This window comes from Chiloscyllium plagiosum, unplaced genomic scaffold (genome assembly GCF_037043375.1).
Source record: "Chiloscyllium plagiosum isolate Xiang-an unplaced genomic scaffold, Cpla_swu_hap1 HiC_scaffold_36, whole genome shotgun sequence".
Classification (NCBI taxonomy): Eukaryota; Metazoa; Chordata; class Chondrichthyes; order Orectolobiformes; family Hemiscylliidae; genus Chiloscyllium; species Chiloscyllium plagiosum.
In genome coordinates, this window is record NW_028270174.1 from 37,301,427 (window position 1) to 37,589,784 (window position 288,358).

The 288,358-nt window shown below is 40.8% G+C and overlaps 1 protein-coding gene and 1 long non-coding RNA gene across 3 annotated transcripts; one reads left to right on the top strand and one right to left on the bottom strand.

Annotated features, from left to right (window-relative positions):
* Positions 1-1,625: 1,625 nt before the first annotated feature.
* On the bottom strand, positions 1,626-151,306 carry LOC148139927 (uncharacterized). Its single transcript, XR_015753238.1, has 5 exons — positions 151,187-151,306; positions 139,880-140,021; positions 23,790-23,841; positions 2,902-3,021; positions 1,626-1,746 (listed from the first exon to the last, which is right to left on the bottom strand). It is a non-coding gene; the product is annotated as an uncharacterized LOC148139927 (long non-coding RNA).
* Positions 151,307-153,524: 2,218 nt separating this feature from the next.
* On the top strand, positions 153,525-241,787 carry ankrd50 (ankyrin repeat domain 50). 2 transcript variants are annotated; one of them, XM_043674086.2, is made up of 5 exons: positions 153,525-153,645; positions 155,520-156,695; positions 210,963-211,192; positions 232,142-235,710; positions 239,756-241,787. In XM_043674086.2, exons 2-4 carry the CDS (start codon positions 156,235-156,237, stop codon positions 235,705-235,707), a joined length of 4,257 nt encoding a protein of 1,418 aa, XP_043530021.1. In that variant the 5' UTR covers positions 153,525-153,645; positions 155,520-156,234; the 3' UTR covers positions 235,708-235,710; positions 239,756-241,787. The 2 variants fall into 2 exon arrangements, with proteins under 2 accessions (XP_043530021.1, XP_043530020.1); XM_043674085.2 differs by lacking the exon at positions 153,525-153,645 and adding an exon at positions 154,803-155,016.
* The last annotated feature ends 46,571 nt before the right edge of the window (positions 241,788-288,358 follow it).

The following is a 288,358-nucleotide window of genomic DNA, read 5'->3' on the forward strand; positions in this document are numbered from 1 at the left end:
TCATAAGGCTGCGAAAAGATGTGCGGAGGTTTGCAGCAGGTCTTTTATCTGGCCTCTCTGAAAGTCATCACCATTTATGATGCCTATTTTTGCAGCAGAATCCCAAAATATGCAGGATCATTTGACATTACTGACTGCAAAAGAACAATTTAGACCTTCCCACATGCACAATGCCTGTAGTTGATACATGATGCAAACTTCTCAGATAGTAACAATCATAACTTGCAACTCTAAACATATTTTAAGAAATAATTTAACGTAAATGTTTTATCAGGGCTTTAGTAACTTTGTTACTGACGTTATGGCAGATAATCAGAAGAACACCTGCAAGCTTATCTCGTCTGACTCGGATTACATTTCGACACAACTTCTATAAGTGAAGCAGGATTTTGGCCCCTTATGAGTAGCAACAGCATAAAAGTTGAAATTTTCTTCACTATTTGGAAAATTCTTTTTTTATCCTGCAATGGTTCATTCTGGTCACCCTGTTATAGGAGGATATTATTAAGCTGGAGAGGGTTCAGAAGAGATTTATCAGAATGTTGTCAGGAATGGAGGGTTTGAGTTACAAGGAGAGGCTGGATAGGCTGAGACTTTCTTCATTGGGGTGTAGGAGGTTGATGGGTGACCTTATAGAGGTTTATAAAATCCTGAGCGATATAGGTCAGGTGAATAGCAGGTGTTTTTTTTCCCTAGGATGGGGGCTTTCAAGACTAGGGGCCATATCTTTTAAGGTGAGAGGGGAAAGATTTTTAAAAAGACACGCAGGGCATTTTGTATTCACACAGAAAGTAGTTTGTGTGTGGAATGAACTTCCAGAGGAAGTGGTGGATGCAGGTTTGGAGGAATATTGGTCAAGCGCAGGCAGGTGGGACTAGTTTAGTTTGGGATTATGGTCGGCATGGACTGGTTGGATTGAAGAGTCTGTTTCCACACTGTATGACTCGATAACTCATCTGGACAAGTTGCAGTAATTCCAACGCAAGGGGAAAACAACATTTTTACTGGCAAGGAGGAGAATTGGCTAGTGGACTCTGATTAATTGATACATTGCCATAGAGAATTAATTGATAATTGCACAGCTTTGTTTAAGTTTTAAACCAGGCAGGTTGATTCTTATTAAGTCCTTGCCCTGAGAAATGAACTAGTGACTGGCCGTCACCAACACTATTGAGTTGAAATAGGCACAGTGTGTTAACATGTTGTCTGCAAAGAACATGGCCTTTTTTTTAAACAATATTGAAGTTCTGAACTACTAAGTAAATCTTTGCTAAAGTGGTGCCACTGCCTATATGCTTTAGCATTCATAAATTTAACAATTAACCATCTTTTGTTCCATTGGAATAATATTTAAATATAAATCTTTTTGTATATCTTTCTTCTGTTATTCTTTCTGAAGTATCCTTTGTTTTTCAGACCTTCAGCATGAACAAAAACACACATCCATACACACTAAAGCATAAAATAAATGGTTCCAAGTTTGATTTTGAGTCTACTGCTAGTCAATTTTAATTACGTAACAAACGATGATAGTAGACATTGTCACAGGATCCTAGGCTTAGGTGAAACAAAGTGAACTAGAGTTCTCATTCATAGTCAGCAATTACCCTGGTGCATATGAACAAGTGAATATTAGCTAAGAACAGGACATTCATTATCTATTGGTGGAAGAGACTGCTGAAACTCTTAAAGTGATCATGCATGAAGAATAGTCACCAATGGGAGGTTCTGGAGGATGAACACTGCCTGTAGAAAGAAGAGAATTAAAAATGCTTATTTTATGTTTCTATACAGCAGTTTAATGAAGGTGCCATTGCAGTTAAGTAAATGGTTACTCAGGAAAAGTTAGACTGTTAAATGTCTGGTCTAACTCCGGAGTAACTATTTGACTGACTCCTTAACTTACTTCATATCCAACATATTCCCAGCTCTGATTGCACCTTCTTCAGATCCCTTACACCCCTCAACCAATGACCTGACAAAGCCCTCTGCTCTCAGGGCCTGATATCGCACCTAAACACATAAATAGAAAGTGAACCATGCCACTAGTGCTTCACCCGGAGGCTCATTGCTGATGTTACCTAGTATGGTGATGAAACATCTGAAAACGAACCTTCCAGCTCAGCAAGCAAACCTACATCCATCCAAAGATGTACAGGTTAGGTGAATTGACCATGCTAAATTGCCCATTGTGTTTAGGGATGTGTAGGTTAGGTGCATTAGTCAGGGGTAAATGTAGAATAATAGGGTAGGGGAATGGGTGGGTTACTCTTCGAAGAGTTGGTGTGGACTTGTTGGGCTGAAGGGCCTGTTTCCACATGGTAGGGGATTCTATGATTCTAATATTCCTTGCCACCCTGACCTAAGCAGTCAATCATTTACCTGGCCCCTTCCCAACTTGCATCCTACTTATTTGGAATTCACTCATCTGCATCCTTCCCCTACCCATCTAGAACCCTACTTAACTGTTACAGTACATCTTACCCACCTGGATCCCTAGCATTCTGCTCTCCTGGCAATCTAATCTAATCTTTCACTGGAGCTGTCAATGTGGCTGTCAGCGATGCTGGATGTTTATTTCCAAAATAGGGGAAATAGTCTAACCCAACTATCCTACACTACAAAGAACCTCTCAAATTTAAAGTACAGTCTGCATTTCTGAAGGAGGCCTGATTGGAATTGCCTTTCAGAAATATGAAGCTCTTTCTAAACTTAAAAAAATGAGGAGCTGAGTGGTAATCTCCGAGTGATTGCTAATCCTTAGACAATCCAATGCATTACCCCTGAAGAGCCCAACCATCAATGAATTTACCTAATTATGATCTCAGAAGTGATGTTTTTCACAAATTCATTCTCTACCCATTGTAGAACCCATTCTGTGCAGAGCCCATACAGACTTACCTTTTTGGGATCTGTCTGATTCCGCTATGGAATCACACAAGGTCTCTATACGTACCATCCAGCTGGCTAAAGAAACATCTTCTCAGCATTTACCCTGTTAATTTTCCCAGTCGACGACAGCTGAAAATAGTGGAAAAGAAATTGTGTAAAATATGTTGTTGTGTTCACTAACTTCTGAGGCCCCTTTGTTCTTTGTCAACTTGCACCGCCTTTTCAAAAAAAATCCCTGTATACTCACTTCTGGTGTGGCTGTTCTAAAGCTTATAACTTTTCAACTTTCTTTCCTTATCTATGGCCTATGGTATCCAGTCTATGACAGATTACTTAAATCCTAGGGCTTCTAGTTGATTGGTGATTATTTAAAAACTAGCTTTCATTTCTGCATAACCAGGCAACAATACCCACTGGATGGTGTGGTTACTGTCACTATTAACAAACTGGTGTCGTCTCTGTCCAGCAGTCACTTCTGTCCATATAATCACAGCTTCTTAAGCTACACTTGTGAGCTCGCTTTCTTCTGATCTTTCTGGATAAATTGTCACTATACAAAAGAGCTATCTATTCTCTCACCATCATAATTTTGCAAATAACTATCAATGAGCTAGTACTTAAGATTATTTGTTCAGCACACACTCCCATGCCTATTTAAGAAGGTGCATTCCTGCCACTCATTGTGGATTATTGTTTCGTTACTTGGTGCAGCTGCCACAGCTTTTGTACCCTTATCCTACACATCATGCTCATATGACTATGAACTATTCCAGGTGTCTTTGTGTGTACCCCCATTCAGCAATGCTCCACAGCTAGACTTTGATCCTCTATCCCACAGGGGGGTGGAGAGCAAAGTCTAATACAATGGTGTTCATGATAAAAAGTCACTGAACCAAAATAACATTTTTTCAGCCGTCTTGTCATTTCAGATCTGACTTTATAGCTAGTGTGGCTGTGGGTCGGCATTCAGCGAACAACAGAAAAATAAAATCAGATTTTCATGGGCAGAGTCTTGCATGCACTTTCAATACATTCAAAGGCAACATCTATTTTTCATCCCTCCATCCCACATAATAAATTATAGGTCATTGGAGGATATGCTCAATCAAGGAAGGAAAAAAAAATCAAATCACAATGCTTCACGATTCTTATAAGACCATAAGAAATATGAACAGGAGCAAAGCATTTGGCTCATTCAGCTTGCTCTAACATTCAATATGATCATGACTGATCTGACACTCCTCACAGCCACTTTCTTGCCCTTTCCCCATAACCCTAGATTCTTGATCAGAAGGAAATCGGGGTGTACCTTAAATATAGATGAGGACTCTGCCCCCACAGCTCCCTGTGGCAAGGAGTTCCAAAGACTCATATCATCTGAGAGAAGAAATACCTCCTCAACTCAATCTTAAATTGGCACTCTCTAATTATGAGACTATGCCCTCTGGTTCTAATCTCTCCCTTGAAGGGAAACATCTTTTCATTTACCCTGTTAAGCTCCTTAAGTTTCTTCTTTGTTTCAATGATGTGATCATTTGGGACTGTTCAAATGCAATATTAGCAAAAGACTGGGAGCAGACCATCCAACTATTTGAGGAATTATTCGAAGTTTGGGGAATGACTTTCATAGCAAGCTAAATTGTTATGAACAGAGCATAATGTAATGAGTAATGATCAAGTGTGAATCTTTCAATTAGAATGATTAAGGAACTTCAGATAGTTATCATGGTCCATGTCAGAAACAATGATTTACAAGGAAGAGGGAGGTTGTTCTGTTGATGACAGAACAATAGCTAAGAGCTAAATCAAAAGTAAGGGTAAATCTTATGTTCGTTTGGTTAAGTCCAAGTTGAGTTGAGATTTTTGTAGAGATTTCTACTGAGGGTTTTCTCTCTATATGTTACTAAGCTCTGTTTATTAACTGTTACCGTGCTCCAATGTCATCCATCATGTCTGATTATGGACCCATCTTACACTGCATCATTCCCAGAACACTTAGTAGATAGCCCTGAAAGGCTAGTGTCCCTTGCACCAGTCACATCCTCAAAAGGTCACTGTACACCCCGATGAGCAGTGGCATTCTGAAGCTGCCTTGCTTAGTCAAAGGCAGATTGTGAACATGTTGAAGAGGAGGAAAATTGCACTGTGATTCTCTGACAGGGACCTGGAGGCCCTGGTCAAGAGATTGGTACCGTGTAAGGCTGTACATTTCCCAGTGAAGGACACATACTGCCATATCTTAGCAGCTTTGTCTAAGGTCACCACCCTGGTCAGTACCATATTAATGGTCTGGAGGAATGGCCAGTAGTGCCACAAGGACATCAATGTCTTTTTCTGCTGCAAGGTAAATGCCACACTGTCCTCTCTCCTCCTTACGCTCACTCTATCTTTGCCATCACACCCAACTCGATGCTCTGCCACACTGGTTTTTGTCAGCAACACCTTCCTTCACTCGCTCTCACTCCTACAAACCTCCTATAATACTACTTCTATAAGGCTTCTGCACTACTTCCTCATTACCAAGTTAAAAATCACACAACACCACCTTATAATCCAACAGGTTAATTTGGAAACATTGGTGTTTTTTTTTGCGCTGCTCCTTCTTTGGAGTAGGACCATGAGACACAGAATTTAGAGCAAAAGATAAAATATTTTTACTTGCATGACACTGCAATCCTTTACTCTAAATTCTGTATCTAATGGAACTATTCCACACCCACCTGATGAAGGAGCAGCGCTCCAAAAGCTAGTGCTTCCAAATAAACCTGTTGGACAATAACCTGGCGTTGTGTGATTTTTAACTTTGCCCACCCCAATCCAACACCAGCACTTCCACATCCTCATTACCACACCACCTCGCCACACTGTCCCCACCTGCATCAGCACAAACAGCCATACCACCCACTTTAATCTCACTCAATCTTTCACTTGCTCTTGTTCCAGGAGAAGGCAACCCAAGAAAAGGACAGAGTGCTAGCATGTTTTGAGGGATGCCAGACATTAGGGTCCTCACCCCATATGAAGAAAGAATCCTGGCCTTTGCAGGAGAAGACTGGGACTGCCCCTGCAGCAGTACTGACACAGCCATGCCCTGTCAAATGAGTAAGAAAGAGTGGGGACTATCAGAGAGAAGGAGTACAGATTTTATACTCTGAAGATGTAGAAGTCAGTATTGAGTCCCAGAGGCAGAAAAGTGTGAAGAATGAAAGCTGAGGTGTTTTTTTCCCTCCAGCTTGCACAGAGCTGGCTTGGAACACTGCAGCAGTCAAGGATGGAAATGATAATGTGGGAGCATATTTGTTTTCTGAAATGGTGAGCAAAAATGGTCAATAAACAACCTTGTTCTGTCCTTGACTTCCTATAGTGTTCCACTAAAGTAGTAATAAGTAACCCCTGACATCCCCCACTCTCCCCAGTCCGTGTCTCGTTTGTGTCTTATCGATTTTGCTCTCAGACCCATACTTTCCTTTTTCACAGCTATAATTTCCATCCATTTTACTGATCAATTTCTCATTTACCATTATTATCACTGCCTTTGTCTTTTCTCTGGGCACCCTCACGATTTGTATCACTTGTTTTACATCCCCTCTGTTTACATCATGTTCCAGTTCCTGTCAGTTCCAAAGAAGAGTCATACTAGATTTGAAATGTGAACTGTGTTACTCTCTCCACAGATGCTGTCAGACTTGCTGCGTTAAATCAGAACTTTGTTTTTATTTCAGGCATATGGGATGCAATGGTTTTCATTCCCAGAAGCTGCAGCAGTCCAGCAAATCACACGACCATCTGGCTAACTCAATGGACAGGTTGGTAGCTGCCAATCAATCCTTGGAAGGTGAAGCTGTGGAGATATAACTTGCATCTGGTAAGAAGACCATCAGGATGTTTGAGCTGTCCAGGCACAAGTGCCCCAAGGGTTGCCTGAACAAACCTCACAGGCAAGCAGATTTCGCTGCCAAACTCCATTCCAGTTGTAAGCATGCAATAGGTGCTGAGCAAGTGACCATTAGGAATGCTAGTGAGCAGCCTGGCTCATTCTGTGAGCTGAGTGCCTGTCTATGTGTGCAAACTGTCCCTGATTCAGCCTTTCAATGTTAGTTAGTGGCACTCACTATAGTGCAAGCCTGTGCTTCTCGAGCACGGTGCCAGTGTATTAGAGAGGTGCTCTGATTGTTGTGAGAGGTTGACAAATGCCAATGTCCTTGGGTGAGGGATGCATGCAGCTGGTGCCTATGGTTAGTGCCCTAAGTTGCACTTTGATTGTCGGCAATATGACAGTCATTAAGAACAAGCGGTGAACTAAATCTGTCTAAATCTAAAGTGCTAAATCTGTACTTATGGTTTCCATAACAAATTTTACCAGCGTCTATTTACTTGGTGAGTTTGATGAGATAGAAAACTGAATATTAATGTGGCAAGTTGGGTCATCAACAAGGTGTTTCACAAGCAACAATCTCCCTTAATTGATAACTCACCCCTATTGAGTAAGGAGCTCATCACACTCTTTACGGAGAGCATAAAAGATGGAGCAAAATACTCCTGATTTTGAGACAAACCTCATCCAATTCTGCCACAAATCTCACTAGAATCCACACTGCTCAGGCCCCTATAGGATTCCTTCTAAGGCTGTTAAATTTGGTCCAATTACTCTCCAAGCAATGGACTAGCTGACATAGGGATAAATATCGCAAGAATGTGAATATACATAGTGCCTTTAACATAGTAAGATGTGCCAAGGAGCTTCACAACATCATCATCAAAAAGCTTGATAGCAAACCACCAGATATTATGAGAGGTGACCAGAAGCTTGGTCAATTGGTTACATGTACGGCAACATGAAGAGGTTGAGAGGGGGAAATTCAGAATTAACAGTTCAAGCAGTTGAAAACAAGACCTTCAATGATGGGGAAATTAGCACTGGTGCTGTGCAAGAAGGTTAAAAGATGAAAAAAGTCGAAGAGTTTAGAGTCTTGTGGGGAGAGGGGTGGTAGAGAATGACAAATGTTTCAGACTGAGATGAACAAGATCAAAGAGATTTAAATGAAAGTTTGATATTTTGAAATTTGAGGCATTACTGGACCTGGAGCCAATAGAGGCCAGCGAGCAGAAGGTGATGTGTGAATGGGACCTGGTGCAAGTTAGGATACAGGCAGCTTGGCTAGGATACAACTAGAAAACATTGGAACAGGCTGGGAAAGTAAATGTCTGGGTTGGCAAGGAGTGTTCCAATTCATAGGACATTCACACAAACACTGGAATAAGAAATAGCTGGAACAGGTTACTTTTAAACCAGCTGAGGCCAAAGTATAAGCAGAAAGCTGTATGCTAGAAAACTATTTAAGCCATTAAAGGGGGAAAGGGTTCAGGTACAAATCATATCAGACATAACGGTAACCTAGAAATAAGGAAAAAAGACAAATGGAAAAATAGTTAGAATTTTAAGCTAAGGGGTTAGAAGAGTTTAGAAAAAGGAATAATAAAATACCAAATAAAAATAAAGCTAGCGCAATAAAAAATAAGATCATATTAAAATGACAGTATAACAATGCACAGTGTTTATCCATTTACATGTGAAAGAAACAAATCTTAATAGCAAGACACTACTTGGGTAAATGATCAAGGTAAGGTGGCGAAGAGAAATTCTGGAAATGAATATGTGCAATATGAGAAATTAAGCAAGAAATCGACAGGCACAATTTCAGTTTAAAGCATGGGATCTGATTGCATTGCAGAGACACACAGCATGAGCTAAAGGAGCTAAATAAATTGATGGCAATAAATAGGCTGAAGTATTAATGGTAAATTTCGCAAGAAATATTCAAAACTTATTTTGGCCATAAAAATACACTGCATCCCCACAAAGGCAAATGTTTTTCTTGTATGTTTAAACAGCCATAATATGGTATCAACATAAGAATAAACCTGCACACAAATTGTGAAAAATAAAATCCAATGGGATAGCTTCAAAGAGGAGCATCTTAAAAATAAAGATGTAAAAAATGGTAACATGAAATATAGTAGTAAATTACTTTTATAAATCTATTAAGAATGAAAGCAGAAATGAATTAAATACTGATAGTATAAAAGAAACTTAAACAAGATTCATGGAAGAAACGTATTGGATTTAAAAATGCAAGAGGAAGATAATTTGTGGGAAGGAGCTGCTTTTACTCTCCAGTTAAAAAGCATCTGAAGCCTAAAGAAAGCCAAATTATTTCCTTACATCTGTTGCTGTAATTAAGTCAGAGACCTTTATAAGTATGAACTTATAACAGCCTCCTTGTCCTTCAGTTAACAAGGGAAGGTACCTGAAGAAGAAAGATCAAGAAACAGCATTCTGATCAGCAAAAGGATCACCTCATCAAAACACTGCAGACAGAAGTCACTGAACTGCCTTCCTAGTCAATGTGAGAAAGTGTAAGGTCATCCACTTTGGATCCAAGACAAATTGGGGGATAACTTTTTAACTGGGGTGGGGAAGGAGAAAGGCTATTTTGTTGTCCACCTAGACAAATCATAACGTGCATGTACAAAACGTTGTACAAAAGTCTAATATATGTTGGCCTTTATCTCAAGGGAACTAGAATACAAAGGGCAGGATGTTATACTTAAATTAACAGAGCCCTGGAATAACCTGGGGAATGATATATTGGTTTGGTGAAAGGTTAACTCGGAGAAAGTGAGGACTGCAGATGCTGGAGACCAGAGTTGAAAAGTGTGGTGATGGAAAAGCGCAGCAGGTCAGTCAGCATCCGAGGAGCAGGAAAATCGACGTTTTGGGCATAAGCCCTTCTTCAGGAATGAGGCTGGTGTGCCTGAGATAAAAGGTGGGGTGGGGGGGGGGGGGGGGGGGAGGGGTGTGGGGAAGGGAAGTGGCACTGCGAATACGATAGGTGGAAGGAGGTGAGGATGAGGGTGATAGGCCGGAGAGGGGGTGGGGGCAGAGAGGTCGGGAAGAAGATTGCGGGTCAAGAGGGCGGTTGGGACTGAGATAAGGTGGGGGGAGGAGAAATGAGGAAGCTGGAGAAATCTACATTCATCCCGTGTGGTTGGAGGGTTCCTATGCGGAAGATGAGGCGCTCTTCCTCTAGGCGTCGTGTGGCCAGAGTCTAGCGATGGAGGAGGCCAAGGACTTGCATGTCCTTGGCGGAGTGGGAGGGGGAGTTAAAGTGTTCAGCAGGAACATTTCTGGGACACCCGCACCAACCAACCCAACCGCCCCGAGGCTGAACACTTTAACTCCCCGTCACACTCCGCCAAGGACATGAAGGTCCTTGGCCTTCTCCATCACCAGACCCTGGCAACATGACACCTGGAGGAAAAGTGCCTCATCTTCTGCCTAGGAATCCCCCAACCACACGGGATGAATGTAGATTTCTCCAGCTTCCTCATTTCCCCTCCCCCCACCTTATCTCAGTCCCAACCCCGGATTCAGCACCGCCCTCTTGACCTGCAATCTTCTTCTTGATTTCTCCGCCCCCACACCCACCCCCTCTCCGGCCTATCACCCTCACCTCCTTCCACCTATTGTATTCGCAGCGCCCGCCCCCCCCCCCCCCCGCCCCTTTTATCTCAGCCCGCTTGGCACACCAGCCTCATTCCTGAAGAAGGGCTTATGCCCAAAACGTCGATTTTCCTGCTTCTCAGATGCTGGCTGACCTGCTGCGCTTTTCCAGCACCACACTGGTGAAAGGTTAGACAGTGATTTTACTAGAATATTACTGAAGCTAAAAGCATTAAATTTGAAAACAGGTTGCAGAAATTTGGCCTGCACTCGCATGAATTTAGAGGGTTGAGATGTAATCCCATCAAGGTGTCAAAAATAACAAAAAGATTTGTGAGGCCAGGTACAGATAAATTATTTTCTCTGGTGGAGAAACTCATAAGTAGGAGACACAACCTTAAAATTTGATCCAAGCCATTCAGAAATGCAATCATACAAAATATTGTGGAAATCTGGAACATTGTACCTAAAAAGCAGTAGCCGTTGAGTCACTGTCAAATTTCAAGACTCAGATTGACAGATGTTTATTAGGTAAATAGATCTAGTGCAATCTCTTCTGAGATCCAAACTGAGATTAAGCACAGGTCTCTTACCAAGTCTCTACATGTTACTTCCTGCCAACTTGAAAATGTTCATTTTATTCCACCTCTTCATTTTCTGTTCATCAATCAATCCTCAATCTGTCATCATATATTAGCTCTATATCCATGAATCCTAATTTTGTATATTACCCTCTTGTGTGGTTCCTTATCAAATGCTCTTTGAAAATCTAAATACACTACATGTGCTGGTTCCTTTTAGCAATCTTAGCAATCACATCCTCACAAAACTTTGCGAGATTTGTTGAATATCATGTCTCATCCATAAATCCACATTGGCTTTGTTTCATCATATTGGTAAACACAAAGGAATAATCTTCTCAGAGGCTAATTTTGACTTAGTCAATTTATTTCTCATTAGAATTAGAATCCCTACAGTGTGGAAATAGACCTTTCATCCCAACAAGTCAACACTGACCCTCCAACGAGTAACCCACTCGGACCCATTCCCTTACATTTACCCCTGACTAATAACGTGTACACTATAGGCAATTTAGCATGGCCAATTCACCTGACCTGCACATCTTTGGGAGAAAACCCGAGCACCCGGAGGAAACCCACACAGACACTGGGAGAATGTGCAAACTCCACACATACAGTTGCCCAAGGCTGGAATTGAACCTGGGTCCCTGGCGCTGTGAAGCAGCAGTGCTAACTACTGAGCCACCGTGCCAAATGTCACGTAGTGCAGATAATACCATTTTATTTTTCCAAGTATACTAGTCTACCAATGGTTGGTCCTTATTTTCTTGAATTTCCTATGAATAATATCATGTACAGCAATAAACAAAATGTTAAAAAATAATATTTAAATCTGTGTAAATACTTTAGATACTTGAAAAATAAAGATCAAATTGTAGCAAATCAAAATCTTTCACTGTAGCTTCAAAGAAGCATTGTTAATTAGCAACCAGTGAGGCCACAATGTTTATCATGAGAAATGGAACAATGGTATACAAGCAGAAGCTAATGAATGAAAACAAGGGTCTATGCTGCTTCATGTCATAAAACATCTCATGTTATGTTCCATTATTTAAACTGTTGAAATGTTAGGACTCTGAGCTATTTCAAATTTACACCATTGCTATATGTCAACTCTGTTTTCTTTTACCATTGCTGTCTTATCACATTAATGACAAATTAAACTGGGTTGTATTAACTTCTTTTTGGCAAGGATTTATGTTGGATGGAATCGTGTCAGGCTCTGAGTGACATGGACTCTGGTAAGATGTGCGGCAGAATCAGATGAGGTGCTTAGTGAGGCTATCTTGATGTTGAGATCATCTCATTGTATATTGTATGCTTTTCTCAAGCAGTGTGGCAAAATTCTCATTAGACAGGAGTGAGTTCCCAATTGATGCTCATTATTGCTTGTTAAATGCCTTGTTAAAAGCCCAGCTCACCATTTTACCAAACACGCCATGCAAACTAACCATGCAGGAAATATTGACTTTTTGGTTCTTTAGTCGCTGGGTAGGCCAGCATGTATTGCCCATCTGTAATTACACAGAGGGTAGGTATGAGTCAACCACATTGCTGTGTATCTGAAGACATATATAGGCCAGACCAGGTAAGGATGGCAGTTTCCTTTCCGAAAGGATATTAATGAACCAGATAGGTTTTTAAGTTTCATTCCTGATGAAGAGCTAATGCTCAAAACATTGATTCTCCTGCTCCTTGGATGCTGCCTGACCAGCTGTGCTTTTCTAGCACCACACTCTTTGCTCTGATCTCCAGCATTTGCAGTGCTCACTTTCTTCCAGGTTTTTAGGACAATCAGTAATGGTTTCATGGTTATCATTAGACTCTTAATTCAAAATTTTTATTAAACTCGAATTCCACCATATGTCATGGCGGAATTTCAATCTAGATTTCCTAAACATATTTGGGTCCCAAGATTAACAATTTAATGATAATACCATCTTCTCCATGGAATCCATGGGGGATTTCTCAGTAAGCTCAACTTACTGCTTTCTCCAAATGACATCCATATTGGACATTGGGTAAACTCCATTTGCACTTGCCACAATCATGCACATCATAGACACTGGCATCCAATATTAGCCAGCCTTCATTAACCTTCATTGCACATGACTGATCCACTTTTGGGACACTTCTGCATTTCAAATCTGAATTTCAGGGCATAACACAACCATCATTGTAACACAAGAACACTGTACACTGATGGACACTCACCTCGCTCAGACTGGACCAGACTGAATCTGAGCTCTTTGCTTGGTGTTATAGTGATCACTCGCTCTGAGCCTGTCTGAATGTTTCACAGCATCCCTGCCTTGAACTGCCATTTTGTACATTGACCTCTTGGGCAATGATACCAGGCTCACATTACTACTGTCTTGCTGTGCCATTTAGCACAGACACAAAGCCAGGAGGTTTGCCATAGTTGTTAGCAGACCTCAATCCAGTCAAAGGGGTAGCCTTTGCTCAGGGTATCCTGGCACTATAAATTATGGGCAATCTCCGATATCAGTCCAGGTCCTGCTCAGGGCAGTCAGAGGCAGGGTCCTCTGCTCACAAGGATTATGGAGCCAAATGACAGCCAGCATGCCTGCCATCTTGACTTTTTTCCATCCTGAGTGGGCTGCTTTGCTCCTGGAATGAGACAAATGTAGGAATTACAGGAGATGACAGTGACTGGCTTAGCTACTACTTTAGGTGCAGGAGGTTTCTCAAATGCATGAGTAGGACATGCAGAAGCATGTAAGGTTAGTGGTGTTGTAGTCTGAATGGGTGACGAGGAGAGGGGAATATTTTGCATGCATTAGTGAAAGTGGTAGAGCATGAGCCTTGGTGACAGGTGGCTGCAGTAGCAACGATAAAGTGAATGTATGGTATTGGAGAGAGGGTGATGCCACTTATGCAAGCAGGAGAGAGATATTAATCTTCTGTCTACAATGCCAGGCATTCCTATAGAAAGCTGAGACTGTTTTAATTTGTGTGGCAACCTCAGACCAGACTGGTATGGTCTGTTGTTGTGGCCTCTACGGCTGGTCCATCTATGTTTCACCCCATTTAGTGGAAACTCCAAGAACATGCCCACAAAGCATGACACCAATTTCCCCCTGTCTACTATATCTGGGGCAAATGTCAGGACAGTTGTTTGTTTGAGTGTCTTTTTAAAAATGGCAGTGGTGCCAGGGCTGCCAATCAATTCTGGAATCTCTGAATAGTGAGTTGCCCTAGGAACAGTATATGGCAAATGTGATGAAAATCAGACATGATACTCTCCTTCAGGGCTGAAAATCACCTAATATGGCAAATTTAATAAGTTGCAGTGAGAGAACTTACCTGGCCTCAAGGGAAAAATCAACATGTTTTGCACTTAGCCAAAAAGCCACAAGTTTCAGACGTTGTCAATTTGTGAATGGGGGAGGGTAATACATATATTAAAAATGGAATATAGACGCTTGCTTCAAAGTAATAACTACTTTTGTTTATTTCATTGTAACAGTCCTTTGATCAGTAATTTGCCTCAGTGAGACCATTGGAATCACTGCATTATTAGAAATATCTTGCGAGGAAAATCTTTGTTATTACATGAAAAGCTTTATGGATATAAAGATATTGAGATGCTTGCTCACTTTTGTTTCATAAGAAACAACTATATTTCAAAGTCACTGAAAAAAAGATTGCAAAGTGTGATAGCCATAACATGCATGCACATAAAAAGCTCATCAAAAGATACCGAGTAAAAGATTAAGAATCTCAAATTCTGATTTTGGAATCAGAAACAGTTAAGTACTGTTTTGTTTTAACTTAATTCTCTGCATATGTAGTTTTCTTACCAGACAATTTACAGTGTGACCTGATGTATGGAAGGAAATTTTAACCCTCAACTGGAGGAAACCAGATGCTATTGGGAATAGCAATGGACATAACCACTGACGTCCTGCTCAAATCTGACCAACTCTTTCCCAGCTCTAACATCCCTAACCTTCAAACGTATTCAAGTAAAAGGACAGAATAATTTGTACAAAAGCAGATTATCTTTTCTCATGAAAGAATTAGCATTAGTCCTAAATTGAGAAGGATTCATGTTAGGAAACTGAACACATGTGTACTTATATCAGGCCTTCAAAAGAACCAAGTAAACAGTTTTTGGAAATTGGAAATGCCTGTTTGCTGAAGATGTGTTTCATGTGTTCTGATTAAAGGAAAGAAAAGAGTTAAAGAGGAGTTCATTCCTTCTCCCATTCACAGTAAATGGTCACACACATTCAGTTATTTGGTGCAATATAACATCAGTGAGCCCAATAAAATTTATTTTGGGAATGATAGTGAAAGGAGGTTTCAGGACTATGGATATTTACTTTCCTGGCTGATAGTCTTGGAGGATTTTGCACATAATGCTGAGGCAAGTCACACTAACACTGTCCTTGTGGCAGTTACTAAGAAGGTCAGCTCTCAGCAGAATTAATTTTCCCTGTGGCTTTGGAGAAGGATTGGTCAAAACTGACCCCATGCTTGTTGACTTCCCATGCTCTAATGCATTGCAGTATGTTTCAAGGGAGGTTGCCTGCATGGGCCAGAAATAGGGCAAACACTGTCAAGTGGCTAGATTCTGCAGAAAGGGTCCCTATTTGTTGCCGTGCTGGGGTGAGCTCTCTCAGAACTGAGTCAATTGATGCCCACCATGTCTACTACTTCCCTTTTTACCTCAGACATTTTGGTTGGGAATGCCTCACATTATTGTAGTGGGGGCATACAGATCTGTGAGGGTTCATCTTTTGGGATTGGAGTGGACCTTTTGCTCCCTCATTGTGCTGCATGTGATCATTGATTGTTACAACAAAGAAGGATACCCTTCAGCCTGTTGAGTCTGCAATGGCTCCACAATTAACATTCTGACTTAGTGCCATTCTTCTGCCTTTTGCCCATATCCTTTCACGTTGGATGATCATTTGAATGGAATCAATGTCTTAAGTGCCTCATTTGATTCTGTCTCCACTATACTTCCAGCCAGTGCATTCCAGACCCAAATCACACGCTATGAGAAAATATTTTTTCTCAAATCATATTTGCTACATTTGTAAATCATTTTAAATCTGTGCCCTCCCATTCTCAATCATTTTATAAGCAGGAACAATTTCTTCCTATCTATTCTATACAGACCTCTCAAAACTTTGGAAACTTCTATCAGATCTCATCTCAGCCTTCTTCTTTCCATGGAAAACTTTAATCTATCTTCATAATTGAAGTTTCTCATCCCTGGAACCATACTTATGAACTTATACTCTTATGAACTCTCTCCAATGGATTCATATGCTTCCTATAGTGTGGCACTCAGAACTGTACACAATACTCTAATTGAGGTCTGAAAAGTGCCTTATATAAGTTTAGTGTGACCTTCTTGCTCTTGTATTCTCTGCCCTTATTAACAAAGCTGAGAATACTGTATTGTGTATTCTCTCTTTACCTATCCTGCTACCTGGAGTGATTTATGCATATATATATACTCAGGTCTTTCTGTTCCTGCACTCCCTTAAGTATTGTACCCACTATTTTGTATTACCCATTTTGGTTCATTCAATCAATATGTATCACCTTACACTTCTATGCGTTGAACTTTGTCTGCCATCTATCTATCGACTCCATCAGCTTGTCTATGTTCTTTATAAGTTCTTACGTTATCCTATTCACAGTTTACAATGCTTTCAAATTTTGTATCATCTTCAAACTTTGACATTATCCCCTACACACCAAGATCTAAAACATTTATATATTTCAGGAAAAGCAAAGTCGAAATACCAACTCCGAGAAATTCCATCACAAATCCTCCTTTAGCAAAAACATTACCATTGGCTATTTGTTTCCTACTACTCAGTTAATTTTATATCTGTGTTGCTACTGTTTTTTCTTTTATTCAATACATCTGTTGTGTGACAAATGTTGAAAACCTTTTGAAAGTCCATTCTTGTGGCAGTATTATCCTCATCGACCCCGACCGTTGTCTTTTCAAAAACCATGAGGAGGTTAACCAAGCATGAATTCCCCTTTTGACATCTATGCTGGCTCTTGATAAACAATCCTCTTTTTCTCATGTGACTGCTGATTCTATCCCAAATAATTGCTTCTGGAAACTTCCCCATGTTCCTGTATTGTTTGTACAGCTCTCCCATCTTATTGTCCTACTGAAAGCGTTGCTCTAGAGATGAGCTGAAGGCTGTCCTTGGGCCTCTACTGTTTGTAATTTTTATTAATGACTTGGATGAGAGGATTGAAGGATGGGTCAGCAAGTTTGCAGACGATACAAAGGTTGGAGGTGTTGTTGACAGTGTAGAGGGCTGTTGTAGGCTGCAGCGGGACATTGACAGGACGCAGAGATGGGCTGAGAAGTGGCAGATGGAGTTCAACCTGGATAAATGCAAGGTGATGCATTTTGGAAGGTCGAATTTGAAAGCTGAGTACAGGATTAAGGATAGGATTCTTGGCAGTGTGGAGGAACAGAGGGATCTTGGTGTGCAGGTACATAGATCCCCTTTGTGGGCGGCACGGTGGCACAGTGGTTAGCACTGCTGCCTCACAGCGCCTGAGACCCGGGTTCAATTCCCGCCTCAGGCGACTGACTGTGTGGAGTTTGCACGTTCTCCCCGTGTCTGCGTGGGTTTCCTCCGGGTGCTCCGGTTTCCTCCCACAGTCCAAAAGATGTGCAGGGTCAGGTGAATTGGCCATGCTAAATTGCCCGTAGTGTTAGGTAAGGGGTAAATGTAGGGGTATGGGTGGGGTTCGCTTCGGCGGGTCGGTGTGGACTTGTTGGGCCGAAGGGCCTGTTTCTACACTGTAATGCAATCTAATCTAGATCCCTTAAAATGGCCACCCAAGTGGACAGGGTTGTTAAGAAAGCATATGGTGTTTTGGCTTTCATTAACAGGGGATTGAGTTTAAGAGTCGTGAGATCTTGTTGCAGCTCTATAAAACTTTGGTTAGACCGCACTTGGAATACTGTGTCCAGTTCTGGTTGCCCTATTATAGGAAAGATGTGGATGCTTTGGAGAGGGTTCAGAGGAGGTTTAGATTAGATTACAGTGTGGAAACAGGCCCTTCGGCCCAACAAGTCCACACCGACCCGCCGAAGCGAAACCCACCCATACCCCTACATTTACCTCTTACCTAACACTACGGGCAATTTAGTATGGCCAATGCACCTAACCTGCACATCTTTGGACTGTGGGAGGAAACCGGAGCACCCGGAGGAAACCCACGCAGACACGGGGAGAACGTGCAAACTCCACACAGTCAGTCGCCTGAGTCGGGAATTGAACCCGGGTCTCTGGCGCTGCGAGGCAGCAGTGCTAACCACTGTGCCACCGTGCCGCCCACCAACTCCACACAGTCAGTTTACCAGGATGCTGCCTGGACTGGAGGGCTTATCTTATGAAGAGAGGTTGACAGAGCTCGGACTTTTTTCATTGGAGAAAAGGAGGAGGAGAGGGGACCTAATTGAGGTATACAAGATAATGAGAGGGATAGATAGAGTCGATAGCCAGAGACTATTTCCCAGGGCAGAAATGGCTAACACGAGGGGTCATAGTTTTAAGCTGGTTGGAGGAAAGTATAGAGGGGATGTCAGAGGCGGGTTCTTTACACAGCGAGCTGCGAGAGCATGGAATGCATTGCCAGCAGCAGTTGTGGAAGCAAGGTCATTGGGGACATTTAAGAGACTGCTGGACATGCATATGGTCACAGAAATTTGAGGGTGCATACATGAGGATTAAATGTCGGCACAACATCGTGGGCTGAAGGGTCTGTTGTGTACTGTACTGTTCTATGTTCTAATGACAGTGTCTCCTCTAGCTGTGAAGATTTTCCCCTCCTCTAAGAGCATTCTCAGGTTGGGGAATGGCTCATGTAATTTATCATAGATATGCCATATTTCATGAAGCGAACCAGCAGTCAAAAGCGATTAGGTTTTGTCTTTCGAAATCTAGATGGCTCTACATGGGTTTACTCTGAATGCTCCTGAATTGTTGGTGATATGTCACGCAAATCAATTCAAATGCACTAAGTTTAGAAGTTTTTCGCCTGCTCATAATCAACGGACATTTTGGAGATTGATCTCTTGAGCCTTTCTTGTTGAGAGTCCACATTTCTGTGGTGAATAGCTATCTTGAAACCTTATTCAAAGTAGTGGTGAAGCAATCCACACCCCCCTTCTAATTTCGGACAGAGTCTATCTGTGTAAGGTCTTCAAAGCTTAATTCTGGAGAAGGAAGATTTGGACTGTTACTGAGTGGAGACAAGATTCCTGAGCAGCTTTTCATCCAATTTCTTTGAGTTTGTAACTCCATTTCCAGTTTCTGGAAGTGGAAATCTCTTTTCTTCTTTTCCTTTCTCTTTGTTCTCCCTTTTCCTTCCTTCTCACTTCTCTCTGCCTAAACGTGAGCTGTGTTTTAAGCTTTTCCACCTTTAACAAGGTGATAGGATATTGGTCAGTATCTGATAGTGGTCCCTCAATTTGTGATTGTGGACTGACACCTAAGTGCTCAGCCAGGACTTCTTTCCATATCACCTTGTTGGCAGATTCACTTGAAATTCCATATTCCTCAGGGTCACTAACATTTCAACCGGTCAACTAACCCATTCTATTTGTTCCAATGTTAGACTAAGAATCTTCTGTTGCAACTGATTATTTCATTTTACAAATCATTTCTGGGATCCAATTTTACCCTTTTGACTTTCAATTGCTTTATTTCAGCTTGTTTCTTATATTTGGACTTCTGTCAAATTTCATGCAGTTTCGTCAAATTTTTGGCTTGTTTTATTGGATCCAACCTGAATGTGAAACCTTAATTTTTGTTTCAGACAAATGGCGAGTTTTGAAACAAATCTGTTACCTCATACTCACCAGCTATCCACAAGCAAATTGTAATTTAATTTCTCTCCTTTTAAAAAGTGAGGTTGAAATTTACTCTGTCTACCACTCCGCTGCTTGTGGATTCTAACTATTTAATGACCACAATCACACCACTGCAGTTAAACCCAGAAGTAGGGTCTACTTCATACATTCTTTGAAGTAGGCGGGGGCAATACATTCCAACAAGGCATACTCGTAAACATAGAAGAGGAGAAATCAAATTGAAAAGGACAAGGAAGTCAATCAATTAGCAACAACCTGAGAACATAAGGTGTCGAAGTGGGCTCTAAAGCCTGCTCTGCCATTTCATATGATTATGGACGATCTTACCTTTTCCATAACTCTATTTTCCTGCCCATCACCTTTAACCCATTACTAATTACAAATCTTGCTAATTACTCCGTAAATTTATTCAGTGTCCCAACATCCATCGCACCTTGGGGTAGTGAATTCCACAGCTGAAAATGTGTTGCTGGAAAAGCGCAGCAGGTCAGGCAGCATCCAAGGAACAGGAGAATCGACGTTTCGGGCATAAGTCCTTCTTCAGGCTTATGCCCGAAACATCGATTATCCTGTTCCTTGGATGCTGCCTGACCTGCTGGCTTTTCCAGCAACACATTTTCAGTTCTGATCTCCAGCATCTGCAGTCCTCACTTTCTCCCGTAGTGAATTCCACAGGTTCATGACCATTTGAGAGAGGAAATTCCTCTTCATCTCTGGTTTATATATGCGCCACCCCTTGGCATAAAACTATGACCCCTCATTCTAGATTTAAATAGAAAGAAACCAAGGGATACCTGTTTACCAATGTCTATCCTTTTACGGTTGAGTCCAAAGCTGGAGTTAGCAGTCTGGAAGTCCTCTGTGGGGATCAATGAGTGGCTATGCAGCTGTTCTGCGATTGTAGACTATTCCTCCTTTTTAAAAATTCTCAAAGATATGTTGAGGAATATTGATGAAATGTAACTTCTGCTTCACTGTTACGATGAAAAAAAGATTTACTTGCAGAGCACACCGTGGGCGGCACGGTGGCACAGTGGTTAGCACTGCTGCCTCACAGCGCCTGTAGACCCGGGTTCAATTCCCGACTCAGGCGACTGACTGTGTGGAGTTTGCACATTCTCCCCGTGTCTGCGTGGGTTTCCTCCGGGTGCTCCGGTTTCCTCCCACAGTCCAAAGATGTGCGGGTCAGGTGAATTGGCCATGCTAAATTGCCCGTAGTGTTAGGTTAAAGGGGTAAAGGTAGGGGTATGGGTGGGTTGCGCTTCGGCGGGTCGGTGTGGACTTGTTGGGCCGAAGGGCCTGTTTCCACACTGTAAGTAATCTAATCTAATCACTGCTGCCTCACAGCGCCTGAGACCCGGGTTCAATTCCTGCCTCAGGCGACTGACTGTGTGGAGTTTGCACGTTCTCCCCGTGTCTGCGTGGGTTTCCTCCGGGTGCTCCGGTTTCCTCCCACAGTCCAAAAGATGTGCAGGGTCAGGTGAATTGGCCATGCTAAATTGCCCGTAGTGTTAGGTAAGGGGTAAATGTAGGGGTATGGGTGGGTTTCGCTTCGGCGGGTCGGTGTGGACTTGTTGGGCCGAAGGGCCTGTTTCCACACTGTAATGTAATCTAATCTAATCACACCAATGCAATTTTTTGACTATTGTACAAGCCAGAGGATTTCCTTTTGTATCCTGGAGTTAGCAGTGTCGATATCATCAGGAGAGGTTGATGCAACAGCATTGCTCCCCTAACTCTCGTCAAAATTGTATGGTTAGATGGTAGTTGGATTCAGTACTGTGGGAGTAATGTGACCAAGTCTCTCTTGAGAGGTGGGTGTGCAAGGATCAACAGTTGTCATGGAGGCAAAGGCTAGTCAAGTGTCTATGTATATCAGAGATTAAGTGGAAAGTGATTGGCACACTTTTTATGGGATTGATGTAACTTGCAATTCTATTATGTAGAGCATTTCTCTTCCTTGGAGACTTCTGTGTATCTGGGGCAGTGTATAAGAAAATAGTTAGCATTCAGTTCCATCAGAAGGTACAGGAAATGTTGGTTGGCAGTTTTTGACTTCTGAGAAGCTTCTGGAAGGTTACTGCATGTGATTATAGCAATCCTTTTTGTTAGGCTGATTAATGTGTTTTTTAAACCATGACTAAGATACTAGTTATTTTTAATCCATTTGTGATGTTGGTGAATTGATTGCAAGATGCGTTCAGCAGAAGCTGGAAGATAAATGTGATGTAATGCAGGATAGATGTGGCACAGAAAGATTCAAGAGTTTGAACTATGAGCACTGGACTAATTCAGTAATTTATTACACCTACATTTGTATTATTATTTAACAACTAATAGTAGGACAGGCTCAAAACAGATTCCATGGCAGGGTAAACACCAGGGGTAACAAGTGCTGAGCCACACACTTCAGTTATGGAAAGAGGGAAATAACTTTGAAAGAAGCAAAGAGATGGTTGTATTTTCAAGTTTGTGGGTGCAGGCTTTAGATCTCTTGCTGCAGCAAGGGAAGGTGCCAGGTGTGGAGGGTGGGTTGGTGGGGGTACGTGGACCTAACAAGGGAGTTGTGGAAGGAATGGTCTCCTCGGAATGCAGATAGGGGTGGGGAGGGAAAGAAATCCTTGGTGGTGAGGTCTGACTGTTGGTGGCGGAATGGCAGAGAATAATGAGTTGTATCTGGAGATTAGGGTGTGGACCAGGGGAGGGTCTATCCTTGTTGTGGTTGGAGGGGTGGGGCTCGATGGCGGAGGTGTGCGGGAAGTGTAGGAGATGCGCAGGAGGGCATTGTTGATCATATAGGAAGAGAAATTTGGGTCTCCAGGCCTCGAGATAGGAACAGTATTAGTGCATCACAAGAGACATCTTCACTCTTCATGGTCACATTTATTGCCCAGTTAGAATAATCATCATCAAGTAACCCTGATTTCATAGTGGCAGATCTTCTAATTGAACCACGTTGGTACTGTTTCAGGAACAGAAAGTTTTAGCTCCAGTGATGAATAATGACCATATCATGTTTTATAGCACTAGGTGACCTGAATACTCCAACACATAACATTCTAACAGCTGATGTGCTGTCATTAACAACACAGCATAGTGAGAGACACAAGGAATCTGATAAGCAAATGACAGTTGTCTGGTTTTCTCAGCACTAAATCATGTTTTCTGCTGACTTTGAGAATGAAAAGCAGACTGTCTTGCACTACCCGATGTACCTGACTCGCTATGAGGTGCTCAGTGTGAGTGCATGATTCTAAGCAGGGAGAAATCTGGAATTCTTATACAAAAAAATTAGCCAGCATTGTGAAAGAGAGAACTTGTTGATCATCTTCAAATGCCACAAATTTCAACAGTGCTTTTCACAAAAAAAAACCCAGGGTCAAGGTGACATACCAGAGCTGGAGGCCTGAGCATCTTAGACTTGAATTACATACAATTTACCGTTGTCACAGGTCTTGGAAAATGCAACTTAAAAGTCATACAGTTATGCTTGGAAATAACATTAGGACGAGCTTTCTGAAGTGCCCAGCTTCTCTATTTAATAATATAGAAAGCAAGATGGACCAGGTCCAAAGGGACACCATGTATAAAGCTCTGGATTGGAGGCCCGGTGGGTTGGGGGGGGGGTTGTGTGGGGGGAACGGGGGATGGGAGGAGGGGATGTGGTTGGTGCATTGTGGATTGTGAGGTGTGGAGAAGGATGCAGCCCCATCCTGATGTCCATTTTTTTGTAAAGCTGCATCAACGTGCACATGCACCCTTGGTACGCAAACACCAAGTCTCATCACATATTGAGGTTTTACCTATCCCCAGTGTTATGAAGGATAGGTCTGGCCTTCACACTGCTATATGCTCTGAATAGTTGGACTGTTCCGTATCACCTGTCCCTTATGGAAACATTTGTAAAGAAAAGCACCTTTCACCACAAGTCCATCAGGAAGTGGTCAGCATGGAGCATTCTTGGAATCCTGCAGGAAAAAAAAGAGAGTTGATCCTATTGGATGGTTCCCTGAGCAGAACGTCAAAGTTATTTGGCAAAGTTATTATCATCAGAACTTTGCAACAAGTACCAAGACATCACTTGGCTGGTGTGAGATGGACACTACCTGTGAGATCTTTCATGTACAACCGGACTCTCTCCACCACCTCATGCTGCACTCAAAGCAGCTGCGTGGAAAGAGATGGAGTTCAGACTGTCACACACCTCCTTCTGGAATGTGTCTTTGCAAAGAAGTTTGAGAGAGGGATGGATTAGGTTTTGTTGCAGTTCGTCCTGAGCAGCTCTGTAACGTAGGATTCTATGTTCTATGGGATGTCCACTGGGATGCACACTGAGATAAACAGTGACTGTGCGTAGAGGACCATCAACTCAGTAAAGATGCTCTTTGGTCTGCTTGGAACTTGTTGGTCTTCCAGAGCAAAGCGTTGACCCCGACTGGCACGTTCCAAAGTCAAAGTGTGATGGGGAAACACTATTTAAAGTACAATGGGGGTCCATTCAGTTATCAGACCCTCTGTTTGTCTCAAATGAATGCAAATAGTTTTGTATAATTGTTTGGGTTTTTTGTAATAGTGAGAAATGCCAAATTTCAATTTTTGCTTATTACTCATGTGCAAAAACTGTTCTGCAATATTTTTAGAATTAAAAATCTAGCGAACAACCAAATTTTCATGATTTGTGTTTTTGGGTGTCATACTGTACACATTTGGAGCAAAACATTGGTTTACTGCCAACACTATGATCTTCACTTTTAAAATTTCAAGTAAAATGTCAATCATTTTAGTGTTGGACAGACTCCTGTTTCACTGGAAATAGGGTGCAATTTGCATTCTACTTTCAACTGCATTCATTTGATCCTTAGAATTACATCAAAATAGCACCAGTTTCCAGGTGTTGAATAGAGTTTTTAGCTGTTTACTGCTTGAAAATATGGATTCTATTTTGTCAATGTATTCCTCTCCCCATGTTCTAACTTCATCTTTTTATACTGTTCTCCAGGTTTTCACTCCCTGCACTGAATTATTTTACACTCAGCTTCAAGTATTCAACCAGCTCCAGGTTCTCTCTCTCTGCACTAGGTTGTCTCTCTCCTTTTGTGAGAGACTCTTTCTCTCTGATGATTTCCTTTCTCTGCCCACTATGCTTTCTCTCTTCCAGACATTTTCTTTTCACCAGTGTTCTGTTTTTCTGTTCTTGGTTCACTCGATAACCATATTCCAGGCTCTCCTTCTCCCTGCGGCAAATTTGCATCTTTCCTCTGCTCCACACTCCACAGCCTTTTTCTATTTTACGTTCTGTGTTTGTCCCTATTTCTCCTCCATAGCACCAAAGATATTTCAGAGGGAAAAAGGGAAAGTCCACCAAGAGAAATATTGTGAATAAAACATGACCAATTAAAATCAGTGGAGGCACCAACACATTAATAAAATTCTTTTTATTTATATCCCAGCTGGATGTTATCTGGCACTGGATTTATTGGATGACTGTTATTAATCTAGTAAGTAGTTCTCCAATCGTTCAGAATCTGACTGTGAAATTCTGGCTTTATGGATTTCTGATTCTGAAGATGAACGTCCAAAGTGTTGGTGATTATGCTTTGGGAGCTTGTTTAGTGGGAATTTTTGCTGTCCATGTGTCACTAGAAGTGGTCATGTGTTTTACAGAGTTACCTCACTGCCTAGAATTAGATTTTTGTAATTCATCATTAATAACTCAGTGTACACATCAATTCATGAATGTCCAACATTCCCTGCAGAAACCAGATCCAGTGGCTACACTATCAGAAAATAGATGGTTACGAGCCATGATGTTCGTATACTAAACCCACTATTTTCAGTAGGCATTGCTGTCAGATTTAACACTACAATGACATTTCTGCTTTGAAAAATCATGTGAGGAGCCACACTTCTTTGAAAAGTAAATATATAAGTTGAGGTTACAGTGATGAATTTGGTTTAATTCACTAGCGTGATTTCTTACTGTAGAGTAACACTTGTATAACAAAAACTTCTGCTCTATGTGAATGATAGTATAGTCAAAGGAGCAATTAGACATATTGCTGGTTTGGGTTGGGAAGGAGAAACTGCAGGAGCTCATTGCAAACCACAAGTTGCAAGTCATAATTTCTATTGAAGTGAAAAGCAATTAGGCGGTTTTTCATGATCTCAGCCTGAATGAGAAAATGAGCAAACGACAGGACAGAAAAATAATCCAGAGTAGAAAGAAATTAAATTTATAAAATACATTTCACATTAGGATGCCCAAATTGTTTCACACCCGTTGAATCCTGCCTGCCAAAACCTTCTGGTCAATCAGAGGCCGAAAACTCTTCATTGATCAGCATCACCATGGAGAGATGGGAGCTAATCGACCTACGGCCCATGATCACAAAGGTACCCAACAGTAGGTGAGAGTTGGCAGAAGAGGGTTAAGGGTCCCAGTGGTGGAGTTTAGCATCACATGCAGAGCGATAGCTCCTGACGTTATGCTGAAGAGTGGACGATTGTGCCAGAAAACCTGTTACAGGCCATGGCGGAAGTGATGGCAACTGCGATGCCACTGCCATACTTCAAACAGAAAATCCTGGCCTACTGAAGGATGTCATTCCATTGATGTACTCAAAGTCTCAGACAAAAAAGCTGACCAAGCAGAGGATTTAATGCAGAAGCACGTGAAATCAGAGACAGATAACTTCCATATGGACATGGTCTATCAGTGAGGTATTCTCCTGCGATTGTTTAAAATCAGCAATTTAGTGCTTCATTTGTTAAAGTAACATTGATTTGGCCACAATACCAGGAAGGATGCCCATTCAAATGGCAGCAAACAAATCATTTAAGCATACATTGTGAAGGAGGCTTATAATTGGGTTTACAAGGGCAATGAAATTAACACCAGCAGCTCTGTACAGAATCTTGGACTGCTTCAATGGTGCAGGGGAACTGACCATATGGTGGCAATTCAAACTGGACTGAACTGCTTAAGGATTTTAAAAATCACTTTGAATGAAATTCCTATGTCTGACTAAAATGATCATATATACCACGATACACATTTTCAGGTTTATTCATCTTATTGCACTATTGTAATCAAGTTTATATTTGTGTTTTCTAGGAATCTTTCCAACGAGTGTAGGTTTCAAACTGGGTTGAAGTCAAGAAATTAAAGCAATTTGTAAGGACATGAATTAGGTAAAACCATTCTCATGAAAGTTCACAACGGAATCCTGAAAGTTAACCATTTCTGCTTTTTCTTTCAGTTTATCATACGAACATAGGAAATAGGAGCAGGAGTATGCCATTTGGTCCCTCAAGCCTTCTCCAGCGTTATATAGGATCATAACTCATCATATCTCAGAGCCCAGGCCTCAACTCCTCCTTTATGCCAGCTCATCTTAGCCTCAACTCTGCAGTACTTCAAACATCTAAATTATGGATAGGGTAAATAGGCAAAGTCTTTTCTTTGGGGTCGGGGAGTCCAGAACTAGAGGGCATACGTTTCGGGTGAGAGGGGAAAGATATAAAAGAGACCTCAGGGGCAACGTTTTCAGCTGCCAGAGGAAGTGGTGGAGGCTGGTACAATTGCAGCATTTAAGAGGCTTTTGGATGGATATATGAATAGGAAGGGTTTTGAGGGATATGGGGCAGGTGCTGGCAGGTGGGACTAGATTGGGTTGGGATATCTGGTCGGCATGGACAGGTTGGACCGAAGGGTCTGTTTCCGTGCTGTACATCTCTATGACTCTATCTAGCCCCCACAACTCTCTGGGTAGCAAATTTCTTACATTCACTACCCTCTAGGGGAAGAAATTCCTTCATACAGGCCCTTCGGCCCAACAAGTCCACACCGACCCGCCGAAGCGAAACCCACCCATACCCCTACATTTACCCCTTACCTAACACTATGGGCAATTTAGTATGGCCAATTCACCTGACCTGCACATCTTTGGACTGTGGGAGGAAACCGGAGCACCCAGAGGAAACCCACGCAGACACGGGGAGAACATGCAAACTCCACACAGTCAGTCGCCTGAGGAGGGAATTGAACCCGGGTCTCTGGCACTGTAAGGCAGCAGTGCTAACCACTGGGCCACCGTGCCGCCCACAAATGAGTATTCCCTTATTCTATAACTATGCTGAGATTTGAGATTCCACCACAAGTGGAAACTTCTCAACATCTACCCTGTTAAGACCCCTCAGAATATTGTCTGTTTCAATATAATCACCCCTCATTTGTTTAGACTCTAATGAAAAAACATCTGACCTGTTTAGCCATTCTTGATGATTCAATCAAGTGATTTTGTTTTAAACTGTCTCCAATGCCAGCACACTTTTTTTCATACTACTGGGGTGGAATCAGTAGACAGTACTCTATGTCAAGCCTCACCAATACTGTATGGTGACCTTTTAGAGGTTTATAATATCATGAGGGGCATGGATACAGTAATAGACAAGGTTTTTTCTCTGGGGTGGGGAGAGTCCAAAACTACAGGGCATAGGTTTAAGATGAGGGGGGGAAAGATTTAAAAGAGATCGGAGGGGTAGATTTTTTCACATAGAGAGTTATGCACGTATGGAATGAGCTGCCAGAGGAAGTGGTGGAGGCTGGTACAATTGCAACATTTAAAAGGCATCTGAATGGGTATATGAATAGGAAGGGTTTAGAGGGATATAGGCCAAATGCTGGCAAATGGGACTAATTTATTTAAGATAACTGGTCGGCATGGCCAAGTTGGACTGAAGGGTTTGTTTCTATGCTGTTCCTTTTTATCTCCTGTCACCACAGTCCTTCTCACACAGGTCAGTTCTTCTCATTATAAGTTGCTATGCCCACTTTCTCTCATGCTATTTCAGAAGGCATAAATGGTGTGTTATAATTCCAGCTGTGCAGAATCTCCCAGCTTTATTCTGTGCACTTATTTTAAGAAATACCATGGGTTATGTAATCATATATAATCACAACAAGGTTAATTTTAACTGTTCTCACCATAGAATAACCAATAGCAACAGGTTAAAACCGTATTTTACATCCTGACGTCCTGCCATAGCCCATTCCTGAACACTGGGCTCGATTACAAACCTATGATAGTTGAGCAATTATCTCTTGGCAATTAACTATTGACCCTAAGTATTTCCTTTTTAACAGCTGCAATGACTTAGCCTTTGCCCGACCCAATATTTATATGGCTTTTAATTCTGAGAGTTTTCACAGCCGAAAAACATCAGAATGGAATTTGTGCCTGACCATCAAACTCACTGAAGACAATTTAAAATTATGAGGAGGAGCTAATGATCATGCACAGGGCTGTGTAAGGTACACTGGAAGGATGCACTTTCTGCATTTTGCTGGCTTTGTTGTCCCACGATGCCTGCTTGCAGTATCAAGAAGTAGATTGAGTGGACATTTCCAAGGACATAGGCATAGAAATTAGATGAGAAAGTGAGGACTGAAAATGCTGGAGATCAGAGTCGAAAAGTGTGGTGCTGGAAAAGCACAGCAGGTCAGGCATCCAAGGAGCAGGAGAATTGACATTTCGGGCATAAGCCCTTCATAGAAATTATAGGCAAGTTAAGGCACAAGGGAGCTTGACAAATTTGTATGGAATTTATTTTAATTCAAGGAGCTTTAGTAGATGACTTGAGAGCACAAATTAAAACATAGGTCCTTTCAGCCTACTCCACTAGTTATTATGATCACTGCTGATCAATAGCCAGTTCCTGCTTTTCCCTCATATCCTTTGATCACTTTAGCCCAAAGTGCAATATCCACTCTGGCCTCGACTATTTTCCATGGTCACAAATTCCACATGCTTACCACTCTCTGGGTGAAGAAATTTCTCCTCATCTCAGTCCTAAGTGGTTTACCATGTATTCTTAGACTATGGCCCTGGTTCTGGACTCCCCCATTATCAAGAATGTCTTTCCTACAGCTAACCTGTGTAATTCTATTAGAATTTTAGACTACAATGAGACTCCCCCCTCTCATTTTTCTGAACTTCAGTGAACATAATCCTAGCCAATTCAACCTCCTTATATGTTGGTCCCAACATTCTAGGAATCAACTTGATGAACCATTACTGTATTTCTTCGATAGCAAGAATATCCTTCCTCAGATAAGGAGACCAAAACTTCATACAATATTCTATACATGGTCTCACTTAGACCTTGGCTGAAAGTGTGTTGCTGGAAAAGCGCAGCAGGTCAGGCAGCATCCAAGGAGCAGGAGAATCGACGTTTCGGGCATGAGCCCTTCTTCAGGAATGAGGAAAGTGTGCCCAGCAGGCTCAGATAAAAGATAGGGAGGAGGGACTTGGGGGAGGGGCATTGAAAATGCGATAGGTGGAAGGAGGTTAAGGGGAGGGTGATAAGGTGAGGGTGATAGGCCGGAGTGGGGATGGGCACGGAGAGGTCAGGAAGAAGATTGCAGGTTAGGAAGGTGGTGCTGAGTTCGAGGGTTGGGACTGAGACAAGGTGGGAGGAGGGAAAATGAGGAAACTGGAGAAATCTGAGTTCATCCCTTGTGGTTGGAGGGTTCCTAGGCGGAAGATGAGGCGCTCTTCCTCCAGCCGTCGTGTTGTTATGGTCTGGCGATGGAGGAGTCCAAGGACCTGCATGTCCTTGATGGAGTGGGAGGGGGAGTTGAAGTGTTGAGCCACGGGATGGTTGGGTTGGTTGGTGTGGGTGTCCCAGAGGTGTTCTCTGAAACGTTCTACAAGTAGGCGGCCTGTCTCCCCAATATAGAGGAGGCCACATCGGGTGCAGCAGATGCAGTAAATGATGTGTGTGGAGGTGCAGATGAATTTGTGGCGGATATGGAAGGATCCCTTGGGGCCTTGGAGGGAAGTAAGGGGGGAGGTGTGGTCGCAAGTTTTGCATTTCTTGCGGTTGCAGGGTAAGTCAGCAAGAATTGTCTGCTTCTGTAGTCAAATCCACTTACTTTGAAGGGCAGCACGTCATTTACTGTCCTATTTTGACACCATCATCTTGATAACCTTGTTATAATATCTCTACATTAATTAGTTTGTACAGTTTTAGATTAATTGTTACTTTGGTTAGACCCTCAGCATGCGACTCTTATACCTGGCATGTTATTCTAGTTATTTGGCTTGTCTCCGGCATCACCTTACTTTTAATTTTTTGTAATTATTTTTCTACCTCAATTGATCAGATCGTAGGTCATCCCTTCACTTATTATTCAGCTGTTGACACTTTACTCACACCGTCTGACACTCTTGATCAACTTCAGAAACCTAATACTTGGCCTGTCAACTCTCCACTCATACCATTTGTATAAACTTTTGATCTCTCTGAATATAAAGTCTGTGCTTGAGAGCTCTCTTTACTTCACCCGATGAAGGAGCAACAATTCAAATTCAAACAAATCTTTTGGACTGGAACCTGGTGTCATGTGACTTTTGACCTCATCCTTTTAATAGTGCCATTGGAGCTGAACACAAGTTCAAAAAGAGATGGTAAGCTCAAAACGTGAGTTCCAAAGTCACATGTTAGATGTCAAATCAGCATTTGGTATTGATTGATGTCACTGTCTGCTTTGCATATCCCTGGTGCTAATGCTACCAACTTCACAACATGGCAATCATTACATTCAGGCTGAAGTAGAGAGAAATGGGTCTAAGGCAATTTCTTAAAATTTAAATAAGAACAACTTTTAATTTTAAATAATGGCAAGGCAGAGCTGGCTGAATGAATCGACAAATTAAAGGGTCAGTCAATAGAGATGCAGTGGCAGGAATTTAAGGGGATATCTGAGAAAAAAAATAGAATAGATACAATGTGAATAATGTATGGATTGGTCCTTGAGAAAATCATACTGGAGAATTAATAATGGAAAAGAAAGAATTGTTAGGTAACTTACAGCCTTCGCTATGGGGGATACAAGTATCATGCCAGCAGCAGAGAAAAATCAGGAAATGAAAGATAGGAAGGAACTCTGGAAAATAAATCACTGGAGAAGTGGTACTCAGTAAATTGTTATAGCTATGGGCTGACAAATGTTTGGGTCCTGATGGATTTCATCCTCGGGTCTTAATATAAGGGGCTTGCGTGAGTTTTGCGAAATTACAGCCAGTGCAGTAAATATCTCGCAAGCCACTTACACCCTTCCAGTGTACCTTACACTGCCAAAGCCACTGACATTCCTCTCCCCAGGCACCTGTCCAATACCCCACTATTCCTGATATGTTCATATGGATTCATGTCCTCAGTTGCCTCAATTCTCCAAATGCCATCTAAAATATATTGACTCAAACAGATCCTCTCTGATCTGATCTGCTTTTTCCATTCTATGTTTCAGACAGTGGGGACATCAAAATGGGATTTAAATGGAGATAATCCATAAACAAAGCCGAGGCAATTCCCAAACATGCCGTCACCAAAATCAGAAATAATACATTAGGAGAAAGGACTTCTAAATTTTAGGGATTTTCTCCAATTTTGCTATAATAGAGAGATCTTGTATTATTTCACCCATCATCCTTCTTTTAGGAAAGACAGTGCCTGCCAAAGCTTTCTTGCTGTGCATGCTCACATATTTCTTTCACCACTCTTGTAAATCCTTAAAAGTGAGTTTCCTGATCTCATGCCAAACATAATGATATCTATAGAAGTTGACTGATCTTCTGCTGCAATTTTGGAATAAACACAGAAGAAATACACAAATACCTGAATATTCAAAAACCCCAAAGAGTTCACTGCCATATCAGCAACAACCAAATCGTTCAAAACAGGCGAGAAGAACAAACAGAAAATAAAATCTGGGAATGCTAAAATTTTGCATTGAGTAGGCCCATCAGATTCAGTTGAGCTCTAACTTCACTGGTCAGCAATTGGCTTGCTGTTTAAGAATGCCTGAATTGTGTCGAGGCTTTGGTTGTTTGAAATGATTTAAGTTTATGGTTGATGTGCATAATTGAGTTAACACAAACTTACAATACAATTAGATGAGCTCTTGTATTGTAGTTGTGCCCTTATCTTCTGACCAAGTCTAGGTTCAAGCACCACCTGTTCCAGAGATGTGATATATTAGTGAATTCAAATAATGATCAGTACAGTGATGTGCCTATGTCAAACAATTAGTTTGAACTGTTACTCTCATTCCAAGCCAAAGAACATTCATCACTTCCCTATCATATACTTCAGTTTACTCAGCAAATGTTTAATTTTTTGAGTTATCACTGAACTGGAAATGACATGATTGAGGTCATGACAATTGTTTGTATTATTAATGTTAATAAATAAATGCGATATTGAGAGATCTGAAAGCCGTCCTTGAAATTGATGAAGCCCACAAAACCTGCGTCTTTACTTTTGCTTCAATGAATATACTACAAAACAGCAACCTTGAAAATGCATTTAGGAATCCTGTACGCAAATATTTAAGGTCTTCTTGCTTCTCAAGAGCAGCACCATTGAACAATCTTTAAAATCTGTATTTAACATTTTTTTCCATAGTAAATAAATGTACAAATAGATCTTCAATTCAATTGGTCATGGATAGTTTGTGTTTCTCTATTAAGCCGAGCTGTCCTTATAAGGGTAGTACTTCTCTTTTCTCTGTTAGAATCCAACAATTGCAACTATAAATTCCTGATGACAATTGTAGGTCAGTAAATTGCTCATAAATTTCAAGCTCTGGGTCAGAGAAAACAAAAGTGTGAAATCTCTGGCATTTTTTCTTTCTTTTTCAAGATTTACAGATGTAAAACAAAGTATGACATCTGGAGTGTGACAAAGGCATGCAAGATGAAAGACATTTTATGGCCCTGAAAATTCACAACTAATATAGGGCCAGGAGAGGATTTTCTAATTAGGTCACATGGCTGGAGCCTCATACCATTTCAAAGCATAACTCAGGTGCCTGCCAGTAGGTGGGGGCCAAAACATGGCATTGGACACCATTCACGTTGTATGTCAGTTAGTACCAACCCTCAGACACATGCCTGTGTTGCTCCATTCAACTCTTGAACATTTTAAAAATCTAAATGGCTTAATTTGCAAACCAAACCTAAACCCCCTCCGTGGAATTCATAAATGCTCGCTGGCAGGCAATGCATCTGATTTCATAGGGCATGCCAACACACTGGCTGATTCTTAGAAGATGGACAAAGGAAATTCAAGTCTTTGAATCTCCACCCATAGCTACATACCTTCTGATGCTGATAACTTTGTCTGAAACTGAAGGAAGCTGCTCCTATACACCAACACAGAAATGAGCAACATCCTAGCATATCAAGTTACAGCTCCATTTTTGAACCTTGCACTGCTTTCCTGTCAAGTTATCTGAGCATGCTTTGGAAAGGCCAATGTTTTCAGCCCTATGTATGCACTAACATGACTACAGTACTACACATGATAAGAAATGCTCTAAAAAGAGGAGCACATTATGTCATATTGTGCAGAATATATTATTTGCTTTTGCTTTGCCTCATCACTTTGCGATTTCTTCTGCTTGGCAATGGTGGCTTAAAATGGTCAGTAATATACAAATGTTATGATCTATCACACGTCTGTGATCTTTCCAATCAGAGTGTATAGAATGAATCAATATGTGCAAAGTAGAATATGAACAGATTGTTCAAATATTTTGCTCTCAAATCCTCAGGGACCTGGGTTCAATTCTCGCCTTGGGCGATTATCTGTGTGGATTTGCACATTCTCCCGTATCTGTGTGGGTTTCCTCCGGGTGCTCCTGTTCCCCCCTCACAGTTCAAAGATGAGCAGGTTAGGTGAATTGGCTGTGCTAAATTGCCCATAGTGTTCAAAGGTATGTAGGTTACATACATTAGTCAGGGGTAAACGTACGGAATGGGGAATGGGCTGGGTGGGTTACGCTTTGGAGGGTTGGTTTGGACTTGTTGGGCTGAAGGGCCTTTTTCCACACTGCAGGGATTCTTTGATTCTATGAATCTAACTCTCAGACTGCCCTTTATTACCCTGTTGAATTGTTCTGTGCTACCATTTGATTATAGTTGTTTTTATTTGTAGGATGTGGGTGTTACTGGTTGGGCCAGCACTTATTGCCATCCCTAGTTGCCCGGTGGGCAGTTAAGAGTCAATCACAGTGCTGTGGGACTGGAGTCATATGTTAGCTAGATTACAAAAGGAAGGCAGTTTCCTTCCCTAAAGGACATTCCTGAACCAGGTGGGTTTCATTGTCATTGTTGATGATCACTTAGTAATGAGTATGTATGACCACGTAGGAAATTCTATTTCACTGGTCATGGAACCTCTGGTCCTTGTGTGGCTGATCAGCCCCAGCCTCGAGCCATATCTCTGACAACACGTTTGGTAGGTATTTCCAGAAGGTGGAATTGGTCCTTCAAGGTCTGCTTGTTCAGCAACCTTCCTCAGGATCTTACCATTAAGTGTATAAGTCCTTCCCTGATTTTCCTTTCCAAAATGCAGCACCTCATAGTTATCAATCGTGAATTTATGAAATAATAAGGTATATTAAATACGTTAACATCAAATACATTAAATTCCATGCCATAATGTGGAAGTGCCCATTGATTCACAATGCCATATCCAAACTGAGTAAAAAAAGTACAGTGTTCCTTCAAAAGGAATCATTTTCAAAGATAAATAGATTGCAGAAAAAGAGGATGTAATTGGTTTAACACATGGACAAGTCTCTTCATGAAACTGAAGTGCAACATATATGTATCATCACAAATGGGAGAAAGTGAGGACTGCAGATACTGGAAATCTGAGTCAAGAGTGTGGCGCTGGAAAAGCACAGCAGGTCAGGCAATATCCAAGGAGCAGGAGAATCGACTTTTCAGGCATCAGCCCTTCTGCCTGAAACGTCGATTCTCCTGCTACTCGGATGCTGCCTGCCCTGATATCATCACAAATGGTAAAACACGAGGGTATATTAAGGAATGGTTCATTGGAAGTGGAGTCGCAGGTAGGTAGGATAGTGAAGAAGATGTTTTTCCATGCTATATAACTCTATGTCTCTGCTTCTGGAACAATTCAGCAACACATTTTTCTTTACTCCAAAGTGGTTTTCAAGAGCACTTGCCACCAGATCAAAAGTAGATGTGCCATTTGTGAGCTTCTCCAATTCCTTCCAGGGAGAGGCAATGTGGTTTTGACAAGGAGAAAACATGTTTAAGTAACTTATTGGAGAAGTTACTTGTGCTGTGGACAAAGTAGGTGCATTGTGCTTGGGTTTCCAGAAAACATTCTGAAATAAGGTGCTCTATCAACAAGGTTATTACAGAAAATAAAAACTAATTGTGTTGGGGTACATATTGGCATGGATAGTAGATTGGCTTGCTCACAGGAAGTAGAGATTGGGTATAAATAAATCTTTTTCAGGCTAGTCAGATGTCAGGAGGGGTCAATGCTGGGGCCTTAACTCTTTAAAATTACTCTAAATGTCTTGGATGGAGGAACCCAAGGGATGGGAGCTCAATTTGTTGATGACACAAAGATAGGTAAAAAGCGAGTTTGGAGATGATGTCATGAGCCTAAAAAGGGATCTAGGTAAGCTAAGTGAGTGGGCAACGATCGGGTTGTTAAAGTATAATGTGGGCAAGTGTGAAATTGTGCATTAGTAGAAAAGCTGAAAAAGAAGAATATTATCTAAATAGTGAGAAGTTGCTGAGTTAGGAGATGCAGAGAGATCTGGGTGTCCTAGTGCATGATCTGGATGTCCTGTATGCATGTACAGCAAGTAATCAGGAAAGCTAATAGAATGTTATGCTTTATTGCTGGGATTTAAATGTGTTGGGAGGCTATACTCAAGGCTATACCTTGAGTACTGTATACAGTACTTGTTACCATACAGTTGGAAGCAGTTCAGAAAAGCTTAATTAGACTAATACCTGAAATAAGTGGATTGCATTATGGGGAAAGGCTAGACAGACTAGGCCTGTGTTCTCTGAAGTTTTGAAGAGTCAGAGGTGACTCAATTGAAACATAAGATTCTGAAAGGACTTGACCAAATGGATGTGGAAATGATGCTTCCTCTTGTGGGCGAATCTAGAACTAGGGGTCATAGTTTAAAAATAAGGGGCGACTCATTTAAGATAGACAGGTGGAATAAAATTTTCTTTGAAGGTTGAGAGTCTCTGGAATTCCCTTTCTCAAAAGACAATGGATGCAGAATCTTTAAATATTTTTAAGGCAGAGATGGATAGTTCTTTATTGCTAAGGAGAGTAAAGATTATTGGCTGTATGCAGTAATGTAGAATTGAGGTTAAAACCAGATCAGCCACGATCTTTTTGAATGGCAGAGCGGGCCCAAGTCTCATGTGGGACATACTAAATGGCTTAGCATCCAAATTACCCTGAGGCAGAGAGTTCCAATGATTTAGCACCTTTGACTGAAGAAAATTCTCCTCATCTCAGCCCCAAATAGTCCACTACTTATTTTGACACCCTGCACCCTAGTTTTGCACCCTCACCCCACCCATGCAAAATGTCCAGCCTTTATTCTGTCAAGCCTTCTAATAATTTTGTATATTTTAAAGGGCTCATCTCTCATTCTTTTAAACTCTAGAAGTATAGGTCCTGACCACACAATCTCTGTCCAGAGGACAATCTCACCATTCCAAGGATCAGAATCAAGTAGTTATATCCATGGGGGATTGCCAATGTTAATTGTGCAGCAGCTTGATGAGACAGCATTGTAAGTAATAATTTAGCTGTAATTATAAAGGTACAAATGGAACCACGTGAAAGCAGTTACATTCAACTAAACATCAGTGGAGAAGCATAGGAAGGGATGGAGATTGACAACCATGCAAAAGATTTCACATTGTTTGAGAAAGACACAAAAATAGGCATGTATAATATCAAGTGTGATGTATACAAATGTGGATTCGACAATTATTTCTTGACATTGATCATCACAAGTCAAATTAAAAAACTGCTTCAAAAGGTTAAAAATAATTTTATAATGATTTTGAGCCCCGAGTTAATTTGAAGTTAGACTCATTTCGCTAAAGTGGACTTGGATTTAAAAGAGTTGGAGAAAGGTTGATTTAACTGCTTCCTCCTCAATAATGGGAATGGGATGTTAGGATCTTTAAAACAGAATATTATTATGTATTATCCTTCTTCCACTGATCACCATTGTAGTGGGGTACTGGAACCAGATGAGAATCTCATAAATTATGGAAATTAAGGTCCTTTACTTTAGCTGAACAGGTTCAGTAGTGTTGGCAATAGATTACTGGATTAATAATCCAGAAACATCAGTTCATATGAAACCTTAGTAATCTGTGAATTTGCATCCTCTTTTTAAAGCAATATTAATTTGAAATAAAAGTTCAATAAAAGTAGCTATGAAACTCCTAACTAGAGCAGGACGTATACACTTAATGCCCTGCTGTGCAAAGAGACCTTGGAGTACAGGTTTATACTTCCTTGAAAATAGAATTTCAGGTAGATAGGGTAGTGAAGGAGGAGTTTGGTATGCTTATCTTTATTGGTCAGAGCATTGAGTATATGAGTTGAGGTCATGTTGCAGATGTACAGGACATTGATTAGATTACTATTGGAATATTGCATGCAAATCTGGTCTTCCTGCTATTGGAAGGATGTTATGAAATTTGAAAGGGTTCCGAAAAGATTTACAAGGATATTGCTGGGGTTGGAGTGTTTGAGGTATAGGGAAAGGCTGAATAATCTGGGGCAATTTTCCCTGGAGCAGCGGAATCTGAGAGGTGACTTGTAGAGGTTTATAAAATCATGAGGGACATGGATAAGGTAAATAGACAAGGTCTTTCCCCTGAGGTGGGGGAGGTCAGAACTAGAAGGCAGAGTATATAGTGAGAGGGAAAGATTTAAAAGGGACCTAAGGAGTAACTTTTTCACGCAGATGATGGTGAGAGTATGGAATGAGCTGCCAGAGAAAGTGGTGGAGGCTGGTATAATTACAACATTTAAAATGAATCAGGAAAGGTATCTGAATAGGAAGAGTTTAAAGAGATAAGAGCCAAGTGCTAGCAAATGGGACTAGATTAATTTAAGATATCTGGTTGGCATGGACAAGTTGGACTGAGGGGTCTGTTTTTGTGCTGTACATATCCATAACTATGATTCTAGTTCACTCTTTAGGGAAAGAGATTTGTCATCCTTATCCAGAGAATATATGAGATTATGGGTTAATTGGCCGAACAGCTGGTTTGCGTCACAGAATGGCACCAACGGCATCGGTTTAATTCCTGCACCAGCTGAGTTATCATGGAAGACTCTCCTTCTCAACCTCTCCCCTTGCCTGCGGTATAGTGACCTTCATGTTAAACCACCATTAGTTGCTTCTCTCTAATGAGAGATCTGCTCTATAGTCTGCTAAGACTATAGTAACTTTACCTTTCATATATTGTTCCAGTCCACCACAATGTGGTTGACTCTTAACCATCCTCTGAATGGTCTCCACAAGATTTCATGTCTTATTCTGCAATCTTTGAATGTTCAAAGACAGACAAAAAGATAATTCAAACTTGAACTGGTTAATTCTCTAAAGATGTCCTATTTTCATGCCAAATATGAGGGCTCTAGAATTCCTCTTCAGCAAATATTTCATCAAAATTGATTCCTTATGTGAAGTGCAACACTATCTTTCCATTTAATTTCTATATTTACCAGGAAAGGTGTCTCATTCTTATTACCAAAGAATGCTGTGCAATTTATGTCAATTCCATGTCTCGAAATGGTTTATCACTCACATGATTCCCATTATCACTTACGTAAGGGAAATTTTAAAAATCAAAAATAATTTGAAATGAGCAACCTCAGATGGGCTACTGAATCTCCAAGGAACTCAGTAATAGACAAGAAAAAATCCTTCATTGCTTTAAAATCACTTAGAAATACCTATGGGTATTGATGGTTTTCAAGGAACTATTTTTTCAAAGTCATGGGACCACCTCTTTGGACAAATACCAACCTAAATGCCTTTAAAAGTAAAGGATATGAACGGCTGAAAAAATATCATTTTCACATATGGAAGAGGTGGAATAAGTAACTGCAAAAGATATGTGTGCCTTTTTTCTTAATTAGGCCTCATTCCCATATTCCCAAGCAGTACAAATCTTCAGAATAGTAATCTAATATACCAATGAAATATGTACCATGGTTTAAAAATGCAATGATAAACAGGACCAGATTTTTCATTGAATTCAATCCCTATGTAGTGGTGAATTAGGCCTTTGGAGACCAACTGCAAAAGTCATTTTTATTGGGCTCTGCTGAATTTGAAGGTAATTAATTGAAATAAATTCCGGGAGTACAAGCAACATTAATGATATAGAAACTACAGTGAATCTACGAGCAAACCTGTTTAAAAATAAGTGAGTGACTGATCTTCCTTTTCAGTTATTGATGTAAAACAATAAATATTGAAAATGTAACATGAAGTTTGTTTTCTTTCTGTCATTCAACTTATCTATCAGACTTTTCCTGATTTCAGGCAGCATCCATCAACTTGTGCATACATGCACAGAAAGGAAAGTACAATGGCAATTATGTTTTGTCTCTTATCTGCAAAACCTAAATTATTTGATTCTGTTCTCTATTCTGAAACATCTATAGCTGCAAATGTGCCAATCATGATCTTGTGATGTAATTAAGCTTTTGGTATGTGTGCAGGAAACAACCTGCCAAATCTAATTCATGACTGATTTCAGATATGAGACTGAAGATATTCCATCATAAGATATTGTTTCAGTTTTCAAAAGCAGTACAGCATCACATCAGAACTTACAACATGTTTTCAAAGAATAAATGAAGAGGCATATTAGACTTGAAACATTAACTTTGCCTGAATCTAACCCTTTTTTGGCTAAGTCTGAGTTGCGTTGAGTTTTTTTGGAGACATTTTTGATGTCAAGCTTAACGAGGTCTCCTGCTTTATCTAACCAAATTGCTTACCTTGCCCCTAGGCCGACTCTCACATCTGATATCTGCCCTTTCTTACCATGCACCATTCTCTGAACAGCTCACCACTCAATGGAGATTTCAGAATTCACGAGCATCTCTTGCACCTATGCTATCTATAGAAGCCTATCATGCACCCAGACAGTCATTGTCAGTCTGTCACTGCCCTATGTAGTTCAAGGTGTTTGTTCTGGACAAGACAGACAGGAGAAAAACTGTGCACATTTTGAGGACAGAGTCCTGGAGGTCATGCTGGATGGAGTATTGCACATGCAGGCCTTCCTCTTCCCCCAGGGCCATAAGACTGAAGTTGCCACCTGGTTTAAACCAGTCTTAGCTGTCTGGCAGAATGCCCAGCAGTGTAGGAAGACAGTCAATGTTTTTCTCCACTGCACTGGCGTAGGTGCCACCATCTTCTCTCTGATACCTAATGCTCACTTTATCTCGGCTACTGTATCCATCTCCCACCAAGGTTCATGCTCTCCAAATCTGACTATTGCCTGGAACATCTTCTGTACTTGCCTCACCTGACCCCAAACCCCATGCTACCCCATTCTGCATTCACCTGTACTGTCTACTCACCTGTCTGGGATACCTCCCTGCATAATTCAACAGTAATAGTTGTGCTACTCAATTTCAACTTCCGTAATACATGCCAGTCTCATTCCATTTGAGAAGTAAACCACAATAGGGCAGAAAGACAGAAAGGCATTTGTGTGCTGGCCATAATTTGGTTTGTTATTCTTTATGGGAAGAGGACCCTGACACTAACTGTCCTGAGCAGAATCTGAAATAGTATCGGGGCATTGAATTGGCAAAAGTACTGTCCCAGTATGTTCACCTTTAGGGTGAAACGTAGAAGTAGTAAGCCCAGAGAACCCTGGATATCTAGGACTAGATAAGAAGGATAAGGGATGCTTTTAACAGGTACAAAGGGAGCCATTATGGAGTATAGAAAGTGCAGGGAGTAGGTGGAAGGATGGGTAATTAGGAGAGTAGAGAGGGGGCATGGAAAATCCCTGGTAGTTAAGATTACAGAGAATCCAATGATATTCCGTGTTGGAGCAGAAGAGGATAATCAGGGAATGAGTACAGCCTATCAGGGACAAAGAGGGCCATCTGTGCTTGGAGCCAGAGGACATTAGTAGCGTGTAAAATGAGAACTTCAAATCTGCCTTACTTTTTGGATGCGGCGGCTGTAGGCATAGAAATGGGGAAGAGGGACTGTGAGATTCTTGAGCAGTTTGACATAGGGAATGTGGAGATGTTGGAGGTTTTGCAGGCTTATAAGTGCAAACCCCAGATTCAAATGAGTTGTATGCCAGGCTGCTGTGAGATGATGGAGGAAATTACGGAGGCTTAGATCCAATTTTTTAATTCCTTTTTGGTCACAGGAGTGCTGCCAGAGAACTGGAGACAGTTAATATGGTTGTCTTTTCAAGAAAGGTTGGAGAGCTAAACAAGGAATTACCGAATAGGGAGTCTTGCATCAATGGTAGGGAAACTAATGAAAAAAAATTCTGAAGATAAGTAATCTCCATTTAGAGAGGGAAGATTTGATCAGAGATAGTCAGAATGGCTTTGACAGAGGGAAGTCATGCCTAACAAACTTGATGGAATTTTTCAAGGAGATGACCAGGTGTGTTAATGAGGATAGTACAGTTGATGTAGTTAATATAAATTTCAGCAAAGATTTGATAAGGCCCCTCACTTGAGACTGATACAGAAGATAAAAGCATATGAGATCCAGGGTAACTTGACAAGATGGATCCAAATCGATTTAGTGGTAGGAGATGGAGTTGGTGTTAGAAGGCAGTTTGTGATTGGAGGCCTACATCCAGTGGTATACTACAGGAATCAGTGCTCAGACTCTTATTGTTCATAATGTGTATGAATTATATAGATGAGAATGTAGGGGGATGATAAGCAAGTTTTCAAATGACACAAATATTGGCTAGGTGGTTGACAGTGAGGAAAAAGGTCTTGGGTGACAGGGGAACATACAGTTTTGCCAGATGGTAGATCAGTGGCAGATGGAATTTAACCCTGATATGTGTGAGGTGATGCACTTTGGAAGTAGTAACAAGAGAGTACTTAGTGAGTAATAGGACATGAGGAAGCTCAGAGAAACAGAGGGACCTTGGATCTTGCTTGTCCACAGATCCCTGAAGGCAGGTTAACAGTATACTTAGGAAGGCATACAGGACACACCTTTCAGTTATGGGAGGTTATGTTGAAGCTGCACAGGACTTTCGTTAGGCCACATTATATTTAAGGCATGATTGCCTTGGAGTGGGTGCAGAGGAGATTCACCAGGATGTTGCTTGGGATGGAACAGTTTAGCTATGAAGAGCAGCTGGATAAGCTCAGTTTTTGTTTGTTTAGAGCAGCGAAAGGTGAGTGGAGACCTGATTGAAGTGCATAAGATTGAGGGGCATGGACAGAGTTGATACAAATCAGCTGTTCCCCTTAGTTACAGGATCAATAACAAAGGGGTATAATATTAAACTGAAAGGCAGGAGCCAGAGGGGCTTAAAGAAGATGTTTTCCATGCAGAAGGTGGTCATGGTCTAGAATGTGCTGCCTAGGAAGCCCATTGAGATGGGTAATCTCACAACCTTTATAAGGTATTTTAATGGCCACTTGAAATGTCATAACATGCAAATCGATAGGCCAATTGCTTAAAAGTGGGACTAGTATAGATTTATAGCAGCTTTTTTTTGAGAGTGCAGACTGAATGGGTTGAAGAGCCTATTCTGTATTGCATAATTCTAGAGTTGTCAAAGAAAACTTTACTTCCATAACACCATGTTAATTCTGCCTTATCAGTGATTTTGTATGTTCTGTCATATATTCCACATTATGGGTTTTTAGCAATTTTTTGAGCATGTCAAGCTAAATTGCCTTTAGTTCCATTTTCTCTCTTCCTCCTTTCTTTGTGTGATTACATTTGCAATTTTCCAGTTTACAGGAATAATTCTAGAATCTAGGGAAATGTGAAAGATCAAAACCAATCTATCACTATCTCTGCTGCTACCTTTTTTTGAAAGCCTTAGGTTGTAGGTTTTCTTTCATACACCCAATCAACACCCATCATTGTTTTCAAGATGTCTACCAGGTCACCCATTAGCCTTCTATTTTCACAAGAACAGAATTCTAGCCTGTGTGTTCTTTCTTGATTCTTATAATCTCTCAATCTGGTGATCCTTGCACATCTGTTTTTGCACCTTCCCTGCTGTCTCCAAATCCATTTTATAATATTCATTTAAAATTCACAAATAGTTATACTATTTGATTCATTTTAAAAGCATGATCCTCTATTGCATACTAATGTCTATTTTGAAACAATTATATCAATTATTGCTCTTAAACCAATAAGCTCATTTTGTACTTTAAGATTTCATGAAACAATCCAAGATAAATATTTGCTTATCATGAATATTAATTTTAAAAGTTGTCAATCCCCCATTTTATGTTTGCAAAGACTTCTTTCCCATTGACATAACTTGAGGAAAATGTAATGCCTCATATTTCTATAAATTATTGACCCTTGTTTTAAATACTTGGTTGACTAAGTTACTAAGATGTTAATAAGATTGGGGGGTTACAGGCACGATTTACTTTGTGGGACTATGATGTTTTGGTAATAACAGAGCTGGCTGAATGTTAAACATTCTTGGTTATAAGATATCCAAAAAAATATAGGAAAGGCAAGGAACAAGGAGGAGTGTTGTTTTTGTTTAGAGAGAGCATTGCTGTACTGGAGAAAGGGGGTGTTTCAAAGGGTTCAAGAACAGAAATAACTTTGTGAGAGCTAGGAATAAAAAGGTTGCAGTTACATTATGTGGGATAATATATAGACCACCCACTAGAAAGATGAGGAAGAACAAATATGCAAGGAAATCACAAAGAGGTGTAACTATCCGAGAGTAATTATGACTCACTGGGTAGTGCACTGGAAATCAAGCATCACCATTCTTGGATTCATCACAAATGGTAAAGATTTTAAAATAAATAACAAAATTCCATAATTTACTTGATTTTCAGTCCCAGCTTGAAAAACAGCATGAACCACATTTCTGTACTTAACAAGAATTACTATGTCAAGTAATTAGAATCTAGCTATAGATAAGCAGTGATAAACTGTTGACATATAACACTACAAATTAAAACTCTAGCCCCATTATACAATCCCTCCTACACAGACAGATTCAGACATAGACAGGGTAAAAACAACTGGCAGAGAGAAACCTGGGAAAGCAGTTCAGTAGTCTTTGCTCAAGATTTGTTGTGCTGAAAATGTGTTGCTGGAAAAGCGCAGCAGGTCAGGCAGCATCCAGGGAACAGGAGAATCGACGTTTCGGGCATAAGCCCTTCTTCAGGAATGAGGAAAGTTTGTCCAGCAGGCTAAGATAAAAGGTAGGGAGGAGGGACTTGGGGGAGGGGCGTACACGCTTGCAGTCAAGGTTTGTTGAATTGGTTCAGAATATGGCTGAGCAGAAACATTCTGATCAGCAATTCTTTTCAGAATGCTTCTACTGGTTGCGAGAGGCATAGGGTGGCTGGTTTACTTCTATAAAACATCTCTTTGTCGTCAATTAAAACATCATAACTCACAGCAACTGCTGAGGGAAAGATAAATTGATTTTCCTCAGGTTTAAAGTGGGTTTTTTATTTGCAAAGAACGGAGAGACAGTTCTTGAGCGGATCACTTCTCTCTTGTTTCCAGCCCAAGCTATTCAATTATCTGAGGTCAGTGGTCATTGGCAGGCCAAAGGGCTTTGTCATCCATAAATGGTCACTAGTCGAACGAACGTCGACAACCAAAGCTCTGTCTGTGCTACTTTAGTCTAATCGGCAAGCACTACTGAAACCCACAGCTGTACAGTGTTAAATATCAAATTATTTTCTTTCATACCATGCAGTGATGCTTGTTCTTCAAAATAGGTGTTTCTCATTTCAAGTTTAAAAAGCACAAAAGGAAAAACACACAGTCTTTATATTATAATGATGGACTTCAATTATCTTTATAGAGACTGGGAAATCAGCAATGTAAGGAGTAGCGAGGGGTAGGTGTACCTAGATTATGTTCAGGAGAATTAGAGTCGCCACTCGATTTAGTTCTTGGGAATATTTAGCAGATACTGACCATTGTATCATAAGGTGTAGGATGATATTGGAAAATAGCATTGGTCAATCCAGGCTAAGAGTTATTAGCTGACAGGCAGCTATCTTCAATGGGACAAAACATGGTGCTAGGCCAGATAGACTGAGAACAAAAGTAGCATGACAAACTATAACTGAAGAGTGGACTACCATCAAAGAGGAAGTGGTTTTGCCACAGTCAGGGTATATTCTCTCAAAAAGGAAAGATAGGACAAATAAATCCAAAGCTCCCTGGATGACAAAGGAGATAGGGAGAAATGTTTTGAAGATACAAGAGAGAGTTCATGTGGACAAGGATGTTGACATAGTGTACAGTACATGGTTTCCGAAAGTCTTTTGACACAGTGCTATACAACTGACTTATGAGGAAGGTGATAGGTCATGGAATAAAAGGGACAAAGCAACATGAATACAAAATTTGCTGAAAAATAGGATATGGTGTTAGTGGGCATTTTTGTAACTGGAGAAGGTTTTTAGTTCACCAGAGATTGGTATTGGTCACTTGCATTTATAAATAATCTAGATCATTGGATGCAGGGTAAAATTCTAAATTTGGGGATGACAAAAGATTTTGGAGAATTCTACTGTGAAGAAGATAGTATAAAACTTCTAAACAACATTGGCATGTTGCTGGGGTGGACACATAAGCAATAAATGATATTAAATGCGGAGAAGATTATATTTGGCGTAAAAGAACATAGAGTCATGGAGATGTACAGCATGGAAACAGACCCTTCAGTCCAACCCGTCCATGCCAACCAGATATCCCAACCCAATCTAGTCCCACCTGCCAGCATCCGGCCCATATTCCTCTAAACCCTTCCTATTCATATGCCTTTTAAACGTTGCAATTGTACCAGCCTCCACCACTTCCTCTGGCAGCTCATTCCGTACACGTATTACCCTAAAGTTGCCCCTTAGGTCCCTTTTATATCTTTCCCATCTCACCCAAAACCTATGCCCTCTAGTTCTGGACTCCCCACCCCAGGGAAAAGATGTTGTCTATTTATCCTATCCATGCTCCTCATGATTTTGTAAACCTCTATAAAGGTCACCCTTCAGGCTCTGACGCTCCAAGGAAAAAAGCCCCAGCCTGTTCAACCTCTCCCTGTGTAGCTCAAATCCTCCAAACCTGGCAACATCCTTGTAAATCTTTTCTGAACCCTTTCATGTTTCACAACATCTTTCAGATAGGAAGGAGACCAGAATTGCACGCAATATTCCAACAGTGGTCTAACCAATGTCCTGTACAGCCACAACATGATCTCCCAATTCCTGTACTCAATACTCTGACCAATAAAAGAAAGCATACCAAATACCTTCTTCACTATCCTATCTACCTGCGACTCCATTTTCAAGGAGCTATGAACCTGCATTGCAAGGTCTCTTTGTTCAACAACACTCCCTAGGGTCTTACCATTAAGTGTATAAGTCCTGCTAAGATTTGCTTTCCAAAATGCAGCACCTCGCATTTATCTAAATTAAATTCCATCTGCCACTCCTCAGCCCATTGGCCTATTTGGTCAAGATCCTGTTATAATCTGAGGTAACCCTCTTCGCTGTCCACTACACCTCCAATTTGGTGTCATCTGCAAACTTACTAACTGTACCTCTTATGCTCGCATTCAAATCATTTATGTAAATGACAAGAAGTAAAGGACTCAGCACCGATCCTTGTGGCACTCCACTAGTCACAGGCCTCCAGTCTGAAAAAAAGTAAAAGGGCAATTGTTCTGAAGAAGAGTGATACTGCACATTAACTTTTCCTTCTCCACAGACGCTGCCAGTTCTGCAGAGTTTCTACAGTCTTTTCCGTGTTTGTATAAGATAAATAGTGCTATTCTAAAGGGTGTGTAGGGGCAGAGACCTGTGTGTACGTATACATAGGTTTGTAAAGGTAACAAAACAAGTGGAGAGCGTGGTTAATAAAACAAACAGTACTCTAGGTTTTATTAATATAAATTACAAGGGCAGGGAGTTTATGCTGAATCTATACAGGACACTGGTTGAACCTCAGCTGGAGTACTAGGTACAGTATTAAAAGCCACACTTAAGGAAGAATGTGAATGTATTGGAGAGAGTGCAGAAGAAGTTTACTGGAATGGTTCCAGGGATAGAAAATTCAATTATAGATTGGAGAAGTTAGGATGTTTTCTTGCAGAGGCAAAAACTGAGAGGAGAGTTGAAGAAATTTTCAAAATCATGAAGGTCTGAACAGAGTAGATAGGGAGAAATTGTTCGCATTCATAATTTATTTAGCAAAAGCAGCAAAAGTAAAGGGTTAATTCATGAGCATAAGCATTGGAAATAGTTGGACCGAAGTTTACTGAATCTGACAAAACTCAGAGAGGTAAAACAGCAAAGAACTCCTACTTAGTTAGAACATATAGTAGTTTATAATTCTTTATTTAGGAGTTATATAGTCATACAGCACAGAAATAGACCCTTTGGTCTAACCAGTCCATGCTGACCATGTTCCCAAATTAAACTAGTCGCACTTGGCTATGCTTGGCTCATATCCCTCTAAACCTTTCCTATTCATGTAGCTATCCAAATACCTTTTAATTGCTGTAACTGTACCTGCATCTACCACTTCCTTTGGCAGTTCATTCTACATACGATTCATACAGTGTGTGAAAAAGTTGCCCCTCAAGTCCCTTTTAATTCTCCCTTCTCACTTAAAAATATGTCCCTTAGTTTTAAATTCCCCTACCCTAGGGAAAAGATCTTTGCTATTCACCTTACTGATACCCCCCATTATTTTATAAACCTCTAGAAGGTAACCCCTCAACCTCCTACACCTCAGTGAAAACATCACAGCCTATACAGTCTCTCCTTATAACTCAAGCCCTCCAGTCCCAGCAACATCCTGATCAATCTTTCTTGAACCCCCTCTAATTTAATAATATTCTTCCTATAACAGTGTGACCAGAACTGCACACAGTACACCAGAAGAGGTCTCACCAAAGTCCTGTACAACCTCAACATGACATCCTAACTTCGATACTCAATGGTCTGAGCAATAAAGACAAACGTGCTAAATTTCTTCTTGACCACCCTGTCCACCTATGATGCACCTTGCAAGCAACTACGTATCTGAACACCTGGATCTATTTCGTCCTACCATTAACTGTATAAGTCGTGCCCTCATTCTCTCTTAACAAAATATTATACCTTGCATTTATCCAAATTAAAATCAATCTGCCACTCCTTAGCCCATTGGCTCAATTTATCAAGATTCCTTTGTAATCTTAGTAATCTTCTTACTGTCAAAAATGTCACCAATTATTAATGATTTCCAATTACACTGAAAACAGTCTACCTGGTAATTAAGCTTCCTGTTATCACCACATTTTGTATGCTACAAGCTTCACTGATCTCCATATTTAGACATTCCCTCACTACATCACAATTACTTGAATGTCTGTTGGTAAGTCACACCAGAGTTTTGCATTCATTATTGTTCGTTAACTATATCCATATTTTTCTCACCTACCAGTGCCCTTGTTGAAATTAATCTCTACTACCACTGTAAGTTTAACTTATTGATATCACCATCCCCCACCTTACCGCATTTCTACAAGCTTTCTTATGACCCACACAACTTGGAGAAATTAGTTGCTAATTAGATGCTGGTCTCTGACACACAGTTGCATCACTTCAAGACAAATCTGTTCTTTCAACTAATTGCTTTTGTATTCAAGTCCTCTCGAAATAAATGCCAACATTGCATTTGCCTCCCTGACTATTGACCCAACCTGCAAGTTTACCTTGAGAGAATCCTGGACTAGAATTCCCAAGTCTCTTTGCACTTCAGACTTCTGAATTTTCTGTCTATTTAGAAAATCGTCCATGCTTCTATTTGTCTTCCAAAGTGGATGACCTCACATTTTTCCACGTTGTACTCCATCTTCCACTTCTCTGACCAATCTCCTAACCTGTCCAAATCCTCCTGCAGCCTCCCTACCTCCTCGGTACTACCTGTCCCTCTACCTATCTTTGTATGTCTGCAAACCTAGCCAGAATGCCCTCAGTTCCTTCATCTCAATCGTTAATGTATAAAGTGAAAAGTTGTGGTCCGAACACGGACCCTTGTGGAAAACCACTTGTCATCATCTGCAATCCTAAGAAAGATGCTTTTATCCCCACTCTCTGCTTTCTGTCAGACAGCCAATTTTATATCCATGCTGGCAACTTGCTACTAACACTGTGGGCCCTTATCTTACTCAGCAGCTTCCTGTACGACCCCTTGTCAAAGGCCTTTTTGAAGTCCAGGTGGATAACATCCATTGGCTCTCCTTGGTCTAATCTGCTCGTTACTTCCTCAAAGAATTTTAGCAGATTTGTCGGGCATGATCTCCCCTTGATGAAACTATGCTGACTTTGCCCTATATTTCCATATACTTGTAGGTATTCAGAAATCTCATCCTTCACAATGGACTCCAAAATCATACCCACTACTGAGATCAGGCTAATCGTCTTTTGCCTTATTCCCATTTTAAACGGAGGTGTCACGTTAGCGATTTTCCAGTCCACTGGGACCCTCCCTGACCCTAGTGATTCCTGAAAGATCACCACTAACACCTCCACTCTCTCTTCAGCTACAGTAGTCCCCCTGTACCAGTGGGGGGGATACATTCCAAAATGCAGAGGCCCCAAACTGTGGATAGTAGCCAACCCATTCATTTAAATGGGAAATTTACCTCCTCGGAAGTCCCCGGTCCCTGGTTCTGGATTGTTCCATGTAATATGTTCAGGCTGCGGATAACTGAAATCGTGAAAACTGACTCCGCAGATACGGCAGTTGCCCAGTATATCCTTTAAAATGCTGGGGTGTAGTCCATCAGGTTCAGGTGATTGATCCATCTTCAGGCCATTCAGTTTTTCTAACACCTTCTCCTTGGCGATGACCCCTGACTCTCTTGAATTTTTGGAATATTACTCATGTCTTCTACCATGAACACTGATGCGAAGTAATTATTCATTTCTGCACTTTTATCCAGTGTAATTTTCCAGCGTTCCAATGTCCACTTTTGCCTCTTTTGCCCTTTATGTATCTAAAGAAACTCTTAGTCTTTCTTTACATTACTGGCTAGCTTACCCTCATATTTCATCTTCTCCCACCTTATTTCTTTTTTTGTTGCCCTCTGTTGGTCTTTGTAAGCTTCCCAAACCTCTGATTTTCCACTGCCATATTATATGCTTTCTCTTTTGCTTTTATGCTATCCCCGATTTCCCGCATTGGCCCCAGTTGTGCCTGCCCCTTTGTAGGAAGCCATGGGTACCCTCATGGGCCCCAGCTGTGCCTGCCTCTTTGTAGGAAGCCATGTTTACCTGCATGAGCCCCAGCTGTGCCTGCCTCTTTGTAGGAAGCCATGGGTACCCTCATAGGCCCCAGCTGTGCCTGCCTCTTTGTAGGAAGCCATGGGGTATCCGCATTGGTCCCAGCTGTTTCTGTCTTTGTAGGTAGCCATGGCTACCTGCATTGGCCCCAGATCTGCCTGCCCCTTTGTAGGAAGCCATGGGTACCTGCAGGAGCCCCAGCTGTGCCTGCCCATTTGTAGGAAGCCACAGCTACCCGCATTGGCCCCAGATGTGCCTGCCTCTTTGTAGGAAGCCATGGGTACCTGCGTGAGCCCCAGCTGTGCCAGCCTCTTTGTAGGAAGCCATGGGTACCCTCATGGGCCCCAGCTCTGCCTGCCTCTTTGTAGGAAGCCATTGGTACCTGCATGGGCCCCAGCTCTGCCTGCCTCTTTGTAGGAAGCCATGGGTACCTGCATGGGCCGCAGCTATGCCTGCCTCTTTGTAGGAAGCCATGGGTACCCTCATTGGCCCCAGCTGTGCCTGCCTCATTGTAGGAAGCCATGGGTATGCTCATGGGCCCCAGCTGTGCTTGCCCCTTTGTAGGAAGCCATGGATACCTGCATGGGCCCCAGCTGTGCCTGCCCCTTTGTAGGAAGCCATGGGTACCCTCATGGGCCCCAACTGTGCCTGCCTCTTTGTACGAAGCCATGGATACCTCAATGGGCCCCAGCTGTGCCTGCCTCTTTGTAGGAAGCCATGGGTACCTGCATTGGCCCCAGCTGTGCCTGCCTCTTTGTAGGAAGCCATGGGTACCTGCATGGGCCCCAGCTGTGCCTGCCTCTTCGTAGGAAGCCATTGGTACCCTGATTGGCCCCAGCTGTGTCTGCCTCATTGTAGGAAGCCATGGGTACCCTCATGAGCCCCAGCTATGCCTGCCTCTTTGTAGGAAGCCATGGGTACCCGCATTGGCCCCAGCTGTGCCTGCCTCTTTGTAGGAAGCCAAGGGTACCTGCATGGGCCCCAGCTGTGCCTGCCTCTTTGTAGGAAGCCATGGGTACCTGCATGGGCCCCAGCTATGCCTGCCTCTTTGTAGGAAGCCATGGGTACCCTGATTGGCCCCAGCTGTGCCTGCCTCATTGTAGGAAGCCATGGGTACCCTCATGAGCCCCAGCTGTGCCTGCCTCTTTGTAGGAAGCCATGGGTACCTGCATGGGCCCCAGCTCTGCCTGCCCCTTTGTAGGAAGCCATGGGTATCTGCATGGGCCCCAGCTGTGCCTGCCTCTTTGTAGGAAGCTTGGGTACCTGCATGGGCCCCAGCTATGCCTGCCTCTTTGTAGGAAGCCATGGGTACCTGGATGGGCCCCAGCTGTGTCTGCCTCTTCGTAGGAAGCCATTGGTACCCTGATTGGCCCCAGCTGTGTCTGCCTCATTGTAGGAAGCCATGGGTACCCTCATGAGCCCCAGCTATGCCTGCCTCTTTGTAGGAAGCCATGGGTACCCGCATTGGCCCCAGCTGTGCCTGCCTCTTTGTAGGAAGCCAAGGGTACCTGCATGGGCCCCAGCTGTGCCTGCCTCTTTGTAGGAAGCCATGGGTACCTGCATGGGCCCCAGCTATGCCTGCCTCTTTGTAGGAAGCCATGGGTACCCTGATTGGCCCCAGCTGTGCCTGCCTCATTGTAGGAAGCCATGGGTACCCTCATGAGCCCCAGCTGTGCCTGCCTCTTTGTAGGAAGCCATGGGTACCTGCATGGGCCCCAGCTCTGCCTGCCCCTTTGTAGGAAGCCATGGGTATCTGCATGGGCCCCAGCTGTGCCTGCCTCTTTGTAGGAAGCTTGGGTACCTGCATGGGCCCCAGCTATGCCTGCCTCTTTGTAGGAAGCCATGGGTACCTGGATGGGCCCCAGCTATGCCTTCCTCTTTGTATGAAGCCATGGGTACCCTCATTGGCCTCAGCTGTGCCTGCCTCTTTGTAGGAAGCCATGGGTATGCTCATGGGCCCCAGCTGTGCCTGCCTCTTTGTAGGAAGCCATGGCTACCCGCATTGGCCCCAGCTGTGTCTGCCTCTTTGTAGGAAGCCATGGGTACCTGCATTGGCCCCAGCTGTGTCTGCCTCTTTGTAGGAAGCCATGGGTACCCTCATTGGCCTCAGCTGTGCCTGCCTCATTGTAGGAAGCCATGGGTATGCTCATGGGCCCCAGCTGTGCCTGCCCCTTTGTAGGAAGCCATGGATACCTGCATGGGCCCCAGCTGTGCCTGCCCCTTTGTAGGAAGCCATGGGTACCCTCATGGGCCCCAGCTGTGCCTGCCACTTTGTAGGAAGCCATGGGTACCCGCATTGGCCCCAGCTGTGTCTGCCTCTTTGTAGGAAGCCATGGGTACCCTCATTGGCCTCAGCTGTGCCTGCCTTATTGTAGGAAGCCATGGGTATGCTCATTGGCCCCAGCTGTGCCTGCCTCTTTGTAGGAAGATTGGGTACCTGCATGGGCCCCAGCTATGCCTGCCTCTTTGTAGGAAGCCATGGGTACCTGGATGGGCCCCAGCTGTGTCTGCCTCTTTGTAGGAAGCCATGGGTACCCTCATTGGCCTCAGCTGTGCCTGCCTTATTGTAGGAAGCCATGGGTATGCTCATTGGCCCCAGCTGTGCCTGCCTCTTTGTAGGAAGATTGGGTACCTGCATGGGCCCCAGCTATGCCTGCCTCTTTGTAGGAAGCCATGGGTACCTGCATGGGCCCCAGCTGTGCCTGCCTCATTGTAGGAAGCCATGGGTATGCTTATGGGCCCCAGCTGTGCCTGCCTCTTTGTAGGAAGCCATGGGTACCTGCATTGGCCCCAGCTGTGTCTGCCTCTTTGTAGGAAGCCATGGGTACCTGCATTGGCCCCAGCTGTGTCTGCCTCTTTGTATGAAGCCATGGGTACCCTCATTGGCCTCAGCTGTGCTTGCCTCATTGTAGGAAGCCATGGGTATGCTCATGGGCCCCAGCTGTGTCTGCCTCTTTGTAGGAAGCCATGGGTACCTGCATTGGCCCCAGCTGTGTCTGCCTCTTTGTAGGAAGCCATGGGTACATGCATGGGCTCCAGCTGTGCATGCCTCTTCTTAAGATACGTGGAACAGTCCCTTTTCCAGAGTTACAGTGCATCATCCCCTATCTTTTTCCTTGCAACATTGATGAATGTATTGGCGCCACCTCATGCTCATCAACGCCTTTCACCCTGACTTCAAGTTCAGACAGACCATCTCTGAAACATCTCTCTGCTTCCTGGACTTGTCCATCTTCATTTCCAGTGAGTGACTCAACACAGACATCTTTTTTAAACCTCTCAACTCCAACAGCTACCTTGGCTACACTTACTCCCATCCCACCTCCTATAAAAATGTAATCTTCTGGCTTTGCTCTATCTGCTCCAGGAGGAGCAATTCCACTCCAGGTCATCTCAGATGGCCTCCTATTTCAAGGACTACAATTTCCCCTCACACATGATTAACAGTGCCCTCCAGCATATCTCCTACACTTCCCGTACCTCTGCCCCTGCACGCCACCCCTCTAACTGCAACAAGGATAGAATCCGTCCCCACCGGTTCTCACCTTCCACCCCACAAATCACCAGATTAAGTGCATTATCCTTTACCATTTCTGCCACTTACAGTCAGACCTCACAAATCATCAGAGATAGATTTCCCTCCCCACTCCTATCTGCATTCCGCAGAGACTATTCCCTCCATGACTCCCTTGATAGGTCCACAGCTCCCACCACCCTCCACTCCCAACACCTTCCGTTGCACCCACACCTCCTCCCTCACCTCCGTCCAAGGCCCTAAAGAATCATTTCACATCCACCCTCCACACCTATTACGTCCATTGCTCTGGATGTGGTCTCCTTTGCATCAGGGAGACAGAATGCCAACCCGCGGAGTGGTTCAGGGAGCATCTCTGGGACACGTGCACCAAACAATCCCACTGCCTTCTGGCCAATCACTTCCACTCCCCCTCCCACTTCCCCAAGGACATACAAGTCCTGGGCCTCCTCCACTGCCAAATCAAGGCCTCCTGCCAACTGAGAGACACAGAATTTATAGCAAAAGTTTACAGTGTGATGTAACTGAAATTATATAATGAAAAAGACCTGGATTGTTTGTTAAGTCTCTCATCTTTTAGGATGAGCATGTTGGTTTCAGTTCTTCCATATGTAAATCGCAGAACTTTTTAAAAGTTTGTGAGAAGATTTGTAGCTCGGGTGCTTGTTGTTGTGGTTGTGTTCGTCAAGCTGGGAATTTGTGTTGCAGACGTTTCGTCCCCTGTCTAGGATACGGATCCATGAACACCAACTAGCCACGAAACGACACGACCAACTATCCTTAGTAGCCACACACGCAGATGACAAGCAACATGAGTTCGACTGGGACAACACTACTATTATAGGACAAGCCAAACAGAGAACAGCCATGGAATTCCTAGAGGCATGGCACTCATCCACAGATTCAATCAATAAGCACATCGACCTGGACCCAATATACCGGCCACTGCAACGGACAGCTGGAACTGACAACCGGAAGCGGCAGATTCAAACCACTACAAATGCCGGAGGAAAGATCATAGAAGTGCTTCACAGGAGGCTCCCAAGCACTGAGGATGTCACCTAGACAGGGACGAAACGTCTGCAACACAAATTCCCAGCTCAGCGAACAGAACAACAACAACTTTTTAAAAGTTACATTCTCAAGTGAACTTTAACAATTGGTGTCATGTTGGCCCAGATAATGCATTTAAGGTGTGAGGTGCCCCGTGTGTGACTGTCTGTGACACAATGTTCAGACTGATTCTAATCTAAAAAACGGATTTACAGAATCTTACATGGATTCATGCAGTTTTCGAGCAAAATAAAATGTAATTCGGCCACCCGAAGGTCCCGGACATTCGACCTCGGACCTTCGGGTCTCTGTCCTTCAAAGAGGAGTTCGGGACAGGCAACAATGCAAAGTGGCCGAGCAGAGGTTACTAGCCAAGTTTGGTACCGATGGGGACGGTTTCAATCAGGACCTTGGGTTCATGTCACACTACAGGTGACCCCACTGCACTACACAGACACACAGGCACTCCTGCAGACACACATACTCTTCTACAGACCCATACACTCACACAGACCCTCTCTCATACACAAGCTCTCTCTCATACACTCACACGTACATTCTCACACTGTCACGCACACACGCACCCTCTCACAGACTTATACCCCTTTACATTCACGCTCACACACATACACATACTCTCTCTCACAGACACTCATAAATCGCTCCGCCCCCCCCCCCACCGACACGCACACACACATATACATGCAAGTTAGTGGGGTGAATTTGTACTTGCAGAATTACATTTTATTTTGCTTGAAAACTGCATGAATCCATATAAGATTCTGTAAATCTGTTTTTTAGATTAGAATCAGTCTGAACATTGTGGCACAGTCTCATACAGCACACCTCACACTTTTAATCCATTATCTGAGCCAACCTGACACCAATTTTTAAAATTCACTTGAGAATGTAACTCTAAAAAAGTTCTGCGATTTACATATGAAAGAACTGAAACCAAAATGTTCATTCTTAAAGATGAGAGACTTAACAAACAATCCAGGTCTTTTTTAATATATAATTTCAGTTACATCACACTGTAAACTTTTGCTATAAATTCTATGTCTCACGATCTTATACTCTACAATCACCTGATGAAGGAGCAGCGCTCTGAAAGCTAGTGCTTCCAAATAAACCTGTTGCTCTATAACCTGGTGTTGTGTGATTTTTAACTTCAGTTAATCTGACACTATTAGATACCAGTTTGGATACTGGCACTTTACAGTGCATCTTTCTGTGGGCAAGTACAGATTTGAGATTAGTCCATACTGAATCATCCAGACATGAACCGCAACTAATCCAAGCATAAACAATTGTTAGTTTGTCAGGATTTCAGGGAGGAGGCCAAAGATGAGCTTCATACAGAAGGATCGCAGAGCATAGTTCAGCAGTGTACAAATAGCCATATTGACCGAGACTCTGGATGCTTTAGCTAGTCTACCAAACAGTCTTCTGACATGGTCAACAAGGATTGATGAGTTTGGAAGCAATTTTTTAGTGGGCAAAAAGCAAAGCTTGCCATCTCCACAGCTTTTGCTTCTTCTCCTGCATATCCTGAGACACTAACACTACTGTCTACCTATCTTTTGTAGCTTTTATGTGCACAGGTCATCCATTCCTCTGTTCTTCCTTGAATATTTTTGATGGCAAGCCTAGGAATTTGATACCAAAGATTTCCAGAAACACTCTGAAGATTTCCAAACACTAAAGTACAAAAAAATTCCCTTATCTCCAATTTGGATGCTTATACATTGCACAACACTGGCACTGGGTCCATCTTGCACCTTCATATTATATCTTTGAAAAGTCTTGAATTAAGACATATGTAGTACCGGCATTTTCACTTCTTTGCATCAAAGCTATGTATCTCTTGATAACATCAGGTGCTAAACTGTAAGACTGGACATATGTATAATCTTAATTTCTTAAAACATCTTTTAAAAGATTTTTCACAGCCAGAATTAATAAATGTTCAATTAAAGTACAAATGGACATATAATATAAAAAGCATAGTGACTTCTCAAATTCCACAAGTACCTTTAACTTTGTTTAATCTTAATATAATTTTTACAGTAGCAAGCATTACCAACAGTGACAACTGCTGTTGCTTATGCTGTTCTTCAAGGCCCCTATTAACAACAATATTGTTTGCAAAAATGTCTTAATAATTCATTCCTGCCTTTTGTTTTGTTTAATGTTATCTGTATCTAGTTTGGGATTGAGTGTACAAACTACTTTGCGGAGAATTGGCTGCTGCTAAGAAGACAATCACGAACATAATAGTAGGCGTCTTGTAGAATTTCACACAGTTAGTTAGAAGGCACATAGTATTCACAGTTTTACTTTGCTGCTAAAACCTAACATCAATAATTTCTCAGGTTCCAGAAATTCCTCACCTACAACATTGCTTTATCACACTCTCACCAACTCCTTCAACTCCAAAGAATGTTACTTCAACAGTGCCTCCCTTTGACAGTTTGTCTCCACCAACACAACAACAGGGCAAAATGAACAAGTACTTACCCCATGCAATTGTTCTCCAAATTCAGTTAACTTGGATAAGTGTCTGGTAGAGCAATAAGATGGTGCTATTTTATGGGTCTGTAGATTGGAAGGACCAAAAATGGCCTTTAGTAAAATGATATCCTCTTCTTATCAGATGTGGGATTAGAGAGAGTTTATGGGTTACTGAGGATTACATCTGCAATAATTTTCATTGATTGCGAATCCGATCAGATTGAATGGATCGCTTGGAGCGACAGTTAGAGGCAATGAGGAATTTACAAGAGCAAGGGGATGTGATGGATGGAAGTTATAGAAAGGGAGAAAAGCTGCAGATACGGTCCCATAGATGGGTTAACTCCAGGAAAGGTAAGAGAGGTAGGCAGGTAGTGCAGGAGTCTTCTGTGGATATCCCTAGTTGAAACAAGTATGCTGTTTTGGAAAATGTAGGGGGTGAGGGATTCTCAGGGGAATGTAGCATGAACAACCAAGTTTTTGGTATCAAGACAGGCTCCAATGTAATGAGGGGTATGTTGGATTCCAAGCGGTTGATTGTGTTAGGAGTCTCTCCAGGCACAGACAGACGTTTATGTGGCCAGCAAAATATCAGAGTGGTGTGTTGCTTCCCTGGTGCCTGGATCAAGGATGTCTCAGAGAGGGTGCAGAATGTTTGCAAAGGGGAGAGGGGCCAGCAGGAGGTCATTGTACACATTTGGAACCAATGACATACGGAGGGGAAAGGATGAGATTCTGAAGGGAGAATATAGAAAGTTAGGCAGGAATTTAAAAGGAGGTCCTTGAGGGTAGAAACATCCTGCTGCTACGAGCTAGTGAGGGTAGGAAGAGGAGGACAGAGCAGATGAAGGCGTGGCTGAGGAGCTGGTGTATGGAAGAAGGATTCACATTTTTGGATCATTGGAATCTCTTCTGGGGTAGAAGTGACCTGTACAAGCAGGACGGATTGCACCTGAATTGGAAGGGGATTAATATACTGGCAGGGACATTTGCGAGAACTGCTCAGGAGGATTTAAACTAGTAAAGTGGGGAGGGGGCGAACCCAGGGAGATAGTGAGGAAAGAGATCAATCTGAGACTGGTACAGTTGAGAAAAGAAGCGAGTCAAACAGTCAGGGCAGGCAGGGACAAAGCAGAGAACAAGATAGGACTGATTAAATTGCATTAATTTCACTAACATGCAAGGCTGATGAGTTCAGGGCATGTTTCAGAACATGGGACTGGGATATCACAACTATTATAGAAATGTGGCTCAGGGATGGACAGGACTGGCAGCTTAATGTTCCAGGATACAAATGCCATATGAAAGATAGAAAGGGGGACAAGAGATGAAGGGGAGTGGCATTTTTAGTAAGGGATAGTGTTACAGCTGTACTGAGGGAGGATATTCCCAGAAATACATTCAGGGACGTTATTTGGGTGGAACTGAGAAATAAGAAAGTGGTGATCGCCTTATTGGGATTGCATTTATAGACCACCTAATAGTCAGTAAGAAATTGAAAAATAAATTTGTGAGGAGATCTCAGCTATCTGAGGGGAAATGAGGAAACTGGAGAAATCTGTGAAATGAGAAAACTGGAGAAATTGAGAAATCCAACCACAAGGGATGAACTCAGATTTCTCCAGTTTCCTCATTTCCCCTCCCCCCACCTTGTCTCAGTCCCAACCCTCGAACTCAGCACCACCTTCCTAACCTGCAATCTTCTTCCTGACCTCTCTGCTCCCACCCCCTCTCCGGCCTATTACCTTCACCTTAACCTCCTTCCACCTATCGCATTTCCAACGCCCCTCCCCCAAGTCCCTCCTCCCTACCTTTTATCTTAGCTTGCTGGACACACTTTCCTCATTCCTGAAGAAGGGCTCATGCCCGAAACGTCGATTCTCCTGCTCCTTGGATGCTGCCTGACCTGCTGCGCTTTTCCAGCAACACATTTTCAGCTCTGATCTCCAGCATCTGTAGTCCTCACTTTCTCATAGACTGAGACTGCCATAGTGTTAAAGGTTTAGGTGGAGAGGAATTTGTTAAGCATGTACAAGGAACTTTTCTGAGTCAGGATATGGATGTACCTGCTGGAGAAGATGCAAAATGTGACCTACTCTTGGTAAATAGGCAGGGCAGGTTACTGAGGTGTCAGTGGGGGAGCACTTTGGGACCAGAAACCGTAATTCTACTAGTTTTAAAATAATGATGGAAAAGGTTAGACCAAATCTAAAAGTTGCAGTTCTGGTCTCCGAGTTTGAGGAAAGACATTCTGGCTATTGAGGGAGTGCAGCGTAGGTTCACAAGATCAATTCCTGGAATAGCGGGACTACCTTACGCTGAAAGACTGGAGTGACTGGTCTTGTATACCCTTGAGTTTAGAAGACTGAGAGGGGATCTGATTGAGACATATAAGATTATTAAAGGATTGGACACTCTGGAGGCCGAACCAGAGGACACAGCTTAAAAATACGGGGTAGACCATTTAGGACAGAGATGAGGAGAAACTTCTTCACCCAGAGAGTGGTGGCTGTGTGGAATGCTCTGCCCCAGAGGGCAGTGGAGGCCCAGACTCTGGATTCATTTAAGAAAGAGTTGGATAGAACTCTCAAGGATAGTGGAATCAAAGGTTATGGAGATAAGGCAGGAACAGGATACTGATTAAGGATGATCAGCCATGATCATATTGAATGGTGGTGCAGGCTCGAAGGGCAGAATGGCCTACTCCTGCACCTATTGTCTATTGTCTATTGAAGTTCTAAAGTGGAGGAAGGCTAATTTTGATGGTATTAAGCAAGAACTTTCAAAAGTAGACTGGGGACAGATGTTCGCAGGTAAAGGGATGACTGGAAAATGGGCAGCCTTCCAAAATGAGATAACAAGAGTCCAGAGATAGTATATTCCTGTCAGAGTGAAAGGGAAGGCTGGTAGATATAGGGAATGCTGGATGACTAGAGAAATTGAGAGTTTGATTAAGAAAAGAAGGAAGCAAATGTTAGGTATAGACAGGAGAGATCGAGTGAATGCTCAGAAGAGCATAAAGGCAGTTGGAGTATACTTAAGAGGTAAATCAGGAGGGCAAAAATGGGACATGAGATAGCTTTGGAAAACAGGGTTAAGGAGAATCCAAAGAGTTTTTACAAATACATTAAGGACAAAAGGGCAACTAGGGAGAGAATAGGACCCTTCAAAGATCAGCAAGGAGACCTTCGTATTGGGGAACTTACTAAGTGAGTACTTTGCATCAGTGTCTACTGAGGAGAAGGATATGGAGGGAAATAGATGGTGACATCTTGATAAATGTCCATATTACAGAGGAGGAAGTGCTGGACGTCTTGACACATAAAAGTGGATAAATCCCCAGGACCTAATCAGGTGTACCCTAGAACTCTATGAAAAGCTAGGGAAGTTGATTTTTGGGTCTCTTGCTGAGATATTTGTATCATCAATAGTCACAGGTGAGGTGCCAGAAGACTGGAGATTGGCTAATGTGTTCCACTATTTAAGAAAGGTGGTAAGGGTAAGTCAGGGATCTATAGACCGGTGAGCCTGACGTCAGTGGTGGGCAAGCTGTTGGAGGGAATCCTGAGGGACATGATTTACATGTATTTGGAAATGTAATGATTGATTAGTGATAGTCAACATGGCTTTGTGCATGGGAAGCCAAGTCTCACAAACTTGATTGAGTTTTTTGAGGAGGTAACAAAGAGGATTGATGAAGGTAGAGTGGTGGACGTGATCTATATGGACTTTAGTAAGGTGTTCAGCAAGGTTCTCCATGGGAGACTGATTAGCAAGGTTAGATCTTATGGAATACAGGAGAACTAGCCATTTGGATACAGAACTGGCTCGAAGGTAGAAGACAGAAGGTGGTGGTGGAGGGTTGGTTTTTCACACTGGAGGCGTGTGACCAGTAGAGTGCCACAAGGATCTGTGCTGGATCCACTATGTTTTGTCATTTATCTAAATGATTTGGATGTGAACATCGGAGAAATTGTTAGTCAGTTTGCAGATGACACCAAAATGTGATGTGTAGTGGACAGCGAAGAGGGTTACCTCAGATTACAATGGGATCTTGATAAGCTGGGCCAATGGGCTGAAGAGTGGCAGATGGAGTTTAATTTAAATAAATGCGAGGTGCTGCATTTTGAGAAAGCAAATCTTATACACTTAATGGTAAGGTCCTAGAGAGTTGCTGAACAAAGAGGTCTTGGTGTGCAAGTTCATAGCACTACAAAAGTAGAGTTGCAGGTAGATAGGATAGTGAAGAAGGCGTTTGATATGCTTTCCTTTATTGGTCAGAGTATTGAGTATGGGTGTTGGGAGGTCATATTGTGGCTGTACAGGATGTCAGTTTGGCCACTTTTGGAATATTGCATGCAATTCTGGTGTCCTTCCTATTGGAAGGATGTTGTGAAACTTGAACAGGCTCAGAAAAGATTTACAAGGATGTTGCCAGGTTTGGAGGATTTGAGCTATAGGGAGAGGCTGAATTGGCTGAAGTGTCGGAGGCTGAGGGGTGACCTTATAGAGATTTATAAAATCATGAGGGGCATGGATAGGATAAATAGACAATGTCTTTTCCCTGGGGTGGGGGAGTCCAGAACTACAGGGCGTAGATTTAGGGTGAGAGGGGCAAAGAGACGTAAGGGGCAACGTTTTCATGCAGAGGGTGGTGCGTGTATGGAATGAACTGCCAGAGGAAGTGGTGGAGGCTGGTACAATTGCAACTGTTAAAAGGCATCTGGATGGGTAAAGAAATAGCAAGGATTTAGAAGAATATGGGCCAAGTGCTGGCAATGGGATGAGATTAGGTTGGGATATCTGGTTGGCATGGACAAGTTGGACCGAATGGTCTGTTTCTGTGCTGTACATCTCTATGACTATGATTTCTACTCTGCTTCTCAAATAATTGCATCAGAAATTTTTACAGAAGGTGAAGGCACAGTTTAATATCTCTTCTGAAAGACAACACCATCAAGATTTCAGCAATCTTTTGGTAGTATATTGAGATCAGACTGGATGATGTGTTCTGGTCCTCAGACAGTCATTAAATCCACAACCTACTAATTCACAGGAGTTTGCTACCACTGACACAAGGAAGACTTATCATTGCCACCAGAGCAATTCTGGAGTCATTTACAGGAAGATTGTTTCTTGTAACTTTCAGTGTGTTATCATTCCCACATAAAAATCAACATTTTAATCAAATACAATAAATATGGAAATATATTCATCACTTAAGTGCCAATGCTCTCTGCTGCTGCCTGCAAACCAAATCTGTTTCATACAGATTAGTTTCTGTAAATATCTGCAAAGTATTTGAATTTTATTTTTGCCACCACAGTAATCTCTCCTGGTAAATGAAATGGCCCAAAACTTAACATGAAAAAGTGTGCCTATAATTGTGCCCCCACTGTTCCACAGGTAGTCAAAATAAGGTACAATATGTAAGAAGCCCAAAGAGACCACAAAACCAAATTTACCTGACTGATTACTACCCAGAACAAAAGCAAATCATATCAAGCTTCTTCAGTAGCAGTAAAAATAACTATTTATTTTAACCTACTTGACTCTATCCATACATAGAAAGAGAGAGAGGGAGAGATGGATACAATCTGTCTGCAGGCTCTGGATGTTTTCCATTCTCTGCTATTCTTGGCACATACAGCCTTTCTAAAACTCTTCAGCTAACCTGAGAGCTGTTCTTGATAGAATTTCATTGAATTGAAAGCTTCTCGATGCCATCCAGTGTCTGACACTTGCCTCTTTTTGCTTCCAAAATGCAAAACCATATTTCACAGCTCAACAATTAATAACACTTAATTTTCAAGTTGCAGTTCAACTTCTATTTCAATATATAATGCCAAAAAATATATAAATGTGGTTTTTACAAGGGCTCACCTTGATTTTCCCATTGGACTGACTGGCGAATAAATTCACTCATATTGTGAGGTTGGTATAAACTGGGTGCAGGGAACAATTGCTCTGTCTGAACAGGTAGACATGAATCCCAATCAATATTGAGAATCTGTCCTTATTTTATTAAGTCTAAAAAGCTGTAGATGCCTACCCATTCTCCTACCTCAACATGAAATGCCTGGGATCAAGAAAATCTGTCAGCCTGTATTCTGAGGGATCAATTTCCAATTGTGATATTTTCACTCATGTAACACACCCTCATTCTGCTTGTGGACTGTGATGATAAAGTTTCTTCTGTGAGAAATGGAAATCTCCATGCAGATGTGCCTAAATGATCTATGTGAGGCAGATTTAATTATAGTAATGGTAATGCTGAAATTCGAATCCTTAGTTCTTTGCCCAATGTCTCAGCTGATTTGCCAAGGCAAACAACTGATTTAAGGACAAAAACTTTATGGTTTCAGTATTATCATTCAGGATGGAGGCAAAGACTTGCTTAATATTATCTGATATTGGATGCCAAAATGAAAATGGTTACAAAGTACCTCATAAGAGGTTCCTAAATAACACAAGGCTGTGGTGTTAGGGGCAAGGTACTGGTATGGAAACACAATTGGCTGTCTGGCAGAAGACAGAGAGTAGGGATAAAGGGGTCATTTTCAAGATGGCAGATGGTGACGAGAGGCGTTTCACAGGATCTATGCTGGGACCACAACTATTCACATGACAATCTAGAACATTGAACATTACAGCGCAGTACAGGCACTTCAGCCCTCAATGTTGCGCCGACTTGTGAAACCAATCTGAAGCCCATCCAACCTACACTATTCCATTTTCATCCATGTGTCTATCCAATGACCATTTAAATGACCTTAAAGTTGGCGAGTCTACTACTGTTACAGGCAGTGCATTCCATGCCCCGACTACTCTCTGAGCAAAGAAACTGCCTCTGACAGCTGTCCTATATCTATCACCCCTTAATTTAAAGCTATTTCCCCTCGTGCTAGCCATCACCATCCAAGGGAAAAGGCTCTCACTGTCCATCCTACCTCACCCTCTGATTATCTTATATGTCTCAATTAAGTCACCTCTCAACCTTCTTCTCTCTAATGAAAACAGCCTCAAATCCCTCAGCTTTTCCTCATAAGACCTTCCCTCCATTACAGACAACATCCTAGAAAATCTCCTCTGAACTCTTTCCCAAACTTCCACATCCTTCCTATAATACGGTGACCAGTACTGTACGCAATTCTCTAAGTGCGGCTGCACCAGAATTTTGTGTAGCTGCAGCATGACCTCATGGTTCCGAAACTCGATTCCTCTACCAATAAAAGCTAACACACCGTATGGCTTCTTAACAACCCTATCAAACTGGGTGGCAACTTTCAGGGATCTATGTACATGGACACCAAGATCCCTCTCCACTACCAAGAATCTTACCATTAGCCCAACACTCTTTATTCCTGTCGCCCCTTCCAAATTGAATCACCTCACACTTTTCCTACATTAAACTCCATTTGCCACCTCTCAGCCCAGCTATGCAGCTTATCTATGTCCTTCTGTAACTGACAACATCCTTCTGCACTATCCACAACTCCACCAACCTTAGTGTCATCTCCAAATTTACTAACCCGTCCTTATACGCCCTCATCCAGGTCATTTATAAAAAATGACAAACAGCAGAGGACCAAAAACAGATCCTTGCGGTACACCACTAGTAACTGAAAAGATGAACAAACTGAGGGCATTGTTGCTAAGTTAGGTGAGGGACAGTTAATGTTGAGAAAGAGGGGTGATTTCAGAAGGACTTAAACAGGCTAGGAGAGTGTGCAAAGAAATGGCAGATGGAATAAAAAGATGGCAACGTGTGAGGTTATGCACTTTGGTAGGAAGAATATAGACATAAACTATTACGAAAAATCATCTTAATCATTGGCAAAAGGTGAAATACTGTATAGTCCAAATCAAGATTTCCAATATTGCAGAGCTGATTCAATACATATACAAAATTCCCCTTTTCTGGAATGTCTTTTATTTGTTGGGCAAATTAGTTTTGGAGGCAACTGAGGAACAGCTGTATATAATTGCATATGACAGCTTTTTAAAGTTATGATTTGTATTTATTTGCCACTGGATTGCCAATATTTATTGCAAAGTGGAGAAAGCATAATAGTAGTCCACTTCCAAGTCAAAGGAAGTTCGTTGCTTCTTATCATTAGCTTGGAGTTACGGGAGATTTTCACTTTGGGCACATGTGGAGAATTGCCCCCAACAACTGGCTGATTTTCCTTTCAATTTGCTGCCAGTATTCTGTCCAATTCACATATTGGAAATGTGAATCTGTACTTTTTATGTTCAATCATCAGAAAGTATACATCCACACTGGCTAATGCCAGCAATTCTGTCTTCAGAAGAGCTTTGGGTTACCATTGCCTAAGGTTGTTGCTGCTCTCTCTTAGGCAGAGTTATAATGTAATCATACTGCCAAAGTTAGAGCTACCAGTAGGAGCAGATCTGCAATATCAAATGGATAGCAAACCATGAACTAATAAGTTCCCTGGGGACCAGTGAGGCATTCCAACATCTCATCATTTTACAGAAGGAAAATTTGTGAAAGTGGATACGGAAGTAAAAATGAGGTTTTCAAATGCATAAAGGCAATATACAGAGAATATGGAAGGGAATTCCAGAAGTTGGGAGCATGGTTGTTGAACGTTTGGCTGCCCATTAAGAAATGGAGATGGCTGAATGATAATTATATCAATCTTAGAGTGGAGTAAGAGCTGAAAATATGTAGCTGGAAAAGCGCAGCAAGTCAGGCAGCATCCAAGGAGCAGGAGAATTGACGTTTTGGGCATGAGCCTTTCTTCAGGAATCAGAATTCCTGAAGAAAGGCTCATGCCCGAAACGTCGATTCTCCTGCTCCTTGGATGCTGCCTGACCTGCTGCGCTTTTCCAGCTACACATTTTCAGCTCTGATCTCCAGCATCTGCAGTCCTCACTTTTTCCTTAGAGTGGAGTAAACCTGTTCAGAAATACAACAGGTGGAAATAATGTCAGGAGAATGTTACTGAGCTAAGATAGCAGTGATGGAAGTATGGGGCTTTTTGTGAGTGAAGGTATGTACAACTGCATTCAGTAGGGATGGCCAGAAGCAGCAAGCGTGGAAAGAAGCCATTTAGAATTTGACTTCTGAAATATTAAAACTATGAAATCAAGTTTTGGCAACAGTGGGCTAGTATAGAAGCCAAGCAAGGAAATGGGGCAGAGATGGCATAAGCAAACTTGATAACAATTCAGATATGGGAAATATGATCTGGTTAGGGTCAAGCAGGATGTTAAGGTTTGCACCGCTAGGCATACTTTGTAGTAGCATTGAGGTAGGTCACAAAGTGCAAAGCAATGAAACTGAGGCATTGGTCAGTTGATAAAGATGACTTTGGTTTACTGATGTCAAACCTAAAGATACTGGGAATTTTGTATTGTTTTTATGTGCAATGCTTCTTCAAGAATAGACTATGGAGTATTCTGAAAGAGGTTTAATTAGTTTTCTGGTGATGATATCATTAGTTTCCAAGAAATGTGACCTGGGACTGCCAGAGAAATGAACTGTTAAGGAACAAAGAGTAAACAGAAAGCTAATTACTATGAAATTAAGCTGCCAGTGTTATCAATGTGGCAGTTCGGAACATGCCAAGAATTCATATAAAGTGGAAACAAGGAATGCTCTCTCTGAATGGAACAGATTTATTTTTATTTTATAGATATTTTTATTGAAAGGAAAGTTTTTTTATAAAATTACAAAAATTACAACAAGAATAAACCAAAAAAATTACTCTTCACATATATAACAAAAAATAGACAACAAAACAACAAAAGAAAACACAACTATACTCATGTGCAAAATAAGCAAATCAATAAAAGTAATTAATAAATAAGTAAGTAAATAAAACAGCTCTGCACAACAAAACATTACCTCCCGACCTTTGAGAGCATTGGGTAATACACACAAGTTAATTCGAAATTCTTCCTTTGAGAACATCAAGTTCACTAAATCGGATCATCATGGCTACATAAATGCCCTAGTTAAGATGGCAGATAAATCTACATTCAGATACTCCAAAAAGGGCTGCCACATCCAATTAAAAAAAATCAGTTTTTCAGTGTACCACATTCATTAAAAAAGTCCAAAGGAATATGTTCTATAGAATATATCAACCTAGGTGGCAACTTTTTGGGAATCGATGTACATGGACACAAAGATCTCTCTGTTCATCTACACTACCAAGAATCTTACTATTAACCCAGAACTCTGCATTCCTGTTACTCATTCCAAAGTGAATACCTCACACTAATCCATATTAAATTCCATTTGCCACCTCTCAGTCCAGCTCTGCAGCTTATCTATGTCCCTCTGTAACCTACATCATCCTTCAGCACTATCACAACTCTACCGACCTCAGTGTCATCCAAGAATTTACTAACCCATCCTTCTACGACCTCATCCAGGCCATTTATAAAAATGACAGACAGCAGTGGCACCAAAACAGATCCTTGCAGTATACCACTAATAACTGGACTCCAGGATGAACATTTCCCATCAACCAACACGCTCTGTCTTCTTACAGCTGGACAATTTCTGATCCAAACCATTAAATCACCCTAAATCCCATGCCTCCATATATTGTGCAATAGCCTAATGTAGGGGAACCTTATCAAACACCTTATCAAATCCATATGCACCAGAGCAACCGCTTTATCCTCATCCCCCTATTGGTCACCTTCTCAAAGAACTCAATAAGGTTTGTGAGGTATGACCTAGCCTTCACGAAACCCTAATCAATTTAGGATTTATAATATCTAGAAAGGACTAAGTCTTATAAACATTTCCAACAGTTTACCAACAACTGAAGTAAGGTTTACTGCTCTATAGTTACCAGGGTTGTCTCTACTCCCCTTCTTGAACAAGGGAACGACATTTGCTATCCTCCAGCGTTCTGGCACTATTCCTGTAGACAATGATGAAATAAAGATCAAAGCCAAAAGCTCTGCAATCTTCTCCCTGGCTTCTCAGATAAACCTAGGACGAATACCATCCAGCCCAGGGACTTATCTATTTTCACACTTTCCAGAATTGCTAACACCTCCTCCTTGTGAACCTCAATCCCATATAGTCTAGCAGCCTGTATCTCAGTATTCTCCTCGACAACATTGTCTTTTTCGAGTGTAATTACTGACAAAAAATATTCATTTAGCACTTCCCCATCTCCTCTGACTCCAAGCACAACTTCCCACTAATCTCCTTGATTGTCCCTAATCGTACTCAAGTCATTGTCTTATTCCTGATATATCTATAGAAAGTCTTATGGTTTTCCTTGATCCTATCCACCAATGACTTCTCATGTCTATAAGTAGCCTATGCCAACCCGATAGACCCTCGGGACTTTCAGAGCCCAACACGTTAGAATATGTTTCCTTGCACAAAAGGTGAAAATATTAAAAAGCTTTTTTTCCCATGCACATCTAGAGAAGACATATTGAGTAGGCCCAGGAGAAGAGAGATAGGATCCATCTTAACCTTGATCCCCAAGACCCCCTCTATAACTCCTGCCACAGCACTCCAATACGTACGGAACCTGCGGCAACACCACAGACAATGAGTGAGAGAACCGATATTTATTTTGCACTTAGGACATAATGAAGATACTCCCACCTTAAATTTTGAGAGATGGTCAATAAGGCATGGAGTAAAGTGAGGGTAATACATCCAAAACGTCTTTTCTTACCCCTATGGCTGGTATGCTGGGTTTTTATCCAGGGATAATGGACCCTGGATTTAAACTTTGGGCAGCCAGGGGAACCTCCTTTTGGATGATTAATTTGAAGCTGTAATAGTGATATCCTTTGACCAAATAACCTGTAAGTATAGTTTAGCTAGCAGAGATCTTTTTCATTTTTTTCAGGTCAGGGATTTTATTCAAAAAGGGACCATGTTTTTGACTGATCCCTACAGATCTGTTCAGGAGAAGTAGGTGCTTCACGCTAAAAGTACTCTCTCCAGTAGTACTCTTCATCATATGTTAAGGGGTGATCTTTCAGATGTTGAGCAGCTTTGTGGGATCTGGGAGAGGGAACTAGGGGTTGAGATCTCTATGGAGACATGGGGGGACATTTGAAAAAATGTGAGCGAGATTTCAATTTGTAATAGGACCCATGCCTTGCAGCATGAGGTCCATTTGGCCCCAGACCGAGAATTCTCCAAACAAATCATGATAGTGAAACAAGCCTCTGATGATATAGGAATAACTGGGCTAATGTGTGTGCCATACAGTTGGAAAAAACAGAGAACAAAACCCAGGAAGGGTAAGAGACTGTAGATTGATCAATGTGAATTGCTGCTGTCTGATTGTTGACAGAGGCCACCAGATAATTTAAAGGAGTCAGTGAAAGCAATCTTTAAGGATTCTTTGCCATTAGGACTGTTGTGACCTGAGCAAGGGAAGGTTTGTGGATCTATATCTTGATGATTGTCATGGTGTCCAGGAATTTAGCTAGAAGACAGCTGCTGGTGAATGTGACACAAGGATAAAATCGATTGGATGGGAGGTAAAACAATGCAAAACAAAGCATAGTTGAGAAGGCAGTCAAATTGTCACTTTTGTATGAAAAGTAATACAAGTCTTTACAATTGTTCATAACATATCCTTGTAGTATTGATTATTAAAGGTGAAATTTTCCTATTATATATCCTTCATTTGCTAATTAATGTTACATTTTTAAAAACTCCTTTGCTGACTCCATATTTGTACATAGTTGATCTTTGGAATAACATAAATGATGAAGGGGACTGAATAGAGGTTGGATTATGAGGGTGACCAAATCGGTGGTCATACAAAAACCAATTGTTATAATGATTGGAGTTGAGTGAAGTGTGTGGACATGGTGGGGGGGAGGGGTGGGGATGGGGGACAACCTATCAAGAAAAGTATTAATGTTGTTACATTCATCAAAGGTAGCAGAAATTAATTTGTGATAATAGGATAACCCAAAGCATACATGAGTGAGAAGTGCTAAGCTGTAGCTACAATTTCATTTTATTTGTTAATGCAAAGCATCTTTTTCCACTTTGTTGATATTCAAAATAGAGTGCACATATGAGAAAGATCTCAGCAAAGGGATAAGAATAGTCCTGTCAGGTAGAGTGTTCATTGCTGCAACAAGACAGAAGTTCCTAAAGTGACCTTAATATGAAATAACATGTACTAACGTTTTCCAGCGTTTAAGCAAGGGTTTGCTATATAATGCAATGTGCAGTATGGGAAGAAAAGAAAAAAAAATTCCAAAAATATCTAAGCATTTGCCTTTGTTCAGAAAGTACAGTCAATATATATATACCCATGATGAATACTATAATGTTACATTAAGGTAGTGTTCTAGGAACCTGGGTTCAAATCTGCCATGGCACATGATGGAATTTAAATTCAATAATAATCTGGAATGAAAAGTGTAATGATGACCATGGAACCATTGTTGATTATCATAAAAACTGGTCTTCCTTACCCAGTGTGGCATATATGCGAGTCCAGACCCACAAGGATATGGTTGACTCTTAACTGTTGTCTAGGCAAATAGAGATGGGCAATGTATGCTGGCCTACCCAGCAATGCTTACATCCTCTGAATGAATTAAAAGAAATCAGACATCCATTTTCTCCACCATTGATGCTCAGTAGCAGCAAAGTGTACCATCTACAAGCTTCACTGCAGAAATTCACCTAAGATCCTAAACACCTTGCAAAATCCATGATCACTTCCACCTAGAAGGACAAGGACAGTAGATACATAGGGAATCCACCACCTGCAAGTTCCCCTCCAAGCTACTCACTATCCTGATTTGGAAATATATCACTGTTCTTTCAGTGTAATTGGGTTAAAAAAATGGAACTCCCTCCCTAATGTGGGTATTGTCAGTCTACCTAAAGTATATGGACTACAGAGGTTCAAGAAGACAGCTCACAATCACTTTCTCAAACGTAACTAGGGGATATGCAATAAATATTGGCTCAGCCAGCAACACCCATCTATTTTGAGTAAATAAAACAAATAATTTTGATAATAATCTGGAGAACCAAGCACATGGCAATCTTGCTGTTGACTGAGAAGCCAAGTTGGAGGGGTGGAGTTACTCTGACTGTCAATAATAGATGATATAGAATTGAACCACTAAAGACCTGCTTCTATATTAATTCTATCACAGCTTTTTAACTACTTCCACCACTGACAACTGACCTCAATGACTACTTAGTCCAACACAAAAATACACGTGTGAATAGTATCCAGTTTATAAATTTACTAGAGAAGATACAAAGTTGTATAACATTTTAACATGAAAATATCTGGGAAATCACTGCAGAAACTGTACAATCATCAAATTAAATTGTCATTGTTGAAAAGGGAGGTTGTCATTAGTGAAGAAAATTGAGACCGGTCAGATCCAATGAAAGTTGATTCTGAGATGGAGTAGATCAAACTGAAAACAGCTGTCAAAAAACAAATCAAGGCCAAGAGGAAGAGAGCCAAAACAGAAAACAGCTGGGTAAATGTAATAAAGACAGAGTCCAAGAAGGAGAGGGCTAAACAAAGAACAGCTGAAAAAGAAAAACCACATAGCGATGATAAAGGAGTAATAATGTGGATAGTATGGACAAAAGGTTACATCGAAACCAACACTCATGAAGAAAGGAAATACCAATGACTCTTATGCTACCTTAAAATGAAGTGTGATAATCTTAAGTGTAAATGAAAAAGAGTACGCCATGAAACAAATTAACTATATAATCACAGTGGTGCAAATACCAGCCAATAAAAATTGCCGAAGTTGAACACTTGCTATATAATGTAAGGATTAGGAAAAAGGCAAAGAGGTGTAAAGGAAACACAGCCAAGTTAAAGAAATAGGATCACTGTGAAAGAAATAGTAAGTGTCTTTAATTCAAAAAGGAAGAAATTTCCAAATGTATTTGTGAATCTGTTTTGGGCTTGTGATGAGGAATCATCATATAAATCATTGTTTCTTTGAATTCGTAACACATTGCGGGGACCAATATTCCTAAGGTTTATGTAAGACTTAATTATAATTGTTAAGTCTGTCTATTTCAAGTTACGATTATGCACCAGAATTGGGGAAAACATTAATTTATTGCATGTCAACAATAATGGCTTTACTTTGGCTACAATTTACTTGAGATATTGTGAAAAGCACAGAGTTGATTTCACACACAGTTAGTTTCAGTCTTAAGACCAAAACATTGGTAAAGAAAAGGATCTGCATTTTTGTTTTTTTTTTAAAAAGAATCCCCATAGTGTGGAACAGGCCAGTTTGCCCAGCAAGTCCAGACCAGCCCTCTGAAGAACATCCCACCCAGACCCATCCACCTACCCAAGCCCTGCATTTTCTATAGCTAACACACCTAACCTACACATTCCTGAACACTACAGGCAATTTAGCATGGCCAATCCACCTAAGTGCACATCTTCAGACTGTGGGAGGAAACCCACACAGACACGGAGAGAATGTGCAAACTCCACACAGTCACCCGAGACTGGAATCAAAACTGGGTCCCCGATGTTGGGAGGCAGCAAAGCTAATCACTGAGACACCATTGCCTGCTCTGCATTTAATAAGAAAACAGGTCACTTGATTGTGGCTTGAACTGCCTATCATAATCTTCAACTCCCCTATAAATCAAAAATCTATTTAAAATATTCAATGGCAAAGGTAACACTGCTGTCTGGGGAAAAGAATTCCAATGTCTAATTTCTCTGTATTTCTATCTTAAATTCGGAACCCCCTTTCAATTTTCAAAAAAACTGTAGCCTGTTGTTCCGAATTCTATCAAAAGACAAAGCATCTTCTCAGCATGTCTCCTTTCAAGAAACCTCGGAATCTTTAATTTCAATAAGATTATCTGTCATTTTTCTCAATTCCAATGAACATAGGCTCAACCTGTCCAGTCTTTCCTCATTATTTTCCTCATTGCATGAATTAGCCTTCCTATGAACTGTTTTCAATGCAAATATTTCCATCCTAAAGTAAGCAATTTTGAAGAACCACTCAGGAGAATCTTCATAGATTTTCTAGGGCCCGTACTTAAAATCAGGAATGGGAATCAGTATTTTTTTCTCACAATTATGGATGTTTCAACAGGAGTTCCTGAAGCAGTACCTTTGGGGAAAATGACCATAAAATGGTTTAGTTCAACTTTTTACAAGGTATTTATTTCTTTGGATAATAAAATTTGAACCTTGATCTGAATGTATGACACACATATTCAAATAAATAATTTCGCAATAAAACAACTTGTGCTCATCATCCACACGCTTAACTAGCATGAGAAAGATGGTATCCAATTTTAAAGACCATGATTAGTGCTGAGTGTCAGGTTTGCCCCAATGATTGACATAAAAGAATTGCTTTGTCTGTTTGCTGTTAGGGATTTTCCTAATGGATCCACAGGATTCAGTTTAGTTTTGAACTAATATTTGAACATGAAGTGAGAGAATCACTTAAATAGATTAAAGATTAATTTCAGCCTATGTTTTTAGTTTCAGAGCGAATCTGACCAAAACATGTGAACCAGCCAAAAAGCATGTGAAGGGTACAAAATAAACAAGGAAAATTACAGCAAATAAAAAGGTCAAATTGAATTTTTGGTGCTGGAGCCAAGGTATTGTGACTGTCTTTGGGGAATCATTAAAAGTAAGATTCACTTGTCCTTATCATATGAAAAAGAAAGTCAGTAATGTGAGAAAAGAAAAAAGAATCAGCAAGTGTGTTCTGCTGGAGGTATTATGATATGGAGGATAATCAGGAAATGAATATAGATGAGGGAGTGAAATAAATAGGGAGTGAAATGAAAATATCAGGCAACTGGGGAATAAATCAGAAGTTTATCCTCCAACACGTTGCTGAAATATATTATCCTCTAGAAATCCATCAAAGTGACTGCAAAGGCAATTGTAGACTCAGAAATTGATTTGTGTGAATGGGCCATAAAGGGAATACATTATCCAACAAACAATATCCTTACAGATTCATTCAAGAGAAATGAGCCCAAATTATGGCAGGAGGCAAAGTATAACATTTGTAACTATCAATATCATTTTTGGAATTTAATTTTCAAAATAGAGGTATATGGATTTTGGTTACTTCTTTGTTTAAAACAAAGGGAAGTCTAAAAATCCTTCTGGAGTGATTATAAAACACATAAAAAGATATTTATGCTGTTGAGTCTACAATAATTGGGGTAAATGGTGAATGTCCTTTACTTTGTTTTCAGTTCAAAGGAATCGAGGGATGAGGTTTTCTAAAGTCAGTTCAGAGAACACCAGGTTTTAAGTTGAAAAGCAAGAATGGGAATATTAACAAACAGTGAATTTCACAATTAATCTTGGAGAAACCTGTTTGGGTGAAGTTCACAACACAGAATCAGATAAGTTAATCGTTGTTTTAAGTGTGTCCAATAGAAAGGCTGCAGTAGTGAGAAGAATGGGTTCTTTCTTGATTATATGTTTTTGGAGATATTTCTCTTGATTAAACTTAAAATATAAACCATAACTATTCATTTAAACTGAGGCAATGTTTTGTAGAGGAACAAGACGGTGTTATTTTCTGGGTCTGTAGATTGTGAAGGAGCAAAAATGGCCTTTAGTACAGTGATATGTACTTCTTGTCTGATGTGGGAGTTTAAAGTGAGTTTAACAGTTACTGCGGATTATATCTGCCATAAATGCTGTTGGATGTGAACCTTATTAGATCGAGTGGATCGGTTGGAGAGACAGTTAGAAGCGATGAGGAATTTGCAACAGCAACAGTATGTGATGGATGGCAGTTATAGGAAGGGGGGGGGATGTCTCAGATACAGTCACAAAGATGGGTTAACTCCAGGAAGGGTGAGAGAAGTCGGCACCTAGGGCAGGAGTCTTTTGTGGATATACCCATTTCAAACAGGTATGCTATTTTGGAAAATGTAAGGGGTGATGGATTCTCAGGGGAACGTAGCACGAACAGCCAAGTTTCTGGTATTGAGACTAGGTCTAATGAAATGAGGGGTATGTCGGCTTCCAAGAGATCAATTGTGTGAGGGGATTCTGTAGTCCGAGGTACAGACAGACGTTTCTGTGGCCAGCAGAGAAAAAGCAGAATGGTGTGTTGTTTCCCTAGTGCCAGGATCAAGGATGTCTCAGAGAGGGTGCAGAATGTTCTCACGGGGGAGAGGGGCCAGCAAGAGGTCATTGTCCAGATTGGAACCAACGATATAGGAAGGGAAAAGGTTGAGATTCTGAAGGGAGATTACAGAGAGTTAGGCAGAAATGTAAAAAGGAGGTTCTCAATGGTAGTAATATCTGGATTACGAGATAAAAACAATGACTGCAGATGCTGGAAACCAGATTCTGGATTAGTGGTGCTGGAAGAGCACGGCAGTTCAGGCAGCATCCAAGGAGCAGCAAAATCGATGTTTTGGGCAAAAGCCCTTATTCCTGATGAAAGGCTTTTGCCCGAAACATCAATTTCACTGCTCCTCGGATGCTGCCTGAACTTCTGTGCTCTTCCAGCACCACTAATCCAGATATCTGGATTACTCCCAGTGCTACGAGCTAGTGAGGGCAGGAAAAGGAGGATCGAGCAGATGAATGCATGGCTGAGGAGCTGGTGTATGGGAGAAGGATTCACATTTTTGGATCATTGGAATCTCTTTTGGGATAGAAGTAACCTGTACAAGAAGAACGAATTGCACCTAAATTGGAAGGGGACTAATATACTAGCAGGGAGATTTGCTAGAGTTGCTCGGGAAGATTTTAACTAGTAAGGTGGGGGTGAGACCCAGGGAGATAGTGACGAAAGAGATCAATCTGAGACTGGTACAGTTGAAAACAGAAGCGAGTCAAACAGTCAGGTCAGGCAGGTACAAGGTAGGACCAATGAATTAAACTGCATTTAGAGTCATAGAGTTACAGAGATGTACAGCATGGAAACAGACCCTTTGGTCCAACCTGTCCACGCCAACCAGATATCCCAACCCAATCTAGTCCCACCTGCCAGCACCTGGCCCATATCCCTCCAAACCCTTCCTATTCATATACCCACCCAAATGACTCTTAAATGTTACAATTGTACCAGCCTCCACCACATCCTCTGGCAGCTCATTCCATACACGTACCACCCTCTCCGTGAAATAGTTGCCCATTAGGTCTCTTTTATATCTTTCCCCTCTCATCCTAAACTTATGCTCTCTAGTTCTGGACTCCCCGATCCCAGGGAAAAGACTTTGCCTATTTAACCTATCCACGCCCCTCATAATTTTATAAACCTCTATAAGGTCACCCCTCAGCCTCCGATGCTCCAGGGATGACAGCGCCAGCCTGTTCAGCCTCTCCCTATAGCTCAAATTCTCCAACCCTGGCAACATCCTTGTAAATCTTTTCTGAATTCTTGCAAGTTTCACAACATCTTTCCAATAGAAAGGAGACCAGAATTGCACACAATATTCCAGCAGTGGCCTAACCAATGTCCTGTACAGCTGCAACATGACCTCTCAACTCCTGTACTCAATACTCTGACCGAGCTATGAACCTGCACTCCAAGGTCTCTTTGTTCAACAACGCTCCCTAGGACCTTACCATTAAGTGTATAAGTCCTGCTAAGATTTGCTTTCCCAAAATGCAGCACCTCGCATTTATCAGAATTAAACTCCATCTGCCAATTCTCAGCCCATTGGCCCATCTGGTCCAGATCCTGTTGTAATCTGAGGTAACCCTCTTCGCTGTCCACTACATCTCCAATTTTGGTGTCATCTGCAGATTTACTAACTGTACCTCTTATGCTCGCATCCAAATCATTTATATAAATGACAAAAAGTAGAGGATCCAGCACCGATCCTTATGGTACTCCACTGGTCACAGGCCTCCAGTCTGAAAAACAACCCTCCACCACCACCCTCTGTCTTCTACCTTTGAGCCAGTTCTGTATCCAAATAGCTAGATCTCCCTTTTATTCCATGAGATCTAATCTTGCTAATCAGTCTCCCATGGGGAACCTTGTCGAATGCCTTACTGAACTCCATATAGATCACATCTACTGCTCTGCCCTCATCAATCTTCTTTGTTACTTCTTCAAAAATCTCAATCAAGTTTGTGAGATATGATTTCCCACGCACAAAGCCATGTTGACTATCTCTAATCAGTCCTTACCTTTCCAAATACATGTACATCCTGTCCCTCAGGATTCCCTCCAACAACTTGCCCACCACTGAGCTCAGGCTCACCAGTCTATAATTCCCTGGCTGGTCTTTACTCCCCTTCTTAAACAGTGGCACCACGTTTGTCAATCTCCAGTCTTCCGGCACCTCACCTGTGACTATCGATGATACAAATTTCTCAGCAAGAGGCCCAGCAATCACTTCTCTAGCTTCCCACAGAGTTCTAGAGGGCATAGGTTTAGGGTGAGAGGGGAAAGATATAAAAGAGATCTAAGGGGCAACTTGTTCATGCAGAGGGTGGTATGTGTATGGAATGAGCTGCCAGAGGAAGTGGTGGAGGCTGGTACAATTGCAACATTTGAAAGGCACTTGGATGGGTATATGAATAGGAAGGGTTTAGAGGGATATGGGTCGGGTGCTGGCAGGTGGAATTGGTTGGGTTGGGATATCTGGTTGACGTGGACGGGTTGGACTGAAGGGTCTGTTTCCATGCTGTACATCTCTATGACTCTATTAAGTTCTCTATATTGAAGGAGTTCAGAGTAGTTTTGGGAACCAATGTCCTCAGCAGATGTTTTTAGGTTGTTAAATTTCTAAACCAGGAGAGATTGGTTTAAATTCTGCAGATTGTCAGAACTGAGAAAGTTTCTGCTTTCAGATGCATGAAAAGTTCATGTCAGTAGATTGGAAAGAACCATAGATGTGGAAATTGTCTACATGACCAATGCAAAGAAATTATAAGGAATCAGTTGAGTTCGAACTTAAGGAGTTGAGATAGGGGGCAATTTCTCTGGAGCCGACTCCTTTTTTGTACATTATTTAGCTGAGACGTTGCAGGCTGGCCAATTCGATACATAATTGGCTTACCAGCAGGAGACAGAGAGTAATGGTGGAGGGTTGCATTTTTGAATGGAGGCCTATGACCAACGTTGTTCTACAAGGGTCAGTTCTGGGTCCTCTTTTTATTGTCAGTTTTATAAATTATTTGGATGAGAATTTAGAAGGTGTGGTTAGTAGGTTTGCAGATGACACCAAAACTGGTGACAAAGTTGACAATGAAGACAGTTTTCTAAGGTTACAAAGGGATCTTAATCAAATGGGTGAATGGGCTTAAAAAAGACACATGGAGTTCAATCTGGATAAATGTGTGGTATTGTATTTTGGTACAACAAACAAGGGTAGCGCTTATACAATTAATGGTAGGGCCTTGGGTAGTGTTGTAGAACAGAGGGACCGTGGGGTGCAGGCATTAATCCTTTAAAGTTTGTGTCCCATATAGAAAGGATGGTTAAAAAGGCAGTTAACATGCTTGCCTTCATTGTTCAGTCCTTTGAGTATAAGAGTTGGGACTGTTATGTTGAGGTTGTAGAGGACATTGGTGAGGTCTCTTGTGGAATATTGTGTCCAGTTCTGATCGCCCACTTATAGGAGCGATATTATCAAACTGGAGAGGATTCAGAAGATACTTACCAGGATGTTGCTGGGTATGGAAGGTTTGAGTTATAAAGAAAGGCTGGATAGGCTGGGACTTATTTCACTGGAGCGAAGGAGAGGTGACCTGATGGAAGTTTATAAGCTAATGGGAGGCATAGATAAGAATTAATAGTAATTGTCTTTTCCCTAAAAAGGAAAATTTAAAGACTGAGGGCATATTTTTAAGGAAAAATGAGAGATTTTACAAAGACATAAGGCTTTTTTTTTTTTACACAGAGGGTGGTTCAAGTGTGGAATGAACTTCCTGAGGAAGTGGTGGATGCAGGTACAATTACAACATTCAAAAGATATTTGGATGGATACATGAAAGGTTTGAAGGGATATGGGCCAGGAGCAGGCAGTTGGGACAAGTTTCATTTGGCATTATACTTGGCATGGACTGATTTGACCAAAGAGTCTGTTTCCATGCTGTATGACTCTATGACTTTATTTATTGCCCATTCCCAGTTACTCTTGAGAAAGTGGTGGTGAGTTGCCTCTTGAACCACTAAAGTCCATCTGCTGTAGGTTGATCCACAATACCACTAGGGAGGGAATTCCAGGCTTTGGACCAGCGACAGTAAAGAAACTGTGATAGATTTCCAAATTGGGATGGTCAGTTACTTGGAGGGGAATTTAGAGGTGGTGGTGCTCTTGTGTGACACACGATGGCTTTAAGAAGTATATTTAGTCCCAGATATTTTAGAGGTTGAGACAGAGGTGCCGAGTGGTCTTTTTAAAGCCAGTAAAACAGCTTGAGAGGCCTTTTTAAAAAAGAAAATTGGAACAATAAAAGCAGCATGAATGGGTGGAGTAGTGAGACTCCCAAAGAACCAAGGGTTTAGTTTAGCTTAGCTTTCAGTAGTTATTGGGATTTCTTTTTAAGTTGTCTGTGGGAGCTGTCTCTCTTTCTCTACCAGAACTTTCTCTCTCTGCTGACTGTCTCATATGCGATTCTATTTTACTGAATTTACCTTTCCAAGGGCGAGTTTGTGGGAAATTGCTGTATTGGAACAGTTGTTGTTTAGCAGCTACATTATTTGGTTAATTTTTCCAATTGAGTTAAACTTATACCAATTCTTCTTTATGTTTATAGATTAAATAGAGGTAAGAATAAAGTGTGTATTACTTAAAGTCCAGTAGTATAACCAATAAGATTAAAGTTATGGTCTAGGCTGTCTCCTTGATTTATGTGAAGGGGGTTTGGTCTGATCCATTACACTTGTCCTTCTGGATGGAAGTGCTTGTGTGTTTGGAAGGCTGGTTAAGGATATTTCGTGAATTTCCGCAGTGCATCTTGTAGATAGGACTCAGCAGAAGCAGTATGCATCAATGGTGGAGGAATGAATGTTTGTGGATATGGTGCCCATCATGTGGGCTGCTTTGTCATAAATGGTTCAAACTTCTTGGTATTTGGAGCTGCACCCAAGTGGGGAATATTCTATTATCCTCCTGACGTATGCCTCAGAGGTAGACAAATAGGCATTAGGGAGATAAGAGAGGAATTACTCGCCACAATTTCCTAGCCTCTGACTGGTTTTTATAGTCACTGTGTATATGTGGCAAGTCCAATTGAGTTTCTGGTCAATGGTGACTCCAATGATGTTGATTCTACGGGATTCATTGATGGTAACATCACTGGATGTCAAAGGAGGTGGTTAGATTGTCTCTTACTGGTGGTAGTCATTGCCTGGCATTTGTGATGCAAATATTACTTGCCCTTTGCCAGCTCAAACATGGACATTGTCTAGATCTTATATCCATGCCTTTGAACATGGACTGCTTCAGTTTCTGAGAAGTCGTGAATTGTGATAAATATCATGCAATCATCAGCAAACATTCCCTCTTCTGACCTGATGATGGACGGCACGGTGGCACAGTGGTTAGCACTGCTGCCTCACAGCGGTTAGCACTGCTGCCTCACAGCACTAGAGACCCAGGTTCAATTCCTGCCTCAGGCGACTGACTGTGTGGAGTTTGCACGTTCTCCCAGTGTCTGCGTGGGTTTCCTCCGGGTGCTCCGGTTTCCTCCCACAGTCCAAAGATGTGCAGGTCAGGTGAATTGGCCATGCTAAATTGCCCGTAGTGTTAGGTAAGGGGTAAATGTAGGGGTATGGGTGGGTTGCGCTTCAGCGGGGCGGTGTGGACTTGTTGGGCCGAAGGGTCTGTTTCCACACTGTATGTAATCTAATCTAATCTAATCATTGATGAAATAGCTGAAAATGGTTCATCCTAGGATGGAGTTTCAGGAAACTTGTTGAATCTTTATTTTGCTTTATGCTTTGAAACCTTTCTAACGGTTTTCTATATTTAAATAGCTTCACCTGAATTTTCCGATAGCCAGATATTAATTTCAGAAGCAGAACTGCAAATTGCATATGGGGACTTTGGGAAATCCCTGTTGTGGCAGAATCTGAATGAGCCGCTGGGAAATTGAAGATTCTCCTGGGAAATTCCTCTTCACTTGGAAGCCTCTGAAAGTACCCAATTAAATCAGAGAATCCAGAGAGTTCCATTGAAGTAAAGTGATTACTCAGGAAAAGTTCAACTATTAAATATATGTTCAAATCCCAATAATGATGAAACAGACTTCTAACTTTGCTCAAACACCCTCAACTACACATCATCCAGACCCCATGTACCCCTCAGACTCTGACCAAACAGCCTCTCTCCCATTGTAACCTGACAGCCTCTTCCACTGGACTGAGAAGTTCTTCCCTTTCATTGGGACCCAACACCAAACTTTCCCCGCTGCTGAATCTAACCATCCCTCTCCTGCCGCTGAACCTGAATTCCCCCTTCTCGCACTTTGTATCAGACACTGCCAACATTCCCCCCACTGCTAAGCTTGAACCCTCATGCTGTGGATTGGATACACCCTCCCCTGGGACCCAACACCCTCAGTTATGCGCAGTACCCAAGAACCCCATTTCCTCACCATTAGACATAGTGCCCTTTCTGCTGCTGCAGACCTGACCACCCTAAAACTGCTCTACAACAGAGTCTGCCTTCCTCGCTCTGGACCTGAACCACATCTTTCCCTTGTTGCCAAATTCTGGATTCTCCCACTCTGGATCGGACATCCTGGCCCTATCCAATATATGCCTACTTCCCTGAGTTACAACAGCTCTCCCCCCATATTCCCTCTGCAACACCCAACACTTCAGTCCCTGCCACTCAACACTTGACTGCGAATAAAAAGGGCCATGGCTTTCCTTCATCTGACTGCTTCATGTGGGAGAGGTGATTGGGTCCAGAGGGGGTGAGAGAACTGTAAGAATAGAAGTGTGGCTCCACATTTTTAAGAGAGTCACGATCGTAACTTCCTGTCATGATGGAGCTCTTTGGTGGTGTATAAAGTCAGGAGAATGGCAATCTGACTAAGGTTGCCACTTCTCAGAAAATCCAGCCCCTCCTTTGTTTTGATTTTTTGTGAAATAAATTCTCTTCTGTTGTTAAAGAACATGTGCAGTTTTGTGTGAATGCTTCAGACGCTGACCACCATGTTAACTAACGAAACAAACAATAGCAAAATGTTAACAAGGTTTCATTCTTGGGTCTGACTTGTCTGGCAGTAAAATTAGCTTGGATCATAACATCTTTTAAGTTTATTAATTTAATTAGGGGTGGCTCAGTGGTTAGCACTGCTGCCTCACAGCACCAGGGTCCCAGGTTCGATTCCAGCCTTGGGTGACTGTCTGTGGGGAGTTTGCACATTCTCCCCATGTCTGCGTGGGTTTCCTCCGGGTGCTCCGGTTTCCTCCCACAATCCAAAGATGTGCAGCTCAGGTGAATTGGCCACGCTAAATTGCCCATAGTGTTAGGTGCATTAGTCAGAGGGGAAATTCTTGGCAGCAGTGGACTGGTTGGGCCAAAGGGCCTGTTTCCACACTGTAGGGAATCTAATCTAATTTTAATCTTTACTGTCAAATAATTCAAGATTTTAATACATGGCCTCTTTGAAAAGTATGTATGCATACTTTGGTGCCACAGGCCAGAGCTTCACCCTTCTTTCCATTCTATGTAAGCATGTTTCCAAAATTTTTGTTCAAAAGTGAAAGATAACTATCTCAAATAGTTATATTCAAATTACAAAAATGCCTGAAGCAAGAATAAAAAGAAAAAAAATTAAGAAATTGACTATTTCTGTTTAAAAACACTCAACTGTATTTTGATTAAATAAACAGTTCTCTATTGTATTTTTTTCTTTTTCTCTTTTTTTAAAAAATAAAACCCACACTGCTGCTATATTAGTTCGCTATTGTATTGAGTTAATAAAATATTGCTCTGAATTAAGTGTAATTACTGAGACTAAGTAGAAATCAGGCTCCTGTTTTGGCCAGTGAAATTCTAGCTGTTATAACTTGCATGGCAGTCTCAAATCCTGCAACTGGAGATTTTCCCATGTTATCAGGCAATATGCTAAATGACTTTAAGCTATCCTGCAATTTGGCTGAGGTAATGCTTTGAATGGTTTCCCAGAATTTGAGAGGATCACCTCTTGTATCTTTAAATATTCTAACTCTTTTGTCAGCTTTCTGTTTCAAGGGAATGGGTAGACTTCAGTCATTTAAATGGGAGAAAATGAGGACTGCAGAAGCTGGAGATCAGTCAATAATGTGGTGCTGGAAAAGCACAGCGGGTCAGGCAGCATCCGAGGAGCAGGAGAATTGATGCTTCGGGTATAATCCCTTCATCAGGAATGAGGCTTGTGAGCCAAGGAGGTAGAGAGATAAATGGTGTGTGTGTGGGTGGGGGGGTGGTAGTGGTGGTGGTGGAGGTAGCTGAGAGTGTGCTAGGTAGTGGGGTAATGGTAATAGGTCAGAGAGGATGTTGGAGCAATAAGAGGGAAGGAAGATGGACAGGTAGGACAGGTCATGAGAGCGGTGCCGAGTTAGAAGGTTGGATCTGGGATAAGGTGGGGAGAGGGGAAATTAGGAAACTGGTGAAGTCCACATTAATTCCATGCAGTTGGAGGATCCCAAAGGTGAAAGATGAGGTGTTTCTCCTCCAGGCGTTGAGTGGTTGGGGTTTGGCAATGCAGGACCTGCATGTCCTTGGTGGAGTGGGAGGGAGTGTTAAAGTGTTCGGCCACAGCGCAGTGGGGTTGAATCACGCGTGTGTCCTGGAGATGTTCTCTGGAGCGTTCTACAAGAAGGCATCCTGTCTCCCCAATGTAGAGGAGACCGCATCAGGAGCAACGGTATAGAAAATGACGTGTGGAAGTGCAAGTAAATCCATGATGGATGTGGACGGCTTCTTTGGGGCCTTGGACAGAGGTGAGGGGGGAGGTGTGGGTGCAGGTTTTGCAATTCCTGCGGTGGCACTTCCACACATCGTCATTTACTGTATCCGTTGCTCTTGATGCAGTCTCCTCTACATTGGGGTGACAGGACGCCTACCTACAGAACGCTTCGGAGAACATCTCCGGGACACATGAACGAAGCAACCCCACTGCCCCGTGGCCGAACATTTTATCTCGCCCTCCCAATCTGCCAAGGACATGTAGGTGCTGGGCTTTCTCCATCGCCAAACCCCAACCACCCAACGCCTGGAGGAGGAATGCCTCTTCTTCTGCCTTGGGACCCTCCAACCACACAAAATTAATGTGGACTTCAGTTTCCTCATTTCCCCTCCCTCTATGTTATCCTAGGTCCAATCTTCTAACTCAGCACCACCCTCATGGCCTGTCCTACCTGCCCATCTTTCTTCCCACCTATCCGTTCCACCCATCACCATTAATCCTACCTTCATCTACCTCTCACACACTCAGCTATCTTCACCCCTATCCCACCCCCTCCCATTTATCTCTCTACCCCCTGGCTCACAAGCCTCATTCCTGATGAAGGGCTAATGCCAGAAACATAGATTCTCCTGCTCCTCGGATGCTGTCTGACCTGCTGTGCTTTTCTAGCACCACACTCTCTACTTTGGTCATTTAATGGCCCATGTTTTGAAAGTTGGATGAAAAAGAAAAACTGGATCTATTTTTTTCTGAATTTAATTGTATCAGAAAATTTTGCGCAAATTCTAAAATATACATTATGTCCTTGTTTATTTGAAATTTTTTGTATATTTATCTGAAATGATGCCATGGCAAATGAGAGTGATTTCCTCCATTTCATAAACTAATAAAAGAGTTAATAGTTTTCATTGACAGATGTCTTTTATTGATAATATCAACTGTTCTGGTTTAACTAGTACAAACACCGAATCATCTAAACACTTTAAACAGTTTAGCTGCAATGCCACCTATTTAAAAATAATAGAAGTAATAAAACTGAATTAAATATTGCTGAAAAGAGAAATATATGTTGCCAAAACTTATCATTTTGCAAGTAAAATACAAGAATACCAAGTTTCAAACTTCCACAAAAATTTGTATTTGGGTACAAAAACACAGTGCTGATTATTTGGCAAGTCAACTCTAATTGGCCAAGACATTGCCTTGGAGGAAACAACGGGGCACAAACACTCAGGTAATTCAAAAACACAACAAGGCTTAAACAGATTCATTTCTGTGAAAGAGAATGGTCTCTGACTGAGAATGTATATCACTTCTAGCAAGTGTAAATGTGCCATGTTACAAAAAGAACCAAGCATATTAAATTGTTTTTCAGTCTAGCCATTAGCGTATTCAGAATTGTTCAGTAAGTTCTGCCAAATCACAGAACCTCAGAGGTTTTGCAAGCACAACCTGGTTAGTATGATCCATGACCTACTATAAACAAATAAAGGGACACACTGCTTAATTCAATCAGCTAATCTACCTATCTGACATTGGACTGCAACTACAAATCATTCATGAAGCTGTTCAATTATGCGGTATGTAAAATGTTTTGGGCTGATGGCAGCATCTTGTTAATGGAAAATATCGTTCATACAGGTACTGCAAAATGAACAAAGGATATTAAGAGTCAACTGTACATTTGCTTCAGTTTATTGTCAGATTAAATAATTATGGTATTCCATTTCAGTTATGCAAATGGTGCTCATCAATCGGTTACATACCAAAGTAACAGAATGACAGAAATGAAAGGTCACCACAGCAAATGGTTTATACAAAATAGGCAGGGGGTTATATCTGGTGATTCTCTGCATCCGATCATAGAGATTAGAAAACTTTAAACCTTGCAGTTCAATTACTTTCTTCATTGATTTTAAAAAATAATTGAAAAAGTAAGCTGAACAAAAAAGTTTATATTTTAAATGTTGAAGGTGGGAGAAAATGAAAGTTGCATTATTAGCTGTAAGGGCAATCTAACAGTTCTACCCATCATATGCCATAACAAAACAGCAGCCTTCACGAGAAGCAGACATTTTGTATTCAATTTGCCAGGCTTTTCAAGTTGAAAACAGGCTTAAAGATTTCAGCACTAAGTGACATATCAATCTTAAGAGTCCAATTTCAGTGCCAACAATAATCATCAGGGTGAGAGGAGAGTAGCGCAGAAATCCTGTTTTCTTCCTGATTGAGGCCAAATAAATGCATTTTAAAATTCATTGAGGAATTGTCAAAATTTTAGGCTTAAATTCTCCATGTGAAGACACAGTTCCTTTAGACACATGCCAACAGACATCGGTGTCCTCATCAGAAAGATCTTACAACTTGCAGTACAATCTCCATGCTGTATCAGGCTGTCAAAGAAAGTGTGGCCTAGAACTTTTTTTCCTCTGGTTCTTTGCAAGATTCAACTGTGGACCTTGGTGTAATCTTAAACAAAAAGTGAACGCACACCACTACACTGCACTGGTCACTGATGCCTTCTTTTCCAGAACTGGACAACACAATAATTTCATAGCAGACAAGGGTAGACAGCTTTGAAATTTCACCTTCATTGCTAAGTTCTCCCAGGAACACATCAATTAACCCATGCAGCCATCAAGGCATCCAATGACCAGCCAGTTAGATCAGTCAAAAGAAGGAATTCCATTCACTCAATACTTTAACTGGTCAGGAGCTTCCTTCATGAATGCACTAATCTTTCTGGCAGCTGCTCTGACTCTTTCATCCTCTGCTAGTCCAGACAGGCTCATATTTTCATTCTAATCCACAAAACGAATGAACAGATCTAGGGAACAAGGATATCTGTTGAAGAAATAACTACTCACTCATCTCGGAAAGCCACAGACAGAGGTACCAAAGCAATGTAAACAATGTCACCTGCTCACTGAGATGACCATTCAGCAGGTCATCAGACTTCTGAAGATGAAACATTGGTATCTGGACCAAGTGATGCCCTTCAATACCCTACTGCAAGGTCTTGGTAATTGCGGTGGTCTGCTGCATTCGCCATAACATTGATGTCCAAAGAGCTGTGGTCTTTTGAGATAGTAAGAACCTGGAAGGAGTCAGTTCATCAGTACTGAAACAGGAAAGAGATGATTGAGAAGGAGGAAGCAGAAGGAGATGACACTGCATAGAGAGGTAATCTACCTTCGGAATCAACTCTAAGTAGACAGAAACTCATCTGAAGACTAATAAGGACTTTCCAATAGTCATTTATTTGAATCAGTTTCCCACCGATAGAGTCTTAGAGATTTACAGCATGGATACACATCCTTCAGTCCAACTCCATGCCGACCAGGTATGCCAAACTAATCTAGTCCCATTTGCTAGCACCCGGCCTATATCCCTCCAAACACTTCCTATTCATATACCCATCCAGATGCCTTTGAAATATTGCAATTATACTAGCCATCACCACTATTTGTTTTAAAATAGTGATGGAAAAGGATAGACCAGATCTAAAAGTTGAAGTTCTAAATTGGAGAAAGGCCAATTTTGACATTATGAGGCAAGAACTTTCAAAAGCTGATTGGAGGCAGATGTTCACAGATAAAGGGACGGCTGGAAAATGGGAAGCCTTAAGAAATGAGATAACAAGAATCCAGAGAAAGTATATTCCTGTCAGGGTGAAAGGGAAGGCTGGTATGTATAGGGAATGCTGGATGACCAAAGAAATTGAGTGTTTGGTTAAGAAAAAGAAGGAATCATACGTCAGGTATAGACAGGATAGATCAAGTGAATCCTTAGAAGAGTATAAAGAAAGTAGAAGTATACTTAAGAGGGAAATCAGGAGGGCAAAACGGGGACATGAGATAGCTTTGGCAAATAGAATTAAGGAGAATCCAAAGGGTTTTTACAAATATATTAAGGACAAAAGGTTAACTACGGAGAAAATAGGGCCCCTCAAAGATCAACAAAGCGGCCTTTGTGTGGAGCCACAGAAAATGGGGGAGATACTAAATGAATATTTTGCATCAGTATTTACTGTGGAAAAGGGTATGGAAGATATAGGCTGTAGGGAAATAGATGGTGACATCTTGCAAAACGTCCAGATTACAGAGGAGGAAGTGCTAGATGTCTTGAAATGCATAAAGGTGGATAAATCCCCAGGACCTGATCAGGTGTACCCGAGAACTCTGTGGGAAGCTAGAGAAGTGATTGCTGGGCCTCTTGCTGAGATATTTGTATCATCATCAATAGTCACAGGTGAGGTGCCTGAAGACTGGAGGTTGGCAAACGTGGTGCCACTGTTTAAGAGGTGCGGTAAAGACAAGCCAGGGAACTATAGACTGGTGAGCCTGACCTCAGTGATGGGCAAGTTGTTGGAGGGACAGGATGTACATGTACTTGGAAAGACAAGGTCTGATTCGGGATAGTCAACATGGCTTTGTGCATGGGAAATCAGGTCTCACAAGCTTTTTTGAAGAAGTAACAAAGAAGATTAATGAGGGCAGAGCAGTAGATGTGATCTATATGGACTTCAGTAAGGTGTTCGACAAGGTTCCCCATGGGACACTGATTAGCAAGGTTAGATCTCATGGAATACAGGGAAAACTAGCCATTTGGATATAGAACTGGTTCAAAGGTCGAAGACAGAGGGTGGTGGTGGAGAGTTGTTTTTCAGACTGGAGGCCTGTGACCAGTGGAGTGCCACAAGGATCAGTGCTGGGTCCTCTACTTTTTTGTCATTTACATAAATGATTTGGATGCGAGCATAAGAGGTACAGTTAGTAAGTTTGCAGATGACACCAAAATTAGAGGTGTTGTGGACAACGAAGAGGGTTACCTCAGATTACAACAGGATCTGGACCAGATGGGCCAATGGGCTGAGAAGTGGCAGATGGAGTTTAATTCAGATAAATACGAGGTGCTGCATTTTGAGAAAGCAAATCTTAGCAGAACTTATACACTTAATGGTAAGGCCCTAGGAAGTGTTGCTGAACAAAGAGACCTTGGAGTGCAGGTTCATAGCTCCTTAAAAGTGCAGTCGCAGGCAGAGAGGATAGTGAAGAAAGCGTTTGGTATGCTTTCCTTTATTGGTCAAGAGTATTGAGTACAGGAGTTGGGAGGTCATGTTGCGGCTGTACAGGACATTGGTTAGGCCACTGTTGGAATATTGCATGCAATTCTGGTCTCCTTCCTATCGGAAAGATGTTGTGAAACTTGAAAGGGTTCAGAAAAGATTTACAAGGATGTTGCCAGGGTTGGAGGATCTGAGCTATAGGGAGAGGCTGAACAGGCTGGCGCTGTTTTCCCTGGAGCGTCGGAGGCTGAGGGGTGACCTTATAGAGGTTTACAAAATTATGAGGGGCATGGATAGGATAAATAGACAAAGTCTTTTCCCTGGGGTCGGGGAGTCCAGAACTCGAGGGCATAGGTTTAGGGTGAGAGGGGAAAGATATAAAAGAGACCTAAGGGGCAACTGTTTCACGCAGAGGGTGGTACGTGTATGGAATGAGCTGCCAGAGGATGTGGTGGAGGCTGGTACAATTGCAACATTTACGACGCATTTGGATGGGTATATGAATAGGAAGGGTTTGGAGGATTATGGGCTGGGTGCTGGCAGGTGGGACTAGATTGGGTTGGGATATCTGGTCAGCATGGACAGATTGGACCGAAGGGTCTGTTTCCGTGCTGTACATCTCTATGACTCTATGAGTTCCTCCGGCAGCTCATTCCATACACGTACCACCCTCTGTGTGAAAAAGTTGCCCCTGAGGTCACTTTTATATCTTTCCCCTCTCACTCTAAAACTATGCCCTCTAGTTCTGGACTCCCCGACCCCAGGGAAAAGACTTTGTCTATTTATCCTGTCCATGCCCCTCATGGTTTTATAAACCTTTATAAGATCACCCCTCAGCCTCTGGCACTCCAGGGAAAACAGCCATAGCCTATTTAACCTCTCCCTCTAGCTCAAATCCTACAACCCTGGCAACAATCTTTTCTAATGCTTTCAGGTTTCACATCTTTCTGATAGGAAGGAGACCAGAATTGCACGCAATATTTCAACAGTGGCCTAACCAATGTCCTGTACAGCTGCAATATGACCTCCCAACTCCTGTACTCAATACTCTGACCAAGAAAGGAAAGCATACCAAACGCCTTCTTTACTATCCTATCTACCTGCGACTCCAACTTCAAAGAGCTATGAATCTGCACGCCAAGGTCGCTTTGTTCAGCAGCACTCCCAGGACCTTACCATTAAGTGTATAACTCTTGCTCTGATTTGCTTTCCCAAAATACAGCACCTCACATTTATCTAAATTAAACTCCATCTGCTACTTCTCAGTTCATTGGCCCACCTGGTCCAGATCCCGTTGTAATCAGAGGTAACCTTCTTTGCTGTCCAGTACACTTCCAATTTTGGTGTCATCAGCAAATTTACCAACAATATCTCTTAAGCTCACATCCAAATCATTTATATAAATGATGAAAAGTATTGGACCTAGCACCGATCCTTGTGGCACTCCACTGGTCACAGATCTCCATTGTGTAAAATGACCCTCCACCACCACCGTCTTCTACCTTTGAGCCAGTTCTGTATCCAAATGGCTAGCTCTCCCTGTATTCCATGAGATCTAACCTTGCTAACCAGTCTCCCATGGGGAACCTTGTCGAACGCCTTACTGAAGTCCATATAGATCACATTTACCGTTCTGCCCTCATCAAACCTCTTTGTTACTTCTTCAAAAAACTCAATCATGTTTTTGTGAGATATGATTTGCCAAGCACAAAGCTATCCCTAATCAGTCCTTGCCTTTCCAAATACATGTACATCCTGTCCCTCAGGATTCCCTCCAACAACTTGCCCACCACTGACATCAGGCTCACTATAGTTCCCTGGCTTGTCCTTTCTTAAACAGTGGCACCACGTTAGTCAACGTCCAGTCTTCCGGCATCTCACCTGTGACTATCGATGATACAAATATGTCAGTAAGAGGCCCAGCAATCACTTTCCTAGCTTCCCAAAGAGTTCTAGGGTACACCCGATCAGGTTCTGGGGATTTATCCACCTTAATGCATTTCAAGACATCCAGCACTTCCTCCTCTGTAATCTGGACATTTTGCAAGATGTCACCATCTATTTCCCTACAGTCTATATCTTCCATATTCTTTTCCACAGTAAATACTGATGCAAAATACTCATTAATATCTCCCCCATATCCTGCAGCTCCACACAAAGGCTGCCTTGCTGATCCTTGAGGGGCCCTATTCTCTCCCTAGTTACCCTTTTGTCCTTAATATATTTGTAAAACCTCTTTGGATTCTCCTTAATTCTATTTGCCAGAGCTATCTCATGTCCCCATTTTGCCCTCCTGATTTCTCTCTTAAGTATACTCCTACTGCCTTTATACTCTAAGGATTCACTCGATCTATCCTGTCTATACCTGACATATGCTTCCTTGTTTTTCTTAACCAAACCCTCAATTTCTTTAGTCATTCAGCATTCCTTGTACCTACCAGCCTTTCCTCTCACCCTGACAGGAATATACTTTCTCTGGATTCTCGTTATCTCATTTCTGAAGGCTTCCAATTTTCCAGCAGTCCCTTTACCTGCAAATATCTGCACCCAATCAGCTTTTGAAAGTTCTTGCCCAAAACTGTCAAAATTGACCTTCCTCCAATTTAGAACTTCAACTTTTAGATCTGGTCTATCCTTTTCCATCACTTTTTAAAAAACTAATAGAATTAGGGTCGCTGGCCCCAAAGTGCTCCCCCACTGATATCTCAGTCACCTTCTCTGCCTTATTTCCCAAGAGTAGGTCAAGTTTTCCACCTTCTCTGGTAGGTACATTCACATACTGAATTGAATTAGGTTTTCTACTCAAACAAACCAAGTTTGTAGCAAAAATCATCTATCTATTTCTGGTTATATATAGAATAAACAAATTCAAAGTATTTTCCATGCCCTTAGTGTAATTTTGTTTGTATTAGAGCTTAACGAAATAATGGCTGCTTCCTGTATGTGTATTAGAGATCAGACATTAAGAGTCTTTGTCAGATGTCCTGTTTCATAGACTTCACTGTAATGTGCTGCTCACTACAGCATTTTGCTGTACAGTCCTCCACAAAAGATTCCTCTCTTCTGACTTAGAAATTCAAATGGAAATATTTGAAACTTTAATCAAAACGCAATAGGACCATGGTACTACTAATACACAGCACTTAATTGACAACAATTTTCAGTGCTGAATTTTCAAATCTGCACAAATTATTAATCTTAACATTTATATGATGCAGTCATATTCTACTGTAATGAATATGGCTTACTTAATGAAGCTCAAATGGTGTAACTACTCATATATCACAAGCTACCTTACAAGTTCATAGTTTAGGTTTGTTAAATCTAGCTTTGTGTATACATACTGCAATTACAGAAACCATGCTTCCAAAATCATAGTAATATTGTAATTACACTCTCTGAAAAGAATAATTACCTTTTAAAATGTCAGTCTCAATGCGATATTTATAGTTCAACAACAAAGTCAGTATTTCACACCAAGAATCATGTAATATATTGGCCCAGATTTGGCATCCTGTGGTATGTGCCTCTGGACATGTTCCTGCACCCTTCAGCTCAAAAGCTATTTACTGTGTAATTGTTGGTAGTACGAGCTTATAGTTCAGTTCAAAGACAACAAAACATCCAGAATGCCAGGAAATATCTATCGCCTTCACTTCTGGGATTTAAAAATTGAGAAACAGAAGTGTGGAGTACATGACTGAATCAGAATGGATGAATTAGCCAAATCAAAAGCAGAAAGTAAAAGAAAGATAGAGAAGTATGTGAAAGAAAAGGGATGAACAAGAAAAAACAAAAATATTCTTTGGAAAGATAGGGAGGTTGAGGGTAAGTTACTGTTTTCACAAGCTAAAGACAGAACAATGAATTCTGGTGATTCACAATTCACAGCATACCCCTTCCTCTCCACAATTTGCATATTAATAATGGTACAGAAGAACAAAAAATAAAGAAAATTTACAGCCCAGGAACAGGCCATTCGGCCCTCCAAGCCTGAGCCGATCCAAAGGTACTGTCTAAACCTGTCGGTCAATTCCTAAACATCTGTATCCCTCTGCTCACCATCTACTCATGCATCTGTCCAGACGCATCTTAAATGAATCTACTGTGCCTGCCTCTACCACCTCTGCTAGCAACGCATTCCAAACGCCCACCACCCCGTGTGAAGTACTTACCGCGTGTATTCCCCCTTAAACTTTCCACCTCTCACTTTGAAAGTATGACCTCTCATTATTGAATCCTTCACCTGGGAAAAAGCTTGTCTTTATCCACCCTGTCCATACCCTTCATGATTTTGTAAACCTAAATGGTAAGTTCCATAAAACTCACCATTATTTTATCACCAAATTCTGGGCTAATTCAATATTCTAAAAAAGGAATATTGCAGTATTTTAAATAATAATTATTTCTATAATATTGAATGTTTTTAAAGACTTAATTCCAACTTCCTAAACTATGTAGACAAAGATGAAGACATATTATCACTGTTTTAAATGTAGAATGCAAATTTAATGGGTAATTTTAGTGGGAACATGAAGAAATTGCAACAACAGTGACAAAATATCTAATATTATGGTGTTATGATGATAGAACACATTGTATTATGGATCATAAAATTTGTGGCAAGGTGACGCAAGACAATCATTCAAAACAAATATCTCAACAACATTCTTTGGTGTTATAAATGTCAGCAGACCTGCAAGACTGATTAACAGCCAGCAGATAAATCTGGTAGATATATATCCATTTTATATTGAATGTTGTGCATATCAGTCTTTCATTGAAAATAGTTATAAATTTCAGCAGTTTCTAGTGTCAGATCTATCACCTTCAAACAACTTACATTGACCCCTCTTTGTCCAACTCCACTTCATATCTCTTTCTTTAAAATCTCTTTCAATTAAAAGTATATGGATATAAATATAATCATCTGTTCTTCCAGCAATGTATTCTTCCCCTTTAATCATTAGTTTTAGAATTCAGAAATGTGTTGCACGGGTGAATGTGATGGAAATTGGCCTTTTCCAATTTTTGAACAGACATCATTAATTGACTTCAAAATTGAAAGTTTTCCATGATAATTGAAATATATTTAGGCTCTGTGGTTAGCACTGTTGCCTCACAGGGCCAGGGACCCAGGTTCGAATCTAGCCTCGGGTGGTTGTCTGTGTGGAGTCTGCCTGGGTTTCCTCTGGGTGCTCTGGTTTCCTCCCACAATCCAAAGATGTGCAGGTCAAGTGCACTGACTGTGCTAAATTGCCCATAGTGTTCAGGGATGTGTGACTTAGGTGTATTCATTAGGGGTAAGAATGTGGTAGGGAAAATGGATCTGGGTGGATTACTCTGTGTGGACTTGTTGTGCTGAAGGACCTGTTTCCACACTATAGGAATTCTTAAAAAAAGAAGAAAGCGCATATGTTTCATTTTCTGTTTTATCTCACTCATTCATTCCCCCACAGTCTCTTTGTAAATAAAGACATTTTTCAAAATCATTTGGAGAAAAGTAGGGAGGTAGAGAAAATACCCCAGTAATACAGTTTACTCATTGTACATCTTATTATATTCTAGATACCTAATAAATATTTTAAACAGTACTTCAGCAATTTTGCAGTTTATAATATATTCTTTGCAATAACTGAAACTTTTGACTTCCAAAATAAGACTCAGAATAAAAATCGCAAAAGAAGTAACACACTTCACATAATATAAATAGCTTTATTCATCGAATTATTCTTTATGTCTTTGGGGATCATTAAAATTTTACTTGATAACAAATGTCTCTCCCAAAAAACTAAGCTCAGTGTTGATACTTTCCACAGAGTTGTGACTTTCAGCTGAACTTAGATTGTACAGTTTAAGAATTTTTTTAGAAAATCTAATTTCACAAATACATGAGTAGAATTCATTAAACAGCTGGAATATTTGCTCTTCCTCCTATCATTCCTGAGCAGAATATGATAGGAGGAATCTTGTCTCTTGGCAACTACTATTAGGGGGAAGATTTGGGAGTGAAGGAGAATACATTAGGTGTTAAAGATAGGATGAGTGACACCAAAGTAAGGAGAAATGGTAATATGGGAAGAGACATAGGTTGTGATAAATGGATGACATATGGGTTTGATGTGAAGAATAGGAGCCACATTTTCCTTGAAATGTTCAACCCAAATGCATCTTACATTGGTTTGCATTCCATTACATTTAATCAGTATACCACCCAACAACAGTAACCTGAAGGGAAAGAAGAAAAAGACAAGAGAGAAACTTACAGTGAAATTAAAGTCAGTAAAAGCAGCAAAGAAGGGACAGAATCCAAATCAAGAAAAAGAGAATTGGCAGCATATTACAAATGGATAAGATAGTGACCATGTTCTCTGATATAGTGAACATACACTGCAAGAGGTAAAATATTATTTTAAAATGTTGACATTCCTGATGGAGGAGATAGATAGGGCAAAAATAATGTGCCATGAGTTCAAACGTCTTGAAACTACCAGTGATTTGTGACAATTGCAATCAACATCTCAAGAATGTTATCACAGTTTTGTTGCTGTACTTTTGGCAATGGATTATAGAGAAATATTCAAAGTTAGAGACGTTCAGACACCCAGCATCAGTAGCAAATACTCGCTAAATGCAGAGTATAATCTCCTTTTCTCGGCCCCAAGACTATGTTTAGTTCTAATTTTAGAACAGCACTACACATCCTGCTGCACCAGTACAACATTTTCCCACACTGACTATTTTATATTGAGCATTTAATTTGTCATAGTAGTGCATTCCAACTCCCCACTTCCCATCCCCCACAACCTTCAGGAACTGGGTCAGATATCACTGTACAAGTGGGCAATGTCCATACCCTGGATCAGGAGGTCTGAGTTTCAAGATTCACCCACTCCAGAGGTGTGTGATTACATTTCTGAACAATTTGATTAAAAATATGTTATTAAAAAAATCTAAAATAAAATCTAAGAACTGGGTCATTGTTAAATAACGTTTTGCAATTTCTTTCGACATTATACCTTCCTTTCCTGAGTAAGTTAACACACGGATTTAAAGTCATGCCATGACGCTATATTGGGCAGGATTAAGTTTTGAGGAGGTGGCAAGGAAGGTTTCAAGGTGATTTAAATAAATTGAGTGACTGAACAAACACCTGGCAGATGCAATACAATGTTAAGAAATATGAAGTAACACACTTCCGTATGAGAACAGAAAGGAAGAATGTTATTTTTTAGGAGGTGTGGATGTATAAAAGGTTCTATGTGTCCTTGTATACCAGTCAACGAAAGTAGACAGACAGCTGCAACAATGGGGGAGGCAAACAATATCCTGGCCTTCACTGCAAGATGATTTGAGTTTGGAATTGGGATGTGTTACTATATTTATACAGGATCATGGTGATATTTGGAGTACAATACTCTCACATCTGGAGTATTGTATGTAGTTTTGATTTTCCGACCTTAGAAAAATGGTGATATTTGCTATAGAGGGAGTGAAGCACTAGTTCTCTAGGCTTATATTAGGGACTTTAGGGCCATTCTATGAGGAGAAATTAGATCAACTGGGCCTATATTCACTAGAGTGTAGATGTAGAAGAGGGGATCTGATTGAGATGCATAAAATTCTAAAAGGCTGGACAGACTAGATGGACAGAGGATGTTCTCCCTGGCTGAGGAGTTGAAAACCGGGGAACATGGTCTACTCTGTATCCTGAGACTATTTCGGAAGGAGATCAGGAAAAATTTCTTCACTCATTGGGTGATGAACCTAAGGAATTCTCTATCAGAGAAGGCTGTGGGGGCCAAGTCACTGAATATATTCAGGAAAGAGATACATACATTTTAAAGGCATCACAGGGTATGGGGAGAAAGTAAAAATATGACATGATCCTACTGAATGGTGCAGCAGCCTCAAAGGGCCGATTATCTATGCTTCTGTGTTTCTATCGTCAAGAGCAAACTTCCAGTACTTCAGTCAAATGGCCATTCTTCCAAAGTGATCTTAAATTCTGACAGGTGAGTGTTCTACTTCATGTGTATCACATTGGAGCATTAATGTGAACATAAAGGTGGCTGTGAAAATGGCCATATGCACTTGTGCAAATGGTGAAGTCAGTTACTGACAACAGATATCCTTAGACAGAATGAATCTCTCCATATACCTCATTATGCTTGTGTGTAAAAATGTCACACCTGCTGTGCATGCACACATTTCCCTATTAAAGCCAAATTCTGGTATAACATGGCAAAGGCTAAGGGTGGGAGCAAAGTCTGGAAGCAGTGGAAAAGGACAATAGCAGGATCAAAGGTCAGGAGTTTAGGCAAAGTTTGGAAGTATAGAGAAAATACAGGAGTGAGGACAAAGCATGAGAGTCATGGACAAGGCCAGAAATCGGGGCAAAAGCTGAGAACAAGGACAAAGTCTGAGTGTGACAAAAACCAGAATGGGGACAACTGGCAAGAGTGGGGTGAAAGATCAGGAACAAACCCAAGAAGCTAATACATAGGGTGAGGATGGGGATAGAGGCCAGGAGTGAGAGCATAGGCAGCGAATACGGGTATAGGTGTGGAGCAGGATAAAGGTTACAATGTAACATTGGCCATTCAGCTGGGAAGATCCTCATGGTGAGGTTTTACCCACTCAGGTACTTTGATCTTGGTCTCATACTTCACCACCACTTCCAGACATGGCTCACTTGGGACACCTCTCCAGCTGCACAGCAGTAATAACTGTGCCACCCACTTCACCACCCATAATATCTGCCTTTCTTTCATTCCAAGAGGAAAAGCCCACAATAGTGCAAAACAGTCAATATGGGTAGGTAGCTTCAAAGTATTTGGCTCCTCTCTCCATGTGAAAAGCATTCAGACTCCAACCACACTGAATGGCTACCTGACCAGGTCAAGCCTTGGGACTGGCATCAAAGGCTGCCCTGGACTTATTTTTCTGCCGTAACGTGACCAAGGACTGCCGACAAACTGACATGTTTCCTCACTCTATCTGCAGTGAATAGCATGGCAATACCATAAGACCATAAGAAATTGGAACAAGGAGGCCATTTGGCTCCTTGAGCCTGTCTGCCATTCAGCAGGATCATGGCAAATCTGACATTGTTCGCATTCACGTTCCTGTCCTTTATCCATAGCCCTTGATACCCCTATTGATTAAAAACCTATCTCAGCCTTAAATATACAAAAGGATTTTGCCCTCACAACTCTCTACGGTGTGAAGTTCCAAAAACACACAATCATTTGAGAGAAGAAATTCCTCCTAATCTGTCTTAAATTGGCACTCCATCCTGAAGTTATGCCCTCTGCTCCTGGACTCTCAATAGGGGAAACATCTTCTCAGTATCTACCCTTTCAAGCTCTATATGAATCATATAAGTTTTAATGAAATCACTTCTCCATACTCTACTTAGTAGAGTCCCAAGTTGTTTAGCCTTTACTAATACAATGAGTCTGGTATCTCTGACTGAAGGTGGAAACAAAACAAAAAGACAAGATAATGGAAGGAAGGGATGCTGTGAGCATCCAGTTATGCTCAGAGTTATTAAGCACTGTGAGAGAAAACAAGCAAATTTAGCAAGTTTTGAGAAGATTGTAGCTCAGGTTGAAGTTTTGGGTGTAGGTTTGCTCGCTGAGCTGGAAGGTTCCTTTCCAAATGTTCCATTACCCTACTAGGTAACATCTTCAGTGGGCCTCAGGCAAAGCAATACTGAAAATTCCTGCTTTCTATTTATATGTTTGGGTTTCTGTGCGTTGGTGATGTCATCTCCTGTGGTGAAGTCACTTCCTGTTCCTTTTCTTAGGTGGTGGTAGATGGGGTCTAACTTGATGTGTTTGTTGAGTGTGTTCCAGTTGGAAAGCCATGCTTCTATGAATTCTCGTGCATGTCTTTGTTTGGCTTGTCCTAGGATGGATATGTTGTCCCAGTCGTAGTGGTGTCCTTCCTCATCCGTATGTGAGGATACTAGTGAGAGAGGGTCACGTCTTTTTTGTGGCTAGTTGGTTTTCATGTATCCTGGTGGCTCGTTTTCTGCCTGTTTGTCCAATGTAGTGTTTGTTGCAGTTCTTGCACAGTATTTTGTAAATGACGTTAGTTTTGCTTGTTGCCTGTATAGGGTCTTTCAAGTTCATTAGCTGCTGTTTTAGTGTGTTGGTGGGACTCACCACTGCCTAGATAGAAAGTTCCGTTGCCACTTAACAAATGCCTAAAGGATGCAACAGGTTGCTTCTGACATTGAGATGGGCCTTGACGGACATCTCGTGCAATTCTGCCACAAATCTCACCATTGTTCATCAGGCCCCTATATGATTCCATCCGCTGTGTATGATTATTGGCACTAGATGTGTGGTGGGATATCAGGCTTTGGAGAGGGTACAAAAGTGATTAAGTGGAAGGACTTTAGTTATGCAAAGGTTGGCAAATGTCAGCATGCTTTTATTGGAGCAGAGAAGTATGGAAGCCCAAATCAAATTAATCCTCAGTTACTTGAATACAATTACATATACAATTACAATACAATTATCAGATAAAAATTAGGGGGATTAATTTTGAAAAAAAAGAGTGAGCTTAGGTAAGCAAGATATGCATATTTTAAAGCAAAGTTCGGTGAGGTAATAAAGCATAATGTATTCAAAAGCATAGAACAGCTGGAAGTAGGAGAAGTGGGGAAAACAGACGTGCAATAAAATTAAAGCAAATAATGTGATGAAGCATAGGAGGCCACCATAATTAAGGGGAGAAAGAATTACCAATAATAAAAACAGAAAATGCTGGAAACGTGCACAGGCCACTGACCTGAACAATTCAGTTTTTCTTCTGATCTGCCAAATACTTAGGCATTTTCCATTTTTATTTCTGCAGTAAGCAAAAAGAATTGCAGCATAGGTTTGCAGAATTGCCAAGTCTGCAAGAGATTGAAAATGACAACGTGCCACTCCATAATGTACAATGAGGACTCTTTACAATGTCTTCCCTTGCTAAACAAAGGGCTGAATAAGGAAAACAAAGGGTCATCTACTTTTCTTGCTGCAATGCATTTGTCGCTTAGCTTTTTTTTAGAAAAGAAGTGTTTTCTACAAATTTCACACTGCTGCCATTTTTCTTTTACTTCTATAAAACTGTTCCGTACTCCTTTTGCTTTATTTGCCTTTTTCTCTCTTTTCTGAAACTTTTCCTGGTCATCCACCAAAGTTTTTTTTTCCCAGGCATGAGATTAAGAGCACCCAAAGTTGATCTTGATTGTCATAATTCTGTGTTCTAGAAGGGGTGTAGGACACTGGAATGTCATGGAGCACCATATCAATACATAGAAATAACATAATATGGGTGGCACTAGAATATGAGTCTTGAGAATACATTAACATTAATTCACAAAGAAAATAGATTAGTCCTTACCTAATGTAACTCTTACTCACAGCCTGGTATACCTGTAATTCCTGTGTAGAATTTAGTATTTTGTCTTAACGTATAATAAATAGTAGCAATTTGAATTTTATTTCAAGAACAAAAAAAACACTGATGAGATCAGGCTTCAATAACAGGTATCAACATGCAGGAGAGTCATTTAGATCATCAATGAAACCATGTGAATCATGCAACTAAATAATCTTATAACAAGAGCTCATTTGCGACAGAATTGCTGTTGATCTCTTAGATATAAATCAGCCCCTAAATTTCTGACAATACAATAATCTGACTCTATAGCAAGTAGTCCAAATAGAACTGGATCTAGCACCCAGAAATATGTGCATGAAGCATTATACAATAAAAGTTCCATTTAATGAAGAAGAACATTTTACAGAGCACGTTGGTCTACTTAAAGCACAATAAACTATCTGACCAGAGGAGATAGATGTTTTGTCTGAATAATAAACCATGTTATAGAATGCTAAATCCTAAACAAACAAATGACAATATACTGTTACAGATGTTTCTTCAAAACTCTACACCAGTGAAGGCAAAAGTATCCAGTCTTGTCAATACTGAACTCTTTGTATCAAAAGAGGTCACTCCTTAAAAAATGCACAACAGTGTGAAGAACATTTCAAGAAATCAAATTGTTCATGAATCAACATTTTTGCCCACAAACACAACATTGAAGAACAAGTCATAAAGAACAGCATTGCATAGATGGACTACTTCATTTCTTCTCAGGGGAGTTAACAACAGTATCTGATATTAATAATAGAGAAGAGGTAAAACCACAATTCTCAGACATTCCCACAGCTAAATAACCCCAGGCTCCTTCAGCCAGATTGACAGAAGCTTTGATAAAGTGTAAGCCGTAAAAGAAAGTACAAAATCACAACTATCACCTTCCTTATCCGGTCATGGGCTTTGATATATTCATCAAAATAGATGAATCAGCAATTTGAGAGGGTAGGAGAGATAAGGAGAAAAATGTGCAGTATCTGTGATGAAACTAAGTAATCTAGGTGAGGAGACCTAGAACCAGACCATCTGATGAAAGAAAGATTAGTCCTTACCTAATGTAACAATGAGTCAGAGTCTGGTATGACTACCATGTATAGCATTATTTATTGTTAATCTTGTTGGCTTTTCATCATGAAATATTGTGCTACATATCTGGTTGTTCTTTCTTCCAAAGTCATTTCTCTGTATAGTACTGATTTTCCCACTTTGCAGCCAAACTGCCAATTCTGATTCCAACTCAATTTTTCATTGATTCCTACAGCAATTTGATTAATGCACATGAACCCTAGATGCTAAAACATCAACGGAGGTCAATAACAACTCCTGATTTTCCTGGCAGGAATCTCCTTTACTTATGATTTAAACAAACAACAGAAAAACGTGTGACTGCAATGGACTCATCCTATGGAGTTATTGACATGTTTTTGGTTCACACCTTGGATACTAAAAATTGTAATTTAAAAAAAAATTGTTGTAAAGTGTAGTTATATTGAAACAAAAGTAGTTGGTTTTTCAGTAATCTCTTAGGATGAGCTTAAAATATTTTAATAGTTTATTCTCAGTCATGTGTACTTTTATGTTTCTAATTGTTATGGGATAAATCGATTATTTTTTAAATGATACTTGTGACCAAAAAAAAATCATGCCTCACAAGCATTTTGTACATAATGAACAATGCTGTTCAGTGTTAATAGCAGACTATAAATAAGAAGCAACTTGGGAGTCAACAGTAAATGCAATTACTTATGAAGTAGCTGCACAATTCATGTCGGAACAAGCGCAAAAGGAGTCTCAGGTGTGTTTTTACCAACCACAGTCTAAGAAACCAATTAGATCATCAAAAACCATCCATAAATTTCTGTCTGCGGGCATTTTTGCATGAAAAAAGCTGAAAGCAGCACTGTTGAAGGTGAAATTTGCAGTCTGGTTTACCTGAAAAATTAATTTCAAATCAGTCTGTGTATACATATTTCTTCTCTCTGCACTTATGGCTTCCAACTCATTGACTGTTGATTTGCTAACAATTGACTATTGGTATTTTTGTTTTAAAAAGTTGTTTCAGATTTATATTTAACCACCATTTCCCATATTATAAATTATTCCTTGGTTGAAAAGTTGGCTGGATAACTTTTTCCCATCTTTCAGTCAACACTGTTCAATAAACAGATGCTGGATGACTTACATCTGTCTTTTGTGACTCACTTAATCATCCTTTTCACTGATCAGCACTTTTTTTCCTGATTTATAGATTGACACAACTCAGAAAGAGGCTACAACATTGTGTGCCTGTGGTAGCTTTTTGAATTACCATCCACAGCTTTTATCCAACCCAAAAAAAATTCCTTCAAATAGTTATTCAATTTCCATTTGCAGGTTATTACTAAATCTGCATCTATCACCTTTTCAAGAAATGAATTCTAAATCATTAGAACTCACTGAGTAAAAAGCTTTCCCTCAGATCTGTATAGATTATGTTGTCAATCACCTTCAATCTGTTCCCCGACTGCTGATATTACTGCCATTCGTAACAGATTCAGATTTTACTCTGTCAAAGCCCTCCATGATTTTGAGCACTTTTAATATATCTGCCCTTGATCTTCACTGCTCTTTTGAGAGTGATCCCAGTTTCTCTAATCTCCCTGCACAACTGAAATCTTTCAAACTTCTTTACATCCTCTCCAAGCTTTTGACATCGCTCCTAAAGTGCAGTGCACAGAATTCCTGCTTTGGACACTACGTTCCAACTGCCATCTAATCAGTATTTTATAGTAGCTTAGCACAGGTTCTTGGTTTTTGTACTCTATGTGTCTATTTATAAACCAATTACCAGGTTTATCTTCTTTATCAGTTTCTCACAGCATGTCTTGTCCTCTTCAGGAAAGTGTGAGTATTAGTTGGAGGCCATTTCATATTTCACCCAATTTGTCTTTCCACTAAAGTCATTTGACAGTATTACACTAAGTCAAAGTCTGCTCCAGTAAGCATATTCAAAAAGTCATTGAATATATTTACTAGAAGACCTCAGGTTTCATCCTTGATCTGTGCTAAGTGACTTATCTCAACTGTGGTAGCAATAAGAACACTCAAGTAGACTCGGAGTCCTCAGTCAGCAAGTGGAAATATGTTTTTGCTCATGCTAGTTTCCCTTGCCATTTTCTGGAAAGTCTGGCATTGGTAAGATCAGACTATTATGCCTTCTCAGTCAATCACCATTCCATGCAAAGGTTCATGTTTCAATATGGATCTAAAGGCCCATATAGCCACACTATAACATGGAATGAAATTTGAGGATATGAAAGACCTGCAAATGTGCAAATAAGTTGTTAAGAAATCAAAAGAATTCAAATCGCACAACTCATTGAGGACATTTTTCTCTCTCTTTTGTAATGAGTGAACTTTTCATGGTGAAAATGATAAAAATTAAAACTTACTATCAATCTGATTTCCGAGTGTCTTGCAATATGGGCTACAGCACTTGTGCTGGAAAATAGCTAAGAGACTTTTGTTTCAATATATTATTTTGGAACAGATTGGTGTTTTTGTCACCAATGAGGTGCCTGCTCAATGGTAAAACAACCCACTATTAAGGACAGTAGAACAAAAGAATCACTGGCCCAGCAGAAGATCAAGAAATTCCTTCAAAAGTATAGTAATTCTTTTAATCTTATTCACTATACAGTATTAAACGTTTAGGATTACTTCAATGGACCTTCCTGCCCCTCTGCCCTTTAACATATACCTAATGTTACCATTTCCTATAAACAAACACACCACAACCCAGCCTCGTCATATTTACTGAAATAATATGATACACAGTCACTATAAAATATTCAGTTTAAAGATCTGTAGTTATCTAGTTTGAGTCTTGGCATCACAACTCAAAATTTCACACCTTTCATAATATTCTAAATTAAAATTGCAACTCATGTTTTAAAATAATATTTTCTCAGCTGATGATATGTGAATCATCAGGATATCTTCCAGTTGAGCCTTTATCAAAATTCTGATTATCAGTCTTTCTTATGGGGATAGTTTGTAAATGTTTCTAGAGCAGAGATAGCAAAATATTTATCTTGGAGCCAATGACAATTGTATCCTTTGATCAAATTGGGCCACACAGTTATATGAAGTGGTAACAATAATGATATCAGCAGTTTTATTTATTTAATTATATTTCACACAGTATGGGCATCGCTGGCTGTGGTCAGCATTTGGTACCCATCCTTAATATCCAATCTTGAACCACCACAGTCCAGTGTATGTATACTCACAGCACAGTTTAACATTTTCAGCATTTTGACTCAACAACAGTGAAGGATGTAAATAGAGTTATATGTCAGAATAAAGGGGAACACGCTGGTAGTGGTATTGCCATGTACCTGTTGCCTTTATTCTTCAGGATGTAGATATCATGGGTTTAAAAGATTTTGTCAAAAAACATTGGTGACTTGTTGCAGCATGTTTCATATATGGCACACACTGCTGCTACTGTGAGTTGAAGGTGGATGGAGTGAATGTTTAAAGTAGTTAACAAGAATGCCACTCAAGTGGAAATGGACTGTATTAGGCTTCTTGAATTGGAGGTGCACTTATCCAGGTGACAGGAGAGTTTTCCATCATATTCCAAACATTGCCTCATCGATGGTAGACAGGCTTAGCAGAGTCAGTCAGCTATAAAATTTCAATGGCACAAGAAATAGGAGTAGGAGTAAACCATTTGGCTCCTTAACCCACAGCTGATTTGATTTTAACTCTTTTGCTTCCTGCCCTCCCAAAACCCTTGACTCTGTTGTCAATCAAAAATTTGGATATTGCAGCCTTCAGTGTACTCAATTACTCATGAAACAAGAAAATTGAAAGTTCAACAATTTACTCAAGGAAAAAAATCCTTCTCATTTCCATCTTACGTGGAAGATTTATTTGTTTTAAATGGGGCCCCCAAGTCTAATCTCTCCGACAAGGCAAAAACATCTTCCCAATATCCACCCTGCCAAGACCATTATAATTGAATGTTGTAAAGAAATCACTTCTCATAAGTATAGTCACCTTATCTCATCCTTTCCTCAACAGTCAATCACTGTGTCTCAGGAATCAGTCAAGCGATCTACTTTTAACACACATTCTTCTCTCCTCAAGTAAGGAGGCCAGAACTGAATATAGAACTCAAATATGGTCTCATAAAAGTCCTGTGCAGCTGCAGCCACACTTCTCGACTTATGTACACCATACCCATTTCAATAAATACAATATTCTATTTGGTTTATCAAACAGTTGCCATTTCTGCAAAGAAGCTAGTGTACTAAAATCATATCTAAACACATTAATAGTATATAGCATATACTGATGTCTACTGAAGATGTTACCTGGCTTTAAATTCTTCAATGCTAGCAGTACTTGCGTCTGGAAGTGAACCTTGCAGCTCAACAAGCAAATCTATATCCAAAAGTATATACAGTAGCGCCTCGACATACGAACGAACAAATCGGTTTACGAACAGGATTTTAAGTAAAATTTTGCTTCAACGTATGTACAAAATTCAAAGTACGAACGATGGTACAAACGCAAAAAGCCCGTGGTTTCATTGTCATTGTTCTGCTTTTCTATGCCCGCTTTGAACGCAAAAGCTCTCGGGCCCCACATGATCTCATTCAGTTCGGCTTTGGCACGCGTGCGCACTGTGAACATCCAACGTCCAAGCATTCTTACACTTTTTTTTGTTTTTTTGCATTAAATTACCCTCATTATGGCTCCCAAGAAAGTGAAAAGCGGTAATGTTAGTGGTGTTAAGAAACCTAAATGTATTACTGTAGAAATGAAGAAGGAAATAATAGCTAAACACGAGAATGGTGCTCGCGTATCTGATCTCGCTATGCAGTACGACATAGCTAAATCGACTATCTGTACTATCCTAAAGAACAAAGAGGCACTAAAGGCAGCTGGCGTGGCTAAAGGAGTGACTATTTTAACGAAGCAAAGGCCTAAATTGTTAGACGAGGTTTAAAAAATTATTATTAGTTTGGATAAATCAAAAAGAGCTTGCTGGAGATCGTGTTAATGAGACTATAATCTGCGAGAAGGCTCTACACATACACCGTGATTTATTAGCGACACTGCCGAGTACAAGTACTGCTAGCGTTGAAGAATTTAAAGCCAGCAGAGGCTGGTTTGATAAATTTCGTCGAAGAACTGGAATCCATAGTGTAATAAGGCATGGAGAAGCGGCTAGTTCGGACAAAAAGGCAGCAGAGGACTTTGTGAAGGAATTCAATAAGTGTGTCGAAGATGAAGGTTATGTCTCACATCAAGTTTTTAACTGTGATGAAACTGGACTTTTCTGGAAAAAAATGCCCAAAAGGAACTACGTAACCCAAGAGAAGGCACTACCGGGCCACAAACCAATGAAGGACAGGTTAACGCTCTTATTGTGTGCGAATGCAAGTGGGGATTGCAAGGTTAAGCCTCTATTGGTCTACCACTCTGAAAATCCTCACATTTTTAAATGCAGTAATGTGTTGAAGGCTAAACTCCCAGTAACGTGGAGGGCGAATAGCAAGGCTTGGGTCACGCGAATGATTTTTATGGAATGGTTGACGGAAGTTTTTGCACCAGCTGTCAAGGAATATCTTAAAACAAATAATTTGCCACTTAAGTGTCTTCTAGTAATGGACAATGCTCCTGCCCATCCTCCAAATTTGGAAGAAGACTTGGACATTGAATACGACTTCATAAAAGTAAAGTTCCTTCCTCCCAACACCACTCCTCTCATCCAACCCATGGACCAGAATGTCATTGCAAATTTCAAAAAATTATATACGAAGGCTCTGTTCGCCAGGTGTTTCAGGTGTTTCCAGGTCACTGACACAGATTTGACCCTTGGTCAGTACTGGAAGGACCACTTCAATATCCTCCACTGCATAAGCCTTATTGATAAGGCATGGAGCGAGGTCTCTTTCCGTACGTTGCAGTCGGCCTGGAGGAAACTTTGGCCAGATTATGTACCTGAGAGACACTTTGAGGGTTTTGAGGAGGAGACATCAGTAAACGTAGTGAACGAGATTGTGACCCTGGGCCAAAATATGGGCTTGGAGGTCGATGAGGATGATGTTGAGGAGCTGGTGGAGGACCACAGACAAGAACACAGCACAGAAGATCTTGTTGAATTGCAACAGGAGCAGGTGAAGGTTATGCAGCAGGAGCATTCTGGGGAGGAGGAAGAAGAGAGGGAAGATGTATCAAGTGTTCAAATGGAGTGAAGTGCAGGCTTTTGTTGAGAGGCATTACCCTAACAAAACTGTGACCAACAGAGCAGTGAACATTTTAAATGACAATGTGATGTCCCATTTTCGGAAAATTCTGCAACAAAGGAAAAAACAAGTTTCTCTGGATCGTTTTCTTGTGGCATCACCAACCTCCAAGAGACAAAAAAGAGAAAAGGCTGTGGAAATATCCGAACAATGGGAAAATTGATTCAGTTCGTGAACTTTTCGGTTCGCGAACTGGGTCCCGGAATGGATTAAGTTCGTAAGTCGAGGCACTACTGTGGTTATGTTCAATTAAGCCTACAATGCCAAAGACAGAACCTCTCTGGAATCCGACAGATTCAAGTCTCGATTCCATGTGATCTGAAAGTTAATACAACATAGCTCCTTATACATATGCTCAACTGCTATTCTTAGAGTAGAGAAATTGTTAACCTTTTACTCCATGTCCACACCAAGTTTTTATCACCATTGACGATCCACACATATTCTCCACTCAATCCCCCACAAGGTTTCTGTGCTTTATAAGGAAAGTCTAGAGAGCAGTTTCATTAATCAGATTGTAATTTTGCTTGCTGATCTGGTAGATTTGTTTTCAGATGTTTTGTCGCCATGCTCGGCTTCATCAAAGGCTCACTGATGGTGTTACCTCGTATGGTGGCGAAACGTCTGAGAACAAATCTACCATCTCAGCAAGCAAACTTACAACCTGATCCACAACCTGAGCTACAAATCTTCTTCAGAATGGCAGTTTCATTAATGTCCTCTAAACATGTATGTAGAGTTTCTTTAGAGGCTGAAGAGGGTTGGTGCATGCTAAAATGATTCCTTGACAGTCTTCAGCCTGTTTGCTGTTACTGGCTGTGTTGCCACTATTTCCTCGTAAGAATTGAGTTACATTAGTCTATCGATGATGTGGAGGTGCCGGTGTTGGACTGGGGTAGACAAAGGTAAAAAACACAGAACACCAGGTTATAGTCCAACAGGATTATTTGGAAGTACTAATGCTTAGAACACTGCTCCTTGGTCAGGTAGCTAGTGGGGCAGGATCATAAGACACTGAGTTTATAGCACAAGATCAGAGTGGCATGCAACTGATATGATATATTAAAAAAACCTAGATTGCTGTTCAGTCTTTCATCTTTTAGAATGGATTGCAGCTTTCAATTTGAAAATATGGTCCCAGACCTTCTTTCAAGTTACTTTCCCAAGATAACTTAAGGTTTTATATAAAAAAAAGGTGACACCTTAGCTCAGACAATGCATTAAAAGGTGTGTGAGGTTAGAGTCTGTCTGTATCCTAATCTTGAGTCAAACTTCTATTTTCAAAGTAAGAATTTATAAAATGTCACATTTTGAACAACACTTAACACATTTGGATAACACATGCACTTCTGTAGAAAAACTTGCGCAGATTCACTAGGTGCCTGCGTGGAGGTGGGGGGTGGGGGGGGAAACTTGCCTGCCATCATCCATCGGTATTGGTTCATCTCAATATGGATGCCAAGCACATATTAGGCTCGACCTTAACAGAAAGTATGATGTATCTCTATACTGTGTTCTTGTATTCGGTAAATGCTTGAGCTCGATCAGGCTCCAGCAGAGACTGCAACAGAAAGTTTATACCACGCGGGATCAGAATCACTAAAGTGACTGAGGCCCCAGCAGCACAGACAATTGTCATTGAGCTCAAGAGTATGTTTACAGTCACAAACGCAAATGGGATCTTACAGAGGGCAAGGTAGTGTTAAACAGACTAGAACCAAAAGCAAAAAAGACAGTACACTTTCCCAAAGCAGGTAGAGGGGGAAGTGGCCAAGATCCTTAATAGCTTGTTAAATCAAGGAGTCCAATGCCCTGTAACGTTTACCTTAATTTACTAATGTGACTGGTTCAGACAAAAGATGGCTCTTAGCACTTACTATCAATTACATGGAATGATATAAAACTGCCCAATCACAGCACTGACAGTAACAAGTAACCCCCAAACTATTATGAAGCAGGCCCACAAGCAAAATATTTCACCGTACTGGACATTAGTTAAGGATTTTGGTCCATCCCTCTCCACCGAAACTGCCAATAGAAATTCACCTTTACATTTAAGGGCAAGAAATACACATATCTGTTTGCCCCAGGGTTTTCACAATACTCCATCAATGAAAAAAGGAGACGTGAGATAGCTTTGGCAAAAAGAGAATCAAAAGGGATTTTATAAATACATTAAGGACAAAAAGGTAACTAGGAGAGAATAGGACCTCTCAAAGATTAGCAAGGCAGCCTATGTGTGGAACCGCAGGAGGTGAGGGAGACACTAAACAAGTATTTTGCATCAATTATACTGTGGAAAAGGACATGGAAGATACAGAATGTGGGGAAATAGATGGTTACATTTTGAAAAATTTCCATATTATAGAGGTGGTGGTGCTGGATGTCTTAAAATGCATAAAGGTGGATAAATCCCTAGAACCTGATCAGATATACCCTAGAACTCTGTAGCAAGCTAGGGAAGTGATTGCTGCGTCCCTTGCTGAGATATTTGTGTCATTGAGAGTCACAGGTGAGGTGCTGGAAGACTGGAGGTTTACCAATGTGGTACCACTATTTGGAAAAGGTAGTAAAGAAAAATCTAGGAAACTATAGACTGGTGAGCCTGATATATCAATGTTGGGCAAGGAATTCTGAGGGACAGGATTTACATTTATTTGGAAAGGCAAGGACTGATTAGGGGTGGTCAACATAGCATGTATGGAATGAGCTGCCAGTAGAAGTGGAGGCTGGTACAATTACAACATTTAAAAGACATCTGGATGAGTGCATGAATAGGAAGAGTTTAGAGGGATATGGGCCACGTGCCGGCAGATGGGACTAGATTAATTTAGGATATCTGGTCGACATGATGAGTTGGACTGAAGGGTCTGTTTCCATGCTGTACATCTCTATGAGTCTACAACTCTGATATTTTATCAGACACTGGCTAAAGGGCTACAGAGGTTTTCCTGCTTGGTACAGAATGTGGACCATCTCCTCCTGATACAGAGTGATGGACTGAACATTTGACACTGTTAAAGCAACTGTTAAACCCTCTGCACCTTGGGACTAAATGTAAACTTCAATGAGGTCATACTTGGGTCTAATGCCAGCTCAGTGGAATTGTGAAATACAAAAAGAAGCACAGAGAGTCCTTAACTCATTTATCCGTCTCCAGGGATGTGAGCTTGCTATGTTCTTTTTTGGGTTCAGTGGGATACTGCTAGAACTGCATTGATGGTTTCACAGTTAAAGCCACTCCACTCTCTGACCTTCTTAAAAGGAATACCCCATACAAATAGTCTAAAAACAAAACCACTGATGCTGCTGCTGAATTAAAACAGGTCCCACGATAGGCCCTATACTGCAGTTACCCAACCTGCAAGAGCTTCCTTTCACCTTGGATGTTGCAGTCACGCAAGCTGCACCGGCACCTGGGCTTCTCCAATACACAGTAAACTAGGACTGGTAGCCTATGCCTCCCACCCTCTTTCACCAGTAGGTACTTCTATGTGTGAAAAGTGCCTGCTAGGTGATACAACATTTTGTCTATGTTATCTGGTTGAACCCCCTCAGCACTCTGATGCTGCACACTGCCAATCCACTTTTGTTGGTTGGCAGGATTAAAGACAGTACAATTGGCCAAAACCTCAGTGCTCTGAACGTTAATGACACATGGTTGTGACACAATGCGGTTAAACGTACCAAGGTACCCTTCGTCCTAGCTGACATTTTTGCAATGCAGGAGAATTCCATGAGTCAGGTAGTGGTTACAAATGTCCGCATGGGAACGTTTGAGTCAAAACAAAACAGGGGAAGACCCAAAGGAATCTGAAGGGCAGAAGAGAGGCCTCCCATAAGAATATTCATTGACAGATTCTCAATGGTGGAGGATGGACACTGAAAGACAGAATGTTGTATATACTGGAGAACCACAGATGTGAACTTCATGAGTTAGCAATGAAGCTACCCATTAAAATGAGTGCTTAGACAGCCAAGATAGCAGCTATATTCTACAAGGTCTGTCTCCCTGAAAATGTCACCAACCAGCAGACATACACAGACAACATGCATGTCTGCAACAGCTAAACTGATTTCCTACCATGTTTGGAAGCTAGAGAATTCATCTTCGCAAAGATGGAAGAGCATTACTGTCTGCACCCCTGCTCAAAGTTTACACTCCAAACTGCCCAAAGCTGCAAATATGGCATTATTAAGGTTACAACTTGGAACACAAGGCAGACAAATTGATAGACACTGCCACAGGAAGCCAAGCCAAGGTCAAAGACCTAGTATAGGCTCAGAACAGGAATGCAGAGTTAAAGTAATTACAGGAGGGAATGAGCCCTGCCTCGTATAGCAAGTGGGAAAAAAAGTTAAGTACTAATGCAACAATATCCAGGGTCAAACGATGGAAACCCTGATGGACAGAAATCAAGGATTGTATGGATGGTCAGAAATGGAATGACACAAAACATTATGTCGAGAATTGTATCATCTACACCCAGAAAAATTCAGATAAGTATGCTAATAAAGTTAAGGCATACTAGACTAAACTGACCTTCAAATAGACCATATTGACCCCTATCTCCTGTAAAGGGAGATACAAATATATCCATGTCATTGTGAACAGTTTTATCAAATGAACACTATTAAAGTTGCAGTGGACATCTTAATGCAGCATATTTCACTAGATGGGCTCTTCCCCACACTACAGATTTGGACCAGGAAACACATTACACAGGTAATGCTGATGGTGATAAATATATTTGCTGTCAGGTAAAGGCTCCACTTCATCCACTGCCTTCAATCTGGTGGGACTGGAGAGAGGATGAATCAGACCCTTAAAAGGGATGCTGTGAAAGGTCACCCACTCAACTGGAATGTTGTCCTCATGCTCATAAAACCTCATCCTTCTATTGAACTGGAATCTCCCCGCCCCTCCAAAATATAATGTCTAGACATCCCACAAGAGGTATTGAACCTTTAATAGGGCTGGACTCAACCGAGCCAAGAGGTTGAACATCTCTGCCTCAAAAAAATTGTGAAAATTCTATTAGAAAATATTAAGATTACACAGAAAGCAGCAGCCATCAGCATGGCAAAAAGCAGAGTAAGGCTTACTGTAATGGGAAGGTGAACCCAGTACAGTAGCAGATAATGGTATAAATTTTCCAGCCAAGAAAATTCCTGACCCCACTTAGTGATGGACAAGACCAGTCCATCATGTACAGACTTTTGTTAGATTCAGGAAAATCGAGGTGATACCATGATTATTGGTTAAAGGCCTACAGAGCCCAAAGTAACAGTCACCAACAGCCACTGGGGTAGCAAAGCTTCCTGAGGCCTCAACCTCAGGAACTGAACCACAGTTGGACCACCAACTCTGGCCAGAGGCAGCAGGCCTTGGCATACAGCAGCCCTGAAGTGAAAGAGATGGCTCGAGACAATCCGGTCAAAATGCATCGTAAGTGGTGCTATCATTCAGAGATAGAGACAGAGACAATAACTTTATGAAGGCAATAACTCTGATGATCCCACTGAGAACTTTGTGGAGGAGCAAGTCGCTGGCAGACAGAGCGCACTTGTACACAAGCACATAGAGCACTTGTTCCATGGGAAGCGACATCTCAGTACTTCAAATTGTCGATTATGGCAACTGACCAAGGTCTGGTTTAACAACAATTGTAAGAGGACCCTTCAGGAAGGCTGTAGATATGGTACTGGGGGTCACAATCATAATGCCAAATCAAAGTGCAGTACAAGTCTTCAAAAAATAAAAATCAGCATTATCTGAGACATACACCCTCCATGAATTATTTGAACCTCTGGCAGTACCAACCTTCCTAACTTCAGTTCTGGATGAACAAATGAGGCGCCTGATAGGTATGTAATTGACTGACAAAAGACTTAGGAGAGGTCAATAAAAGCAAATTTTGGCAAGAGTTTGGCCAACCAGAGCCCAAAACTAGATAGAGTTAAGAGAAGTTTCTAAAGGTGGAAAAGGGCAGGGAGGTATCTAAACTTGGTCAGATATTACATAGGATAATAACAGATGCCACCTTGACCCCTCTCCAGAATGATGACATACAGTCTGCTGATCTAACATGGTCATCTGATTGTCAGGATACATTTATTGATAAAGCTAATTGGGCAAGAGTACACATATCACAGCTCCATGTAGCTAGCCCCACCAGGCAAATGTTAGGATGTTGTTTTTTGTGTCTCTCTCAATAAATCCATTACATTTAGGTGATGCAACCCACTTGGTTGTCCGTAGAAAGACAAATGGAAGCTCAGCTTATTGCTAGGTGAGCACAGACATCGCTGGTAACTGGTGTGATTCTTTGAGAAGCGGATGGACAGAAATGGGATTCTTGGCTACCAGTTGGAGGAAGGACTAGAAACTGGGCAAAGTTGGCCAGGGAAGGTCAAAAAGGGAGCTATTTCCTGTACAAAATTAGAAATGGGCTAAAATCAGGCAGAAATGTTTGTTTGAGTACTACCCCGAACCACAAAGCGGAGTGATTTTACAACACACAGACAAAGCCCTGGATGATAACATACATCACAAATTGGTACCGGTGATGTTAGATATATCCAGAAACAAGGTGCTAGAGTGGTGCCTTTCCCAACTTCAGACAATTATTAATTATTAAATATTATTCATCCAAATAAAAGCAAAATCAGGCAGATTAACACCTAGTAACAATGCCAGAAGACCACACCTGGACTGTAAATAAGATCTTCCAGAAAAAGATACATGATGAGAGCAGGCAGCAGAATAGGACCCTGTGCAGCATCTATGGCCAGTGGATGATCAAACAGTTTAGGGAAAACCTTCAGCAAACTAAGCAAGCGCAGGTCCCAGCTTGGATCAGTGACAAACAGATAGAGTACTTGTTCCATAGGAAGAGACATCCCAATATTTGAAATTTGTCAATTATGGCAACTGACCAAGATCTGGTTTAACAATAATTGTAAGGGGATGATAAGAAACGCTGTAGATACAACAGTGGGGATCCCAATCATAATGCCAAGTTAAATCAAAGTGCAGTACAAGTCTTCAAGAAAACATCAGAGGGAGAATAGTTAGAATACAGATGAACCCTTCCATACGCTGTTGAGAAAGAGGGAAAGCTTATAGGTGCCAGTCTGAATAAATGTCAGCTGACAAAAATAGTAATTGTGTGCCTCTACCCTGTATATTCAAATATTCATGTCATGTCTGGATGTTTGGATAAATATTGATTTAAAATTGTATTGTAGACATCCAGAACCTGATCAAGATATCACCAGAGTAGCATATGGGGGTGGGGTTGGGGGAAAGAGAATACAGCATCCCTAAAACACTATCAGTAGGAGGCCTTAACGTGTAACATTCAAAACACTACCTCTTGTATTAGGCCACAAATACCAGCTAGGATAAGTGAAATAGAGCTCCACAGGAGGAGTGAGATCTTTGTCACTTTAAGGAATTACTGGGAGAAGTACAACACTAGCATTACACTCTTACCAAACAATCATAGCAGGTCTAGACAAATTTGGCAAATGCACAAAGTTTTCCTGTTGTTATTGAGCAGACAGAGCAAATTAAAACAAAAAGGTATTAGGGAAGTCAAAGTAACTAATCAGTGGAAAGACTTCTGGGATTGGGGCTCAACCACCCACATACACCTGGAGATACATCTCCTATCACATCTGGTTGTATTATCAATCCTGTTTCCTGTAATATACTTCACCATCCTCATGATTAAATTCATCCGGTAGAAGAAGGAACACACTCAGAAACTAACTATTGCTCTATGCTCCTCCAGGAGGAGCCAAGAAATTAATGAACCCAGACTGTGACATGAAAGGACAATATAAATTGTTGTGCGGCATGATTTTTACTCTATTGAGTTCTGCTAATTGCTAAAGAGGCTGGAGGGTGAGCCAGTATATGTCAATAGTGGCTAATTCTCAATTTATGTATCAAGTTATTTGTATATAATACTGTTAAGCTTACTTATGTGCACAAGGAAAATAGCGTATAGGATATCTAGGATATATAGGATATAATAGGACCCGGTTCAGACGTGTGGATTGTTGCAGGTAATGTTCTTTTTCACATTGATAGAGCCAGAAAAAAAGAGTAAATATTGTAGGAAGTAGAGGTGCTGACATGGTGTTTTAAATAGGAATATTTTGTTCATAAAATTAAGTTGAACCACAAACCGAATTCTGTGTCTCTGCCTCACTGACAAGAGTGCTTGAGTAAAGTGTTTTTAATACATAAACTAATCAAAATGTCCAAAGCGCAGACAATGTTTATCATACACTGGCATCTTATTAAGAATAGTAAACAATTCCTGTGTACAAAATGGGTTTACACAATACATCACTCTCGAGAGAATGTATTTGCTTTAACCTGCAGTCTTTGTGAACAGACCTCATGAGATAAAGTCGAAATCTCCATATTCTGAGATATTCTTGAAAGTTATTTCTTGCCAGTAGAGAAACTAACATTTGTGATCTGTTGAAAGTGGTAATCGAAACAAGGTAACCTGAAAATCTAGATTAAAATCTTTTGTTTGTCCATATAACTAAAAGAGCCTCCTTCTCAGTCACTGGATATAATATTCCTGGATTTGATAATGCAAAATAGACTGGTTTGTGATATCCTATCTAGCTGGCCCTAAAACAGGATTGCTCCTGAACTTGTAACTGATGTATTGCGAGCAATTATTGTTGGAAATGATGCTAAGACATTTGTAGATGTAAACTTTCTGAAAAGCTTGAGAATGATTCTGACATCACCCTTATGAGTGGCACGATGGCTCATTGGTTAGCACTGCTGCCTGACAGAACCAGGGACCCGGGTTCGATTCCTGCTTTGGGCAACTGTCTGTGTGGAATTTATATATTCTCCCAGTGTCTGCGTGGGTTTCCTCTAGGTGCTCCGGTTTCCTCCCACAGTTCAAAAATATGTAAGTTAGGTGGATTCGTCATGCTAAATTGACCAGTGTTAGGGGCATTAGTCAGGGTAGGGAATGGGGTTGGGTGGGTTACCCTTCAGGGGAGGCAGCATCCAAGGAGCAGGAAAATCGACGTTTCAGGCAAAAGCCCTCCTGATTTTCTTGCTTCTTGGATGCTGCCTGACCTGCTGTGCTTTTCCAGCACCACTCTAATCTTGACTGTGATCTCCAGCACCTGCAGTCCTCACTTTTGCCTACTCTTTGGGAGAGTCGGTGTGGACTTGTTGGGCCAAATGGCCTGTTTCCTTACTGTATGGAATCTAATCTAAGCTTATATCTTCTTGAGGCGTCTACAGACTTCTGTATGGGTTGCTAGTTTAGACAAAGATCTTCTTGAATAAATCACCATATCCAAGAACCTTCAAAGATCGTGGAATGACTTTGGAGTGGGGGATTCCATAATTGCCTTAGTTCTGAAAATTATGCCTTCACTGTTGACATTGTTTCTCAAATGAATAGATTCTTTGTAGTATTTATATTCATCATTAAGCGCGAGGCCTTTTCTCTTAAACAACAAACACTGAATGCACTCTATACTGGTCTTCAATTTTGCCCCATGTATCAGTATATCATCTATGTAGCATATGACTTTGTGAAGACCTTCTAAAATGTTTGACTGGTCATTGGAAAAACTGGAGGAAGATAGATTCAAAATAGTGAGACGCTCAAGTTATCAATCTGTCAAGTCATCTTGATTAGTCTTTCAAAGCTGAAAATGTGTTGCTGGAAAAACGCAGCAGGTCAGGCAGCATCCAAGGAACAGGAGAATCAACGTTTCGGGCATAAGCCCTTCTTCAGGAATGAGGAAAGTGTGTCCAGCAGGCTAAGATAAAAGGTAGGGAGGAGGGACTTGGGGGATGGGCTTTGGAAATGCGATAGGTGGAGGAGATCAAGGTGAGGGGCGGAGAGGTCAGGAAGATGATAGCAGGTTAGGAAGGTGGTGCTGAGTTCGAGGGATTTGACTGAGACAAGGTGGGGGGGGAGGGGAAATGAGGAAACTGGAGAAATCTGAGTTCATCCCTTGTGGTTGGAGGGTTCCCAGGCAGAAGATGAGGCGCTCTTCCTCCAACCGTCATGTTGCCATGGTCTGGCGATGGAGGAGTCCAAGGACCTGCATGTCCTTGGTGGAGTGGGAGGGGGAGTTAAAGTGTTGGGTTATGGGGTGGTTGGGTTGGTTGGTCCGGGTGTCCCAGAGGTCATTCAAAGGCACTTGCTAGAATCTGCTGTATATGTTGAGTTTCAAGGAATGTTTTTTTAACTAGACTATCGCTAGCTTGGTGAAATTCTCTATAATGGAGATCTTTCAAAACAAAAATGTCCATGTTAGACTAAAATCGCTCACCTTGTTAAGTTGCCTAATTCTTACCTGCTTTAAATGACCGGGTTTGCTATCTTTTCAAAAATAAAACAAACCACAAATGCTGGAAATCTAAAACAAAATGAGAAATTGCTGCAGGAATTCAGTACATCTCGCAGCATCTGTGGAGAGAAAGTAGAATTTTCTTCTGAAATGAAACAAAGTATTGTGTGAATTGAAAATGGTTGGCACAGCTCTTAGGATGGTGCAGGTAGAGAAAAGGTGGTGAGATATCCTGGCTGAGTGAGTGGGAAGCAATTTGGGCAGGAATAGTCAGTAGACTTGAGCAATGGGGTAGGAGAGAGCAATTGAAGCAATTTATTGCATGCAATCTTGATAATATTAGTGCATAAGCCTTGGTGGGAGATGTGTGAAGTGGCATAAATTGACAATATGAAGTAGCAGAGAAGTGGTGGTAGCACTTATCTTGGCAGAGAGTCCAAGATCATTTACCTTCTTATGGCATCACTGGGTGTTTATCCAGAATCTGGACACATCTGACTTGGGCAGACAACTTCAGCCCAGGCTAGCAGGGTCTGGTGCCATAGTGTCCTCTGGTGGTCTTCAAGAAAGAGTATGATCCTCCTGTCACTACCCTGTCAACCAAGACCTTAGTAACAAATCAGGTGTCATAAGCCACTTTAGGACAATTCTTTTGACACTGCAACTCTGGATGGCTATTCCTGGAAGCATTTGAACAATTGCAAAACTTGGCTGTAAATACTGCACCATTGGCAGCAAAACAGGCAGCAAACTCTTCTGCTATTGGCGAGTGCAAAATAGAATAACAGGTGCACCATGGAGGGGTGGTGCGCATTTAATGAGGTGAGCACTGTATAATTACACAAGAAAATTACTAGAGCTTGTGGAGAGAAACCCTCCAAGAAACACTCTAACATTGACACTGACCCAAATTTTGGGATAATTCACTTCAAATTATTACTTACCTCACCAGAGCCACTAAAAGCAAGATGGAGTTTGTTTTTGATTTGCTATGGGTCAATGATGTGAATTTTGTCATGAATACTCTAGACAGCAGAAATAAAAATCAGCAAATCTGTCATTCTAATATGTTAAAGTGATACTATGACAAGGAGGATAGTAAGAACAAAAAACATATTTACAGTGGTGAAAGAAACAGTGAACCAAAAATCAGAATGATTTTAGACCGAAAATTCAGAAGTTGCCCCTCCAGTAAACAGTTTGGATGAGGTACTGGAGCTTAAAACATTAGATGAAATAGTATTCTATCTCCCAGAAGGCTCTTGATGCAACTTACAAAAGCTATTATACACTCTCAAAATAGAGTCATAAAGGTGTAGAGCACAGAAACAGACATTTCGGTCTAACTCCTCCATGCCGACCAGATATCCTTAATTAATCTAGTCCCATTTGCAAGAATTTGACCCATACTCCTCCAAACCTTTTCTATTCAAATACCAAGCCAGTTGCCTTTTAAATGTTCTAGTTGTACCAGTCTTCACCACTTCCTTTGGCAGTTTGTTCCATAAATGCAGCACCCTCTGCGTGAAAAAGTTGCCCCTCAGATCCCTTTTAAAATCTTTCCCCTCTCACATTAAATCAACGCCATCTAGTTTTAGGCACCCCTACGCTGGGGAAAAGGCATTGCTTCCTATAGCAGGGAGATCAGAATAACATGCAGTATTCCAAAAGTGGCCTAGCTAATGTCCTGTACAGCTGCAGCAATGATCTCTTAACTCATATATTCAAAGCACTGATCAATAAAGGCAAGCATACCAAATGCCTTCATCACTATCTTATCTAACTGCGACTCCACTTTCAAGGAACTGTGAACCTGTACTCTAAGGTTGCTTTGTACAGCAACACTTCCCAGGACCTTACCATTAAGTATATGAGTCCTATCCTGATTTGCCTTTCCAAAACACAGCACCTCATGTTTTTCTAAATTAAACTTCATCTGCCACTCCTCGCCCCATTGGCCCACCTATTTAAGATCCTGTTGTACTCTGAGATAGCCTCCTTCACTGTCAATTACACAACTTATTTTGGTGTCCTCTGCAAACTTACAAACCATACCTAGCAACCCTCCACCACCACCATATGTCTTTTACCTTCAAACCAGTTCTGTTTCCAAATGACTAGTTCTCCCTGTATTCCATGCGATCTAACCTTGCTAACAAGTGTCCCATAAGAAACCTTGTTGAATGCCTTACTGGAATTCATATAGATCACATCCACCACTCTGCCTTCATCAATCCTCTTTGACACCTTCAAAACTCAATCAAGTTAGTGAGACATGATTTTCCACGCACAAAGCTATGTTGACTATCCCTAATCAGTCCTTGCCTTCCCAAATAGTGGCACCACGTTAGCCAACCTCAGTCTTCCGGACCTCACCTCTGGCTGTTGATGATACGAATATCTCAGCAAGGGGCCCAGCAATCACTTTGCTAGCTTCCCACAGAGTTCTGGGGTACACCTGATCAAGTCTTGAGGATTTATTCACCTTTATGTCCAGCACCACTTCCTCTGTAATATGGACATGTCCGTGATAAATAATGCAGGCTAAACATCTTTTATAACACATGATATTAGTGCAGGGAATGTGTTACAGTACCAATAAAACAATACCCTTACTGACTGAACCCAGAGATGTTAGATCAAATGAGGGAAGAGATTAAGGTCATGATGGCCAATGACGTGATTGAATAAAGTGGTTTGATCTACCTATCATAATGGCAACAAAACTAGACAGATCAGAAATGGTATTATTTATCACAAAGTCAACATAATAACAAAAGCAGATTCATATATAATTCTATGAGTAGATGATTGAGTCAAGAGGATTGGACATGCACAATTTTTAATTGACTTGTTGAAAGGATACTGACAATTTAATTGACTGGTACAGCCAAAGAAATATCAGATTTTATCAACACACTGAATGGACTTATGCCATTTAAAATGAAAAATGCACTAGCAATGTTTAAACAATTAACCCATAAGGTCATAGAAGGATTATGCAACTGTTATCTATATTGATTATTTAAGTTTAGCTAACCTTGGTATAACATTTACACAGCTTTAATGAACTGTTTGAACAGTTACAAAAAAATGTCAATTTGGTCACAGATTCACTAAAAGTTAATCTTCCAAAGCAAAAGTGACTAATTTGAACCATACTACGCAACAAGGCCAAGTTGCATTAAGAAAAGCAGAAATAAAGGCTATCTTGGATTTTTCGGTGCCAAGATAAAACATGACATATTGTGATATTTTGGCATGTGTGGATTTTATTGAAAGTGGTTTCTGACTTTCAGCACCATAGATTTATTGAAGAAAGGCAAGAAATTTGAGTGGACAGGAGAATGTCAGACTTTGACAAGTTAAAAGCTGTTTTGACTGCCATACTGGTTTCAGCAGCACCTCATTATGAGGAGTCATTTAACCAGTTATGCATACCAGCAGCATTGTTGTAGTTGCAATGTTGTTGCAGGGAGATAAGATGGGGATTGAGTAGCCAGTCAGGTATTTTCCTAAGAAATTAAATATGACCAGTCCTTGATCCATAACCTTCAATGTTATGACACTTCAAGAGCTCATCCAAGTACTGTTTAAATCTTGTGAGGTTACTTGCTTCATCTCGTCTTGCAGATGATACTTTCCAGAAAATGTTTTCTTCCAGACCTTTCTAAACCTCCTGCCTTTCACCTTAAAAATGTGTCACTTCTTATTGACAGTTTAACTAAAGAGAATGGCTGCTTTCTGTTCACCCTGCCCATGCTCCTCAATCTTATACATCTTTATCAGGTCTTCCTCAATCTTCTTTGCTCAAGCTTATCCAACCTCTTTTCATAACCAAAATGCTCCATTTCAGGCAACATCTTGGTGAATCTCCTCTGCATTCCCTCCACTGCAATCACATCTTTCCTATCATACGGTGACCAGAATTGCACAGTACTCCAGCTGTGCCCTAACCAAAGTCTTGTATAGCTCCAACATAACCTCCCTGCTCTTATAACTGATGCCTGGATTAATAAAAGGTAAATGTCCCATCCTCCTTAACTAAACTATTAACCTGCCCTGAGGCCTTCAGAGACCTATACACAAGCAACCCAAGATCCTGCTTTTGCTTTGAGCTTCCTAGTATCCTGTTATTCATGGAGTACACTCTTGTCTTGTTATTTCTTCTAATTTAAAATGTAAGTCAATTTGTTACCTATATGAACGATCGCAATATCGTTACTTCATCTACACTACTCCCTTTATCAAAATATAGTTGATACATTGTCCAGAAACCTAAGTGATGCTATCAAAACTTGCAGATGATACAATTTTCTCCACCTACCACCATTTAGGTTTAAAAATACTTAATCTTTCTAATTTTCTTATTATGTAATATAAAAGATAATCCCCTTACCTTTCGTTTAGCTTTGTTATGCTAATATTTTTCTTCAACAGAGTTGGTTAGCTCAGTTGGCTTGATAGGTGGTTGGTGAAGTAGAGTGATGCCAACTGCGTGAGTTCAATTCCTGCACCAAGAAGCAAGGTTAGATCTCACGGAATACAGGGAGAACTAGCCATTTGGATACAGAACTGGCTCAAAGGTAGAAGACAGCGGGTGATGGTGGAGGGTTGTTTTTCAAACTGGAGGCCTGTGACCAGTGGAGTGCCACAAGGATCGGTGCTGGGTCCTCTACTTTTTGTCATTTACATAAATGATTTGGATGCGAGCATAAGAGGTACAGTAAGTTTGCAGATGACACCAAAATTGGAGGTGTAGTGGACAGCGAAGAGGGTTACCTCAGATTACAACAGGATCTGGACCAGATGGGCCAATGGGCTGAGAAGTGGCAGATGGAGTTTAATGCGAGGTGCTGCATTTTGAGAAAGCAAATTTTAGCAGGACTTATACACTTAACGGTAAGGTCTTAGGGAGTGTTGCTGAACAAAGAGACCTTGGAGTGCAGGTTCATAGCTCCTTGAAAATGGAATGGCAGGTAGATAGGATAGTGAAGGCAGCGTTTGGTATACTTTCCTTTTATTGGTCAGAGCATTGAGTACAGGAGTTGGGAGGTCATGTTGTGGCTGTACAGGACATTAGTTAGGCCACTGTTGGAATATTGCGTGCAACTTTGGTCTCCTTCCTATCGGAAAGATGTTGCGAAACTTGAAAGGGTTCAGAAAGATTTTACAAGGACATTGCCAGGGTTGGAGGATTTGAGCTATAGGGAGAGGCTGAACAGGCTGGGGCTGTTTTCCCTGGAGTGTCGGAGGCGGAAGGGTGACCTTATAGAGGTTTACAAAATTATCAGGGGCATGGATAGGGTAAATAGACAAAGTCAGGGAGTCCAGAACTAGAGGGCATAGGTTTAGGGTGAGAGGGGAAAGATAGAAAAGAGATCTACGGGGCAACTTTTTCACACAGAGAGTGGTACGTGTATGGAATGAGCTGCTAGAGAAAGTGGTGGAGGCTGGTACAATTGCAACATTTCAGAAGCATTTGGATGAGTATCTGAATAGGAAAGGTTTGGAGGGATATGGGCCGGATGCTGGCAGGTGGGACTAGATTGGGTTGGGATATCTGGTTGGCATGGATGGTTTGGACCGAAGGGTCTGTTTCCATGCTGTACATCTCTATGACTCTATGATCTCTCCACCTGCCTTAGACGTGGTGACCCACAGCTCAATATACCACCAGTCATCTTTCTCTCTAATGAGAGCACAACCCTGTGGTCTATTAAGACTGCGGTAATTTTACCTTGTCCCATGCCTTTACACCTCTTTCCCTCCCCAACCCCCACCCCAACCAACACCAGCCATTAATTTTTAGTTTACCACCAAGTGAATTTTACACTTGTTAAAGAAATACAATTTAGAATTGGGGATAGAACTAAAAGATAGTTCATTACTAGTGAATTGGCTTGTTGCTTTCAAGTGATGTCATTCTTTTTTAAAATTTCTCTTTTAATCTGAAAGTAACTTATAATAGGTATTCAAATTAGCAGCTATTACCAACCTAAGAATTTACATTTTTCCTGTGATGTCACTATTTGTTTTGTCCAAGGACCCTGAACCTGGATCTCAAATTTATCCTCTTGGAAAAGCCTCACATACTATGAACTGAAAGAAAAAGCAAAAAGCACCTCTTCCCCTTTGCACTGAATTCCCATGCTGCTTCAAATTCACAGAAAATCACACAAACACACATTCAGGCTATGCCTCACCTTTGATGTACTCTCTCCCAACTGCTAATGCAAAGCTTATTGAGTATATAGTAAGTTATCATATAGTGTAATTACACTACACATCTTGGTAGAAATAAATTTGCATTTTCTAAATGATTTATCAATGGTGATAACATATTTGGTTGAACTAATTGGATTTCACAATAACACAGCTAAAATTGGATCATGTTTCTAACCTTAACTAACTGGTGGTACAGAAAGTCTATTTTGCGTATTGCACCCATCGGTCTTAGTGAATTTTCAGAAGATTTGTAGCTCAGGTTGAGGTTTTAGATATAGGTTTGCTCGCTGAGCTGGAAGGTTCATTTCCAGACGATTCATTACCCTACTAGGTAACATCTTCAGTGAGCCTCAGGCAAAGCAATGCTGAAAATTCCTGTTTTCTATTTATATGTTTGGGTTCCTTTGGGTTGGTGATGTCATTTCCTGTGGTGAGGTTATTCCCTGTGGTGAGATCACTTCCTGTTCCCTTTCTCAGGGGGTGGTAGATGGGGTCTAACTCGAAGTGTTTGTTTATAGAGTTCCGGTTGGAATGCCATGTTTCTAGGAATTTTTGTGCGTGTCTTTGTTTGGCTCGTCTTAGGATGGATGTGTTGTCGCAGTCAAAGTGGTGACTTCCTCATCTGTATGTGAAGATACTAGTGAGAGAGGGTCACATCTTTTTTGTGGCTAGTTGGTTTTCATGAATCCTGGTGGCTAGTTTTCTGCCTGTTTGTCCAATGTAGTGTTTGTTACAGTCCTTGCATAGTATTTTGTAAATGACGTTAGTTTTGCTTGTTGCCCGTTTAGGGTCTTTCAAGTTCATTAGCTATTGTTTTAGTGTGTTGGTGGGTTTGTAGGCTACCATGATACCAAGGGGTCTTAATAGTCTGGCAGTCTATTCTGAGATGTCTTTGATGTAGGGGAGAGCATCAAAGCCTACCATCCCCTGAGAAAAGGAACAGGAAATGACTTCACCACAGGAAATAACCTCACTACAGGAAATGACATCACCAACCCAAAAAAAAACAATATAAATAGAAAGCAGGAATTTTCAGCATTGCTTTGCCTGAGGCCCACTGAAAATGTTACCTAGTCGGGTAACAAAACATCTGGAAATGAACCTACCAGCTCAGTGAGCAAAAGTCTATTTCATATTACAATGCTCTCCATCACCAAAAATAATTACACATTTTCAGGTCAAGTACACTTTGGTTATATTGCTTGAAACTAAATTTAATTTTGCAGTCAGGTTACACTGGAACATGTCCCTGAATAGGAAGAGGGTTGGATGACATCAGATTTTTCCTTGACACCTGCCCGGTGTTGCACTTGGCAATAAAAAATAAACCTCCAATGGATGCCTGTCAGGGTGGGTTCAGATCTATGTGATCTGCAGCTGTTATAAAAATTGTTTTTTTTGCTGCAACATCCATTTGGAATTCTTTTTTAAAAAATGTAAATCACTTAGTAACCCAGTCTATTACCTATGGCAACAGTATCACTTCATCTACAGTGTTACGCTTTTCAAAATTTGGTTGATGCATGTGTCCAGAAACTAAGTGATGCTATCAAAACATACAGATGATGAAATCTTCTTTATGTTTACAAAGGTAATCATGCAGATTTAAAACTGGAACCAGAATGACATGGTCTTAATAACTGATCATAGGAAGTGTGCCTTTTGGCTTGTAGTGACAGATAATGGATGAACTCATTACTGATAATTCACCATGGAATTTTGAGTATCAGATCTGACATTCATAGGGCCAGAAAAAAAGTCAGAAAAAAACCCTTATCAAAACCAGCTCTTTCCTTTGTAAGCCTCCATACAGAAGGTAAACATTCCATTTCTTATCTACTTTCAATGTTGCTGCCAGTCTTTTATTGAGATTGCTTGTTTTTTCTTTATTTCATTTTCAAATTTTGAATTATTGATCAATTTTTACACTAAGTTTGACACTGGAAAATTGTTCAATTTTTGCCACCCAACATCAAGCAAGTCCAAATCACACTTATCACAACTCGAAGAATTAATTTTCCATTTTCTGTTGTAAAACCTTGGTTAATTATTCACTAATCCAATGACTCTGATGTGGCCCGAGTGAGGTTACCAATTTTCACTAAACTTATAGCCCATACTATTAATTCTGAGTCAATATAAAAGTAAGTTTGATGTTGTCAGTCTTATTTCTTAGAATCATAGAATCCCTACTGTGTGGAAGCAGGCCATTCGACCTGTCCAGTCCACATCGACCATCCGAAGGGCATCTACCCAGTCCCACACCCCTATCCTATCCCAGTATCCCTGCATTTCTCATGGCCAATCCACTTAACCTGCACACCTTTGGACAGTGAGGAAACCGGAGCACCCAGAGAAAATCCATGCAGACATGGGGAGAATGTGCAAACTCCACACAGTCAGTGGAATTGAACCCGGGTCCCTGGTGCTATGAAGCAGTAGTGCTAATCACTGAGCCACTGTGCTGCCCCGTGGCGAAATCTCAGGGTTTCATTAAAAAATCTTATTTACAGCTGAGATGATAATCATCTGATTGGTTTGGTTTCAAATGAACTGCAGGCATATGGTCAGTGGACTGATACATTAGCTATTCCTCAATCCTTTTCTTTTTGAAAGTCTTTCTGAATCAGTATTTAATTTATAAATAACACCTGGGGGCTTTTAGAAATTCTTCTCTGTATAGAAATAGAGTGTTTGATAAGTTTATAACAAAACTTTGAATACTAAACTATTTTAATGAAATGATTAAATGTAAATTAAGTTGACTGGCATATCGCTGAACAAATCGATTCAATTCAAAATGAACACAATTAGCCAGTCATAAGCAGCACAAACATTATTTTGTGAGTTAAATGTAAACATAATTTGGCACCATTTTGCTTGGGTTAGAATAATAACAAATGTTTCATTACTTTTCTTGTGTAATCAATTTTGGTTTGGATCTGTGAACTGGGAATTGCGAGCTGAAGATAACTTGTGGACATTGGGAAACAACTTATGGTAAAAAGGAAAAGAACAGACTAAACAATACTTTATTTGAGGACAAACCTGGATGCTAATTGCAGGTTGGTTCTTGATTAAAAGTGTTTTTACAGATGCAGTGACTGAGGAAGAGCATGGTGTTTAAAGCATAGCAGAATTTGATGATGAATGAAGTCAGTACCTGGGAATTGGCTCTACCAAGTCTGGAAGAGACTCTATGTGTAAGCAGATGGCAGATATTGAATGGTAATTGAGGCCTTAAGAAAAGAGAGAAAGTGAGGGCTGCAGATGCTGGAGATCAGAGCTGAAAATGTGTTGCTGGAAAAGCGCAGCGGGTCAGGCAGCATCGACGTTTCGGGCATAAGACCTTCTGAAGAAGGCTTATGCCCGAAACGTCGATTCTCCTGTTCCTTGGATGCTGCCTGACCTGCTGCGCCTTTCCAGCAACACATTTTCAGCCTTGAGAAAAGACACAGTCTTTCAGGATGCAACCAGTGTTGGATTTATTTTTTGGAACTTTTTTTGCTGGAAGAAACATTTGCTTGCTGACAATACAGCATGAAGATTTGAAAGCAGTCTTCTCATCCTCCCTCACCAGGTTTTGTAAGCTCAGAGTAGAAAGTTGATTTAGATGACCTGCACACAATTCAACTGAAAAAGGTGACCCTGATCTTTGGTTTTCAGGAAAGCAACCCAGGGGTCCACACCTATGCATGTGAAACAAAGCATTGGAAAAACCATTTAAGTAATCTAGCCAATTTATCAGAAGTATTCTTTTATTTAGACCTTAACCTCATTTGCTTATCTGTCTGTCTTTTGAGTGACTGGGGGCTGAAAATAAATGTTTTGGGTTTAAAACATAAACATTAGATTAACGTGTTTGGTTCTTTTTCTCTCAAAGTTATTAAACATTTAATAAATTGTTAAGTCTTATGTTTAAGATACTACAAAGTGTCTGGAGTTAATTACTTGCACAGTCTGGGTTAGTTATTCAAAGGTTTGATTAGGAATCATTGGAGTAACCAGAAGGGGTTTTCAAAAGGGTTTAATTTTACTGTGTTGTGAATACAAAAGTAGGAAGACTAATTTGGTTTGGCTGTCTGTCACTGTGGGATAATGCTTGGCTATCTTTGAATCTTTTCAATTGTATCAATGTTTGTCAGTAAAAACTGAAAGTAGAACTCTAGACCTTACGTATACAAATGAATGTTGTACTGGTACACCTAGTGATGTTTTGATACACAACTGCATCCATTCAATATGGCATTTTCAATACCTAATTAACATTCATAACTCATTTTCTATCCAGACTATTCAAAAACATTTCACCAGTATGCAATGTATTAATACACCGAGCTTAACAATAAATAATGCATGCTATTCAACTACCCATTATTGAGTCCATGGAGAATTATTGAATTATGGTTCTTTTTGTCAAAACATTTAACTGTGTTAGTGTCAATAATCCATTTGCCCTTGTAAAATATTATGAATGAATGATAACAAAACAATGGATCAATCTATGGTTATTTCTACAGGATTTTTAAAAATAAAAATAATACAATGAAAAATATTGATATCATAGATGTAGGGGAATATTCTCAACTTAAAGATATCATGGTCTTACAAAGTTTTGTGTATTGTGGTACCATAACATGGCATTAAAAGACATGTATTGATGACATTCGAAGAACAAAGGAAGATGGGAGTGGTTGTAGGAGGCCAATTACACTAGTCCCAGAATGTTGCTGCAGAAATACAACTGGATTTTTCAACTGTGTTCAGCTACCTTCCATATTTGACCATATAAATGGTGGGGAGTGTTTTCTGATGATTTTGTAGTGTTCAGTGCCATTCATAACTTCTCAGATACTGATGCAGTTCATATCTATATGCAGCAACACCTGAACAACATCAGGTTTGGGCTGTTAAGTGGCAAATAACATCATACCAAAGAGATCAGGCAGTGAACATTTCCCCGAGAGTTCAAATGTCATTAACATCACTAAAACCATCATCATCAGCATCTTGAGATGACCATGGTTCAGAAACTTTACTGTAAGCACTGTGGTTACAAGATCATATCAAAAGGTGGACATTTTGTCCCTTTGCTCCTTGAAGTCTGACAACCATCGACAATGTACAAGTCAGCAGTACAAGGAATACTCTCTCTTTCCGAGATCAGGACAGCTCAAAAAGTACTAAGGAAGCTTACAACAGGTAAGGGCAAAGTGACCCACTTGAATGGCACTCTCTTTAATCATTCACTCGCTGCATTACTGGTGCACTATGGTAGCGGGGCGGGGGGCATCATATGCAGAAGAAACTTACCAAGCTTCCTGCAAAAGCAGCTTCAAAAACCTTCACCATTTATCACCTAGGATAACAAAGTTCAGCTGAACGTGGAAATGATGCTGCAAGGGACCATCATCACTTAAATATATTGCTGTACCTTCACTGTTGCTGGAGCAAAAAGCTGGAACTCCGCCCCCCCCCAAAAACATTGTGGGTGCACCCATGTGGACCATAGCTTTTCAAGAAAGTAGCTCCCTACCAATTTCTCAGAGACGAATGGGGACAGACAATAAATGCTGGCTTTGCTCACAACATTCACATTTCATGAACAAGTGTAAAAATCGGATTCCAAATCTGGATGACATAACTCTATGCGATAGTTATATTTTATAGGAAGTCATAAGACAACTTGTGACACGACTACCAGTTCCTCAAGACCTGTCTCTTGGAGTGCCATCCTGTCCCTCTGTTCCCATACTCTGGAGTTTGATTCTTTGGTTGTCAGGAGACTATTCTCCTTCCTGCATCTATGCCTCTAGCACCACAGTATTAGTATGAAGTCCTACATGTGCGACGGTGTTCAGATTACAGAAACCTCTGAGGCAGCAATCTTTTAACCTACTGTCCTTTAAGAAATAGCCTACCTTTAGAAAAGCCAGACTGCCTGCACCGGGTGTACCAGACACATAGGAACAGTGCAGATGTAAGCAGATGAAGTGGGTTATCAAATATAGTGTTTTATCACCTTTAGCTAGCGGATCTGCACACACTATAGGTCAAGTCAACCCAAGCCCAACAATCACACAAAACAAAATTTCATGCCCCATATGTTCACCTAAAATCCCTCATCTGTATGAGGGCATTAACATAAAAGCTTTTTAACATGAATAGATTTACATCATCATCAAAATAATGGAGCAACTTCAGTATGGGTGACTTTTTTGGTCAGGTGAATTTTTTTGCTAATTTCAAGCAAAAGAAATGCACACTCTTGCAAATCACACAGCAAGCATAAAAGGAGAATGCATTCTATTTGTAAATCTCAAAGCAATTTCAATGAAAACATGGAACTAATTTGATTTTACAATAAATTTGTCGTGATATCTAGTTAAGAATTTTTAGAGCTACAAGCATACCTTTGAAGTAATTATCAAATTGCTGTTTATGGAATCGTGCTGCAGGATATTTGGTTGCCACATTTCTGACAACAGTGACAAAATTTAAGAAGTATTTAATTGGCTGTAAAATACCTGTGATATTTAGTGGTTATGAAAGGCAACCCACACACGCTGTCTTTATTTAACTACATGCACAATTCTCATCACATCTTACATTTTGAAGTGATTAGTAATGGCCTAGTTTTACAGAATCAACAGTTCAACTGTTCAACAAACATTAAAAAAATGCTATGTACAGATTTAAAAACGGACGGCCTCAAAGTTCAGAGTTCTGAAATGATACAACATTGTATTCATAGTTTTTAGTTCTGTTGGAATGTCAATTGTCCAAGTTGGTCAGTTAAGCAAACTGGCCGGTCTCCCAGTATGCACTTATAAATAGTTTCATCAATCAACTTGCTAGTTTCTCTTAAAGATTCTGTAAGATTGCTCCCCCCAGGCTATTGCCAGTCATTTTCCTCGCATTTCTATTTTTACTCAGAGAAGTGGAATCTTTTTCTACAACTTCAGATGGCACCAATACTTAGGTGTGAGAATCTGTCTCACCTACACGATGGTCTTTAATTTGTGGAAGTAATTTTGAGTTTGGATAATCATATAAGACAGTTTATATTGAGTCAATTGTCTCCTAATTTTTATTTTAACGGAAATAATTGAGTTACCTCCCTAAATGTCTAAAATAGAGTATAACATTATAAACTGATTGGATTAAGGAATTTTTATAATGAACTTACTGAGCATATTTACCTGGATTTGCATCAGGCTACATGACTAACATTTTTGTCTTCATGTTTGAGGTCATTTATGTTAATTTATAGGGTATATGATAACATCACAGCAGTGGCTATGACAAGTCTTTTGCAGTTTGATCACTGAAGATGCCATTTCTCAGCCAAATTTAGCCTCATTCCTTCCCAATGCAAGGCTTAATTGCTTCTCTCTCTCTCTAAACTGAAAGCAATACAACAAGAGGTAACATTACTACAGGAAGTCACAACACACATCTGTATTTCTCCAAACATCCCCTTTCCAAAAAGAAAAGAAAAATGTGTGCATCATTTGGACCTACAAGTTACCCAATTTACATGGGTAATTAAGAAAATTATCACTCATGAAGAAACACATTTCTTCAATCTAGTCAGTCCCACCCATTCGTCTTTGCACATGCACTTAGCAGTAACCTTTAAGCATTCGGGACTTTAATTGTAAGCTTGTGAGTTGGTGTTAGCTGTTCACCAGGTACCTGTTTTTTCTTGGGAAGATGTTCCTTCTTGGGTTCAAGGGGATGTTGTTCACTTTGTGTTAATGTTCTGGAAGCGTATGCCACAGATTTTCCATACTGCATGAACTGAACTGTTATTACACTACAGGATGACACCTTGTCAATATTGTAGGAACTCAGCATCAGCATTGTCATCACTAGCTGTCGCATGGGAGCAAAAATTGATTTTTGGTCCTGTGCCCAACATCTCAGAACATCCTCGTTAGTGAGCTTGCATAGAGGTCACATTGATGACAAGATAAGGAAGAGCTTTGTTAAACAGTTCACAAATCAACAAATCATTGGGCAGTTTACAAATGAAATCATTGGTCCAATTTTATATCTATTGATCTTTTCAGGATCAGGACAAAATCTTTTCCCTGCCAGTACATTACCTATGTTCTTGATTACAGCCATCTTCAGTTGTATTTCATTCTTGTTCAGCTTCGGGTATATTTAGCAAGGTCTCACTAGAAGCTTTATTAGATTTTGATCTTGCTTCGCCATGACAGAAGCCTCCAAGTTCTCCATTTCTTCCTGTCCCACCGATCCAACCAGTACCCCTCCACTGACACACTAATTCGATTAGCAGAACTGGTTCTCATCCACAACAACTTCTCCTTCGAATCTTCCCACTTACTTCAGACAAAGGAGTAGCCCATGGGTAGCTGCATGGTACCTAGCTATGCCTGCCTCATCGTAGGATACGTGGAACAGTCCATCTTCCGCAGTTACACCAGTACCATACACAAACTTTTCCTCCGCTCCATTGATGATTGTAATTGGTACCATCTTGTGCTCCCACAAGGAGGTTGAACAGTTCATCAATTTCACCAACACCTTCCACCCTGACCTGTTCACATTGACCATCTCAGACACCTCCCTCCCCTTCCTGGACTTCTCCGTCTCCATCTCCGGCGCAACCGACTCAATATGGACATAGTGTCATAGAGATGTACAGCATGAAAACAGACCTTTCAGTCCAACTCGTCCATGCCGACCAGATATCCCAACCCAATCTAGTCCTACCTGCCAGCACCCAGCCCATATCCCTCCAAACCCTTCCTATTCGTATACCCATCCAAATGCCTTTTAAATGCTGCAATTGTACCAGCCTCCACGACGTCCTCTGGCAGCTCATTCCATACTCGTACCACCCTCTGCGTGAAAACATTGCCCCGTAGGTCTCTTTTATATCTTTCCCCTCTCACCCTAAACCTATGCCCTCTGGTTCTGGACTTTCCCACTCCAGGGAAAAGACTTTGCCTATTTATCCTATCCATGCCCCTCATGATTTCATAAACCTCTAAGGTCACCTCTCAGCCTCCGACGCTCCAGGGAAAACAGCCCCAGCTTATTCAGCCTCTCTGTATAGCTCAGATCCTCCAACTCTGGCAACATCCTTGTAAATCTTTTCGGAAACCTTTCAAGTTTCACAACATCTTTCCAATAGGAAAGAGACTAGAATTGCACACAATATTCCAACAGTGGCATAACCAATGTCCTGTACAGACGCAACATGACCTCCCAACTCCTGTATTCAATACTCTGACCAATAAAAGAAAGCATACCAAACGCCTTCTTCATTATCGTATCTATCTGCGACTCCACTTTCAAGGAGCTATGAACCTGCACTCCAAGGTCTCTTTGTTCAGCAACACTCCCAAGATGTTACCAATAAGTGTATAAGTCCTCATTGTTATCTAAATTAAACTCCATCTGCCACTTCAAACCTATCAATTCCCACAGCTACCTTGACTATACCTCCTCCCAGCTCCATCCTCCCCACCCCCACACTCCCCTTGTAAAAACACTATCCTTTGCTCCCAATTCCTCTGCATCCACTGTGTGTACTCCCAGGAAGTGCAATTCCATTCCTGGACATCCCAGATGGCTTATTTCAAGGACCACAATTTCCCCTTCCATGTGATCAACAATGTCCTCCAATGCATCTCCGCCACTTCCCGCACCTCCATCTTTGAACACCACCTCTCAAACTGCAACAAGGATACAGCCCCCAGTCCTCACTATCCATTCCATTAATCTTCGATACAACGCATTATCCTCCAGTATTTCCACCAACCACAATCAGATACCACCACCAGAGATATACTTTCCTCTATACCCCTATCTATGTTCCACAGAGATCACTCCCTCCGTAAGTCCCTCGTTAGGCCCATGCCTCCCACCAATCCATCCTCCACTTCTGTTGCCGCTGCAAGAGGTGTAAAACCTGGACCCACACCTCCCCTCTCATATCCGGCACATTTTCCTGCACATCCATCCACCTTATCTCCTGCATCTGTTGCTCATGATGTGGTCTCCTTTACATGGGGAAGAGGGAATGCCAATTCATGGAGTTTTCAGGGAATATAGGAAAAAATGAAGATTGCAGATGCTGGAGATCAGAGTCAAGGGTGTGGTGCTGAAGAAGCATAGAAGGCCAGGCAGCATCCGAAGAGCAGGAGAATCGACATTTTGGGCATAAGCCTTTCATCAGGAATTTCAGGGAACATCTCTGGGACACACACCAAACAATCCCACTCCTCCAAGAACATGCAAGTCTTGGGCTTACTCCACTGCCAAATCCAAGCCACCCAATAACTGGAACAAGAATGCCTCATCTTCCAACTTGGGACCCTTCAAGCACACGGCATCAACATGACTTCACTATTTTCCAAATCTCCCCTCCCCCCGCCTCAGCCCAGATCCAACCTTCCAAGTTAGCAATGCTCTCTTGACTTGTCCACCTTCCTTCCCACCTATCCGCTCCACTCTTCTCACCGACCTATCACAATTACCCTTCATCTGCATCGACCTGCCTTCCCAGCTACCTTCACCCCAGCCCCACTCTCACATTTATCTCTCAGCCTCTGATGAAGGGTTTATGCCCGAAACGTCAACTCTCCTTCTCCTCAGATGCTGCCTGAGCTGCTGTACTTTTGCAGCACACCACACTTTTCGATTTAGCTTCTGCCATTATATCTCAACATTCCTACACTAGCAGATCATCCACAATCAATTCCACCCTGGCAAGGTCACTATCTCATCCTGATTGTTTGATACTTTGTCAGAGTAATGAAAATGCAAAAAGAGTATGCATAACCATCTGCACCTCCCAAATGGAGTCCAGACTGGAATGAGAAAACTGCAACCTTTATCCAATCACACTTCCCATTATCAATCATTTTTATCCAAGATAGTAAAGGCCTATGGTGAAGAAGAGTTATATTGGCCTCAAATTATTAACTGTTTCTTTGTACACAATTCTGATAAAACTGTTCTGTCAAAATGGTAACGAGGGAGAGAATAGAGCCACTCAAAGATCATCAAGGCAGCTTTTGTGTGGAGCCACAGAAAATGGGGGAGATACTAAATGAATATTTTGCATCAGTATTTACTGTGGAAAAGGATATGGAAGATATAGACTGCAGGGAAATAGATAGTGACATCTTGCAAAATGTCCAGATTACAGAGGAGGAAGTGCTGGATGTCTTGAAACAGGTAAAGGTGGATAAATCCCCAGGACCTGATCAGGTGTACCCGAGAACTCTGTGGGAAGCTAGAGAAGTGATCGCTGGGCCTCTTGCTGAGATATTTGTATCATCGATAGTCACAGGTGAGATGCCAGAAGACTGGAGGTTGACAAACATGGTGCCACTGTTTAAGAAGGGCGGTAAAGACAAGCCAGGGAACTATAGACCAGTGAGCCTGACCTCAGTGGTGGGCAAGTTGTTGGAGAGAATCCTGAGGGACAGGATGTACATGTATTTGGAAAGGCAAGGACTGATTAGGGATAGTCAGCATGGCTTTGTGCGTGGGAAATCATGTCTCACAAACTTGATTGAGTTTTTTGAAGAAGTAACAAAGAAGATTGATGAGGGCAGAGCAGTCGATGTGATCTATATAGACTTCAGTTCCCCATGGGAGACTGATCAGCAAGGTTAGATCTCATGGAATACAGGGAGAACTAGCCATTTGTGAGCAAAATTAGGGCTGAAAACGTGTTGCTGGAAAAGAGCAGCAGGTCAGGCAGCATCCGAGGAGCAGGAGAATCGACATTTCGGGCCGGAGCCCTTCTTCAGGAAAATTAGGGCACATGGTATTAGGGGCAAAATACTGACATGGATTGAAAATTGGTTGGCTGACAGGAAACAAAGAGTAGTGATAAACGGCTCCCTTTCGGAATGGCAGGCGGTGACCAGTGGTGTGCCACAGGGATCAGTGCTGGGACTGCAGCTTTTTACACTGTACATTAATGATACAGATGAAGGTATGAAAAGTAATATTAGCAAATTTGCTAATGACACAAAGCTGGGTGGCAGGGTGAAATGTGAGGAGGATGTTAGGAGAATACAGGGTGACCTTGACAGGCTAGGTAAGTGGACGGATGCATGGCAGATGCAGTTTAATGTTGATAAATGTGTGGTTATCCATTTTGATGGAAAGAATAGGAAGGCAGATTACTACCTAAATGGATTCAAGTTAGGTAAAAAGGGGCAGTACAACGAGATCTAGGTGTTCTTGTACATCAGTCAATGAAAGCAAGCATGCAGGTACAGCAGGCAGTGAAGAAAACTAATAGCATGCTGGCCTTCATAACAAGAGGAATTGAGTATAGAAGCAAATAGGTCCTTCTGCAGCTGTACAGGGCCCTGGTGAGACCACACTTGGAATATTGTGTGCAGTTTTGTTCTCCAAATTTGAGGACATTCTGGTTATTGAGGGAGTGCAGCGTAGGTTCACGAGGTCAATTCCCAGAATGGCAGGGCTATCTTACGCTGAAAGATTGGAGCGACTGGGCTTGTATACGCTTGAGTTTAGAAGGCTGAGAGGGGATCTGATTGAGACGTATAAGATTATGAAAGGATTGGACACTCTGGAGGCAGGAAGCATGTTTCCACTGATGGGGTAGGCCACTTAGAACAGAGTTGAGGAGAAACTTCTTCACCCAGAGAGTGATGGGTGTATGGAATGCTCTGCCCCAGAAGGCTGTGGAGGCCAAGTCTCTGGATACATTCAAGAAAGAGTTGGATAGAGCTCTTAAGGATAGTGGAATCAAGGGTTATGTGGATAAGGCAGGAACAGGATACTGATTGAGGATGATCAGCCAGGATCATAATGAATGGTGGTGCTGTCTCAAAGGGCAGAATGGCCTACTCCTGCACCTATTATTTATTGTCTATTTGAATACAGAACTGGCTCAAAGGTGGAAGACAGAGGGTGGTGGTGGAGAGTTGGTTTTCAGACTGGCGGGTTGTGACCAGTGGAGTGCCACAAGGATCGGTGCTGGGTCCTCTACGTTTTGTCATTTACATAAATGATTTGGATGCGAGCATAAGAGGTACAGTTAGTAAGTTTGCAGATGACACCAAAATTGGAGGTGTAGTAGACAGCGAAGAGGGTTACCTCATATTACAACAGGATCTCGACCAGATGGGCCAATGGGCTGAGAAGTGGCAGATGGAATTTAATTCTGATAAATGCAAGGTGCTGCATTTTGGGAAAGCACATCTTAGCAGGACTTATACACTTAATGGTAAGGTCCTAGGGAGTGTTGCTGAACAAAGAGACCTTGAGTGCAGGTTCATAGCTCCTTGAAAGTGGAGTCGTAGGTAGATAGGATAGTGAAGGCGGCGTTTGGTATGCTTTCCTTTATTGGTCAGAGTATTGAGTACAGGAGTTGGGAGGTCATGTTGCGACTGTACAGGTCATTGGTTCGGCTACTGTTGCAATATTGTGTACAATTCTGGTCTCCTTCCTATCGGAAAGATGTTGTGAAACTTGAAAGGGTTCAGAAAAGATCTACAAGGATGTTGCCAGGGTTGGAGGATTTGAGCTATAGGGAGAGGCTGAACAGACTGGGGCTGTTTTCCCTGGCGCGTCGGAGGATGAGGGGTGACCTTCAAGGTTTACAAAATTATGAGGGGCGTGGATTGGATAAATAGACAAAGTCTTTTCCCTGGGGTCGGGGAGTCCAGAACGAGACGGCATAGGTTTAGGGTGAGAGAGGAAAGATATAAAAGAGATCTAAGGGGCAACTGTTTCACGCAGAGGGTGGTACGTGTATAGAATGAGCTGCTAGAGGATGTAGTGGAGGTTGGTACAATTGCAACATTTAAGAGGCAATTGGATGGCTATATGAATAGGAAGGGTTTGGAGAGATATGGGCCGGGTGCTGGCAGATGGGACTAGATTGGGTTGGGATATCTGGTTGGCATGGACGGGTTGGACCGAAAGGTCTGCTTCCATGCTGTACATCTCTATAACTCTAATACAGATTTCAGATTTCCGTTATCTGCAGTATTTTGCTGTGGTGTTTTACTAAAAAAAAAATTTCATCTCAGCAAACTGTGGCAAAACATCTTCAATTATTCACATTGGGGTGTGAGATATCTTCAAAGCTTCATTGGAATTTCTTGGATTAATGCATAATGAAACCTCCATTTTCCAGGTTTTTTTAACTGCAAATCTGTGGGCATTCTCACTTACTTGAACACTTTCTTCTTTCCTTTTGCTTTCTTTACTTTCAGGCTAGGCTGAAGGGTTGCTGGAACACTCTTCAACAAATGCTGAGTTAGTCTGATGCAGTCATTTACTTCAAGAAAATATTGGCTAAGAAGACATCAAAGACCTACAAAAAAAATTGGTGCAACATCATACATTTCCTCTGAAAGGTTACTGCTGTGGGATTTAAATCTTGTTTCAACAGAGATGGGTGGATTTTGTTTAATGTCTGCTGAATGGGATCACAAACTTTCATTCATCCTGTTAAAATTAGGCTTTTATCATTGTTATCCCATTGAGTTAAGTACTGTTCCATCATATAACTCTACCTTTACCTGAGATGTTTTCATTGTTAGGATACCACCTTGAACATTTCACAATCTCTGGTCCATTGCTTGAAGTCCCAGGCAACCTGTTTCAATGTTGAACGTTGCAATGTTTTGCTGGATTCAAACTCACTTGACGTTCTTCTTCTGCAGGCATAATTTTAACAGTCACAAACCAATAATCAGCTTTGGTCCAGAAAGTACCAATTTCTTCTTGCTGTATATAGTCATTTGTCAGAATCAGTCAATATCCCTCCAATAATCATTAAAAGCTTGCTTTGCTTCTTCCCAGCAAACTGCTTGTGAGCAAAGAAATTCAGATTCTTGCAGTTTTATGAAATTTCATAATATTTTATTATTTGCTAACCTGGAATCAAAGATAGAGATAATAGATTTTGGTTTTTCAGTTCTGTGAAAATTTTACTTTTTTTTAAAAAAGTAAAGGTCACAAAAGCATGTTAAACAGGGAATTTAAGTAAGCATTTACGAGTAGTCATGTGATTTCAGCTGAATGACCAGCAAGCCAGCTGAGGAGATAATTGCCAGTGTTTGCTGACCTGAAACGTCCACAATCAGGTTCAAAGACATGACAGAGATGCTGTTATTAGCAGACTCCAAGCAGTCATGAGTCAGAAGAGTTCCTGAGCTGCTAGTAGTCTGTGAGAAGAAATCTCCTGTGCAAGTGTCAGAAAGGATGACATCCAAGGCTGTTCAGGTCATGAGTTTAGGGAATCTATGTTCAGATAGCAGTGAGCCATGTACTCAGCCTATCTTGCTTAGGCCCTTAAAACGTGGACTGAAGGCATAGCGCTGAATGAGTGTGCAGAAATTTGCTAAAGGTAAACCTCAGCATGATGTTAAGCATGGCAATAGTTTACTTTGAGATCACACTTGTTGATATTAATAGTGAACAAGGATCATAACAATTCCACTTTATCCACACTGGATGTTTTCTTTTCTTTCTTGTGATACCTTCCAAAATATTTACAGCCTACAGTCTGCCATTGTTCTTTCTGAAGTATTTCTTCATTTTCTCCACCATGGTGTTGCTCTTGTTCAGCTTGGATTGCCTCTCAGCATAAAGTAAAGCCCCATTAGGACCCAATGAACTCTAGCTAATGATTGATAACATCAGAGCTTCTCAACATGTAAAACAGCTTTCTGGACAGAAGGTTTATTTTCTGTCAGCAGATGTGTTTTCACAGCAGGATCTCTTATTTCTAAAGACATGCTTATTGCTGATGAGATCATACTTCAATTGCCCAACTTCATATGATACAGCTAGATTTCTTGGTATAATTACATATTGATCAATATTTTTACAATCTTAAAAACACACTTTATAAGAAACACTGGTTGTTGAGAAAAATGAGGGGAGACTCTCAAAAACCTATAAAATTCTAACAGGAGTAGACAGAGCAAATACAAGGATGATGCTCCCGATGATCAGGAACAGTCTAAGGTCAAGGGCTAGGTTATTTAGCATTTAAGATGAAAATAAACTTTTTCCACCCAGAGTGTCAAGCCTGAGGAACTGTCTGCCACAGAAAGCAGTTGAGGCCAAAAAATTGAAAGTTTAAGTATAGATATAGTTAGGTATAGTTCTTAAAGCTAAAGGGACCAAAGGGAATAGAGTGCAAGCAGGAACAGAGTATTGAGTTGAAAAGTCATCCATGATCGTACTGAATAGCAGAGAAGGTTCAAAAGGCTGAATTGTCTGCATTTGCTCGTATTTGCTATGTTTGTTCAAAATGGGTCTTCAAGGTCTTCAATATTTCTCGTCTGGTTTTTCTACACTTTACTGAAGTCGAGCATGTAGAAAACTTGAAACTGGTTTCTCCTGAAGTCTTAGCAAAATAATGCTATTCTTGTTAGTTTAGATTTTTTTATTTAACTGTGACATTCAAATAATTTTGCCATTGAGACTAAGAAATTCTAATTCTGTAATTCTATCTCACATCATTTTTAATTTTTACAGGAGCAGGGACTGAAAAATTCAAAGCTACCTTAATTTACCCAATAGGATAGAGTTGCAGACTGCAATTCTAAGAATACCTCAGTGTCCATATATATGTAGGAGACAGATATAAAATATAGTCATTGACTATATAGCAATGTTATAATGGGTTTGAAATATGCAATTATTAAATATTAATTCCTGAAAGAAATTCTGAAGAGTGGCAGCAATTTGGGATCTTTAGAAGTGGTAAGGCCAATTTTACATTTCAGGCTTTAGAGAACATTGTTTATACCTACTACCAAACCATGACATAAAGCAAGCAAATCAAATTTGCAAAATCATATTCATTAAAGTGGAGAACATTTTACATAGCTGAAGTTTGAGAATGAAAAAAACTTAGTTTGGAAGCAACAACAAACGTGGATATGGCTACTTACGAGGGAATGAGAGAAGAATTGGCTAGAATGGACTGGAGAAAGCATTTAGCAGAAAAGATAGTTGAGGAACAATGACAGACCTTAAGTAAATAGTACATGACTCACAGCAAAGAGGAAGAAGGATTTTAGGAAGGGAATACCCACCATGGTTAACCAGGAACATTATGGATAATATCAAATTGAAAGCAAAAGAATCATATAATGTGACAAGGATTAAAGATAATTCAGAGAACTGGGCAGTTTTAAAAGTCAACAAAAGATGAAAAGAAAGGGAGAAAACAAACTATGAGCGCTAATTAACAAATATCATAAAATCAAATAGTGAGAGTTTCTTTAAATATATAGAAAGGAAGAGAAAAGCAACATCTTACAGAATGAGGTTGGGAAATAATAATCAGAACCCAGGAAATGGCAAAAGAGTTGAATGAATATTTTACAGAGTCTTTAAGGTAGATAGCATAAACAGCATTTCAAAATTACTTACTCATCATCAAGGAGCTAAAGAGAGAAAGGAAATAAACACAATAATTATCACTGGCAGAAAAGTACTGTAGAATCTAACAGGACTAAATCTGTAAAATTGCCAATGTACCACCTTCATTCAAAAAGAGTGGGGGGGGAGCAATGAAAAGGTAACTATAGGCCATTTAGCTTAACAGCTATCATCGGGAAAATGTTAATCTATTATAAAGGGTGCAAGAACAGAGCATTTAGAAATATACAATAGAAACAAGTAGAGTCAACATGGCTTCATGAAGGGAAAATTACACCTGACAAACTTGTTATAGTTATTTGAACAGGTAACAAGCAGGGCAGCTAAAGTGGAACCAATGACTATATTAGATTTGGATTTCAAAACGTATTTGATAAGGTACAACACACAAGGCTTCCAAAAAGCCCACATCATTGGGGTAGTATATTAGCATGGATAGTGGAGTGACTAACTAATAGAAGAGAATTGGGATAAAAAGGTATCTTCAGGATTAAATCTGTTACAAGAGTAATGCCACAGGAGTCAGTGCTGCAGCCACAATTTTCACTATGCATATATTACTGACGTGGATGATGAAAGTGAATATACTATCACTAAATTTGTGGATGACAAAAATAGATGGGAAGCAAATCAGTGAAAACGACACAAGAAGTCTGCAGAGGGAAATAAGATAGGTTGAGTGAATGAAGAAAACAAAATAAAATGTGGTAAAATGAGGATATGCACTTTGGCAAGCTGAATATTATTTAAATGGAGAAAGACAGCAGAAAGCTGCAGATAGAGGGAATTGGGAGTCTTATGACTCACAAAAAGCAAGCATCCAAGTTCAGTGGGCTATGGGAAGGGCAATGGAATATTGGACTTTATTTCAAGGAGAATGGAGCATAAAAACTTGTGGACCTCTTGCTAAAACAAGATATAAAGTACTAGTCCGACCAAAGCTGGAATAGAGTTAACAGATTTAGTCCCCTTATGTGAGGAAACACATACTTGTATTCAAGGCATTCCAGATAAGGTTCGCAAGTTTGATCTTGGATACGGACAATTTTTCTTATGAGAAGTTGTACAGGTTGGGCTTGTAGACAAAAGTGAGGACTGCAGATGCTGGAAACCAGAGTTTAGGTCAGAGTGGTGCTGGAAAAGCACAGCAGGTCAGGCAGCATCTGAGGGGGTTGGGCTTGTAACTCTGGAGTTTAGAAGAATGAGAAGAGACCTATGTGAAATATTTAAGGTTCTTAGGGGACTTGACAAGATGGATGCTGAGAGATCCCTTGTAGGACAGACTCGAGTCAGAAGGTAAAATCTCAGGATAAGAGGTTGCCTACAGGAGAGGCAATGGCCAATGGTGTTATTGTTAGACTATTAATCCAGAAACCCAGGTCATGTTTTGGAGACCTGGATTTGAATCCTGTATTGGCAGATGTACCAATGATTATTAAAGCATCGTCGACTGTTAGAAAAACCCATCTGGATTAGGGAAGGAAATCTGCCATTCTCACCTGGTCTGGCTACATGTGACTCCAGAACCACAGCATTATGGCTCACTCTCAATTTCCCTGGGAAATTGGCTAGCAAGCCACTCAGTTGTATTTATCGCTACAAAGTCTCAAAGAAATGAAATCAGCCGGACCACCTGGCATTGACCTAGACACCAGAAAAGACAACACCAGAAATAGCACTACCGACCCTGCAAAGTCCTCCTCACTAACATCTGGAGGCTAGAACCAAAACTAGGAGAGCTGTCTCACTGACTCGTCAACCAACAGCCTGATGGTCATACTCACAGAAGCATACTTTACAGTCAATGTCCCCGACACTACTATCACCATTCCCGGATATGTCCTATCCCACTGGCAGGACAAACTCAACAGAGATGGAGGCACTGTGGTATACAGTTGGAAGGGAGTTGTCTTGCTGGTTACTATGCATTATCCTCCCTTCGCTGATGAATCAGTACTCCAAATTGAACAACATGAAGGAAGCAATGAGGGTGACAAGGGTGCAAAATATACTCTAGGTGGGGATTTCAAATGACCACCAGAGTGGCTTGACTGCAGTACTACTAATTGAGCCAGTTGAACCTAAAGGGCATAGCTGCTAGACTGGGACCAGGGAAAATCCCATACTTGCTCTCATCCTTACCAATCTGCCAGTTGTAGATGCATCTGTCCAGGACAGAATTGGTAAAAGTCACCACTGCACAATCCTTGTGGGCATGAAGTCCTGCCTTCACATTGAGAATAGCCTATCACCATTCTAAATTGTACAGACTGAATGAATTGAGCAATTCAGGACTGGACATCCATGAGGTGCTGTGGGCCATCAACAAGAGCAGAGTTGTACTCCAGCACAAATTGCAACTTCATGACCCAGCATATTCCCCACTCAACTATTATGTCAAGCCAAGGAATCAATCAGGGTTCAATGGAGTGCGCAGGAGACATACCAGATGAAACACCAGGGTTACCTAAAAATTAGGTGTCAACCTGTTGAAGCTACCAAACAGGGCTACTCGTGTGCCAAACAGGACAAGCAGCAAGTGATAGACAAGGCTAAGCGATACCACAACTAACAGATCAGATCTTAGCTCTGCAGTCCTATCACATCCAGTCGTGAATAGTTGTGGACAATTAAACAACTCACTAAAGGAGCAGGCTCCAAAAGTATCCCCATCCTGAGTACAACAGAAGTGCCAAGTAGATGATCCATCGTGGTCTCCAGCATTCGAGATACCAGTCTTCAGCCAATGTGAATCACTCCACATGATATCAAGAAACGGTTGGAGGCACTGGGTACTGTAAAGGCTAAGGGTCCCAACAACATTCTAGCAATAGTACTGAAGACTTGTGCTCCAGAACTTGCTGTTCTCCCAGCCAAGCTTGTCCAGTACAATTAAAACATTGGTATCTACCCAGCAATATGAAAAATTACACAGTTTTTCCCAATTACCCAAACAAAAAGCAGGAAAAGTCTAACCTGGCCGATCTCTACTCTCAATCATCAGTAAAGTGATGGAAAGTGTCAACAGGGCTATCAAGTAGCACCTGCTTGGCAATAACCTGCTCAGTGACACCCAGTTTGGGTTCCACCAGAGCCACTCAGCTCCTATCGCATTACAGCCGTGATTCAAACATGGACAAAACAGTTGAATTCCAGAGGAGAGGTAGTGCAGCCCTTGACATCAAGGCTGCATTCTACCGAGCCCAAGCAAAACTGAAATTAATGGGTATCAGAGGAAAAATGTCCACTGGTTGAAGGAAGATGGTTATGGTTGTTGAAGGTCAGATATCTCAGCTCCAGGACATCTCTGCAGAAGTTCCTCAGGGTAATGTCCAAGATCCAACTGTTCCAGCAACAGCCTTCCCTCCATTACAAGTTCAGAAGTGGATGTTCGCTGATAATTGCACAATGCCCAGAACCATTCATGACTCAGAGTCAAAGTTATAAAGTCGGACAGCATGGAAACAGACCCTTTGGTCTAACTCGTCCACGCCAACCAGAAGTCTTAAATTTATCTAGTCCCATTTGCCAGAATTTGGCATGCATCCGTCTAGACTCTTCCTATTCATATATCCATTCAGATGCCTTTTAAAATGTTGTAATTGTACCAGTCTCCACCACTTCTTCTGGCAGCTCATTCCATACACACATTGTGTGAAAGAGTTGCCCCTTAGGTCCTTTTTCTATCTTTCTCCTTTCACCCTAAACCTATGCCCTCTAGTTTAGGACTCCCCTGGGAAAAAGGCCTTGGCTATTCACCCTATCTATGCCCCTCATGATTTCAGAAACCTCTGTAAAGTCACTTCTCAGCCTCCGACGTTCCGGGAAATATTCAGCCTCTCCTAAAGTTCGACCTCTGGCAACATCCTTGTAAATCTTTGCTGAACCTATTTAAATTTCACAAAATCCTTCCTATAACAAGGAAACCAGAATTGAATGCAGTATTCCAAAAGTGGCCTAACCAATATCCTGTACAGTTGCAACATGACCCGCCAACTCCAATACTCAACATATTTACCAATAATGGCAAATATATCAAATGCCTTCTTCGTTATCCTACCTACCTGTGACTCCACTTTCAAGGAACGGTGAACTGCACTCCAAGGTCTCTTTGCTCAATAACACTCCCCAGGACGTTACCATTAAGTGTATGAGATCTGCCCTGATTTGCCTTTTCAAAATGCAGCACCTCACATTTATCTAAATTAAACTCTATCTGCCAATCCTCAGCTCACCTGCCCATCTGATCAAGGTCCCATTGTACTCAGAGGTAACCTTCTTCGCTGTCCACTATACCCACCAATTTTGGTGTTTCTTGCAAACTTACCAACCGTATCCATGTTCACATCTAAATCACTTATATAAGTGACAAAAAGCAAAAGACACAGCATAGATCCTTGCAGCGCACCATTGGTCACAGGCCTTCAGTCTGAAATGCAATCTTCCATCACCACCCTCTGTCTTCTATCTTCGAGCTAGTTCTGTAACCAAATGGCCAGTTCTTCCTATATTCCATGTAATCTAACCTCACTAACCAGTCTAACTTGTCAAATGCCTTACTGAAGTCCATAGATCACGTTCACCGCTCTGACTACATGAGTCTTCATCACTTTTTCTTGGAAAAACTCCAATTAGAGAGACATGATTTCTTATCACTAATCAGTCCTTGTCTTTCCAAATATCTCAAAACGCCTGACGTAGGCCATGTTGAAATGCAACAGGATGCAGACAATTGACTGGTCAACTTGCTGACTGGATAGCATGAGATTTTATTTTCATGTGTATTTTACAGATTGAATTACAATAAAATACAATGAAAAGCCTTCATTCATTGACATGATAATGGCACCATTTTGCTAGTTTTAAGAATAAGAGGAAAATGAAAAGATACATCTTAAAGGAGAAGTCCATCTGTGTTTGAGTTCTGAGCTGGCTCAGAACCACCACCACCACCATCTGCATCAGACCCAAATAACAACGTCACAAATTCTCAGGCACCATTTTTCACCCCAGGCTGATTCACCTCTACCACTGCCTCGCTGTCACCTGCGTCATCCCACCAACATCACTTCTCTCACCATGGCTCATCTCGATGGTGTTGTGATGTCCTCCCACCTCTGCTTCGCCGTCTACAGTGCTGGACCCATCCAACAATGAAGTCACCAATCCTCAGGCGCCATCTTTTGCCACTGAACCTACCTCAACAATATCGCCGATGTAGTGACCACTGCCTATGGGGTTGCATGCTTGTCCTGGAAAAATTTGTAAGGGTTTATTCTTTCCCCACTCTGGCCCCACTCTCACGAGTCCGCACAAGGACAACCCGCCACAGCCGGTGCCATCCGAACTCTTCACAGTGAGTAGGGGAGCAAAAAAATAAACAGGAATAAATGGAAAAGAAGAAAAAAAGAAAAACAGAAAAGCAGATGGATCAGACAGGCTCTAAACGCAGGAGCCCTACTCCACCATCATTTTACTGTGCCAAATTGTGGAGACATGGGAACTACCACCCTTTGACATTCAATGGTGTTAACATAACTGATTCCCCTGCTATCAACATTCTTGGGGTTACCATTGACCAGAAACTCAACTGAACTACTAGAAATACTTTCTCAAGGGCAGGTCAGAGGCTAAGAATACTGTGACAAGTAACTCACCTCCTGACTCCCCAAAGTCCCATCTATGAGACATAAGTCAGGAAGATGATACTTTACTTTCCAATTGGCTGGATGCTTGCAGCTCCAAACACTCAAGAAACTTAACACTATTTAGGACAAAGCATTCCTCTTGATTGACACCACATCCACAATCATTCATGCCCTGCACCAGTGCTGTTCAGTAGCAGCAGTGCGTACTATCTACAAGATGTACTGCAGAAATTCACCAAATATCTTCAGATCCAAATCCATGACCACTTTGTTCCAGAAGGACAAGAGCAGCCAATAAATGAGAACACCACCACTTGCATGTTTCCCTCCAAGCCTTTTACTACCTTGACTTGGAAACAATGCTCTTTCTTCACTGTCACTGGGTCAACATCTTGGAATTCCTTCTCTAGCAGCAAGTGAACTGCAGCTATTCAAGGATGCAACTCACCACCATCTTCTCAAAGACACCCAGGAATACGTAATAAATGCTGGCCAATCAGTGATGCTCACATTACATGAATAAAAAAAAAATTGATAGAGGAGGATGATCTTCTTCTTAGACAATAGCGAATTTGTGGAAGTCTTTAGCTGAGGGCTGTTCAGATTGTGTTGTTAAATGTTCAAGGCTGAGGTAAACATATTTCTAATCATTAAAGGGAATCAAGGTTTATGGGAAGTGAGGGTGATCGATCATTCATGATCTTATTGAATCGTGGAGTGAACCGTTGAGCCAAATCGCATACTTCTACTCTTACATCTTATAGTGTTTTATAAATTCTGAATTCAGATTCTTAAAACCCACAAAATTTCAACTGATCACTTCTGATATCATGTTCTATGTACCAGCTGATGGCTTCTTTTTCTAAACTGAAGACAACTACATTAGAGGTCATTAGATGGCACATAGCATGCAGCAGCATTTTGCAAATAACTAGGTCAAAAAGCGGGCAACAGAATTCAAAGCCATGCTCCAGCTTGATTGAAAGTGTCACTTGTACAAGAACTTTTATGAGCTACTCATGGAATTTATATACCAACTATCAATCTGCAGCAAGTTTATGTTTAGTGAAAGTTCATTTAAGATTTTCAAAACCAAACTTTTACATTTTGAAGCATTTCCCCCATTGATTCAGAGGGCAGGGTTGGGATTACTTTGCGACTTTGACAGTTCTTTTGTAATATATTTTGACTGTTTCATGGACCTCATTACATGCAATACTTAAATGAGATCATGCTCCTTATATGATAAGAATTTGAGAGTTCACATATGTAGTGGAACTCATTTTACAGGCAAATGTCCATTTAAAGAGACATTATGTGATATCAGAAGGAATATTTTAATCTGTTTTTCTTACATGTGATAAAGTTTTCAGGGGCTGTTTTAACGCTATTATTAATTAGTAAAATAGTCAAAAATAACTCCTTCCCTTGGAATGTATAACAGTAGTATTTTGCTCTTCAAGTATTACCACCAATTATTGTCTGATGAAACCTCTTTTAGCCAATTTTGGTAGTGAAGCACAGTTGAGAGAATGCACCAAATGCAAGTAGAACAAGTAACAAGGTCCTAACAGACATGTAGATTATATATTCAAATATGTGTTATTTTCATCTATACTACAGTTATCACCCACACAACGAATGAGTTCTGAATAAAACTTTAAAAAACTCTATTTTATGTAATAATCACTATCTTTGACATTACGCCTTCAGAAGCTCTCATGTGTTGTCACCACACATCGCAGTCAGTATATTATGAAATTATTGAAAGCATTAACTCAATGACTCACTCCATCTACTGGATACATATTGAATCACATTATTTAGTTTTAAACACTGCATCTCAACATAAAAACCCACTTGCAGCCCAGCCACCTGCCATTTTCAGGCTTTTACTTTGCAAATTTGGCATAATCGTGACTCTTCGATTGATTACACCTTGCCTCCTACTTTCTATTCTGCTTTCCACATTATCTCTTCTAATCTGTCTATTTCTGCAATGTTAAACATTTGGGCTGTTGTACAGCATTAACTGTTCAATGTAAATACAAGCTGTTGTGATCTATCGAATGTTGGCAATATGATTGGGCATGGGCTTTGCCTCAAATGGATTTCTTAATAGAAAAACACTGCATTTTGCACTTGATGAACATATTTTAATAAAAAGACATATTGTGAATGTACAAATGACACTGACACTCCATTCCTTTCTTATTGCAGATTTTTAAAAGGTCATCTTTGTCATAATGATATATTGTTATGTAATTAAAATAAAATTAATTCTATGTCAGTCAGTTGTTATGTCTTCCTTGAATGTAAGTTAGGATTTATTTCAGCAAACATTAAATAGGCCGGTGAAACTTGTTTAAAACTTGTTCTAAAAATGATTGTACACATTAGTTGTTCTACAATTTCTTTTGGTTATTACCTTTGATTTAGTCACACCAGTATTTAATTCATGGTTGATATTCCACCAAAGCGAAACTTCCAGTACAATTTTCAAATCCAATCTCTGCCCAAGACAGGGTCACCCATTAGCAGCAGTCCTGGAACACAAATACACCAACTGATAATAAGTATAGATTTATTAACAGTTAAATACTTTTTGAGAATATCTAATTCAATAATTAGAGAGACAAAGACATACGAAGAAAAAAACCCAGGATTTGCTCAGTCTTCCAACCTCCCCTTCTGCACTGCCTATTAACTTATGCCCACCTAAAATCTGTAGCCCATATGTGAATCTGCAGTACTTAGTCATCACCCGCATGCTCATGGGTCAACATTAATACCAGTCACAATTTAAAATTCATATTCTAATTTTTAAATTGCTTCATGGCCTCACCTCTCCCTAACACCCGACCTCCTTTAGCCCCATCCCCCAGGGGCTGTGTGTTTTCAGATCAGTTCTTTTACGTCACACAATACACTCACTTTATCATTCAGGGCCAGTTCTTCAGCCGACTCCATTCTAAACAGTGGGATTATCATAGAATCATAGAGATTTCCAGCATGGAAACAGACCCGTCGGTCCAACCTGTCCATGCCGACCAGATATCCCAACTCAATCTAGTCCCACCTGCCAGCACCCGGCCCATATCGCTCCACACCCTTCCTATTCAAATACCCATCCAAATGCTTCTTAAATGTTGCAATTATACCAGGCTCCAACACTTCCTCTGGCAGCTCATTCCATACACATACCATCTCCTGCATGAAAAAGTTGCCCCTTAGGTCTCTTTCCCCTCTCAAACTAAACCTATGCCCTCTAGTTCTGGACTCCCTGACCCCAGACTCTGTAAATCTGTGAAGTACCAATTTCTTCTATTAACAGCCATCTTAATATTTCTTTGGCAACACATTCAGTTCTCCATATTTGTTATCTCTTTCTTTGGTTTGGTGTCACGTTTCTTAAAATTATGCTTCTGTGCAAAACCTTGATGTTTTCTTACATTAATAGCATCTTACAAATGTAAGATTTTGGACAACTTCCACAACAAATGCTTTGCAACTTAAATCTCGCTTCCTTGCATAAATTAAAATCAAAAGGCTAATGCAGTGTTCACTTTTATATAATCATTAGAACTTTCTATAATCACAAGAAAAAATAAAATTAGTATGAAAAGAAGCCGTAATCAAAATCAACACCTTTCATTTGCACTTTTTCAAATACATTTATCACATCTCTGTATTTCTTCACCTGATGAAGGAGCGTCGCTCCGAAAGCTAGTGTGCTTCCAATTAAACCTGTTGGACTATAAGCTGGTGTTGTGTGATTTGTAACTTTGTACACCCCCAGTCCAACACCAGCATCTCCAAATCATAACTGTATTTCTTCAATCACATTTTCTCAATCACACTTTACCAATATAATCTTGAATGCTACGTAGTTTCTACCTCAGCCACAAATGCTGGAAGTGAAGACCATGACCACACAAATCAGGAAAAAGATATCAACCACCCCCCAAAAAAAACATTATATACATACTTTGAATCAGTAACCACTCATTCCTAACTCCAACCACTAAAACAATTGGTTACAATTTAGGAACAAAATGACTGCATCGGTACTGAAAACAACAATTGCTCTCTCTTATGGAGTAATCTAGACTGGAAACTTTAGCTTGTTTTCTCTCCATGGATGCTGCCTGACCACTGTGACCTCCAGCATTTAGAATAGAGTGGTGCTGGAAAAGCACAGCAGGTCAGGCAGCATCCAAGGAGCAGGAAAATTGATGTTTCGAGCAAAAGCCCTTCATCAGGAACAGAGCCTGTTTTAATTTCAGCCCGGCTTCTATTTATCTTGTAAGAGCTTGTAGAGGGAGGAAGAGAGAGCCCCTGCCCCAAGTCCCTCCTCCCTACCTTTTATCTTAGCCTGCTGGGCACACTTTCCTTATTCCTGAAGGGCTTATACCCGAAACGTCGATTCTCCTGCTCCTTGGATGCTGCCTGACCTGCTGCGCTTTTCCAGCAACACATTTTCAGTTCTATTTATCTTGTCCCATTTTCAGGTATATTATTTCAAACAGTTCAGTTACACGCAATTATTTTAACTAATGAAAGTTTTACTTTCTGTTTGCTTTCCGACAGACAACGACTCTAATTTATTTTTTGTCAATAACTATATTTTCCCATTCCTAAATGAAAACCTCGAACACAGATATCTGTCTGCGCCGGTGTGGCGATGCACCCCGGGAGCTGTAGTCTCCAATAGAATCAAGCCTTCGCGCCAGCCCCTTTAGACTTTCACCGGATCCCATCAAAGTCGATTGCGTGGTATTACAACTCCCACAAAACGTCACGCGCTCCAGAGCTCGACGGGTGGTCTTTGTATTGGGCCGACTGCTCCACTGAGGTCTGCATCCACCTGGGAAAGGTGTTGGCGAGGTTAGGACTGCAAATCCCAGAGTGCCGTGCGGTGGGCGGGGGTTTGTACGCGGGCTGGAGGGTGGCATTACTGGCTCGCGCAGCCTTTACAGTTTGAGTTGAACGGCTGCTGCGCGAGGCAGACGGTAGGAGCGCGAGCGGCTCTGTGCGCTTCTTTAACTGTCGCCGGCGGAGGGTGTCAGTGCGGTCAAACAGTCACACACATACCCCGACCGGGGGCTCCGGTTACACACACATACCGAGCCCGGGGGCTCCGGTCAGAGAGAGGGAGAGAGAGACACCGAGGGCTCCGGTTAGAGAGAGAGAGACCGACCCCCGGGGGCTCCGGTCAGAGAGAGAGAGGGAGAGAGAGAGAGAGGGGGGGAGAGAGAGAGAGAGAGAGAGGGGGGGAGAGAGAGAGAGAGAGAGAGAGGGGGGGAGAGAGAGAGAGAGAGAGAGGGGGGGAGAGAGAGAGAGAGGGGGGAGAGAGAGAGAGAGAGAGAGAGGGGGGGAGAGAGAGAGAGAGAGAGAGAGGGGGGGGAGAGAGAGAGAGAGAGAGAGGGGGGGAGGAGAGAGAGACACCGAGGGCTCCGGTTAGAGAGAGAGACCGACCCCCGGGGGCTCCGGTCACAGAGAGAGAGACACACCAAGCCCCGGGGGCTCCGGTCAGAGAGAGAGAGAGAGACACCGAGCCCCGGGGGCTCCGGTCAGAGAGAGAGAGAGAGACCGAGCCGCGGGGGCTCCGGTCAGAGAGAGAGAGAGAGAGAGACACCGAGCCCCGGGGGCTCCGGTCAGAGAGAGAGACACCGAGCCGCGGGGGCTCCGGTCAGAGAGAGAGAGAGACCGAGCCGCGGGGGCTCCGGTCAGAGAGAGAGAGAGACCGAGCCGCGGGGGCTCCGGTCAGAGAGAGAGAGAGAGACACCGAGCCCCGGGGGCTCCGGTCAGAGAGAGAGAGAGACCGAGCCGCGGGGGCTCCGGTCAGAGAGAGAGAGAGAGACACCGAGCCCCGGGGGCTCCGGTCAGAGAGAGAGAGAGACCGAGCCGCGGGGGCTCCGGTCAGAGAGAGAGAGAGAGACACCGAGCCCCGGGGGCTCCGGTCAGAGAGAGAGAGAGACCGAGCCCCGGGGGCTCCGGTCAGAGAGAGAGAGAGACACCGAGCCCCGGGGGCTCCGGTCAGAGAGAGAGAGAGACACCGAGCCCCGGGGGCTCCGGTCAGAGAGAGAGAGAGACACCGAGCCCCGGGGGCTCCGGTCAGAGAGAGCGAGAGACACCGAGCCCCGGGGTGGCAGCGCGGATCTCCGGGTTTTATGGAGATAATTTTAGTCAGACACTGAGTTTAGGTTCAGGAGGGCGACCAGGATCCAGAAAGACGGGAACTACCCGCGGCCCCTAGTAAGTGATAGAGAGGGGGGAGCGGGGCCAGCCCGGCTCGGGGGGAGCGGGGCCAGCCCGGCTCGGGGAGCGAGGGGGGAGCGGGGAGAGAGGGGGGGAGCGGGGCCAGCCCGGCTCGGGGTCGAGAGGGGGGGAGCGGGGCCAGCCCGGCTCGGGGTCGAGAGAGGGGGGAGCGGGGCCAGCCCGGCTCGGGGGGAGCGGGGCCAGCCCGGCTCGGGGGGAGCGGGGCCAGCCCGGCTCGGGGAGCGGGGAGAGAGGGGGGAGCGGGGAGAGAGGGGGGAGCGGGGCCAGCCCGGCTCGGGGTCGAGAGGGGGGGAGCGGGGCCAGCCCGGCTCGGGGTCGAGAGAGGGGGGAGCGGGGCCAGCCCGGCTCGGGGAGAGAGGGGGGGAGCGGGGCCAGCCCGGCTCGGGGAGCGGGGTTAAGTCAGGACAAGTGTCTGCCCAGCAGCTTTTATTTTAACTGTTGATGGATTCACTCCCCCGAGTGGTTTTCTGTTTATACAGAGGCTGCAACTGGACTGCCCTTATCCAAGCTCAGGATTTCAGTCTGCTCGGCTGCACGCTGAACTAGGAGGAGGAGATGAAGGGGGAGCATTTGGTCCGGGATCCTGCAGTTCGTTGCTGGCGTTTACCAGGCATGTGAACCCGGAACGTAACTTGGCGAGCGAGTGGGGAGGATAGCAGGCCGACACCATTTACACCTCGTATCATCCCCAAGAACCTTTGTGGCGCTGGATTAACGATGTGAGGACCACGATGTGTAGATCGTGGACAGCTGCCGTAAATTTGCAGATTAAATAACTTGGATGGATCTATGGTGAAGATAATGGTAACAAGGAGAATGACAATATTAATCGATTTTGGATCTATAGAAAAATAAGAAAATTAAACGGGCGAGCGACGATGGAATAAAAATATAATGGATGGATATTGTATTACTCAGTACTGTGCGGACAATATTTGACAAATAATGCAAATACTTGTTAGATCTGTAACTGACAAACAAAAGGATAACAAAAACGGAAGAAAATGGCTCAAATTTCGCTACAGGTGTTTAACTGCACGGAGTAGTAAGATACGCTGTGGTCTTTTCAGAAGATAACAATTCTTAGCATGATTTTTTAGCTTGAGATTCTTTTTATATTTGGCAACTGTTCACCTCTGCATATGCAGTAAAGCATTAATAACATCGCAAAGGACATCATCACTGCATACAAAAATGTCTCAGAGTTTATTACAAGGAAAGAGATTTTTCTGTCGGGAGTGGGTTTTCCATAAACTCCATTATTGTCTTCAAGAAAAGAACAGTGGTAAAATGTTTGGGATCTCCAATCCTAACGGGAATGGTGGTGTCCCTGGGAAAAACGTTGGAGGCATCGGGGGTATTTTGATCGTTGGGGGTCCCGGCAGCGGTAAGACAGCACTGTGCACAGAGTTGATTTGGCCCACTTGCCCGCAGGTAATGCAGCGGGGGTTGCATCGCCAGGCACTCGCCTTTCACTTCTGTAAAGCTCAGGATGCAGACACACTGTGTGTTAGCAACTTCATACAAAGCCTCGTCTCCCAAATTCGCAACAGCAGTTTGGTCCAGGGATATGAAGAGAAACTGCGAGAACCAGCAGTTCACAGCGTGCTGCAGGCAGGCGAATGTGACAGAAATCCTGGAGAAACCTTTAAAAGGTACGTTGTAGTCTTTTTTAAAAAAGCAGTATAAGACATAGGAGCGGAAGTAAGGCCATTCGGCCCATCGAATCCACTCTGCCATTCAATCATGGCTGGGCATTTCAACTCCACTTACCCGCATTCTCCCCGTACCTCTTAATTCCTTGTGACATCAAGAATTTATCAATTTCTGCCTTGAAGACATTTAGCGTCCCAGCCTCCACTGCACTCTGCGGCAATGAAGTCCCCAGGCTCACCACTCTCTGGCTGAAGAAATGTCTCCACATTTCTCTTCCGAATTTACCCTCTCTAATTCTAAGGCCGTGTCTACGGGTCCTAGTCTCTTCACCTAACGGAAACAATTTCCTAGCGTCCACCCTCTCCAAGCCATGTATTATCTTGTAAGTTTGTATTAGATCTCCCCTTAATCTTCTAAACTCTAATGAATACAATCCCAGGATCCTCAGCCATTCCTCATATGTTAGGCCTACCATTCCAGGGATCATCCGTGTGAATCTCCACTGGACACGCTCCAGTGCCAGTATGTCCTTCCTGAGGTGTGGGGACCAAAACTGGACACAGTACTCCAAATGGGGCCTAACCAGAGCTTTATAAAGTCTCAGTAGCACAACAGTGCTTTTATATTCCAACCCTCTTGAGATAATTGGCAACATTGCATTCGCTTTCTTAATCAACCTGCATGTTTACCTTTAGAGAATCCTCAACTAGCACTCCCAGATCCCTCTGTACTTTGGCTTTACGAATTTTCTCACCGTTTAGAAAGTAGTCCATGCTAATATTCTTTTTTCCAAAGTGCAAGACCTTGCATTTGCTCACATTGAATTCCATCAGCCATTTCCTGGACCACTCTTCCAAACTGTCTAGATCCTTCTGCAGCCTCCCAACTTCCTCAGTACTACCTGCCTGTCCACCTAACTTTGTATCATCGGCAAACTTCGCTAGAATGCCCCCAGTCCCTTCATCCAGATCATTAATATATAATGTGAACAGCTGCGGCCCCAACACTGAACCCTGCGGGACACTGCTTGTCACCGGCTGCCATTCCGAAAACAAACCTTTTATCCCAACTCTCTGCCTTCTGTCAGACAGCCAATCCTCAATCCATACCAGTAGCTCACCTCAAACACCATGGGCCCTCACCTTGCTCAGCAGCCTCCCGTGTGCCACCTTATCAAAGGCCTTTTGGAAGTCTAGGTAGACCACATCCACTGGGTTTCCCCGGTCTAACCTACTTGTCACCTCTTCAAAGAACTCCAACAGGTTTGTCAGGCACGACCTCCCCTTACTAAATCCATGTTGACTTGTTCTAATCTGACCCTGCTCTTCCAAGAATTTAGAAACCTCATCCTTTATGATGGATTCTAGAATTTTACCAAAAACCAAGGTTAGGCTAATTGGCCTATAATTTTCCATCTTCTGTCTTGATCCTTTCTTGAACAAGGGGATTACAACAGCGATCTTCCAATCATCCGGGACTTTCCCTGACTCCAGTGACTTTTGAAAGATCTCAACCAACGCCTCTGCTATTTCCTCACCCACCTCCGTCAGAACTCTAGAATGTAGCCCATTGAGGCCAGGAGATTTATCAATTTTAAGACCTTTTAGCTTTTCTAGCACTTTCTGTTTTGTAATGGCAACCATACTCAACTCAGCCCCCTGACTCCCTTTAATTGTTGGGATATTACTCATGTCTTCCACTGTGAAGACTGATGCAAAGTATCCCGTTGAATATTTTTTTTTTAAGTTATATCATTTCGTGCTTGGTATGCATGCGTGATTATTTTAACCCTAGGTAATTATTTACATACCCACAAGTTAATACATAATGGATCTGAAGAAACTAATTTCTAAATATTATGGTGATTCAAAGAGAACGATATAAAAGCAAAAAAAAATCCAAAATAGATAAGTATTTTTGGTTATTTGTTATTTTCAGTATCAAATAGGTACATACAATGATATTAGCAGGCCCTTGCTTCTGCTCCAACATGTGTAATTCAAACCTGCTTAACCACTTTTAACCAGTATCCCATAAGTGACAATTGTATGTTGACAACCAAGTACTCTCATCAATATCCACATTTATATCAAGTTTTAGGATTACTGAGGTCATGGTCAGTGCTCTATTAACCAGATTAAAATTGTTTTGTAAATTGCATTTGTGTTGCTTCTCATGATGTTGCAATTAGTGCAACATAAGTATGGTATCAGATAATACTTTTTAACGTGGCAATAGGGTTTGCCAAAATTTATATTGGAAGATTTTCCATCTAAATGTGCCATAATTTTAGCCAATAAAAAGATGAAACTGCTTCAAAAGGAGTCAAAAGCTGAAATCTAACTGACCTACAAGGCAGTGAATTTGAGTTGAATAGATAGATATAGAGTCATATGGCATACCCACATGCCCTTTAGCCCACCATGTCTATGCTAACCAATAAACACCAAACTATTCTAATCCCACTTACTTGGCCTAACCCACTATGGCCTGGCATTTTATGTACTCATCCAGATGATTCTTAAATGTTGTGAGAATTCCAGCCTTCATTCCCTTTCAGATTGTATGCTACATGTATCTACCACCCTCTGGGGGAAAAAGGTTATTCTCAGATCTCGTCTGAAACACTTGCTCCTCATCTTAAACCTATGCCCTCTGGTCTGAGGCATGTCTGCCAAGGGAAGAGCTTCTCGATCTACTGTCTATGCCTTTAATAACTTTGTAAACCTCAGTCAGACACCCCTTCAACCTCCTCTGCACCAAGGAAAACAAACCCAGCCTATACAGCCTCTCCTTATAATTAAGATTTTTCATCCTGGTGAATACCGTCTGCACCATTTCCAGTGCAATTGTGTCCTTCCGAAGGTGTGCTGATTAGAACTGCATACAATAATCCATCTGTGGTCTAACCAATATTTTATAAAATTGGTGACAAGAATTACTTTCTCCTATATTCCACATCCTGACTAATGAAGGCAAGCATCCCATATGCTGCCTTCAATCACTATGTCTGCCTGTATTGACATTTTCAGGGATCTATCAACTTGGACACCAAGGACCTTTTATTCCTCAGTACTCTGTCCAAACTTACCATTTACTGTGTATGTTCTTCCCTTCTTAGACATCCCAAAATGCATCACCTCACATTAAGTTCCATCTGCCCAGTTTACCAGTTGATCAATAGAAGACTGTAGCCTGAAACCATCCTCTTCACTGTCAATAACACCTCTAAATTTTGTGTCAAGAGCAAGCTTACTAATTAAACCTTCCACATTGACATCCAAGTTGTTAATGTATGTAACAACAAGGGTCCCAGCACCAATCCCAGTGGTATGCCACTGTGTACAAACTTCCATTTACAAAGTCACTGCTGTTCTATCACCCTTTGCCTCCTTTAATTTTGATCTAGTTTGCACCTTGCCAAGGTCTTGGTGAAGTGCATGGAAACCACATCAACTGCACTACCCTCTTATATTTAGTCACATTTCAATAAACTCAATTAAATTACTCTGACGTGATCTCCCTCTAACAAATCCATGCTAACTATCCCTGTCTTTCCAAGTGTTGATTAATCTTGTCCTTCAGAATTTTTTCCAATAATTTCACTACCTAACTAACTGGTTAACTGGTCTAATTACCTGGCATATCTCTGCTACCCTTCTTAAATAAAAGAGCATTATAAGATATCGTTCAGTCATCTGGCATTTCACCTATGACTAGCGAAGTATTAAATATATCTGCCATGGCCCCAGAAATCTCCTTCCTTGCCTCCAATAGGAACCTGAGATGTATCTCATCAGGCCTTGGGAATTTATGCACCGGTATGCCTGCTAAAACATCTAATACTTTCTCCTTATTAATCTTATTGTATTCTGCAACCTCACCATCCCAACTGATATCCTAGGCTATAGTGTCTTTGTCCTCTTTGAATACAGATTATAAGATGGGCGACACGTTGGTTCAGGGGTTAGCACTCCTGCCTCACAGTGCCATGCACCTGAATTTGATTCCAATCTTGGGTGACTGTCTGTCTGCATGGAGTTTACACGTTCTCCCCGTGAATCAGTGGTTTTGTTCTGGGTGCTCTAGTCTCCTCCCACGGACCAAAGATGTGCAGTCTAGGTGAATTAGCCATGGGAATGCTAGGTTACAGGGATATGTAGCAATACTCATCAGCAGTTGGTCTTTCAGAAAGAAATAGTATCAGTTCATTGACATTTACAAGCTATTGTGCTCTATTGGCCCTTCCAGTGAAATTACTGGTATTGATCAGTTGAAGAAATCACCAACCTTCGCAACAAACTTATATTATGATTTTAATTTGAACTTTGAACCACGTATGTGAAATGACTGGAATATTGGGATAAGGGAAAAGTAGAAGTTCAAGACTTGAAGGACTTGGGTGATAGTATTCACTCAAAAAAAAAATTGCACATCATTGCTTTCCCCTCAGTTTCTTTGTCATTGTCATTATTTCTGCACTTTATGTGATTACAAAATTGTTACAATTTATTTAAATACATTTAGGCATACTTTGTGTGGTAAATTATTGCAGATATTAGTTCTGAATTTGAGCTATAGGTCTAAACGAACAAAATCGTATGTGTCCTTGATGTAATAATTTAGCTGGTAGCATTGGGTCATGATTAACAGTTAAATATGCTCTGACAACTTGAGAAAGATGCTCTCTGCATTAACAAAACCACGATTGAATTATATTTTCTAAGTGCAGAAATCAGGAGAGTGTTACATTATGAACTAAATCCTAGAAATGACTAGTTACTGTTTGTTGGAAGAGTTCATGATCGCTCTAGAATGTTTGTTGGAAGAGTTCATGATCGCTCTTCCATTAAACATAACAAAAAAATGTTTTTCCAGGTTGCCACTATTTAGAATTTTTTCCGCAAAAGGTATTTTATGGATTGCTAACTGTAGCACTTGGAGTCAGATGTGCAAATCCAGAAGGTACTGTGGATAGCTCCTCTCACAAGCTGAGCATTGGTATGTCACTGTTAGAAGGTGCAAGAAATTAGTGTTTCAGACTATCTCAATTCAGTTAGTCATTGACTTCAATTACATGATTCAACTGCAGAAGAAGTGTCATTGTTAGAATTTATTTTATATGAAAATTCACAACTACTTTGAATAACATTACTCTGTGACTTATAAAAATACAGATAGATACATTCAGGGTCTTGGATAATTCTGTATATTTTGGAAATGTATATAGACAATTGGTGCGGCTAATAAACTGCATATTTCCCCAGCTAGTTTTCTGAAAGAAATGTAGTGGTGCTCTGGTTAAATGCCTTGTTAAAAACGAAAGGCTTGTTAAAACATTCTTGGTTTGAAATGGAAATTTTAAGCAGCATACCAGTGTGCTGAGGCAGCCATTATAGTACAATACAAGTGCAAGGGTACTGAAAGCAGTTTTTTTAAAAAATCGATTGGCAATAATAAGATGTAGCTCTTGCCAACAGCATTTGTTGGCTGGTTTGCTAATTTTGAGTTTGGCTGCAGGCAGTGCAAACCAGCAATGTGGTTTCCATATTGTTGATATGCAGATTTTTGCTCCAATGTCACAGAAGGTTGATGTCAGATAAATAAGTCATAAATGTGACATGCAATTATTTATTGCTGAAAAATGACACATCTTATTGAGGATTTTCACCTTGAATTCATTAGGAAGAGTGCCAGAATTGCAATTAATGCTGAAGGAGAAAAGGTGCTGATTTGTTCTTGTGATTGTTTGAAATTGGCATCATTGCCTTTCTCATTATGAGTCCAAGATGAAAAGCTTCAACAACACCTCTCTTTTCAGCAAATTCAACTTTTGTACCACCAAGGCATTGTTAATTACTTGTGCATGCTGAAAATTGGTTGCTGTGTAGTTTTAAATTTAAATATGAGAATATCGTATCAACAGGAAACTGTTTGAGAAATGAAAACATAAGTGCTGAAAACATTCAGATCTGCAGCATCTGTGAAGAGAGGAAAAAAAGTGTCTTGAGTCTACTGCCGGACCTTGAATTTTTCCAGTGCTTTGTTTTTATTTCAGATTTCTGGCATCTGCAATATTTAGCGTTTATTATCTGTGAAGGGATCTAAAATATCACTAAGGATTCTGCGTCAAGTAAATCTGGAGAGGGTATGCGTCCAAATGTACACTTTTGAATCACTGCAAACATTTGGATTGTTTACTAGTGTCCCTGTTCTTTTGTCTGTATGTCTCTTGTCTCACTTTATTGTATCCTGGATCTTTATTTAGTAGCCATTTAGCTTCAATGTTGGGACCCCAGATTTTGAATTTGGTGACCTTTTCCATGAAACCAATTGTTCAGTCACAGCAGACTATTGATTATATGTCAACTAAGTCATTTTGTGCCACACTAGTTAAATACATGCTTAAAAACAGAAGTTGCATGAAAAACTTAGCAGGTCTGGCAGCATTTGTGAGGAGAAATCAGAGTGAATGTTTCTGGTCCATTAGCTCTTCCTCAGAACTGCAGAAGTCACCAGACCTGATTTTCACAGATTTCCAGCAACTTCTAGTCTTGTTTCTGATTTACAGCACCTGCAATTCTTTCTGTTTTTATTTAGCTAAATGCACTGCCAGTTTTCATTCCCTGGTTTATTATTAATGCTAAAAGAAACTACAGCAAACTTTGCATCAACCAGCTTTCTTGATAAACTGGAAAAAATTATAAACATCAAATACTGTGATCTACTGCGATGTCATGAGTTTCTATGCTGTAAATGAAGTGTAACAGTGATTTGTATACCTCCACATTGTTTGTTACTTGTGTATTTTTACATTGACTTTAGCAGGTGTGTTGATGTTTTTACATAAGACATCAACATCCCTCAAAAAAAACTCAAGGCTTTGCTTGATCAGGGTTTACTGCGGTTATGCATGCCCTCTTGATTATTGGAATATTTGATCAACCAGCATTCTCCTGGTCCCAAATATTAGAAAATTTGCTGTATCTACAGTATTTAGTGCACTTATCAAACTAGCAAGGTAGCTTAGGATAAAACAAATATTAACAAATTAATATCAAATATGCATCAAACTTATGCGTGATCTTTTATTGATTCAAACACTTAGATTCTTTTTCTGATGTGATAAAATAATTCAGTGGTAATTAACAAATCTGTGATCTATTGCCTGAAAAAGGTTTTTGCATGTGAGATTCAAAATAACTACTTTCTTTTTTTTTAAGGTCTTCACACCCATTTTTCATGGTGTGGAGGCATTAATATTTAGTATTTTCAGATGAAGTATTAAACAGATTCTATTTGCATGTCTGAGTGGGTATAAAGGATCTCATAACACTATTCCAGAAGATAACCTAGGTCACTGTGTATTGGTGAAATCTGTTTATCCCAATGGCAAGTTCTGCCGTAGAGTGTGGATTACCTTAGATTTTCTAATATTTAGTTTACAAATCGCATCTGCCTATACTCTTGTAACTACTTAGACAAATTAAGTATCACCAGACTTCAGAAAGAGTCTTTTGAAGGACTGTTACTCTAAAATTGATGGGGGGTTTTGACTCTAGGTACAGAATTGGCACTAAAAGTTTGTTTTTTCAGTTGAGAAGCAATTTCAATTGTGGATATTCCAGAGATCAGATTTGGAGGAGTGTGTTGACCTTCATATTGTAGATGTTCCAAAAATAGGGTGCATCAAAGCCATAAGGACTTGGAAACATAATTTGAGAATTTTAAAATGATGCATTGCTGAAATAGGCACCAGTGCAGGTCAATAAATGTATGGGTGATGGGTAAGCTGAACTTGGTGCAAGTTAGACTCTTGTACTTGGAGTATTTTGATGAACTCCGGTTTATCGTGTGGAAGCAAGGTTGCTGGCTTGGAAAGCATTGGAGTTAGTAGAAGTAATGCCTATTGCAGATGATGTAAATTACTTCTTCCTGCACTACATGATATACTTAGTAGTAAATTGCCTAACAAAAGAAATGAGCAAGTTCCAAGCTCTTTATTCAAAATTCTAAAAAAATAGGGGATATAAATTGACTAATTAAATAATATTGAGTTTTGAACTTTAAGCTAATGTTTTAGAATTGAGTTCTGTTGTTTCATTACTTGGTTGGCAATTTACCAATAAGTATATGAAGCAGAGTGCAAATGTCATATCAATACAATGGATAACTGGCATTTTCTGATAATGTAATATTTCAATTTCATTTTCATAAAGCCTTTCACTGCATAGCTCAGATGAGTTTTGCATATCATCAAATACCTTTTTGTAATTATGTTTTAATTTAAAAGAAAAATGCCAACAAAACGAAGCTAGAGTTGACCAGTCTCTGCTGTAAGTAAGGAACTTCAGAGTTTGCTGCAGTTGAAACTTCCTTCTGGTTATCAACGTTGTAAAACATGTATCAGCTGCAAAGAGAGTCTGTGTCTGGTATGGTTTAGAAACTCATTGAGTCAACAGTGTTTTATAAGTACTTTGGTGCTGTGTTTAATGATGCTTAATGGTAGTGCAATGTGATCTCTCACCTTCTGTCTACCACAAAAATAGTAAGAATTCAGAACAAAACATAACTTCATAAATAATAACTCAATGTGGGAGAATACCTATCCAACATTAGCAATGCGAAACATTCATGTCTTGACATGTTTAAAGTAAAAAGTTACTTTGGGTTCTAGATGATTTGTGTTTGAAATTAAATGATATCTTCTCCCTGGTTTGAAGAGGTGCTGTTTTTATTGCAAAGAAGGAATAACAGCTGTATGCCTTTTGGTCATGACACCTACAAGAAATATGATATGTTTCAGTTATTATACCTGAGTCCTAGATCAAGTTTTTCCAGTTTTTACCACATTTAGGTAAAGGGCTTTTCCTTTTTAACATTGTGGTTTCAGTTATTTCTGCATTTAACAGGGAAAAACCACTGTTGTGATGCCTTTCCAAAAAGTAATTGAATTCCATGGTGCGTTTATCCTTTGTTATCATCTTATTGCATGTCAGTCATCAAAGGAAATTTTTATGTAGTATAATCACTTCTTTTTGTATGTTAATACTTTTTCTGTCATGAAAAGTGATTTGTGCAGACTTGTCTGCTGTGTTACCAGTTCAGTTACGGCAAGAATCAGCTGTTTGCTGCATTTAGACTACTCTCCTTGATATCTGAAATGCTGTGAATCTCTTGATTTTACATTCTGAGATGTGTATGTATAAGTCTTTTATAGATCCACTAGCACACATATCATTCAGGTGAAATCTACTGCAGATGCTGGAGATTAGAGTCAAGAGTGTGGTACTGGAAAAGCGCAGCAGGTCAAACAGCATTCGAGGAGCAGGAAAATCCATGTTTCAAGTGTCGATTTTCCTGCTCGGATGCTGCCTGACCTGCTGTGCTTATCCAGCACTACACTCTTGACACACATCGTTCAGTTGAGTGTGCACGTCATATTCTGGGTTATTAAATAAAAACTATACTATGGATTAGCTTTTTTAAAAAAAGTTATTAAAGGGAAACATGATATGATTTAAAAGTTATTTTTTTCCAGTCCTAACATGTGAAGAGCCATTAGAGTTACTAACCCTAAAAACCAAGCAAAAGCACTAGGCATAGACTTCTGAGAGGGATTCTGGGTAATCCAAGATGGAGGACGGGAAAAATGTCTGGCTGTAACGGTTGCTCTTTTTTTTTAGGTATTTTAGGTGTTGGAGGTGATTTCCTCGAATTCCAGGAGCAGCAATTACTGTTTTATATGCTATTGCATTGTTTTGGAATTTTGGAGGAAAAAAAAGTCAAACTACCAGCAGTTTTAAAAGAGAGAAGAACAGACAAAGGAAACACATGGTGAGGTCAGTGCAGGAGAGAGAGAGAGAGACAGAGAAAGAAAGTAACTGACATAGTGAACCTGCACAGTTACTACCTTTGCTGTTTGAATTCATGTATTGCTGGACATCGGAGAGTGTCTGGGAAAATTAACAAACAGTGAAATTCACAACTGATCTTGGAGGAATTGTTTGGGCAAAGTTCACAGCGCAGAAACAAATAAGTGAATTGTTTTAAGTGTGTGGGTTCTTTCTTGATTATATGATTTTTGGAATATGTCTCTTGATTAAACTTAAAATATAAGCCATAACTATTAATTTAACATGGGGCAGTGTTTTGTAGAGGAATAAGACTGTTATTTTCAGGGTCTGTAGATTGTGAAGGAGCAAAAATAGCCTTTAGTAGTGATATGTGCTTCTTGTCATATGTGGGAGTTTAAAGGTTACTGCAGATTATATTTGCAATAAATGCTGTTGGTTGAGAATCCTATCAGATTGAATGGATTGGTTGGAAAGACAGTTAGAGGCAATGAGGAATTTGCAACAGTATGTGATGGATGGTGGTAAAAGGAAGGGGGGAAAGTCACAAAATGTCAGGTAGATGGGTTAACTCCAGGAAAGATAAGAGGAGGCAGCTAGTGCAGGAGTCTTCTGTGGCTATCCCCACTTCAAACAAGTATGCTGTTTTGGAAAATATCGGGGGTGATCAATCCACAGGGGAACACAGCAAGAGCAGCCAAATTTCTGGTATTGAGACTGGCTCTAATGCAACGAGGAGTTCGTCAGGTTCCAAGAGATCAGTTGTGTTACGGGACTCTCTAGTCCGAGGTACAGACAGACGTTTCTGTGGCCAGCAGCGAAAAATCAGAATGGTGTGTTGCTTCCCTGGTGCCAGGATCAAGGATGTCTCAGAGAGGTGCAGAATGTTCTCAAGGGGGAGAGGGGCCACATTGGAACCAATGACATAGGAAAGGAAAAGGTTAAGATACTGAAGGGAGATTACAGAGTTAGGCAGGAATTTAAAAAGGAGGTCAATAGACAATAGGTGCAGGAGTAGGCCATTCAGCCCTTTGAGCCTGCACCACCATTCAATATGATCATGGCTGATCATTCCTAATCAGTATCCTGTTCCTGCCTTATCTCCATAACCCTTGATTCCACTATCTTTGAGAGCTCTAACCAACCCTTTCTTAAATGAATCCAGAGACTGGGCCTCCACTGCCCTGTGGGGCAGAGCATTCCACACAGCCATCACTCTCTGGGTGAAGAAGTTTCTCCTCATCTCTGTCCTAAATGGTCTACCCCGTATTTTTAAGCTGTGTCCTCTGGTTCGGCACTCACCCATCAGCGGAAACGTGTTTCCTGCTGCCACAATGTCCAATCCTATCATAATCTAATACATCTCAATCAGATCCCCTCTCAGTCTTCTAAACTCAAGGGTATACAAGCCCAGTCGCTTCAGTCTTTCAGTATAAGGTAATCCCGCCATTCCAGGAATTGACCTCGTGAACCTACGCTGCACTCTCTCAATAGCCAGAATCTCTTTCCTTTGGAGACCAGAACTGCACGAAGTACTCCAGGTGTGGTCTCATCAGGGCCCTGTACAGCTGCAGAAGCACCTCTTTGCTTCTATACTCAATTCCTCTTGTTTATGAAGGCCAGCATACTATTAGCCTTCTTCACTACCTGCTGTACCTGCATGCTTGCCTTCATTGACTGGTGTACAAGAACACCCAGATCTTTCTGTGTCACACACGCAGACGACAAGCAACATGAATTTGACTGGGACAATACTACCATTATAGAGCAAGCGAAACAAAGAACAGCCAGGGAATTCCTAGAAGCATGGCAATCATCCACAAACTCCATCAACAAACACATAGATCTGGACCCAATATACCGGCCACTACAGCGGACAGCTGAAACTGACAACCGGAAGCGGCAGGGACAGGCCACTATAAATGCCGGAGGAAACACCACAGAAGCGCTTCACAGGAGACTCCCAAGCACTGAGGATGTCACCTAGACAGGGGACGAAACGTTTGCAACAAAAACTTCCAGCTCGGCGAACAGAACCACAGCAACGAGCACCCGAGCTACAAATCTTCTCACAAACTTTGAATTGTAAAAAGCTGCGCTCCCAGCACGGATCCCTGCGGTACCCCACTGGTCACTGCCTGCCATTCCGAAATGGAACCGTTTATCACTATCCTTTGTTTCCTATCAGCCAACCAATTTTCAATCCAATCTACTTTGCTCCCAATATCATGCGCCCTAATTTTACTCACTAACCTCCTGTGTGGGACTTTATCAAAAGCTTTCTGAAAGTCCAGGTACACTACATCTACTGGATCTCCCTCGTCCATCTTCAGAGTTACATCCTCAAAAAATTCAAGAAGATTAGTCAAGCATGATTTCCCCTTCATAAACCCATGCTGACTCTGTCCTATCCTGTTACTACTATCCAGATGTGCCGTAATTTCATCCTTTGTAATAGACTCCAGCATCTTTCCCACCACTGAGGTCAGACTAACTGGTCTATAATTTCCTGCTTTCTCTCTCCCACCTTTCTTAAAAAGTGGTATAACATTAGCCACCCTCCAATCCTCAGGAACCGACCCCGAATCTATCGAACTCTGGAAAATAATCACCAGCGCATTCACGATTTCCTGAGCCACCTCCTTCAGTACCCTGGGATGCAGACCATCAAGCCCCGGGGACTTATCAACCTTCAGACCTAACAGTCTTTCCAACACCAAATCCTGGCAAATATAAATTCCCTTAAGTTCAGGTCCTTCAGCCACTGTTACCTCAGGGAGATTGCTTGTGTCTTCCCCAGTGAACATAGATCTGAAGTACCCATTTAATTCCTCTGCCATTTCTTTGTTCCCCGTAATATATTCCCTTGTTTCTGTCTTCAAGGGCCCAATTTTAGTCCTAACCATTTTTTTGCCTTGCATATACCTAAAAAAGCTTTTACTATCCTCCTTTATATTATTGGCCAATTTACCTTCGTACCTCATTTTTCCTCTGCGTATTTCCTTCTTTATAATCCTCTTGCTCTTTAAAAGCTTCCCAGTCCTCAGTTTTCCCACTTATCTTTGCTATGTTATACTTTTTCTCTTTTAACTTTATATATTTCTTAACTTCCCTCGTCAGCCACGGCCGCCCATGCTCCTCCTGGGATCTTTCTTCCTTTTAGGAATGAACTGATCCTGCAACTTCTGCATTATACACAGAAATATCCGCTATTGTTCCTCCACGGTCATCCCTGCTAAGGTATTGCACCATTGAACTTTGGCCAGCTCCTCCCTCATAGCTCCATAGTTCCCTTTATTCAAAAGAAGTACTGTCACTTCTGACTGTACCCTCTCCCTCTCAAATTGCAGATTGAAGCTTAATGTATTATGGTCACTACTTCCCAATGGCTCCTTCACTTCGAGGTCTCTGACCAATTCTGGTTCGTTACACAATACCAGATCCAGAATTGCCTTCTCCCTGGTCGGCTCCAGCACCAGCTGTTCTAAGAATCCATCTCTGAGGCACTGCATAAAGTCTCTTTCTTGAGGTCCAATACCATCCTGATTCTCCCAGTCTACCTGCATGTTAAAATCCCCCATAACAACTGTAGTAACATCTTTACGACAGGCCAATTTCAGCTCCTGATTCAACTTACATCTGACATCCAGACTACTGTTTGGGGGCCTGTAGATGACTCCCAAGAGGGTCTTTTTACCCTTAGTATTTCGAAGCTCTATCCACACTGACTCTACATCCCCTGACTCTAGGTCCCCCCGCGCAAGGGACTGAATATCCTCCCTTACCAACAAGGCCACCCCACCCCCTCTGCCCGTCAGTCTGTCCTTACGATAGCACGTGTAGCCTTGAATATTCATTTCCCAGGCCCTGTCCACTTGAAGCCACGTCTTAGTTATCCCCACAATATCGTATCTGCCAATTTCCAAAAGAGCCTCAAGCTCATCCATCTTATGTCTAATGCTTCGTGAATTCATGTATAGTATTTTTAATTTGTTACTGCTCTCACCCTTCCCATCAACCCTTATTTCACTCAACCTTACAGCATGATCCCTTTCTGAGTTTTCTGCCTCATTGATACAGTTGTCTTTCTTGACTTCTCTTGTTCTAACTTTCCCTTCAATTTCCTTTTTAAACATCCAGTTTGTCCCCCCCCCCCCGCTACTTAGTTTAAATGTAGCGATGTTGCAGTAGAAAACCTGCCTGCCAGAATGCTGGTCCCTAACCTATTAAGGTGCAAACCATATCTCTTGTAGAATTTATGCTTACCACAAAATATACCCCAGTGATCCAAGAACTTAAATCCTTGCTTCCTGCACCAGTTCCCCAACCACACGTTCAAGTCCATTATGTCCCTGTTTCTGGCCACACCAGCCCGAGGAACTGGAAGCAGGCCGCCTTCCTTGTTCTCCGAAGTCCCGCTGGAGTATGTTCCTCCTCTTCTTCCCGACATCATTTGTGCCGACATGTACCACCACCTCTGGCTCTTCACCCTCGTCCTTGAGGATTTCCTGCACTCTGTCTATGATGTCTTTCACTCTGGCACCAGGAAGGCAACACATCATCCTTAAATCCCGCCTGCTGCCACAAAAACCCCGGTCAGTTCCTCTCACAATGGAGTCCCCTATTACCACGGTTCTGTGCAATGTCCGACTCTTCAGCTCTGCCTCTGCGCCAACTTTTGACTGACAGACCTGGCTGCCTTGCGAAAGTTTCCAAAAGCTTCAACCTGTTCCTGACAGGTACTTCTCCCGGGGTCTCTTGCACCTGTCTCCTCTCTGCCTTCCTCATCGTCTGCTCTCTTCTGGCATGGTTGGTGTAATTTCCTCGCTGAAGGTCTTGTCCAGAAAGATCTCGTTCTCTCGAATGAGCCTAAGGTCCTCTAGAGTAGTAATATCTGGATTACTCCTGATGCCATGAGTGAGTGAGGGCAGGAATAGGAGGATAGAGCACACGAATGGATGGCTGAGGAGCTGGTATATGGGCGAAGGATTCACATTTTTTTTTGGATCATTAGAATCTCTTTTGGGGTAGAAGTGACCTGCACAAAAAGGACGGATTGCACCTAAATTGGAAGGGGATTAATATACTGGAAGGGGGATTTGCTGGAGCTGCTCAGGAGGATTTAAACTAGTATGGTGGAGGGGGTGGGACCCAGGGAGACAATGAGGAAAGAGATCAATCTGAGACTGGTACAATTGAGAACAGAAGCGAGTCAAACAGTCAGCAGGAAGGGACAAAGTAGGACTAATAAATTAAACTTCATTTATTTCAATGCAAGAGGTCGAGCAGGGAAGGCAGATGAACTCAGGGCATGGTTAGGAACATGGGACTGGGATACCGTAGCAATTACAGATACATGGTTCAGGCTGGGCAGGACTGGCAGCTTTAATGTTCCAAGATGCAAATGCTACAGAAAGGATAGAAAGGGAGACAAGAGAGCAGGGGAAGTGGTGTTTTTGATGAGGGATAGCATTACAGCTGTACTGAGGGAGGGTATTCCCAGAAATGCATCCAGGGAAGTTAGTTAGGTGGAACTGAGAAATAACAAAGGGATGATCACCTTAGTGGGATTGTATTACAGACCCCCTAATAGTCAGAGGGAAATTGAGAAACCAATTTGTAAGGAGTTCTCAGCTATCTGTAAGAAGAATAGGGTGGTTATGGTAGGAGATTTTAACTTTCCATAGCATTTTAACATAGACTGGGACTGCCATGGTGTTAAGGGTTTAGATGGAGAGGAATTTAAGTGTGTACAAGAAAATTTTCTGATTCAGTATGTGGATGAACCTACTAGAGAAGGTGCAAAACGTGACCTATTCTTGGGAAATAAGGCAGGGCAGGTGACTGAGGTGTCAGTGGGGGAGCACTTTGGGGCCAGCGACCATAATTCTATTCGATTTAAAATAGTGATGGAAAAGGATAGACCAGATCTAATAGTTGAAGTTCTAAATTGGAGAAAGGCCAATTTTGACAGTATTAGGCAAGAACTTTCAAACGCTGAAGGGAGGCAGATGTTCGCAGGTAAAGGGATGGCTGGAAAATGGAAAGCCTTCAGAAATAAGATCATGAGAATCCAGAGAAAGTATATTCCTGTCAGGTTGAAAGGAAAGGCTGGTAGGTATAGGGATTGCTGGATGACTAACGAAATAGAGGGTTTGGTTAAGAAAAAGAAGGAAGCATATATCAGTATAGACAGGATAGATCAAGTGAATCCTTAGAACAGTATAAAGGAAGTAAGAGTATACTTAAGAGGGAAATCAGGAGGGCAAAAAGGGGACATGAGATAGCTCTGGCAAATAGAATTAAGGAGAATCCAAAGGGTTTTTACAAATATATTAAGGACAGAAGGGTAATTAGGGAGAGAATAGGGCCCCTCAAAGATCAGCAAGGCAGCCTTTGTGTGGAGCTGCAGAAAATGGGGAAGGTACTAAACAAATATTTTGCATCAGTATTTACTGTGGAAAAGGATATGGAAGATATAGACTGCAGGGAAATAGATGGTGACACCTTGAAAAATGCCCATATTACAGAGAAAGTGCTAGATGTCATGAAAAGCATAAAGGTGGATAAATCCCCAGGACCTAATCAGGTGTATTCTAGAACTCTGTGGGAAGCTAGGGAAGTGATTGGTGGGCCTCTTGCTGAGATATTTGTATCATCGATAGTCACAGATGAGTTGCCGGAAGACTGGAGGTTGGCAAACGTGGTGCCACTGTTTAAGAAGGGTGATAAGGACAAGCCAATGAACTATAGACCAGTGAGCCTGACAGTGGTGGGCAAGTTGTTGGAGGGAATCCTGAGGGATAGGATGTACATGTATTTGGAAAGGCAAGGACTAATTAGCGATAGTCAACATGGCTTTGTGCATGGGAAATCGTGTCTCACAAACTTGATTGACTTTTTTGAAGAAGTAACAAAGAAGATTGATGAGGGCAGAGCATTGATGTGATCAATATGGACTTCAGTAAGGCGTTCGACAAGGTTCCCCATGGGAGACTGATTAGCAAGGTTAGATCTCACGGAATACAGAGAGAACTAGCCATTTGGATACAGAACTGGCTCAAAGGTAGAAGACAGAGGGTGGTGGTGGAGGGTTGTTTTTCAGACTGGAGGCCTGTGACCAGTGGAGTGCCACAAGGATTGGTGCTGGGCCCTCTACTTTTTGTCATTTACATAAATGATTTGGATGTGAGCATAAGAGGAATGGTTTTGCAGATGATACCAAAATTGGAGGTGTGGTGGTCAGTGAAGAAGGTTACCTCAGATTACAACGGGATCTTGATCAGATGAGCCAGTGGGCTGAGAAGTGGCAGATGGAGTTTAATTCAGATAAATGCGAGGTGCTGCATTTTGGGAAAACACATCTTAGCAGGACTTGTACACTTAATGTTAAGGTCCTAGGGAGTGTTGCTGAACAAAGAGACCTTGGAGTGCAGGTTCATAGCTCCTTGAAGGTTGAGTCGCAGGTAGATAGGATAGTGAAGGCGGCATTTGGTATGTTTCCTTTATTGGTCAGAGTATTGAGTTGGGAGGTCATGTTGCGGCTGTACAGGTCATTGGTTGTTGTGACTGTACAGGTCATTGGTTAGGCTACTGTTGGAATATTATGTGCAATTCTGGTCTCCTTCCTATCGGAAAGATGTTGTGAAACTTGAAAGGGTTCAGAAAAGATTTACAAGGATGTTGCCAGGGTTGGAGGAGTTGAGCTGTGAGGAGAGACTGAACAGGTTGGGGCTGTTTTCCCTGGAGCGTCGGAGGCTGAGGGGTGACCTTATAGAGGTTTACAAAATTATGAGGGGCATGGATAGGGTAAATAGGCAAAGTCTTTTCCCTGGGGTCGGGGAGTCCAGAACTAGTGGGCGTAGGTTTAGGGTGAGAGGGGAACGATATAAAAGAGATCTAAGGGACAATCTTTTTCACGCAGAGTGGTACATGTATGGAATGAGCTGCCAGAGGAAGTGGTGGAGGCTGGTACAATTGCAACATTTAAGAAGCATTTGGATGGGTGTATGAATAGGAAGGGTTTGGAGCAATATAGGCCGGGTGCTAGCAGGTGGGACTAGATTGGGTTGGGATATCTGGTTGGCATGGATGGATTGGACTGAAGGGTCTGTTTCCATGCTGTACATCTCTATGACTCTATAACTGACTTTTGAAGCAAAACAATCTTGCAATAAATATATTGTGATTAATGGCTTGTGATATATATATATTTTAATATCATTTATTTTTCAGTATAGATTTTCAACTAGTGACATGAGAGTTTTGGTTTGTATGTGAAGGGATTTAATGATTTAAATTATCAGAATTTCTGGAACTTTTTATTGAAGATAACTGAAATATTTCCTCCAGTATAAAGGGAGTTTGTTTTCATTTTGTGCGATTTTACAAGCAGACAGAACAAACAGTGAAATGTATTCGGCTTTCAGTTGGAATGATCCAGATTTTCTTTTTGCTTTAGGGAAAACCAAAATAGTCGGAAAAGTCATTTTGTTTCAGTTTATGGAAGTCTTGGTGGAATTTGTGGGTAAAGTAGTTTCTCCTGAAGAAGAGTTTAGAACTTAAGAAATCAGTTACCATGGTGCGAGGAATTTATTGAATCCCACAGGATCACCATCTTCTGAGTGAAGAAATTTCTCCTCCTGTCAATCCTAAATGTTTTACCTTGTATACTGAGACAGTGACTCCTTGTTCTGAACCCCATCACCCCCCCCCCCCCCATCTCGGGGAGCAACATTTCTGCATCTAGTCTGTCCAGTTTTGTCAGAATTAGATATGTTTCAATCGAATCCCCTGTTATTCTTCAAAACTCCAGTGAATGCAGGTCTAGTTGACCCAATTTCTCTCCAGTCGACATGCCTGCCATCTCAGAAATGAGCCTTTACTGAAGCCCCTGTATGGCAAGTATATTTTTTCTCTGGCAAGTAGACTGAAAATTCCAGATATATACTTACTAAGGCTCTGTACAGTGGCAGCAAGGCACCATTGATCCTGTCCTCAAAACCTTTTGCAATGCCTTCCTTACTGTTCACTGCACCTGTATGCTTGCTTTCAGTGACTGGTGTATAAGGAAAACCCTTTTGTATGTATATTAATGTTTCCCAATCTGTAGTGTTAAGTAATATTCTGCCATTCAGTTTTTTCAAAATGGATAACTATATTTGTTGAATTTATGCTGCACCTGCCAAGTATTTGTCCACTGACTCACCATATCTAAATCACCTTGAAATCTCTTTAGTTCTTCCCCAATACACTCAGTTGTTCCTCGTTTTATATCATCAGAAAATTAAAAGAATAAACATTTAATTACCTCATCTAAATCATTGATGAAATGATTATCTGTGCCCCACACATTAATCAGACATCATCTTCCATTCCAAAAATAATTTTTAGTCCTACTCGTTTGGATGTGAAATTTGTCACTGTTGCTGGTCAGAGAGGCTTGAGTTTAGTCATCCACGAAACACAAAATTAGTGTGTAGCTCAGGCAAGCAGTTAAGAAAGCCAATGCATGTTAGCCTTCGTTGCAAATTGATTGGAGGACAAAAATAAAGAAACTTTGGTAAAATCGTATGGGCCTTTGGTACAACCTCACTCAGAATGCAGTTTTGATTTCCATATTGAAAGAAAGCAATAGTTGCTTGAAGACAGTACTGTGATGATTCATTATATTGATCTCTGAGATAAGAGTGTTGTCCTAGATAAGAGGCTGACTAAATTGGCTTTATTTTCTCCAGTTTAAGAAACTTAGAGGTGATAGTCTTGAATGTTTCAATGAGACAATGAAGAGATGTTTTTTGTTTGCTGGGGAAACTAGAACAGAGACCCACTGTTTCTGGATAAGAGGCTAATCACTTAGGACTAAAGTGAGAAATTTCTTCACTCAAAGGGTTACGGATCTTTGGCATTCTCCCTAGAAGATTGTAGATGTACCATAAAATATATTTCCAGCTGAGATAGACAGATTTTGTGGTTTGTCAGGGAATTAACTCCTACAGGGAGCAGCTAGGAAAATGGAGCTGAAGCCCAACATGAGCCATGATCATATTGAATGGTAGGATAGGCTTAGTAGTCCATATGCTCTTCTAATGCACTTATTTCATGTTCTTATGTTCTAAGACTCCACTTTTTAAGAAAAATTGTTGTTGACCGTCAACCACCACACACAAATCCAAAACCCCAACCTTCATAATATTTTTAAATGAATCAGATACCAGGAAATAACATCTTATTATATATCTATTAATGGATTGAGTGTGTGTTATTGGCTAGGCCAGCGTCCATTGTCAATACCTAATTTCCCTCAAAAGGATGTTCCAGAGCTGCTGCCTTGAGCTGCTGCAGTCCTTCGGGTGTATGAGGGCACCCACGATGCTATAAGGAAGATAATTCCAGGATGTAGACTCAGTCATGGTGAAAGTGTACAGTGCCATGGTTACAAATTCGGATGGCATGTGCTTTGGAAGGCAACTTCCAGCTGGTGATGGCATGGTGCATCTGCTGCCCCTGTCCTTCTAGGTGGTAGAGGTCACTGATTAGGAAGATGCTGTCAAGGTGGCCTTGGTGTGTTACTTCGGTGCATTTTGGAGATGGTGCACATTGTTGGCACTATGCATTGGTGCTGAAGGGAGTGAATGTTGAAACTGATGGGTGGGGTGCTGGTCTATTTTGTACTGGATGATGTCCATCTTCATGAGTGTTGTTACATTGCAGTCATCCAGCAAGTGCATTGTTTTCCATCATATTGATGACATCTGCCTTGTAGATAATAGACAGACAGTGTGGAGACAGAACGTGAGTTGCACACCATAAAAGCAAAAGAGAAAGCATATGTGGCAAAAGGCAGTGGGAAACCAGAGGATTGGGAAACTTACAAAGACCAACAGAGGACAACAGAAAAAGAAATAAGGAGGGAGAAGATTAAATATGAGGATAAGCTAGCTAGTAATATAAAGGAAGACTGTAAGAGTTTCTTCAGATATATAAAGGGCAAAAGAGAGGCAAAGGTCAACATTGGACCGCTGGAAAATGACACTGGAGAGATAGTAAGGAACAAGGAAATGGCTGAGGAATTCAATAATTATTTTGTGTCAGTCTTCACAATGAAAGACACGAGTAATATCCCAAACATTCGAGAGTGAAGGGGCAGAGCTGAGTATGGTAGTCATCACCAAGGAGAAGGTGCTAGAAAAACTGAATGGCCAGAAGGTGGATAAATCACCTGGAAAGATGGAGTACACTCCAGAGTTCTAAGGGAGATAGCTGAAGAGATAGTGGAGGAGTTAGTGGTGGTCTTTCAGGAATTGCTAGAATCAGGGAGGGTCCCAGTGGACTGGAAAATTGCTAACGTGACACCCTTGCTTAAAAAGGGAGTAATGGCAAAAGATGGAACAGTACGGACCAATTAGCCTAACCTCGGTGGTGGGTGAGACCCTGGAATCCATTGTGAAGGATGAGATTTCTGAATACTTTGAAATGTATGGTAAAATAGGGCAAAGTCAGCATGGTTTCATCAAGGGGAGGTCATGTATGACAAATCTGCTAGAATTCTTTGAAGAAGTAACAAGCAGGTTAGACCAAGGAGAGCCAATAGATGTTATCTACTGGGGCTTCAAGAAGGCCTTTGACAAGGTGTTGCACAGAAGGCTTCAGAATAAGATAAAGGCCCATTGTGTCGAAGGCAAGATGCTGGCATAGATAGAGTGGCCGTCTGGCAGAAAGCAGTGAGTGGGATAAAAGGGTCCCTCTTGGAAGGCAGCTGGTGGCAAGTGGTATTCCACAAGGCTCCGTGTTGGGACCGCAATGTTTCACTTTCTTCATTAACAATCTAGATGAAGGAACTGAGGGCATTCTGGCTAAGTTTGCAGTCGATGCAAAGATAGGTGGAGGGACAGGTAACATTGAGATGGTGGGGAGGCTGCAGAATGATTTTGACAGATGGGGAGAGTGGGCAAAGACGTGGCAGATGGAGTACAGTGTGGGAAAGTGAGGTCATGCACTTTGGTAAGAACAATAGAGGCTTGGACAGTTTTCTAAATGGAGAGAAAATTCAGAAGACCAAGATTCTTTCAAGATAAACTTGCAGGTTGAGTTAGTAGTTAGGAAGGCAAATGCATGATGACATTTATTTTGAGAGGACTTGAATATAAAATCAGGGATGTACTTCTGAGGCTCTGTCAGGCTCTGGTCACACCACATTTTTTTAGTATTGGGTGTAATTTTGGGCCCCATATTTCAGAAAGCACAGACTGGCCCTGGAACATGTTCAGAGGTTTACGAGAATGGTCCCAGGAACATGTGAGGAACGTTTGAGGACTCTGGGTCTATACTTGATGGTGTTTAGAAGATTGAGGGGGGATCTAATTGAAACTTAGAGAATACTGAAAGGCTCGGAAAGAGTGGATGTTGAGAAGATGTTTCCATTGGAAGTATAGACTAGGACCTGAGGGCATAGCCTTAGATTGAAGGGAAGACCTTTTAGAATGGAGAGAAGGAGAAAATTCTTCAGCCAGAAAGTGGTGAATCTATGGAATTCATTGCTATAGAACGCTGTGGAGGCCAGGTCATTGAGCATATTTAAGACTGAGGTTCTTGAGTATCAAAGGGGTTAAGAGAAATGGGGAGAAAGCAGGAGAAAGGGATTGAGAAACTTATCAGCCCTGAATGAATGGCAAAGCAGACTTGATGGACTGAAAAGCCTAATTTCTGCTGCTATGTCTTATGGTCTAATTCCTATTTCAGTTTCTGAGCAAGGTAACCCCCAGGATTGATAGTCAGTGATTATAATGCCATTGAATGTCAAGTAGCATTGATTATGTTCTCCTTTTGGAGGTGGTCATTGCCTCACATTTGTGCAGTGCAAATGTCGCTTGAAATTTATCAGCCCAAGCCTGGATTTTGTCCAGGTTTTGCGCTTATGGAGGCAAAGTGCTTCATCATTTCTGGTGTAGCAAGTGGAGTTAAATTTTACGTAACTATCAGCGAGCAACTCACTTCTGACCTTTTATTGGAGAGAATATCATTGGCTTTCCAGCACACTAGCTTGAGGTGCACCTATGGTGATAGTCTGGGGCTGAGATCATTGACATTTAGCTACCACTTTTGTGCTAGGTGTGACTCTAACTGGCAGAGAATTTTCATATATTACATCAATTGGAGTAAATAACTCTCTTGTTTTAACTGGTTTTACCAAGTAAGCTAGCAGGAGCACTCGATTCAATTGGTTTAGAATTTGTTTGAGGTTTAGAGCTACAGTTTTGCCTCATCCTATAAGAAGAGGCACTGCTAGGCCTGGTTCTTGGGAACAAGTTGGGCCAAGTAGAACACTTTAGTCGGGAACTACTTAGCAACACACTGATTATTGCATTTTAAGATTTAGGTTGATGGTAGAGAAGGACAAAAGATAATCCAGAGTGAGAATGATTAATGGGTGAGAACTGAATTTAATGGGGCAAGAGTAGAGCTTGGTTAGAAATACTGGCACCAAACGTAACACCAAGGTAGGAAATGCTTGCAGGTTCCATGGCCAAGAATGGAACTCAATCAAGCAAAGAGTTTAAAATTTATAGCAGGAATTATTAAATATGCTATCTGTACCTCAAGTTAGTACAGTTGGCATTGGGACCATATGAGATGCATTAAAGCATTTTTAAAGACTTAACAATTGAACTAGTCGGGGCACTACCAATAATCTCTCAGCCTTTCCTGGACTTGGGTGGTGCTAGAGGACTTGAATTGCAAAGGTAGCACCCTTATTACAAGGATAAGCCCAGTAATTACAGATCAGTCAGTTTAACTTCAGCAGAGGGAAACAGTGTCAAAAAATTGTTTAGTTTGGATTTAACAGCATATAGAAGAATATGGGTGAATGAGTCAGCTTTAATTTTAAAGGAAAGTTGTATTTAATTGTGTGGAATTGTTTGAAGAGGTAAGAGCTAATGAAGGTAATGTGGTATTAACTGTAAACTATTAATCCAGAGACCCAGGTAATGCCTCGAGGAACTGGGTTTGAATTACACTAGCAGATGGTGGAATTTGAATTCAATATTAATCTGGAAGAAAGAGCGAAACACTGATCATGAATCTATTTCCAATTGTCAGGAAAAACCCATCTGGTTCACTAATGTCCTTTGAGAAGGAAATCTACTATTCTTATCTGGTCTGGCCTATGTGACTCTAGACCCGCAGTAATGTGGTTGATTCTTAACTGTCGTCTGGGCAGTTAGGGTTAGGCAATAAATGCCAGTCCAGCCAGTGATCCCCATACCCCATGAATGAATTTAAGAGGAAATGATGTAGTGTACTAGGACTTTTAAAAGGCCACACAACAGATGTAACAAACGCACATAACCCATGGAGCAAAGGGGACAGGAGCTACGCTGATATAAAATTGGTTAAGTATAGAATAGAAAGGGATACTTTTCAAGCTGAAGAAAAGTATGTTATGGAGTTTTCCAGGAGCAGGTGGTGATGTTTCTGATATGTATTAATGATCCAGATCTTGGTCTGCAGAAGACACTTTGAAAGTTTGAGGACGACACAAAACTTGGAAGTGTTGTAAACTGAGATGAAGACAGAGTAAAACTATAAAAAGATATTGATAAATTGGCAGATGAAGTTAAGTGAACATGGAGAAACACTTCAAAATAAAGGGAACTATGCCAAAACGTGTGCAGGAGAAGTGAGACCTTTGTGTTTATGCATATAAAGTCATTAAAGGTGGCTGGACAATGAGAGCAAGTAGTTAATAAAGCATCTAGTATCATGTGTTTTATTTCTGAAGACACGGAATACAAAAACAAGGAGATTACACTAAACTTATTGAGTACATTAGTTAGACCTCATTTCGTACACTAGTTTCACATTTTAGGAAGGATGTAAACACATTGGAGAGAATGCAGAAGAGATTTGTTTGGAATGAGAACCTTCATTATGAAGATAGTTTTGAGAAGTTGAGATTTTGAGAATCATTTTCCTTTGAGAGGTGCTGGCTTAGAGGAGAAGTAATCAAAATTTTCACCATGAGGGGGCTGGACAGAATAGATAAAGAGAAGCTGTGTCCTTTCATAAAAAGATCAGGAATGAGGGGGCACAAGTATGAGTTAATTTGCAAAATCAGAAAGAATGATGTGAGAACTTTGTCACATTGAATAGTTAGGGTCTGGAACTATTTTGAAGTTTGAGGGCAAGTTTAAGTGAGGTGTCCAGAGGGCATCAGATATTGATTAAAATAGAAACTCTATGCAAGGTTTTGGTGAAAGAAATTCAGGACAATGACAGAGTTTAGAGAATCGGTGCAGATTTGATGGGCTAAAAAGCTTTGTCCAGTACTGTGACAATGCTATGACTCTATTATTTCTGAAAATTACAAACTTAGAATAATTGTTACCAAGAATGGTGGAGATTGGTGTAAACAACTATCCCAGTTCCCTGTAAGGTGTTTATTATTGAGGTGGATGTTTATACTTATTATGCAAGCTATTGTAAATAGCTTAGTGCTTTGGATGTTACTTTGTGGATTCATGACTAGAATTTTACCTGAGATGTGTTTCAGTTTTATCTCTAGTATTCAGCAAGGATAGAAGGAAATAGAAGTTACTGAAATGGAAGGAAGTTTTGCAGTACGATCCAAAGCCAAGTTAGTTCACTACCTAGCTATATGACAACATTTGTTAACCTCCAGTCTCTCTACCTATCCTTTTGACGATGAAGTAGTGTGGGGTAACAGTTGGAGCCTAAAGGGAACGGTAGTAGGTTACATTGCCATAAGATTTTCTGAATTCTAAATATATGCCATATCAAAGACGACAAGTAAAAGGTGTTTGTCCTAGTCAGCTATAAAGGGCACTGGTGACCATATTTTAAATACTGTGCAGTTTTGCGCTCCTTATTTAAGGAAGCATGTAAATAAGTTGATAGCAATTCAGATAGGTTTATTAATTTGATGCCTGGAAGAGTGGGTTGTCCAATGAGAATCAGTTAGACAGACTAGGCTTGCTTTCACTGCAGTTTAGAAGAATGAGGGGTGACTTGATTTGAAGGGTATAACATTCTGAATTGCTTTGGCAAGGTATATAGTACATGAAAAGGATGTTTGCTCTTATGGATGAGTCTCAAACCAGGAGATTGTTTTAAAGTTAGTGGTTATCCTATTAGGACAGAAATCAGGGGAGGTTTTCTCCTTGAGGGTTGTGCGGTATTAGTATTCTCTGTCTCAGCAGGCAGTCGAAGTGGCATCATGGAATAACCTCGTGCATTCCTGTATTTGATGTAGGAGAAAGCCGGTTTCTGAAGGCTACTTGATGACTTAGAATGCAAATGCAGAAAGGTTGAAGTCTGATTTGCATTTAATGCGATCTGTGGCTGAATCATGTGCTCAGAGTGATGATCCCATGGACAAGGACATATTGGCATGTTCTGCAAAATGATTTGCAGTTTATGCTATTCATTTGAACTAATCTGCACATGCTTGGATTTGTAAGGCAGACAAATAAAGAAGCGTTTCCCTCCATATTTGCATGGAAATTTTGCTTGACCTCCTGATGCTCATTGTTTCGACATGCCCTCTCCAAGTAATAATTCTGTATTTGAACAGTAGTGATGTCTTTGAAACTTGAGTAGGTAAAAAATTAGTGGTAGTGGGGTGCATAAGTGATGTATCTTTGGAAATACTTAATAGAAATTGTGCCATAATTGCATGTTCAGGTTTCTGAATTAGTAAATGTAAACTGCAGTAGCTCTTATTGATTTTTGGGGATACACAAGTACAGTAGTAATGTAGACAGTAAATTTGTTATTATGCAAATCAATAAATTACCACAATTGTACATCAGTGATTTCCAACTGTTATATTATAGTTTCTAGTTTACGGTGTACTGCAATGTTCATTCAAAAAAAAGGCAGTCCAGTCATTGGTGCAATTGACCATTGTGTCAGCTGTATTGTTCTCTAGTGTTCACCTGCAATAATCTGCATTTATTTGCCTCTGTATCTTTAGATTCTAAATTGAAATATCAATGTAACAAGTTGTGAAATTGAATTCAATAGAACTGGTAATTTTAAGGGCGAGCACTAAAATTGTGAATGTTGCTAGATATTTGTAGAATTACAACTAGTTTGCCAGTGTTTTTCATGGAAGGGAGACTGCCATTCCTTACTGTTCTGGTCTCCATGTGACACCATGTGAAAGAAAGAATAACCATATAACATCCAAAAGCACTTCAGTCAATTTAGTACTTAGTGAACTATGTCAGGCAATCTGCAAAGTAAAGCCCTATGAGTGGCAATGTGGTATTGCCCAGATAATTTGTGTATTTGGTTTTGGAAGTAAATGTTGTTCAGAACATTAGGACCCCCATCCCAACCTCAAAAGTGCTACAAAAATACTTTGATTTGAGTTAGCATTTTGATGTCTCATTTGAAAGATAACATCTCCAACAGTGCAATATTCTCTCAGTCCTGCATGAGAGCCCATCTGCGTATCATTCTTGAGCTTCAAGAGTGAGACTTGAATCCACAATTATTGTTTGTACTGTAGAACTGGCTGCTCTTGGTTGGAGGAGGAGTGTTACCACCAATACTCCCCTCTTTTTTTCCAGGCTGAAGGGTCTATTTGGTTAATACTGGGAGAGGATCTACTATGCCTTCTATGCTCGCTTTGAGCAGAATTTTGGCGGAGAGATAGTACCTATTCCGACAAGTCCTGACAACCTATTCCAACAGTCACTGCATCAGAGGTCAGATTGGTTTTCCTTTGTGTGAATCCAAGGAAAGTGATGGAACCAGACAGAGTATCAGGTCGTGCACCTAGAGCATGTGCACATCGACCGGCAGAGATCTTCTCTGACATCTTCAATCTCTCCCTGCAGCAGGCCAACATCATCCCTGTGCCTCAGAAGACTCGTGCAGCATGTCTCAATGGCTGTCGCCCAGTAGCCCTAATTTCAGTGGTCACGAAGTGCTTTGAAAGGCTGGTCATGGCATTAATCAAGTCCAGCCTCCCCACTACTCTTGACCCATTCCAATTTGCCTATCGGACCAGCAGATCCACATCAGATGCCATATCACTTGCCCTTCACTCCTCCCTAGAACATCCTGACACCAAGAACAATTACGTAAGGATCCTATTCATTGACTACAGTTCAGCCTTCAACACTATTAAACCCTCAAGACTGATTATTAAACTTAAGTGATCTCAGACCATGCCCAACTCTTTATAACTGGACCCTCAGAATCCCACAGGCCACAATCAGTGAAGATTGGAGACAATATTTCATCCTCACTAACACTTGATACTGGAGCCCCTCAGGGGTGCGTACTCAGCCTCTACTGTACTCACTGTATACCTATGACTGTGTCGCCAAATACCAGATTAATGCCACTTACAAGTTCGCTGATGACACCACGATAATCGGTCGAATCTCAGATGGAGACGAAACAGACTACAGACAGGAGGTGGAAGACCTAGAAAATGGTGCACTAAGAACAACCAAGCTGTCAATGCCAGCAAAACAAAGAACTCATTATTGACTTTCATCAGGATGCTATTCATGCCCTCCTGCACATTAACAGTACAGAGGTGGAATGAGTGGAGAGTGTCAAGTTCCTGAAGTGGTCATCCACAACAAGCTTTCTTGGACTCCATGTGGATGCACTGGTTATAGAGGTCCAACAATGTCTATTCTTCCTCAGGTAGCTGAGGAACTTAGGCATGAAAGTGAATGCCCTTGCCAAGTTTGAAAGGTGCACCATCGTGAGCATTCTGTCTGGATGTATCACTATCTGGTTGGTAACTGTACCATTCAAAATCTGAGACGGTCACAGAGTGGTGAATTTGGCCCGGACAATCACAAAGGCCAACTTCCTATCAATAGAATCCACCTACTGGGCCTGCTGTCTAGGAAAGGCCGCCAGCATTCTCAAAGATCCATCCAACCCTGGCAATGTTTTTCTACAACCTCTACCATCGGGGAAAAGGTATAGAAGTCTGAACACACGCACAAGCCTGTTTTGTAACTGTTTCTACCCTACTGTTAGAGAGTCATAGAGATGTACAGCATCTCTTTGGAAACAGACCCTTTGGTCCAACTTGTCCATGCCTACCAGATATACCAACCCAATCTAATCCCACCTGCCAGCACCAGGCCCACATCCTTCCAAACCCTTCCTATTCATATACCCATCCGGATGCCTTTTAAATGTTGCAATTGTACTAGCCTCCACCACTTCCTCTGGCAGCTCATTCCATGCACGTACCACCCTCTGTGTGAAAAAGTTGCCCCTTAGGTCTCTTTTATACCTTTCCCCCCTCTAAATCTGTGCCCTCTAGTCCTACACTCCCCCACCCTAGGGAAAAGACTTTGTCTATTTGTAGCAATAGCTACAATATGTATTGACTAGTTTGACATTTAAAAAAAAGCTATGGCCAGGAAATTCTGACAAACTGTGTCTCTGAATTTCGTGCTTGACTCCTCTTTTTCACGTATCATATTGGATGGAACATAATGCAGCCTCCAACATTAACCCTTTGCAAATCATTACCTTATAAAATAATTAACTTCTGACTCCGGTGAGTGTGCTACTCACTGAAAATTGCAATGAAATAATAACCTTCCACATCTTTGAAGAAATTTTTCAAATGGATAAGGAACGTGCACATAAGGCAAACAAGTAAGGAAACACTGATCTGAGCAAAATACATTTAAAATATTTGAAATGATACCTCGTATCTTAAGAACAGGTACTATGAGACGCTTTGGACAATATTCTGAGTTGGTATAACAGATGCATCTACAACTTTCTGATATCTCAAAGGGATTGTACCTTTTTGGATTTATTTATAAAGTGCATTAATTTCTCTCATTGGGGCCATAGTAAAGAAGCTGGATGTGGATGCAGAAATTTTATTTGATTTTGAAGAACTTTTGTTCGATTAGAACCAGCGATGGTTTTCTGTTCTTGCCTCGTCTCGTGTGTTAAATAATGTCACCATAGACATTTTGCAAAATCTAGTGAAAATTTAAAACGTACATTGTTGTGACTTGAAACTGAACAAAAACTGTATTCTCGCAAAGAAATCAAACAGTAGAAAAATGCATAATAATAACTTTGTTGTTTTGAAAGTGGATAGATCAGTAAATGGTACATATGGTTAATCATTTTCTGTGTAATAGAAAAAATGTGCTTTTAAAAAACTCAGTTTTTCTGTTTACTAGAAAGATTGGATTAACGAGCTTGGTTTTCCTTCAAACAGAGGAGACTGAGGGATAAGTTAATTGAAGTGTCCAAAATGATGAATTTAAATATAGTGGACCCAAGACTGTCCACAATGAGAGATGAGGCTTGAGGGGCTGAATGGCCTGCCTCTGTTCCTTTGTTCCTGGATAATTACCAGGGCACAGAAAAGTTGATTGAAGGACTCAAGGGGGTATGAGGGAGGTTTTGTGGGGATTTGGAATCCACCGCCTAGTTTAATGGTTAAAATGGAAACCTGTAATTTAGGTGAAACTTAGATCTGCACCTAAAACACCATAACTTCATCTGTCCTTTGTTAAAATCATTATATCTTGGATTAAGCGAACAGTAATGTGATTGTGTGAAACATGCATTGCAGTTAAAATCTAAAATAGTTTACTAAATTGGAAAAGTTTAAAATATGTTGTGTTTGGGGGTCACTTAGAACAGTTGGCTGGATGCCGAGAGGGATGTACAGAATAGCAGTGGGGACTGCAGTACAGGAAGTCCCCAGGTTACAAACGAGTTCCTTTTTTTTTCCCGCTGTTTGTAAGCCAAATTTGTGTATCAGTCGGAACAGATATGGGCTAATTAGTCCGCCCATTCGTTAGGATGAAACATTGTATATAATTCGGATTTTTAAAAATGAGAAGCCAGAGGTCGGTTCGTAAGTACGCGACGTTCTTAAGTCGTGCAGTCGTAACCTGGGACTGCCTGTATTTTGCCCTCAAGAAGCAGTGATGTCCTTCAAACTATATAATCAATTGCCTCTAATGAGAAAAGATGGCTGTGGTCTTTCACTGACGATAATTGCTTAGTTACTTATTACTGTATGAATCAAGTCTGCTACTTAGTGTGTTTTTAATGATCAAGGGTCCTTAAAGCGCACAGCCCTATTTGTCAACTTAGATAGAAGCACTTGATTACTGTTGAATTATTTCATTTTACATATACCTATGTCTTTGGTAGCAAGAGCTGCTCTAATGTTTTCATGGGTGAAAGCACCTTATAATAATATCTACAAATGCTATTACTGGTGCTCAGGTATGTAGCCCCAGGCTCCAAAGGTGGCTTGTTTGTCAGTAATAAGTGGCACAACTGAATCAAAAGGCCATTAACGCTCTGGTGATTGACTTTGTCTTTGAATAATACTAATGCAATAAAAATAGTCTCTTAAAAGTAAAACTGCCTTGCCAACAGGTCACTGAGCCATTGTCTGCTTAAAATGTTTGAGTGGAAATGAAAATCTAGAGATTCTGATGGCCATATTGTCACTGGAGTAGCGTAGACTGGAGTTACACATCAGAATCATAGGGAAACCCGCTGGCTCCGTAGCTGACTCCATAGGAATTGCTTCGGAAATTGAAACTTCCAATGGCCAGTCCGCCTGCACCTTTCTCAGAATAATAGAGTTGTAATGGTAGGGAATTTTAACTTTCCAAACATAGACTAGGGCTTCCATAATGTTAAGGGCTTGGGTGGAAGGAATTTGTGTCCAAGAAACTTTTCTACTTCAGTATATGGATGTACCCACTAGAGAAGGAGCAAAAATTGACTTTTTATTGAGGAAATAAGGCAGGACAAGTGACTGAGATAGCAGTAAGGGAGCACTCTGTGGCCAGTGATCATCATTCTTAGTTTTAGAGCAGTAGCGGAAAAGGGTAGACCTGATCTAAAAGTGGAGGCGGCCAATTTTTGACAATATTAGCCAACAACTTTCAAATGTTGATTGGGAGAGGCAGATAAAAAAGACTGTTGGAACGTGGGAGGCCTTTAAAGCTGAAATAGCAAGAATCCAGAGACTGTGTTCCTATTAGTGCGAAAGGCAAAGCTGGTAGAAACAGGAAATATTGGTTAACTAGAGAAATTGAGACCTGCTCAAGAAAAAAGGAGGCATATGTCAGGTGATCATGGGATCGAGTGAATCAAAATCTACTTGAGAGAAATCAGGAGAGCAGAAAGGGCCATGAAATATTTTTGGCAAATAAGGTTGAGAATCCAAAGAGTTTCTATAAATACATTAAGCACAAAAGAGTAAGTAAGGAGAGAATCAACAGGTTTGTCTATGTGTGGAATCACAGGAGATGGGTGAAATACTAAACAAGTCATATCAGTATTCACTGTGGAGAAGGACTTGGAAGCTAGAGAACTTGGGGAAATAAATAACATCTTGGAAAAGTGCCCATATTACAGATGAGGAGGTGCTGGCTTTCTAAAATGCATAAAGATGGATAAATCCCCCGGATTTGCTCTGGTGTGTCTCAGAACTTTTCAGGAAGCGAGGGAAGAGAATGCCAGTCCCCTTACTGAGATCGTTTTATCATTGATGGCCACAGGTGAGGTGCTGATGTACTGCTATTATTTAAGAAAATCAGTAAGGAAAAGCCAGGGAACTATAGACCAGTCAGTCTGACATCATTGGGGGTAAGTTGATGGAGATTTTGAGGGACAGAATTTACATGCGTTTGGAAAGGCAAGAACTGATTTAGGGAAAATCAACATGATTTTGTACATGGGAAATTTGTGTCTCACTAATTTGTTTTCTTTTTGAAGTGACAAAGAAAATTGATGAAGGTAGAGTGATAAACATTGTCTATGTGGACTTCTGTAAGGAATTCAAGAAGGTTCCACATGGTAGATCATGTGGAATCCAGGGGCGGTGGCCAGTTGGGTCGAAAAGTGATTCAAAGGTAGGAGACGGGGTGGTGGTGGAGTGTTGTTTCTTGGACTGGAGGCCTGTGACTAGCAGTGTGCCACAAGGATCGATGCTGGGTCTGTTGTTTTTTATCATTTATATAAACAATTTGGATGTGAAAATGGGAGGTATGTTTAATAAATTTGCAGATGATACAAAAATTGGTGGTATAGTGGACAGTGAAGAAGATAATCTCTGAGTACAATGGGACCTTTATCAGATGAACCGAGGAGTGGCAGATGGAGTTTAATTTAGATAGATGTGAGGTGTCGCATTTTTGTAAGGTAATCCAGGCTGGGTTTATGCACTTTATGGTAGGGTCGCAGGGAGTGTTGCCGAACAAAAGGATAGGTCCCTAAAAGTAGAGTCGCAGATAGAGAGGGTGGTGAAGATGGTATTTGGCACACTTGCCTTCATTGGTCATAACACTGAATATTGGTAGTTGGGATGTCAAACTGTAGCTGTACAGGATATTGGTTAGGCTGGTTTTACTGCATCCAATTTTGATCTCCTGTTAAAGGAAAGATGTTGTGAAACTTGAAAGGGGTCAGAAATAGATATTGTCGAGGTTGGATGGTTTGAGCTATTGGGAGGGGGGGGAATGCTGCTTAATAGGCTCGGGCTTTTTTCCCCTGGAATGTCAGAGACTGAGGTTTATAAAAATCATGAGGGACATGGATAGGGTGAGTAGCCAACATCTTTTCCCCAGGGTCGGGGAGTCCACAACTAGAGGGCATAGGTTTACGGTGAGAGGGCAAAGATTTGAAAGTGACCCGAGGGGCAATATTTTCATGCAGGAGGTGGTGCATGTATGAAATGAGCTGCCAAAGGAAGTGGTGGAGGCTGGTACAAATTACAACATTTTTAAAAGCCATTTGAATGGGTACATGAATAGGAAGGGTTTAGAGAAATGTGGACCAAATGCTAGCAAATGAAATTAGATCGGTTTAGAATATCTGGTCAGCATGGACGACTTGGACTGAAGGCTCTGTTTCCAGGGTGTATAACTCTGACTCTATGATCTCAAATCCTCTGGAAGAACTCTTTGTGGTTGCAAACTTAACGGGGTCGTCATGCTAGACCAGTTAGAGGATTGAAATAGCTGCTCTAACTTCTGGGTAATTATTAAACTGAAACCCCAAACTGTCCACTGAACTCTCGCCATCCTCCCCTCAAAGAAAAATCAACTCCCTGAACTCTGTCACCTCCATCCACCCCTGCCTCTACCCTAACCTTTCCAAACCCAATATCTTTCCGCCTTGACCCAACATCTATCCTCATTGTCCTGACTGCCCACCCCAAGGGCATATTTTGGGTAGTGTCTTAAGTGCCCTGGCTAAAACGGAAAATTTATATTGCAGACCAGTAGAACAAACTTTGAAGTTCAAATTTGCTGGTTATGAACATATTTGTGCCAGGTTTTGTTACTGTTTGAATTTTTCAAGCGAACAGTGCGTAGCTGTTGGGTAGAATCGCTGTACACTTGGTAAAGATTAGAACCAACAATAAAGTCTTTGATTATTTGGCTGCATTATTACCAGCTAAATAAGTAAATATAATTTTTTTTTGTACAGCTGGCTTTTTCTTCGGATCCCCACTGCAACTTGCGGTTTTGCTGAGTGTAAAGAGCGTGTGGCAAGGCTGGATGGTCTTTTAATGCTATGATTGTATTAGGAAAGACTGATGAGTTAAAGGTATGGATAGGCACATGGAAGTGTAATATTTTTGCTACCACAGAAAGGTGGTTGAGAGAAGAGCAGGTCTGGCAATTCAACATTCCGGAGTGTAAGATCTTTAGGTAAGACAGGAGGGTATAAAAAGGGTAATGGAGTAGCACTAATTAGGGAGTCAATTACTGCAATAAGCAGAGATGATATCTTGGAAAGGTCTTCAAACAAGGCTTTGTGGACAGAATTTTAAAATATTGACATGGCAGTCTCATTACTGTATAATAGGCCTGCAGTGAGTCAGCAGGAAATAGGGGACCAAATATGTAGACAGTTCACAGATGTGTAAGGGTAATAACTTTGTAATTATATTAGAGGGTTTCAGCTTTCCCAATATAAATTGGGATAGTCATAGTATTAAGGGTTTTGAGGGATTAGATTTCTGGAGTTTTTTCTATCAGTATGCAGAATGTCCAAAAGGGACGGTGTTGTGCACGATCTGGTTCTGCGGAGTGAGGTCAGACAAGTGTTCAATTTGGCAATAGGGGAACCACTTTTGTGACCACAACACGATATGGTTCAAATTTGGTATGGATTAGGAGAAAGATGGCCTGTAAAAGATGGCTTTGGATTGGGGGAAGGCAAGCTATATTTAAAATACAACAGGATCCAGCCAAAGTTGACTGGGAATAGCCCTTTGTGGGTAAATCTATAGCAGAGCAGTGGGATGGATCCATTCAAAAAGGAGCTGGGGAAAATATAGATACCACATTTACCCTTTAGGGATAAATATAGGAGCAATAGATTCAGGGAACCCTGAATAACTAAGATAATATAGGACTAGATGAGGAAGAAGTGAAAGGCTTGTAACAAATCTAAAGGGAGCAATTCAGCTACAGCCCTAGAAGAATATAGGGAATAAAAGAGGGAAATTAAAGCAAAAAGAGGCATGAAAGGAACTTGCAAACAGCATTAGGGAGAATTCTAATATATTTTATATATATATAAAGGGAAGAGGTTAACCAGGGAAAGAGTAGGGACCATTAGCAATCAAGGGGACAATGTGTGTGTGAAGCTGAAGGATATTTAAAGGGTATTAAATGAAATACTTCGGTATTTACTTGGAAAAGGAGAATATTGGTACAGAATTCGGGATAAAGGCCTGTGAGAAACTTGCACAGTATAGCATAGGAAATTGGAGGTATTGTAGGCTGTACAGACGTAAAAACAGACAAATACCAGGGTGAATTCCATTCCAGGCTGCTATGGGAGGTAAGGCAGGAAATTGCAGACTCTGACACAAATTTTTAATTCCTCTTTGGCCATTGGGGAAGTGCCAGAGGACTGGAGGATGGCTAATGTGGTTCCACCTTTCAAGAGAGATGGTAGAGATGAACCAAGAAATTACAGACAGGTGAGTCTCCCATCACTGGTAGGGAAACAAGTGGAGAAAATTCTGAAGGAGAGAATTAATATACACTTGTAAAAGCATGGGATAGTCAGCATGTCTTTGACAGAGGGAGGTTATGCTTAATAAATGTGTTAGAAATTTTTGTGTGGAGAGGCAAGTTCAGTTGATGTGGTTTAATGGATTTTGGCAAGGTACAACATGGGAAACTGAGAAGGTTAAAGCACGTCAAATTCAGGGCAACTTGGTGAGATTAATCAGAAGCTGGCTTAGTAATAGGATACAAAGGGTAGTCGTAGAAGGCTGTTTGACTGTAGGCTGGTGTACTGCAAGGATCAGTACTATAACCCTTATTGTTTGTTATACATAAATGATACAGATGAAAATGTGAAGCAAGTTTGCAGATTATACCAATATTGGTAGGGTGGTTCATATTGAAGAAGGTTGCAGGTTGGTCAGATGGGCAGTTGTGTCAGATGGTATTTAACACTGATAAGTGAAGATGATACACTTTGGAAGAAAAAACACGAAGAGGGAGCATTGAATGTATGGCCGGACATTGGGAAGCGGAGAGGGATACTCGAGTAATTATTCACAAATTCCTGAATTCGTGAATAGTTGTGGTGTAGAGTATAAGAGCAAGGAGTTGTACAGAGCATTAGTTAGGCCACAGCTGGATTTCTTTGTGCAGTCTGGTCAACGTATTACACAAAGGATGTGATAGCAGTAGAGGGGCTACAGAGAAGTTTCATCAGGATATTGCCTGGGATGGTGCAATTGAACTCTAAGGAGAGACTAGATAGGCTTAGATTTGTTTTCTTTAGAGCAGAGAAGGCTGAGGGAGGGATATGATTTGAAGGTATGGATAGGGTGAGATAGGGAACAGCTTGTTCCCCTTAGTTGAGGAGTCAATCATAAGATGGCATAATTTTAGAGTAAGTGGCCAGAGATTCGGAGGGGATTTGCAAAAAAAACATTTTCACTCAGGATAGTGGGAAGCTGGAATGCACTGCTGCCAGTGAAGATAGTGGATGCCGGACCTCCATACAACTTTTAAAAAAAATTTGAATGAGCAATTGAAATATCATAACGTTAAAGGATATGGAACAAATGCAGGAAATTCTGATTAGCCTGCTTTTAATGGTAGGTATTATCGGTGTAGACACAATTGGCCAAAAGGCTTTTTCTGCACAATATGAGTCTACGAGCTTGTCCTAATATTTGACATTTTATTTCAGAATTTGAGAATTTACCACCTCTAATTGTCTGTACACAAAGACTACTTTGGGATACTGTACATTGAAATAACATGTTGATTAGTGAAAAGGTTAAGCAGTTTCGAGACTTGTGCAGACCTCAACAGCACTTTTTAAGCATAAAACATGCAGTTTTCCAGCATTTGCACTTTTTGCTTTTTACCTAGCACGTAGTGTAACTCATGTTTTAACTATAATAAAGAAATACTATTCCTTGAGCAGTTTTCAACAGTCTGCTGTATGCACAGTCACCAAATACCATTGATGTTTGTGGATGTGTTATTAGTGATTTATTTTGAGAGACAGTTGAACAATATTTTCTTTTTGCATGTTTGTGAACATAAAAACTGCAGTCTTAATCAATTACTTTTATGGAGCCTATCAGTAAAGAGATCTCAAAACAAAGTGTGGTGGGATCAAAGGTTCTTTGTGGCCTTCATCTGGCACGCAGCTGTTAAAGATGCACCGGTCATTTTCTATCTTTAATTGATACCACTAGAGTCCAAATAAAAGGAAATTATGAACGGATGTGCAAAATGGTATGGATAGCCAGCTTTTGCTGCCCCCCACCTAGTTCTTGTTATGCAGGATCTGTTTTGAGAGTGGAGAGGGGAAGAAATCAAAGTGTGAGAGTACACTGGTCACTGGTAGTGGCTGGAAAGAAATGAAATTACACCTTCTGTCAAAGTACTCGTAGAAACAAAATATCTTTCAGAATTTTTCTCGAGAAGACTTTAAAAGAATGAATGAAACCTTTGCCAGAATGTTTTGACTGGTTCTTTTAACATTTAGTGTTTTGTACTGAATCTGCTAGTTCTCAGAAGCCTGGTGGTATGTCACAATGAGGTTAATGCTCAATATTTCATTGGTAGGGAAGGGGTAAGAGAGATAGTGGGAATGTGGTGTGTGGCAAGTACTTTGCTAGTTTTTAAATTTGTAATGTTAGTAATCAGAGTTTTTTCAAGTTTAATTGTGCTATGATTGTTGTGACACATTGATTTTTAACATGCCATTGAAATCTGTGCAGCTAACATTGTACAGCTTATCAAACTCCATATCCCAGCAAGTACTAGTTGTTCTACCATATAGATTGTTGTTTCAGCATTAAATTACCAAAGTCATCTAACACAGCTTTAATTCTCGTAAGTAAATTTAACAAGAAAAATAGCTAATTTAGACCATATATAGTAAAAGTAAGGAAATTAGGTTGCATTAAACTTATTCTGGGCCAATATATTAATTCATATATTCTGGAGAAAATAATTGTATTTTTAATACACTGCCTCTACTGATGTTGAAACAATAGCAATTTAGCTAGGAAGAGAATTTACCTCAATTGGCCGTCATTGCTATGTCTTCATTTTGCTCTCTTTTGCAGAACTTCATGGTAAGATCTGAGAGATTCTATTATTACTTGTGATGATGCACATCTTTAGCATATTACACTGTTAGAATTAATCCAAATACCACATTTTTGTCTTGCTCTTGTTTCCATCTCCCCACTCCAATCTCTGATTTAAATATTTTACTTTATGAAGATCAAACAAATCACAGCTTTACTCCTGATGTGGTACAGTGCTAAATTTTGTTTTCTTTACTTAGGAACTCTTCTTTACTCCCTATCTTTTTTAACAGGAATAGTTGTTGTGGCAGTTTCATAGATCTGCCCAAACAAGTACTCTTGGAGGGGATTGGAGATTTAAGTCCTGTAGCTGGTGTTTCTGATTGTGCTGGCAGGAAGGAAATTTGTTGTAGATAACTTGGGTTCACTGCTCTTCTCCTCTTATGATCCCTAACAAGACTACCAAATTTGTTATGGTCTTGCCAGTGGCAAGTTTTTTTTAAAAGACTACGTGTGTCTCATTGCTTTGAAAAGAAACCTCACCTGATGCAGCTAAAAATGTGCCAGATTTGATTGTTTTTTAAGTTGCAAAATTCTCTTGTTATCTTATTATCACACGGGTTACAAATGTTTAACAACGTCAAATGAGAAAGGAAATTAGGCTTGGACAACTAATGCTGGCCTTGCCAGTGACACTTGTGTCCTGTGAAAGAAAGTATTTCAATTACATCATATCCTGATAGTGTTCCCATATATCTATTGCTCTTGTCCTTCAAGATGGTAGTAGCCTCCTAAGGGGCCTCAGTAAAGTCTTGTATATGGTGCTAACTGGTATTTGAGTGTTTTTGTAAAGGAAGCAAATGTTTGTAGATATGCCAACCAAGTGAATATATTCTGGATGGTGTTGTTAGTTTGCGTGTTGTTAGAGCTGTGCTTATTCAGGCAGGTGGGTGCTATAATCTCCTATTCTGTGAATCAAAACGCTATGCTGGGTAGACATTATAAGATTGTCTGTAACTGCAACTTCAGCACCTTATCCCTACTAGGCCTTCTCGATTTCTGTGCAATGATCATAATGCCATTTTCATCATCACTTTCATCTATTGTCTAGGCACTCTTAAGATTTCTGAAAATAGTTGTATACTTTTTTTGTTCAAAATGAAATCTATATATTTTTTATTATTGCTCACATAGCACAGTAAGCTCAAGAACTCTAAGAATCTATCCGTTTTGTTATCTGCCCAAATGATAATATCAGGCACTAGCATAGCACTGTTATCTTCTAAAATTAACTGATGACATCCAACTCAATGTTGCTTTCTATTTTCTTAATCCTAAGAAAATAGCAGCAGGTGTGCATGCGACAGAAGGGTGTTTGTGCACGAGAAGGGTGTGTGTGTACGCGTGAGCAAAGGGTGAGAAAAGTGTGCACATGCGAGAAGGGTGTGTGCGCGCATGTGAGAAAGAAGGATGTGTGCATGTGAGTGAAGGGTGTGTGTGTGTGTGCATGAGAGAACAAAAGGTGTGCGCGTGCATGTGTGTAAGCAAAGGGCGTGCATGTGTGAGAAGGGTGTGCATGAAGAGTATTGGGGGGTGGGTGGCGATCAGTTTAATGGTTAGTTCAGAGTTAGGCTATGTTTTTACTTGCCTGCAGTGGACCCCTCCAAATTCTCCAATTTGAATGCATCCATTCAAAATGTTCCAGAGGCAGGGGATTTAGAATCTCAATTTCTTGAGCAATTCTGTCAGAGTAAGCCATGTCAGGAATTCTGCAGGATCCCAACACAGGACTTCATCTATGTCTTGGAAATGGTCATCACAAATAAAGGCCTTTTTATCACTTGGAATAGCATAAAGGCCATTGCAGCAGATAAGTGTACTATACTTTAATTTTGGGTTTAATGTTAAATTCAGTCCAGACTATTGGAACAAAATAAATCTACCTGGCTTAATTCTGTAGAAAATGCTCTTGGCTAACTTTAAATATAACAATATAAGTCAAACTTATTGAAAATGGATGCCTCATTGAGATGCAGCTTGGGTGTTCTAAAGCAGCTGAGGGAGTTTTATATCGTATTTGGTGATGGTCAATCCAAAATTAAAATACTGAATCTTGATATTATGTACTAAAATGTTGCATGGGTTCCATTCCCTAGCACTGCCATTTCACATTTAATGCACAAAACCCAAATATCTTCAAACATCATCACTGGTATCTCTGAAGTATGAATGTTTTATTCCTTTTTCAATCTCAAAAATGCATTTTAAATAAAATGGACACATTATCATCTCCTCAACTTCATGCATTTACCTGAATAATACATTTAGAAATTTCTACCAGATGAAAATGCATTTTTGTCCTTAACTATACACATACTTATTAGCTAATTAAAGTGTGTGTTACCATTTACTTACAAAGTTTGCAAGGCAGAATGGGATGTATGCTATCCCTTATTGGTAAATGAACATTTATTTTTAAACTAAATATATCCAACTTTCACCACGTTAGTCTTATCATAGCTTAACCACTAAGTCTAACACGAGCATTCATTTATTTCTCATGTTCACGTGTTAGGCAAACCTACGCATTGCGTATAAGGTGTCCCATTCGAACAACGGAAAAATTAAAAATCTGCTATCTTAAATGGGAAAACTGTAACACCGTGTGTCAGATTAAATGCTTTGTTCTTACTAGCAGCATGCATTGCCAAAATAGTTAAGGAATCAGTCCTTCACCACTTGATGTAAGGTACTCAGACTTGTACAAATCAAATCAAGTACAAGTTGGCAGACATATTACTCAATTGCATGTATTTAAATCTGCCTTTGCAAGCAAGCCAAACACATTTGCTACTCCCAATTTTGGTGTCTCAGGTTTAGGGATTACAACCAAAAGTTTCTGTATGGTTTAAATCAACCACATCGTCCCCATGTTAAAACAATTGATCTGTGAAGTTGATGTAAAAATGTTATTAATGTGTAGAGTGTAAAGCATGAATTGATTACTTTAGTGAGTATGAAATTAAAATATTCATAAATACCCTGTACAACTCAAACTCAAAATACTTCTCTTTTCATAAAAAGATTTGATTAAATCTCCAAAATCTGAAGACCTTGCAAACATGTTGACTCACCACTCAGACTAGCAACCAATGTATCTAAACAATCAAACATATAACAATGTGGAAAAAAAAGGTTTCAGACCCCCTGGAAGGTTTGAATTATAAAGAGAGGCTAGATAGGCTGGGAGCTTTTTTTGACAGGAGTATAGGCGGTGGAGAGGTGACTTTATAGAAGTTTATAAAATAATAAGGGGTATCGATAAAGTTAATGGTGGTTGTCTTTTCCCTAAGATGGGGGATTTCAAGACGAGGGGGCACATTTTTAAGGTGAGAGGAGAGAGATTTTTAAAAAGACCGAGCAAATGCTTTACGCAGAGGGTGGTTCTCAAGTGGAATGAACTTCCTGAAGAAGTGGTGGATGTGGGTATGAATACAACATTTCAAAGACATTTGGATAAGTACACGAATAAGAAAGGTTTGGAGGCTTATGGGCCAGTAGCAGGCAAGTGGGGCTATTTTACTTTGGGATTATGTTTGACATAGACTAGTTAGACCTAAGGGTCTGTTTCGTGCTGCATGACTCTATACGTATCTATCTATATGTTCGCTATAAACAGGAATAGTTGTTGTGGCAGTTTCAGCTGAGTCTGAAGAGACTTTTCTTGCCCCCACATGACAGACAAAATAGAGGATCGAGCAAAGCAAATAGCAAAGAACTAGGTCTGGATGATTCCTAAGTTAACGATGACCCTCAATGATATACTCACGCTAAATGAGTTTCAGAGTAACTTGAGAGAAAAACACTTGCACAATGCAACAAAGCAAAGTTTTACTGGTGGAATTCGGTTATCTATCAAATATAAATTATACATTGTGCAATTAATTTGCAAGGTAATGTACCATAGTAGGCTCTTATCAGTTAAAGTCTAAAGTCATAGCTTAAATATAATGGGAGTAGTGTGCTTTCATTAATCTGTCCCACAAGGACTTAAATCAATTTCCAAACCATTTGGGTCTTTGTGACTTTTGATTTATAAATATTTACTCAAGTTTATATAGTGAATTGCACATACAAGTTAAAGTTTTAAAAAAATATTCAATTTGATTTCTTCACCACATTTGTGCTTTGGCTTCTTAGAGCATTTGCTCATTTTCCATCCACCACTTGAATAATTATGTTTTATTCAGAATCTCCTTCAAAACTGAAAGCTACATTCAACAAATACAATGTATATTACAAACTAATTTAAAAGCAAGAACAATATAAGGTGTCAGCGGTTGCCATATTACAATGTTTCATTTGTCACGTGCTCTATTTGCTAGCTAAATTTGCTTTGCCAGCAATGTCAAAAAGATCATGCTTGTTTCTTTGATGCTTTTATACGAAAACAGATAGTTAACTTGTTTACAGCGCTTTTACTGTATTTTTACTTCTGGAAGAAAATGGCTGTGTTTAGGACATAACAGCTTTTAGCATTCTGAGAATAATAATTTTGCTAATAAATCCTCTGAGAGTTGTTAACACAGATAAAGTTAGTTGGTTATCCTGTTAAATCATTTCGTTAAGTTTATCTTTATACTATCTGGAAAATCTTAAAGAAGCTCAGGGTGTTCAGGAAAATGCACATCTCCAACGTAAATTATTCGTAAGAACTGGCACTTGAGTTAGTTCCAGTTTTATGTTTGCGTTACCTTAGAACTAAGAAATTATGTATATCTGGATAAATTGAGCAGGCTGTTTCTCTTTTCTCGAGAGAGAAGAGTAACCTGTTAGAAGCTTTCAACTTTATAAAAACATCTGATAAAGTAGATGCACAAAATATGTTTACAATTGAAGTAAGACCAGAACTCACGACCTTAAATATCATGATGTCATTGATAAATGCAATATGGAATTCACAGGAAAAGAAGACCCAGAAAGTGGTTAAGTGAATAGCATTCTCCACCACAACTCAACTGCTCCTCAAATGACACAACTGCTTTTAAGGGGACTCTGGAAGGAAATATTGGTGGGATGAGATTAAGGAGGCTGGAAAAGGTTGATGTTAAGCACAAGCATCAGCATAGACCTAATAGGGCAAATAACTTAATCTCAATGTTGTAAATATTTTATAAATTTATGTAATAGTTGCAGTTTGTATATAAGTTGTGCTTAATTTTTTTTAATGAAGATCTTTCAAAGCTTTAAGACATATAAGTTTTATTTCAATTTTAGACACAATGCCAAAATAGTTAAGATTGTGACTAAACTCAGCCTTACAAAATATTGATAGCAATTTCTTTACTTTGCTTTTGCTCTTTGTTGATGCTTTTGAGCAGCTCATATTCAGGCATGCACACGCCTGCCCGTTGCTCACGGGCATGTGCATGCACCCTTCATACTCTCAACCACATCCACACTTGGGCTATGACAGACACACAACCCCATCTCTTCCTCCTGGCACCTAACAATCTTCCCCTCTCTGCTGACAAATCTGTAAACTCCATTCCCCTTTCCAGATCAGAGAGCTCTCCCTCCATCTTTGCTGGATATGACAGCAGCCAGCTCCCCACTCCACCCAGTGCCCTGCCAGACCCAATATACCTCCCACTCCTATGTACCATAAACACTAAATTACTTTTGGCACCGTATCCTCTTGCATATTTCATGTACTTAGCCACTTTGACGGCTCCTGTGAAAATGTTATCTATGCTACTGAGCAGGGGTGTTGCTGGCTAGGCCAGCATTTATTAATTATTCCTAATTACCTAGAGGAAAGCTAAGAGTCAACCATATTGTTGTGCACGTAGAATCAGATATAAGCCAGACCAGGTAAGGACAGCAGTTTCCTTCCCTAAAGGAGGTTAGTGAACCACGTGGCCTTTTCCAACAATCGACAACAGTTTCGTGATCATGTTTAGGCTCTTAATTCTAGATTTTTTTAATTGAATTCTACCGTCTGCCATAGCAGCGTTTGAATCCAGGTCCCCAGAAGGTTGCCTGAGTTTCTAGATTAATAGCCTCGCAAATATACCACTAACCCATTGCATCCCCTTGTTTTCCTTTTTTCTGAGCATGCTGTACTATGCAGACATAGTTGGACTTAGGTGTATTCTGCATTTCTGCCTGGCACCATGGGCAGAACCTTTCGCCATAAAAATGCAGAAGCAAGCTGGCAATCTCTGTCTGATTTCCTCTCCTTGGAAAATCTGGCAAATGAAAATTTCAGTTCAATGTATAGTTTAGGAAGTGAAGATGGGCGCATTCAGGCCACTTTTGTTTATACTAACCATTATATGTATAAATGAGAAAGCAAATAGATAAATGTAGGAAGTGCAAGAAGAAATTTCAAAATACTTTATATTTGAGGAGGGCATAACAGTGAATGAGTATTAATTTGTGTTAGTATAAGAATAATCAAAAGGATTTTGAGCATCTTGAAAATCAGGAGGGAGCTAACAAAACAGTTTAAAAGACCAGGCACTTGCTGAGTAAGCACCAGTGTTGTTTCAGAGAATAATGAGTTTTAAGTTTGTATTAATGAAGAGTGTGTTGGCAAATGCACCCTTGCAATTTTATTTCCAATTCTTCTTGGCAATTTTGAAGTACAAATTTTATTACAATTGATTCTAAAAATCACACACCAGTTTTAATGTGTTGTGTGTGAAATGTGCTGCCAGAGGAATTGGTAGAGGCTGGTACAATTGCAGCATTTAAAAGGCATCAGGATGGGTATATGAATAGGAAAGAATATGTAGAAATAGAATTAGAAATGATACACTGGGGTCCAGAATGGCAACCAAAACATTCATTTGATTTATTGTCACATGTACCTAAATACAGCAAAAAAAATTGTTTTGTGAGCAGTATAGGCAGATAATAACATACATTGGGCCAGGCAGCATCCGAGGAGCAGGAGAATTGATGTTTGGGCATAAGCCCTTCTTCTGCAATCTCAGAAACCTCAAACCCCTCTGTCTGCCTCCTCCACTATGTCCCCACTCTGCAAAAATAACGGCAGATAGCACATTTTATGATCATCAAGGCTGAGATTACTTAATTATTTCTTTTGGATCAAACTTTATCTGATGCTGCCTGGCCTGCTGCGCTTTTCCAACACTTTTCAACTCTGGTCTCCAGCATCCGCAGTCCTCACTTTCTCCTAATAACATACAATGCCGTACAATACATATGATTTGGAGATGCTGGTGTTGGACTGAGATGTACAAAGTTAAAAATCACACAACACCAGGTTATAGTCCAACAGGTTTAATTGGAAGCACACTAGCTTTCGGAGCGACACTCCGAAAGCTAGTGTGCTTCCGATTAAACCTGTTGGACTACAACCAGGTGTTGTGTGATTTTTAACTTTGTACAATACATAGCATGTTCAGATAGATTGAAGCGGACGCACAGGAGGTGCACAAAAGCAAGATCAACATTAATTAGAAGTTAGAGAAGTTCATTCTCTCTAATGGTTGCTCCTGAACCTGTTGGTACATGTGATTAAGCTTCTGTATCTTCTGCCTGACGAAAGAGGTTTTGAAGAGAGTATTACTGGGGTGGGAGGGGTCTTTGTTCGCAGCCTTTCCAAGTAGATGGAGTCCATGGATGGTAAGTTGGTTTTTATGATGGTCTTGACTGTGTACACAGCTTTCTGTAGTTTCGGTCCTGGACAAAGCAGTTGCTGTATCAAGCCGTTATGCACCCCGATAGAATGTTTTCTGTGGTGCATATGTAAATGTTGGTGAGCGTCTTTATATACATGCCGAATTTCCTCAGCCTCCTGAGGAAGAAGAGATGTTATTGTACCTTCTTGACCATCACATCTTCGTGGGAGGTGCAGAACAGATTATTGGCTATTGTCGCTCCGAGGAACTTGACCATCTCCATCTCAGCTTCATTAACATCGATGTATTATTGCACCATGACACCAAGCATTCTGACTCATTATTGTTTGATATCCGGCCTGCAGCAGTGGTGTCATCAGCGACCTTGTGGAACCTAGGTCTCAGAGTTTTGAGATTATTCTGGTTGGGGTTATATTGTTGAAGGTGGAGCTGTAATCTTGAGTAGGATCCTGAGGTAGGTATTCATATTACCCAGATGTTCCAGGGATGAGTGTAAGACTAGGGAAATAGCATCTGCTGTGGACTTGTTTCTCCAGTAGGCAATTTGCAAGGGATCAAGGCAGGCTGGAAAGCTATAATTGATGGGGGCCATGTCTAACATCTTGAAGCACTGCATCACTATGGTGGTCAGAGCCACCGACCGGTAGTCGTTGAGGCATGTTGCATGTGTTTTCTTTGATACTGGGAGGATAGTGGTTTTCTTGAAGCAGGTTGGGACTTCAAATTGTAGCAAGGACAGGTTTCATCAGCTGGTATGCACAGGATCTGAATGCATGACTAGAGACTCCATCTGGGACAATTGCTTTCCTCGGGTTCGCTATCGAGAAGATTGCTCTGACACTTGCGGTGGTCACAGAGGGAACAGGTGCGTTGAGGGCTTTTGGGGCTGGTGACACCACACCACTAACATTCTGCTCAAACTGAGCACAAAAAGCTTTGAGCGCATCAGGGAGGGATGTGTTTTTGTCTGTTGTTTTGCTATGCTTCATTGTGTGTCCCATTATATCATGTATTCCTTGCCCCAGACGGTGGGTATTGACGGCATTAGTTTATTTACCTGTTCATTTAAATGAACAGGTAGGAGACTCATAGGCCTGGTTATTTACCAGATCTGTATCCAAATGGCTAGCTCTCCCTGTATTCCATGAGATTTAACCTTGTTAATCAGTTTTACCATGTGGAACCTTGTCAAACACTTAAGTCCATATCCCATCCACCACTCTGCCTTCATCAATCCTCTTTGTTGTTTCTTCAAAAAACTCAGTCAAGTTAGTGAGACATGATTTCTCACACACAAGGCCATGTTACTATCCTTAATCAGTCCTTACCTTTCCAAATACATGTAAATCCTGTCCCTCAGAATTCTCTCCAACAATTTACCCACCACTGATGTTAGGTTCACTGTCTATAGTTCGCTGGCTTTTCCTTTTCGCCTTTCTTAAATAGTGGCACCATGTTAGCTAACCTCTAATCTTCTGGTGCCTCACCTCTCACAATGAAACAAATTTCTCAGCAAAGGGCTCAGCAATCACTTTTCTAGCTTTCCACAGTTTTCTAGGTACACCTGATCAGGTCTTGAGGATTTATCTACCTTTATGGGTTTTAAGACGTCCAGCACCACCACCTCTGTAAGATGGACATTTTTCAGTGTGTCGCTGTTTATTTCCCCCTGTTCTGTATCCTCTATATTCTTCTCCATAGTAAACACGGATGTAAAATACTCATAGTATCTTCCCCCATCTATTTTGGGCAGCACAGTGGTTAGCACTGCTGCCTCATAGCGCCAGAGACCCGGGTTCAATTCCCGCCTCTGGCAACTGACTGTGTGGAGTTTGCACATTCTCCTAGTGTCTGCGTGGGTTTCCTCCGGGTGCTCCGGTTTCCTCCCAGTCCAAAGATGTGCAGGTTAGGTGAATTGGCCATGCTAAATTGCCCGTAGTGTTAGGTGAAGGGGTAAATGTAGGAGAATGGGTCTGGTTGGGTTGCTGTTAGGAGGGTCGGTGTGGACTTGTTGGGCGAAAGGGCCTGTTTCCACACTAAGTAATCTAATCCTGCGGCCTTGCTGATATTCAAGGGGCCCTATTCTCCTGTTACTCTTGTCTTTAATGTATATGGAGATTCTCCATAACTCTATTTGCCAAAGCTATTTCATGTCCCCTTTTTGCCCTCCTGAATTCCCTATTGAATGTATTCCTACTGACTTTATATTCTTTTAGGGATTCACTCGATCTCTACCTGACACATGCTTCCTTCTTATTCTTGACCAAAACCTAAATTTCTCTAGTCATCCAGCATTCCCTACACCTACTTTGACCTTGCCTTTCACCCTAATAGGGGCATACTGTCCCTGGACTCATATTATCTCATTTTTGAAGGCTTTCTATTTTCTTTCCCTGCAAACCTGGTCAGAAGGGTATTGAAAGACAATATGAAATAGGAGTTCAATTTTAAAGGGGCTGCAGAAGCAGAGAGACCAGGGTGTTAATGTGCACAGATCATTGACAGTGGCAAGGCAAATGGAGAGAGCACTTAATAAATTATACATTGTCTCAGCTTTATTAATGGTATAAAGTACAAGAGCAGGAAGGTGATGTTGAACTTGTACAAGATACTGCTAAGACCTCAGCCAGAGTATTGTAGGAAGTAATGGTGACGCATTATAGAAAAGCTGTGAATGCCCTGTGGAGAAAGTGCAGAAATGACTTATGAGAATGGTTCCAGGAATGAGAATCTTCAGTATTCAGGAAGTTGAAGTTTGCACTGTTCTCTTTGGAGAGAAGGCTGAGAGGAGATTTTTTTCAAAATAGATGTTTCAAAATCATCAACAGGCTGGATAGAGTAAATAGGGAGATTTTGGTCCATTAAAGAAAATAAAGGACATGATGGTATAGATTTGGAAGTGATAAGCAAGGGTGATGTGATAAAAATCTTTTTCTCACAGCGAGCAGTCAGGATATAGAATGCATTGCTTGGAAATGTGGTGTAGGCAGATTCAACTGAGGCATTAAAGAAAGCAGATGATTATTTGGATGGAGAGAGTACACAGGGATATGGGAAAATATAGATGTACTACATAATTGAACTGGTCGGTCATAATCTGCCAAATAGTCGCACTAATAATTGAGGTTCGTGTGGTACTGACATTGGTATTGGGACAAGAGAACGTCGAACCATTTGGGTACCATGCTGAGGCTGGAATTCTATGAGCTCTGGAACCAGGGAACCAGGGAACCAGGGAAGGAGAGAGCCTTAAACTGAACAATTGAGTAAAGGGATCATGATTGGGTAAATGTTTTAAACCAAATAAAGGCAAAAAGGCAAAATTGTAATACAAATCATGTAATCTTTGTCCAAAGCCTCAGGACCAACTGCTTTTTGAATGCAAGGCAATAAATAAATTTACACAGTTACAATCACATGTTCTGATTCAACAAGTAGAGTTAAAATTAAGGTTGTGTGCATAGCTGTGTATAAATAACTATTCGCAGAGGAGAAGAACAGCCAAACATTTGCATTTACCAGGATACACTTAGGTCTACAATAGGTACATTCAGATTCTTTGGGGGGAAAAAATTTCACTTAGCTCAAACAGACCGAAAGACAAGTTTTTATTTTCCAAAGAGCCCATATGAGTATCTACAGGTCTGTCAGGTCTTTTTCGATTTTTGGATGTGCAGATAAAAGATACCCAACTTGTGTTGGAAATAAAGGTCAGAGAATGGCAGAAAGAGACCAATTCAAGGATTGATAGTATTAATTTTATTTTTAAAATAGATTAAATTAATGGCTGTTTCTGAACAAGTGTAGCATTCATAGCAAAATAAACAAATTGGCAAGCATTGAAGTAAATAAATACAATCGGATAGCCATCACTAAGACAAAGCTACATGATAACAAGGATTGGGTCCTGAATGTTTGTGGAGTATACTTCATTCAAGAGGAATACAATGCATTGTAAAAGGAAATATCTAACATTGTTAATCAATGATGACATTGGTTAGAGATGACCTTGGTTCATGAGATGGAGAATTGATTTGGGTGGAGATAAAGGATAGTAGAAGAAAATAGTCACTAGTAGAGGTTGTCTAAAGACTTAACAGTAACCACACGTAAGAAGAAGTACAGTAAAAGAAATATCGGATGCTTGTGGTAAAGGAATTGCTATAATGGGTAATACTGATATACATATAAACTAGAAAATCAGGTCAGCAATGGCAACTGTATAAGGAGTTTACAGAATGGTTTTGAGAGATTGTTGGAGCTGTACATTCTGAACCAACCAGAGAGCTAGTGATGTAAGACTTATTGTTATGTAATGTGACTGGATTTATTTATTATCTTAGGAGTATGGATACAACTAAGTAGCAGTAAGAATAATATGATCAAATTTTACATTTGAATGGAAAGGAAGAGGAGTTAGTTAAGACAAGTATTTTAAAATAGAGGGATAAAGTTGTTATGCAGGGTAAGATAACTGAAGCTAGCTATTTTCCCTAGAGCATTGGAGGCTGAGAGGTGACCTTACAGAGGTTTATAAAATCGAGGGGCATGAATAGGGTGAAGAGCCAAGGTGTTTTTCTCTGGTAGGTTTAAGGTAAGAGGGGAAAAATATAAAGGGACCTAAGGGGCAACGTTTTCAGGCAGAGGGTGGTATGTCTATGGAACAAGCTGCCAGAGGAAGTGGTAGAGTCAGGTACAACAACAACTTTTAAAGGCATCTGGATAGGTACATGATCGGAAGAGTTCAGAGGGATATGGGCCAAATGCTCGCAAATGACACTAGATTCATTTAGGATACCTGGTCAGCAAGGATGAGTTGGACTGGAGGGTCTGTTTCTGGCTGTACAACTCTGACTCTAAGTGAACCGGGATATAAGGCCAGGGAGTAAATCAGTACCGGATACTGAGTACGTCAACTGCTACCAGAACAATGTGCCCAACGTCCATTCTTAATTAAAAATATTAAGAAAACCATCAAAACTGAGGAAAAAGCATATGATTATTCAAAGCTGAGTGACAGATCAGCTGATTGGACAGAATATAAATAATGACAGACAGTGATTGAAAGGTTAATTAGGTGGAAGAAATTCCAAAAGGAAGTTAGCCAGAAATGTAAAACAGGATGGTAAAAGTTTCTGCAACCAATTGGGAAAGCTCAAAGTAATCAGTAAATTTTATTATTGGGAATTAATGGAATCCTTTGAAGAAGAAAAATGTGCTATGAATGGAGAACTTATAGACATACTGTACTTGAATTTCCAGAAAGTCTCTCTCAAGGTCCCATGTCATAGATATTGTGCCAAATTAAAAGCTCTTGGAATAGATAGAAGATTGACCGGCAGAATGTTGAGAATGCAAAAATGGGCATTTTCCAGATTGACAGAATACAGCAAGTGTAGTCCCACAGATGGGTACTGGTGCCTCAGCGTTTTACAATTTACATCAATAAATTGGATGAGGGGAGCGAAGTTATACTAGCTAAATTTACATATGACAGGTACGAAAGTTTTTATTGAAGACATGAGAATACAGATAGGTTGATTGGACAAAAATCTAGCAGATGGAGTGTTAGTGTTCCAATGCATGAAAGACTAAAATATTAGTGTGCACACACAGCAAATAATGAAGACTACTAATGGGATGCTATCCTTCGTTATGAGAGGAATTGAGTATAAAAGTAAGAATTAATGTTTCGGTTATACAGAGCACTGGTGAAACCATATCTTGAATATTGCGCATTGATAACTGTTAAATTGGATTTTAATTAGCAGGGATCTGAGAGAGCAAACGCAACACGTAGACAAAGATTCAAAAACAACCTTGAACTGAAAAATGTTGAGTCTTTAAAAACATTGCATGCAGTTTTTTGGCTAAAAAAAGAGGGAGAAACCAAAGGATCCTAGCGCACTCCAACTTTTTCGCATGTTTACAAAGGGAAGAATAACATTTATATTCTTTGAAATATGCTGAGAAGTGACAGATTATAATGAAATGTTTACCATCTGTAACACTGAACTTTGCCTTATTGGTTTTTCAAAACATCAATCATTCCCGTTATTCCATAACTTTGTTTCTGTGTACGGACATTTTGTTTAGGCTGAAATCTGCAGTTCAAAATATACCAGGAGCCGTTACAAGGTTAGAGATTTTTGTATGCATCCAGCCTGTGTCACGTTCACTGTCTCTGACCTTTTGTCACAGTCCTTTTTAACTTACTGATCTATAACTTGAGAGTTGGCCAATTTTCCCATCATGCAATATTAAATATTCCCCACAATACCAAAGCTCTGCCCTATTTGATTAGGGAAGGATGTAAATGCTTTGCAATGAGCATATTGTCTTATGAGGAAAGCTTGAAAAGAAGAGGCTTCTTTTACACTGAAGTACAGAAGAGTGAAGAGTGACTTTCTTTGAAATGTATAAGGTCATGAATGGACTTGGCAAGGTGGATTTCAAAGGCTGTTTTCAAAACAAGGTGACACTTTAAAAAAATAGTTGTTCTTTTAGGACAGATCAGATGTTTCTTTCTGAGAATTGTGTGACATTAGAACTCTGCCTCACAGCTAGAGGCAGGATAATTGAATATTTTTAAAAGAAAGGTAGATACCTTCTGTTAAGCAATGGAATATTGAAGTATATAGGAATGCAGAATTTGGAACACAGATCAGCCATGATAAAGCATGCCCAAGGGACCAAAAGGCCTGCATCTTCTAATTCTTACATTCATATGTACATGGATTTTTTTAAAGTCACAAAAGGGAATAGGAAGAAGTTAGAAAATAAGCTGTAAAAAAAAAAATTAGGCAAAAATCTTGAAATAAATAAATGTAAAACTTCTATTAATATAATACTAAAGAAAATTGAGGTGGGGTCAAGTAACTAAAGGTGCAGAAGATAAATTTAAGAGTAATATTAAATGGTAGAAATGCTGAGTAATTGCTATACCTTGGTATTTACAAAGGAAACTAATAAGGGTTAGGCATTACGTAAGAAGAAAATACCAAAAAAGATATCAAAGCCTTTGAGATGGAAAGGAAGTAGATGGTTGATAAATTAGGCCAACTTCAAAGAGGATAAAATGAATTGGTTGCATCTGCACAGCCTAAGCAAGGGAATAGTGCCAGAAAACTGGCAAGAAGCTAAAGCTGTTTCTATGTTTGCGAAGATAAATGGAATAAATCTACAGAAATGTAAACTACTTAGCTCAGTATTGGTGGTGGAAATTATATTGGATATTATGTTAGGTATATGTTAAAATTTATATTACACTCAAAAGTGTAATAGGGAAACCTCTGGAGACTCAAAATATAACAATTCAATACAGTTGGTCAAGCATGTCTTTCCCTTTTGAAATCCATGCTGACTATTCTTTAAGGAAGCAGACCCTTGGTTAAAGCTCCACATCGTAGAGTCCTTATATTGATCAAGTCATCTAAAGTCAGGGGACAAGCAGGAAATGGATAACAAAGGAGCTACAAAAGGGAAAGCAAATCATAGATGTTAAAGGTAGTTACTGAGACTGGTTTAAAATGAGGTTTTCTATGTCGATTAGTATTGTAACCACTGATCATTATTTTTGTTACGTTTTTCATCTTTTGGAATGGCTTGCAAGTTTCAGTTCATAAATTCTGGGATTTACGTATTAATTTTAAGTGACATTCTCGAGATAACTTAAGGTTTTATTTAAAAATGGTGACATCTCATCTCAAACAATGTGTTAAAGGTGTGAAGTTAGACTCTGTCTGTCTATCCCAATCTTCAGTCAAACTGGTTTGATTTCCAAAGTAGGAATTTATAAAATGTTACATGGATTGACTGCATGCAGATTGTATGCTTTTTGAGCAAAATAGAATGTCTGCAAATACAATTTTGCAAATTCACCCCATAGACTTGTGTGTGCGCATGTATGAGAGAGAATGTGAGTGCGCGTGAGAGAAATGCGTACTTGCATGTATGCGAGAGTGTGGCGGCGTGTAAGTCTGGGGATGTTTATAAAAAGACAGTGAATATGCACCATATACCAAATGTTGCAATATCGACTGATTTAAATCAACTGCTCGTTTCCATAAAAGGTAAATATATTTTTAAAATTCTGTGAAATTCAAGTCCCATACCCTATGGTTCTGTTTTTTTTTTCAGGTGTGTACTCTTGCCATTGTTGGGAATAAAACCACCTTCACAGAATCTATTCATCGTCGTAGACTCTGTCGATGAAGGCTGCAATTATACGGAAGGAGAGCAAAGGCAAGCAGGTCTGTCACGGACTATAGCAGAGCTTCTAGCAAGTCATCATGAGTTCTTCCCACCTTGGTTGTTGCTTGTCTGCTCTTCTCGGAAACAAAGTAAAATGGTGACAAAAATGTTCACAGGTGAGCTACTTCCCCCATGTAACACTGCTTGTTACACACAATGCTAAAATTCTGTTTTTGCCCAGCAGCTTTGTATTTGTCTTTAGGTTTTCTTTTTTTGCACACGCTGAGTTTTCTTTTTAAAAAGACAGGGTCCTATAAACTGTGTTCTTTCACATTTTGTCAGGTGGATGGACTAGACATCATTCCTCAAAACTGATATTGTTGTTCTTTTCTGCAGTCTAGGTTCTCAGAGAGCAATGCTAAAGCAAACTCTTCACATTATGTTCCCACTTTTGAATTCTACATCTACAAACAGTTAGATCCACAGTGTTGGCAATTCCTATCTCATATTCGTAAGCCCACAAAGCTGATAATGTCCAGAATCCTGTGAGGTCACTTTATTTACATTGGTGAAATCCTACAAGTGAACTCAGAATCACATTGAAAAATAACTCTCCATGGGAATGAGTATATGCTTTCGATGAGGGAACCCAAATTTATAACATCCTACCTTTTACTATAACCGCTTGAAATACAAAGAAATCGGTACAAATGATTGAAATTTAGATTTAACTTGTTTGAGTGTCAAAATCAAATCCAAATATTTATTGCAATTCTTGGATGTAACCCAGATGCACCTTAGTTTATGTTATCTGAATCTATTCTTTACAATGATTGGCCTTGTAGATGTTCTTATTGTTATATCAAATTGCTCAGTATAATAAAATTTTGCAGTAAATCCCAGGCACTCTATGAGGAAATATTGACTTCAGTGTCAACTCCAGATGAAGAGATCCTTTCTAGGAAAGCATATTTAGCATATGGACATATTCAGCTAATTTTTTCAAGTTGCTGCCAAGACAAGGCAGAACCTATTCAGTCAAGAAGACACTCTGCATAATTTTTACATGCAGGCAGGACAGAAAATAATGAGAAGCCTCTTGGTACCCTTTTGCCTCAGTCTAGGATTTGAAAAGAAGTGTTTGTCATTAAAAATATTTACACAATGGAGTCCATGGTTAACTATCAGCTGAGTTTGTGCCTGAAGTTAATAGTCTGTGTTGCAGTGGTAGAAATAATTTGGTATGCAATGATGGTGACTAGGTGAGCGGTTGCATCTGCCTTTTTTAAATGTGGAATGCAGTTACTGAATCTTTGCTTACCATATTTTCCAGTTTCATTGTTGTGGCATCTTTGGAGATTTCAGGATAAAAATTGCCATTAGGAAAAGTCTACAGTGAATGCCATTGCTTCACACCTGACCACAAAATCTGGGTCAATATCTATAGCTATTCAAACTTGTATTTTCCAATATACTGCAAGTAGTATGTTCAGTATGGGAATCTGTTCAGCGCAGTTGGCTGGATTGTTGGTTTGCAGGACAGTGTGGTACCAATAGTATGGGTTCAATTCCCATCACCAGTTTGAGGTTACCATGAAGGACTCTCCTTCTCAACCTCTTCCCTTACCAGAGGTCTGGTGACCCTCAGATTAAATCACCACCAGTTGCTGATCTCTAATAAGAAAGCAGTCCCTATGGTCTGGCCTGGTAAGACTATGGTGACACAACAACAACAACAAATACTCAGTGCAGTATAAGTCTCATTGCAAAACTATAATGGTATCATTCTGTAGGCTATGACTGTAATTGTGCATGTGTATATTTTCAAAAGTATTTTGAAACAAATCAAAGCTGAACTTTGAGAGCATTTTCCTGTCAAAAGCTACCTTAAAAATGCTTTCCTGATGTGAAGGTAAAATTTTGGAGAGACAATGTGATCATGTCAGTTCACATTGTTCAGTATAAACTGTGTCTATAGGAAAGTAGAGCTGAGGAGCAGGAATATGCCATTTGGCCCTTCACACCTTTTTGCTATTTGGCAAGGTCAGGATGATCTGGTTATGGTCTCAACTCCACTTCTCTCACTGTATATGATTTTTTTGTATACTATGACTTGAACAAAAACTATTTGATTTCTTTTAGTACCACTGAGCTTCCTCAATTACAGTGATTTAATTTTTGCTTCATCAAGATCAATACCATGTCCATATTCACTAGTGTTCATGAGTCTCGTAATGCATGTTACCAAATTTATATGCAGATATATATGTTATGCTGATTTTGGGCATCTTGATTTTGTTTCTGTTCACCAGATAGTTTTGATGAGACGCAAACATGTATTGTAAATGCTAAAATAACAGAGTACTTATGATATGATTTGCAGAGTTGAAAACCCAGTTTGTTGTAAGAGCTGACCCTGTCTGAAAACTTGATTGTATCAGTGTTATCCTCATTTTACTTGACTAAGCTGCCTGAAGTGTAATGGATTAAAATTCGCCATCTTGCTGGCTTAACCGCCATCCTCTTTAATACAACCCTTGCAAACCTTGTTTACGAGCAAGATTGATTGCTTACATTAACACAGGCTGTTCTGTCTCTTTAATATATGGGCATGCTATTATAATAGTGGTCTCCAACAGTAATAACCAAAAGATTATATCACCATTTTGCTTTGTGATTATGCTGTCTTGTGGAAAAGTGACATAGCTCCAGCTGAACATACTTTGCTTTGATTTATGTTGGCATTTATGTGGAAATATTGTGACTGTTATTCATAAAATTTGCAAATTTTGGCAGAAGGTACTACTATGAGATAGGTGAAAGTGCAGTGTAAACAGTCAGGGTTTCAGATTGAGCATCTACTGGTCACTCCTTATCCATGCAGCACCTTGTAACAAAACATCAGTTCAGAAAATAATAATTGAGCCGTTGCCTTGTTCTTTATTAATTTCTGGAAGCATGTGCAATGGCTTCATTCATCCAGCCTGTACATGGATATTTTGTCATCTAGATTGAAAGGCAGTTGGACATGTGCAGATCATATTGCAGCTGATAGAATTGAATAGAGCATAGTACTATGAAATACTAACATAAAACCACATGCCTCTTATCGTTGGAAGGTTAATTAGTTGAACTCGTGGAATTTATTCAGAGTGTGTTTATTGTCTCAATACCCATTTGGCTCTGCTCCAGTTCTTACAGTTCCAACAGTTAGCTTAGAATGAGGTTCAGCCACCTTGGACACTTGGGTGCCTATCTTTCTGATGTGGTTTGGATGTTTGTCTCTGTGGAGGCGTTAAAAATTAAATTTACATGAGCAGTTCATATTGTAACCAGCCCTCTGTGTACAGGTTGCTGAGGTATGCAGCTTGTTTGTGACCAGTGGCATCTAACAGAAATAATTAAACTTGGATTTTTTTTTCCCTGTTGTGTTATTTAACAATTTTCATAGTTGTTACCATCTGAAGATGCTGTAACACTTCAGTTACAGCACTGAAGAGTTTGTTTCTTCTTCCATATAGTTATGATTGTGATTGAGGGGGCAAAAAATACCTTCTATTCCCTGATATCTCGGGTAGGTAAAGAAAGTACACTTATGAGATCTGCTTACTGCTGTTTTAACTGAGGCATAATTGTTTTTTATTGTCTTAATGTTTTATATAAAAGATTTTCTTTTTACAAAAAGCTGCATTTTAAAGCTGGGAAGAAGAGAAAATACGTAGCATACCAAATGTCTCATCAGAAGATCATACTGGCTTTTGTTATCAGTCTACACGTTATAAGAAATCATGTTAATTACTTGATTTCTAAGTTTAACTAGATTAAAACTCTGGTGTAAGCCTGTTGATAAGAAAGCAAATGTGCTGTCTAATGCTTATTACCCAGCTTTATGAAGCAAAATCTCAATGAAATGAGATGACAGCACAAACAGGTCTGTGCTGCTTAGCACACAATTGTGATACTGCTTTTAATCGTTAAATTATTTCTACCTGCTGAGGATATCATATACCTCCACAACACACATCCTGTAGCCTACCACTATAAATTCATTTTTGGACAAAACTAAATCTCTTGACAATCTGGATGACTTTTTTTCCCATTTTAAAAGCTGCTTCAATGGTTAACTATACTTTGCTTTGAAACATTGTCTGCATTTTCTTCGCACTTCCTGCTCAGTCCCACAATCTAACTTGTCTCCTCAACGCTGCCAACACCAGACCTGTTCAAGCGTATGATGCTGCTGTGCATGGGCTGGGTGGGATCCCAGGGCATGCCAAGAATTGGAGTTCCCAACCTCTAACAACAGCACACAAAAGCACTCCATAGTGTTCTGTCACCCCTCCTCCCCCCCCCCCCCTCTCCCCATCACCCCACACCCAAACTAGGTAAGATTGTATTTCTTCACAATATCTGGAAACATTGCATTGATGATTTTTGATTTCTTCCTGGGCATTTATCATTGCATCTCTGTAAACTAAATTATGTTGCTATACAATATGTATTTTAATTATTCTAAATTTTTCTTTAAAATCTTACTTTGGACATCAGAAATGTCATTTACCAAACCAAAATAGTGTACAAATCTTTTTCTATGAAATGTTCTGATTGTTTTGTGAGGAAACTACCTAGGTTCTGAAACCTTTCATAGAATGGTTACAGCACAGAAAAAGACTGTTAAGCTCTGTTGACAGCTCTCTGCAGCAGGAACTTAATCGCCAGTGCTCTCCATTTTCCTGTAGCTCTGCAAACCGTTTTACCCTTCAGTTAATCATGCAATTTTATTTTTAGGTGATGATCGAACCTGTTTCTATCAATCCTAACCACTCACTGTGTAAACATTTTGTTTCCTCATGTTGCTTCTTTTGGCAATCTGGTTTTCCATTCTTCCTGTCTGCTCTCCCTATTCACTTTGTTCAGAATCCTCATGAATTTGTATAGCACAATCACATTTCTCCTTGCTCTCCCTTCCTGAAGATAAACAGCTCCAGATTTTCCAATGTAGCCACATAATAGAGTTAGTCATACTTAAAAACATTCTTGTAAATATTTTTGGTGCCATCTCTAATGTTGTTCACATCCTCCTTTCAGTGCTGTGTGTAGTTTCTGAGACCAGTGCAGCAGATAATTGCTTCATATCTTCAACTGCTGTTTGTCCACCCATTCCACCAGCCAGTCTGTCTGTTTTTTTTTGAAGCTTTGAACAGGATTCTCACTCATGGTTTTTAGGCATGCTTCTATTTACTAGATTTATCAAGTTGTAAGCTTATGGCCTCACTAGCTGCTCAGCAATCAGCTGTTTTATCTGTGCTGTGATCAGTTATATCAAGAGATTAATGGAACTCTTGGTATCTAAAACTCTGATCAATTTTATGTTACTATCCTCTTTATTTCGTTTTAATTCAGTATCCAAGATTTGGTTGGTAGATAGAGCATTGATTTTGAATCTTCGATTAACAGATCAACTTTAGTTTTTATACTGATTAATTCAGCCTCACTTGTAATCTAAATTAATTAAATATAGTTAAGAGTTTACCAATATTCTCACCCAACCCTGTTCTGTTGTTTCTTTGCAGTCTCTCTTGATTGTGATGTTATTCTGATTCTACTTTTTAATTTTTCCTGCCTTAGTTTTAGGTCCTGCTCCTTTATATCTGGCTTGCAATATTCTGGAATGTTTTTTGAATTTCTGCTGTGCTGTCTCCCACTCCTTTATATCCAGTCTACAATCTTTAAATGACGAAACTGTGAGTGTGGATGGTCAAGAGAAGTGCACTCTTTACTAAAATAACCATAAGTGAGCCTTAAAGATGATAACATGATCAAGATGACTATCTGATCAAAAACCAAACTGCCTGTTGAGGTTCATGCTGCAATGTTGTGATATCTCAGTAAGAAACCATTATCCCATTCAAATAGAAAAGAAAACTGATGAAGGAGAATTATAATCTGGAGCTTCTCCAACAGCTTAGTGAGTAAATGCTCCCATCTGGTTGTAATGATTTATCTACCAAAAGGATTCCATGTGTGACTATTGACTGCGCTGGGGTATCTTTCCCTCGGGTGATATGAGGGGTATTAAAATTTGGCCACTATTTCTAACCCTTTCCTCTTGAGAAATGTTAGCCACTATTTCTAACTCTTATTATCATCAAGTAATCTCTATTAGGGAGTTTGTAAGTATGGATATCTGATCTGGGTATGATTGAACTAAACAATACCAATTTCTCTCTCCCATCTATAGAAAGAAAGTAAAGAAAAAATTGCATTTATGTAGTGACTCTTATAATTTCAGAACTTCACAGAATGCTTTACAGCCAGTAAAGAACTTTTCAAATATAATCCCTACCCTAATGTTTCAAAAGTGACAATATGTTGTGCACAGCTACAGCCTACCCATGACAATGTGACATTGAGACTATAATCTATTTTTGTGGTATTAATTGTAGAATAAATATTTCAGGACATCAGAAATCACTCCCTTCTTACGATAAAGTCATGGAATCTTTTCCCATCCACCTGAGACATTGCATCAACACTTCAATTTAACATTTCATCTGAAATACAGCACCTTCAGTAATGCAGCAGTCCCTCTGTTTTTCATTGGAGTGTTAGCTTTTATTTGTGTGCTTAAAGACATGCAAAGTAACTCAGTGTGAAAAATAGAACTTGAGCTGGAAACCCCCCCCCCCCCCCCCCCCCCCCAACAATCCCCCAGATCAAATAGCCAATCACTGTGAATATTCGAGGTTTAAGTCTGAAAATTACTTACAAATACTGGCAGCATTTGTAGTCTTGTTTTGCAGCATGAATCACCACTTCAACAATTAAAAGAAAAACATTGTCAAGGAGAATGTAATCATGTTGCATTAACAGGCTGAGATAAAATCAGTTTGCTATGTTTCAACTTGTTGAATAGTGCTTCTGCAGAAAAAGACTACGTTTTTAGTTTGTAGCCAAGAGCATCTCAGTATTGAGTTTTGAACTTATTACATTTCATTCCATGTGTCTTTCCTCTCCTTGTTGCCCCACAATAGTTTAATCAAACTATCTGATTTTATAACTTTGAGGTGGTACTGATAGAAGCTTCAATTTTGTAATTGGATTTATTTGTTATTTGGAGTATATAAGGGACTGGTTTTCTTGCGAGTTATGTGCACTGCCCTGGAGTATTGAGAGACTGGGAACACTCCTTTGATAACCAATAGCCTCAAAGGGAAACCAGGAAATGCATTTGAGTGATTGTTTATGGAAAAAGAGGAAATTAATAAATCAAGCAGTTCAGTCCACAATTTCCTTTTGAGTATAAAAGTGATGTGTTTTTGAAAAAAATCTGAACAATGATGCAGAAGGCAAAGTTACAGGGTAGCAGACCTGTAAGTTATGACTATGACATGCAATATGCAGAAAACTATGAGAACTCAATTACAATGAATTGAGGTCTACTAAAATTGCTACCCCAAGGCTGCTTCAACAACATGCTACCCCTCTTTCCTGGAAACAAAATACAGCAGGCCAGAATGACATTCATAGAGACTGGTTTGTAGAGTCAGGAAATTGCCCAAATTCTATCTCCTTCATGAAACCCTACTCTGAATGAAAATTACCAGTGATGTTTTTGACTATTACAATTTGGAAATTCAGAGTTTTCTGCCTGTGACTTTACCAAAGTTAATTGCACAGGTGTGCACATTGTTTGTAGGCAAGGATGATTCTTTTAAAATATTGAGTAGAGTTCAATCCAGATGTTAGGAAGGCTCTTCCACTCGTTAGAGAGCTCATGATATCATGTGCTAGCAGAAGCAATACTGGTTGTGTCAGGCTGTCATGGCAGGATGAGACCTTAAGTGAGCAGTAATTGCTAATTTAAGTGCCTGAATTTATGATGGTATAGGACAGCTGCCTACAAACTTTCTTGCCCCAGACTTGTGTAGGGCAGAGACAGGAAGTGGCAGGTTCCCCACCTTTGCAGCCTTCCACCTACAGATGAAAATGCATTTCTATTGAACTGCAATTAAATGCAGTTAATTGATTGTTGGGCTTTTGTGTTTAACTTTATAGTAAAGTATATTGTACTTTTGCATCCTGAGGCTTCTCTTTGCTTAATTATGTGACAAGCAGCCATGCCGTTGAAATTTAGTAGAAACATGTACTTCTTAGTTTATGCAAGTGCAAAAATATATGTTTGGAAAGCAACAAATTCAGTTTACAAATTTTTCAGTGATGGAACGAAGTCCCTCTGCCATGGCCAGAAGTAGGTTTCGGGGAATGACCTTGTTTGGGGAATGACCGAAAATAGAGCCATACACTACAGGGTGTAGCTAATCCAAGTACTACTACTGGAAGTTGTATTCTCCTAATCAAGATGACATGTTCCCAAAAGCCAGTGCATAATCACAGAGCTGCCTGCTCAGCATCATCAGGAGCAGTGGTTATTACTTAAGCTGCATCTGAAGGACAAGGGTGCATCAATAAATGTGCATCCTCAAACATAAATTGGGCTTGAGAGTTGGCGTTAGTCAAACAAGAGCCCATTAAGTGGGAGACTGGGAGGGTCACTATGGATGAATGGTGCTGATGCCACGGGGCAGCCATTGCAGGTGAGGAGCAATTATGTGCACCAAAGAATGCTCTTCGGAGGGTTGGTGCAGGCTCAATGGGACAAATAGCTTCTGTGTGCTCTGTAGGAAGTCTATGATTCTAAGCAGGTTGGCCATCCTTCTTGGTGCAGAGGGCTATTGAATGTGATGATGAACATGCCTGTGAAGCCCCCAGTGTCTCAGCTAAAGAGATCACAAGGAGGTCGACTAACAGTTCGAGCTCTATATTGAAAGAATTTCTGTATTTAGCAAGGCCAGATTTTGTAGAGTTTAATCTTGTAAGAATTTGATGTATGCTTCAAAGTAATTTAGTGGATCATTCTTACATAAAATTTTTGATTATTAAGTTACTTCTCATATTGTGATAAAGCCCAGCTAATGTGGAAAGCATTTTCGATCAACATAGAGTTTGAGGCAGGATACGTGAAAGAAAGATTTGTTCTACATAGTCTGTGATCATGTGAATTTTGTAAGAGATTTGACCAAAGTTTAAAAAATGGCAAGGAATTACTGCTTGAGTCTGCAAGAGCATGCTTTGAAACACATTTGGAGCATCACAGACAGCCAAGAGTGAAGGAGAAATCCTGAAATAAATTACCAATCAAAGAAATTGTATAATTTCACTCAGTGAAAGAAATTAATTTCAGACAATATGAATGCATTGGTTACGTCTGTAGACCATCTTATAAAAAGGCTGAGCATTACTGGCAAATTAATATTGACTGCTCATTTGAACTCGAAGGGGTTAGATAAGTTAGAGTGAGGGCTATGCGACAAAGCTCAAGAATTGAGAAAATAACTGTATATTTATTTTAAGTTAATAAAACCCAAGAACTGCTGGAAAGCTGAAACAATAATCACTTCAGTACATTTGAGTATAGGAATTGGGAGATCATGTTGTGGTTGTACAGGGCATTGTACAATTGCTACATTCAGTTCTGGTCTCCATGCTATAGGAAGGATATTGTGAAACCTGAAAGGCCCCTTAAAGGATTTACAAGCATGTTGCCACAGTTGGAGGGTTGGAGCTACAGGTAGAAGCTGAATAGACTGGGGCTATTTTCCCTGGAGTGTTAGAGGCTGAGGGGTGACCTTACAGAGTTTTTAAACATGAAGGGCATGAATAGGATAAATAGACAAGGTCTTTTCCCCAGGGTGGGCGAGTCCAAAACTAGAGGGGAAAGATATGAGGGCCCTAAGGGGCAACTTTTTCATGCAAAGGGTGGTGAGTGTATGGATTGAGCTGCCAGAGGAAGTGGTGGAGGCTGGTACAATTGCAACTTTTAAAGGCATCTGAATAGGTATATGAATAGGAAGGGTTTCGAGAGATATGGGCCAAATGCTGGCAAATGGGACTAGATTTAGATAGGATATCTGGTTGGCAAGGACAAGTTGGACCGAAGGGTTTGTTTCCATGCTGTATATCTCTATTTATATAAATGCTTTGGGTGTGAACATAGGAGGTATGGTTAGTAAGTTTGCAAATGACACCAAAATGAGAGGTGTAGTGGACAGCAAAGACGGTTGCCTCAGAGCACAACAGGACCTTGATCAGATGGGCCGAAGAGTGGCAGATGGAGTTTAATTTAGATAAAAGTGAGGTGCTGCATTTTGGAAAGGCAAATCAGGGCAGGACTTAACACTTAATGGTAAGGTCCTGGGGAGTACTGTTGAACAAAGAGACCTTGGAATGCAGGTTCGTTGTTCCTTTAAAGTGGAGTCGCAGGTAGATAGGATGGTAAAGAAGGTGTTTGGTATCCTTGCCTTTATTGGCCAGTGCATTGAGTATAGGAGTCAGGAAGTCATGCTGTGGCTGTACAGGACATTGGTTAAGCCAATACTGGAATACTGCATGCAATTCTTGTCTCCCTGCTATAGGAAAGATGTTGTGAAATTTGAAAGGGCTCAAAAAAGATTTACAAGGATGGTGCCAGGATTGGAGGGTTTGAGCTATAGGGAGAGGCTGAATAGTCTGGAGCATTAGAGGCGAAGGGGTGACCTTATAGAGGTTTATAAAATCATGAGGGGCATGGATAGGATAAATAATAAGGTCTTTTCCCTGGAGTGGTGGAGTCCAAAACTACAGAGCATTGGTTTAAGGTGAGAGGGGAAAGATATAAATGGGCCCTAAGGGGTTGCTTTCTCATGTAGAGCATGGTGCATGTATGGAATGAGCTGCCAGTGAAGTGGTGGAGGCTGGTACAATTATAACATTTAAAACTCATTTGTATGGGTATGAGTAAGGGGAGGGATTTAGAAGGACATAGGTCAAATGCTGGCCAGTGATGCTAGGTTTATTTAGGATATCTGGTTGGTATGGACAAATTGGTCCAAGCTGTACATCTCTGTGACTTCGACTGTAATAAACAGAAATTGATGGAAATCTCAGCACATCTGGTGGCATCTGTGGAGAAAAAGCAGACTTAATATTTTGGGTCTGGTGACTCTTCATCAGAATTAGCAGTAGCAAGCAAAAGGTGGTATGTATGCTGAAGACAGAGGGTGTAGGATGTAAATAAGTCATAGGATAGATGGAGATGGAGCCCAGAGGGGGAGAGACACATATGGGCAAACAAAGGGATGAAAGTTGCTAAGCCAGGGAAGGAGTAAAGCTGGTAATGGAGACCATTAGGTGAAAATAAGTCAGCAATGCTGAAAGTAACCCATATAATAACAAGGCCTGGTGTGTGGCGGTAGGTAAAAGCAATGGAGGAAGGTGTTCAAGCCCTAAAATTATTGAACTCTACATTGAGCCCTGATTGCGGCAGGGTCCCCATGCGGAAAATGAGATGCTTTTCTTCTAACCTGCGCTAAAGTTATGCTGGAGCATCGCAGCAAGCTCAAGACACATATTGGCCAAGGAACATGGTGTTCTGTTGAAGTGGCAGGTAACTGAAAGCTCTGTGGACAGAATGTAGGTGATCCATAAAACAATCGCTGAGTCTGCGTTTCATCTCCCCAGTGTAAAAGAGACCATATTGTGAGTAGCGAACATAGTAGACTAGATTGAAGTATAGGTAATTTGCGACTTCACCTGGAAGTAATCTTGAATAGTGAGGAGAGAGAAGATTAATTGGTGAGTGTTGCACCTCTGTTGTATGGGAAGGTGCAATGGTGGTGTGGGAGAGCAACAGAGGGGTGGACCAGAGTGCCCTGAAGGAGAAGGGAATATGTCTCCAATGGAGGGATCACGCTAAAGGTGGAGGAAATGGTGGCTTATGATCCTTTGAATGGGAATGCTGCTAGGTGGAATGTGACAACCAGCAGAACTCTGCTTTGTCTCCACAGATGAGTTTTTCCAGCAATTTTATTTTCTTATTTGGTAAATGTTATGTTAAATGTAATACAATGAGGGGATCAAGCTAAATAAGCGACCTTCATGACAATTATCATCTGACTTAATTTCACATTGGATCGAAATGTCATAACCCAAGAAGTGAATCCCGAGAAGAGTATAAGGGCTGTAGGAGTAAACTCAAGATGGAAATCAGAAGCACAAGGGGACAAAGCGATAGCTTTGATAAATAGGGTTAAGGAGAATCCAAAGGGATTCTACAAATACATTAAGCACAAAAGAGTAAGTAAGGAGAGAGTAGGGCTCCCTAAAGATCATTAAGGTCTCCTATTTCTGAAACCGCAGGAATTGGGTGAGATACTAAATGATTATTTCACATTGGTATTTACTGTGGAGAAGGATATGGAAGCTAGAGAAATTGGAGAAATAAATAGTGATACCTTGAAAAATGTCCATATTGCAGAGGAGGTGGTGCTGGCATTCTAAAACACACAAAGGTGGATAAATCCCCAGGACCTCATCAGGTGTATCCTAAACTCCGTGAGAAGCTAGGGAAGTCTTTGCTGGGCCCCTTGCTGAGATATTTGTGTCATCGATTGCCATGTTCAGGTGCTAGAAGACTGGAGGGTGGCTAATGTGGGGGGGGGAGAGAGGAGCGGGGGGAGGCCCTGGTTTGTGTAACGTTTGGTAATCCGTAGAAACTGGGTGTGTTAAATCCTTCAGATTTCATTCTTTGGAGGTTTGTCTCGTTAATTTCACTCTCTTGTGGCGTTTCTTCAGTCATGCTGTAATATGGTTTTCTACCTGTGGAGTCTGGTCCATCGCCACCTGTTGGTAGGTGTTGGTATCTGCAAGTAGTGTGTTTGCTTTTTCAATGTACTCTGTTCTGTTCAGGATGATGGTCATCAGCCCTTTGCCTGCAGTGCATAGTTAGTTTAAAATAGTATAAGAAGCACCACCTGTATTAAGTACCTAGTAAATATTCATATATTATTGATCCTTTGTCTTTTGTCTTGCATGTATCTCATAAGCAAGAAGCATTTAAATATATAGTCAACTTGAATTTTGCTGAGGAAAAAAAGACATTTTTATCAAAGTTTTTTTGTCTTGCATTCGTTAGGACCTTTTATAAGAAAACCAATTTAAGAGGTACAAACAGCATTTATCCTATATATAAGCGAAGAGTGCTGATTGGTTAGCAAGTGGACTTCAGTTGGTTGAGACATTGCCATTGAGAATGTATAAATTGATTATTGATAGTTAATTGCCATGGAAGGATTTGAAAGTAAGGTACAGAGAGAAAACAAAGATCAGAAATTTAAAATCAAGCCATTGCAGGACCAGAACCAATGCAGATCAACAAGTGCAAGAGTATAGCTGGATAAGACAGGTGCACGTAAAACATGAACAGCAAAGTTATCAATATTCCTGTGTTTACCAAAAACTGGGATATGGGAGACCAAACTAAGATTGCATTTAAATAGTTAAATATGGAGGTTCAAAAAGAAAATCTTGCATGAATGTTTCAGCAGATGAGCTAAGAAAGGAGCAGAATTATGAGGTGTTTCAGACGTGGGAATAGATAATCTTAATGATGCAAATAAGTGACCAGTAGTTCATTTCACTGTCAAATATATTACTAAGATAGCAGGCAGTTTAGTTTAGGATCGTCGTTGTGAGAGATGGAGCCAGCGGCTTGGGATGGAGTTTTGACTGAGCACTGAAGACAATAGCTTCAGTCTTGGGTCCAAGGTTAAAGGTTTGGCAACAGGTAGAGAAGGCATTGCCGGAGATATTTGGCTATGATCATACAGATGAGATTGGAATCAGGCAAGTGCACTCTCACCCAGTTGGATGACAGCAGAGGAGGCAGGTAAAGGATGAGAACAGTGTTTACTTTTATCACAAAAGACATTCTTTGTGAATGTGATCTTGATAAGACCTTTTTTTTAGTACTATGTCAGGAATGAAAATACAATTGAAATTGGAAAATGGAATTCTGGGAGACATGGTCTTACATTTGGGAGGACAAAAACTCTTTCAAGAACTTGATAAAGAAATGGGAGATTGTAGATGGGCAACCGTGACATATTCCATAATTTTCTTTTTGAAGAGAGTTGATGGCAGATTTAACTGAGAGAATACACCTGAAGAGAGAGAACTTTTAATATCAACTGACCTGAGGCCCAGAAGGAGAAGTTGGGTGATCAGATTGTGGGAATATGGTCAAGGGAACTGGATGATCTGTATTCAGAGAGGCTTGAGGGGAGATAGAAGTGAGATGAGTGAAAAGTACAAAGTTCGTTGTGGTATAGGGGAACTTTAAAGGAAATTTGTTTTGGTGCATTAGTGGAAATGACAGAAATGATATGGACAGCTAATTATGCATTAATGAGCTCCTCAAATATTTTGGGAGGACAAAGGAGGGAACATGGGGCGGGAGAGGCTTAAGAAGTCATCTTTTTCCAGTACAGTCCAGAAGGTGGGTTACCTTTCAGTTTTACAGGATGATCCTGGAATAGTGAGTAGTTTTACCAGGGTCCAAAAGGTGCTTTTAGTGGTCCTGCAACATCTAGTAACGAATTGTTAAACAGTCATCTGCCATACCCTGGGCCAAGGTATAATTGGTCAAGGAACTAATTCTCCTTTATTTGTGATTTTATTCATTATCTATCGATTAGTAGTACAAATCATTATTTCATTCACAACTTGTCTCCTTGATAAGAACGAGAACTAGGAGCAGGAGTGTGCAATTCAGCCTCTCGAACTTGCTCCGCCATTTAACACAATCATGGCTGATTTCATCTCTGCCTCAACTCCACTTCTCTGCCCACTCCCAATAACCTTTTAACCTATTACTTGTTAAAAATCTTCTATCTCCTCCTCAATTTTATTCATTGTCCCAGCATCCACACTGGTGAACTACACAAATTTGTGAACCTTTGAGAGAAGTACTTCCTCCTTATAACTGTTCTAAATTTGCCAACACTTAGCCCAGTTAGTATGACCTATCATGCTAAATTGCCAGACAAGGGGAAACATATACACTTTGTCTAGTTTGCCAATCCTCCTTAGCATCCTATGTACTTCAATTAGATCTCTCACCCTTCTGAACTCTAGCGAGTATAAGCCTAAACTACTCATTATCTCTAGAACAGGAGGATGTTAAAGCCAGCAGAATGGAAGGCCCAACTCCTTTCTCTGGGATATTGACCTAATCCATCAATGAATTTTAGTCCTCCAGTTCATCCAGATATCATTCATACCCACTCACATCTATATCCACAATGGGAGTCACTCATGAACCCTGTAACAACACTTGTCTTTGAATTGATCATGTAATTGTCAAAAAAATAACAAGCATCCCTCAAACCTCTCCCTTGAAAATGCTGTTAAATAATAATGAAACCATCAAAGCAGACAATTGAAAGCCACTTTGTACAGACACTGTTCTCTCATAAAACTATCGATCAAACTTCCCAGTGCACCTGTGTTGACAACAGTCCCACATGCCCCATGAGTTGAATCCGTAGTGGGGCTTGGAACTCAGCTAAGTATTCTGGAGATTTTGTTGCACAACTGTAAAAACAAATGTAATAGGAGTGGGTAAACTCAAGCAAGATAGAACTGCATAGAAGCATTTATTTTAACCCAGTTGGTTTTTGTCTTTTTATGTTTCACATGAATCTCGTCTCTCACTATTAATTTTTCCTCTTTGTGCAATAAATATCCCTTGAATACAGCATTTTCTGCTTCAACTATCCAATATGGGTCAAGTTCGATATTCTCATCACTATGTAAACAAATAATTAATCAGGATATTTGATCTCATTGTCCTAGATAACCCACACTAAACTTTTAGACTCATACATCAGTAAAGATCACTGAGTGCTTGAAACTGGAGCTGTAGAACTGAACCTAAAGTAAAACTGATTTTAATAAGAAAAAAATAACATGTTTTGAAAGTGGTAAATTAATTCTTTAATATACAAACTAGTGATGTGTGGTTTATCTTTAGAGGAGTTAGGAAGAAGTTTCAAAGAGAGCAAAAGAAGAAAGGAACACATCATGAAAAGTGTCTAATGAGTAGTTCCCATTCATCTTGACCGTACAAATGAGCCATTCAGACTTTGAATTTACAATAGAAACCATCTTCTCGAAAAGACAATTATGTTAATCCCAGAGGTAGTCATTATAGATGACTTTCACTGTGTATTGATAATTAAATATGTTCCTATCAATGGCCGAAACTTGCAGTTTGGGACCACCAGAGTCTCCTTTGTGCTTTCCTCTGCTAATGTAATTTGCATGTTTGACCTTGCCTGATTAAATAATGTTTGAAACAAAAGTTTTTCCTGGAAAGTGCAGAATCAGATAATTATTGTCCCTTTTGCTACCTCCACCTAAATGTGGACACTTATCAAATCTAAACCACCAATAGGAATATTTGCTCACTCTTAATCACAGTGGGGAAAAAGAAGTGTATGTGAGATTACCGTAATAGTTTATTCTATTTATAAGTGTCAGAGAATACAAAGCTCCATCACATACAACATAGGTTTAGTGCTGACACAACTAATGCAATGTTGTGTTTTCCTTACTTTACGTGACAGTATACTGTGTTGCTTTAGACAATTTATTGGTACTGATTATTCAACAATGTAACTTCCATGAGAGAGCACATTTACTGTGGGCAGACTCTTCAAGGCATAATTGCTATGGGGAGCTTTTCTTTTACATTTTTTGAATTATGTTCAGCTACTTTCTTTGTTTTGCTGTGCTCCTCAACGTTGATCAGGGACTGATTGGAGAATACTTTATTGTTAATAATCACTGCAAATAGCTAAAGCCACTTTGCAGTCTGTTCTAAAGCTAACGTTTAACTGGTAAGGAAGTAATTGGTTCCATAACACTGAGACAATTTATTCTTAAAGAAAGGGAAGTCGTGGCAGTGTGATAAATGTCACATTACCGTTTGTATACTTAGAATGCTGAACCCAGACATTAATGTGAAGAATCTTTTGTTGCTTGTTCATGACTCCCATGATCTTAAGACTGCCATTGCGTTGGATAATAAAATCCTTCTATAATAACAAGGCATAGCAAAATGTCTTGACTCATGAGTCAATATCCATATAGATTTGGACAAAATCTTAAATTCAATTTTTGTGAAATATTTCAAGCTATCAAACTTTTGTCTGACTTTACCATACAAGTCAAAACCGCAGCTTTTTGGCACCTAGCTATATTTCTCAAAATCAGTGCTGTACAGTCGGTAAATTCAAATTGTGCAGCGGTTTTAAGTGGAATCTCGTGTACACGTTTTTAGCCAGCAGAGAAATCAAATATGGTATGCTTGTTCTGAAGCTGAGGTCTAAGGAGTCAAATAGGGTATTGCAATGTCAATGATAAACTTTTGACTTTGTTTCCTTTGGAAAGTGAAAATGCAATCCTTCATAATTGTTCACATTTAGCCATATCCAATCTGAGAATTTTCATCATTGTATGACGGTGAAAGAGGATGATTGTTTAAAAAAAAAAACCAAAGGGCTGGAAAATCTTAGCAGGTCTGGCAACATCTGTAAAAAGAGAAAGAGTTAATATTTTGATAGCGGGCAATCCCGAAAAAGAAATCGGATGAATCAAAATGTGAACTCTTTTTCTGTCTCTACAAAATTTCAAACCTGCTGAGTTTTTCCAGAATTTTTTTTTGTATTTCAAATTTCCAGCATCAGCTGCAGTATTTACTTTTATATTTATTTAAGGTGATTCCAAAATCAAGAAGGAGGATTCATGGAGCTGTACCCAGGCTGAGTCACTGCTGTTAGAAAACAGTATATTGGTCATATTTTAAAATTGTTGGAATATTCATAATATTACATTTAAAAATGCTTTGGAAAACAAATTTGTCAGTTGATGATATGGATATTTTAATTGTCAAAAGTGCCTTCATTTGCCAAGAATACCAATTATGTCCCTAAGCTGGATACATTTTTAGTATTAAGTCACATGGCATTAAGTCTAAAAAAAACTGGAGCTGACACTACAGGTAGAAATACTAAGTGTGTGTGTGTGCGTGTATGCAAAGAAACCGGTGGATGTTTTTTGAAAATTGTTCTTTAAGTTGAATCCATATTAAATCAAAATGGTTGGTGGAGGCAGAAACCCTCGTAGTGTTTAAAAAATGCTTGGATGTATGCTTTAAGTACCATATCCTAAGTGCCATATGGCTATGGATCAAGACCTGGAATGTAGGATTAGGCTGAGTAGCTGTCTTCTTATTTGGCATGGAAATAAGTCATATGGCCAACTTCAGTACAATAGAACTGCCCCCTGGAATTCTGGATCTGCTACTCATTATCTTTGACATACCATCCATCATCCTCGAGCCTTACTCTATCTACTTTCACGTGACTTCACCAGTAACCTTCCCAGTATGTCCCTTGATCTTTACACAATAATGTCTGACCTACTATCTTTAGACATTGAGTTTCCCAAGCTTACTTCTGTTGTTCTGTGCAAGGCTTTATTAATTTAAGGCCAGTTACAACAGCAACAGCCCTCTCCCCACCCATCACACCCTTGGTCAGCCATGCCCCTTTTCACAGCTGCTACCCAATTTCAATCATCAGTGCTTCCATTTATGTGGTTCAGAAGCTCCCCATTGCAAGAAAAATTGGCTCTTATGTGGTTCAAGAGGGCTGCTTCACCTGTTGCACATCATATTTAACCAGGTGTGAATCCAAAGGAAATGCTTCTCTTTTTGTGATATTTTAAAAGGTAAGCTTAGTTCTAGCAAAGAAGCACTTTAATGAACAATCATAAAAATGCCAATGTGTTGAGAGATTCTGATACTAGACATCAGGAAACTCAATCTAGTGTTAACTTTATACATGATCCAGAAGCTGATAGTTCTCCTACCAATCACTTAAGTGTCTCAGCCCAATTTGTCTTTTTCAATTCTAGGAGCTTTACTAAGTTTCTTGGCAAATGTCTACATTTCTCCATGATCTAGTTATCTTTTGACATCAGATTCTCCTGTGTTGGTCATATCTCACCATGCGATATAATAGAAGATCAATTAGTTATCTTAGAATCCTGCTCCAATGTCATCATAACTCAAAAGTGCCCTATCATCATAGACTAGCCATAAAAAACATTAACCTGTTTGCAATGACAGGAAAGGAATCTGAATCAACTGAATAAAACTATTCAACCATGCTAAAATTTACAGTTAAATGACTTTGCTGTATTCACTTTCAGCCATTTATTCCTGCATCTCATTATTAAGTGTATTTTTTTATATCATTTGAGATGGGGATATTTATTATAGATTAATATGCATGACATTGAATTTACTTCTTTGGAAAATTTGTATTTCACAAAACTGTTAGTGATCCTGGTGCATAGAGAGCTGTATTATGACCTACTTGATTCATTATGGAGCACAAGGATCGGTGAATGTCTCCTCTCATGTACACCTATTGCCATTTTGCTGTATGTTAACATATAAGCAATTGGCACCCTAAACTGCTTTGGCTATGTCAAAATATTTGTGAATATTGCAGATTATACCATATTAGTGGTAGAAAGGTTGCTTCATGGATAAGCCTGACATTTTCTTCATCCATGCATGCTTTTCCAGGTTGCTTGTTGAAACTTTATTGCTGGAACAGCACAGCAGGTCAGGCAGCATCCAGGGAACAGGAGATTCGACGTTTCGGGCACAGGCCCTTCTTCTCATTCCTGAAGAAGGGCCTGTGCCCGAAACGTCGAATCTCCTGTTCCCTGGATGCTGCCTGACCTGCTGTGCTGTTCCAGCAATAAAGTTTCAACTTTGATCTCCAGCATCTGCAGACCTCACTTTCTCCTTTCCAGGTTGCTTGACCAAACAAGGAACAGGCATTTTTGATGCTAGTCGATTTTCTCTGCCCTAACTGAGCGCATCAAGTTTCTGTGTAATGTACCTGTTTGTCGTCTTATTGGATTTTCAAAGCACAACTTGTGATTTGAAACTTGGGCTTTTTATGCTTCTATATTGGCTGACTGACTAATGAAATAAATTCAGAGCTTTTGGGAAATGGAGGGAATTAATTGATGTTATATGATTTAAATGCTTCCTAGATAATTTTGTGACATTGGCAAGCCTTTCCTGCAGGCATTGCCCAAATTTCTGACTAGCTTAATAGCGAAAGGTTACTCCTGTGGCTCGTGTAACTAGTTGATAGTTTGAACAAAAGGAAGAATATGAATAAAGCATGTAAGATCCTAAAAGAGACTTGATAGTTGATATGGGGGAGGGTATGGCAGTTGTTGTCTCTTAAGCATGGGGAAAACCAGAATGAGAGGAAACAAATAAGAGTGAGGTCTCCCCCTTAAGACTGGATGAGGAGAATTCTACTTGGAGGATCTTTGATTTCAAGGAAGATTTTATCAAGAGAAGATAAAAATGGAGATGTTTAGGGAGGGAATTTCAGTACTTCAAGCAGATAAGCTAAAGCAATGGCATGAATAGTAATATTACAGTATTTGTGGGCGGCACAGTGGTTAGCACTGCTGCCTCACAGCGCCAGAGACCCGGGTTCAATTCCCGCCTCAGGCGACTGACTGTCTGGAGTTTGCACATTCTCCCCGTGTCTGCGTGGGTTTCCCCCGGGTGCTCCGGTTTCCTCCCACAGTCCAAAAATGTGCAGGTCAGGTGAATTGGCCATGCTAAATTGCCCGTAGTGTTAGGTGCAGGGGTAAATGTAGGGGAATGGGTCTGGGTGGGTTGCGCTTCGGCGGGTCGGTGTGGACTTGTTGGGCCGAAGGGCCTGTTTCCACACTGTAAAGTAATCTAATCTAATCTAATCTAAAGCTCATCCAAGATGTGTGTTAGACATGCAGTCTGGCATTGCAAGGGAAATGGAGAAGTCATGAAATTTACAGAGGTCCAAGAAGGATGAAGAGGGGTTGTGTGCCATGATCATAATTGCAGATATTATTTCTGGCTTTTATTAGGACATTTGGTTGATGTGGCAGCATAGAAAACTTAATTAGGGAGATGGAAAAACAGGTGAGAGAAAGAGGTTTAAAAAATTTGAAAAAGGAGATTGCAGATGGGACAGATGCTTGCAAGGGTTACACAGGATGGTTATTAGTTGGGTATCAAATTGTGCAAAAGCAAATTTTATAAGAGACAATCAATAATTCGTTAAACCTTTGCTTATTCATATTCTTTGTTTATCTTTCAGGCTTCCGGAAAATTAGCTTGGATGATCTGCGTAAAGCCTACATTGTAAAGGACGTACAGCAGTATATCTTGTATCGTCTGGACCAGGAAGAAGCATTAAGACAGCACCTGACAAAAGAAACAGCTGAAATGTTAAACCAGCTCCATATTAAAAGCAGTGGCTGTTTTCTTTATCTTGAACGTGTCCTTGATGGAGTGGTGGAAAGCTTTATAATGCTGCGAGAGATTAGGGATATTCCAGGAACATTGAATGGACTATATCTTTGGCTTTGTCAAAGGCTTTTTGTACGAAAACAGTTTGCCAAAGTGCAACCTATTCTAAATGTAATTTTGGCTGCCTGTAGGCCATTAACTACTTTGGAATTATATCATGCAGTGTGGACAAAAAATATAACCATGACAATTGAAGAATTTCAACGGAAATTAGATATTTTATCAAAAGTTCTTATAGATGGCTTGGGAAACACTAAAATTCTGTTTCATTACAGTTTTGCAGAGTGGTTGCTCGATGTGAAGCACTGCACACAGAAATATTTGTGTAATGCAGCAGAGGGTCACAGAATGCTTGCCATGAGTTATACATGCCGTGCAAAAGAACTTTCCCCTTTGGAGGTACAAGAGTTTGCACTGCACCTGCTTAATTCTAACTTGCAGTTAGAGCCACATCACTTGGCCTTGTGGATGATCTGGAATGGCACACCTGTGAAAGGAGCCTTGTCAACGATAGTTCCTAAAGAGCAGGAAATACTGCAGCTTTTAGTAAAAGCAGGAGCTCATGTGAACAGTGACGATGATCGCACATCTTGTATTGTACGCCAGGCTCTGGAGAGAGAAGATTCCATTCGAACTTTACTAGATAATGGTGCTTCTGTTAATCAGAGTGACTCAAATGGAAGAACGTTATTGGGTAGTGCAGCCTACAGTGGCAATTTGGATGTTGTTAATCTCCTGATATCTAGGAATGCTGATCTGGAAATTGAAGATAATCATGGACAGACAGCACTTACACTTGCTGCTAGGCAAGGTCATACAAAGGTTATTAATTGCCTCATTGGACATGGTGTTAACATAAATCACACTGACCAAGATGGCTGGACTGCATTAAGATCAGCAGCTTGGGGCGGACATACAGAGGTGGTATCAGCACTTCTCTATGCTGGAGCAAAGGTAGATTGTGCAGATGCAGACAGTCGAACTGCTCTGAGGGCTGCAGCATGGGGAGGACATGAGGACATTGTTCTCAATTTACTCCAGCATGGAGCTGAGGTTAACAAAGCTGATAATGAAGGAAGGACTGCACTTATTGCAGCAGCATATATGGGACATAAAGAGATAGTAGAACATCTGGTGGATCATGGTGCAGAGATCAATCATGAAGATGTGGATGGTAGAACAGCTCTGTCAGTAGCTGCACTGTGTGTCCCTGCAAGCAAAGGTCATGCATCAGTGGTTAGCTTACTGATTGACCGAGGAGCAGAGGTTGACCACTGTGACAAAGATGGTATGACTCCCTTGTTAGTCGCTGCCTATGAAGGACATGTGGATGTTGTTGATTTGCTTCTTGAAGGAGGGGCAGATGTGGATCACACTGATAACAATGGTCGTACTCCACTTCTGGCTGCTGCGTCCATGGGTCATGCATCAGTTGTAAATACCTTACTGTTTTGGGGTGCAGCTGTTGATACTATTGATAGTGAAGGAAGAACAGTTCTGAGTATAGCTTCAGCACAAGGAAATGTAGAAGTGGTGCGTACTCTGCTGGACAGAGGACTAGATGAGAATCATAGGGATGATGCTGGTTGGACTCCATTACATATGGCTGCATTTGAGGGTCACCGACAAGTATGCGAAGCACTTATCGAACAAGGTGCTCGGACTAATGAGGTGGACAATGATGGTCGTATTCCTTTAATACTAGCAGGACAGGAGGGCCATTATGACTGTGTGCAGGTTATGCTTGAAAACAAATCCAATGTGGATCAGAGGGGTTACGATGGTAGAAATGCATTGCGTGTTGCATCATTAGAAAGTCATCGTGATATAGTTGAACTGCTCTTGAGCCATGGAGCCGATGTGAATTACAAGGATGCTGATAGCCGCCCAACGTTGTACATTTTGGCACTTGAAAATCAACTAGCAATGGCTGAGTATTTGCTAGAAAATGGAGCAAATGTGGAAAGCACAGATGCAGAGGGGAGAACTGCTCTTCATGTCTCCTGTTGGCAAGGGCACTTGGAAATGGCCCAACTTTTGATAAACTACCATGCTGATGTCAATTCTGCTGACAATGAGAAACGATCAGCTTTGCAATCTTCTGCATGGCAGGGGCATGTGAAGGTTGTGCAGTTGCTAATTGACCATGGAGCATTGGTAGATCATACGTGCAATCAAGGTGCTACTGCTCTTTGTATTGCAGCCCAGGAAGGACATGTAGATGTTGTTCAAACATTACTGGAACACTCAGCGGATCCAAATCATGCAGATCAATTTGGACGGACTGCAATGAGAGTTGCAGCAAAAGGTGGCCATACACAGATTATAAAGTTATTGGAGAAGTATGGGGCATCGAGTCTAAATGGATGTAGCCCTTCTCCAGTTCACACAATGGAACAGGCAGCCCCTCAGTCTGTCACTATGAAAATGCACTCTTTAACAATTAAATCGAATAGCTCTGGCAGTACTGGTGGAGGTGACTTGCAGTCTGCTATACGTGGTTTTTCTAATGGTCCTCAACACCCTTTCAGTTCACCCTCTGAATCTCCAGATTCAACAGTTGATCGACAGAAGTCCTCACTGTCTAATAATTCACTGAAGAGCTCTAAAAACTCCTCTCTTCGAACAACATCATCCACAGCAACTGCACAGACTGTACCCATGGACAGTTTCCATGGTATGTCATTCACAGAGCAGATACAGCAGCATTCATTACCACGTAGTCGAAGCAGGCAGTCTATTGTAAGTCCCTCATCTACTACACGATCCATAGGACAGCATGCTGGTTCTCCAACTAGTGAGTATGAATGGGGACAAATGAAACCCAATGTGAGATCTTCTAAAAGTGGTAAAACTGGACATATTGAACCTAGTGAAGGTTCCACCAAAATTGGTTCATCTGGGAAGAGATCAGCCCAAAACAAGCAAAACAACTGCCCTCAGCCAAAGGTTTTGGAATATGAAATGACACAACTAGACAAACGAACAGCCATAAATAAAATAATACAGAATACTGCAGTGCCATTAAAGCAAGCACCACTTGAATCACAATGTAAGATACTGATTCCACACAGTGCACAGGAAACTTCAAGGGCTCAACAACAGTTCTTAATACAGCAACATGGGGAACAAAAGAAAAGAAATGGAATAATGACAAATCCAAACTATTTACAAGGGAATCCTGTTCTCCTGGGCAGGGTTGCAGTTCCAAAGAATGGACAGGAGAAGGGACATACTGAATGTTTGGAAGGTTATCCATTAGCAGAGACTGAACTAAGTCTGAAGCAAGCCCTAAAATTACAGATTGAGGGGACAGATCCTAGCTTTAATTACAAGAAGGAAACACCATTGTAGCAGGTACTGTCAAGCTCATTTGTATGTAAATCTAATGGATGCAAATACTTAAATTATGAGAGCTTTAAAGAGTAGCATGTTTAATTTTCTTATGGTAAAGTTTTCTCTTTTTGTTCAGTGTAATTTGATCTACTTTATGAGCCAATATGTCCAGAATAACAGTAGTGAGCAGTATCTGGATCAAGCTCACTTTCATATTTCTAGAGCTATTTCTGATAGAGGAATACTTCAGTCTGAAGCATGTCATGTGCAGGAGCATTCCAGTATAAGGGATAGATATTTAGCTTAATTGCCTAAGTCTATGCTGATATAACCTGACCTATTTTAAATTCCTCAATGGAAAAGTAGTATACTCTGGCAGATTACCAGCCAGATGATGAAAACAAAATCCTTTCCCTTAAGAACCCTACAATCTTAGCTTGGAGATCCAGATATCAAATCCTAGCTTCTGCTGATATTCATGGTTGAGCATCCCCCAAGAAGGAAGTATGTCTCACCAGTGGAAGAAATGAGAAATTGGCATTGGACCTTTCTTTAGCTGATCTATTAAGATATTTATAAGTACCGCCAAAAAATAAATTTATGCTATCATGCAATTGAGTTCACAATTAAAAGCTTGTAAGAAAAGTAAGCATTTTTCTCTGAAATCTTTAATGTGGTTGAGCATGCAGATTCAACACAAGTAGATTTATTCATCAAATGAGATAGCTAACTCAGCCCTGGTGGGTTATAACATCAACCCTGGTGATTATAACTGATAATGCAACTTTCTGTACCAAATTTGACAATAAGCCTGCTATAATTGAACCGCCAAGAATGGTTCTAAAATTTCCAGATACATATTCCATTTTGTTTCCATGGAGATTTTTAAGCGTCCCTTCACCATGTTCACAGAAAGACAGTGTACAGAGTGAGACCTCTAACTATCCAATGAACTTCACCAGTGATCCAAACTATATTTGTCATTGAGCTTCATTTGAATAATAGCAGTGAATTTTGGAGTCACTTTTGGAGTAAAGGTATAGCTCCTCTCTCCACCACAAAACTGAACATCCAGAAAGGTATTAAAAGGAAAGGTTAGGTATTGGCAATGGCAGAGCTTGAAGCAGGAAGACTTTTCAGGCAAACAGGAATTTTCTTGTCTTTAAATCTGCAAGTATCTCTCAAAAATTTACTGTACATTTTTAAAGAACTTTATGCTGACTTAGCTACTTCATGTTCTGCCACTTAGGACATGACATAATGCACGCTGCATCATTGACAGATTTTCTAGATCCTATGTCTTTGGTGGAATCGCTAGTCACTAATTTCTTGAACTTCCAGAATTTTACACAAAATGCAAGATTGGGGATGCACTGTTTTATTCCGGGCAAATAAAAAGACGGGTTTCTAGGATTTCAAATAGTTTGCCTCAAATTTCAATTTATTAGCCTGAATGTCATGAATTGGATCGGCCTTATTGCCATGTGTACTCAAATGAGTACAGTGATAAGTTTACAAGTCGCCACTTACGGTGCCATTTTAGGTACAAAGGTCCCTTGGTACAGATTCTTGAGTACAAATTCTTAAGAAAAAAAATTCAAAGTAGAGAAATAATAAGTCCAACGTTAAGGACCTTCAAAATAATAAAATCGTAGTAATAAATTAGTTAAATAAATAAAAATTTCAGAATAGCAATACTTCCACAATAATATAATACAAAAAAGAGAAAATTGTAAAAAGAGAATTTAAGACAAAGTCCACTTAGTCAATTTCATGGCTCTGGGCTGCCCCCTACCCCAGTTGGAACCCGAGGCCAGAGCCATCACAGTGAAGAAACTATGCTCATCATTTTGTCTGCAGCTGCTTAGAAACATTTTACAGGGACAGATGAAGGCAGAGCAATAGATATTGTCTCCATGGACTTTAGCAAGACCTTCGACAAGGTTCTGGATGGTAGACCTTTAAGAACAAAGAACTGTACAGCACAGGAACAGGCCCTTCAGCCCTCCAAGTCTACGCTGACATATTTTGCCTTTCCACACTAAAACAGTCTTCATTTACAGGATCCGTATCCCTCTATTTGCTTCCTATTCTTGTATTAATTCTGGTACTCCTTGAATGCTGCTATTGTGTCTGCTTCTGCCATCTCTTCTGGCAACGGGTTCCAGGCACTCAACACCCTTAGTGTGAAACATTTGCATTGCACATCTCTTTTAAACTTTCCCCCTCACACTTTGAACCCCTCTCCCCAAGTAATTGACCCCTTCACCCTGGGAAAATACCTCATATTTCCCACTCTATCCATACCATTCACAATCTTTTAAATGTCAATCTGGTCACCCCTCAACCTCTTGTGTTCCAGTGTAAACAAACCCAGTCTGTCCAACCCTACTTCATAACTCAAATCCCCCATACCAGGCAACATCCTAGTAAACCTTTTCTGATAGAATAAAATTGCACACTTTTTTTTTCTACATACCAGTGTTCTTATCACATATTCTGAATCATTATGGGGTGTGAAAATAATGATGATAAAAGATATTTTTGAATGTTCTCTTCAATTCACTCTTCTGAAAGACAAAAATATGTATTAAGCATTAAACACATGAAGTGAGTGTACACTTTGTTTTCCTTCATATTGGTAATTACTGATATGTCACCTATTTTAAATTCTTATTGAAGGAAAATATGATGGGCTTATTTTGGGTATGTGTTTAATTCAAATTCTTGAGTACATACTAATGAACTGAAGAAAACTGTTACTGTCAGTAATGGCTAGATTTGTAAATGATTGGCTGATTTCTATAGACCATAGCTGTTGGTTCAATGCATAGCATAATTGACAGAACAGAGCTGTGTGAATATTCTTAAAATTCTCTTTCTTGTCATCTTGTCCAAAAGGAATAGTCAGAGAAAATAGTCTGTACTGATTTACTTTGCACATTAAGGCATTGCTGCATATAAAGATACAGGACATGTGATCAGTTATATCATCATGATTTATGAAGTACCATATGCACCACCGCAGGCAACTAGGAATGCATAATGAATAGCCTTGTCGGTGCCATGCACAACCAAGAGGCAATTTAAGAAGTCTATAAATCTATTCTTAACTGTAACAGAGGAATGAATTATCATATTGACTGATCAGGAGAAATTCTATATAAGCCATGTCAGGAAAAGTCAAGCTTTCCTGTATCTTCAGATTCCATTGACATGATGCTCTGATTTATTTTTGTTGAAAATATATTTGGCTTGTATATATGTATGGTTAGAGATGTAGGTCAGTTCATGTTTTAAAATTGAATTTTTGTCAGTGAGTTCTATCTTGTGTTGGATTTAATGTAATTGTCTTTGACCCCTCAATTCTCTTGGGAGAAGATGAAACACTAGAACTGGTCTATAAAAGACTAATTAGGGGCAACCTTTTCACACAGGGTGGTCCGGGTATGGAATGAGCTGCCAGAGGAAGTCGTGGAGGCTGGTACAATTGCAACATTTAAGAGACATTTGGATGGGTATATGAATAGGAAGGATTTGGAGGGAGATGGGCCAGGTGCTGGCAGGTGTGACTAGATTGGGTTGGGATATCTGGTCGGCATGGACGGATTGGACCGAAGGGCCTGTTTCTGTGCTGCACATCTCTATGATTCTATGCCTCTAATTAGATGAATAAACACTGTCTCCACAAGCTAGCGTATCATAAATCTACATCTGTCAATGATCATCATAACACCAATATGTTGTATTACTGGTGTTATAACCACTGCCTGGTTATTGAGATAGATAATAGGGGGCCATTTTAGAACTGAACCACAAAGACCATGTAGATTCCAAGTATGACATCCTTGTCAATAAATTAGTTCATCGTAATTGCTGTAGCAATATGTTTTGTCAATTACCTTGGACTGGAAAGCAAAATAACCCAGGATTTCATTTCTGAATACTGAAGTTAATTGTTGCTATTACATTTAATCACAGGATCCCACATAGTAACATGCACAAACTCAAAAAAATCCTGGTAGTTCATTAATTTATTTAAATCTAAACATTGTTCATTTTCCAGAGAAAATCTAATGGAGCTCAGTAAAGCGCAGCAGTTAGTTACCATCATATTTTTCTGCTGGAACGGAAAGACACTGAACCAATTGCAGCCTCAGTGGATCATCAGTCTGATTTGAAGAAGTCACCCAATATCAGTCTTGAAAGCACATTCGCTTTGTGAAAGCAGCAGTGGAGAAGTCTTACTACCGCATAAATGTTCAATACAAAATAACTGTGCCTAAATTTGAGTCTGTCTTTAAGTATAGCCATTTATATGCTTTATATATTTATTTGTGTTAATTTGTAATTTCATAACAATAGTAATTACATCATGACAACTATTGCTATTTTATGATGCATTGAGAAGAATTCAGCATGCTGAAAATGAAGCTAGAATTTGATTAATATCAATAGAATGTTGACCTAATCAAGCAAGGCTTTGCTGATGTCCTCTGATTAAAGATGCGATCTGTGGATTGTAGCAAAATACGCACCATCTATTTTTATGGGTTCAGATCTACATTTATAGAATGCGTATGCATAGAACCTTTTCCCTGGACCCATTAAATTGTTTTGATAAGATGACATTACAGAATCTTCCGCATAAAACTGAAAACGATTTGGAAACCCAGTTGGTCTGATACTTATTTTGTTTTCTGTTATTCTGTTGGATTCATAAACACATACACAAAGGGTGACCTCAGGTCGAGTACAGTTTTTGAAGGGAGATTTTTTTTCTCTTAATGTAGGTTGGATGTACAAATTATAGTGGAGTACAAGAGCATACATTGATTTCTTTGTGTGGTTTTCTTTCCTGTTGCAGATGAGGACAGAATGCACCCAGCTCTGTAACATGCTACAGAAAGGCTGGTTGCTTGCTGTACATTTGTGACTTTTTGTGTAAGCTTAAAAAGGTGTAAGATATTGAAGACCTAGATGGCAGGACAACTGTGGTGTAGTGCATGGTCATAATTAGAAAATGAGCTGATTCCAAGGCCAAATCAATGTATGTTTTGAATGAGTATTAAATGTAGCCTTTTATGGGAAAAGTTAGAGAAGCTTGTACTCCAATACAGTATTTTTGTCCCTGTGGGACTATTGTCTGATCAACAGACTGCAGTTTCAGATTTTGAAAGTGTTGACTTTGCCTTGCAGGCTTGATCATGTTGTTGTATCCCCAAATTCTAAACAGAGCCCAGGTATGAATAATAAACACACACAGCTTCATCATGGGCAGCATGTGTGTTTATTACTCAAAAAGAATGTACTTGAAGTTTCAAATGATACCCGTTACCTTTCTTGTTAATTAGGTTTTATAAATGCCTTCCTTATTATCATTGGCCAGTTGTCAGATTTATTCATAAGGTGCTAAAACTTTCAGAGAATATGACTCAATTTGGAGCTTTGGACATTAATATTTAGTTTTGAACTCATTGGAAATATGATTTGTTTAATGTCCCTGCAATGCAAATGCTGTAAAGAGAAAATTCCCAGATTGGTGTCATGAGTAAATAGTATGTTGAATCTGTATCTCAAATCACCATGCTTTGGGTGGAATGGATAAGGAGGGTTAGTTCAAAGGGGTGATTGAATTACTTGAATATGAAAGCTTAAAGAGTCAAAAAATGTTCTTTTGGATCTGAGCTTCTGATTTAACTGTATAACCATCTATTTGATTCTATTAAGCTAAAAATATCCAAAGTAATTTGTTGATTCAGTTGAAAGAAAAGCAGTTTAGGATTACAAATGGCCCATGCGCCCTCCAAACATGTTCCCTTATATTTAACACCAGGCAGGATTTGAATTCTGTATGTTTGTATTTTTTTAATCAGTTTTGTTTTGCTATGCAAATCTATTTTGTTTATTCAAATAGTCACTTAACTGCATTTCAGTTAGTTAGATTTACCCTTAAATCCTTTTTTTTGTATTTGGTTGTAAATAGCTTTATTGTACATTGAATTTTGCATTGTAAGATTTTATTTTATTTCTTGTATTATATTGAGCAAAAGTTCCTGTGTATAGTAAAGTGCTTAATAAATATATTTGCTTTTCAGCAGATTGACTTTAATTTAACAACAATGTTATTGTTGACTAAGCAGTTTATGGACTTGTTTCAGAGAAGAATGAAATGGGAAAAATAACTTGTTGGACAACAAACATAAGGATCATTAATTGTCTGATTTGAAGAGAGGCCCTCTAAAAATCAAGCTATTAAGTTATGATTTTCCAAGCTTCCTTCTGATGCATAGTAGGCACAATAATTGAAGCCGACAGTGTGAGGAAACTTGATTTAATATACAGTTGATTCAGAATGTTCTGTATTAATGTCATCCCTGTTATTATATTTCTCTCAGCCTCTATTTCTCCCAATAATTATTTTATAACAAAGACAAAAAAATTTATAATTGCTAATCATTTGGAATTGTAAAATCTAATACTGCACCCATGATATTGCTCCTCATAGGTCTGTTGGTTTTGTAGGAGATGAAGGATTTTCACAGGGTTCCTTTAATCTTCAATTCAGAAACAGCAGTTTCATTAAAACCTTTGGTTAAATTGTGTAAGGGAATAATTAGCCATTTACTGTGTTTCCACCATTGCTACAGATGTAAATTGGGGAAAAAACATTTTGATGTACCAAGTGTTTATGCTTCTGTTGTATTCATTGTATTGATCTGGGTGGGTCTTTCTTCCACAAAGAGCTGATGGGTTTTTTTGCTTGATCTTTTTAGTCAGTGTTTATCCCTTTCTGTCTTTGTCTTATCCTTCTGTCATTTCACTCTGCCCTTGACTTTGTTCTCTGAATTATTTCTCTTTCTGTGTCTCCTCCGAAATCCCCCGTTCATGTATTCCAGTCACATTTCAACAGAAAATTGTTGTTCTGATGCACTGCTTGCGTAAGCTCCCCTTACTGATAGCCACAAAATTTTTAGAGGAGCAAGAGATTTTGTTATAGAGATTTTGGCATGGTGGCTCAGTGGTTAGCACGGCTGCCTTACAGCACCAGTGACCCGGGTTCAATTCCCGCATTGGATGACTGTCTGTGTGGAGTTTGCAGGTTCTTCCTGTGTCTGCGTGGGTTTCCTCCTGGTGCTCCGGTTTCCTCCCACAATCCAAAGATGTACTGGTCAGGTGAATTGGCCATGCTAAATTGCCCATTCTGTTAGGTGCACTAATCTGGGGTAAATATAGGGTAGGGGAATGGGGCTGGGTGGGTTACTCTTCGGGGGGTCAATGTGGACTTGTTAGGCCAAAGGGCCTGTTTCCATACTGTAGTGAATCCAATCAATTTTCTTTACATCTGATGAATCCATTTATCAGTGTTCTTTCATAGCTCCTCTAATGTAGAAAAACTTTCCAAGGAACTTCACATTGTCATATGTCTTTATAATGGGCCACATCAAGATACTTGGGTACGTGACCACAAATATGAATAATTAGGTATCTTTTAAGCAGCGTCTTGCAGAAAGATGATAGAATGCTATCGGGAACAAATTCCAAAACTTATGCCATTAGCTGCTAATGACACTCAACTCCAAGAGCCTGTTATGATCTTGGTTCAAATATGAATGAAAGAGCACGGTTAAGGTGAGAGGGTTGCCCTTGACCACAAAGCTATTTGTTTGACCAGTTGTAGCCTCAAACAGCCTGAGCAAGATTGAAGTAATTGGGAATTGGGGAGAAAGCTCTCTATTGGTTGATGTCAAATCCAGTAGACAAAAATGATTAGAATTATCGGAGGCCAGTCATTTCAGCTCCATTTCATTCATTTAGGGCTTCCCTGTAATGTTCTCTCTAGCCTGGATGGCCACATAGTTACATTTAAGAGGCATTTGGATGGGTATATGAATAGGAAGGGTTTGGAGGGATATGGGTCGGGTGCTGAAAGGTGGGTCTAGATTGGGTTGGGATATCTGGTCGACATGGACAGGTTGGACTGAAGGGTCTGTTTCCATGCTGTACATCTCTGACTCAGAGTTATTAGATAACTGCATGTTTGGTATGCTAATGCATGGCTTCCACTTCTAGAAGCTGCTGCTGCGCATGGGCCTTAGAGGTCTGCACAAAAAGTTAGAAGCAACATTGTAGCTTGAAAGTATTGTTCTCAAACTGTCTTCCATGTACAAGTCATAGGTCTCTGTAAGTCACACTTCCCTAACTGAATATGGTCGCTGATCACTGTTCATCCCACTTGATTGGCATGCCATTCAATACCTTAAAAAGCCACCACCATCAAAACAGTGACAATAATGTGTAGCATCAACACGCTGCTTGGCAGGACCTTGCCTGCGACCACCTACTACCTCAGGATAAGGCAGGAAATGCATAAGAACACCCCACCTATAAAATCTCCAGTAAGCCACATACTTGGAATTTTATTGGTGTCCCTTCACTTACTAGGTCAAAATCTTGGAACTCCATAAAAATGTGGGCATATGTACCTTTCTTGGAATTGTTAAACAAAGTAGCTCATCATCACTTTTCTAAGAGCAACTGGGGATGAACAATAAATTCTGACTTATCTAGTGATGCCTACAGCCTATGAACAAATAAAAAGAAACAGGATTTCAAACAAGCAAGCTGATAATTGAGCCAGTGGAAGGATTGGATTCAAAGTCTATCTATGATAGTAATGTAACGCTCAATATTGGCATACATATGAAAAGTGACTCTATGAAATTTTCAGATGTGTAGCCAATCATGGTTAAGGTGATAGAATAGAAATGAGGAGAACAATCTCAAAATCAAGAATACTGTTTCCAATTTTCTTTTTCCCTCGACCATCAAAAGGTGTTGTCAGAATCTCACTATTCAGTGAGGCTACTTTGTATGTCGTTGATAACACAACCTGCCTTATTTGTCAAAACCATTCTGAGAAAGGGTCACAGGCAAAACGCTAACTTTGACTTCCCTTCGCAGATGCTGCCAGACCTGCTGAGCTTTTCTAGCAACTACTGTTTTTGTTGCCTTATTTATATGTCAATTCTCTTTTTTTTTTCCAGAAAGTAATGCCAATTTTTGATGTAAGTCAGAGCAGGTACCTGGCCGCTTCGGCTCACTGCTTATCCATACCATTATCCAATGCATCCTGAGTGCAGTGTACCTGCATGAACTATGCACAGCATCCTCCTTGACTCTTCATTCGTATAAGTCAGAAACCGCAGACCATTAACTTGGTCCCGTTATGATGCCTGCTGTCAGAGTAACTCTTGACTTTTTTAGGCTTCAATATTTCATTTGGGAGCTTGGGCACATATGACTTATTTGCTTCTCCAGACCACTTTGTGTGTACATCTGTATAGGATTCATTTTTTGGCTCTTGGCTTCTATCACTTTTGCTTTCTTGGAAGATATCAGCCTCTTGTGGCTTGCATTACATTTTTATTGCAAAAGGAGCACTGGACAGCTTGTCATAGCAGACACTGTACTTTGCCACAATCAAATAGGATGTCCCTTATGACTTCAATCAGTCATTTTGATACTGTGGCAGGGACAAAAACCTGAATGGAGAGATTCAAAAATGCAGTTCCGGAAGCAATGTGCACACATTTAGGAGCGGGCAGTAAGTTCTCAGACCTTGACAAAGGTAGAAATTAGATGATAGCAAAGATTGAGGCTAGGGTATTTTTGGGTGGAACTGGGTAGTGAATGAGAAAAGCAAACCATGATCAATGGTTCATGTGAGCCAAGAAAGTAAGTTTGGTGGTCAGCAATGAGTAGGAATTGGGTCAAGCAGGAGTCAAATGTCAGATTCTAAAATCTAATCTACTTTTGTGAATCTAAAAAGTACTTTGCTGTGTAGGTGATAGTGTAAATCAATTAATTGGATAGGGCTTGATAAATATTTTACATGATATAGAGGTGCCAGTGTGGACTGGGGTGGACATGGTTAGATGTCACATAACACCAGGTTATAGTTCAACAGGTGTATTTGAAATCACAAGCTCTAAGCACTGTTCTTTATCAAGTGAAGTCTATGCACAAGCAGGGCCCTGACCCCCTCATATCTGTCTATTTTAGCAGTGTCCTGCTTGCACACCCACATGTCTATCCTCAGGATACTGCAATGTTTCAGAGAATGATTGCACAAACTGGAGGAACATCTCTTTTTCAGACTTGGCCCTTTACAACTTCTGGACTTCATATTGAGTTCAACACCTTTAAATTGTGATAAACAAATATATGGCTGCTCCTATTTTATTGAATGGAAACCAAACTATTGCATGTACATTTTGTCTGCAAAGAACAGGGTCTTGTATGTTAATATAAAGTACCTAATATATCCAAGTGCTGTGCACTAAGAGTCCAACTAACTATGCAACGTTAATTATCATTATTCTTCGCACATTCAGTATTCTCCAGCAAATGTCTAATTGCAGATCCACAACTAATATTGCACTCGTTCGTAGCAAAGCTTGCAAGCATGGGCTAGATGGGTATAGTCAGTACCTTGCCTCTTGCAATAAACCAAAAGGATAAGCTGTTTGATGTAATCTGCCAACATTTGGGACATGCAGCCTACATAGCTGGAATGAAAGTGACGCAAGTTCAAATGTCACTTTTCTCAAAGGCAGAATTTCTTTTCAGCTTGCTGGAAGCATAGTTTTTGTGGTGAACACCACTCATGTTGCTACGCCATAATAGCTGCATGAAACAGCTAGCTCAAACTTTAGAAATACCTGGCCCTTCCAGAATAATTTGATGTAGACTGGACACTTTTCAAGACCTGTAGCCGTCGGACCTTCCATCACTTTGCATGATATGTAGAGAGAATGTTCAGTGGCAATTTTATGCCAGTTGAAGAAGTGTCATATTGCATTTAAAGCATAAACTCGCTTTCTCTCCACAGATGCTGCCAGACTTGCTGATGTTCTGTGATTGTTTATGCCAGTTTTGTAAGCTGTACAGCCCAAAGACTGCTTGATCATATCAAACATCCTATCCCTTTTGTTGTTTGCAACAGCAAGGTGCTAACCCTACCCAACCAAACTGTGCTTACAAAATTTGCAACATAATGTCAAACATTACATATGATTTTACAACCAGACAACACATGCTGGACAAACCTGAATTTGTGAAGAACTACGCTGACAACCAACTGAGGATTGTTGGGTGGCCTTGTAGTGTTGGTGCACTTTCGTTGGAAGCTATATATATTAATTTACAGGACCCTGTTCATTACAGGCAGAAAAGACATCTGCAGGCATCGTGCCCCTTTCAACTCAACAAAACAGGTATCAGACATTCACTGGTTCATTTCTCAGTGTAATGCTCCAACCAACCAGAGTCAACCTGACTGCTTTAAAATTTAGACTGAGTGAGAGAAGAACCTAATGTTCATGAAATAGTGCAAGAGTGAGTGGTGACAGCAGCTTCAAAGAGTGTGAGAAAGCAGTAGCTTTCATAGTAGTTTCATAAAGAGCAGGAGAGCAAGTGGGGTTAGCAACTTCACAAACAATATGAGAGGGCAGGACCAGCAGCTTCATAAAGAGCAGCTCAGTGTGAAAAGGGCATTAGATTAAAAACTAGCCCTGGAGTCAGTACAATCAGTTTCTCCCTGTCAGAGTCAAAGCGTGGCATCACAGGAAAACAGATATGTGATTGGTGAGTATTTCTTCATTGACTCTTTAAATTGGCCAAATGATTCAGGAACAAAGGAAAGGGAGTAAGCCATTAAGCCTGCCCTGCTATTGAATACAACTATGGCAGTTGGAACATTTCAATGCATTTACCCTATCTTGTTGCTGTGTGCCATTTGTAAGCAGAAATCTATCAAGCTCTACCTTAATCATCATCCACAGCCTCCTTGGGGTAGAGATTTCCAAAGATTCATAATTCTCTATGTAAAAAAATTATCTTCTAAAATGTAAGTGGCATCCCTTTACTTTTAAATTATGTGCCCGGTTCTAGACTCCTCAATCTTTGGAAATATTTTACTTGTATCCCTTTAAGTATTTTATAAGTTTCAATGAGATCACCTCTCATTGTTTGAAACTCTGAAGAACACAGACACTGTTTGCCCAATAGTTTTTCATAGGATAGCGCTAGGAGCATGTCTGAAGCTTTATTGCACTCTCTCTTTGGCAATAATATCTTTCCTGATGCAGGGGGACTAAAACTGTAGTCAAGATTAGAGTGATGCTGGGAAAGCACAGCAGGTCAGGCAGCATCCGAGGAGCAGGTAAATCGATGTTTTGGGCAAAAGCCCTTCATTAGGAAATTGCCCGAAACATCAATTTTCCTGCTCCTCGAATGCTGCCTAACCTGCTATGCTTTTCCAGCACCACTCTAATCTTGATTGTCATCTCCAGCATCTGCAGTACCCACTTTCGCCTGGACTAAAACTGTACATATTACTCCAGGTAGGTTCTAACCAAGCTCCTATATACAATTGAAGCAAGACTTCACTACTGTACTCAAATCCTCTTGCAATAAAAGCTAACATTCCATGAGTCTTCCTAAAAAGCTTTCTGTACCTGTATGTTAGCCTTCATTGACTTTCCAACATGGACAGCTGGGTCCCTATAGACTTATACACTTTCTAGCCTTTTATCATTTAAGAAATATTCTTTACATATGTTCCTTCAACCAATGTGGATAACCTTATGTTTTACCACATTATATTCCACCTACCATATTCTTATCCCTTCACTGAGCTTGTCCAAATCTTCTTGAAGCTGCCTTACATCTTATGCCATAAATTCCCACTAACCTTTATTATTCACAAACTTGTAAATGCAATATTTGGTACCCACCTACAAATCATTTATATATTTATATATTGTGAACAGCAGGGGCCTCAAGTATTGACCTTTGTGACTAGCAGAGTGCCACAATCTGCTAAAGAAAAAATGACCTATTTATTTCTACTGTCAGTCTTCTGTCTAATAGTCAATCATTAATCCATGCTGTAGGATTGAGCAAAAATCCCTATCATCTAAAATACTGGACAAGGTCCTGGACACTTCTAACATCTAAAATACTGGACAAAAGCCTAAACTTCGGATGCAACAAATATACACTGAGCCAGACTAGTGGGACTGGTGTTCAGCCTGGAATTCCAATTCACACCTCCACTCTAAGAGAACAATCAACCAAACATAACACTCTGAACTGAAACTAACTTTTACAGCTCGGAATACGCAACATAGACCGTATGGGGGCTTACACAGATATCTAACATTCAACTTCAATCAAAATCCATTCACATGTACTCTTAACTATCAGGAAGCCAATTGACCTCATAGGAAGCATCATAAACACAATGGACAACACAGATTTGAGGAGAGATAATGGGGCGCACCCGTTTGTACAATTGCTAGCCCTGAACTCACCTGGGGGAGAGCCTTTTTCAATGACAAGCTTCTGCAGAAGCAGCTTCCCCACAGGTTTACAGTCCCAAAAGGTAGCCTCAGAACCCAGGAACTACAGCGGCCGAACAGAGAAGCTGAATTAGGAAGCCAAACCAAGGGCACCATTGCAGCAAAGGACATCTGAGAGGGGGGAGACACCAACCAAGTGCTATCCAAACAACAGCTTCCAGATACAAGCATGTTCCAAACCAAGAGATCCGACAGCAAGAACCTCAGCAACCAGACACACTTTAAAACTATGTTTTCCTCAGTGGTGAACTTAAACTCCCAAGGCCCCAAAGTTTTGGACTTAGCTAGCAGGGAGGGAGGGCAGGTGGTGAAGCCTGATTAAAGTTTATGTGATTGAAACTACTATTTAGGTTCTAATAGTTTTAATCTATGTTTAATTTAATAGTGTTTTTAATTCTTATCCTTTGTATACTTGATAGTGTTATATTTAACCTTATGTATTGTAAATAAATGCAGAGATTCTTTTGCCCTGAAACATTTGTCTATTGCCTTCTCAATTTCACATTCCCTAAATAAGTCCAGTGTCAGAACTAGATATCTGGGGTAATTCAAACCACCCAACAAATTACTGAGTGCAAACCAGAACCCTACAGTGCCAGTATATTACCTGCTGTTCCAGGTACCTTAATTTTTCTAACCAGCCTTTTGTGAGGGACTGAATCAAAAACCTTCTAAAAATATAAGTATACTATGTTCATCAGCTCCCTTATTATCAATTTATTAGTAACATTTCAAAAAGGTCTAATTATCAAACCTGATTTTCCATTCACAAATCCATGCTGACCCATACCCAATCAGATTGATGCCATTTGTGAGTCTATATCATGTCCATTAAAATAGATTGTACAATTTTCCTTACTACTGATGTAAGATCTGTAGTTCCCTATTTTCTCTGCTGCCTTTATAAATAGTAGAGTGATATTTGCCACCTTCAAATCGCAGGAATCGTTCCCCAGAATCTATAGAATTTTGAAGAAAATCGCCAGAAAGTAGATAGATACTTGAAGCATTGGGGAGTTGAGGGCTATGTTGAGCTGGCATGAATGAGGAGGTGAGGCCTAGGACCGTTCAGCCATGATTTCATTGAATTTTGAAGCAAACGTGAATGAGAAATGGCCTCCTCATCTTCATTCTTATATTTTTATGTTCTTGAAGAACATTTGGCAGTTAACTGTCAATTAGCATGAATATGTGAATTCTGCAAAGAAATGCCCACTACCAGTCAGTATCCACTTGCCAACCAATCAGTACTCTGCTCTTTTGCATTATAAATGTGGTTTTTCTCTTGAACTGGTATTTTTATAAAATGTCCTGATGAGTGAACAACATTATTGCTGTCCAGTATAGGCCTATATTATCAGCATATATAGTTTTCTTCATCTATTTTTAAAACGTTTTTGATTTAACCTGAAACTTTTTATCGTTATTTATTTAAAAATTATTTTAATGAAAAGTTATTCCATGAAAGTCTATAACCCCACCCTTACACTGCTTTTCTATATGTGTCTCTTAACCCAGATTTATTTTAGCATAAGACATGGTGTGGTGCGGTTCTTGCACTGCCCATCTCTAGCTCATCCAATGGTCATAGCACCTCTGGGACTGTAAATTATTTGATACTAGCAACCATTAACCCACCAGTGTTCTTATAGTCTTTTGGATACATATTTGTGATCCGATGCATTTATGTTCAATTAATAGGAAAAAAAAATAGATCTTTAAAAGTCAAACAACTTTTATTAGATAAAACAGATTCAGACACTCAACCAGATGTGTTTTTCCTCAGATTAATGTAATTTTTTTAATATCTGTACTGCTCAATCAAAATTGCATCAACTTGTATAGTCTTTAATGTAATTTTCTATTTACCAATATCTTGTTTCAATCCTCCTGTGCTGCAAATGGAAGGAGGAAAGACTGAATAATAAGGCCATAACTACTCTAGGAGTTTGGTTTGCATTGTAAGTCATAATAGCAAAGCTAACAATACTTAAAGTGTTACATATGCCATGGGAAAATTTATAGTCCTTAATTCAAATTCTTTGTCACGTTTTTGTTTACAATGTTTGAGTTAACACCAAAATGATAAAATGTAAACTATATTAATGATAATTCAACCTAAAATAAATTCAACCTACCATTGCAGAATGATATGGTAATGCAATCACTTTGAAATATTCCTGATTTAACAGACATTAAAGACATTATTTTGCATTTCTAGTACAGAATTCTGTGACTGTGCGTACAAAGGTATATTAAAATGCTCACTGATCCACAAAGCTGTGTTTGTTGTCATGCTGCTTGTGGTTAATTTCCAGAAACCAGATGTCTGGTATTGAAAGATCAATAGAAACTGTGGGGAATCTAAGCAGCCGTCTATATAAAGAAGAGAAGTCAGTCTCCTCATTAAAGAAATAGTGTCAAAAGAAAAGGAAACATTGCAGTTGATTGTCTCTATTCAATTGCAGCTTCTTATCCAGATAGGTTATTCTTCATCTAAATATTTCAATATTCCTAACTGTTTAGAACAAATGCTACCTGCAGTGAAGATTTGAGAATGACCAGATTCCATTCCTTTAAACCCATTTCTAATTCATGCAAATTTGTTGTTTTCACCTTCCCTGGCACATCCTGAAAAAAAGATTGGGCTGAGTATTTCGGTCCCCCACCAGCCCCTATTGACAGGAATCTTGAGGTTTACCCAAAAATGTTGATGTGTCAATTCTGAGAACTGTTCTCCTAAGTGTTGACCCAGATGGGGACAGGGCAAAACAGCGATCCCTTTCTTGTTGTGATTGAGGCCAATCAAAGCACGAAACAGCTTATCAAATACTTGTTCAAGGTATAGATTAAATTTTGGTGGAGGTCCAATATTCTACATGCTGTCTGTTGCTGACCAGCTGACGAGAAGTGGGGAGCAATCTCATTCCCTTAGGGAATCACTCAAACTCCATCAGAAGAATAACCATGTAAAGGGGATCTCAATCTATGGAAAGAGTTGTGTTTTATGCCTTGGATACATTCCATGTTATATGACTGTGCAAGAGTTTTATTCTGCATTTTAAAAGGTATGTTCTTTCATGTTTAAAGACTTTGCTTACAGTTTAGATTATCTTGCCCATACACCACATCCAGACTTCATTAATTACACACTGAGAAGAGATGCCAGACACACACAGTCAAGCACTGAATAAGTTAACACTACAGAGAGGAATTACTTTCAGGTTTGTTGGGTACATTGGGCACTTAGTGTCCAAGCATTGAATGGGGTCATCACAAATGTGCAAGTAGAAGGGCCAGCAGCAAGGCTGACCATCAGGATGGGGCAGACATTGTCCAAAAAGAAGCCTGCAGCAGGCAATGGGGACATGATAGTCAGATTTTTTCAGCTCAGTGAAATAAGGAGCAACCCTTTCCATAGGAAAGGAGGAGCTGCACACAGCAGGAGGGCATGGGAGAGGAGACAGGGTCAGGAATGAAACTGGAGGCATATACTTAACACAGGATCCATTGCTAAGGGCAGATGAACCTGAAGATGACTGAGATACAGTGCCACAAAAGATTGACTCTCTAGACAGCTGGTCACAGAAATTTGGATATTCAGTGTTCAAGATCTCTCACTTTGTAACACTGCCTGCTATTAGCAGCCAACAGAGTCACTGGCGCATTGAACCTCTTTACAGGAATTGGCAACACATCTGAATGACATCTCGAAAAGGCCTGCATCTTGTCTGTTACTGGTGGCCTATTTTCCAAAGACAAGCAGTGGCCTTGTATCGTGAAAGCCATGGCCATACAGGCAGAGGGCAGTCAGGTTTACCACCCTCACTGGATTCTTTTGGGTGCAACCATCTAATGACCTGGGCATCCAGTAAACATCCAGTAAGACTTAGTGTCAGAAAAGGTTTGCACTCTTTCAACAATCATCTGGTCTGTGACCACAACAAAATTTTCCTTCATGTGTGTCCCACTTTCCAGGCAGCTGACACAACTTCTTCATTCTCACCTGGTCCAGACAGCATAAAATCTTCACTCAAAACACAAAAACATAGGGACAAATCCTCAAGAACAAGGGTAACCGCTGAGAGACATAGATGCTCACTGTTCTGAGAACGCTGGACAGCAGTGACCAAGCACAACCATTCACCAGGACCACAATTGAGCAGACATCAGTCTTCTGAAGAAGTGCTCCCCTAGAATTAGACCAGTCACACAGTACCCTGTAAGGGTTTTTGACACATCAGTGGTATGCTACCTTCTTCATAATGTAGTCCTCTGGATATTTATTAGATTAGATTCCCTACAGTATGGAAACAGGCCCTTCGGCCCAACAAGTCCACACCGACTCTCCGAAGAGCAACCCACCCAGACACATTCCCCTATATTTACCCCTTACCTAACACTATGAGCAATTTAGCATGGCCAATTCACCTAACCTGCACATCTTTGGACTGTGGGAGGAAACTGGAGCACCTGGAGGAAACCCACATAGACACGGGGAGAATGTGCAAACTCCACACAGACAGTTGCCCGAGGCGGGAATTGAATCCAGGTCTCTGGTGCTATGAGGCAGCAGTGCTAACCACTGTGCCACCGTGGATCTATAGTTTGGTAAGGCTCTGGAAACAAATAGTTCATCAGAAAATGCACAGGAGCTGGAGGTGAAAACAGGAGGAGGAAGTGGAGGTTGTGAGAACTGACACTAAATAAAGAAATGGCCCAAATGCACAGCTAGGGCTTGTGGGGAAGTCAAGAATGTCAGGGATCTCGAAGCATTCATGTTTCAAATTCTGAATTGCTTTGGATGCCGCTAAATGGAAAGGAGTCTGCGATATTTGTGCTATCAGAACCAGGAAGCTGCAATCTGGAATGTTACTCAATTACAAAGAAGGACGCACCTCCACTGAGAGGCTTTCCCCTTCCTCCCATTTTCTCTTTCCCCATCCCATGACCTCTTTTACTGTCATCACAATTTTAAAACCAACTGCTTTCACTGAGTTTTTACTCACCATGAATATCTTCTACGCTGAAGAAGGGCTTATGCCCGAAACATCGATTCTCCTGTTCCTTGGATACTGCCTGACCTGCTGCGCTTTTCCAGCAACACATTTTCAGCTCTGATCTCCAGCATCTGCAGTCCTCACTTTCTCCATGAATATCTTCTACTTTAGTTCCGTATCTGATTATACTTCTGAGAAATGTTCATGATGTTTTCCTGTGTTAAAAGCATAGCATTAATTAAAGTTTTTTAGTGGTCAGACTGATTTCTGCAGTTCTTTGCAGTTTGTTAACATTGAAAAATTATCATGCAATGTTCAGCTGTCTTATAAAGCAAGCCATAGCTTTTTTCTGTCTCCTCTTCCTTCATATGCACCAATTAAAACCATCTGGCACACCCCAACATAGTTCTTGTCTGAAGATTTTCAGCTGCTCTATATCATAAAATTATTCATTGATTGTAAGTGAAAGCTTTGATTTATTGAACTCAAGACAAGGATATCAACTGATTCTATGGCTAGATGAGTCTGAAATTTTTGCCAAAGGTTTAGAAATTAGAAGTCTGGTTGTTTTTAGGTCAAGAATCTAACACCAGTGAGAAACTGAGGAAATTCAACATCTTTCAAGTGGTGAGTCCTAAATTCATATGGAGACGGGTCCCTTTTCCAAATAGAGCCTGCATGGCTAGGAAAAGAGATTAATCAGATGATGTGGATGACTCACTGAGTCTCTCCACAGCGTCTATCAGTGAGGCACCTGGTTATCTGGAGTGAGAGATTTGCTGATATTGCCAAAGTCTTTCACTTCATCAAAGATAAGTAAAATGACACAAATAAGCATGAGGGCCATCTCCAGGAGCATAGCTGCCCTCTAGATCCATTGATGCCAATCTAATGCTGGAAGCCTTGTGGGACAGGAGAGTGTTCTTCAGCCAGGAGGGTAGCAGGAGTAGGCCATCAGCTGAAATTAAACAGTTTAAATAATAGCCACCATTGAGGTTAAAAGTCAAGTAAAAAGAACCTAGTTCCAGTGGCAGAAACAGTTCAACCACTTTCTCTTTCTCTGTCCTTCACATGGATCTCAAGGCTAGTATCCTCCAACAACTGCACAAACTAAGGAGACTGAAGGCACACACTTCTCCAGAACATGGGTGGGGCTGTATTCCCAGTGCAATTACTGACCTCTCAGAATCACACATACCTATAGCACTGCTGAAAACCAGTCATAGAATTACACAGCATGGAAATAGTAACTTTGGCCTAATTCATCTTTGACCAGATAGCCTAAACTGATCTAGTCCCATTTGCCAGCACTTTGCCCATATCCCTCTCAACCCTTCTTATTCATGCACCCATCCAGAAGCCTTTCAAATATTGTAATTCTACCAGCCTCCACTAGTCTCTACCAGCCTCTACCAGTCTCCAGCTTCCTCTGGCAGCTTGTTCCATACACACATCACTCTCTGTGTGAAAAGTTGCCCCTCAGGTCCCTTTTAAATCTTTCCCCTGTCACCTTAAACATATGCCATCTAGTTTTAGACTCACTTACCCTGGGAAAAAGACCTTTGCTATTCATCCTATTCCTGCCCCTGATTAATTTTACAAGGTCACCTCTCAGCCTCCAACATCCCAAGGAAAATAGCCCCGACTTATTCAGCCTCTCCCTATAACTCAAACCTTCCAATCTCAGCAACATCCTTGTAAATCCTCTCTGAATCCTTTCAAGTTTAACAACATCTTTCCCATAGCAGGGAGACCAGAATTGAATGCAATATTCTAAGATTGGCCTAGCCAATGCCCTGTACAGCCGCAACGTGACCTCCCAACTCCTATACTCAATGCACTGACCAAGTATGGTAAGTGTGCCAAATGCCATCTTCATCACACTGTCTACCTTTGACTCCACTTTCAAGGAACAATGCACCTGCACCACTAGGTCCCTTCATTCAGCAACACTCCCCACAACCCTTATATTAAGTGTATAAGTCCTGCCCAGATTTGCCTTATCAAAATGCAGCACTCACATTTATCTAAATCAATTCCACCTGCCACTCTGAAAACAAAAAGTGCTAAAAGTCACAGTGGGTCAGGCAGCTCCATGCAGAGAGAGCAAGATAACATTTCAAATCTAGAGGAGTTTTCATCAGAGCTGACATGAAACATTGTCACACCAAACATAATCCCAAACTAAGCTAGTCCCACTTGCCTACACTAGGCCCATATTCCTCCAAACCTTTCCTATCCATGTGCTTATCCAAATATCTTTTAAATGCCGTAACGTACCTGCATTCCAATGGAAGTTCATTCAACCTAAGAACCACTCGGTGTTAAAAAATTGCCCCTCATGCCTTTTAAATCTTTCTCCACTCCCCTTAAAAATATGTTTCCTAGCCTTGAAAACCCCATCTTTGGGAAAAGATACCTACCTTATCCATACCCCTCATAATTTTATAAACTTTTGTAAGGTCACCTCTCAACCTCCTATACTCCAGTGAAAAAATCGCAGCCAATTCAACCTCTCGTTATAACTCAAAACCCCCATTCCAGGCAACATCCTGGTAAATCTCTTCTGAAACCTCTCCAGCTCCCCCATCATTGAAAATGGAGAATGGAGACTTCTCTTCCATTGAGTTTTTTAATGGTGCACCACTATTGACAACTAGATGTGGCAGGATTGCAGAGCTTAGATCTGATCCATTGGTTATGGAATCACTTAGCCTAACTCTCTCTATCAGCTACTGCTTACACTGTTTGGCATGCAAGTAGTCCTGTGTTGTAGCTTCACCAGGTTGACACCACAACTTAAAATATTCCTGGTGCTGCTCCTGGCATGTCGTCCTGCAATCTCCATTGAATCAGAGTTGATTCCCTTGCTTGATACTAATGATAGTATAGGGGAACTTGTTTTGGTACAATTCTGCTGTTGCTCATGATGGATGGCCCACAGTACCTCATGTATGATCTGTCTTGACTTTCTGTGTTTGTTTGAAGTTTAGCACGGTGCCATACAGATAGGAGGGTATCCTCAAAGTGAAGAAGGGACTTTGTCATCTGTCACAGACTCAGTCAATTAGGTATGCCCCTCAAGACACGACCAGCTCAGTCAGCGGTGGTGCCGCATTATCCATTGCCACTCTTGCTGATGGAGATTGAAGTCTCCTGTCCAGAGTACATTCTGCACCTTTGCTACCCTCAGTGCTTTCTCCAAGTGGTGTTCAACATGGAGGAGTACTAGGAAGGTGTATGTTGCTGTCAGCAGATTTCCTTGCCCATGTTTGACATGATTTTTGAGATTTATGCGATCTGTGTCAATTCCTTTCCACCGTACACTTCTGAACTTCTACCTCTGTGCTGCTGATGGATCAGGGCATGATGATGGCATTTGTGAAATTGTGAATAAGGTATCATTCTGTGCTTGGAATTATTTCAGGCTAAAGCTTGACTAATCTGTGACACACTTCTGGCAGTTTTTGAATGAGCCCACATGTGTTGGTAAGGAAGACTTTGCAAAGTTGGCATGGCTGAGTTTTCTTATTTAGGATTTTATGGCAGTTGATACAACTGAATGGCTTGTTCGGACCTTATCAGAGGGCAGTTAAGAGTCAACCACATTGCCATAGGTCTGGAGTCACATGTTGAGAAGGCATGGGTGGTGCTTTTCCTTCCCTCAGGGAAGGAGGTTAATGAATCAAATGCATTTTATAATAATTGGTTTCACAGTTATCATCAGACTTGGGAATTGTTTTTATTGGACTGAAATTCTACTATCTGGTCCCCAAAGTATTATCTAGAACTCTGAATTACTACTTCAGTGACAATACCACTACACATTCATAAGACCATAAGACATAGGAGCAGAATTAGGCCATCATTTGAATATGGCTCATATGTTTCTCAACTCCATTTTCCAACCTTCTCCTCATAACCCTGAAACCCCATACTAATCAAGAACCTATCTATCTCTGTCTTAATACATTCAATGACATGGCCTCTACAGCCTTCTGCAGCAACACCTTGGCTGACGAAATTTCTCCTCATCTCAGTTATAGACTATTAGAGTCATATAGCATGGAAACAGGTCCATCGGCACAATGTATCCATGCCAATCTAAACTGAATTAGTCCCATTTGCCTGTGTCTGACCCATATCCCTTGAAACCTTTCCTGTCCATACACCTGACCAAATGTCTTTTAAATGTTGTAATTGTACTCGCCTCTCCGTCTGGCAGCTCGTTCCAATGTACGCACCACCTTCAGTGGTGAAACATTTGCCCCTCAGGTCCCTTTTAAATCTTTCCCCTCTCACATTAAACCTATGCCCTCTTGTTCTGACTCCCCTACCCAGGGGTAAAAAACAGTTTGAAAGGTTTACCCCTTCACTGAGACTATACCCTCAGGACAATGGTCCCGACTGTGTAGGAGATGGATTTTTAGCGCAGTATGTTGAAGATCCCTTGAGGAATTGGCTTATTTTGGATTTGATGTTGTGTAATAAGAAAGAGTTAACAAATAACTTCACTGTGAAAGGGTCTTTTGGAAGCAACAATCATAATATGAAAGAATTTTAAATTAAGTTTGACTATAACACCTCATTCTATAACTAGGGTCTTAAATCTGATCAAAAGAAGCTATGAAGGTGTGAGGGACAAGTTGGCTAGAGGGGTATGAAATACATTATAAGATTAGTTAATCCAAGATGGAGGATGGAAAAAAATTCTGGCTGTAACAGGCTGCTCCTCTTTTGAGATAATTTAGATGTTGGAGGTGATTTCTTCCAATTCCAGGAGCAGCAATTACTGTTTTATATGCTGTTGCATTGTTTTGGAACTTCGGAGAAAAAAAAGGCAAAACAATGGCACTTTTAAGAGGAAGAGCAACAGACAAGGCAGCACATGGTGAGGTCAGTGCAGGACAGAGAGAGAGAAACCCACACTACTAACTGGGCGGCACGGTGTCACAGTGGTTAGCACTGCTGCCTCACAGCGCCAGAGACCCGGGTTCAATTCCTGCCTCAGGCGACTGACTGTGTGGAGTTTGCACGTTCTCCCCGTGTCTGCGTGGGTTTCCTCCGGGTGCTCTGGTTTCCTCCCACAGTCCAAAAATGTGCAGGTCAGGTGAATTGGCCATGCTAAATTGCTCATAGTGTTAGGTAAGGGGTAAACGTATGGGTGGGTTACGCTTCGGCGGGTCAGTGTGGACTTGTTGGGCCGAAGGGCCTGTTTCCACACTGTAATGTAATTTAATCTAATCTAATCTAACTGACAGAGCAGTGAACCTGCAAAATTATAGGAACATGGGACTGGGATATCATAGCAATTACAGAAACATGGCTCAGGGATGGCAGGACTGGCAGCTTAATGTTCCAGGATACAAATGCTACAGGAAGGATAGAAAGGGAGGTGGGGGGTGGGTTGGCATTTTTGATAAGGGATAGCATTACAGCTGTTCTGAGGGAAGATATTCCTGGAAATACGTTCAGGGAAGTTATTTGGGTGGAACTGAGAAATAAGAAAGGGATGATCACCTTATTGGGATTGTATTATAGATCCCCCCCCCAATAGTGAGAGGGAAGTTGATAAACAAATTTGTAAGGAGAACTAGATATCTGTAAGAATAATAGGGTGGTTATGGTAGGATATGTTAACTTTACAAACATAGACTGGGACTGCAGTTGTGTTAAGGGTTTAAACGGAGAGGAATTATTAAGCTTGTACAAGGAACCTTTCTGATTCAGTATGTGGATGTACCTACTAGAAAAGGTACAAAATGGGACCTACTCTTGGGAAATAAGGCAGGGCAGGTGATTGAGGCGTCAGTGGGGGAGCATTTTGGGGCCAGCGACCATAATTCTATTAGTTTTAAAATAGTGATGGAAAAGGATAGACCAGATCTAAAAGTTGAAGTTCTAAATCGGAGGAAGGCTAAATTTGACGATATTAGGCAAGAACTTTCAAAAGCTGATTGGGTGCAGATGTTCGCAGGTAAAGGGACGGCTAGAAAATGGAGAGCCTTCAGAAATGTGATAATGAGAATCCAGAGAAAGTATATTCCTGTCAGAGTGAAAGAAAAGGCTGGTAGGTATAGGGAATGCTGGATGACTGAAGAAATTGAGGGTTTGGTTAAGAAAAGGAAGGAAGCATATGTCAGGTATAGACAAGATAGATCGTGTGAATCCTTAGAAGAGTATAAAGAAAGTAGGAGTAACTTAAGAGGGAAATCAGGAGGGCAAAAAGGGGACATGAGATAGCTTTGGCAAATAGAATTAAGGAGAATCCGAAGGGTTTTTACAAATACATAAAGGAAAAAAGGGTAACTTAGGAGAGAATAGGGCCCCTCAAAGATCAGCAAGGCGGTCTTTGTGTGGAGCCGCAGGAGATGGGGGAGATACTAAATGAGTATTTTTCATCAGTATTTACTGTAGAAAAGGATATGGAAGACGTAAAATGTAGGGAAAGAGATGGTGACATCTTGAAAAATGACCATATTACAGAGGAGGAAGTGTTGAATGTCTTGAAAAGCATAAAAGTGGATAAATCCCCAGGACCTGATCAGGTGTACCCTATAACTCTGTGAGAAGCTGGGGAAGTGATTGCTGGGCCTTTTATTGAAAAATTTGTATCACCGATAGTCACAGGTGAGGTGACTGGGAGGCAAGGACTGATTAGGGATAGTCAACATTCTTTGTGCGTGGGAAACCATGTCTTGCAAACTTGATTGAGTTTTTTGAAGAAGTAACAAAGAGGATTGATGAAGGCAGAGCAGTAGCCATGCTCTATATGGACGTCAGTAAGGCGTTCAACAAGGTTCCCCATGGGATTCCCCCTTGTTTCTTAAATGTTAGATCGCATGAAATTCAGGGAGAACTAGCCATTTGAATACAAAACTGTCTCGAATTTCAATGACAGAGGGTGATGGTGGGGGCTAGTACAATTACAGAATTTAAAAGGTATCTGGATGGATATATGAATATGAAGGGTTTAGGGGGATATGGGCCAAGTGCTGGCAGATGGGCCTAGATTGGGTTGGGATATCTGGTCGGCATGCACAAGTTGGACAGAAGGGTTTGTTTCCATGCTGTACATCTCTATGATTCTCTGACTCTATTTAATAGCAGACGGACAATAGCAAGAATTTCAAGAAATACTACCAGTTTTACCATAGATATACATTCCTCTGAGGCACAAAAACTGAAAGGGAATGGTTAATCAACAACGTTAAAGAAAGAAGTTAAAGGTTACAATACATCAAAGGAAATGACTTATAAGAAAGCCATAAATAATGGTAATCCAACGATTTGTCGCAATATAGGACCAAGCAAATGAGAGCCAAAAGACTGACGAGAAAGGAAAAAAGAAAATGGATATGAGCTAGTGAGGAATGTAACACCAGAATCTGTTTCCTGTGTCCTATTTCTGACAATGCAAAATGAAAAACTTTAACTTCTAGTCTCCATCTAACAGTGAAAGTGTTAGCATCTGTTACAACTAATTTGATATCTGAAAATTTCAAAATTGGGTAGAGTGAGCCTGGATTTATGAAATGAAATCATGTTTGACAAATTTATTGGAGTTTTGGAAGATGTTTCTTGTAGCATAAACAAAGGACTTGATAGTTTTATTTGAACTTACAGAAAGTTTTCGATAGGGCCCCAGAAAATTAGAGCACATGACAGGATATAAGAATTAATTGGTAAACAGAAAGCTGTGTAGCGATAACTGGATTGTTCTCAGGATGGCAGATTGTTACCAACGGGGTACCGCGATGGTCAGTGCTAGATCCACAGCTCTTCAGAATTTACGTGAATGATTTGGCTGTAGAAGCCAATTGTAATATTTCTACATTTCTGACACTAAACTGGATGAGAACCAAAGTTGTGAGGACCTGGCAAAGAAGCTTGAAGAGCACTTGGGTAGGGTAAGTGAATGGACAAGAACATGGCAGATGGAATGGAATGTAAGTAAGTGTGAAGTTAGGAAAGAGCATTCGGTGAGAGTTGGGAAGTGCCTAGATGTCCAAGTGGCTCTTCGTGCCCATGTCCATGAGCCACTGAAAGTCAGCATACAGGTGCAGCAAGTAATTAGAAAGGCAAACTGTATTTTGGCATTCATTTCAAGGGGATTTGAAGAGAGAACTAAGTATGCCTTGTTGCAGTTATATAGATCACTGGTGAGATCTCATTAGGAATACTGTGTACAGTTTTAGTTTCGTTATCGAAGAAAGAGATATTTGCCAGAGTGGAAATGCAGCTGAAGATCACCATTTTAATGCAGTAGGGTGGCAGGATTGTCTGAAGTGAAGAAGTTGAGGAAACTGGGTCCCTGTTCCATAGAACCTGAAGACTGAGAGATGTCCTCAGTGAATATAGTCCACATAGTCTTTGCTGGTAACTCTAGAATCAGGAATATAATTCCAGCGTAAGGAGTAAGCTGTGGTGAAAAGAAATTTCTTTACTCAGAAAATAGTGAATCTTTAGAATTCTGTTCACCAGAGAGCTGTGGAAGCTCTAAACTTCAGCTGGTTCAAGACAGAAATCATAATGTTTCTGAAGACTATTGACACTAAGTAATGTAGATGTACAGTGGGAGATTGGCCATGATCTACAATGATGGGCTGAATGGTCTACTCCTGTTCCTATGCTCTTCATTGAATGTCCTGTTCAAAAGAATAGGTTAATTTGGAGAAATAGTGGGAAGGAAGCAGTTATTGTAACTGGCCCCAATGGGAGGCAAGGGCTAGCAGTATTATCACTAGACTATTATTCAAGTAATGTACTGGGGACTTGGTTCAAATTCCACGATGGCAGATGATGGAACTCGAATCGAATAAAAATCTGGAATAAAGAGTCTGATGATGACCGTGAAACCAGGAAATATCCATCTGATTCACTCCAGCCCTATGGAGAAAGAAATTTGCCATCCTTACTTCGTCTTATCCACGTGTCTACAAACTGACAGCAAGTAGTTTATCTCGACTGCCTTCTGGGTAATTAGGTGTGTACAATAAATGCTGGTCCTGTCAGTGATACCTTGCCATCCTGTGAATGAATAAGGAAAATTGCTCAGTTTTTGCTTTTGCATGATTTATCTCTTTGCAACTAGTTTAATTTTAGTTTCTCAACTCGTTAGAAGCAAATAGTTGAATTCATTTGCTAGCTTTGGGTTATTTCCTTCACAGGTACTATGCTGACCCTAGGTCATAAAAGCACTGTTCATCTATCACCCACAGTCACAGCACACACACACACAGACTCTCTTTCATACACAAGCTCTCGCTCATATGCTCACACATACACTCCCACACTCACAGGCACACATGCATCCTCTCACAGACTTATATCCCCTTTACACTCACACACATACACAGACTCTCTCACATTCATAACCGCTCCCCCTGCGCCCCCCCACATACACACACACAAATATAAGTTTGTGGCTTCAATTTGTACTTGCATTTGTATTTGCTCAAAAACTGCATGAATCCATGTAAGATTCTGTACATCCCTTTTTTAAATTAGAATCAGTCTGAACATTGTGGCACAGACAGCGTCACACAGGGCATCTCACACCTTCAATGCATTATCTGGGCCGACATGATATCAATTGATGAAGGGCTTTTGCCTGAAACGTCGATTTTCCTGTTCCTCGGATGCTGCCTGACCTGCTGTGCTTTTCCAGCACCACACTCTCGACTCTAATCTCAAGCATCTGCAGTCCTCACTTTCAACCAATTGTTAAAGTTCACTTGAGAATGTAATTTAAAATAGTTCTGTGATTTACATATGAAAGAACTGAATCCAACATGCTCATCCTAAAAGATGAGAGACTTAACAAACAATCCAGGTCTTTTTCAATATATAATTTCAGTTACATCACACTCTAAACTTTTGCTCTAAATTCTATGTCTTATGATCTTATACTCCACAACCACCTGATGAAGGAGCAGCGCTCTGAAAGCTAGTGCTTCCAAATAAACTTGTTGGACTATAACCTGGTGTTGTGTGATTTTTAACTTTGTACATCCCAGTCCAACACCGGCATCTCTAAATCATGACTCCTTGCTAATGATTCAAGTACAGTTTTTTCCGCACTGTTATCAGACTTTTGAAAGGACTTCTTTAAATTTAATGTTTGTATCCTGCATTGTGTTCTGCTGCCTTAGAACATAGAACATAGAACAATGAACAATACAGCACAGAACAGGCCCTTCGGCCCACGATGTTGTGCCGAACATTTGTCCTAGCTTAAGCACCTATCCATGTACCTATCCAATTGCCGCTTAAAGGTCACCAATGATTCTGACTCTACCACTCCCACAGGCAGCGCATTCCATGCCCCCACCACTCTCTGGGTAAAGAACCCACCCCTGACATCTCCCCTATACCTTCCACCCTTCACCTTAAATTTATGTCCCCTTGTAACACTCTGTTGCACCTGGGGAAAAAGTTTCTGACTGTCGACTCTATCTATTCCTCTGATCATCTTATAAACCTCTATCAAGTCACCCCTCATCCTTCGCCGTTCCAACGAGAAAAGGCCTAGCACTCTCAACCTATCCTCATATGACCTATTCTCCATTCCAGGCAACATCCTGGTAAATCTTCTCTGCACCCTCTCCAAAGCTTCCACATCTTTCCTAAAGTGAGGCGACCAGAACTACACACAGTACTCCAAATGTGGCCTAACCAAGGTCCTGTACAGTTGCAACATCACTTCACAACTCTTGAATTCAATTCCCCTGCTAATGAATGCTAATACACCATAGGCCTTTTTACAAGCACTATCCACCTGAGTGGCAACTTTCAAAGATCTATGAACATAGACCCCAAGATCCCTCTGTTCCTCCACCTCACTAAGAACCCTACCGTTAACCCTGTATTCCGCATTCTTATTTGTCTTTCCAAAATGGACAACCTCACACTTGGCAGGGTTGAACTCCATCTGCCACTCCTCAGCCCAGCTCTGCATCATATCTAAGTCTCTTTGCAGCCGACAACAGCCCTCCTCACTATCCACAACTCCACCAATCTTCGTATCATCTGCAAATTTACTGACCCACCCTTCAACTCCCTCATCCAAATCATTAATAAAAATTACAAACAGCAGAGGACCCAGAACTGATCCCTGCGGAACTCCACTTGTAACTGGGCTGAATATTTACCACCTACCACCACTCCCTGACTTTGACCGGTTAGCCAGTTTTCTATCCAACTGGCCAAATTTCCCTCTATCCCATGCCTCCTGACTTTCCGCATAAGCCTACCCTGGGGAACCTTATCAAATGCCTTACTAAAATCCATGTATACAACATCCACTGCTCTACCCTCATCCACATGCTTGGTCACCTCCTCAAAGAATTCAATAAGACTTGTAAGGCAAGACCTACCCTTCACAAATCCGTGCTGGCTGTCCCTAATCAAGCAGTGTCTTTCCAGAAACTCATAAATCCTATCCCTCGTACCCTTTCCATTACTTTGCCTCCCACTGAAGTAAGAGTAACTGGCCTGTAATTCCCGGGGTTATCCCTATTCCCTTTTTTGAACAGGGGCACAACATTCGCCACTCTCCAGTCCCCTGGTACCACCCCCGTTGACAGTGAAGACGAAACGATCATTGCCAACGGTACTGCAATTTCCTCTCTTGCTTCCCACATAATCCTAGGATATATCCCGTCAGGCCCGGGGAACTTGTCTATCCTCAAGTTGTTCAAAATGTCCAACACGTCTTCCTTCCTAACAAGTATCTCCTCTAGCTTACCAGTCCGTTTCACACTCTCCTCTTCAACAATACGGTCCCTCTCGTTCGTAAATACTGAAGAAAAGTACTCATTCAAGACCTCTCCTATCTCTTCCGACTCAATACACAGTCTCCCACTACTGTCCTTGATCAGACCTACCCTCGTTCTCGTCATTCTCATGTTTCTCACATATGCATAAAATGCTTTTGGGTTATCCTTGATCCTATCCGCCAAAGATTTTTCATGCCCTCTCCTAGCTCTCCTAGTCCCTTTCTTCAGGTCCCTTCTGGCTATCCTGTATCCCTCCACTGCTCTGTCTGAACCCTGTTTCCTCAACCTTATGTAAGCCTCCTTCTTCCTCTTTACAAGACATTCAACCTCCCTCGTCAACCAAGGTTCCCTCACACGACCATTTCTTTCCTGCCTGACAGGTACATATATATCAAGGACACGTCGTATCTGTTCCTTGAAAAAGTTCCACATTTCCACGACATTCTTCCCTGACAGCCTATGCTCCCAACTTATGCTCCTCAGATCCTGTCTTACAGCATCGTAATTACCCTTCCCCCAATTGTAAAACCTACCCTGTTGCACGCACCTATCTCTCTCCATAACCAAGGTGAAAGTCACAGAATTGTGGTCACCATCACCAAAATGTTCACCAACTAACAAGCCCATCACTTGTCCCGGTTCATTACCGAGTGCCAAATCCGATTATGGCCTCCCCTCTGGTCGGACAATCTACATACTGAGTTAGAATGTCTGTAAAGCATGCCTTGATGCACTTGTATGAATTGTCTGTAAAGCATGGAAGACAACAGCTTTCACTGTACATTGGCACATGTAACAATAATAAATCAAATCAAATCAAATCACTGACTGTCGACTCAGATAAGGTTCATATACCTAGCAGTGGTTTAAATTGACAACTTTTTACACCAGACATGTTGCCACTACCAACGGAGTCAAGCTGACACTTACTTAAAAGAAATCTCCTTGATTTTTGGAAAGAAACTTTATCTGTATCAAGTAGCTATATCCCATACATATGAAGGTTTTCAAGGGAATGCAATACTGTGAGCTACTCATGAAAGAAATTGAAAGAGCTCAGAAGTATCAGGCAGAGAGGTGAAATATTTTCATGAGCATATTAACGCTTTCTTAAGTCTCCTAATCCCTTCCTCCCTGTCACCCACTGCAGTCACTCTCCCTCCCGCTCCTAACCTCCCTCTGCCACCTCACGTCTGTCAAGAACAGAAATGTATAGCTCAATAACTTACATGTGGCTCTGGTTTTAATGCACTCTGGTTTTATTAAGGGACATGTCAATGAAACAGAACTGAGAAAGGAATCAATTTCTGCACACACGTGCAAAGTGAGGGATTTCAACAAGCTAAGTTTTAAGTGTTATCCAGTAGCATATGAATGTAAGTGACGAATAAATTAAAGTTCTCTCAAACTCTTGACATCAAGGATAGTGATGACTCTTACCATTTGACGAAACATACTCCAGTAAACCAATACATAATTTCCCCAACAATTTCAAGTGTTTCTTCATGGTCCACACAAAATTCCAGTACAATTTTACAGTGATTTGTTTTATTTCTATTATCTTTTCTAACACAAAAGTTGGTATCAAGGATTCACAAACAAGGATTAGAACATTAATTTTGGATTCAGTGATTGTCAACAAGGATGAGAATGATTGACAAATAGCATGTGGTGTAATAGTGTTTGCGGAGAGGGAAGAAGATGGGAGTCTTGTATGTGGGCCATTGGAATAATCCAATCCATCCATGATGAAGAATTGTCCGTAAGTTTCAAAATTGTGTCACCACTTCTGTCAGCAAGAAATGTTTTCTGGATGCTAGAAACCTATAATAATAACATAAAATGGTCAATGGGTGAGGGCACATCACAGGAGAGAGGATCACTTCAGTTATACCACAATGTAGAGCATCTCTGTAGTGAAAACAGTAGACAAGCCTGGAAATCACACATGCTGCCTTCAAATATGGTTTTTTCCCATTTTGATGGTGTCAGGTCATGATCCACAAAAGAGCATTCTCTGGAGAAAGCTGGATGTTTAAATCATTAGCAGCCTCCATTTCTATGTGATTTTTGTAGCCCAGCTGTGTATAATCCAAAGTGTGTGACATAGACCTAGTAAGAGCAGGTCTGAAAGTTGTGCATATCATTGAATAGCCAGGATATCCCTTTGCCGTGTTAAGGCAGTCTTTTGGTTATCTTCCAAGGACACCCTTCTAGGAAGGTAGGGCATCAATTGTAAGAAGTACACACATCTGTGTGTAAAACATTAACACAAAGTGCATTAACTGTCAAACTGAATGGAACTGCCAACAAACCTGTCAAAATAAACTGTGAAAAGTCTCAAAAAGCAGTGGATAAGAGAAACTGTGAATAGTCTTAGAGTCATAGAGTCATAGAGATGTACAGCATGGAAACAGACCCTTTGGTCTAGCTTGTCCACGCCAACCAGATATCCCAACCCAATCTCGTCCCACCTGCCAGCACCCAGCCTATATCCCTCCAAACCCTTCCTATTCATACACCCATCCAAATGCCTCTTAAATGCTGTAATTGTACCAACCTCCACCACTTTGTCAGGCAACTCATTCCATACACGTACCACACTCTGTGAGAAAAAGTTGTCCCTTAGGTATTTTTTATATCTTTCCCCTCTCACCCTAAACTTATGTCCTCTAGTTCTGGACTCCCCACCCCAGGGAAAAGACTTTGTCTATTTATCCTATCCATGCCCCTCATGATTTTATAAACCTCTGTAAGGTCACCCCCTCGGCCTCCGACGTTCCAGGGAACACAGCCCCAGCCTATTCAGCCTCTCCCAATAGCTCAAATCTTCCAACCCTGGCAACATTCTTGTAAATCTTTTCTGAACCCTTTCAAGTTTCACAACATCTTTCTGATAGGAGGGAGACCAGAATTGCACGCAATATTCCAAAAGTGGCCAAACAGGCATCCTGTACAATCGCAACATAACCTCCCAACTCCTGTACTCAATACTCTGACCAATAAAGGAAAGCATACCAAACGCCGCCTTCACTATCCTAGCTACCTGCAACTCCACTTTCAAGGAGCTATGAACCTGCACTCCAAGGTCTCTTTGTTCAGCAACACTCCCTAGGACCTTACTATTAAGTGTATAAGTCCTGCTAAGATTTGCTTTCCCAAAATGCAGCACCTCACATTTATCTGAATTAAACTCCATCTGCCTTTTCTCAGCTCAGATTAGATTAGATTAGATTACAGTGTGGAAACAGGCCCTTCGGCCCAACAAGTCCACACCGACCCGCCGAAGCGCAACCCACCCATACCCCTACATTTACCCCTTACCTAACACTACGGGCAATTTAGTATGGCCAATTCACCTAACCTGCACATCTTTGGACTGTGGGAGGAAACCGGAGCACCCGGAGGAAACCCACGCAGACACGGGGAGAACGTGCAAACTCCACACAGTCAGTTGCCTGAGTCGGGAATTGAACCCGGGTCTCTGGCGCTGCGAGGCAGCAGTGCTAACCACTGTGCCACTGTGCCGCCCACTCCACTGGCCCATCTGATCAAGATCCTGTTGTAATCTGAGGTAACCTTCTTCGCTGTCCACTACACCTCCAATTTTGGTGTCATCTGCAAACTTACTAACTGTACCTCTTATGCTCACATCCAAATCATTTATGTAAATGACAAAAAGTAGTGGACCCAGCACCAATCCTTGTGGCACTCCACTGGTCACAGATTCCAGTCTGAAAAACAACCTTCCACCACCACCCTCTGTCTTCTACCCTTGAGCCAGGTGTGTTTCCAAATGGCTAATTCTCCCTATATTCCATGAGATCTAATCTTGCTAACCATGGGGAACCTTGTCGAACACCTTACTGAAGTCCATGTTTGAATGGGATTGCAAAATAGTTCAATTTTTTGATGGTATAAAGGGTTGTGCACTTGAATGAAATGTTTGTTCTTAGAAAGCTTTATGCAGTTTAAGGAATGTAAATACAGTAAGTGTTTATGAATGAGAGTGCTTTTCAATATCATGAACTCTGCAATACATACTTGGAACTCCAAGTAATTATACTTTACTTTGTTCTCATCTCTGCATGAGATGTGTCCATGTGGATAGTAGGCAAGTTGACATGCAAATACACAGGGCAGTGGATGGAAATAGTGGAGACAGAGCTCAAACCAAGTTGGCATAAGGGCTGCAAAGGTCCAATGGGAATGATGGAGGAGCATAGAATTACATGGATGTCATGGGGGTCATGTGTAGAGGGAACAGTAACATTATGATATGGAGGTGCCGGTGTTGTATTGGGGTGGACAAAGTCAAAAGTCACACCACATCAAGTTATAAAACAACAGATTTTCTTTTAAAAACTCAAGTTTTCGGAATGCTGCTCCTTCATCAGATGACTTCACCTGACGAAGAAGCAGTGCCCTGCAAACTTGTGATTTTAAATAAATTTTAAATAACTATAGTGTGGTGTCATGTGACTTTTGACAATATCATCATGGACACATGGATGGACAAAGGGACATGGGATGGCATATAAAATATGAAGACTTATGGGGTGGGTACAAGACAAGAAGTGATATGTATTGGTTTGGATGAGGGGAATGGGGAATGTGTGGGATTACAGGTTGGATACATTGATGAGCGGTGAGGGCTGGATGGCCATTCTGTTAATTTTGAAAATTTCAGTCCAGTGCCAATGTACAAGTCTTCTACCTAGGCTCCCACAACACTGGGCAGTCTTAACTGTGTCCAGGGTCACTTAACTCAATTTTTAACATAGTTCATTGCCTCCACCTCCTAGCTTCTTAAAATTCAAAGTCTGGGCAGCCGTTTTTAAATAGCTGTGTTGTCTGATGGAATTGTCCTGTCTTTGCACACCCAAACATAATGATGTAAACTTGGTTCTGAATGCTTGGTTGTGAATATGGAGCTGGATTTTCAAAATGTGGTCAGAAATCCCACACACAAATAAATTCCAGATCCCAACCCTGGGCTTCACCAGTGCTGCTCTCACAATGCTATTTTAAATTTCAAATGTCCTAATTGATCAGGAACTAATTAAACTAGTTGTTGATAGAAGAAAACTGTTGAATGTCAATGAGCCGAGAACCAACTGTTCCTCTCGTGGTAGATCCTGCTTAGCCAGCATTTTCTGTTTACTTTTCCAATTTCTGATTTCTATCATTCTCAGCATTTTGGTTTTGCTTAACCTAGTTCATTTATGGTATTCTGTATTTTCACAATAGACCAGCCAACAGTAAGAATGAATAAAGTCATACAGCATGGAAATAGATCCTTTGGTCCAAGTGCTACCCAATGTTTCCCAAACTAAATTAGTCCCACTTGCCTGTGTTTGGTCAAAACCATCTAAATCCTTCCTAAGCATGTACCTAGTCAAGAGTGTGATGCTGGAAAAGCACAGCCGGTCAGGCACCATCTGATGAGCAGGAGAATCGACGTTTCGGGCATATGCCTTTCATCAGGAATGAGGCTTGTGGGCCGGGGAGCTGAGATTTAAATGAGAGGTTGGGGGGAGCTGAGAAAGCAATAGGTGGATGAAGGTGAGGGAGAAGGTGATAGGTCACAGGGAGCAGCGATGAATGGGTCCGGAGGGCAGTGCCGAGTTGTAGGCTTGGTACTGGGATAATGTGGGGGGAGGGGAAATGAGGAAGCAAATGTAATCCACATTTATCCCATGTGGTTGCAGGGTCCCAAAGCAGAACATGGGGCATTCTTCCTCCAGGCATTAGTTCGTAACAGTTTGGCAGAGGATGAGGCCCAGGACCTGCATGTCCTTGACGTAGTGAGAGGGGGAGTTGAAGTGTTCAGCCATGGGGCGGTGGGGTTGGTGGGTGCAGGTGTCCCTGAGGTGTTCTCTGAAACGTTCTGCAAGAAGGCGTCCTGTCTCCCCGATGAAGAGATGACCACACTGGGTGCAACGGATGCAATAGGTGACAGTTGTAGAGGTACAGGTGAATTTCTGATGGATCTGGAAGGATCTCTTGGGGCCTTCGACAGAGATGAGGGGAGTGGTGTGGGTGCAGATTTTGCACTTCCTGCAGTGGCAGGGAACGGTGCCAGGAGCAGGGTGTGGGCTGGTGGGGGATGTGGACCTGACGAGGGAGTCAGAGAAGGAATGGTCTTTTCTAAATGCTGATATGGGTGGGGAGGGAAATAAATCTCTTGTGGTGGGATCCGTTTGGAGGTGGCAGAAGTGGCGGAGGATGATGCGTTGTATGCGGGGGTTGGTGAGGTGGGAGGTGAGGACCGTGGGGTTCTGTCCTTGTGACATTGGGAGGGGTGGGGTTCAAGGGTGGTGGTGCATGAAATGGCAGAGATGCGCTAGAGGGCATCGTCAACCACGTGGGAAGGGAAGTTGCGATTGTGGAAGAAGGAGGGGACTTTCTGAGGTGGAATTGGTCATCCTGGGAACAGATGCAGTGGAGGTGGAGGTATTGGGAATAAGGGATGATGTTTTTATATGAGGTAGAGTGGAAGGAGGTGTAGTCTAGGAAGCTGTGGGAGTTGGTGAGCTTGTAGTAGATGTCTGTGGTTAGTCGGTCGCCAGAGACGGTGATGTAGAGGCCCAGGAAGGGGAGGGAGTTGCCAAGATAGTCCAGGTGAATTTGAGGTCAGCGTGGAAGGTGTTGGTAAAGTTGATGAACTGTTCAACCTCCTTTGGGAGTACGAGGCAGCACCATACAGTCATCGATATAGCGGAGGGACAAGTGGGGTGTGGTGCCGGTGTAACTGCGGAAGATGGACTGTTCCACGTATCCAACGAACAGACAGGCATAGCTGGGTCCCATGTGTGTGCCCATGGCTACCCCTTTGGTTTGGAGGAAGTGGGAGGATTGGAAGGAGACGTTTTTGAGGGTGAGGACCAGTTCAGCCAGGCAGATGAGGGTGTTAGTGGAAGGGTACTGATTGGGACAGCGTGAGAGAAAGAAATGGAGGGCTTGGAGATCTTTGTCATGGCAGATCGATGTGTACAGGGACTGCATGTCCATGGTGAAAATGAGGCGTTAGGGACCGGGGAAGCAAAAATCTTGGAGGAGGTGAAGGGCACGGGTGGTGTCATGAACATAGATGGGACATTCCCGGACTAAAGGGGACAGGACAGTGTCGAGGTAGGAAGAGATGAGTTCAGTGGGACAGGCGCAGGCTGAGACAATGGGTTGACCAGGGCAGTCAGGTTAAGGAGGTAGAATCGGGCAGTGCGGGGTTAACAGATAATGAGGTTGGTGGCTGTGAATGGGAGATCCCCGAGGTGATGAAGTTGTGGATGTCTCCAATCTCATCGTCTGTGAACCACGCACCACCCAATTCTACTTACTTCCTAAAACTCACAAACCCGACTGTCTCAGTTGATCCATTGTCTCAGCCTACGCCTGTCCCATCGAACTCATCTCTTCCGTCTCGACACTATCCTGTCCCCCTTAGTCCAAGAACTCCCCATCTACATTGTGACACCATTCACACCCCTCACCTCCTCCAAGATTTTCATTTCACCGGCCCCCCAGCACCTCATCTTCACCATGGACATCCAGTCCCTGTACACATCTATCCACCACAATGGAGGTCTCCAAGCCCTCTGTTTCTTCTTCTCACACCGTCCCAACCAGTACCCTTCCACTGACACCCTCATCGCCTGGCTGAACAGGTCCTCACTCTCAACAACTTCTCCGTCCAATCCTCCCACCTTCTCCAAACCAAAGGGGTAGCCATGGGCACACACATGGGACCCAGGTATGCCTGCCCGTTTGTCAGATATGTGGAACAGCTCATCTTCCGCAGTTACACCGGCCACCTGTTCCTCCACTACATCGATGACTGTATTGGCGTCACCTTATGCTCCCACGAGGAGGTTGAACAGGTCATCAACTTTACCAACACCTTCCACCCTGACCTTAAATTCACCTGAACCATCTCAGACACCTCCATCCCCTTCCTGGACCTCTCCATCAACATCTCCGGCAACCAACTAACCACAGACATCTACTACAAGCCCACCAACTGCCACAGCCATCTAGACTACACCTCCTCCCACCCTAGCACCTGTAAAAGTGCCATCTCTTATTCCCAATTCCTCCACTTCCGCCTCATCTGTTCCCAGGATGACCAATTCCACCTCAGAAAGTCCCAGATGGCCTCTTTCTTCCACGATCGCAACTTCCATTCCCACGTGGTTGATGATGCCCTCCAGTGCATCTCCTCCACTTCACACACCACTGCCCTTGAACCCCAGCCCTCCCAACTCAACAAGGACAGAACCCCACCCCCCCCCCCCCAGTCCTCACCTTCCACCCCACCAACCTCTGCATATAACACATAAGTTGAAATTGGATTTGAAATGTTAAAACTATTTTCTCTCCACAGATTCTACTGGATTTGCTGAGTTTTCCAGTAATGTCTGTTTTCATGTGTCACTGATATATATGTAGTTCATTTCAAAGATAGTGGTGCATTTTTAATATATAACATCCAAAAATTCCTGAGTATTATCAAGTTACAAAATTATATAAACCAGCTGTAGACAACTTTGTACAGCCAAATTGGAATCTAACTGAACCCATCACAGCTACAAAAGGATTTGATTGCAGTTTAATTACATTTGAATGGTCAGGACAGAAATAATTCACTGAAAGCAGCCTTTAAATTACCCGAGTGGTGGAATGGGGAAAGACAGTTTCCATTTCATTAATTTTCTTTTACAAGGAATTAATTTATGTACATATGCCAATTGCTTTTTTAACTCTATTCTTTCTTTATGACAATCGAAGAATAGATCAAGTTGTTTCATGTGATGGAAATGCAAAAACAGCTTGATGAATTTGGCAGCCTTACAGAACCGCAAAGTACACTTCCCAGGATAATGCATTCTACCTATAGCAGAGCCAAGACCAAGTGGGGAAGCTGTATTTTGTCCTTAGCTGATACCAAGCTTGTTACAACCCATTGAAAACCTTTTTTTAAGGGTCTTTCTTCTCATTTAAAGTGCAACGAGTGGTGTTTGGTCAAATACCTGAAAACTGTTTCCATCAAAGATTTCCACGACAGCTACTGTGATTCAAGTAATCACTTTAATTTAAAAGTTACAGAGCAGCAGACCCAAGAAATGCATTATGAAGCACATATGGCACTCTTTTTAAACTGGATTCCTTAAAGTTGGATGATTATGGTCTTGAGACAACATAAAAGAAAGAAAAGAAAGTAATTGTTCATTAATAAATTAACAAAAATGTGTTACAGATTACTGGAGTTTGTATATCCATCCAAACTTCCAGCTATGAAGTTCAGAATTAAACATAACCATTTGCTAACTGCACAGATAACTCAGTCAGATGAGGAGTTGGGTCAATTAAGCATAGTGGCTCACCTTTCAAGATCAGACAGGTTTTACCGAGCCAGATTACTTCAGATACTCTTTTCTTCACATATTCTTGGTGCAAAGAAATTTATGCATTTCTTTGGGAGATTTTAACTCACATTGCTATACTAACAATTTAAAGTCAGAACAATTGTAATTATTAGGTAGTGGATAGTTGCTCATAGCTCTCCCATTATTGCTTAAGTTGTGTTGGATATTAAATTAATTTTAATTATTTTCCATCAAGAAAAATACACTTCATTCCTGCACTGTACAGGTAAATGGTCTTGCTAACACTTATTTTGCTGATGAGGATGGCTGTAGGCCCTGGAAAGATTTTCATGAGTATGAGTTCATTAAGAAAGTAGATACTTAAGTTTTTGTTGTTCTGAATCACTCTCTATGAATATGTCAGAACAATCAAATAGAAGCTCCTTTAGCAAGTACTGCTATGTTGGGTAGAATAATTATAAATTGGGAGGCAGAAAGCTCGAATTTGGTGTTTGTAAAATTGTAAAAATTGTAGAGTACTAGTGGGAGGAAAACATTGTACAGTCCCTTTAAAGGATTTTTTTTTTGCTGCTTAGGGCTTTAAAAAGTATGTCTGTGAGCAGCAGCTTGAGGGTTTACAAGTGCACAGCGACCACCCGAAGTACAGCTTTGTATCAAAAGGCCATACAGTTAGCAGGCCAGGCAGCAGTTTTTGCCAAGACAACAGGTTTTGATTTTAACCACGTGCTAGTGAGGCGAGGATTAGGGAGAGAGAGGAATTGAACACGTGGAGGGAGGATTTTGGATTCTTGGATAAGTGGGGCTCTTTCTGGGTAGGTCATTGGATAAGCATGTGGACAAGCATGGAATAGTGTAGGTTAGATGGGCTTCAGATTGGTATGACAGGTCGGCGCAACATTGAGGGCCGAAGGACCTGTACTGCGCTGTAATGTTCTATATGATCTATCATTTGAACCAGGCCCTTAGATCCCAAAAATCTATTAAATTTAAATCTGGTGGTTCTGACAACATGAGATTAATCTTATGTAAGAAATTTTGTTAGTCAACATGGATATAAAAGAAGGGGGCAGTTGGACGGAGACTCCAGAGCTAACTGGCAACTACCAGAGCTAACAGCTCTCAGCTTTCGAGAGAGAATCACTGGCTCTCACAGTCTCATCTATGTCTTAAAGAAAGCACCATCTAAATAATAATGGTACCAGCGGTGGAGAAGACATCCCGCACAGAAGAACATTTTGAAAGACACCTAACCTGGCTGTAATTTCGAGAGACTGAATTCTATTTTGTTATGTAAGTGGGACTCGAATTTATTGGAACAGCATACATTCAGAATCTTCTTTTATTTGGGAATAGTTAGTAGTTAGGAGGGGTTTATTCAGCTTGTTAATAGTTTAGTTAATTTGTTCACTGTTAGAGTTAGATAAATAAATCATTACTTGATAATTTTGAAGTGAGTGTCAGGGATTTATTTTATTTAACCACTAGAAGTGGCTGAGAAACAGGTTACACCACTTTTCACACTTCTTTTACACATTATAGGGCAAAGTGCTCTTCTTTGACTGTTTCGGTTTTAGTTCTCAGAGAGGAGTGGGTCAACCCCTACTTTATAACACAAGGAAATATTACTGACTCCAATTTTTGGTGTAATTTTTAAACATTTTGACAAGGGAAGAGGTTCTGGAGTAAATGCTAAATTTTAGCTTTAATTCACAAATCAGAAAAAAAGGCTTGAGAAGTCCAGTTAGGCTATGTCAGAAGGTCCAATGTTTAGCTTGAGTTGAAAATAGAAATCAAAGTGACATATAACTTGATAATGTGCAGTATTCTGAAGTTAAAAGAGGAGGATAAAGTCTGTCAATAAATTCAAATAAAAGACTTGAGACGTGCAAAAGGAAAATTCAGAGGATTCATGGCATTGCAGAGAAAATGGAACTGCCATCAAAAATAGTTCACTTTATAAATATACAAAGTGAGAAAAGAACATGTTTTCTACCCGCTACTTTTTTATATAAGTTATGCAGCTGCTGAGATAGTGTCCTCCTTTTCCTGTTCTTCTATTGAGCACTCTTCTGAAGTGCAGTTTCTGTCCACTCTGCACAAATTTGCAATGGACTCTCAAACTCTTCAATTCTGCATACAAAGAACTTAGCATATCCAAGAGATGTCAAAACAAAACCCTCACCCGGTCAAGCAAATATTCCACCTCCCATACATTTTGAGACATGATTTGGAATACATTGAGCAATCTTCATGACTTGGGAACCATTTCTGTCAGAAGTCCATCATTGGTGGGAAGGTGCAATATTGTAAAGGCTGACAGTTGATCCAGACAATACCAGCGAGTGTTTAACAACAAATATATACACAACTCAACAACAAAACACTTGTCATCATCATATTCCAAAATGTAGTGAGACACAATGATACGCAAGAGTGCAAGAGAAAGTCCATCAACAATGCTTCTGTCAGCTCCTCTGGTTGTCCCATTAAGCATCAAAGCAAATGTTAAAAGACAAAATATTCTGCAAAATAAACATTAATGGACTCGACAGATTATCCTGATGTCTGTAAAAGATCTTCCCTGCCAGGTCCTGGCTTCATGACTTAAATAAGAAACAATGCTAGGCAGGTTAAAAAAATGCATCAAAGCACACAGAAGCTCTTCCAGACTCACAGAAGTATTGATCATTAATGACTGGGAGCAACTTGCTATCAATTATTCAGAAAGATGGTAACTTGTCCTAAAACTGTATTAAACTTCAAGATACAACATCATTGTGATAACACAGAGCAGCAGCAAGAATGGAAATAATACAAATCCCACACTCATATTTCACTATCTTTGGGGACTTCCTTCCTAGTGTGACCAAGGATCTGCGTATCGAGTGTCGGCCTGTTCCATTATGTAAAGACCATTACATAAGCAGAAACTTATTCCTGAGTAGAGATCACCCTCAGGGTGAGGGACAGCCAATGATTATAATGTTTAAGTTGTGAATAAATTAATATAAGTTAAGACCAAAGAGGCTTTGTTACTTAATTAACTTAAATTAGTTTGATAGTTTGCTTAGGTTGAAACACATAAGCCATGCATGTAGGGCATTGATATATTTTTATATTTATGACAGAATGAAAATACCGAAATCATATTGTCACATGCTTCTGTAATAAATTTAGAGGTAATTGGTATTACCATAACCTGATGAATAATAGAGACGGATCTGAAGTACAGTTACTTGGCAGGTTACATAGGTTTTCTGAAAAGTAGAAGAACTCAAAAATTTCTAATTTAATTTTTAGAAAAGACACAAGCAATTTCAATTGGGAAGGGTCATCACGATGTTATCCGAAGTTGATCCTTATCACCAATGCAAAGAAGCTAATTAGCTCTTCACCATATTGTTATCTTCAATATCTATGCTGCCTTGATGAATCTTTTCAAATTTTCAATTCTTTTGGAATGAGTTTCTTTTGGCAAATTGTTTTCATTATTGAAGTGTGTTTTTTTTAAAGGTATTTTCAGTGGAGTCCTTGGGGCAGCGGGTACTTAAAGATAGAGAACATTATGATCGAACAGGAGGTTGTCATTCTCTTTTTATAATAAATTTTAGTTTTTCTTTCATTACGTTTTCTGATGTGGCTCAGCCAAGTACAGAGAGAGGCAAGTTATTTGTTGACAGTATTTATGATTGCTTCCTTGTTCACCATGTTAATAGGAGTGCTGGATGGAGGTGAAATCTGTCTCTGTAGGGGAGCATCTGGACAATAACAGGGATTGTACTGTTAGGTTTCAGAAGTAACTTAATATGTTAATAGTTTGATGCTGCTCAACTTCAAGAAACCAATTTTTCACTGCCAAAGAAAGATATTAAAACGTTACATCAACATTTGCTGTTGTGTAAAAATAATAGTCATACAGAAGAAAACTAGAGTATTTTTAAATTTATACTGATGAACAAGGAAGATGAACTAAAATGAAGGAGTACTCAAAGTGGTAGTGGAACATCAAATATCATCATGTATACAGTTTGAAATGTCAGGGAAGTATGGACAAGTATAAAAACAGTTGAGGGTTAATTAATCTGGTGTTTGTGATCTAATGCAATATCAACCAAAGGCAAGCCAACAACTCTTGCAGGGTTGGAAAGACATTTATAACTATGGGAGATCTGAAAACAAGGCTACATTTATTTTTTGAGAAATTGTAATAGTTTTGGTTAGAGAATGGTATTGCAATAAGCTAGTTAAACACTTTTAACCAATATTAATTTTTAAGGTAATATCCTCATCTGCTACACTGTTAAAATTGTTTGAGTGAAAGCAACTGGAGAAATAACTTTAGATCAGTTGCTGATGTTGCAAGATACGTTGGCATATGCTGGGATGGCATAGTGGCTCAGTGGTTAACACTGCTGCCTCATGGCGCCAGGGACTTGGGTTCAATTCCATTGTCGGGTGACTGTCTGTGTGGAGTTTGCATATTCCCCCTATGTCTATGTGGGTTTCCTTTGGGTGCTCCAGTTTCCTCATGCTGCACCAAGATGTGCAGCTTAGGTAGATTGGCCATGCTAAATTCCCTGTAGTGATCAGGGATGTCAAGGCTGGGTGGATTAGCCATGGGAAATGTAGGTTTACAGGGATAGGGTATGTCTGGATGCAATGTTCCTCAGGAGTTAGTGTGGACCCAATGGGCTGAAAGGCCTGAATTCCAGGCTATAGGGATTATATGATTTATCCAAGTCTAAAGGTTCTTTGCCAGTTTTTTTAATATCTCAGGAAAGTTGGGGATAGGTGCAGGAATTGGCAAAATTGAGGCAGTAGGGCTGGGGATTTAAATATCCCACTCAAATGGAGGTTCACATAAACCTCCCAAGAGGGATTGGGTGGAGGTTTGGGATAGATTCGGGTTGCAACTCCACTTGACTGTGACACTGGGGCTGCTACTGGCAAACTCAAAGAAAATTTCTATTTCATGCTCCACAGTATTTCCATCTGGTCAAGCAGAGTTTGGAAAGAGAACAAAGAACAAAGAAAATTTACAGCCCAGGAACAGGCCCTTCGGCCCTCCAAACCTGTGTTGATCCAAATCCACTGTCTAAACCTGTCGGTCAATTCCTAAGGATCTGTATCCTTCTGTTCCCTGCCGACTCATACATCTGTTCAGATGCACTTTAAATGAATCTACCGTGCCTGCTTCTACTACCTCTGCTGGCAATGCGTTCCAGGCACCTACCAGCCTCTGTGTGAAGCTTTGGAAAAGCCTGCAGATAAAAAAAAGTTTGTAAACATTGAGAAGCCTGCTAAACCTTCAGAAACAGTGTGACAGGCAGGTGCCAAATGTTTAAACGTCACATGTTAAACGTTAGATGCTATCTTATAAGATGGATGTGCAGTGATTGGTCATAATGCTCAGTATTGCAAAGGCAATCAGGTAGACCAGCCTTTTGTAAATGCATTGGAGTATGTTTCTTTTGAAAAGAAAAGTTCCATTCTGTGTGGAAAACTGAAGAAAGCAGCAGGGGTCTGTCCTTTCATAGTTTCAACAGTGATTCTAAATGTCTAGTGTGCTCAAACTTACAAAAAAAATCTGCTGCTTTATCTTGGACACTTGGACAGCTAATTCGGCACTATTACTCAAGGACGATTGTAAGAATATCCCAGGAATCTACAGACCAATGACTCTATCATCTGTGGGAGAGAAACAATTAAAAGAAAATTCCAGAAGACAGAATTCATTGAGAGAGGCAAAATGAATCAAGAATAGTCAGCACGGCTTCGTAAAGGAAAATTATCCCTAACAAATTTGGTATAAAGTTTTGAGGATGTGACAAGGTGGATACATGAGGGTAGTGCAGTGGATGTAGTCCACATGCACTTTAGTAAGATCTTGACAATGTCTTGCATGGGCGACTGGCAAAGAAGCTGATAGCAAATGGGATCCAGGACAGTTTGGCAAATTAGATCCAAAATTGGCTTGTAACAGGAAGCAGAGGGCAATAGTCAAAGGGTGTTTAAGTGACTGGAAGCTTGTATCCAATGGTGTACCATAGACATCAGTGTCTCTTGCTGTGTACATTAATGATCTAGACATGAATATATGATTAGTAAGTTCGCAGGCGACACAAAAATTGATGCTGTAGTTAATAGTGAGGAGGAGAGCCTTAGATTGCAGAATGACATAGACAGTTTAGTCAGATGGGCTGAACAGTGGAAAATGGAATTTAATCCTGAAAAGTGTGAGGTGATGCATTTTGGGAGGAGTAACAAAACAGGCGAGGTACATATTGTGTGTAGTCCCCTCAGAAGTACAGAGTATCAGAGAGACCTGAATACAGGCAATATTGTATGATACAGCTGTATGTAGCATTAGTTAGGCACAGCTGAAGTATTGTTTACAGTTCTGGTTGTCACACTTTCAGAAGCTGGAGGGGTGCAGATGAGATTCATTAGGATGTCGTTTGGACTGGAGTGATTCAGCTATGAAGAGAGACTTGATAGGCTGGGGTTGTTTTCCTTCGATCAGAGAAGACTACTTGGGGTGGGGGGGGGAATCTGATTAATATATATAAAGTTGTGAGGGGCATAGACATGGTAGATAAAGAGACCATTTTCCCCTTAGGAAAGGGGTCAATAACAAGGGAGCATAGCTTTATGGTAAGGAGCAGAAAGTTTAGTGGGGAATTGAGCATAGACATTTTTTCAACCAGATGGATCTGTGTATCCAAAGCTGACTGCCTGAAAGGTGGTAGAAACAAGAACCCAAGATGTTTAAGAAATATTTAGTCAAACACATGAAACAGGATAGCCTAAAAGGCCATGGGCCAAGTGCTGGAAAATGGGATTCGAATAGATAGATGTTTGTTGACCAGTGTAAACACAATGGGCCAAAGGGCCACTTTTCATGCTGTAAAACTCTATATGACTCTGACAAAAAAAATCATTTACCCGCTTCACTTCTTGAATTAATTGGTCATCTGGTTTGAAATAAAAATAACTCTGATTCTTCTGTTTCAACAGATTCCATTGTCTGGAGCTGCAACAGTGTGCTTTGACAGCTGAGAATATTATGAACGATTGGTTAAATTTCAGAAGCTGTTAAAGCAGGTAGCTCAGTAGATTGTACGGGAATTGAGGGTACGTATTGATTAGTAGTTTTGAGTGAGTTTAATAGTGGTTTCTATATAATGGTTGTTAATTTTTGCAACTTAATAATTCATAGCTGTGTTAAATCACTGCTGATTTATTTTATCAAATAATAAAATGGCTCATATGGCTCCTGAGGTGTTGGATTCTGGGTAAGAGGCCCTGTAAAATACACAGAGAATATGAGGGGTTTGGGAAGGGTTCATGGACTAAAGGGGGCAATGGGGATATGAGAAGGCATGGAGAATATGAACATCATGGACGGGACAAGGGGTTAGGTGACTGTGTGGAGATAAAGTAAGCAAAATAATAATGTGGAGAATTGAATTGAAGTCCCAAAGAACTAACGAAGGCCTTGTAACTCACACAAATCACCAACTGCATCCCTCTAACACCATCTTGAGCCTTCCTAGGGAAGCAACAAAAATGAACATTACACGCTCACTAGGAGATGGAAACATGGTGGACACAAGGATATCACAGGTTTAGCTTGTGAAGTAAGTTACCCTGATTCACACCCCTTAGGAAAATCTAGACCCAAATGCTAAGTATCAGGTTATAAATTTAATTGACTAACTTCTGTTAGCTTCTACAGATTCTGCTATTTAAGAAGTAATTGGATCCTAGTAAAATATAGGTCTGTACATTTGACATTGACTATGGAAGGTTTTATATGATTTATGATCACTTGGAAAGCACGTTAGTTACTAAAGATTCCTAGCACAGGATTTTAGATGTGTACCTTAACTCAAAGCATAATTTAAGTCTCTGAGAAAATGATCAGAATGATGGGTTAGGGTAGTCTGGTTAATATTGCATACTTGATTTACAAAAGAGCATTTGACAAATTTGATGTCATTAAAAAAATGGATTATGTAGAATTACAGGTCCCATATTATGTTGAATAAGTAATTGCTCAAATCACTTAAATAAAGCAGTGTTATTAATGAAAATGACTTTACTGGGATCTATCTGCAAGTTGAGTTCCACATGGTCCTGTTTTGAAAATGATGCCATTTATGATTTTTAAAATTATTTCAAGAGGGGCTAATTAGAATCAACCTTTACTTTTTCTAAGGAGGCTAATTTGTGCACAGGAATTAATAGGATATACTTGTAGATTTAAATAAAGTGAGTGAATTTGTGCCATAAGTGTAATTTAATGCTAAATGTTGAGAAACTCCCTCTATATTTTCCCATGATGAAATTACAGAATCAAGAAGGATTCTGGGTAATCCAAGATGGAGGATGGGAATAAATTGTGGGTGTTAACAGCTGCTCCTTCTTTGAGGTATTTTCAGTATTGGAGCTGACTTTCTCAAATTGTTGGACCAGTAATTGCCATCTTATAAGTTGTTGCATTGTTTTGAAATTTTGGAAAAAAAAAATCAAAACAGCAGCATATTTTAAAAAAGGAGGCAGAGAAAATGAGCAGATACCATGTGGGAAGTGAAAAACATGGAGCCTAAATCTGCACAGCTGTCTGACCAGGCAGTGAGCTTACACAGTTGACTGCCTCTGCTGTTTAGTTTCAAGTTGAGAAGTGCAACTTTTTCCACACAGAGGGCGGTACGGGGATGGAATGAACTGCCAGAGGAAGTGGTGGGGGCTGGTACAATTACAACATTTAAAAGGCATCTGGATGGGTATATGAATAGGAAGATGTCTTGAGACAAGATTAGTTTAGGATATCTGATCGGCGTGGACAAGTTGGACTGAAGGGTTTGTTTCCGTGCAGTCCAGCTCAAAGAAGAGACAGCTGATAGCTATCATTTATTAGAGGCAAACCAAGAGTGTGAGGTGACTACAGGAAAATAAAATAGGATTATTTTGTTAAATGTAAAATGAAAATTATGATATCCTACTTTAAGACTTCTTCCTAAACAGCTCTCTCCTGTTTACTTCATTCATTCCATGAAATAACAAGGGCAAGGAGCATGTGAACTTCTTTGTTACTAAGATCAAGGCCATCTGATGAACTGCATTTACCACTTCCCTCTTCTCCATTGGCTTACTTGACAAAAACCTGACAAAACTCTGCCCTTCATTAGTCCTGAATTTGTATCACCCTCTACTTTCTTTCCTATCTTCTCTTAAGCCATCTTGGAGTACATCTCCTCTATAAAAATCCACCTTTTTCCATCTCCATAACTCTTCTCTCTAAACCACCAATTACCAAATATCTTTGCTGGATTCCATCGTGGTTGACAGGGGTGGCCATTAGAAGAACCTTAGTACAATTCTCAGGTTCACTCTGCTTTAATTTTTAGGGGGATTTCCTTTTATAGGGTTTGGTCTAACTCTAATTGGAGGCCAGTTGCTCTGTGCCAAATGAGCTCTGGTGGTCATCGCTGGTATTACAGGAGGTCAGTGGCAAGGGGAATTAAGGATGCTTCCAAATCCAGAGAAGTCCAGATGTTAGCCAGATGATGTTGATGAGAGGGTGATGCATGTGGGAGGGACAATTATGGAGATGATGTTCTGATTGGGTTAAGGGTACCAAGTACCTTCCACTTCAATGATCAGCAGTCAACAAGGCTAAATCTGCTAGGCTATATATTGGTAATGGGTTTTTCCTGCCACTCCAGAAATCAGAGTGTTGGTCTTATGAGGCATTTAATAAAGGATTTACTGGCCACTTAAGGACCATGAATTCGGTCACAGCCAGGCAGCCCACCAAACACCATGTTTGCTGAAGTAAATTGCAATTTACCAGGTTAGTGGGAAAATTTTGGACCTGAATATATTTGTTCACATGAGATAGTTGTTTCACCACTAAAGAGCATCAAAACCTATTTGGTACTATCATAGTGTTTGTTGATTTCTCTCAGTAGATGAGGCACTTAGGATGGGGGCAAGCAATATCTCCTGTCTATGAAGATCCAAAGACCAGCTAAGTTTGTCTCTTGACAGTTTTTTTATTCCTTTGGGATCAAATGGTTCATCAACTGAATTGTAGAATCCCTACAGTGTGGAAAGAGGCCATTCAGCCCATCGAGTCTACACTAACCCTACAAAGAGCATCCCAGCCAGATCTTGCTACCTTATCCCTGTAAGCCTGCATCTCCCATGGCTAACTTACCCAGCCTACACACCTCTGAACACTATGGGTGATTTACCATGGTCAATCCAGATAACCTGGACATCTTTGGCCTTTGGGAGGAAACCAGAGCGCTCAGTGGGAAGCCATATAGACACAGGGCGAATACGTGAACTCTATACAAACAGTCTCCCGAGGCTGGAATCAAACTCTGGTCCCTAGCACTGTGAGGTAGCATTGCTAACTGCTAAGCCACCATGCCACCCTTAGCAAGGAGTCATCTCTTTTGACAGAAAACGTATTCAATGTCTTCTTTAGAGTCAAATCTAAAATATAGAACAATGGCTTCAATAAACAGAAAATTTACAAATTTTTACCTTCAAATCCCTGCTTATGTGGAAATGTGTCCGGGCAGGATAGTTTGATGGTGATTTCAATTGTGTGCTACCTTCACGCACATGTGCCATTCCTTCTCATCCTGAAAATGCCATCCTCAATAATGTACTTGCTCAAACCAAATGCTTAAGCCTGCCCATATGCAAGCCGACTGAATAATGAGTGGATTCCCCACTTTCCATGCCCATGTGGTGTTAAATATTGACCCATGCGCAGTATCGGAACTCTACTAAAATTCTTCTGCAAATTTTGCTGCATACTTCTCACGATGCTATGGCACACTGGCTGAAAACGTTTGATTTATATTCGTTTGGTTATCCTGTGAAATATAGACCATAAAGTCAGCATGGCGTAGACAGAAGCTAGGCGAACGTGAGGACTGCAGATACTGGAGATCAGATTAGAGTGATGCTGGAAAAACACAGCAGGTCAGGCAGCATCCGAGGAGCAGGAAAATCAACGTTTTGGGCAAAAGCCCTTTATCAGGAAAAACGTAGACAGAAACTATTTAACCCATCGAGTCCATGCAATCTTTCTGTGAATCAACACAGTTAGTCCCCAGTCGACCCCCATGGCTCTATCGGTTTACTGAGATTCTTTCTCCTCAGCCTCTGTGTTACACATCTTCAATTCTGCTTTAACATTCCTCGCTTTAGAAAAAAAATACAACCTTTGATCCCTAAGTCCTTGCAAGCTACTATTCCATCCTCTCTCAACTTCTGACAGTACCCACCCTTTGACTGGGTTGAGGACTAGCTCCCATCAAGTTTCTGACACGATCATTTGGATGAATAAATGTGCAGTGTTTTTGATGTGCAGGCAGCTAGCATATGCAGTCAGTGTTAGATTGAGCTCTCAATGCACCACACAGCAAGATGCACCCCTCATCCTGGAGGGATTCCTACTTGCAAGATGATGCGCAGCATGTCTTTGGTATCTGTGCAAATCTGCTGACCATCCAGCAGCGGTGAAGGCCTTAGGCTTTGGCTGAAATGCCAATGCACTCACAGTCATGGCACTGTGTGGCAAGGCAAGTCAAAACAAGACAAGGCATAGATGCTGCGAGCATGTAGACAGGCTAAGTGAACGAGCACCAAGACAGCAAGTGAGCAGCACTGAGATGCAGCTTGGTCCATTGCATTGACAAATTCTGAATGCCAATGGCTTTGTGTGAGGGGTGCTTGAGACCGGTGGCCTTGAATATTACCATCAGATGCTGTTTGGTGCTGAGCAACATAGAGTTCCTTGCAGCCAATGGTGAGCTAAAGTCACCATGGACTGCTCTGACATCCATGTTGAGAATTCTCAATGCCTATGGTAAGATAGGAAGCTCAATATTAGTGATTTGGGTTAATAATTCATTTAACAAGGTATAATTCCCCCTTAACTAGCAACTCATTGCCTAGCAAGAACCTTACCTCACCCACTTGGCAATTGTATAATATTAGATTACTTACAGTGTGGAAACAGACCCTTCGGCCCAACAAGTCCACACTGACCCTCCGAAGAGCAACCCACCCAGACCCATTCCCCTACATTTACCCCTTCACCTAACACTGCGGGCAATTTAGCATGGCCAATTCACCTAACCTGCACATCTTTGTGACTGTGGGAGGAAACCGGAGCACCCGGAGGAAACCCACACAGACACAGGGAGAATGTGCAAACTCCACACAGACAGTTGCCTGAGGCGGGAATTGAACCCAGGTCTCTGGTGCTGTGAGGCAGCAGTGTTAACCACGGTGCCATCGTACTGCCCATAACATTCTCATAGCCCACATCTCAGATCCCTGTAAGATTCAGTCCAAAGTATCCACCCTACCCTTCTTCGTTTGCTTGTGGCCTTTGCTATGGTTCACCACATACAGTATCTCCTGACTATCATCCAGCTAGTTGGGACAACTCTGACTTGGTTCCGTACTGATCTGTCTGATCATAGTTGGAGAACTCAACAATGTTTCATTTCCATCTCCTACACCGTAACCTCTAGTATCCCCTAAGAATCTATTTTTGTTTGCCACATGTTTCTTCTGTACATGGTGCCTCTTGGTAAATTATTGACAGTTTGTTTTCACATCCACACTGGTGCACCCAATGGTAGCCCAACATCACTTCATTTGACTATTCCACAATCTCTAACTGATCAAGAAGCTTAACTGATATTCCATATAACTCAAGCATAAAGTTATTATAATTGGCGAAACTTGAAAAGATTGAAGCTCCAATCCCCACCATATAGTTGAACCTGGCTGTTCACAACCTTAGTGTTATATTTAACCCCAAGATTAATTTTATCACATATTTATGCTGTCAAGAATTTCGAACTGAATGACATTGCCCATCTCCACACCTATCTCAGTTCTTCTGGTGTTGAAATCTTTGTTTCTGCCTTTGTTACCTCGACATGAAAATTCTAACAAAATCTAGACTGTCCCTTACATTCCACCACCTGTAAACTTGAGCTCATCCAAACTTCATATGCATGTCCTAACTTCCA

What these genes read in the sequence shown, in the direction of transcription:
- ankrd50 (XM_043674086.2), top strand. Translation starts at nt 156,235, where the DNA reads ATGTCTCAGAGTTTATTACAAGGAAAGAGATTTTTCTGTCGGGAGTGG. An exon ending in CCTGGAGAAACCTTTAAAAG is followed by an intron (nt 156,696 to 210,962) that starts GTACGTTGTAGT and finishes TTTTTTTTTCAG; the next exon opens with GTGTGTACTCTTGCCATTGT. An exon ending in GGTGACAAAAATGTTCACAG is followed by an intron (nt 211,193 to 232,141) that starts GTGAGCTACTTC and finishes TTTATCTTTCAG; the next exon opens with GCTTCCGGAAAATTAGCTTG.